At 42.5% G+C, this 288,358-nt stretch overlaps 1 protein-coding gene, 1 long non-coding RNA gene, 3 other non-coding genes and 2 pseudogenes across 15 annotated transcripts; 3 read left to right on the top strand and 4 right to left on the bottom strand.

Moving 5' to 3' along the window:
- Positions 1-45,688: 45,688 nt before the first annotated feature.
- TMPO (thymopoietin) lies at positions 45,689-81,606 on the bottom strand. 5 transcript variants are annotated; one of them, XM_065524690.2, is made up of 9 exons: positions 81,050-81,606; positions 69,005-69,131; positions 64,578-64,736; positions 58,530-58,627; positions 51,963-52,082; positions 51,769-51,864; positions 51,251-51,361; positions 49,903-49,991; positions 45,689-48,454 (listed from the first exon to the last, which is right to left on the bottom strand). In XM_065524690.2, exons 1-9 carry the CDS (start codon positions 81,326-81,328, stop codon positions 48,169-48,171), a joined length of 1,365 nt encoding a protein of 454 aa, XP_065380762.1. In that variant the 5' UTR covers positions 81,329-81,606; the 3' UTR covers positions 45,689-48,168. The 5 variants fall into 5 exon arrangements, with proteins under 5 accessions (XP_065380762.1, XP_065380764.1, XP_065380763.1 ...); XM_065524691.2 differs by lacking the exons at positions 51,769-51,864; positions 51,963-52,082 and having other exon boundaries at positions 47,700-48,454; XM_065524692.2 differs by lacking the exons at positions 51,251-51,361; positions 51,769-51,864; positions 51,963-52,082.
- Positions 81,607-88,539: 6,933 nt separating this feature from the next.
- TRNAW-CCA (transfer RNA tryptophan (anticodon CCA)) lies at positions 88,540-88,611 on the bottom strand. Its single transcript has one exon. It is a non-coding gene; the product is annotated as a tRNA-Trp (tRNA).
- A 404-nt stretch (positions 88,612-89,015) lies between these two features.
- LOC102124823 (uncharacterized) lies at positions 89,016-267,309 on the top strand. 7 transcript variants are annotated; one of them, XR_010579547.2, is made up of 5 exons: positions 89,016-89,103; positions 152,220-152,356; positions 154,795-154,895; positions 179,069-179,186; positions 233,933-234,523. It is a non-coding gene; the product is annotated as an uncharacterized lncRNA (long non-coding RNA). The 7 variants fall into 7 exon arrangements; XR_012420521.1 differs by lacking the exons at positions 89,016-89,103; positions 233,933-234,523 and adding exons at positions 103,318-103,443; positions 267,143-267,309; XR_012420522.1 differs by lacking the exon at positions 89,016-89,103 and adding an exon at positions 103,318-103,443.
- On the bottom strand, positions 89,283-89,354 carry TRNAD-GUC (transfer RNA aspartic acid (anticodon GUC)). The gene has a single exon. It is a non-coding gene; the product is annotated as a tRNA-Asp (tRNA).
- Positions 139,086-141,602, top strand: LOC107126489 (sodium/hydrogen exchanger 7-like; annotated as a pseudogene).
- LOC123567840 (U4 spliceosomal RNA) lies at positions 184,664-184,806 on the top strand. The gene has a single exon (XR_006690932.2). It is a non-coding gene; the product is annotated as a U4 spliceosomal RNA (small nuclear RNA).
- Positions 267,310-280,961: 13,652 nt separating the features above from the next.
- Positions 280,962-282,009, bottom strand: LOC102124442 (SIN3-HDAC complex-associated factor pseudogene; annotated as a pseudogene).
- Between the last annotated feature and the right edge of the window lie 6,349 nt (positions 282,010-288,358).

The raw sequence follows: 288,358 nt of genomic DNA, 5'->3' as shown, positions 1-288,358 counted from the left end.
ACATGCTTGTGGCCCAGAACGCAGAGAAGTTGATCTAGAAGATCCAGTGGTAACTGAAGGAGCTGCAGGCCCAACTCCTACGCCATGTAGCAGCTAGCGACCTTCAGAATGTAATGACTGTTGCTCCACTTTTGCCTTGCAAACTGCACAAATTTCTCTTATAGCTAACTCTAACCCAAAACTATGCAGGGAAAGGAATCTAAGAAATATGGTTCTAGCCTAGCTAAATTGACACAGTAAAAAAGCACCACCGGGCTTTGCAGACACCGCTGCCGCCAGGAGCCCTGTACTATCAGCCATGGTCAACCCCGCTGTGTTCTTTGACAGCGAGCCCTTGGACCACGTCTCCTTTGAGCTGTTTGCAGACAAGTTTCCAAAGACAGCAGGAAACTTTCATGCTATGCTTTGAGCAGTGGAGAGACAGGATTTGGCTATAAGGGTTCCTGCTTTCACAAAATTGTTCCAGGGTTTATGTGTCAGGGTGGTGACTATACACGCCATGATGGCACTGGTGGCAAGTCCATCTTTGGGGAGAAATTTGATGACAAGAACTTCATCCTGAAGCATACAGGTCCTGGCATGTTATGCATGGCAAATGCTAGACCCAACACAAACGGTTCCCAATTTTTTATCTGTACTGCCAAGACTGAGTGATTGGATGGTAAGCGTGTGGTCTTTGGCAAGGTGAAAGAAGGCATGAAGATTGTGGAGGCCATGGAGTCCTTTGGGTCCAGGATGGCAAGACCAGCAAGAAGATCACCATTGCTGACTGTGGACAACTCTAATAAGTTTGACTTGTGTTTTATCTTAAACCCCAGACCATTCCTTCTGTAGCTCAGAAGAGCACCACCCCCCGACCCCATTTGCCCGCAGTATCCTAGAATCTTTGTGCTCTCGCTGCAGTTCCCTTTGAGTTCTATGTTTTCCTTGTTCCCTTCCATACCTAGCTAGATTGCAGAGTTAAATTTATGATTATGAAATAAAAACTAAATAACAACAGCAACAAAAAAAGTACCAGAGTCTATCTGTTGTCAACACAGCATCAATGAACACCTCTTGTAATCATATTTAACTTCCAGATAAAAAACTAAAGAGCTAAATCAGGCTTCTACCTAACATGATGCAGCTGTCCCTTGGACAATTGTGAGCAAGCTAATTCTACCGAAAAGAGTATACAAAATCCTTTTATCCATCTGTGGGTGATGTTGTTGCAGCAGGTATGGACTAAAACAAGGGGCTTGGCCTCCTTAACATTCAAGAGGCTCTGGGCCTCTAACCTGACACAAGTGACACAAGTAGGGAAATTGCCTGAAGGACCATAACTCTTCACTGTGGAGATTCAAATCAGACCTCTGTTCACCGGATCAGGAGTCTTTTCACTTATACATAACTAACTTATTAGGCTGCTTATTTATTTTAGTTCTAAGGATACCACGATCCATTAGGCAATGCCAAAGATCTCTACAGATCAAACCATTCTGACTATTGCTTCTTTGTCCATTATAGTAACTATACCTGACTGGTCTTTGGTGAGAAAGATCACCCTCCGTCCCAGAATCTCATTGAATTTAGGGAGCCCCAGTTTGATGATAGCAGTTCCCATCATCATTCCTGGTTTACAGTGAATGGCTACCACATAGAATGCTGGGGCTTTTCTTACAAATGTATTTCTCATGCCCTTGATAAGGGATTGTCCTCTGGACTCTTAAGATAACTAGGAGGTGGATGAGCATATCTTAAAATAATAAATCTATTCTAGCATTGTAATCGCTCTAAGCTTTTGGACACTATTAATAAAAACAATTATTCTGACACTTGTTAAAGACAGTTGGCAGATTTTATTCAGGACTATTACGATAGATATAGGAACAGCTGCAATAGGGTTTTGCAGTAGGCGAGAGAGATTGGGCTCCACTCCAAATGCAACAAAAATAAGCAGGAATTTATCGTCAAGGAGCAGGATGCAGGGAGAGTGCCGATGTATAGAAAATTAATAAAAGGGGCCCAGCGTGGTGGCTCACCCCTGTAATCCCAGCATTTTGGGAGGCCGAGGCAGACGGATCACAAAGTCAAGAGATTGAGACCATCCTGGCTAACACGGTGAAACCCCATCTCTTCTAAAAATACAAAAAATGAGCCAGGCCAGGTGACACGCACTTGTAATCCCAGCTGAGGCAGGAGAATCGCTTGAACCCAGGAGGTGGAATTTGCAGTGAGCTGAGATTGCTCCACTGCACTCTCGCCTGGGCAACAGAGCAAGACTCTGTCTCAAAAAAAAAAAAACGAAATTACTAAAAGGGTAGGATAATTTGTGCTAAAGAAATCTAGTAAGATTCTTGCTGAAAGCAAGCCAGAGTGATCAGATAGCACCTGGGGGAAAGTGGAAGATGAAGAATTTGATCAAATATGGAGGGTGATCAGATATCAAGGGTGGGAGAGTCTTGCTATGACTGGGCTTTTAGACATTCCCCAAGATGGGGCCTAGTCAAAAAAAGTTTCAGAGAAGCCTGACTAAAGTTAGATCAAGGACAGTCTTTGTCAATACCTTCCTATTTGATATACCAAGAAAGTCTGGCTTTTTAATTTCATTTAGTAGATGCCATCATTGACTTAAATTTTAGCCAGACCATTAGAGTCACTCCCAGCCATTTGAACTAAAACAATGAATTGAGACACTCTGTGTACTGTACCCAAATTAATAAATTTGGCTTGATCTACTATTATATTCCTTCTATTTTAGTTATCCCTGCCTATCAAATTGATACCCCAAAATGATATGAGGGCGATCTGGCTGTGACGTCTGTCACCCCATCAATGGCGAGGGTTGATTCGGCTGATGTGGCTGCCTAAGCTTATGTCCCCTTCTTCCCTCGCTGCTCCATGTGCATCCCTCCCAAAGCTGTGGCTGGGTCGAAGAAGACGACCTTCCCCGACAGAGAAGGACCATTCTTCAGTCAAGGGTATATGAGTAGCTGTGATCCCCGGGTAGAACCTCCAAACAAGCTTTAAATTATCCCAAAACTAATAGGCATACAGCAACAAACACTTATCAGCTCACATTTTCTGAGGGTCAAGAAAGTGAGTGTGGCTTCGTTGAGTGGTCCTGGCTCAGGATCACTCATCAGCTGGGACTGGGGTCTTTAAAGAATTGACTGGGGCTGGAGGATCTGCTTCCAAGCTTTTAAGACTTGACTATTGGCAGAAAACTTCAGTTCCTAGACAAGTGGTCCTCACCGTAGATCTGCTCATGACATTGCTTCCTCAGATTGGGTAAATCATGAAAGAAGGAGAGCAACCAAGGCAGAAGCTGCAGCATCCTTTATAACCAAATCTCAGAAATGACACACCATCACTTCTGCTGTATTCTATTGGTCACAGAAACCAATCCAGATACAGTGTGTGAGAAGAGGTGGGGATCTGTGGGGCCATCCTAGAGGCTGACTACCACACAACACACCCAACATTCTTAGTCTCCATCCCCACACATGTTGCCCAGGTTTCTATCAGTAGAAATCTTGCACACTTTGTTTTTGTTTTTATTTTTTTGAGACAGAGTCGCACTCTGTTGCCCAGGCTGGAGTACAGTGACGCGATCTTGGCTCACTGCAACCTCCGCCTCCCAGGTTCAAGTGATTCTTCTGCCTTAGCCTCCCTAGTAGCTGGGATTACAGGTGCATGCCACCATGCCTGGCTAATTATTGTATTTTTAGTAGAGACAGGGTTTTGCCATGTTGGCCAGGCTAGTATCAAACTCCTGATCTCAGGGGATCAGCCTCCTTCGACCTCCCTAAGTGCTGGGATTATAGGTGTGACCCACCATGCCCGGCCCACACTTTTTATCTTACCCTCTAGGGTCTTCTTCTGTAATGGAGTCGAGAAGTAATAAGAGGTGATGACAGTAGGTTTTGTTTGTTTGTTTGTTTATTTTGAGATAGAGTTTCTCTCTTGTTGCCCAGGCTGGAGTACAATGGCACGATCTCAGCTCACCACAATCTCTGCCTCCTGGGTTCAAGCAATTATCCTGCCTCAGCCTCCCGAGTAGTTGGGATTACAGGCATGCGCTACCATGCCCAGCTAATTTTGCATTTTCAGTAGACACAGGATTTCTCCATATTGGTCAGGCTGGTCTCGAACTCCCAACCTCAGGTGATCCACCTGCCTCGGCCTCCCAAAATGGACAGTAGGTTTTAAAAAGAATTAGCAGATCCCGCCAGGCAACCACCTCAGGTGAGGCCATTACAGATTTCACGTGGACGGGAACAAACTGGAGCCCACAAAGAGAATCTGGATCCCATGGGGATAAACTAGACTGAGCATCTGTCTCTTACCACCTACATCTCAATGAGGCAGGTGCCTGCAGGAGCCTGGTGCAGGTGCTTATAGGAGCCATGCACTGCACCTGCATCTCACCCAGACTTGCAGAAACTGAAGAAGATCAAGTAGGAGTTGCAAGAACTCTAGACTCAGCTGCTGTCCCCAACCAGGGTGAGCCAGCAGATAAGCAACAACGTACGTCAGATGTGCCTAGTGTCCTAGACTGACCTTCAGACTGCAGTGGCTGCTGCTTCACTTCTGCCTTCCCTGTCTTCACAGATTTCCCTTGTGGCCAGTCCTAACCCAGAACCATATTTGAGAGGTAAAATCAAGGTTGTTAGAATTTGAGATGGAACTTTGCCAACAGACATGTATAAACTTAGAACTAGAGGTCAAGGATGTGCTTGTAGATTTTTTTTTTTTTTTTTTTTTTTCAGATGGAGTTCCCACTCTTGTTTCCCAGGCTGGAGTGCAATGGTGTAATCTCAGCTCACTGCAACCTCTGCCTCCCGGGTTCAAGCGATTCTCCTGTGTCAGCCTCCCGAGTAGCTGGGATTACAGGCATGCACCACCACGCTTGGCTAATTTTTGTATTTTTAGTAGAGACGGGGTTTCGCCATTTTGGCCAGGTGGGTCTTGAACTCCTGACGTCAAGTGATCCACCCGCCTCCACCTCCCAAAGTGCTGGGATTACAAGCGTGAGCCACTGTGCCCGGCCACACTTGTAGATTTAAGGATCATTTCTAACATGGAGAATAACAAGAAAATCCTTAAATACTTCCTAGTATAGCTCTAGTAAATTATGCAAGGTAGACCAAAGCCCCTCATGATAACCCTTTGCATATCTACCCTGAGGGAAAAAAAGAGAAATATCCACTAACACCTTGGTTATTGTCTTTTTTGATTATGAATCTTGTTTGTTTTGTTTTGTTTTGTTTTTTTAGACCAACTCTCACTCTGTCACCCAGGCTGGAATGCAATGGGGTGATCTCAGCTCACTGCAACCTCTGCCTCTTAGGTTCAAGGGATTCTCCTGCCTCAGCCTCCCAAATAACTGGGATTACAAGTGTGGGCTACCACACTCAGCTAATTTTTTGTATTTCTAGTAGAGATGGGGTTTCCCCATGTTTGCCAGGCTGGTCTCAAACTCCTGAGCTCAAGTGATCCACTCACCTCGGCCTTCAAAAGTGCTGGGATTACAGTCATGAGCGACCATATTCAGCCTGTTTGTTTGTCTGTTTGTTTTTGAGATGGAATTTTGCTCTTTCGCCGAGGCTGCAGTGACATGGCACGATCTTGGCTCACTGCAACCTCTGCCCCTGGGTTCAAGTGATTCTCCTGCCTCAGCCTCCCGAGTAGCTGGGATTATAGGCACGCGCCACCATGCCTGGCTAATTATTGTATTTTTAGTAGAGACAGGGTTTCACCATGTTGGCCAGGCTGGTCTTGAACTCCTGACTTCAGGTGATCCGACTGCCTTGGCCTCCCAAAATGCCGGGATTATAGGCGTAAGCCACTGAACCCAGCCTTTTTTTTTTTTTTTTAATGGGGCCATAATTTCCATTTTAGACAATGTTAGAAAGACAAAATGCTCCTATCCTTTTTCTGAAGGGCATCCTAAGTTCAGTCTTGAGAGCAGATCCAGCTCTGGGGCTGAGGTTTAGACTCTTGAATTCATCCACGTTTGTGCAAGGGGTTGAAAGCAATGAAGTTATTCTTGCATATTCAGGGACATTGTATTTTTTATTTATTTTATTTTTTGTTTTGTTTTGTTTTGAGACGGAGTTTCGCTCCTTTTGCCCAGAATGGAGTGCAATGGTATGATCTCGGCTCACTGCAACCTCCGCCTCCCAGGTTCAAGCGATTTTCCTGCCTCAGCCTCCTGAGTAGCTGGGATTACAGGCACCCACCGCCACACTGGGCTAATTTTTTGTATTTTTAGTAGAGACAGGGTTTCACCTTGTTGGCCAAATTGGTCTTGAACACCTGACCTCAGGTGATCCACCCGCCTCGGCTTCCCAAAGTGCTGGATTATAGGAATGAGCCACAGCACCCAGCGGACATTGTATTTTATAGGAAATAATAGTCATGTGAATTCTTTTGCCCAGTTTCTTCCTTCTTAATATCTTGAAATCTTCTTTCTGCCATCGCAATCATAAAATAGTGTTTGTCCACTAGTGGGGAAGCATATCTAGATATGACAGACCCTAAAATAGTCCCTACAGAAGGTAGATGCATATGTGGCAACTTTAGTCACTCAGTGATTATAATCCATAAGCTTAAGAGAGCTTTTGAGTGAGGCCTGGCCATCACAAGTAAAGGTTCCCAAATCTGATTTCCCATTAAAGCGCCTGCCAAGACACAGATGGTTTTAGTCTTCAAAAGATTCTATTTTACTAAGGTTGATGAAGTGTCCTGGAATCTCCCATTTTTAAAAGATCCCCAGGCAAAGCTGGACGTGGTGGCTTACGCCTGTAATCCCAGCTCTTTGGGAGGCTGAGGCAGGTGGATCATCTGAGGTCAGGAGTTCGAGACCAGCCTGGGCAACATGGTGAAACCCTGTCTTTACTAAAAATACAAAAATTAGCCAGGCACGGTGGTGCACGCATGTAATCCCAGCTACTTGGGAGGCTGAGGCAGAAAAATCACTTGAACCTGGGAGGCGGAGGTTGAGGTGAGCCGAGATCACATCATTGCACTCCAGCCTTCGCGACAAGAGCAAGACTCCATACTCCATCTCAGGAAGAAAAAAAAAAAAAGAATCTCCAGGCAAAAGATCCCAGATCTGATAATCAACCATGTTTTGAAACCAATGATCCAAGGAATTCCAAGATCGGCATGAGTGACATAGCATGTGGAATGAGCTTGAGAGGGGTGTCTCTCCTGTAAAACGAGATAGCAGTTTAAATTACCCAGTTTGCCATAAATATAAAAGGTGCTCAGTTAAAAAAAAAAAAAGAAAAAAGAAATTGACCGGGTGCAGTGGCTCACGCCTATAATCCCAGCACTTTGTAAGCCCTTGAGGTCAGGAGCTTGAGACCAGCCTGGCCAACATGGTGAAACCCCATCTCCACCACAAAAATACAAAAAAAAAAAAAATTAGCCAGGCGTGGTGATACATGTTTGTGGTCCCAGCCACTTGGGTGGCTGAGGAAGGAGAATTACTTGAGCCTGGGAGGTGGAGGTTGCAGTGAGCCAAGATCTTACTACTGTACTCCTGCCTGGGCAACAGTGAGATTCCATCTCAAAAAAAAAAAAAAAAAGAAAAGAAATATCTGGCCCGGCACAGTGGCTCATGCCTGTAATCCCAGCACTTTGGGAGGCCGAGGTGGGTGGATCACCTGAAGTCAGGAGTTTGAGACCAGCCTGGCCAACATGGTGAAATGCTGTCTCTACTGAAAATACAAAAATTAGCCCGGTGTGGTGGCAGGTGCCTGTAATCCAAGCAACTCACAAGGCTGAGGCAGGAGAATCCCTTGAGCCTGGGAAGCAGAAGTTGCAGTGAGCCAAGACCATGCCACTGCACTCCAGCCTGGACAACAAGAATGAAACTCAATCTAACAAATAAAAAGAAAAGAAAAGAAATATCATTGAAAAAAGTAAATCAGAAACGAGGCAAGGTAATGCCACATATCTTGAAAAATTTGATGAGGGCCAGGCGCGGTGACTCACACCTGTAATCCTGGCACGTTAGGAGGCTGAGGCGGGCAGATCATGAGGTCAGGAGATCGAGACCATCCTGGCTAACACGGTGAAACCCCATCTCTACTAAAAACACAAAAGATTAGCCAGGCGTGGTGGCACGCGCCTATAGTCCCAGCTACTCGGGAGGCTGAGGCAGGAGAATTGCTTGAACTCAGGAGGCAGAGGTTGCCGTGAGCCAAGATAGTACCACTGCACTGCAGCCTGGGCGACAGAGCGAGACTCTGTCTCAAATGGAGTCTCGCTCTGTCGCCCAGGCTGGAGTGCAGTGGCCGGATCTCAGCTCACTGCAAGCTCCGCCTCCAGGATTACGCCATTCTTCTGCCTCAGCCTCCCGAGTAGCTAGGACTACAGGCGCCCGCCACCTCGCCCGGCTAGTTTTTTGTATTTTTTAGTAGAGACCGGGTTTCACCGTGTTCGCCAGGATGGTCTCGATCTCCTGACCTCGTGATCCGCCCGTCTCGGCCTCCCAAAGTGCTGGGATTACAGGCTTGAGCCACCGCGCCCGGCCAAAAAAAAATTTTTTTTGATGGAAGATTTGGGAGTTTGCTTTATGACAGTGGTTCCAGGGTAATTGGAAAAGAAGTTAGAGACATGTTTTGATTGTTAAGATATTTATTGTTACATGATTATTAAAATATGTAAATATGTCTAGGAAAAATAGAAGCAAGCCAGTCTTTAGATTTCAATAATTAAAAACCCAATGTATTAGCCAGGTTAACCTGGGCTATCTATTTAAAATTACTTAATATTTACTGAACATCTAGTTGATAGTACTGTGAATATTTTCAAAGTTCTCTTTGACTTCTCTTTTTTCATGTTGTCTTCCCAGTAATCTCCTTTACTCCCATAGGATCAGCTTTCATCCTTAATGGGAAAATTCTCAATCTTTTATTTTTTATATTTTTGGATTTCATTTATTTATGTTTTTATTTTTATTTTTTTGACGCGGAGTCTCACTCTGTCATCCAGGCTGGAGTAAAGTGGCGTGATCTTGGCTCACGACAACCTCCGCCTCCTGGGTTCAAACCTCAGCCTCCTGATGGCTAGGATTACAGGCATCCACCACCACACCTGGCTAGAAGTAATTTCAGTGCTACAGAAAAGATGCAGGAATAGTACAAAGGATTTCTGTAACCCTTCACCCAGGTTTCCTGATGTTAACATTTTACTATATTTGCTTTACCATTCTCTGTCTCTGTGTCTTTCCCTCTCTCTCTTCTTTCTATTTTCCATTTATAGACATATTTATAATATATACACATATACACATAGACACATATATATACCCATATATAGATATACAGATTGTACACATATAAAAACTGTATACCTACACACACACACATACATATTTTTCCTGAACCATTTGAGAGTTAAGTTAAATACATGATGCAGCTTAACCCTTAAATACTTTCCTAAAGGACCAAGCACAGCCATCAACATCAAGATTAACATGGATATAACGCTACTAAATCCTCCACATTTCCCAATAATGTCCTTTATAGCAAAATAAAACAAAACAAATCAGAACAAGACAAAATTACTTATTTTAGTCTACTATCCAGTCCAGGAACACACGTAGTGTTGATTTTCATGTCCCTTTACCCTTCTTCAGTCTGAAGCAGTTCTTCTAATCTTTCTTTGCCACTCGCGACCTTGGCATTTTTGAAGAGCACGGGACATTTATTTGGGAGAATGTTACTCAATTTGGGTTTCTCTGATGTTTTCCCATGATCAGATTTAGGTTATGCATTAGGCAAGAATATCATAGAAGGGATGCTTTGTTCTTGGCATATCACGTCAGGAAGTACATGATACTGATTTGTTCTATTACTGGTGAGATGAACATTGATCATTTGATCAAGGGGTTGGCAGCCAGGTTCCTTCAATGTAAAGTTACTATTTGTCTGTGTTGTTTATAATTTATGGGGAGATACTGTGAGACCATGTAAGTGTTCTGTTCAGCAAATTTTCACCCACTAATTTTTACATCCATCAATGATTCTTACCTGAATCAACTAGTACTGTGATGATTGCCAGGTGGTAATTTTTTTACTCCATCAGTCCTTCTACATTTAGAAGTTGGTATTCCACTGTAAGGAAGTGCCTTTCTTTCTCCACATTTATTTAGTTCATTTTTCATTTATTTTTATCAGTATTGATTGATGAATCTCAATTTAATTCAATTGTTATTAGCTAACACTAATATTATTTATTTTGATGCTCATATTGTTCCATATTTGGCCAGTGGATACCCCTTTAATCTGATCCTTTCTTTTCTTTTTTTTTTTTTTGAGGCGGAGTCTCGCTCTGTCGCCCAGGCTGGAGTGAGTGGCGCGATCTCAGCTCACTGCAAGCTCCGCCTCCCGGGTTCCCGCCATTCTCCTGCCTCAGCCTCCTGAGTAGCTGAGACTACAGGCGCCGCCACCACGTCCGGCTAATTTTTGTATTTTTTAGTAGAGACGGGGTTTCACCGGGTTAGCCAGGATGGTCTCGATCTCCTGACCTCATGATCCGCCCGTCTTGGCCTCCCAAAGTGCTGGGATTACAGGCTTGAGCCACCGCGCCCGGCCCTGATCCTTTCTTTTTTTGACAAATCTTTCTTTTCTTTTCTTTTTTTTTTTCTTCTTCTTTTTTTTTTTTTAGGAGACAGAATCTTGCTCTGTTGCCCAGGCTGAGTGTGATCATAACTCACTACAGAAGCCTTGAACTCCTGGGCTCAAGCTATCCTCCTGCCTTGGCCTCCCAAAGCACTGGGATTACTGAGGTGAGCTGTTGCATCTGGCCCTCATCACTTTTTAGCTACTTCCTCACTTCCTAGCACAGCAAGAGGTTCCTAGCTAAGCTTATACTTTTTTCTACTCCCCTCAGCCTTGGAATCAGCCATTTCTCCAAAGTGCTCTTGTCTCTTTTAGAGAATAGCATCTATAAACCAAGATCTGGGACCAAAGTATGCTCATTGCTTTTGCAAAGCTGTTGCCTCTAGGCTCTTTCAGGGGAGATATATATGTACACACACACACATATACATAATGCACTACAGTTGTCCCCCGTATCAGTGGGGAATTGGTTCCACGACTGTCCCCCACCACCCTCCTGCCCCACAGATACCAAAATTTGCATATGTTCAAGAAGAGCCTTACATAAAATGGTATAGCATTTGCATATAACCTACACACATCCTCTGGTATATTTTAATCATCTCCAGATCGCTTATAATATGCACTACAATGTAAATGCTATGTAAATAGTTGTTATACTGTATTTTTGTGTTTTCTTTATTGTTGTATTGTTATTTTTTATTCCTAATATGTTTGATCCGTGGCTGGCTGAACCCATGGATGCAGAACCCATGGATGTGGAGGGCCAACTGTCTAATGTGCATATCTACTTCTACATCTACCTATCTATCTATCCTATCTTTCTATCCTATCTATCTATCTATCTATCTACTTATCTATCTCTGTCTATTGCCATCTATTTCTCTATCGTCTCTGTCTATCTATCATCCATCTCTCTATATCTATCATCAATCTCTGTCATCCATTTTTTTTTTTTTTTGAGACAAAGTTTTGCTCTTGTTCCCCAGACTGGAGTGCAATGGCACAATCTCTGCTCACCGCAACCTCTGCCTCCTGGGTCCAAGCGATTCTCCTGCCTCAGCCTCCAGAGTAGCTATGATTATAGGCATGTGCCAATATGCCGGGCTAATTTTGTATTTTTAGTAAAGGTGGGGTTTCTCCATGTTGGTCAGTCTGGTCTCAAACTCCTGACCTCAGGTGATCTGCCTGCCTTGGCCTCCCAAAGTGCTGAGATTAGAGGCGTGAGCCACTGTGCCTGGCCTATTTCTTTTCTTTTTTTCTTTTCTTTTCTTTTTTTTTTTTTTTTTGGTGGGGGGAGACGGAGTCTTGCTCTTGTCGCCCAGGTTGGAGTGCAATGGCACAATCTCGGCTCACTGCAACCTCCACCTTCTGGGTTCAAGCAATTCTCTTGCCCCAGCCTCCCAAGTAGCTGGGATTACAGGCACCTGCCTCTACACCTGGCTAATTTTTGTATTTTTGGTAGAGACGAAGTTTCACCATGTTGGCCAGGCTGGTCTCTAACTCCTGACCTCAGGTGATCTGCCCACCTCGGCCTCTCAAAGTGCTGGGATTACAGGCATGAGCCACTACGCCCAGCCTCATCCATTTACTTCTGTCTATGCATCTCTATCATGCATCTTTATCTATCTATCTACCTACCTACCTACCTATCTATCTATCTGTCTGTCTGTCTATCTATCATCTATTTCTGTCATCCATTGATCTATATCTCTGTCATCCACTTATCTCTATCCATCTCTATCATTCATCTCTATCTGTCTATCTGATCTATCTCTATCATCCATCAATCTGTATCTCTTTATCTGTCATCCATTTATCTCTATCCATCTCTATCATATCATCTATCTATCTATCTATCTATCTATCTATCTATCTATCTATCTATCTCTGTCTATCATCTAACTTTTCTTTTAAAAACCATGAGTTCTGAACGGGCACAGTGGCTCACGCCTGTAATCCCAGCACTCTGGGAACCCGAGGCAGGGGGATCACTTGAGGTCAGGAGCTCGAGACCAGCCTGGCCAACATGGTGAAACCCTGACTCTACCAAGAATACAAAAATTAGCTGGGTGTGGTGGTAAGCGCCTGTAATGCCAGCTTCTTGGGAGGCTGAGGCAGCAGAATCGCTTGAACCCTGGAGGCAGAGGTTGCAGCAAGCAGAGATCATGCCACTGCACTCCAGGCTGAGCGACAGAGTGAGACTCTGTCTAAGAAAAAAACGAAACAACAACAACAAAAAAGATGAGTTCACACTGATATCTCCAATTTCAAATCTTTGAATCACAACACCACAGGGTTTATTCCAGTCTATTTTTCTTTCCACATTTGTAACCCCCTTCTCTGACAGAGATAATAAACCTGGCTTTCATTATCTTCAATACGTTTACTTACTTGCTTATTACCCCCGTATGTAACCAACTTCCTAACCCTGCTGGGTGCCTCCTTGGCACCAACCTTATAGGTCTCACTGGCCCTGCCCTGCATGAAGAGAAGAAAATTGTAATAAAATAATAATAATGATAGTAATAATAATATTTTTTAAAGACTAGAAAAAGGAACAAGAGGGAAGAGAAAGAAGAATAGTAAGTCCGGCCGGGCGCGGTGGCTCAAGCCTGTAATCCCAGCACTTTGGGAGGCCGAGGCGGGTGGATCACGAGGTCAGGAGATCGAGACTATCCTGGCTAACACGGTGAAACCCCGTCTCTACTAAAAATACAAAAAACTAGCCGGGCGTGGTGGCGGGGGCCTGTAGTCTCAGCTACTTGGGAGGCTGAGGCGGGAGAATGGCGTGAACCCGGGAGGCGGAGCTTGCAGTGAGCCGAGATCACGCCACTGCACTCCAGCCTGGGAGACACAGCGAGACTCCGTCTCAAAAAAAAAAAAAAAAAAAAAAAAAAAAAAAAAGAATAGTAAGTCGATATGGCTATCTTGAATGAACAAATTAACCAAAAATCTTTTTTTTTTTTTTTTTTTTTTTTTTTTTTTGAGACGGAGTCTCGCTCTGTAGCCCAGGCTGGAGTGCAGTGGCCGGATCTCAGCTCACTGCAAGCTCCGCCTCCCGGGTTCACGCCATTCTCCGGCCTCAGCCTCCCGAGTAGCTGGGACTACAGGCGCCCGCCACCTCGCCCGGCTAGTTTTTTGTATTTCTTAGTAGAGACGGGGTTTCACCGTGTTAGCCAGGATGGTCTCGATCTCCTGACCTCGTGATCCACCCGTCTCGGCCTCCCAAAGTGCTGGGATTACAGGCTTGAGCCACCGCGCCCGGCCTAACGTAAAATCTTAACAATATAACCCAATAAATAATGCAATAACAGTTCTTGCTCCTGTAAGGTTTGGTGCTGATCAGGTGGTTTTCCAGAGAACTATCCTGGAAGTGGTGATTCAGGGATTCAAGCTGCTTTCATTTTATGGTTCTGCCACCTCATCCCATGACCTCCACAGGTTCAGCTAAAGGGGAAGAGGTGGAACAAGAAGGCACATCTGCCCTCAACTGCCTCAGAGTAAAAGTGACACATCACTTAGGTTTATATTCTTTTGGCAAGAATTAATTCCATGACACCACCCAGCTGCACAGGACTGAGAAAATAGGGAAGAGCACATGGATTTTCAGACAGCACTAACAGTCTCCTCCACACCCAGTAGATACATTGGAATGGATTTTGTATCTAGATAACATAAGCTATGTGTAGCTTCCTGGTGGACATTCTTAAAAGGTAACAATGGGGTTGACCAGGAAAAAATGAGCAAAACTATTTTATCCAACTTTGAGTTATAAGGTGGTGAAATGCAACAGTCATCCATAAAATAGGATTTTGGTTTTGGATTAGTTGAGTTAAAGCCGTTTCTTCTAGAAGTAGTTAGCAGGATCATGCCTATCACAGCCACACCTAGTCCAAAGGCTAGCATGTTTTTTCCTGGTGGCCCTAGTAAGTATCTGGATGTAATCATTCAGAGTTCATTCAGAAACTACAGTATAAAGTACAGCCTCGTGCTTCCTCCTCTAATTATAATTGTTTTTAAATTTTTAAATAATTTCAAACTTACAGAAAAGATGTAAGAATAGTACAAATAACTCATATATACTTCATCCAGATTTACCAGTTTTTAATATTTTGTCACAACTGCTTTAATAGTTTTTTTTCCCATCTATCTCTATGTCTGGCTATTTATTTATCTATCTATCTACTTACCTATTATCCCTCCACCCATTCATCTATCCATATAATTTGCACCATTTGAGAGTAAACTGCAGAGTATACTGTTTAGCCCCTAAATACTTCAGGTGCGGCCGGGCGCGGTGGCTCAAGCCTGTAATCCCAGCACTTTGGGAGGCCGAGGCGGGTGGATCATGAGGTCAGGAGATCGAGACCATCCTGGCTAACAGGGTGAAACCCCGTCTCTACTAAAAATACAAAAAACTAGCCGGGCGTGGTGGCGGGCGCCTGTAGTCCCAGCTACTCGGAGGCTGAGGCAGGAGAATGGCGTGAACCTGGGAGGCGGAGCTTGCGGAGCTTGCAGTGAGCCGAGATCGCGCCACTGCACTCCAGCCTGGGTGACACAGCGGGAGACTCCGTCTCAAAAAAAAAAAAAAAAAAAAACTTCAGGTGCATTTTTTTTTGTGGGGGGGCGGTGGGAGGAGAGTCTTGCTCTGACACCCAGGCTGGAGTGCAGCAGCACGATCCCAGCTCCCTGCAACCTCCACCTCCGAGGTTCAAGTGATTCTCGTGCCTCAGCCTCCTGAGTAGCTGGGACTATAGGCGTGTGCCGCCACACCTGGCTAGTTTTTGTATTTTTAGTAGAGATGGGGTTTTGCCATGTTGGTCAGGCTGGTCTCAAACTCCTGACCTCAAGTGATCTGTCCACCTCAGCCTCCCAAAGTGCTGGAATTACAGGTGTGAGCCACCACGCCCGGCCTCAGAGTGCATTTCTTAAGAACAAGGATATTCTCTTACATAAGCACAGTATAATTATCAAAATCAGGAAATTTAACACTAATAATCTAACCTATAATCTACATTCGAAATTTGCTAATTGTCCCAACAATGTCCTTTATTTATAACAATGCTTTTTTTTCTGGTCCGTATGCAATCCTGGATGACATATTGCATTTAGTACACATACCTCTTTAGCTCCCTTTGCTAAAACTGGACTGTGGTGGCAGTGCCACCTCAGCTCACTGCAACCTCTGTTTCCCTGGCTCAAGCAATCCTACAATCTCAGCCTCCCAAGTAGCTGGGGTTACAGGTGTGAGCCACCATGCCTGGCTAATTTTTCTATTTTTAGTGGAGATGAAGTTTCACCATGTTGGCCAGGCTGGTCTCAAACTCCTAAGCTCAAAGTGATCCGCCAGCATGGGCCTCCCAAAGTGCTAGGATTACAGGCATGAGCCACGGCACCTGGCCTGACTTTTTTTTTTGCCCACTGCCACCCCCAGCTAATTTTTCTTTTTAAATACTTTAAGTTCTGGCATACATGTGCAGAATATGCAGGTTTGTTACATAGGTATACACGTGCCATGGTGGTTTGCTGCACCCATCATCCTGTCATCTACATTAGGTATTTCTCCTAATGCTATCCCTCCTCCCCTATCCCCCCATTCCCTAACAGACTCCAGTGTGTGATGTTCCCCTCCCTGTGTCCATGTGTTCTCATATTCAACTCCCCCTTATGAGTGAGAACATGTGGCTTTTGGTTTTCTGTTCCTGTGTTAGTTTGCTGAGAATAAGGGTTTCCAGCTTCATCCATGTCCCTGCAAAGGACATGAACTCATCCTTTTTTATGACTGTATAGTATTCCATGGTGCATATGTGCCACATTTTCTTTATCCAGTCTATCACTAATGGGCGTTTGGGTTGGTTCCAAGTCATTGCTATTGTGAATAGTGCTGCAATAAACATATGTGTGCATGTGTCTTTATAATAGAATGATTTAGAATCTTTTGGGTATATGTCCAGTAATGGGATTGCTGGGTCAAATGGTATTTCTGGTTCTAGATCCTTGAGGAATCGCCACACTGTCTTCTACAATGGTTGAACTAATTTACACTCCCACCAACAGTATAAAAGTGTTCCTATTTCTCCACATCCTCTCCAGCATCTGTTGTTTCCTAACTTTTTAATGATCGCCAGAATCTACAAGGAACTTAGACAAATTTACAAGAAAAAAACCCCATCAAAAAGTGGGTGAAGGATATGAACAGACACTTCTCAAAAGAAGACATTTGTGCAACCAACAAACATATGAAAAAAAGCTCATCATCACTGGTCATTAGAGAAATGTAAATCAAAACCACAATGAGATACCATATCATGCCAGTTAGAATGGCCTGATATTTTTTAGGAGTATAGGCCAGCGATTTGTGTAAAATTTTCCTTAACTGAGAGTTGTCTGAAGTTTTCTTTTGATTCCATTCAGGTTGTGCATTTAGAGAAGGGATAGTGCATGAGTGATGTATTCTGCTCAGTGCACCCCTCAGGAAACACTTGGTGATTTATTCCATTCCTAGGGTGAGATTAACTTTGATCACTTGGTTTAAGGTGGTGTCTATCAAATTTCTTCACTCTAAAGTATTATTTTTCCCTTTGTAATTAATCAGTAATTTACAAAGAGATACTTTTGAGACTATGTAAATATGCTGTTTTTCAAAAATCACGTACCCACTAATTTTCACATCTATTGATTATTCTTGCCTGAATCAACAATTACCATGATGCTTATAAAATAATGATTTTCTAAATCCTTGTTTCAGGCCAAGTGCAGTGGCTCATACCTGTAATCCCAGCACTTTGGGAGACTGAAATGGATCACCTGAGGTCTGGAGTTTGAGATCAGCCTGGTCAACACGGTGAAACCCCATCTCTATTAAATATACAAAAATTAGCCTCGTACCACACCGTGGTGGCGGGCACCTGTAATCCCAGTTACCTAGGAGGCTGAGGCAGGAGAATCACTTGAACTCAGGAGGCAGAGGTTGCAGTGAGCCGAGATCACGCCACTGCATTCCAGCCTGGGCAACAGAGTGAGACTTTGTCTCAAAAACAAAAACAACAACAACAAAAAATAAATCTTTGTTTCTTCTACATTTTTTTTTTAGCTGACCATTCTACTATAAGAATGAGCTTTCGGCCGGGCGCGGTGGCTCAAGCCTGTAATCCCAGCACTTTGGGAGGCCGAGACGGGCGGATCACGAGGTCAGGAGATCGAGACCATCCTGGCTAACACAGTGAAACCCCGTCTCTACTAAAAAATACAAAAAAATAGCCGGGCGAGGTGGCGGGCGCCTGTAGTCCCAGCTACTCGGGAGGCTGAGGCAGGAGAATGGCGTGAACCCGGGAGGCGGAGCTTGCAGTGAGCTGAGATCCGGCCACTGCACTCCAGCCTGGGTGACAGCGTGAGACTCCGTCTCAAAAAAAAAAAAAAAAGAATGAGCTTTCACTGGGCACAGTAGCTCATGCCTATAATCCCAGCACTTTGGGAGGCCAAGGCAGGCAGATCACTTAAGACCAGGAGTTCGAGACCAGCCTGGCCAACATGGCAAAACCCCATCTCTACTAAATATACAAAAATTATCCAGGCATGGTGGCACGCACCTGTAGTCCCAGGTACTCAGGAGGCTGAGGTGGGGAGGATCACTTGAACTTGGGAGGCAGAGGTTGCAGCGAGCCAAGATCACACCAGTGCATTCCAGCCTGGGTGACAGAGCAAGACTCTGTCTCAAAACAAAACAAAAAGAATGAGCTTTCCTTTTTATTCATTCATTCATTTGTTATCAGTATAGATATGGACTCTGGAATCTAGATTATAACACATTACTAGTTAGGTGTTTTGTTGGCTTTTTTTTTTTTTTTTTTTTTTTTTGGACAGAGGGTGTTACCTGGGCTGGAGTGCAGTGCTGCAGATTGGTGGAATCATAGCTCACTGCAGCCTCAAACTCCTGGGCTCAAGTGAACCTCTCATCACAGCCTCCCAAATAGCTGGGACTACAGGCGCATGGCACAACACCTAGTTTATTTTTGTATTTTTTGTAGAGATGGGGTTTCATCATGTTGCCCAGGCTAGTCTTGAACTTCTGGGTTCAAGTGATCTGCCCTCCTCAGTCTTCCAAAGTGTTTGGACTACAGGTGTGAACCAGTGCACCCAGCCTACTTTTGTTTTGATGTTCAAATTTTTTTTTTTTTTTTTTTTTGAGGCGGAGTCTCGCTCTGTCGCCCAGGCTGGAGTGCAGTGGCGCCATCTCGGCTCACTGCAAGCTCCGCCTCCCGGGTTCCCGCCATTCTCCTGCCTCAGCCTCCCGCGTAGCTGGGACTACAGGAGCCGCCACCATGCCCGGCTAATTTTTTGTATTTTTAGTAGAGACGGGGTTTCACTGTGTTAGCCAGGATGGTCTCGATCTCCTGACCTCGTGATCCGCCCGTCTCGGCCTCCCAAAGTGCTGGGATTACAGGCTTGAGCCACCGCGCCCGGCCTGATGTTCAAATTATCCCATTTGGGAGCCCCTGCCAGCTGGCTCCTGTGTACTTTTAACATGTCCCATCACTTTTTGAGCAGATCTTTATTTTAAAAAATATTTATATATTTATTTTTAATTTTAATTTTTAAAATTGTTTATAGAGACAAGAGTCTCACTATGTTGCCCAGGCTGGTCTCAAACTCCTGGGCTCAAGGGATCCTCCTGCCTCAGCCTCCCAAAGTGCTGGGATTACAGGTGTGAGCCATGGCTCCCGGCCTTCCTTACTTTCTGATGCAACATATTTCTGGCTCATCTGTGCTTTTCATGTTCTAACCCTGGCATGTCATTTCTCCAAGAAGCCCTGGTACCTTTTATAGGGTGATGGTATTTAGGAACCTGGGCACTAGGTTCCTAATTTAGGAATCCTTTCTTCAGGAATAACTCACCTTATTGAATCTATTCATTTCAGGCATTCTGAACTGCAGGGTTGAATTGGCCCCATTTACTCAGGCTGAGAAAGCATTTAGTTCCTTTACATTAGTCATAAGATCCTAAGTTCTACAAGAGTCTGGTTTGCTCATTAGTGGACTCTTTACCCCTACGGTGCCAGCCATGTATATCCAAAGTGTTCTATAAATATTTTCTGAATGATTTAATGCTGCCAAGCCTACCTTAGAGAAATCTACTTGAGATATGGTTCCAATTCGAAGTTCAAGGGTCACTACAGAGCAGTTACATTCTTTGCACTCACCATGTTACAGAGTCATAGCCTAAAATAGACTTATCTGTCCTACAGTTTCCCTTAGTATTTATATTGCATTCGAAACCTGTAGAAGCCAACAGCTTAGTCTACAAAAATTGTTTTTTAGGGGCCCTTTTCCAAAATGCCTTGTTTTCAAGATTTTCTAAAAGGTTAAGAAGCAATTACAGGCCAGGTGCGATGGCTCATGCCTGTAACCCCAGCACTTTGGGAGGTCAGAAGTTTGAGACCAGCCTGGCCAACATGGTGAAACCCGTCTCTAGTAAAAATACAAAAATTAGCTGGGCATGGTGGCATGCACGCCTGTAATCCCAGCTGCTCAGGAGGCTGAGGCAGGCAGATTGCTTGAACCCTGGAGGCGGAGGTTGCAGTGAGCTGAGATCATGCCATTGTACTCCAGCCTGGGCAACAAGAGCGAAATTCCGTTTCAAAAACAAAACAAAAATTAGCTAGATGTGGTGGCGCATGCCTGTAATCCCAGCTACTCGGGAGGCTGAGGCAGGAGAATAGCTTGAACCCAGGAGGTGGAGGCTGCAGTGAGCCGAGATCAGGGCACTGCACTCCAGCCTGAGCGACACAGTGAGACTTTGTCTCAAAAAAAAAAAAAAAAAAAAAAAAAAAGAAGTGGCCAGGCGCAGTGGCTCACGCCTGTAATCCTAGCACTTTGGAAGGCCGAGGCGGGCGGATCACGAGGTCAGGAAATCAAGACCATCCTGGCTAACATGATGAAACCCCGTCTCTACTAAAAATCCAAAAATTACCCGGGCGTGGTGGCGGGTGCCTGTAGGACCAGCTACTCGGGAGGCTGAGGCAGGATAATGGCGTGAACCCCGGAGGCGGAGGTTTCAGTGAGCGGAGATCATGCCACTGCACTCCAGCCTGGGCGACAGAGTGAGACTCCGGAAAAAAAAAAAAAAAAAGGCAATTTTAGCAAATGTGGTTACTTTTACTAAAACTGTGACAGAACTAACCTATAAAATCTGAGACATGCGACATATATATAGGTTTTCATCTATGGTTCCTGGCTCATCACTCCCATAGCCCCTGTTACAATAAAGAGAATCTCTCTGATCTCCTGCCCTCCCTTTGCCTGCCCATGGCGGGACTCTAATCTCATCACTCCAGAGAGGATCTTGTCCCCTAATCTGGAGGAAGGAATGTTGCACAGAGTGACAGAGTGACCAAGAAGAATCTTGCTGGACCAACACTTTGGGAGGCCGAGGTGCATGGATCACTTGAGCTCTGGAGTTCCAGATCAGCCTGGTCAACATGGTAAAACGCTGTCTCTACAAAAAATACAAAAATTAGCCGAGTATAGTGGTGTGCACCTGTAATCCCAGTTACTTGGCAAGCTGTAGCAGGAGAATTGCTTGAACCTGGGAGGGAGAGGTTGCAGTGAGCCAAGATGGCGACACTGCACTCCAGCCTAGGCAATGGGAGTAACACCTTGTCTCAAAAAATAATATTAATAATCTTCTGGGTTTAGAGCATACCCCTTTTGTCCAATCACATGGTTGTGCATGCTTCAATCACATCTATCCAATGAAGTCTCCATAACAAGTCCCAAGAGGGCAGGGTGTGAGAGCTTTTGGACAGGTGAATATGTGGTTTCCTGGAGAGCGGTGTGCTTGGGGAGAGCATGGAAGCACTATGCCCCATCCCCCATAACTTGCCCTATGCAGCTCTTCATCTATATTATCTGTAATATCCTTTATAATAAACCAGTAAATGTAAATAAATGTTTCCTTGAGTTCTGTGAATCACACATGCAAATTAATTGAACCCAAAGAGGGAATTCTGGGAACCCCAACTTAAAGCCAGTTGGTCAGAAGTCCCAGAGACCCAGACTTGCTACGGTGTCTGAAATGGGGGCAGGTTGGGAGACTGAACCCTCAACCTACGGGACCTGGCACTATCTCCAGGTCAATGACGTTGGAATTGAATTAGAGGATATTCGGCTGGTGTCTGCTGCAGAATTGATTGCTCGTTTCTTGGTGGGGAGAAATCCTCCACATTTGGTCACAAAAGTCTGCTGTGTTGATTGTTGTGTTGTTGAGCGAGACAATGGGAAAAACACAATTATAATTTTTCTGAACAAGGTATTAACTCAAAATACACTGTATATAGTTAAGTAGAGTATTTTATGCTATTTTCCTTGATAAAACTGTGACTATAATCCTTCTATCAGGAAAAAAATAAACCACATCATTATTTTAACAGAGTGTTGCCTATGGGAATAGGTTAAACGGGCATTGGAGAAGCTTAAAGGCACCGAGAGAAGACTGAGTCTGCACACATAATAACTGCAGAAAGAGCTACCACCCCTAGTGGTGGAGGATAATAACTGCAGAAAGAGCTACCACCCCTAGTGGTGGAGGCACAAAGCTTGGAGTTATTAGAATTTAGCAGCGTAGTTGCCTATGGAACTAGGACCCAAACCTCTGAGAAGGCACTGCCTGGCTGGAGCTTGTCTCCAAAGGAACTCAATGAGGCTGATTCTGGAAATGCTAGAAAAAGCTGGGTATGGCCGGGCGCGGTGGCTCAAGCCTGTAATCCCAGCACTTTGGGAGGCCGAGGCGGGCGGATCACAAGGTCAGGAGATCGAGACCACGGTGAAACCCCGTCTCTACTAAAAATACAAAAAATTAGCCGGGCGCGGTGGCGGGCGCCTGTAGTCCCAGCTACTCGGGAGGCTGAGGCAGGAGAATGGCGGGAACCCGGGAGGCGGAGCTTGCAGTGAGCTGAGATCCGGCCACTGCACTCCAGCCTGGGCGACAGAGCAAGACTCCGTCTCAAAAAAAAAAAAAAAAAAAAAAAAAAAAAGCTGGGTATGCTAGCCAAAATGTCCTTTTATCATTTTTGCTCATATCAAAGTACCCTTCCAGGTTATCTAGTATAAAAATAACCCATACATACTGGCTGTATCACAGAACTCTTCTAGTCGTTTAGCAGCTGGGCTATTTCAAGACACCACAATTTCAACCTTCTCCCTTCTATTGAGATCTAATGGCATAGGCCGGGTGCAGTGGCTCACGCCTGCAATCCCAGCACTTTGGGAGGCCGAGGTGGGTGGATAACCTGAGGCCACGAGTTTGAGATCAGCCTGGGGAACATGACCCCGTCTCTATTAAAAATACAAAATTAGCTAGGTATGGTGGCACATGCCTGTAATCCCAACTACTTGGGAGGTTGAGGCAGGAGAATTGCTTCAACCCGGGAGATGGAGGTTGCAGTGAGCCGAGGTCATGCCATTGCACTCTAGCCTGGGCAAGAAGAGTGAAACTCTCCATCTCAAAAAAAAAAAAAAAGTTATTCAGTCATGGTGGCATGTGCCTGTAATTCCAGCTACTCTGGTGGCTGAGGCAGGAGAATCCCTTGAACCCAGGAGGCAGAGGCTATGGTGAGCTGAGATTGCGCCACGGCACTCCAACCTGGGTGACAGAGTGAGACCCTGTCTCAAAAAAAAAAAAAAAAAAAAAAGCCAGGCGTAGTGACTCACGCTTTTAATCGCAGCCCTTTAGGAGACTGAGGTGGGCAGATCATGAGGTCAGAAGTTCGAGACCAGCCTGGCCAACACAGTGAAACCCCATCTCTACTAAAAATACAAAAACTAGCTGTGCATGGTGGTGGGCACCTGTACTCACAGCTACTTGGGAGGCTGAGGCAAGAGAATCGCTTGAACCCGGGAGGCAGAGGTTGCAGTGAGCCGAGATCGTACCACTGCACTCCAGCCTGGATGACAGAGCTAGACTCCATCTAAAAAAAAAAAGCACAAACCAACTGTTGCTGCCAGAGTGAAGGGAGGAAGATGTAAAGGGTTGGGACAGGAGCAGCAGCCAAGTCCCATCTTCCTGCTGTCCAATCTCCTTTAGTACCCCCTGTTGGTGAACCTATAATAGTCTTTGGCATTGTCTCAGCCCAACTGTCAGAAACTACAGAGGAGTGGGTTTGGAGCTGAGAAACAATAGCTTAACCAGCACAGCAATATAGGAGTTCTAACTGAAAGCAATATGTTATAGCAACACATTTAGACCCTGAAATAACATACTATAGAGAGAATATTTGAATGCTCACTTGATGGATTTAATGCATACATAAACTCAATTCTTCATGTTCAGCTTTGTTAAAGTCCTCTTACATCACGATTTATATGGTTAATTAACAAAACAACATTAAAGCCTCACTGGGAAGAAAACACATACAAAGACTGTGAATAGGCCAGGCACAGTGGCTCATGCCTGTAATCCCAGCACTTTGGGAGGCTGAGGTAGGCGGATCATGAAGTCAGGAGGTTGAGACCAGCCTGACCAACATGGTGAAACCCTGTCTCTACTAAAATATAAAAATTAGTCAGATGTTGTGGTGGACACCTGTAATCCCAGCTACTCAGGAAGCTGAGGCAGGAGAATCACTTGAACCTGGGAGGGGGAGGTTGCAGCCAGCTGAGATCATGCCACTGCACTCCAGCTGGGGGGACAGAGGGAGACTCCCTCTCAAAAAAAAAAAAAAAAAGACTGAATAACTCAGATTACAAATTTGAAACAAAAGTAGAATTCTGATCTCTAGTTTTGAGAAACAAATCATAATGTTAGTGAGTATAGTTTGATCTTTTCTTTTCTTTTTTTTTTTTTTTGTGAGACGAAGTCTCGCTCTGTCTGTCGCCCAGGCTGGAGTGCAGTAGTGCCATCTCGGCTCACTGCAAGCTCCGCCTCCCGGGTTTACGCCATTCTCCTGCCTCAGCCTCCCGAGTAGCTGGGACTGCAGGCACCCACCACCTCACCTGGCTAGTTTTTTTTTTTCGTATTTTTAGTAGAGACAGGATTTCACCTTGTTAGCCAGGATGATCTCGATCTCCTGACCTTGTGATCCGCCCGTCTCGGCCTCCCAAAGTGCTGGGATTACAGGCTTGAGCCACCGCGCCCGGCCACCTGACTAATTTTTAAATATTTTGTCGGCCAGGCACAATGGCTTACGCCTGTAATCACAGTTACTCTGGAGGGTGAAGCAGGAGGATCGCTTGAACCTGGGTGGCAGAGGTTGCAGAGAGCCCAGATCGCACCACTGCAGTCCAGCCTGGGCGACAGAGCGAGATTCTGTCTCCAAATTTAAAAAAATAATAATAAAATAATAATAAAAGAAGACCAAAACTAACAGCAATTCACATTTTCTTTTCTTTTCTTTCTTTTTTTTTTTTTTTTTGAGATGGTGTTTCACTGCTGTTGCCCAGGCTGGAGTGCAATGGTGCAATCTCAGCTCACTGCAACCTCTGCCTCCTGGGTGCAAGCGATCTCCTGCTTCAGCCTCCGAAGTAGCTGAGATTACAGGCGCCCGCCACCACGCCCAGCTAATTTTTGTACTTTTGGTAGAGATGAGGAGTCACCATGTTGGCCAGGCTAGTCTTGAACTCCTGACCTCAGGCAATCCCACCCGCCTCAGCCTCCCAAAGTGCTGGGATAACAGGTGTGAGCCACTGCACCCGGCCCACTTTTTTTTTTTTTTTTTTTTTGAGACATGGTTTCACTCTGTTGCCCAGGCTGATCTCAAACTCCCGAGCTCAAGCGATCCGCCCACTTCAGCCTCCTAGGAAGTGCTGGGATTACAGGAGCGAGTCACCTCGCACAGCCAGCAACTCACATTTTAATGACAAATGACAGACTACTTGACAGAGCTCTTCTATAGTAGAAATATTACAAACTACAGTGAGTTTCACAGCGACATCTAGTGTGCCCTTTTTGTAAAATCGTTTAAACTCAATGACTGGAATACCAGTTTGAGGCTATATGACTAGGCATTATTATTATTATTATTATTATTATTATTATTTTGAGACGGAGTTTCGCTCTGTCGCCCAGGCTGGAGTCCAGTGGCGCGACCCCGGCTCACTGCAAGCTCTGCCTCCCGGGTTCACGCCATTCTCCTGCCTCAGCCTCCCCAGTAGCTGGGACTACAGGTGCCCGCCACCACACCTAGATAATTTTTTGTGTGTGTGTTTTTAGTAGAGACGGGGTTTCACCGTGTTAGCCAGGATGTTCTCAATCTCCTGACCTCGTGATCCACCCGCCTCGGCCTCCCAAAGTGCTGGGATTACAGGCGTGAGCCACCGCGCCCTGTCGTCTAGGCATTATTTTTAAAATCCTGATGTAAATGGCCTAACCAAAACCTGCTTATTAATTCTTATTGTGCAAAATGTTTGGGGTTCTCACTGTCCATGTTTTAGCTGGATTAGAATTTACTACAGCACTTGACTTTGCAGTCTAAAAATAGTTACTTTTGGTTGCTTTAAAATTTTACCGTAAAATTCACAGTTTGTAATGAGAAAAAGATCAGGAATGTTATGAATTCATCTGCAATTCTTTCTTCGATTCAAAGCTGCCTAATACAGGGTAGTATAGTATGAAAATAGTATAGAAGGATCTCTGTACACAAAACTAAAATTCTATTTGTAGAATATTGGGAAGTTAGAAATTACCCAAGTAAAAATATTAGCGACATTCTTGACTAACAAAAGAGTACCAGACAATAATAAGCAAATACCTTGGAACTGCTATCAGACATTCTCTTTGGTATGGTTAAAAATGTACAATAGCCCCAAAGTGACTTATTTATAAAAACAAAACAATCTATATGTAAACATTTATTGATAATAACATATAATGTTTTTCTGTTATATCTACTTTATTTAAAATAATTGTTGTGACTTTTTTTGAGACAGGGTTTCACTATATTGCCCAGGCTGGAGTGCAGTAGAGCTAGTCACAGGTGTGATCATAGCACACAGGAGCTTCAAACTCCTGGACTCAAGGGATCCTTTGGCCTCAGCCCGCTGAGTAGCTGGGGCTACAGATACACACCACTGAACCCAGTTCTATTACATCTACTTTATTTTTATTTATTTATTTAGAGATGGAATCGTGCTCTGTTGCCCAGGCTGGAGTGCAGTTGTGCAATCTCGGCTCACTGCAACCTCCGCCTCCTAGGTTCAAGCGATTCTCCTGCCTCGGCCTTCAGAGTAGCTGGGACTACAGGCACGCACTACCACGCCCTGCTAATTTTTGCATTTTTAATAGAGATGGGGTTTCACCATGTTGGCCAGGCTGGTCTGGAACTCCTGATCTCAGGTGATCCGCCCACCTCAGCCTCCAAAGTGCTGGGATTACAGGCGTGAGCCACGGTGCCTGGCTATTATGTCTACTTTAAATAGCCTTAAGGAACTGATTGTGGTGACTCATGCCAGTAATCCCAGATACTTGGAGGGCTGAGGCAGGAGGATCACTTGAGGCCAGGAGCTTGAGATACAGCTTAGGCAACATAACAACAGACCATTTCCAAAAAACAAAACAAAACAAAAAAACTGTCACTGTTATGATACCTGAAAACATACCTGAATAAACCTCACTTGATTGAATCTCTTCTGGTCCTTTAATCAAAGAAAAACTTCCACATGTTCTGTTATCTGATGGTGGCAGCCTTCATTCCATTAATCAAAGATATCCAGAGCCTAGTGTGATGGCTCATGCCTGTAATTCCAGCACTTTGGGAGGCCAAGACCAGCAGATCACCTGAGGTCAGGAGTTCTAGACCAGCCTGGGCAACATCGTGAGACCCTGCCTCTAAAAAAAAAAAAGAGCTACCCACCAAATGCATACTTAACTAAAGAGTAGAGTCTGAATGTTTGGAGTTGTTTATCTTCATTAGTTTGCCTGGTTGGATATTTCTTTGCTGTTGTCACAAGAAAGAATGTAAACCTGGGAGGCAGAGGTTGCACTGAGCTGAGATCACGCCACTGCCTTCCAGCGTGGGCAACAGAGCCAGACTCTCTCTCAAAAAAAAAAAAAAAAAAAAAAAAAGAATGTAAACCCTTGGGGCAAATCTGGATTCAAAACTTTAGTCTCTGTCAACTAGATGTGTAGCCTCATGAAAATCACTTAACTCTGGTTGGGCGCAGTGGCTCACGCTATAATCACAGGACTTTGGGAGGCTGAGGCAGGCGGATCACTTGAGGTCAGTTCAAGACCAGCCTGGTCAACATGGTGAAACCGAGTCTCTACTGAAAATACAAAAATTAGCTGGGTGTGGTGGTGCACGCTTGTAATCCCAGCTACTCAGGAGGCTGGGGCAGGAGAATCGCTTGAACACAGGAGGCAGAGGTTGCAGTGAGCCAAGATTGCGCCGCTGCACTCCAGGCTGGGCGACAGAGCGAGACTCCGTCAGAAAGAAGAGAAGGAAGGAAGGAAGGGAGGGAGGGAGGGAGGAAGGGAGGGCAGCGGCGTGATCTCGGCTCACTGCTCTGCCTCTAGGTTCATGCCATTCTCCTGGCTCAGCCTCCCGAGTAGCTTGGACTGCAGGCGCCCGCCATCAAGCCAGGCTAATTTTTTTTGTATTTTTAGTAGAGACTGGGTTTCACCGTGTTAGTCAGGATGGTCTCGATCGCCTGACCTCGTGATCTGCCCGCCTTGGCTTCCCAAAATGCTGGGATTACAGGCGTGAGCCATCGCGCCCAACCTGATTTAAATTCTTTTGGATATACACCCAAAAGTGTTTTTGCTGTATCATATGGCAGTACTATTTTTAATTTTTTAAGGAACCTCCATACTGTTTTCCATAATGGCTATTCCATTTTACATTCCCACCGGCAGTGCATAAGAGTTCTAATTTCTGGCCGGGCGCGGTGGCTCAAGCCTGTAATCCCAGCACTTTGGGAGGCCGAGACGGGCGGATCACGAGGTCAGGAGATCGAGACCATCCTGGCTAACACGATGAAACCCCGTCTCTACTAAAAAATACAAAAAACTAACCGGGCGCGGTGGCGGGTGCCTGTAGTCCCAGCTACTCGGGAGGCTGAGGCAGGAGAATGGCGTAAACCCGGGAGGCGGAGCTTGCAGTGAGCTGAGATCCGGCCACTGCACTCCAGCCTGGGCGACAGAGCGAGACTCCGTCTCAAAAAAAAAAAAAAAAAAAAAAAAAAAAAAAAAAAAAAAAAAAAAAAGAGTTCTAATTTCTCACACACTTGCCAATACTGGTTATTTTCTGTTTTTTCAATAGTTCTAATAGGTATGAGGTGATACCTCATTGTATTTTGATTTGCATTTCTCTAATCATTTCTCCAATGATTAATGATGATTTTCATACGCTTATTGGCCCTTTGCCTATTTTCTGTTTTCTTTTTTTTTTTTTTCTAGATGGTGTTTTGCTCTCGTTGCCCAGGCTGGAGTGCAACAGCATGCTCTCAGCTCACTGCAACCTCCACCTGCGATTCTCCTGACTCAGCCTCCTGAGTAGCCGGGATTACAGGCATTGACCACCATGCCTGGCTAATTTTGTACTTTTAGTAGAGACGGGGTTTCTCCATATTAGTCAGGCTGGTCTTGAACTCCCAACCTCAGGTGATCCGCCCGCCTTGACCTCCCAAAGCGCTGGGATTACAGGCGTGAGCCACCATGCCTGGCCTCTTTGTCTATTTTCTTCAGAGAAATGTTTATTCATGTCTTTGGCCTATTTCTAAATTAGATTATTTGGGTTTTTTGTTGTTGAATTGCAGGAATTCTTTATATATTCTGGATATGTATCTCCCATTCCATAGGTTGTCTTTTGATGCACTGATGTTCTTAAGTTTCATGTAGCTCCATTTGCATATTTTAGCTTTTGTTGCCTATGCTTTTGGTGCCATACAAAAAAAAAAAATCATTGCCAAACTCAATGTCATGATGCTTTCCCCTTATGTTTTCTTCTAAGAGTTTTATTGTTTTAGGTGTTATGTTTAGGTCCTTAATCTTTTGGGTTTTTGTTTGTTTGTTTGTTTTTGTTTGTTTGTTTTGAGGGAGGGTCTTGCTCTGTTATGGAGGCTGGAGTGCAGCCTTGACCTCCTGGATGTGATCACTTGATCCTCCTACTTCAACATCCCAAGTAGCTGTGACTACAGACACGTGTCACCAGGCCTGGCTAATTTTCTTTATTTTTTGTAGAGATGGGGTTTCACTATGTTGCCCAAGCTGGTCTTGAACTCCTGGGCTCAAGAGATCCTTCTGCCTTGGCCTCCCAAAGCACTGGGATTACAGGCATGAGTCACTTTGCCTGGCCTCCTTAATCTATTTTGAATTAAATTTTGTACATGGTGCAAGAAAAGGGTCTACCTTCATTCTTTTACAGATGGATATTCAGTTTCCCAACACTATTAGTTGAAGAGACTGTTCTTTCCCCATGAGCAGTCTTGGTGCACTTAATGAAAATTACTTGACCATATATGCTAGGGTTTATTTCTGGGTTCTCTATTCTATTCCATTGGTCTATATGTCTGTCTTTATGCCAGTACCACACTGCTTTGATTACTATAGCTTTGTGATATGTTTGAAAATCAGAAAGTGTGTCCAGGCATGGTGGCTCATGCCTGTAATCCCAACACTTCAGGAGGCCGAGGTGGGCTGATCACTTGAGTCCAGGAATTTGAGACTAGTATGGCCAACATGGCAAAACCCTGTCTCTACTAAAAATACAACAAATTAGCCAGGTGTGGTGGTGGTGTGCCTGTAGTCTCAGCTATTTGAGAGGCTGAGGCAGGAGAATCGCTTAAACCTGGGAGGTGGAGGTTGCAATGAGCTGAAATGGCACCACTGCACTCCAGTCTGGGCAAAAGAGCAAGACTGTTTAAAAAAAAGAAAAAAAAGTTTACATAGGGTGTGTGCCTAATCGTGGTATTACTCAATTGTTGGATACACTATACTCAATATATATGTCAAACCACTTTTCAGAGTTGTTCCAATGTATAATTCCACCAGTGCACCTGGGTATGCCCCCAGGATCACTTGAGCCCAGAAGTTTGAGACCAGCCTGGGCAACATACTGAGACCCCATCAGTATTTAAAAAAAAAAAAAAAATTCCAACAAATAAATGAAGAGACAATCTTTTGCCAAAAATGGGCAAAAGTCTTTAACAAGCAGTTCACACATAGCTAATAAACATTCAAAAGTGCATGGCATGACTGGTAAATAAACCACAGAGAGATATCATTACACACCCATCAGCCTGCTAAAAATTAAACCATGCAATAGCAAAAGAGTATGTGGGGCCAGGAATGGTGGTTCACGCCTGTAATCGCTTATTATTTTTGTTCCATCATTCCACATGCTCTTTTGGTTTTGTTTGTTTGCTTATTGGTTTTTGAGATGGAATCTCACTCTGTGGCCCAGGCTGGAGTGCAGTGGCGTGATCTCAGTTCACTGAAATCTCCGCCTCCCAGGTTCAAGTGATTCTCCTGCCTCAGTAGCTGGGATTACAGGTGCGTGCCACCACATCCAGCTAATTTCTATTTTTTTTATTTTTTTATTTTTATTTTTTTTTTTTGAGACGGAGTCTTGCTCTGTCGCCTAGGCTGGAGTGCAGTGGCGCGATCTCAGCTCACTGAAATCTCCGCCTCCCAGGTTCAAGTGATTCTCCTGTTGCGGCCTCCAGAGTAGCTGGGACTACAGGCACCCGCCACAGCGTCCGGCTGATTTTTGGGGTGTTTTTGGTAGAGGCGGGGTTTCGACATGTTGGCTAGGCTGATCTCAAACTCCTAACCTCGAATGATCCATCCGCCTCAGCCGCCCAAAGTACTGGGATTACAGGGGTGAGCCAACGTTCCTGGCCCCACATACTCTTTTGCTATTGTATGATTTAATTTTTAGCAGGCTGATGGGTGTGTAACGATATCTCTCTGTGGTTTATTTACCAGTCATGCCATGCACTTTTGAATGTTTATTAGCTATGTGTGAACTGCTTGTTAAAGACTTTTGCCCATTTTTGGCAAAAGATTGTCTCTTCATTTATTTGTTGGAATTTTTTTTTTTTTTTTTTTAAATACTGATGGGGTCTCAGTATGTTGCCCAGGCTGGTCTCAAATTTTTGGGCTCAAGTGATACTCCTGCCTCTGCCTTCTCAAAGTACTGGGATTACAGGCAGAAGCCATTATGCCCAGCCTATTGGTAGAAGTTCTTTATATGTTTTGAATATTTATCAAACATTTAGGCATCCAGTTTTGTGAAATCCCTCGGTTTTGGATGACTTTTATATTACTTTTTTTTTTTTTTTTTTAGATCAGTTTGTAGAAGTTCTTCATGTATTTCCGATATGACTGCTTTATCAGACCCATGTATAGCAAATATTTTCTTCCACTCTTTGGTTTGCTTTTCCACTCTTTCAGTGATGTCTTTTGGTGAACAGAAGTTTTTTAATTTTACTATAGTCCCATGTATGAATTATTTTAATTATGATTACTGCTTTTCAAAAACATTTAAGCAAGTTTTACCTACTCAAAATTTATGAAAATATTCTCCTATGCTCTCTTCTAAAATATTTATTGCTTTACCTTTCCAATTTTAAGGATAATACTTCTGAAACTAACTTTTTTTTAAAAGTAATTTTTAGGCCAGGCATGGTGGCTCACGCCTGTAATCCCAGTACTTCAGGAGACCGAGGTTGGGGATCACTTGAGGAGGTCAGGAGTTTAAGACCAGCCTGACCAACATGGTGAAATCCTGTATCTACTAAAAACATAAAACTTAGCTGGGCGTGGTGGCAGGCGCCTGTACTCGCAGCTACTCGGGAGGCTAAGGCAGGAGAATCACTTGAACCCAGGAGGCGGATGTTGCAGTGAGCCGAGATTATGCTATTGCACTCCAGCTTGGTTGACAGAGCGAGAGTCCATCTCAACAATAAATAAATAAATAAATAAATAAATAAATAAATAAATAAATAATAAAAGTAACTTTTAAATGATTGTGAGGTAGGGATCAAGTTTAATGTTTTTCCACAGGGATAGTCAATTGACCCATCCCAAAAAAGACCAGCCTTTCTCCACTGCTGTGTAGTGTTGACTTTGTCATCTGTCAGGTGACCCTTCAGCCTGTCTGTGGATTCTTTGTTGTGTTCCACTGGCCCCTTTGTCTATTGTTGGAACAAAACCACAGTGTCTAAATTGCCACAGCTTTATAATAGGGCATGCTATCAAGCAGTCAGTGCCATTTTACAGGTTTGTTCTTTAGGTTTGCCTTAGTTATTCTTTGGTCTTTGCATTGCCATCTAAATTTTAGAATCAACTAAGTCAAAATGTTGTGTTAATTTCCACACCAAAAATCTGCTGGAATTTTAACTGGGATTACATTGGATTTGTAGATCAATTTGGGAAGAAATAAGATCTTTACAACATTAACTCTTCCAATCTATAAATGTGGTATTTATTTTATTTTTTTCTCAATGGTTTGTAGTTTCTAGTGCAAAGGTCTTTGACATCGTTAGATTTAATGTTTTTTGATATATTTTGGTGTTATTATAAGTGATACTTTTCAAAATTTCATTTTCTATTTGTTTCTTGTTGACACAGCAACACAACTGGTTTTAGTGTAATAATCTTATATTTAGAGACCTTTCTAATTAAATCTATTAATTAGAATAGTTCTTCTACAGATTCTTTCAGCTTTTTTGCATTACGATCATGTCATCTGTGAGTAATGACATGAACCCAGGAGGCGTTCTTTCCAGGCTTTCTTTTTATAGTTATATACTGCTTAACGATGTTTTGGTCAATGATGAACCGCATACACAACAGCGGTCCCATAAGATTATAAAGAGGCTGAAAAATTCTTATTGCCTAGCAATACTGTAGCCATCATAATGTTGTAGCACAATTCAGTACTCACATATTTCTGGCAATGCTGGTGTAAACAAACTTACTGGCCGGGCGCGGTGGCTCAAGCCTGTAATCCCAGCACTTTGGGAGGCCGAGGCGGGCGGATCACGAGGTCAGGAGATCGAGACCATCCTGGCTAACACGGTGAAACCCCGTCTCTACTAAAAATACAAAAAACTAGCCGGGCGCGGTGGCGGGCGCCTGTAGTCCCAGCTACTCGGGAGGCTGAGGCAGGAGAATGGCGTAAACCCGGGAGGCGGAGCTTGCAGTGAGCTGAGATCCGGCCACTGCACTCCAGCCTGGGTGACAGAGCAAGACTCCGTCTCAAAAACAAACAAACAAACAAAAAAAAAAACAAAAAACAAACTTACTGTGTGGTCAGTCATATAAGAGTATAGCAAAATCATGTACAGTACTTAATATTTGATAATAATAAATGACTGTTACTGGTTTATGTGTTTACTGTAATTTTTATCATTAGAGTATATTCCTTCTACTTATTAAAAGAAAATTAAGACCAGGTGCAGTGGCTCACGCCTGTAATCCCAGCACTTTGGGAGGCAGAGGCGGGCGGATCACGAGGTCAAGAGATCGAGACCATCCTGGCCAACATGGCGAAATTTCGTCTCTGCTAAAAATACAAAAATTAGCTGGGCATGGTGGTGCGTGCCTGTAGTCCCACTATTCGGGAGGCTGAGGCAGGAGAACTGCTTGAACCCGGGAAGCAGAGGTTGCAGTGAGCCGAGATCGCACCACTGCACTAGCCTGGCGACAGAGCGAGACTCCGTCTCAAAAAAAAAAAAAAAAAAAAAAAAAAAAGATAATTGTAAAACATTCTCAGACAGGTCCTTCAAGAAGTATCTAGAAGAAGGCATTGTTATCACGGGAAATGACAGCTCCATGTGTGTTATGACTCCTGAAGACCTTCCAGTGGGACAAGATGTGCAGGTGAAAGACAGTGATATTGATGTTGACCTTGTGTAGGCCTAGGATAATGTATGTGTTCATGTATTCATTTTCAACAAAGAAGTTTAAAAAGTGAAAAAAGCTTATAACAGGAAAAGCAAACCCATACCATGATTTTAAAAAGAAAAGGAAATAAAGCTTATAGGATAAAGATACAAAGAAAGAAAATATTTCTGTACAGTTGTACAATGTATTTGTGTATTGTTATTGCAAAAAAGTAAAAATGTTTAAAAAAATAAACATTTATGAAGTAGAACAGTTTTGGTAAGTTGGCTGGGGGCAGTGGCTCACACCTGTAATCCCAGTACTTTGGGAGGCTGGGGCAGGCGGATCACCTGAAGTCAGGAGTTCAAGACCAGCCTGGCCAAAATGGTGAAATCCCATCTCTACGAAAAATACAAAAATTAGCTGGGTGTGGTGGCGCATGCCTGTAGTCCCAGCTACTCAGGAGGCTTTGAGGTAGAAGAATCACTTGAACCCAAGAGGTGGAGGTTGCAGTGAGCCAAGATTATGAGTCTCAAAAAAAAAAAGTTTTGGTAAGCTGTTAATTTACTATTGAAGAAAGAAAATTTTAAAAATTTAAAAATTTAAAAATAAATTGAATGTGGCCTAAGTGCACAGTGTTTATAAAGTCTACAGTAGCATACAGAACTGCCCTAGGCCTTCACATCCACTCACCATTGACTCACTGACTCACCCAGACCAACTTCCAGTCCTGCAAGCTCCATTCACGGTAACTGCCCTACACAGGTGTACCTTTTTTTTTTTTTTTTTTTAAATCTTTCATACAGTATTTTTACTATGCTTTTTCTGTTTAAATATGATACACATATACTTACCACTATGTTACATTTGCTTATAGTATTCAGTACCATAACATGCTGTACAAGTTTGCAGCCTCGGAGCAATAGGCTATATATCAGCTAGGTGTGTAGTAGGCTATACCATCTAAGTTTGTGTAATATACTCTACAGTGTTTGGACAATGATTCATTTCTCAGAATCCCCATTGTTAAGCGACTCAGGACTATTTTTTTTTTTTTGCCTCATTGTTATTTTATCAATTCCAATACAATCTTGAATAAAACTGGTGATGGTGGACATCCTTGTCTTATCCTTGATCTCAAATGGAAAGCTTTCCAAATTTTACCACACAATGTTCACTCTAATCACTGATTACACCCCGTGTATCTTTATTATCATTCAGATCAAAATATTTTCTAGTTTCTTTTGCGATTGTTTATTTGAATCATGAGTTATTTGAAAGTGCAGTGCTTAATTTCCAAGCAGTTGGGGATTTTATCAATATCGTTCTTTATTGATTTCCAGTTCAGTTCCACTGTACTGAGAGAACATATTATGAATTACTGCACTCTTTTGAAACTTTGGGATCTTGCTTTATGGCTCAGCATATGGTCAATTCTGATTAATGTTTCCAGGAACATGTGCAGTAGGCAGAATTTTTACTCCCATGACCTTCAGCCGCTGGTGTTAATCCTGTGAATGCTTTACATTATATGACAAAAGGACTTTATATCATAGATGTGATTGTTAAAATCAGGAAATTATTCTGAGTTACCCAGATAGGCCTAGTATAATCACATGAACCCTGAAAAGCAGAAGAAGGAGACAGAAGGGAAAGTCAGAGAGATTCAAAAAAGCATGAAGACTCAATCCTCCTTTGCTAGCTTGGAGACAGAGGGGACCAGGTGGAAACCCCAAGGAGGAATTGAATTCTGCCAACATCCAGAATGAGTTTGTATGGGAATTCTTCCCCAGAGTCGCTAGTAAACAATGCAGCTCTGCTGGATCATTGATTTTGGTCCTACCAGGCCCTAAGCAAGGAACCTAGAGGGGCCACACAGAGCCAGAACTTCTGAGATATTAAGTAGGCATTGTTTCAAGCTGCTAGACTTTCAATGGTAGCAATAGAAAACTAAAACAACATGCATCCTCTCTTTGTTATGTGTTCTGTATATATGTTATCGATTGCTATACAATAACCAAATACCCCCATGCAAAATTACTTCCTACAACATTGGGGAGGTGTCACTGTCTAGTGAACTAATGGACGTCTCCTCTCCTTTTATACTAAAAAAAAAAAAATATATATATATATATATATATATACACACACATACACACGCACGCACGTTTCCACTTCTCTTGATTCTCTCTCTCTCTCTATATATACACATATACATATACACACAGACACACACACACATAGGAGGGCGGATCACCTGAGATCAGGAGTTCAAGACCAGCCTGGCCAACATGGCAAAACCCCATCTCTCCTAAAAAATACAAAAATTAGCTGGGCGTGGTGGCATGCGCCTGTAATCCCAGCTACTCGGGAGGCTGAGGTAAGAGAATCACTTGAACCTGGAAAGCAGAGGTTGCAGTGAGCCGAGATCCGGTCACTGCACTCAAGCCTGGGCAACAGAGTGAGACTCTGTCTCAAAAGAAAAAATTACATATATATGTATGTATGTATAACTTCATATATTTTAAAAGTATATATATTTTAAATGGAAATGAGGTTTCACTATGTTGACCAGGCTGGTCTTGAACTCCTGGATTCAGGCAATCCTCCTGCCTCAGCCTTCTAAAGTTCTGGGGTTACAGGCGTGAACCACTGTGCCCAGCCCCTTTTTATTCTTTTTTTCTGAGACAGGAGTCTCGCTCTGTCACCCAGGCTGGAGTGCAGTAGTGTGATCTTGGCTCACTGCAATCTCAGCCTCAAGAGTTCAAGCGATTCTCCTGCCTCAGTCCCCCAAGTAGATGGAATTAGAGGCACACACCACCATGCCCAGCTAATTTTTGTATTTTTAGTAGAGACGGGGTTTCACCATGTTGGCCAGGCTGGTCTCAAACCCCTGACCTCAGGTGATTGGCCCGCCTCGGACTCCCAAAGTGTTGGGATTACAGGCGTGAGCCACTGTGCCCGGCAACACCTTGCTTCTTTTTCTCAGCATTTTTGAGATTCACATATGTTGTTGTGTGTATCAATACTTCTTTTTTAAATCTGGCTGAATGCATATACTAGAATTTAACCATTTTGCTTCGTTAGATATTTGGATTGTTTCTAGTTCTTTTGCTATTACGAATAAAAGATCTGTAGACGTTTCCACTTCTCTTCAGAAAATGCTTAGGAGTGGAATTATTGCATCTTACGGTAAGTGTATGCTTAACAATATACAAAAATTGCCAAACTGTTTTTCAAAGGTTTTACACTCCCACCAGCAACGTATGAGTTCCAGCTTCTCCACATCCTCATCAATATTTTGTTGTCAAGCTTTTTAATTTCAGCCATTCCAATGGGTACGTAATTCACTGTAATTTTAATTTGCATTCCTCTGAATACTAATAATGTTGCACCAGTAGTTATTAGCCATTCCTATATTTTGTTAAATATCTGCTGAAACTTGCAATTCTTTTGACTTTCTTTTTTTTTTTTTTGAGATGGAGTCTTGCTCTGTCACCCAGGCTGGAGTGCAGTGGTGCAATCTCGGCCCACTACAACCTCTGCCTCCCGGGTTCAAGTGATTCTTCTGCCTCAGCCTCCCAAGTAGCTGGGACTATAGGCGCGCGCCACCATGCTCGGCTAACTTTTGTATTTTTAGTAGAGATTGTTTCATCATATTGGCCAGGCTGGTCTGAAACTCCTGACCTCGTGATCCACTCGCCTCGGCCTCCCAAAGTGGTAGGATTACAGGCGTGAGCCACCATGCCTGGCCAATTCTTTAGGTTTTCTTTATATATTCTGAATACAAGTTGTCAGATTTATATAATGCAAATATTTTCTGTGTATGCAGATACATGTAATTATATTAAATTTGATTATTTGCATTATCATTTGGTTCAAAATACTTTCCCTTGTGATTTCTTTGGCCCATGGATTTAATTATGGTATTTAACTTCCAAATATTTGAGGATTTTCCAGGTATCTTTTTGTTGACTTTTAATTCTATCCTGATGAGAAAGTATAGTTTGTTTCAATTTTTTGAGACTTCATTGAGAGGTATTACCCAACAAAAATTGTATCTTTATGAATGCTCCATGTGCCTTTGAGAAGAATGTGTATTCTGCTGTCATTGGATGTAGCATTCTATAAATGTCAATTACGTCAAATTAGTTGAAGGTATTTTTTGTTTGTTTGTTTGTTTTTTTTTTTTTTTGAGACGGAGTCTCGCTGTGTCGCCCAGGCTGGAGTGCAGTGGCGCGATCTCAGCTCACTGCAAGCTCCACCTCCCGGGTTCACGCCATTCTCCCGCCTCAGCCTCCGAGTAGCTGGGACTACAGGCACCCGCCACCTCGCCTGGCTAGTTTTTTGTATTTTTAGTAGAGACGGGGTTTCACCATGTTAGCCAGGATGGTCTCGATCTCCTGACCTCGTGATCCACCCGCCTCGGCCTCCCAAAGTGCTGGGATTACAGGCTTGAGCCACCGCGCCCGGCCTAGTTGAAGGTATTGTTAATGTCTTTTATAAACTTGCTGAATTTTTGTTATAAAAGTTACTGAAAGAAGAATGTCAAAATCTCCAATTAGACTTGGTATTTGTCTATTTCTCCTTTTGATTCTGTCACGTTTTGCTTCATGTATTTGGAAGTTTTGTTACTGGGTGCGTACACATTTAGGATTTTGTCTTTTTAATAAACTGACCCTTTATGAATGTCTTTTCATTTTTAATTTTTGAGACAGAATCTCGCTCTGTCATCCAGGCTGGAGGGCAGTGGCGCGATCTCAGCTCACTGCAAGCTCCACCTCCCGGGTTCACGCTATTCTCCTGCCTCAGCCTCCCAAGTAGCTGGGACTGCAGGCGCCCACGACCACATCCAGCTAATTTTTTTGTATTTTTAGTAGAGACGGGGTTTCACCATGTTAGTCAGGATGGTCTCCATCTCCCGACCTCGTAATCTGCCCACCTCGGCCTCCCAAAGTGCTGGGATTACATGCATGAGCCACCATGCCTGGCCCGAGTGTCTTTTTAAAAATCTACAGTAATAATCCTTTTCTTAAAGTCTACTTTGGTATTAATGTAACCATTCTGGATTTATTATAGTTTTTTTCATGGTGTACTCTTTCATTCATTTTAAACCTGTAACTCTATATTTTAAATGTTTCTTGTAGACAGCATATAGTTGGATCTTACTTTAAAAAATCCAATCTGACAATCTCCACCTTTTAATTTAGACCAAAGTTGTCCAACCCGCAGCCCACGGCTTCATGTGGCCCAACACAAATCCATAAACTTTCCTAAATCACTTCTAATACAATGATATACAGACAGTCCCTAATTTAAGATAGTTCGAGGCAGGGTGCGGTGGCTGTAATCCCACCTCTTTGGGAGTCTGAGGCGGATGGATCACGAGGTCAGGAGATCGAGACCATCCTGGCCAACATGGTGAAACCCCCTCTACTAAAATACAAAAAATTAGCTGCGCGTAGTGGCGCATGCCTGTAGTCCCAGCTACTCGGGAGGCTGAGGCAGAATCGCTTGAACCCGGGACAGGGAGGTTGCAGTGAGCCAAGATTGTGCCACTGCACTCTAGCCTGGCAACAGAGCAAGATTCCTCCTCAAAAAAAAAAAAAAAGAAAAGAAAAAGATAGTTCGATTTACCATTTTTCGATTTTATGATGCTGCTAAAGCAACACAAGTTGAGTATACCCCTTGACTTATGATGGTGTAACATCTGGATAAACCCAATGTAAATCAAGGAGCATCTATTGTTGGATTTAAGACTACCATCTTATTACTTGTCTTCTACTTTTCCCATCCCTCCAGTGTTTTTTCCTCTTTTCCCATTTTATTTTGGATTGAGTCTTTTTCTTAGTATTACATTTTATGTACTCCATTGGTTTACTAGCTTTACCTGTTTTGTTATTAATGGCTACCTTAGGGTTTACAATATGCATCTTTAACCTACTACAGTCTATCTTCAAATAATATTAATCTACATACAAGAACTTGATAACAATATTCATTGTCTTTATTGACATGTATTTTACATTTCATATCCCACAATACAAGATTACAATTTTGTATTGAACAGTAAACTACCTTTTAAAGAAATAAAAACAATTAAGTCTTTAGCCATGAATTTACCATTTCTGGCACTCTTCATTCCTTTGTGTAATTCCAGTTTTAAATCTAGTATTCTTTTCCATTTGTAGTTTTACCTGAAGATACCTTTATTTTGAAGGATATTTTTGCTGGGTATCTACAGTGGTATTTCTTTCATCACTTTAAAGATGTTTCATTACTCTCTGACTCGCACTATTACTAATTAGTAGTAACTAATTGTTGTTTACCCATGTCATTTATATAGTTTTCTCCAGTTGCTAAGTTGTCTTTCATTGTTTGAAAAGCTTCACTAAAATTGCCTTGTTTGACTTTGTTTTGGGGTCACCTGAACGTCCTATACTTGGGCTTATATCGTTTCTACGAAGTTAGGAAATTTTCAGACATTTCTTTTTTTTTTTTTTTTTTTTTTTTTTGAGACGGAGTCTCGCTCTGTCGCCCAGGCTGGAGTGCAGTGGCCGGATCTCAGCTCACTGCAAGCTCCGCCTCCCGGGTTTACGCCATTCTCCCGCCTCAGCCTCCGAGTAGCTGGGACTACAGGCGCCTGCCACCTTGCCCAGCTAGTTTTTTGTATTTTTAGTAGAGACGGGGTTTCACCGTGTTAGCCACGATGGTCTCGATCTCCTGACCTCGTGATCCGCCCATCTCGGCCTCCCAAAGTGCTGGGATTACAGGCTTGAGCCACCGCACCCGGCCAATTTTCAGCCATTTCTTAAGAAACTTTTTCCCCCTGCACTCTCTCTCCTCCCCTGGTATTACCATTACATCTATGAAAGACTGCTAGATATTGGCCGGGCGCAGTGGCTCACGCATGTAATCCTAGCACTTTGGGAGGCCAAGGTGGGCAGATCACCTGGGATCAGGAGTTCGAGACTAGCCTGACCAACATGGACAAACCCCGTCTCTACTAAAAATACAAAATTAGCCGGGAGTGGAGGCGCATGCCTGCAGTCCCAGTTACTAGGGAGGCTGCGGCAGGAGAATCGCTTGAACCTGGGAGGCGGAAGTTGACGTGAGCCGAGATCACACCCAGCCTGGGCGACAAGAGTGAAAACTTCATCTCAAAAAAAAAAAAAAAAAAAAAAAAAAGACTGCTAGATACTCTCTCACACACAGGTTACTGAGGCTTTGTTGAGGTTCCTTTTAGCCTTTTCCTCTCTGCTTCAGTTTGGATATATATATATATATATATTTAAGATAGGGTCGTTTCCCCAGTAGCTGGGACTACAGACATGCGCCACCACACCTGTATTTTTCCTACAAAAAAAAAAAAGGAAAAGAAATAGGGTCTCATTATGTTGCCCAGCCTGGTTTTGTATTCCTGGGCTTATGTGATCCTCCTGCCTTGGCCTCCCAGGAGCTGGGAATACAGGCAAAAGCCACCACGCCTGGCCAAGACACGAAACATTTCTATCACCTTGCAAGAATCTCTCATACTCCTCCCTAAAGGTAAGTAGTATTCTGACTTCTATTGCCATGGACTATTTTTGCTTTTCTACATAAAGAATTTTGAATGGAGGCCGGGTGCGGTGGCTCAAGCCTGTAATCCCAGCACTTTGGGAGGCCGAGACGGGCGGATCACGAGGTCAGGAGATCGAGACCATCCCAACATGGGCTAACATGGTGAAACCCCGTCTCCACTAAAAAATACAAAAAAAACTAGCCGGGCGAGGTGGCGGGCGCCTGTAGTCCCAGCTACTCGGGAGGCTGAGGCAGGAGAATGGCGTGAACCCGGGAGGCGGAGCTTGCAGTGAGCTGAGATCCGGCCACTGCACTCTAGCCTGGGCGACAGAGCGAGACTCCGTCTCAAAAAAAAAAAAAAAGAATTTTGAATGGAATAATGCCCTACTTTTTCCCGGCTAGCTCCATTCAACATTGTCTGTTGGGTCCATCATGATGTGACATGTACAGATGTTCCTCAACTTATGATGGGGTATATGTCCCAATAAACTCACCATAAACATAAGTTGGAAATGCATTTATAGCTGCTAAAGGCTTACATCCCCTTCCTCCAAAAGGAAGGAAAATGTATTCACTGTCACAAGACCAATGTGTTAATTTCTGGACAATAAAGTCATTAGTGGTCTATTGTCAGGACTGAATTTTCATACTCAGCTTTGATTTATTCCAAATAAGCAAATTTTTAGTTCTTTGACTATAAGGTGATTATTAGTTTCTCAATATAATGAACAATAGCAATATTTAAATAAGTTATTAGTTAATAGACAATATGCTTCAATTTTATTATGTTTATTATTTTTTGAGATGGAGTTTTGCCCTTTCTGCCCAGGCTGGAGTGCAATGGCAAGATTTCGGCTCACTAAAACCTCTGCCTCCTGGGTTCAAGCAATTCTCCTGTCTCAGCCTCCTGGGTAGCTGGGATCACAGGCACATGCCACCACGCCCGACTAATTACCAGGCCCGGCTAATTTTTGTATTTTTAGTAGAGATGGGGTTTCATCATATTGGTCAGGCTGGTCTCGAACTGACCTCAGGTTATCCGCCAGTCTCGGCCTCCCCAAGTGCCGGGATTACAGGTATGAGCCAACACGCCCAGCCTATTATTATTTTTGAGATGGAGTTTTGCTCGTCACCCAGACTAGAGTGCAATGGCACGATCTTGGCTCACTGCAACCTTTGCCTCCTAGGTTCAAGCGATTCTCCTGCCTCAGTCTTCTGAGTAGCTGGGGCTGCAGGGATGTGCCACCATGCCCAGCTAATTTTGTATTTTTAGTAGGTTTCACCATGGTCAGGCTGGTCTTGAAACTCCTGACCTCAGGTGACCCGCCCACCTCTGCCTCCCACCTCCCAAAGTGCTGGGATTACACGCATGCGCTACCACACCAAGCATCAAATGCTTTTAAAATAAACAACTTCCCCAAAGAATGCCTCAACATAAGTTCAAAGAAAATTCTAAAACTGCACCCATGCACCATCAACTACACATTGTATTTACCACAGAGGAAGCATCAAATGGCTGTTGCATTAAGTGTCAAAATTTGGTAACCAATAACTTTTTTTTTTTTTTTTGAGACGGAGTCTCGCTCTGTCACCCAGGCTGGAGTGCAGTGGCCGGATCTCAGCTCACTGCAAGCTCCACCTCCCGGGTTCACTCCATTCTCCTGCCTCAGCCTCCCGAGTAGCTGGGACTACAGGCGCCCGCCACCTCGCCCGGCTAGTTTTTTGTAGTTTTAGTAGAGATGGGGTTTCACTGTGTTCACCAGGATGGTCTCGATCTCCTGACCTCGTGATCCACCCGTCTCGGCCTCCCAAAGTGCTGGGATTACAGGCTTGAGCCACCGCGCCCGGCCAATAAATTTCAATCCATTTAAAAACACTGTAAATATAGTATAAATGTTGTCAGTTCAACTAATGATTCCATAATCAGGAGAACTTAACAGAACACATGGAGTCCCCTTGCACTCAAACCCTATGTCTGTTCCTCTACTTTCTCCACAAATCGTTGGTGGAAAGGATGATACGTGAATTCTGAAAAGCTCTCAGTGACCATCAATTCAAGGTGACAGGCTTACAGCCTCTTTCTACTGAGACTTGAATACTGGCAAGGGAATAAAAAAGTGTTTAACACAATGACAAAAAGGTAGAGTGAGATAGCAAAAGATACTTCAAAAAGCTGCTTGGAAGATTAAAAAAAAAAAAAAATTGTCAGGTGTGGTGGCCCACGCCTGTAATCCCAGCACTTTAGATCACCTGAGGTCAGGCATTCAAGACCAGCCTGGCCAACATGGCGAAACCCCGTCTCTACTAAAAATACAAAAATTAACTGGGCATGTTGGCGCACTTGTAGTCCCAGCTACTCGGGAGGCAGAGACAGGAGAGTCACCTGAACCCAGGAGGCAGAGGGAGCAGGGAGCCAAGATGGTGCCACCGCACTCCAGCCTGGGCAACAGAGCTAGACTCCGTCAAAAAAGAGATTAAGAAACAGAAAAAGAATTAACAAAATTAAAGGCTTAAATTTATTATTAATTATTATTATTTTTTTGAGATGGAGTCTCACTCTGTCACCCAGGCTGGAGTGCTACCTCCGTCTCCCAGGTTCAGGTGATTTTTCTGCCTCAGCCTACCGAATAGCTGGGATTGCAGGCACCCACCACCAACCCTGCTAATTTTTGTATTTTTAGTAGAGATTAAAAATTGTCTTGCCATCTTGGCCAGGCTGGTCTCCAACTCCTGACCTCAGCTGATCTGCCTGCCTCAGCCTCCCAAAGTGCTAGGATTGCAGGCGTGAGCCACCGCACTCGGCCAGGTTTAAATTTAAATAGCCACAGAGAAAGATTAAGTGAGACCTTGTCTCAAAGAAAACAAAAACAAAAAAACCTAGGGGTGAGCTACTTTACCCAAAAGAACGCTTCAGAAGTTTGAAACTTAAAAGGCACCACCAAAGTTGTGAAAGGAGCAGGGCTGAACACAGAAGAACTGGTTTAAAGCATGTAAACAGAATTGTTTGGTCTTTTAGGTTCCCCCCTGCCATATCACATGCAACCAGATCCATCACTTCTCAGCTGTATGCAAACATGACGAAGTTTCTTAACACCTCTAACCATCAATTTCCTCATTTGTAATGAGATTACGAAAATGCCTACTCCATATGATTATTGTGAGGATTGAGGGAATACATATTAAGCACACAGAAAAGTACCCAGGCACATGGTAAGCATGAATAAAACTTGTTGTTTTAAGTCTTTGATGTGATTTGCTTTCTTATTAATTATGGTGTCTATACTACCTTGAGAAACACCTCTGGGACACATGAATGACGAAGACATAATGGCACTTTCATCTTGTGAGCACAGCTCCATGACATATCACAGTGACACTGGCTTAGTCTCAAAGCAAGACTAACAATCCTAAGGGTCATAGGTAAATACTAAAGGTGGTAAAATTGGTGGGGAAAAGGAACCAAGTGTGGGAGAGGTGCCTTGGAGCACTTCTTAATGTCATTCTGTGAGTACAATTGTGACACATTGCTTACCTTTGAATAAATGAGAACCTGATTATAATGATAAGAAGTAAGACATATGAACAGACTGAAATAAAACACAATAATCCATAATACCACATAAGAAATGTTATCCAGAAATCACAGTTTATGCTATCTGAAAACCATTTATTGCAACGACAAAACTAGAGGTTAATTACTTTTTATTATTGAATTATATTGTAAAGTCTACATCTACAATTGAATCAGGAAGAAATGCTTTGCATTTACATCAAGGACACATTTATTCTAATGGAATAAAACAGACACACACAAAAGACCAAGTACATGTTTTTAAAAAATGACTACATGTTTCACCTGGTCCTATTTTTGCTATTTGGACCATACTTTTAAGTGAATTGATCTTACATACATGTTAAGTCTGATTTACCTTCCCACATTTTTAAACACTAAATGAAGCTTCTCACAATTTCTAATTATAAACAAAAGGCTGAAAACAGTATGGGAAACAAAGTTTAAAAACAAAGAAAAGTTGGGTAAAAGGTGCCCCTTCTATGGCTCATCTCAAAGAAACACTTTTACTCAGACAGGCAAACATTTCTGATCTAGGAGTAAGTTTCCCACTCACTTTGCGGAAGGACCCACTCATTCTGCAGAAAGACCTGCAAGTCTTTCTGGTCTCAACTGCAAAGTACATGAAAATGTGTATGAAAGATCTAAAAGCTAAATATCAGAATAAGGCTAATTGAAATCAAAATTGTGTGCTGGTCTAAATATACATCTTCAGCTTCTTCCTTTTTATTAAGTATTTTTATTTCAGATGTATTTAAAAATAACTTACATTTTTAGTGTGCTTTATGGCCAATGACTGTAAAGTTGAAACTCAAGTCAGTTTAAAATTTTTGTCTTATTTGATTCTATTGAAATTTTAATCACCTACCTACTACTTTACGTAACCAAGTTATTCATGAGGTAAGTTTCAGCAAAAAAAAAAAAAAACAAAAAACCACAAAGATAACCATTTCAAGAGTACACAAAATCATAATGCCGGTCGGGTGCAGTGGCTCACACCTGTAATCCCAGCACTTTGGGAAGCTGAGGCAGGCAGATCACTTGAGGCCAGGAGTTCGAGACCAGCCTGGCCAACATTGTGAAACCCCGACTCTGCCGAGGCAGGAAACTTGCTTGAACCTGGGAGGCAGAGGTTGCACTGAGTCCAGATCGTGCCACTGCACTACAGCCTGGGTGACAAGAGCAAGACTCCATCTCAAAAAAAAAAAAAACAAAAAACAAAAAAACAAACAAACATAATGCCCATCTCTTATTCAGAGTATACAACTTTATTAACTACTGCTTATGATATAATATAAAAGCAAGTCCTTTTTGTACTTTCTTTTTTTTTGAGATGGAGTCTCGCTCTGTCGCCAGGCTGGAACGCAGTGATGTAATCTTGGCTCACTGCAACCTCCGTCTCCTGGGTTCACATGATTCTCCTGCCTCAGTCTCCCTAGTAGATGGGACTACAGGCGTGCACCACCACACCCAACTATTTTTTTTGTATTTTTAGTAGAGACGGGGTTTCACCATGTTGGCCAGGATGGTCTTGATCTCTTGACCTCGTGATCCACCCGCCTTGGCCTCCCAAAGTGCTGGGATTACAGGCGTGAGCCACCGCGCCCAGCCCATTTTATACTTTCTAATCAAATTATGCTGGGAAATATAAGGCAAAAAAAGCCTGGCAAAATTTGTTTCTGGTAACAAGACAATGCAATAATGAATCCAAATGAAACATAAGACCAGTGTTTACAATTTCTAACTTCTAAACAAACATACACATACTTATCTAAAAGGTATTTTGGTAGCAAACTGGATGACTGAATAAATGTTTTGCTGTAAATAAAAAATACAAATTTCCAATTATAGCCTTATAGCTAGCCAAACAGCTTTTCAAAACATGTATAGCCAGCTAACAATTCTCTAAAATATGTATGTTACACTAAAGGATCTCTGCTAAAAATCTACTGTATGTAAATGGGTCTCACTGAAGTAGGACTTTCATGATACTGTGTCTTAAAAAGTGAGTATGACAGGGCTACAAGAATATTACTATTAATAAAGGTTACAGAAGAGATTATTGCTGTACTTTTCCTCATAAACACCATCAAACTTTGTTGCAGTTACAAAAAGTACAACCGAGTTACTTTTCCTCTTACTGAATTTCATTATGTTTCACATATTTGTAGTTTTTATTCAGCAGAGAATAATTCTTAAAATCTTTTCTGTAAGAATTCTAAGTATTAAATGTGTAGCTTCACATTACACTACCATGTTTCGCCCTTCTTGTTTCCCAAATACACAAAAAACATATACATTTTTTCAAAAATGAAATAAGATGCTCACATTAAAAAAATAAAGCCTACAAAAAGTTCCAGAGCTAAAAAAGATTATTCATATGGCACAAAGTGATCTCCTACTAGTCCAAAGTTCAAAAACATTTTAATGAAGTCCATTCCTATATATTTTGTTTGCTTTTCAATGAAATACTACATTTATTGAGGCAAAATCACATTATTTTTAGTTCTTGGAGTCAACAAGTGTACACAAATGTTTTTCAACACAGTTATTAAAAATAGGAGACCAAGTTGAATGTGCCAAAGAGATACCATTCAGTTGGATTTTCTAGGGTCAACATGAAGAAAATTAGAGAAGGGATTTACTTGGTTGGTTTCCATAGCTTGATAGACCAAAAACAAAAAAACTGCCACAATAACAAACAGCAAAATTTTTATCCATACGGGAATGGAGCGTCCCTTTTTTGTCTTTTCTGACTTGACATCTGCCAAGGGAACATACTTAGGAACATATTTAGATGAAAAAGACTCCTCCATCCTGAAATCACTGAGTTCTAATGGCCGGCCTGCAGCCCCTTTGATTGGTCTGCGGCAACTAGCACTGTTGGGAGTGAAAGGAGGAAGAGAAAAATAATTTTAGATAAAGGCATGATTTAGAGAAATAACATAAAATGTCATTGCCACTCCTAATTCCAAGCACATTCCCTGAGATAACAGTAGAGAAAATTGATACATACAAAGCAGTGAGGTCAGTCAGCCTATTTAAAACTTCTACACATTTTCTATTGTAAAAGATGGGCCAGGTGTGGTGGCTCACGCCTGTTAATCCCAGCACTTTGGGAGGCTGAGGTGGGCGGATCACCTGAAGTCAGGAGTTCAAGACCAGCCTGGCCAACATGGTGAAACCCTGTCTCTACAAAAATACAAAAATTGGCCGGGCGCGGTGGCTCAAGCCTGTAATCCCAGCACTTTGGGAGGCCGAGACGGGCGGATCACTAGGTCAGGAGATCGAGACCATCCTGGCTAACACGGTGAAACCCCGTCTCTACTAAAAAAATACAAAAAACTAGCCGGGCGAGGTGGCGGGCGCCTGTAGTCCCAGCTACTCAGGAGGCTGAGACAGGAGAATGGCCCGAACCCGGGAGGCGGAGCTTGCAGTGAGCTGAGATCCGGCCACTGCACTCCAGCCTGGGCGACAGAGCGAGACTCCGTCTCAAAAAAAAAAAAAAAAAAAAAAAAAAAAAAAAATACAAAAATTAGCCAGGCATGATGGTGGGTGCAATTCCAGCTACTCGGGAGGCTGAGCGGGGAGGACTGCTTGAACCTGGGAGGTGGAGGTTATAGTGAGCTGAGATAGTGTCACTGCACTCCAGCCTGGGCAACAAGAGTGAGACAATGTCTCAAAAAAAAAAAAAAAAAAGTTAGATGCATCCTTTATTAGAAAAGAATATTCAGAACACTGATAAATAGTCACTAAACTGCCTTCTGAAAGGCTCTTCAAAGCTAATGTTTAGGAGTAAAGAGGAAAAACAAAACATAGTTTTGGTTGTGTTTCTTTCAGTTAAAAATTAAGATATATATACACAGTCTTTTCAATTATTAAAGAGAAATTCAGGGGGAAAAAGTATTTCTCACTAGATTTCCATTTAGATTTTAACATATAAATTAAGTAGTAAGTAAATGATTTATTTAAAATCCTCCATTTACCAACTGCAATTTTGAAACTCATTCAACTTCCAAGAATATTTACTGGTGGGCTTAGGGGAATTAAACTGCTCCCAAAAGAACAGTTCATTCTCTTATTTATTTAAGAGTCAGGGAGTAGACAGAATCTCATTATGTTGCCCAGACCGGTCTTGAACTCTGGGCTCAAGCGATCCACCTGCCTTAGTCTCTTGAGTAGCTGGGACTATAGGCATGTACCACTGCACCTGGCTCCAAAAGAACAGCTTAATTCTGAGCAGAGGTACAGTAACTTTGCGATGAATAATTAAAAATAAAGATTCCCTACTAGAATACGCTAGTACTTGTTTCAATGTATCTGAATACCTAATTCCTGTTGGTGTAGATGCTTCATAGGGGAACATTTCCTTAAGAATATCCCTTTCTACTCTTCTTTCCTCTGTTTTTTCTCCCACCTAATAAGAAACAAACAAACAACCACAAGTTAAAATTTAGTGTAAACGTGCAATAATTAAAACATAAATAGTAAGTTTTAGAGAACAAAATGCCCTTACATCTATCACAGATTTTACAACTGCCATTTCTAAATTAATACCTAGGTATCCACATGCTTCCAAGGCTCTTGGAATTTCAAATTTCAAATTTGAAAAACTTCAAATTTCTTGAAGATACCTTATATATGTGGTTATTGGAGTGGAAAAACTGCTACACATTCAAATAACTGGGGGGAAAAAATTCAGTAATCTAACATGGCAATGCTAATTCCCTCACTGTAATCCCAGTACTTTCGGAGGCTGAGGCGGGTGGACCTGAGGTCAGGAGTTTGAGACCAGCCTGACCAACATGGTGAAACCCTGTCTCTACTAAAAATACAAAAATTAGCTGGGCGTGGTGGCGGGCACCTGTAATCCCAGCTACTCAGGAAGCTGAGGCAGGAGAATCGCTTGAACCCAGGAGGCAGAGGTTGCAGTGAGCTGAGATCACGCCACTGCACTCCAGCCTGGGTAACGGAGCAAGACTCTGTTTCCAATAATAACAAAAAGTATATTGTTTCTTCATTTATTAAGAATTCTGTAGTAAAAGATAAAATACAGAAGATACTCAATTAACATGAACCTTTAGCAAATTTTATGTTTTAAAATTATAGTCAATGAAATATGCCCAAATTAAAAAAATATAAAATAATGTTTAGCTTGTTTTGCTGTTTACCTTTATGTCCAGAACAAAATAATGTTTCAGCTCCTTTTGTAAAGATTCATTCAAATTAAAATGCATCATGCAGTTAGTACTTTCAAGCTTACACAAGAGTTAACCCATTCCAGCACCATATAAAGTTATCTTAAAGTATCTTATTTGACCCGTCAACAAAATAAAGTGTAGCCTCCCTCACAGCCCAGCAGCACTTTCAAACTTGCATCCACGACAAACAGAACATATTATAAGCAGAACACAAATGACCACTCCCTTGAAAACTGGAACTTAAGAGGGATACAGTGGCAAGAGGATAGTATTAGCATGTCATACTATATTAGTTAATTTGTTTTCACTAATAAAAGTGTCCTTAAAATAATTTATGCATATTTACACACTCCACCCAACAAAGAAAGCTCTGCTCCCTCCCACTCCAAAAAAAAAAAAACAAAAAAAAAACAAATAGAAATATTTCCTCTTTGAAAGATCAATGATAGCATCGATCTAAATTGTATTCATTTACTTCAGCTCTTGTCAATGGTTTCTTTGGTGCTCTTCTGGGTATGTCTGAGAATTCAGTGATTGGCAGAATAGGAGATGCATGCTTGAAATTTCCAGTCACCCTATTGACAACCTGCCAAGATTCAAATTATTCAGACTCAGAATTATCCAAACATAACACAGACACTTAAAAAGAAAAGAAAGATATTTTATCTCTGTAATATTAGAAATTTTCCCTTAGTAAAGATTTAAGCAACAGAGCCTACAAACACAACTTAGTGCCTCACATGTGAAGCCTCATTCTTCAAATATTTTAACAAAAAATATCCTTATACTTTCTTGTACAATGAATTAGATTTCTTTACATAAATTGGATATTATAGGAAAATCCTAAAATTCAGAACTACATGGGGAAAATCCGTTTAAAATTGTTAAAAAAAATGTAAATTTGAGATTTGCGAAAATTCACCACCTCCCCATTTCCAATTAAAGGGTAATTTACAAAGAATACCACTTGTATAGTTTATGAAACATATTTACTAAGGATTCGTTGCTTGAAGCCATTATAGTTTCAGCTATGGGAGTACTCTCTGAAATTACTGGACCATCTATACGAAAATGTTCTGAAGTTTCCACCTGTTAGTTTGAAAACAAAACAAAAACAATAAATATAAAATAATACTAAAACCCTACCAATCTGAAAACCCAATTCTAAGGAATAAGCCTTGCATCACCCTTTTCCTTGGAGTTCTTCTTGACCCTCTTGTAGATTCCCTAGTTAATGCCTGCAGAGGTCCGCCTTTTGAAGATCCACTTGTCCATTCAGTTTCAGTTACTCCAGCTTGAGAATAGCTCTATTCAAGCATCAACACATTAAAAAGTCATATTCTAACACCAAATACTTTTATAACGGCCATACTGGCACACTGAGAAGCCAGGAAATAAGTCTCCAAATGCCAGCATTTACAAACGATGCTATGCCCTCAAAATATTCCTAAACGTATTAATTGAACTGATATTTAGGCATCAGAAAACACTTAAAAAGTGGTAAAATACACTAAAGAATCCACCTATAGTAGCTCACAAATTATAAAAATGATGGGAAAAAAAAAGCACATCAACTATCACCAGTTCCCTTTTTGACTCTCTGCTATTTGGTTCTAGTATTGGAGATACATCTCTGACTAAACAAAAAGCAGACTGATCATGATTTACAAGAAAGTCATCTATTATAAGTCAGTTTCCTTTTAGAACAAAAATACAAACTTTTGTAATTGTTAGCATAGACTAAACATTATTTTCATATGGTTAGAATCATTTTTGTAGACTCAGTTTAAATTATAATCCCACACATAGCTTACTTGAACTAAAAAATTCTCAAGTGTCAAACTTTTCTTGGAAACAGATACAAAATTAGGTAGCCACAAAAACCCTGTGGTCACTCTTTAATGAACATGTAAGCCTAATGTCACTTTCAAATCTCAACGCTATCCATGTCACTACAGAAAGATAGAAAAGAGCTGTCTCAGATTCTCAGTCTCGGATTAATTTCTACGTTTCACTGATCATTCCTCATTTTTAAAAATCCAGCATTTCTTACATACTAGTTTAAAACCCATTAGATCAGTTCTTCTTAAATTGTAATGTGCCTATCAATCACTTGAAGCTTTTGTTAAATGCAGATTGATTCTGTAGCTCTTGGGTAGGGCCCGAAATTCCACATTCAAGTAGCAAGGTTTTCAGTTTTGAAGCCGCTATTACCAGATGATTCTTTTAAATTCTTTTAACTAGAGAACATTGGTCAATGATCAGTATTATAGTAGAGTGTGCTTCTGTTGTCACTTCTGCTTTCACGCTAATATTTAACCTAGATTACTGATGGTTTTATGTCCAAGTCAGTGTCTGTTAAATTTAAAGACAGATTTTTTTTTCAAACTTTAATCCTGTGACAGGAGTGGTCATCCAATAAATACGCCTAAATGGCTAGAAGTAATACTTCCAAAACCCCAAAAGTTACAGACATAGTCTCATAAATCATTGTTTTGTATTTATCTATATTTAGAATTGACATTATAAGAGTTTTAAGTTACAATCTGAATCTCTGGGTTCCTTATCCTATCAACTAGGAAATATTTGCTGAATGCAAAATTATTGTCAAAAGAGAAATCTGTAAACAAATTACAGACATACACAGAGTAACTGCTTTCTTATTTTTATTTTTTGAGACAGAATCTCGCTCTGTTGCCCAGGCCAGAGTACAGTGGCGCAATCTCGGCTCACGGCAACCTCCACCTGCGAGGTTCAAGCGATTCTCCTGCCTCACCCTCCTGAGTAGCTGGGATTACAGGCACGCACCAGCATGCTTAGCTGAATTTTTCGTATTTTTAGTAGAGACGGGGTTTCGCCATGTTGGCCAGGCTGGTCTCCTGACCTCAGGTGATCCACCCACCTGGGCCTCCCGAAGTGCTGGGATTATAGGCGTGAGCCACTGTGCCTGACCAGAGTATGTGCTTTTTAATAGTCAAATTCCCTACTATTTGAATAGAAGGAAAGGTAGTATTATAATCTGAGATTCTCAATCCTTGTGGCACAGTACCATCAAGGAGAGAAAAAAAAAAAAAAGCAAATGCCCCCAACTACCATAACCAATTAGATTGAATATCATCAGGGTCTGGGAATATATAATTTCTAAAGCTCCTGAGATAAGTAAAAGCCATCTTAAAGGCCTCACTATCAATTTAAGTAAAACATGACCAATATGGTTACTCATACTAACTTTATTAAAAAACAACAACAACAACAAAAAACACCAGCCTCATATTCCTCCATTTGAGAACAGTACTTTCAAACATTGCGGGTGGGAATGCAAAATGCTTCAACTCATATGCAGAGAAATGTAATGGTGAAATTACCTAGCAATTTCACTTGTAGGCTTCCCCAAGATAAACTGGCAAAAAATATGCAATGACACATGCAAAATGTTGCTCTATGGTTCATCCTCGCATTATTCATAATAACATACAGCTGAAAACAACTCAAATATTCACCAAATGGAGAGTGGTTAAATAAATTACAGTACATCCATAAAATGCAACACATAAAATGCAGTTGTACAAAGCAATGAGGAAAATGGCTACATTCTTATATGGAGTGATCTCAAGGATACGTGTTTAGGTTAAAAATGGAAATGTACAAAGCAGGCTGCATTTTATGTAAAAGGGGAGCATATAAAAATCTATATATTTACTTGTATTTTCAAAAAGAAACAAAATATAATCAAAACTTAATAAAAATGGTTATCTATAGATGGAAGGGAAAAGGACAGAAGCCAGAATTCCAACTCTACCTTATTTTGTCTATATAAAACTATATTATACTCTCAACACAATTAAAAAATAATAAAAAAAAAATCCTAGTATTAGAGAACAAAAAAAATCTATTAAGTTGGTGGCTGCATGACACAAAGACAAAAATTACTTCAAGTGACTTTAAGTACAGTATTTTGACTTTACATTCTAGTGGGATATGTCCTAAAGACAAGAAAAACAAAATCCCAAATTGCATTTAACAGCCTTATTGTTACTAGTAATACCGTATTATTTAGAAACACATACATGTGATACTTACGTAAGTAATAATATCATTTGAAGAACCAAGATATTCAGCATAAGATAAAAAAGATACAAGTATAATGCCCAAAATTAGCCTGTATTTAAAAATTTGAAATTTCACCATTTATTCATGATTTACATTAATTCATGATTTACCTAGCACTACCTACTGAAAAGACCCAGAAACAATGACAGCCACTAGGAATGAACATGTCAGCATCCAAATTGTTGCTTCCAAATAGTATTTTCTATTAAAAGGATCAGGGTTCCTTGGAAACATGGCTGATTCCAGGTATGACGCAGGAAGCATACACGAGCCTGGGATGTCTTACTGTTCCAGAAAACAAGGAACTATCAAATATCAAAGATAAATGGGGGAAGAAATTAAAAAATACAGGAACCAACTTAGTAATTCCTAATGGCTAGAGATGGCGCAATGTGAACATCAAAAAAGAATGATGACTGTAACTGATCATAAATCCAATACATAAAAAACCTCAAAATAATAGACCTAGGCAATCATCATCAATGACTGTTAGAAACATTAAATGAAAGGGCAATGTGGAACTTTGTAACAGATGGATTAAGCTTTCAACACCTAAATCAATTACTAATTTTAGCATCGTCAGAAAGACATTCTATACCTCCTGAAACGATGTAACAGGAAGGCCACAATATCATTTATTAAGTATTCTTGTGAAAGAAACTGAATGTGGATCTGACCAACCCCCTGGATCTGTGCCGTCCAATATGGTAGGCCACTAGCCACATGAGGCCATTTAAATTTAATTAAAATTAAAACATCGTTTCAGTCGGGCACAGTGGCTCACGCCTGTAATCCTAGCACTTTGGGAGGCTGAGGCGGATGGATCACCTGAGGTCGGGAGTTTGAGACCAGCCTGACCAACATGGAGAAACCCCGTCTCTACTAAAAACACAAAATTAGCCGGGTGTGGTGGCACATGCCTGTAATCCCAGCTACTCAGGAGGCTGAGGCAGGAGAATCGCTTGAACCTGGGAGGCAGAGGTTGTGGTGAGCTGAGATCATACCAGCCTGGGCAAAAGAGTGAAACTCCATCTCAAAACAACAAAAACAACAACAAAGAAAAACTGAGAGTTTCTCAGCCCCACCAGTCACCATTCAAGTATTCAATAGCTAGTGGCTACTGTAATGGATAGCACAGATATAAAAAATTTCTATCACAGAAAGGTTTACTACATACCCTCACTACAGATCTAACCCACTCTACAGGAAATGCAGCGAATACAGAAGCTAATTAAATGACATAAAGAAGCAACCTAACAAATCCAGAATGTTGGGAAATTCTGTAATGACCTAGTTTCTTCACCAAATAAATGGAGGGAAGAGAAACAGTTACAGTGGTAATAGCTACAGACTTGAGAGAGAAAAACAACCAAAAATCAAACCAGATATGTGGATCCTGTTTGGATCCTGATTTGAACAACATAATCATAAATGAAACATTACTGAAACTAGAGGAATTTAAACATGAATTAGACACGAATAAATTATTAATCTTATCACGTGTGATATTGGCATTGTCACTGGAACGGCACTTATCTTTCAGAGATATATGCTACAATGCTGACTTTTTAATGTGTGAAACATGTCAAAGATTGCTTTAATATACTCCAGGACAAAGCAAAACAAAAAAAATCAAAAGCAATTTAAGGCCGGGCGCAGTGGCTCATGCTTGTAATCCCAGCAATCTGGGAGGCCAAGGCAGGTGGCTCACTTGAGGTCAGGAGTTCGAGACCAGCTTGGCCAACATGGTGAAAACCTGTTCTCTACTAAAAATACAAAAACTAGCCAGGCATGGTGGCGGGAGCCTGTAATCCCAGCTACTCAGGAGGCTGAACCAGGAAAACTGCTTGAACCCAGGAGGCGGAGGTTGCAAGTAAGCCGAGATTGTGCCATTGCACTCCAGCCTGGGCGATACAGTGAGACTCCGTCTCAAAAAAAAAGTAATTTAAAAAGCTGGAGAGTGTGGGGTGATGAAACCAGACTGGTAAAACCCTGACAACTGCGGCACATCTATGACTGGAGGGTCATTAAACTCTTCCTCCACTCTTCTACATGTTTTAAATTTTCTGCAATAAAGCCACTCTCTAACTCTGCCTGTCATCTAAACTTACACTCCTTTGACTATTCTGCCCCTCAGTTTAGATTCGTCAACTCAATTATCCCTTAGACCATCTTTAATACTATGTCTCCTCCCCTTCTTTTAACCTAGTATCTGATCAGTCACATGCTCTTGCTGGCACCACATCATCTTCACTTCAAACTCTGGACCAAAATTCTCCATGCTTGTCGGTTTCAGCGTGCTTCACCAAATTTTCCTAAGTTCTCTTGTTATTTCCTTATTCTTCAGCATGCTCCTGAAGCTATTTGTTAGGACTACTACATAAAAGGGCAATAAAATATGTATTCCAGTATTTGGTTCTATGTTAACAAAATCTTCATTTATTCAATGCTCTGTACGTTTTTGTAACAAAGCTCATTTCTAACAAACGGTTCTGAAATTCAACTTATCAACTACATCAAATGAAGAGAGAGACTTGGCTTAAGGAATCAAGAATAACTCCTCTAAGGATTTAATTTTAAAACAACAAACAGGCTGGGAGCAGTGGCTCACGCCTGTAATCCCAGCACTTTGGGAGGCTGATGCAGGTGGCTCACCTGAGGTCAGGAGTTCGAGGCCAGCCTGGCCAACACAGTGAAACCCCGCCTCTACTAAAAATACAAAAATTAGCTGGGCGTGGTGGCACGTGCCTGTAATCTCAGCTACTTGGGAGGCTGTGGCAGGAGAATCACTTGAGCCCGGCAGGGTTGGAGGTTGCAGTGAGCTGGGATCACGCCACTGCACTCCAGCCTGGATAACAAGAACAAAACTTCATCACAAACAAACAAAAAAAGTGACAAACAGGAGATGGAAAAGATAACCAACTAGACAAATCTTCCAGCTAGACATAGTAAGGGTAAGGAAAATGACTCTAGGAATAGCTGTCTTATAAAGCATCAGCCAAATCAATGCTACGTTAGTCAATAATTTGTTCTCTGTAAACAATACTAGGTTAGTCAATAATTTGTTCTCTGTTCATTTACACCTATACTTATTTTCTCCTTAGTTTCCTACATTTCCCTTTTGAAAAACTGAAATGCCTCTCCCACAATAGAAAAGGTAAATTTTCATCTGACATAAGGAAAGAAAACTGTAGTCTTAGGACCAGACTAGCATCTGAGTTTAGGGAAGAATCACAGAAGACAAGACAGGCAAACACAAAATCAAAGTCAAAAATCTAGAGACAAAGACACAAATATAAAACCCTTCTATTGCTTTTTAAAGAAATTGTATCAAAAGTGTCTAGATATTTCCAACTTTTAAAATATTTCTTTCAAAATGCTGTATAACTGGTTTTGAACTACGTTTAGCACAGACTCAAACACAAATGAGACATTTATTTAAAAGTTGCTTTTGCCGTAATTGCAGGCTACACTACTGACAAAACCCATAAAGTTTAGATTTTTAGTATCATTTAACAACAGAATTAAATTTATTGAACGTGCTGGAATCTGGGTGTCAACAATTAAAGACTAAAACACGGATTAGTGTTGTCAGGGAGGTTATTTATACCTGTACACGGTGATTAAAATAAAACTAAAGATACCTGGTTGTGCTCAACTCTTCTTTGCTTGAGTGTTACCGGAGTCTTTGCTCTGCCCTTTAGTGGTTCTCTCTTCTCAAGCTTGAGCTCTATTTTAGAGTCTGGAAATAACATTAGAGAAACCGTTACTCTCTGAAACACCCAATAAATGACGATGTTATCCTAATATTAATCAGGAACCCTGGTTTTAGGCACATTAAAAGGTAAAAAACGAGTCTACTGGTAATACCTCACTAGTCCAAAATTGTTTAACTGCAATTTGTCTTGAAAACTGTTTCATTATTTATCCCATTTTTGCTTATCTCCCTTACCCTTTCATCTGACAACCACTTCCTCCTATTCTCCTTTCCTTTATCTGGGACTAATAGCTTTGAACATGAAGTGAATTCAAAATGCTCCCACGAAAGCTTTTCACTAAGAACAATTTAGATGTGGAAAAAGGCCACTTAAAATACATAGTTGTTACCATTGTTTTGTCCATACAGTATACTACTACTGTACAGCAAAGGTTGGCTTACTAAATTAAAATTTGGAACACAGAAGGGAAATTTTAAAAATGAAAAAACCCATATAGTATACCAAGCTTCTATAACAATAAATGATAACTGCCATAACATTAGTAAGTACAGTATAAAAGTTTTTTTGATGTAGTTACAAAAAACCTAGGTACAACTCAGGTAATGAATCTTGTTCACAGAATACGACCAATCACAGGTCTCGTCCCATTTCTTCAAATAAAAATAACATTTCTTTGAAGAGAAGCCAATATTTATATATTACTTGACTTGTCACCATGATAGTTATTATTAACCTAACAATGCAAGGATATGTATTTTTTAATAGGCTTCAATATTCCAGTCTCCTAGTCTTAAATTCATTATCATTTGAAAATCTAGGTTTTGAAAAGACTGATTTTAGTTAACATCCCTGGCCCGGCGTGGTGGCTCACGCCTGTAATCCCAGCACTTTGGAAGGCTGAGGCCGGCGGATCACCTGAGGTCAGGAGCTCAAGACCATCCTGGCCAACATGGTGAAACCCCGTTTCTACTAAAAATATAAACATCAGCCAGGCGTGGTGGCAGGCACCTGTAATCCCAGTTACTCGGGAGGCTGAGGCAGGAGAATCGCTTGAACCCGGGAGGTGGAGGTTGCAGTGAGCCGAGATCACGCCATTGCACTCCAGCTTTGCGGACAAGAGCGAGACTTCCTCTTAAAAAAAAATTTCCTCCTTTTTGTAGACATTTATCATGGTATAGCAAAATTAGTAAGTCAAGTCAGTGATTACTTCTAAAACTTCTACTACCAAAAATTTAAGGCTGGGCGCGGTGGCTCAGGCCTGTAATCCCAGCACTTTGGGAGGCCGAGACAGGCGGATCACGAGGTCAGGAGATTGAGACCATCCTGGCGAACACGGTGAAACCCCTTCTCTACTAAAAAATACAAAAAAACTAGCGAGGTGGCGGGCGCCTGTAGTCCCAGCTACTCGAGAGGCTGAGGCAGGAGAATGGCGTAAATCTGGGAGGTGGAGCTTGCAGTGAGCTGAGATCCAGTCACTGCACTCCAGCCTAGGCGACAGAGCGAGACTCTGTCTCAAAAAAAAAAAAAAAAAAAAAAAAAAATTAGATTACTTTATCAAAGAGACAGAAAGGAAGACAATTCTAAAGTTTTACATGAACTCCATGATGAACCTGTGCAAAAAAGTGTTAGACATCTATATGTGTCTTGCTAACTTTCCATTGTTAATATTAGTTAGTCCAGAATCTATTTAATAGTTGCAGGTTTCCAAAAAAAAAAAAACCAGTGATTTTTATCATGTTAGTTTAAACAGTTCAATATTTAGGACTAAGATTTCAAGTCTATCTCCCAACACTTCTATCAATGGCCCTATCAATATATCTACGTTTGATACAACCCCCAGCAATATAAAATTTACTTTAGGCTTTGTTAACTCAGATTTTAAGAACTAGAAAGCACAAAGTAAAAAAAAACCATCAGTAGTGGAGTAGAAATCAATTAAACAAATAAAGTATCTGGTTACAGATCAATTCCTCTTATAAATTTAAATTCCAACAGTCAATAAAAACATGGTCCTCAAACAGAAGAAAAACCATACAATAATCAGAGTATTTTCAATCATACCGCTGAAATGTCAGAGTGAGTTTCAATGATGAAATGGAAAAAGGGTGTTCATATACAAATGTTTAACTTGTTGCAACTCCAAGAATAAAGCACACATAACAACATGTTTCTGGAGACCACACAACACTGTTCAAATTTAACAACTTTTATTGAATTTGCAGAAGCATTCTACAGTAATACATTTTTAAAAATCACACAGCACTCAATAGGTACATGTATACATGTACATTTCAGAAGACAACAAATAAAATTACTCTCAGAAAGTTGCAAAGAGGGACATGTATAATCTAAGAATGTGGTAATGGCCAGAGGGAGTACCCAAGAGACCATATTTTATTATGCTTAAGGCTACTATTTTCCACAATACCTCTGCAGTTAGATTCTTATCTTACAATCATAGAAATTAAAAGATGATAATACAATGCTTTATACAGACACACAGATACTGGGATATAGTATATTTCTTATGGCTTTAAACAAATTAAATTTGCTTTTAGAGTCTATATTGTTAAACTTAACTTTCCACAAAATACAATATATCATGAAAGCAAAGTAGTATTTTTTAAAAAGCCCCATTATCTGATAAAATAGATGGTGAACATGCACTATCCCAGGATATCTATTATTATCCAAAGAAGTGTTTCTCAAAGTGTGGTCCATGGTACTGGTCCATGAATTGGTTGCTACCAGTCAATGAAGAGATACATTACTTGCATCAGAGTGTAAATCAATACATTGCTTTAGCTATTAATACAATTTTGCTAAAAAATAAATCCTGTCATTGACTTAAAAAGTATCTCTAGATTTAAATTATTGTGCATGCTTATCTTGCCTGTGGATAAGTAACAGTTCGTAGACTGGTAGTTTGAGTTGCACTGATCTAGACTACTATGATTGCTGTTGCAGACATGAGTAAAAAAACAAAAGCAACAAAGTATGAGCAAAAATATGGACAAGTTATGGAATGTGAAAAGATACTGAGATAAAAATATCAAAAAGAACAAAATCACTGTTCTGAATGTGTAACAAACGTTTAAACCTGTCCTAGGTATAAAGGAGGATGCATATTACTCTATTAAACAGTAAAGACTCCTTATATCCTAATTAGAATTTTCTTAGTTTTGGAGAATTGTAAAAGCATACGTAAAGCAGGAAATAGAAAACAATTTGGAGACTAATATGTGATCTAGAAAGCTTTAAATTGTTTGTACCAGGTTTCCTACCTATGCAAATCTTTAAAAAAGAAAAGCAGTTCTACACAGGCAATTACTTTTATACTATAATTTGATGGGTAGAAGCTTAACATTTTGTAATTAGCCCTATCTGGAAACTAAAACAACCTTAACAGAAAAGAAAATGTTGGCATAAAAGTTTGAAATATAAGATAGGTGTCTTTTTGTTCTTAATGTTACTAGTGTTTATTTCCACGCTTTTTAATTACTTTGCATACTTCTCCTCCAAATAATGTTCCACCTTTAAAGGGAGTGGAAGCCAGCTTACTCTTAGAAGCTAAATTAATTTTGCAATCTTTCAGCCAGAGGTATCGACGACCTACAGTGGAATTTCCCATGGTATGGGCAGCCATCTTCACTTCATCAAATGCAGCTTCACAAATATATGAGGCTGCATCATATGTTTTGCTCAGAATCCCAAGTGCTTGATGGGTACGACTAGGATCTGAGCTAAGAATCTGTGCAGCTTGACTAATGTCTGCCTGCATAGCCTTAGCAACAAAGGCAGTGTGGGTTGCAATCTGCAATGCTGATGCTGCGGCTTCATATGCTCTACAGAGTGCTAAGTCCAACTGTTTATCGCAAGACTCAGTGGAGGTTGCTTGAATACCTGCTGGTGGAGTGGCTTCAGAAATAAACCCTAGGATTTCCTCATCTACTTTTGGAACTGATAATAACCGTGTTGCCTCCTTGGAAGAAACTGGATATCTGCATGCCAGTGAAGGCAGCTGCCTGTCAACTTGCTGCCATTCTTCTTCAATTACTTTTAAAATAGATTCATGGAAGGGAAAAGATAGTTCTGAGGCATCTATTTTATCATGCTGTGACTGCTTAGACACTTCTAGACCTAAGGTAGTGAGTGAATGAGAGACAACAGTTTTGGCAAAAGAAGACGGCAAAAGTTCGGATCCAGGTATGTTCTGAAATGCCACAACGGAACCTGAATCCCTTTCCTCCACTGACTTCTCACTCAGTCTAGGGACTTTTCGTGGAGGAGACAGGAATTCAGTTTCTTGAAACTTAGATTGATCAATTCTCTTCTGTATGTTTTCTACATCCAGTGGGGGTGTAGAGTTAGAAGTTCCAGGCAAACTACCTGTCCCACCCTGGACCAACAGAGAATTGACATAATCTCTGATTGCCTGGGCAAGTGGCGGAGAAATTAGTTTTGAGTTCTCAGACTCTTCTAGTGCTTTCCTTTTACTGGAGAGAGGCGACTGATCTGAAATATGGGACCTCTCAGGACATAACGGTTGAATTCCACTTTTTTCTCTACCGCAAATATTTTCTACTATGTCTTTATAGCAAGCAGTGGTGGTTTCTTTAATCAGTGAAGGAGAAGCTGCAGCAGAGACCAACATGGCACTGTGTTCAGGCTGAGAAGATGACGAAGAACTTTTCTCTAAGCACCTATTATGGCTAGACTTGCATGAAATAAACAAATTCCTTTCAGAGGCTAACTTCTGCAATTGTCCCCTGCCAGGCAAGTTTGTGGCAACAAGAGGCTCCCTAGGTAGGTCTCCCTTAGAAGTATGTACTTTCTTAGCTGCCTGTAGTTCAGTACTGCCCAAAGGAGGACGGGTGGAGATTTCAGGAAAAGAAATACCCTGAAAAAATCCACCACCAGAGGCAGTAGTTCCAAGTTCAGAAAAAGGAACAAAATCCCTAGTGGACTTCACTTTCTTGTGTTCTTTCTTCTTTCCTGTAGAGGCAAAAGAGGCAGGAAGTTTAAGCATTACCTGTGTTTGAGCTGATTTTATTCTTTGCCTCTTTGCTAAAAATAGTGCTGTCAAAGGAAAAGACTCTATAATTTAATATTCTGAACTAATCTGCCAGATTTGCCCTGGTAGACACAGCTTATTGAGATATAAACAATCTGGATCAAAATAAATAACCACAAGTCATATGAATTAAAAGTTTACAAAAATCAAGTTGTACTTACAATTTTTAAAGGACATTTATTTCACGTCCTATCCTCAAATAATATTTCAACATCATAATCAAATTTTAAGATACTATCTAGTCTACTAAAAATGTAGTCAAAATATTTGCTTTAAAGTTGCCTTCAGGTCAGATCAACAAAAACTGTAAACAATTTAAATGCCTATCAATAGAGAATAGAGAAAATATGCCATATTTAAATGCTACTATGTATTATGTGGAATAAACAGATATGTAACTAATCGGATTATATTTCAAAAATAAAGGAGTAAGAAAAAGCAAGTGATAAGATTTAGCATATTGTTTATATACATTTTGTATTCTTAAAGTATAAAATAATACCATGTATTAGACAGATGTGTATGTGAAATATAAAAACAAACTTGAAAGATGGGCATTGAATTAGTAGTTACTTCTGTGGAGGTGACAGGTACAGATAAGTACAAGGAACTTTGCCTTTACTTGTAATACTTTATTCTCTCAGAAAAATGGGTTTGAAGCAAAAAAGACAAAGTTAACTTGCAATTTCAGGTGACAGAAAATTATAAATTTGTACTATGTTGTTTCTTATAATTTTCAATAAAAAGTATTTAAATCAAATTACAGAATTACTCTAATGACATGAATAAAATTTGTAATTCTTGTCAATATTGTTTTAAATTTTACTTTCTTCATGGTCACTGTATTTTGAGTGTGAAAAAAATTAAGTACATTTGATTAACATCATTTAAAATTTTACCTTCTTCATTGTCACTATATCTGTCAGAATCATTACTTCCATTCTGCCTTGTATTTTCTGCTGAAGAAGAAATTGTTGGCAGAGGAGTAGAAGATCTTGATTCTGTTCCTTGTTCCCTCAGTTTCAAAAGCTTTTTCTCATACAGCTTCCTGGTTGTTCCTGGATTAAGGCAGAATTTGCTTTAGTACTTGTATTGCTTCATTTAGGGTGCAGCTCAGACACTATATTCAGCAACATTTTAAGCTATTTTCACTCTTTCTTTTTTTAAACTCAAGTTCTTTTTTTTTTTTTGAGACGGAGTCTTGCTCTGTCACCCAGGCTGGAGTGCAGTGGCCGGATCTCAGCTCACTGCAAGCTCCACCTCCCGGGTTCACGCCATTCTCCTGCCTCAGCCTCCCAAGTAGCTGGGACTACTGACGCCCGCCACCTCGCCCGGCTAGTTTTTTTGTATTTTTAGTAGAGACGGGGTTTCACCGTGTTAGCCAGGATGGTCTCGATCTCCTGACCTCGTAATCCGCCCGTCTCGGCCTCCCAAAGTGTTGGGATTACAGGCTTGAGCCACCGCGCCCGGCTAAACTCAAGTTCTTAAAAATACTATATAATGCGGCCGGACATAGTGGCTCACGACTGTAAACCCACCACTTTGGGAGGCCGAGGCGGGTGCATCACTTGAGGTCAGGAGTTCGAGACCAGCCTGGCCAACACAGTGAAACTGCATCTCCACTAAAAATGCAAAAATTAGCCGGGAGTGGTGGCACATGCCTGTGATCCCAGCTATTTGGGAGGCTGAGACAGGAGAATCACTTGAAATTGGGAGGCAGAGGTTGCAGTGAGCCAAGATCACACCACTGTCCAGCGACGAAGTGAGACACCATCTCAAACAAACAAACAAACAAACAAAAGGACAGACGTGGTGGCTGATGCCTGTAATCCCAGCACTTTCAGAGGCCAAGGTGGGTGGATCACCTGAGGTCAGCAGTTCAAGACAAGACAGCCTAACATGGTGAAACCCCATCTCCACCAAAAATACAAAAAATTAGCTGGGCCTGGTGGTGGGCGCCTGTAATCTCAGCCACTCAGGAGGCTGAGGCAGGAGAATTGCTTGAACCCAGGAGGTAGAGGCTGCAGTGAGCTGGTATCGCACCACCGCATTCCACAGAACTATATAATGCACTGTTTTTATAATAGGTGGTTTTTTTGGGAAACGACATTTCTTTTAATAGCATGAAATACATAGTAAATTAATATAGGCCTTACTGTAGACCATCTACTGAAAAGCCATGTATGACTATTTTTGACTGAAGTCTTGCACTTGTGTATTTTCTCTACTACCACATAATAGTACTTGCCAACATAGAAAAATCACATATAAGCGGATTGTACCTCTATGAAAAATAACTATGATTAAACTTCCACAACTCTAAGTAATGCATTAATATGCCTGTATTCAGTTATGGGGAAAAGAAAAGTTCTTTTTTTTTTTTTTTGAGACAGAGTCTCGCTCTGTCGCCCAGGCTGGAGTGCAGTGGCGCGATCTCGGCTCACTGCAAGCTCCGCCTCCCGGGTTCACGCCATTCTCCTGCCTCAGCCTCCTGAGTAGCTGGGACTACAGGCGCCCACAACCGCGCCCGGCTAATTTTTTGTATTTTTAGTAGAGACGGGGTTTCACCGTGGTCTCGATCTCCTGACCTTGTGATCCGCCCGCCTCGGCCTCCCAAAGTGCTGGGATTACAGGCGTGAGCCACCGTGCCCGGCGGAAAAGAAAAGTTCTATAAATCAGATTTAAATATAACAACTTTGCAGTTAAAATGACCTTTTATGGAAAACACATATCACAAAGCAAAACTGATTACAAATTCTTAACACATTGGAACATCAGTGGCAGTTTAAAACCAAAATAGATTTTGTCTTACGCTAACTGTATATCTTTCCTTAACTTCTGTAAGATGAGCAAAATGACAATGGATATTTTTTAGAAGCAACATGTGTCCAGAAGTGTTATAGAAATAGCTTTAAGATGAACAGGTCATATATCAACATATCATTTAATGTAGGCTGACATTATAACACACATTTTTCAGTGTCTCCCTTTTGGAATTTCTTTTTTTTTTTTCGAGACAAGGTCTTGCTCTGTTGCCCAGGCTGCAGTGCAGTGGTGTGATCGTAGTTCACTGCAACCTTCAACTTGTAGGCTCAAGCAATCCTCCCACCTTTGCCTCCTGAGTAGCTGGGACTACAAATGTGCACCACCATGCCTGGCTAATTTTTTTAAAAAATAGAGACAAGGTTTACTATGTTGCCCTGGCTGCTCTTCAACTCCTGAGCTCAAGCAATTCCACCACCTTGGCCTCCCAAAATGTTGGGATTATTTATAGGCATGAACTACCATGCCCAGGCCTTTTAGAACTTTAAACAAAAAATTTTTTAAAAGTGTTATATATCTGTTGGTAATTGTATATGAATAAGCTTATGATTATTTGGAAGCAGCTTATACATTAAAACAAAATATTCCAAATCCTTATTTGCAACTATACCTACAGCAAAACCTACCAAATCTCTAGTGTCCACAATTTTATGTAACTTAGAAGATCAAGACCAGATGCTATGGCTCATGCCTGTAATCCTAGGACTTAGGGAGGCCTAGGTGGCAGGACTGCTTGAGCCCAGGAGTTCAAGACTAGCCTAGGCAATATAGTGTGACCCCATCCCTACAAAAAATACAAAATTTAGCCAGGAATGGTGGCACATGCCTGTGTTCCCAGCTACTTGAGAGGCTGAGGTGGGACTGCTTGAGCCCAGGAGGTTGAGGCTGCAGTAAGCCACGACTGCGTCACTACACTCTAGTGTGGGGAACAGAGCAAGACCTTTTCTCAAAAAAAAAAAAAAACCATCAAAATGGAATTTTCTCATCCTGCGGTTATTGCTAAGACACTCCAAAACTAAGGCATAATCAACACTGCAAAATCTTCATCACCTAAAAGTAATCCAACAATGGAAATCCAGTGTATTTAGTTCTAGGTTTTTGTTTTTTAAGGGTATAATTATTCAATTCCAATCAAGACAGGATTTTCAAAAGGGTACTTTTAATGATACATGAAAAAGGGGCTGGGCGCAGTGGCTCACGCCTGTAATCCCAACACTTTGGGAGCCTGAGGTGGGCGGATCACCTGAGGTCAGGTGTTTGAGACCAGCCTGGCCAACACGGCGAAACCCCATCTCTACTAAAAATATAAAAATTAGCCAGGCGTGGTGGCGGGTACCTGTAATCACAGCTATTCGGGAAGCTGAGGCTAGAGAACTGCTTGAACCTGGGAGGCAGAGGTTGCAGAGAGCCAAGATCATGCCATTGCACTCTAGCCTGGGCGACAAGAGCGAAACCCTGTCTCAAAAAAAAAAAAAAAAAAGGTACTATGCTAGGAATTTAATAACCTCATTAAGAAGTCTGTCACTAACTCACTTTTTCTTTTTTCCTTTATTTATTTATTTTTTTGAGACAGGGTCTTCCTCCACTGCCTCTGGCCAAAGTACAGTAGCCATCATGGCTCATTGCAACCTTGAACCCCCTACCACCTCAAGCAATCCTCCTGCCTCAGCCTCCTAAGTCGCTGGGACAACAGACTTGTGACACCACACCGTGCTAATTTTAAAATTTTCTGCAGAGATGGGATCTCCCTACGATGCTCATGCTGGTCTTAAACGCCTGGGCACAAGCAATCCTCCCATCTTGGCCTCCCAAAGTATTGGGATTACAGGAGTGAGCTACTGTACCCGGCCACTAACTCATTTATTTGGGCAATTCTGCCCAGCTATGTTACCTCAGATTTTCCTCAATTGTCATATAAGACCCATGTCTCAGCAGAAGTACGATGTAAGTGGCCGGGCACGGTAGCTCATGCCTGTAATCCCAGCACTTTGGGAGGCCGAGGCGGGCAGATCACGAGGTCAGGAGATGGAGACCGTCCTAGCTAACACAGTGAAACCCTGTCTCTACTGAAAAATACAAAAAATTAGCCAGGCGTGGCAGTGGGCGCCTGTAGTCCCAGCTCCTCGGCAGGCTGAGGCAGGAGAATGGCGTGAACCCAGGAGGCAGAGCTTACAGGGAGCCGAGATCGCGCCACTGAACTCCACAGCCTGGGTGACAGAGCAAGACTACGTCTCAAAAAACCAAAAAACAAAACAAAAAGAAGAACGATATAAGCACTGTATAAAACAATCTCAACAATAGAGGTAATTTTGGAGATTATCTAATTCAATCCTCTCATTTTATTTCACTCATTTGGAGTCAAAGAAACATAGGTTTTGCTGATACAAATGATTAATGACAAACCAGTCCTTAGAACCTAAACTAACTGCTAAGCAAAAGGAGAAAATAATTTGGGGTCCTGCTTCAGAGAAAAGATACTGTATTTGAAATTTTATCAACTTACCTACAATAGGACCAGGATTCACTCCATATTTCACAAGCTGATCCAAAAGATCTTCATTAGTGAGCTCTGTTACATCTAGATCATCTTTATCATCTTGTCTGGGTTTATCAGTTTTTTTGGTGGCTTTCTGTAAACAAAGTCCAGTAATCATTTCTATATGAATTAAAGTGTTCACTTACTAGATAATAATCTGAATAAAATAAACATGCAAACACCACCAAGTTGGTTTATAGTACTATTAGGCCTTAGCAATTTGATTAAATTAAGAGCAACTCATTATTGGAGAACATTTCCTAAGTTGAACTGTAATCATACAAACCGCATAGCCAAGCAAGTAACTTAAATTTTAAAGATACTGTTGTTAAAATAGCCCATTTTGGACTATCTAAAAGAGGTAGTAATAGCATCAAAAATGCAAAAGAACAAATAAAAGTAAAACTGACTTTGGCTAACACTTTCTTTTAAATAACCTTTTTTTTTTTTTTTTTAAAATGATCAGGGTCTAGCTCTGTTACCCGGGCTAGAGTACAGTGGCACTATCTCCGCTCACTGCAACTCCCACCTCCCAGGCTGAAGTGATCCTCCCACCTCAGTCTCCCAAATAGCTGGGATTACAGGTGCGCACCACCACCCCTGGCTTTTTGCATGTTTTTTTTTTTTTTTTTTTTTTTGTAGAGATGGGGCTTTTGCCATGTTGCCCAGGCTGGTCTCAAACTCCTGGACTCAAGTGATCAGTCCACCTTAGCCTCCTACAAGTGTTAGGATTATAGGTGTAAGCCACTGCACATAGCCTAAATAACCACAAATTATATTTCATTTCTTAAAGCATATACTCCAATGGCAATGGAAACAGATCAGCATGAAACTTGCAAAGTAAAGCCAGGCTGGGCTTAAAAATTTTCATCTAAATGATCATGAACGCTACTTACTAACTTTTTGATTATCCTTCAAAGTTTAAATTAATCCAGGAAAGTTTAAGACTTTACCATACAGGCTTACACTTGGATATATATACAGAAATGATTTTCTTTAAACAGCATATGAGAACTTAAGAAGGCCAAATGAATACAGCTGGCTCTCCATTCTCCCAAATGAATACAGTTGGGTTCTACATTTGTGAATTCAACCAACCACAGACCAAAAATACTTGGGGGAAAAAAATGACAATACAGCAATAAAAATACAAATAAAAATACAGTATAACAATTATTTACATAGCACTTACATTGTATTAGGCGTTATAAGTAACCTAGAGATGATCTGAAGTATAAGGGAGGATGTATGTAGCTTACTACACCACTTTATATTAAGGGACATACTAAAGCATCCCGAGTTTGATATCCATGGCTGGGTCCCGGAACCAATTTCCACCCCAAGGATAGGAGACAGGACTGTAAACTCCTTGTAACATAGTTATTTTAGTAGCTAGTTTATGACTTAGGAAGGAAATCTGACAGACTTCATGGTTACATTATCACCTTTGACACAGTTTAGTCACCAGATTAACTTCTGTACCACCAGTTTACTAAAAATAGTCAAAATAACTTGAAACAAACTTTGAGGGAAAATTTAAAAGTTTTAAAATTAATTTATACAAAGGCAATATTTACTGGAAAAACTATAAATTTCCAAGGTTGAACAAATAAAAAGGAAGCAAAAGAATGGATACCTTTCAAGGCTGTGGCAAACAGCCTGACAAATGCCTCAGTGATCACAGAAAAAACATCAGAGTGCCAAACAAAAAAAATGGCTAAACAATGGCAACATCAAAGTAAATTTTACGAAAAAGGCTAAAATTATCAAGTTGTATGGAATGTTCACTTTCCAAACATATTAGGGGGAAAAAAATCAGGCATTATTTGGCTATGTACTGGAATTCCTGTTTTTAAAAATAAAAATGGGCCAGGTGTGGTGGCTCAAGCCTGTAATCCCAGCACTTTGGGAGGCCAAGACGTCAGGAGATCGAGGCCATCCTGGCTAACACGGTGAAACCCCGTCTCTACTAAAAAATACAAAAACCTAGCCGGGCGAGGTGGTGGGCGTCTGTAGTCCCAGCTACTCGGGAGGCTGAGGCAGGAGAATGGCGTGAACCCGGGAGGCGGAGCTTGCAGTGAGCTGAGATCCGGCCACTGCACTCCAGTCTGGGCGACAAAGCGAGACTCTGTCTCAACAACAACAACAACAACAACAACAACAAAATAAATAAATAAATAAAAATGTTCTGACCTAGAATTGTCAGGCTCAATTTTTTTTTTTTTTTTTTTTTTGAGACCGTGTCTTACTCTTATCCAAGCTGGAGTGCAGTGGCGCAATCTTGGCTCACCACAACCTCTGCATCCCAGGTCCAAGTGCCTCAGCCTCCTGAGTAGCTGGGATTACAGGTGTACCCACCATGCCTGGCTAACTTTTGTATTTTGAGTAGGGATGGGGTTTCAGCATGTTGGCCAGGCTGGTCTTTAACTCCTGACCTCAAATGTTATGCCCCCCTGAGCCTCCCAAAGTGTTAGGATTACAGGTGTGAACCATGGAGCCTGGCCTGAAATACTTCAAATAAAGCAAGATACAAGAAATTCTTCTTAAAGCTGCTAATCGCTAATCATTCTATAATCAGAAGCCAAAAACCCTCACCAAAAAGATAGCTGCTCATAAGAACAATTATGTCAACTTTCACATATACTGCACTGACCTAGACCTGTCAGGCTCAAATCTGGAAGCAACCCACACCCGTAATATCCAAATAGTTGCCTAGAGTCTAAGAGTTCTAAGACTTATTTCTTTCAAGAAAAGATTTAATCAAACTTAATCCTATGTTATTGACTTACTCAAATTTTCCAAAAAGTGCAGTCAGGTAGTAGAGAAAAACTAAAATAATGCTTAAAATAAAAATAAAATATGGAAAAACAATCAATCAGGTTCAAATTATTTGTACACAATCCCCGCTACCATGAGAATGTTCAATACTATCAATAAAACATCCAGGAAATTCCAACTTTTCAAACCTGCCCGAGAGGTTTTCAAGAAATCTCTCTGGGCCAGGTGCAGTGGCTCATGCCTGTAATCCCAGCACTTTGGGGGACCAAGGCAGGTGGATCACTTGAGGTCAGGAGTTCGAGATCAGCCTGGCCAACATGGCAAAATTCTGTCTCTATTAAAAATACAAAAATTAGCTGGGTATGGTGGCACACGCCTGTAATCCCAGCTACTTGGGAAGCTGAGGCAGGAGAATTGCTTGAACCTGGGAGGCGGAGGTTGCAGTGAGTTGATATTGTGCCACTGCACTCCAGCGTAGGTGATAGAGCAAGACTGTCTCAAAAAAAATCTTAACTCGTTTTTTTTTTTTCCAAAGTGGAGTCTGTTGCTCAGGCTGGAGTGCAGTAGCACCATCTCGCCTCGCTGCAACCTTCCACCTCCCAGGTTCAAGCAACTCTCCTGCCTCAGCCTCCTGAGTACCTGGGACTACAGGTGCATGCCACCACGCCCAGCTAATTTTTGTACTTTTAGCAGAGACAGGGTTTCATCATTTTGGCCAGGCTGGTTTCAAACTCCTGAGCTCGTGATTTGCCCACCTCAGCCTTCCAAAGTGCTGGGATTACATGCCTGAGCCACAGCACCCAGCCCAAAATCTTAACTCTTATTAACCACTATTTTGGAAAGGTCTTACCCATTTCTGATTCTTTACCTCGGGCCAGAGAATCTGTTTGTAATGTGTAGCCCAGGTGATCTGGATGCAGCATTGAGGCAAGCAACAGAAAGCAGGAGCACTATCATCCTTACATTTTATTCCAAGCATCTAAAAATTTCTAAGAAGATTGATACAGGAATAGTCCCCAATAAATGTTTTGTCAAATCCGGGGAAGGAAAAAGTAATTTATTTTTGAAAATCCATTTCTTATTAGAAATAGCAGGCCTATCAAATCTAAGTAGAAAACCAATTCTCCGTTGGGTGCAGCAGCTCACGTCTGCAATTCCAGCACTTTGGGAGGCCGACGAATGAGGATCATTTGAGGTCAGGAGTTTGAAACCAGCCTGGCCAACATGGTGAAACCCCATCTCTAATAAAAATAGAAAAATTAGTCAGGTGTGACGGCACACGCCTATAGTCCTAGCTACTTGGGAGGCTGAGGCTGGAGAATCACTTGAACTGGGGAAGCAGAGAGTGCAGTGAGCCAAGATTGCATCACTGCACTCCAGCCTGGGTGATAAGGCCAGACTTTGCAGAGAAAGAAAGAGAAAGAAAGCAAAGCAAGAAAAGCAAGCAAGCAAGAACGAACGAACGAACGAAAAAGAGAAAGAAAATCAATTATCTTATTATTTCCTTCAAACACAATGAAAAACTTTAACGGAACAAACATATCTTAAATAAGCGACCAACAAACCTACACAAGGTAAGTCAGACAGATGAAAACCAAAAATGTGATTTTTTTTTTCTGAGATGTAGTCTCACTCTGTTGCCCAGGCTAGACTGCAGTGGCATGGCCTCCATGGCCTCCCAGGTTCAAGCGATTCTCCTGCCTCAGCCTCCCAAGCAGCTGGAATTACAAGCGCACACCACGCCCAGCTAATTTTTGTATTTTTAGAAGAGACAGGGTTTCACTACGTTGGCCAGGCTGGTCTCAAACTCCTGACCTCAGGTGATCCACCTGCCTCGGCCTCCCAAAGTCCTGGGATTACAGGTGTGAGCCACCACGCACGGCCAAACATGTGATTTTTAATCTGTCAGGAAAAAAGTTCCAGAAAAGTGATGTCATTTTATAAATCCCAGATTTAATAAGGATAAAAAATTAGGAGGCAGTGTGCTATACATGATTAGTAGTTTCAGTCAGGAAAAAGAAAGCATTAGTTGCATTAAATTCTGCCTCCAGAAAACTTTGTTCCTTTAAGTAGATCACTTAAGAGTTTCACTCAAAAATAGTGAGTACCTACTATGCCACCCGATGATCTCTAATGTATTTTTCAACTTTAAAACCCAACAGTTCTATGATATCACCTATGAGCTACTGTAATACCTTTAATCTCTACTTCTAGTATAAAGATGCTGAACCATAACATTATAACAGATTATATCGGGCACTTATTATATATCATGTACTGAGTTGTGTTCCAAATGTCTTTGCATTAACTTACCAAATCCAAAAAATTTATGGAATAAGATACTAATATCTCCATCTGACAACTCAGAAAACTGAGGTTCAAGTATGCACTTCACTAATTCAGGAAATCTGCATGCTATGATATACACGTCACTTTCACGTATCTACCTTGTTTCCTGAAATTATATTTTAGTAACTTTGCATTGTATTGCCCTAACATTAAAGACAAAAATTCAGAAATCATTTCTTGTAATAGGTATTAATTACTAAGCACTAGACACTTCACATATGCAACGGCATGTACTCCTCAATCTGATTAAGTAGCTATTAGATTATTCCTCTATTTCAGGTGAAAAGAGAGGATCTTAGATTAAGACACTGTTCAGTGTCATGAATAAGGGGCAGACCCGGAATTTGAATCTATAACTCTATGAGTCACAAGTCTGTAAACTTAACACCTTATTATACACTGGTGGTCAATTTGAGATATAATTAACATTTCCTATTGGTAGCATACTTTTCCCATATTGTTCTTTCCCAAGTCTTCAAATATTTCCTATTGATAATTCGTAATTTGGCCAGGAGCAGTAGCTCACACCTACAATCCCAACACTTTGGGAGGCCTAAGCGGGAGGATCACTTGAGGCCAGGAGTTCAAGATCGGGCTGGTCAACATAGTGAGACTATCTCTATAAAAATTTTAAAAATTAGTTAGGCATGGTGGCACACACCTGTAGTCCCAGCTATTCCGGAGGCTTGAGCCCAGGAGTTCGAGGCTGCAGTGAGCTACGATCACACCACACAGATGGGCGCGGTGTCTTACGCCTGTAATCCCAGCACTTCAGGAGGCTCAGGAAGGCAGATCACAAAGTCAGAAAGGAGTTTGAGACCAGCCTGACCAACGTGGTGAAACAGTCTCTACCAAAAACACAAAAATTAGCTAGGCGTGGTGGTGCACGCCTATAATCCCAGCTACTCAGGAGGCTGAGGCAGGAGAATCACTTGAACGCGGGAGGCAGAGGTTGCAGTGAGCCGAGATCACGCCACTGCACTCCAGCCTGGATGACAGAGCAAGACTCCTTCTCGAACAAATACACACTCATAATTCACCAGACCAGATCATTCAAGAATATTATGCTCCACTAGATCCAAATAGCTACACCTTCATGTTCTGCCTCTTAGAACAAAAAGGCAGACGGCCAACTCTGTACATGTTTATTTTTGTGTACACAATCTAGATAACTTCAACACATAAAAATATTGGTAGCAAGACACATAAAAAGCTTAGAAATAAGAAAACAAAATCAAAACAAAACTTTTAACATGTAAAGTTCTGTCACATTACACCAAGTGAATCCAAGAGACTATGGTAGAGGCTGAAATGAAACAACTTCTTTTTTAATTAAAACTATTCCCCATAGGCTAGGCACAGTGGCTCACATCTGTAATCCCAGCACTTTGGGAGGCTGAGGCAGGAGGATCACAAGGTCAGGAGATCGAGACCATCCTGGCTAACATGGTGAAACCCCGTCTCTACTAAAAACACAAAAAATTAGCTGGGCGTGGTGGCAGGTACCTGTAGTCCCAGCTACTCAGGAGGCTGAGGCAGGAGAATGCCATAAACCCAGGAGGCGGAGCTTGCAGTGAGTGGAGATCACGCCACTGCAGTCCAGCCTGGGCGACAGAGCGAGACTCCGACTCAAAAAAAAAAAAAAAACAAAAAAAACAACAACAAATCCTTATAAACTCATGATTAAATAGAAGGTATATGCATGCAAATAGTTCATCTTGGCCAAATGCACATTAACACTTGATTTGTCTTAAAATGTTAAAAATCTCCCTTATCTGCAACTCTCAAACATAATTTGGCTTTCTCCTATATTCTAAATAAATAAATATTCTTTTTTTTTTTTTTTTTTTGAGACGGAGTCTGGCTCTGTCACCCAGGCTGGAGTGCTGTGGCCGGATCTCAGCTCACTGCAAGCTCCACCTCCCGGGTTCACGCCATTCTCCTGCCTCAGCCTCCCGAGTAGCTGGGACTACAGGCGCCCACCACCTCGCCCGGCTAATTTTTTGTATTTTTTAGTAGAGACGGGGTTTCACCGTGTTAGCCAGGATGGTCTCGATCTCCTGACCTCGTGATCCGCCCGTCTCGGCCTCCCAAAGTGCTGGGATTACAGGCTTGAGCCACCGCGCCCGGCCAATAAATATTCTTTTATTCCTTTTTTACCACCCCATTATGTAGAAGATTGTAAATATTCTTTAAGAAATATGACCTGAGGCTGGGTGCGGTGGCTTATGCCTGTAATCCCAGCACTCTGGGAGGACAAGGTGGGCAGATCACGAGGTCAGGAGATCAACACCATCCTGGCTAACACTGTGAAACCCCATCTCTACTAAAAATACATAAAATTAGCCAGGTGTGGTGGCGGGCACCTGTAGTCCCAGCTACTCAGGAGGCTGAGGCAGGAGAATGGCGTGAACCCGGGAGGCGGAGCTTGCAGGTGGATCACGAGGTCAGGAGTTCCAGACCAGCCTGACCAACATGGTGAAACCCTGTCTCTACTAAAAATAAAAAAATTAAGCCAGGTGTAGTGGTGTGTGCCTGTAAGTAATCCCAGCTACTCAGGAGGCTGAGGCAGGAGAATTGCTTGAACATGAGAGGCGGAGGTTGCAGACAGCCAAGATCATGCCACTGCACTCCAGCCTGGGTGACAGACTGAGACTCCATCTCACAAAAAAAAAAAGAAAGAAAGAAAGAAAAAGGCCCGGCGCGGTGGCTCAAGCCTGTAATCCCAGCACTTTGGGAGGCTGAGGCGGGTGGATCACGAGGTCAGAAGATCGAGACCATCCTGGCTAACATGGTGAAACCCCGTCTCTACTAAAAAAAATACAAAAAACTAGCCGGGCGAGGTGGCGGGCGCCTGTAGTCCCAGCTACTTGGAGGCTGAGGCGGGAGAATGGCGTAAACCCGGGAGGTGGAGCTTGCAGTGAACAGAGATCGCGCCACTGCACTCCAGCGTGGGCGACAGAGCGAGACTCCGTCTCAAAAAAAAAAAAAAAGAAAGAAAAAGAAAAGAAATATGACCTAGTATTATTTTTATATGGGGCTAAAAATGACCAAAACATAAAATATAGTACATATAAAAGGAATCTGACATGAATAACTTTATACATCAATTATTATAAATGTCCTAAGACTCTTTTCCTGTAAATTCAAAATTATTTTTTCCTATGGCTGATAAAAACATTGACCAGACTCCTAACTCACTTGTACTTAACGTACTTTAAAACAGAAAATGATGCTACTGACTATCGATATTTTTCTTCAAGTTGTTGGCACGGCTATTAAGACCAGTCAAGGGTAAACACCTCTTGAGTTTTAAATACTCCAGGTAGAAGATATTTAAACCTGTAATTATGAATTAAGTTTTCTTTGTATGGATGAAATAAATGAAATATAAAAAGCTTAATTACCATGCCAATAGACCTACTAAGTACTCTAAAAAACATTACTTCTAGGCTGGGTGCCGTGGCTCATCCCTGCACTCCCAGCACTTTGGGAAGTCCAGGGGGACATATTACCTGAGGTCAGGAGTTCCAGACCAGCCTGGCCAACATGGCAATAATACCCCGTCTCTATTAAAAATACAAAAGTTAGCCGGGTGTGGTAGTGCACACCTGTAATTCCAGCTACTCGGGAGGCAATACCCCGTCTCTATTAAAAATACAAAAGTTAGCCGGGTGTGGTAGCGCACACCTGTAATTCCAGCTACTTGGGAGGCCGCGGCAGGAGAATCATTTGAACCCAGGAGGCGGAGGTTGCAGTGAGCTGAAATCAGGCCATTGTACTCCAACCTAGGCGATGGAGACTCCATCTCAGAACAAACAAACAAAACAACAACAACAAAAATTACTTCATTTTGTCTGGGCGTGGTAGCTCATGCCTGTAATCCCAGCACTTCGGGAAGCCGAGGCGGGCAGATCACGAGGTCAGGAGATCGAGACCATCTTGGCTAACAGTGAAAACCCATCTCTATTAAAAATACAAAAAACTTAGCTGGGCATGGTGGCGGGCGCCTGTAGTCCCAGCTACTCAGGAGGCTGAGGCAGGAGAATGGTGTGAGCTTGCAGTCAGCCGAGATCATGCCACTGCACTCCAGCCTGGGCGACAGAGCGAGACTCCGTCTCAAAAAAAAAAAAAAAAATTATTTCATTTTACTCAACATTTACATGATGCTGACCAACTTCAATTAGCACATGAGTTGCACATACGAGTAAATAAACACAATTCATTTTTAAATCCCGAAAGTTTTAAACCCAGTAGTTAAAAACACTTGGTAGGAACTCAAAATTGCTGGATAATCTTAATCAAAAAATTTTTACATTTAGGTCTTCTTACCCCCAAAGAACACAAGGTAGATTGGGACATAAACTCTCTTTTACCAAGTGACTGATAGGAAACATTAAAACTGAGACGGTTGTTTCTGTGTAAAAGAAATCATCCTCAAAACAAATAGGAACCAAGGCTGAGGCAGGATTGCTCGAGGCCAAGAGTTCTAGACCAGCCTGGACAACACAGAAAGCCTGTGTAAAAACAAACAAAACAAAACAAAAACAAAGAAAAAAAGATAAAAAAAACTAGCCGGGCATAGTGGCGTATGCCCCATTGCCCTTGCTACTCAGGGAAGCTGAGGCAGGAGGCTCTCATGAGCCAAGGAGCTTGAGGCTGCAGTAAGCTATGATCACACTCCTGCACTCTGGTGTGGGTGACAGAGCGAGATCCTGCCTAAAAATAATAACCAGTAATTATATTATAAACATACAACCAAAAACTTCACGGTTTAATACATTTGCACAGAGGACCGATAAAGGGTTCTATAGAACAACTAGGTTTTTTAATAAAGTGTGCGGATTTGAATATTTCATTTTCAAACAACTGGTTTTTTTTGTTTGTTTTTTTTTTTTTTGAGACGGAGTCTCGCTCTGTCCCCCAGGCTGGACTGCGATGGCGTGATCTCGGTTCACTGCAACCTCCGCCTCCCGGGTTCAAGCGATTCTCCTGCCTCGGCCCCTGCCACCAGGCCCGGCTAATTTTTGTATTTTTTTTCTTTAGTAGTTTCACCATGTGGGCCAGACTGGTCTAGAACTCCTGACCTCGGGTGATCCACCCGCCTGGGCCTCCCAAAGTGCTGGGATTACAGGAGTGAGCCTCCGCGCCCGGCCTCAACCAACGTCTACTGAAAGAGTTTAAATACTACCTTCTTTTTCAGAACAGGGGAACATAATGGGTAAAAGGGCACACTTTACTTCAAAAGTAAATTTGTTTATTAATAAATTAAAGTAGCTTTCCACAAAACAAGACGTTGAAACAATAAGGTGTGATAGGTCTTTTATTTATTGTACAAATATTTTGCACTACTATGTGTCACACACCGGACTTAAGACGTTTGTTAAGACGTTCAACTTCTCTAAAACTTAGGATAAGATTTTCAATTAAATTTACATGTGTCTATTACATTTGTCTTTCATTTTTGCCTGAGTAGCTGTGAAAACACATTAGACAGGTTCCTTAAAAACTAAAGTAAACTTTGAAGGAAGGAGTAATTTCGGTTTACACTAGTGATAACTCGCAACAACCCCAAACACCACATTCACTGTCTCTTACAAGGCATTTTATGTTACACCAATTACTAGTTTTAGCTTCATCCTACTACGACTTGAAGCCTGGTAACTCGGCAGGCATAAGCAAACACACAAAAAGCATATTAAAATCCACAGGAAAAAAAGCAAACTATTCTCAAACAAAACATGCTTTGCTGGAGCCGATTTGAGATTTAACCAGGATCAGACATTCCAAATTGCAATACTGTTGCACCAGAATGTCATGCAATAAATTTTTCCTGAATCCTAAGTCTTTCCTTTCCTCAAGCAAAATTTACCAGTAAGGGAGAAAAACGCAATCCAAACTGTGAGTAATTTTCAAATATTTGTTTATAGGGCCGGGTCCGGTGGCTCACGCCTGTTATCCCAGAACTTGGGAGGCCGAGGTGAGTGGACCACCTGAGGTCAGGAGTTCGAGACCGGCCTAACCAACATGGAGAAACCCGGTTTCTAGTAAAATACAAAAATTACCCGGGCGTGGCGACGCATGCCGGTAATCCTAGCTACTCCGGAGGCCGAGGCAGGAGAATCGCTTGAACCCGGGAGGCGGAAGTGGCAGTGAGCCGACATCACGCCATTGCACGCCAGCCTGGGCAACAGGAGCGAAACTCCATCTCAAAAATAAATAAGTAAATATTTAAAAATTATAATAGGCGCTTTAAAATGTAGTTTAAACTGTTCCTTTCAATTCTGCGTGTAGCCGTCCCGCCAAAAGATGTCCTGTTGGTGGGAAAAATTAAACTAGAAAACATAAACGGTTCAAAAAGCCCTCCATACGCAAAAGTATAAAAAGGCGGGAATTTCCTTAATTCAAATTTTGGTTAGAAATTAGTGTGTCATCAGTTGCCCTCCAGGGAGCGCTGTGAGACTCTGCTGCGAGTCATTTCAGTTAATAAAGCGGGAAAACGCTCGAACTTAACCTATAGCATTTTGGGGCCACCCCTCCAGAGCTTTCGAAAGGCCACGGAAGTCCCCGTCTAAACGCCCGCTGCCGGCAGCTGGTGGTCCAGGGAAGCCGCGTCGCCCGCGTGCAAAACAACCGCCACCAACGCAACTCCACACCTCCCAGACACACACGTCAAAGAACGCGAATCCCGGTGCCCCAACTTCTGGCCTCTCCGCTCCAGCGCCTGCAGCCCCGCGGGGAAGGGGCAACGCGAGGGGGCGCAGGGACAGCCCCGCACCTGGGAGGCCCAAGGGGGCGCCCGGGAGGGAGGGGCTGCAAACGGCGGCGAGCGCGCGCGGCAACCGCCAAACGCCCGCCTTTGTGGCCCCGGCCCCGCGTCCTTACCCTGCCGACGGCTGCTCGGCTCCGGCCCGCGGCGGCGGCCACAGAGCCGAGAATCGGCGTGGGCTCGCGTTCCTCGTCACTGGAGAAGTCCGGGGGCCCCTTGCTGTTGGCGCCGGCGGCGAGCGGCGGCCGGTTGCGCGCCGTGAGGTGCTGCAGGTAGAGCTGGACGTACACGTCTTTGCGCTGCTCCCCAGCCGGCAGCGTCACATTGTTGGCGACCAACTCACTCTTCAACTTGTCCTTCGTCAGGACCGAGGGGTCTTCCAGGAACTCCGGCATCTCGGGGATCTGCGAAGCCCCCTCCCCGCAGCCTTCGCTGCCGCCGCTCACGCCGGCGCGCTCGCTCCTGGCCGGGGGCCGCGCTGCCGCCTCCGAGCCTCACGGCTCCTGCCCAGTAGGAGCGCTGCGGAGCGGAGCAAAAACTCACGGACACAAAGCCAAGCCAGACCCGGACACAAAAGACCCCAGAGCCGAACTACGGACGAAGTGCAGCCAAGCTGGAAGCCCGCACCAACCCCAGCCTACACACTACAGGCAGGAGGCGAGCAGCTTGCTTCGCCCACGCCCCAAGAACGCGCGGCGCCATTGGCGGGCGACGGGAGGAAGCGCGGCGGTGATTGGCGGGACGGCCCGCGCGGGTTCCATTAGCCGCCGCGCTGAGCGAGAGGAGGTAGAAACGCAGTTTAAAAGGCGCTGGGGCGGGAGCCGAGGCGACCGGCCTGCTTCTGTTTTCATTTTCTCCACCCTTCCCCTTAGACGCCGATAAGGGACAGGTCGTACTGCTTTTGTGCGCCGTTTCCTCTCCCTCCCCCAGCTTCAGAAGCAGCTTTCGTCTCTGGGGTCGATCGCCTACGAACCGGCCGAATTCCACGCCGGCTGTGAGGACCCTTGTCTGGGCCTTTCTTTCTCCCGGGACACTGAAGCACCGAAGAGTAGCCGCAGCCTTGCCTTCCCCAAACGCTAGCCATGAAGGGGAAGAAAAGAAGCGAGACTTGTCTGCAGGCACTCATATTCCTTGATTTGATTTACTTTGGGAGGGGGAGGGCAGGGAGTTACCCCTCTGTCTACTCGCGAACGCTTCTTTTGTTCCAGAAACCCGGGAGAAGCCAGACCTCTACCATCGGGCACTTTACCCTTGAATTTGTGACAAAAGTGTACTATACCGTTCACTTCTTAGTCTCGTAGTTGGGGCATGTCTAAATTGTTTAATTTGAACAGTGCGTTGAGACTCAAGACAAATTCGCGCTTGCATTTTTGTTGAAACCGATCCTGGCTTTGGATCCCACTAACGTTTGATAACAAAACGAAGCCGAACCCTTGGGAACCCCCTCAATGGTCAATTTAAAATAGCAGATGTTGCATAATCCTAAAGGAAGCCTAGTGACCTATAATTAGGCCTAGAACCCTAATCAAACCCGTATTACTAATCCAAATTAAAACCTGGTAGTGACTGCAATTAAAATGTTTGCCTGAAAATTAGTATCACTGATGACAAATATTTGTATTTCTGATGAATATGTATGATTAAAGATTCTAGAAAAGAAAGGAGACCTTGGATCAAGAATGTGTTAATAATTTCCCCAGAATCTGAGCTCCAAACTATATTTTAGAAACTGATTACATTTTTTTTGGTTTGCCTGCTTTCTACACTGTTAGGTTAGAATATATTTAAAACAAACGCTTTCACTAAAAATGTTTCCTATGATTTAAGCGACTTACTTTTGTTCAAATTGAGGAGATATTTCTTTTAGTGATATTTTCCTAGAGGTAACTAGTTTATAAAAATCTCAGTATCCATATATAAGCAATGGTATTAAGCTCAATAATGCAAATTAAAAATCAGGTTTTAATTAGCAAGTTGTTAGGTAGATTTTTATGATCCCTTGTAAAAGTTGCTTGGTTTTTTGCCCCTACGGCTTCCCTGGACACATAGGCAAATGTTTTTATCTTCAGAAGGGGAACTGAGCTGAGAGGCAAAGGACCATGATTTTGCAATGACTGGTAACCCAGTACGTATAATGCAAGAACTGCATTCTAGATGCCTGCAATTAATGTTTCCTGGGCAAAAACATTTTCATTATCTTTTTCTTATCCCTGGACATTAGCTACAGGTGGTTATACTTGCGGATTTACTGCTGTAGAGCTCCAAAATTGAGATTACACTTAACAGATTCAGCATACCCTAACACAAAGAGGTTAGGCTATTGAGATTGGGTGGTCTCTTTGGTCCTGATTGCTACTTCCAAACTATTTCTGCTCTTTTCTCCTTCAAAAATACTTGAAGTTCATATCTTCTGGCCAAATCACCTTCTACTCTCCTTACTGCCATCATCCATGAGCCTCCTGGCCACTTCCCAGAAATTATAGAGCTGCTTGTCGTAGGTTTTCCTCACCATCCCTCTTGTCTACATTCTATCTGAATTCAACATCCTTGTAGGTGACCCATGCAACACCAACACTTGGCCTCTTAGACCTCTGACCTCTTCATCTCCAAGAATTTGTTCCTCTGTTGCGTCTTAACCACTTAGGTGTCACTCAGATTCTGAACCTTGTCATCAGTTGAAATCTCAGTTTCAAGCTTCCCAATTTGTCAATCACTAGCCCTTTTTTCCCAGCTAATTTATTGTACTCTCAATTACCTAATTAAGACCTCCACTCTATTAACCCCAACACTTAAAAAAACTCAACTCTTCTGCTTCTGCGATCATATAATCATTTTGCAAGTCACCTGACTTAAATTCCCTGATCAGTCCTTTTCATCCTCTTTTACAAACATTTTCAACTCTGATCTCAATGTCTCCTTTTTTGCTTGAAAGAATCTCAGCCTTGCTTGGACTAAACCATGCTCCAGCTGAACTTTCTCATTTCTTGAATCCAAACAGCAAAAGCTGCTGGAGAAAAGTCAGTCAGTCATATAACAAGCTAACTGGTTTTAATTCATGACCTCAGTCCTCTCAGGAGCACTCAACACTGGCTGGCAATGCTATTCCAGTCTCTGGATTAACCATTCATGTGTTCACATCTCCTCAAATTTCACATCCTTTTTCCCCACCTCTCATTTTTAGCTGGTGACCTTTCCTCAACTTCAGAAAATAAAAACCACCTGTGGGGAATGCTTCAACGTCAGACTTTCCAATCTGCATTCATTTTCTCTTGCATTTTTTTTTTCAGTGAAAGATGTGTCCTGTCAGAAGCAAATTCTACCACTTGTACTCTGGCTCTTGCCCTCCTCAAGGAATTGACTCTTTCCATCACCTCCTTAATACTTGTTTCAACATAAAAGATAATTTTTAAAGTGTTTGATCAATGTAACACACAAAACACAAAGGCTAAGCATGGTGGCTCACGCCTGTAATCCCAGCACTTTGGGAAGCTGAGGCAGGCAGATCCCTTGAGCCTAGGAGTTTAAGACCAGCCTAGGCAACACAGTAAAACCCCATCTCTACAAAAGAAATACAAAATTTAGCCAGCATGGTGCCCACCTGTAGTTCTAGCTACTAGGGAGGCTGAGGCTGCAGTGAGCCATAATCCCATCACTGCACTCCAGCCTGGGCAACAGAGTGAGACCCTGTCTCTGAATAAATAAAATACCAAGTCGTTTTAATTCAGAAAATTTCACAGGGAAATGAGAGTTTTGAGAAATCTTAATATTCTGACTGGTCAGAATGTCCAACAGAGACTAGGCTGGAGTACAGTGGCATAGTCTTGGATCACTGCAACCTCTGCCTCCTGGGTTCAAGCATTTCTCCCTGCCCCAGCCTCCTGAGTAGCTGGAATTACAGAAGCCTACTAACCCCCCAGCTAATTTTTTTGTATTTTAGAGGCTGGGTTTCGCCATGTTGACCAGGCTGGTCTCGAACTCCTGACCTCAGGTGATACACCTGCCTCAGCCTCCCAAAGTTCTGGGATTACAGGCGTGAGCCACTGTGCACGGAGGATGCAATTTTTAGGGAGAGGGGGAGACAGAGTGCAGTGGCACAATCTCAGCTCACTGTAACCTCTGCCTCCCAATTCAAGCAATTCTTCTGCTTTAGCCTCCTGAGTAGCTGGGATTACAGGCGCCTGCTGCCATGCCCAGCTAATTTTTTTGTAATTTAGTAGAGACAGAGTTTCACTATGTTGACCAGGTTGGTCTCGAACTCCTGACCTCAGGCAATCCGCCTGCCTCGGCCTCCCAAATTGCTGGGATTACAGGCATAAGCCACTGCGTCTGGCCTGATGCAATTTTTTTTTTTTTTTTTTTTGTAATCAGAAATCTTTCCTATGACTTTAAAAAAAAAAAAAAAATCATCTGGAGCTGGGCCCAGTGGCTCACGCCTGTAATCCCAACACTTTGGGAGGCTGAGACGGGCGGATCACCTGAGGTCGGGAGTTTGAGACCAGCCTGACCAACATGGGGAAACTCTGTCTCTACTAAAAATACAAAATTAGCCGGGCGTGGTGGTGCATGCCTATATATCCCAGCTACACAGGAGGCTGAGGCAGGAGAATCACTTGAACCTGGGAGGCGGAGGTTGCAGTGAGCCAAGATTGTGCCATTGCACTCCAGCCAGGGCAACAAGAGCAAAACTCCATCTCAAAAAAAAAGGGGTGGGTAAAATGAGGCTGAGACCTACTGGGCTGCATTCCCAGACAGTTAAGGCATCCTAAGCCACAAGATGAGATAGGAGGTCAGCACAAGATACAGGTCATAGGCTGGGCGCAGTGGCTTACGCCTGTAATCCCAGCACTTTGGGGGGGCCGAGGCAGGCAGATCATGAGTTCAGGAGTTCGAGACCAGCCTGACCAACATGATGAACCCGTCTCTACCAAAAATACAAAAATTAGCCGGGCATGGTGGCACGTTCCTGTAGTCCCAGCTACTTGGGAGGCTGAGGCAGGAGAATTGCTTGAACGCGGGAGGTGGAGGTTGCAGTGAGCCGAGATTGCACCACTGCACTCCAGCCTGGGCGAGAGTGAGACTGTCTCAAAAAAAAAAAAAAAAAAGACACAGATCATAAAGACCTTGCTGGTAAAACAGGTTGCAGTAGCCTGCCAAAACCCACCAAAACCAAGATGGCAATGAGAGTGACCTCTGGTTGTCCTCACTGCTACACTCCCACCAGCACCATGACAGTTTACAAATGCCATGGCAATGTTAGGAGGTTACACTATATGGTCTAAAAAGGGGAGGCATGAATAATCCACCCCTTTTTTAGCATATAATAAAGAAATAACCACAAAAATGGGCAATCAGCAGCCCTCTGGGCTGCTCTGCCTATGGAGTAGCCATTCTTTATTCCTTTACGTAATAAACTTGCTTTCATTTTATGGACTCGCCTTGAATTCTTTCTTGTGTGAGGTTCAAGAACCCTCTCTTATGGTCTGGATCGGGACCCTGGTAATACCGAGATTTATTTTTCTTTCACAGGACTTAAGTAACTAAAATAATCTCAGGAAAAAAAAAAAGCTAGGCTATTAAACAGGTGAAATAAATGAGCAGAGCATTCTGTAGTAGTGGATAAGTCCTCTTGGAAGAATAAAGAAGTCCTCTTGGAAGAAGAATAAATAAATAAGAATAAATAGACATTTCTTAGTGAAATAGAACAAATCCACAAAGCTGTCTTTTCTAGACAGGTCCATGTTTCAGTTTAAATCCTGACACTTCATAGCTCTTGATAGCTCTTTGTTTCTACCTTTACTATAAAACTCTTTCCGTATATCATCCCTATATCATGAGTGTAGAAAATTAAGTTAAAAAGTGTTGGATTTGCAGTCTTTTCAAAGTTATAGAAAGTCATCAGATGGAGCATTCTAAAAAACTACAGATGCCCAGCCTTGGGAAAGACTCTGGGACCTGGGAAGTGACAGTTTAGAGCCATAACAGTATTAATAATGACATGTATAACAGCTTCGAAAACATTTTGATGTATTTTATCTTATTTGATCCTTTTAACCTGTGGGGTAAGTAGGACCTGTAGTCTTGCCTTGCTTTATAGGCCAGAGGTCTTCAAACTTTGGCTTGCATCAAAATGGCCTGGAAGGTTTGTTGCTGTGCCCCACACCCAATTTTCTGAGTCTGTAGGTCTGAGGTAAGGCCTGAAAATTTGCATTTCTAACTTATTCCCAGAATGCTGGTCCAGGAACAGTTCTTGGCCATTTTTTAGTCTTTGTGAAGCTGGTTGGATTGTCTCAGTCATGAATTATAGTTCTGCATTGCCCTCGGAATAAAATCTAAATTAGTTGGAATGGCACACTGGTCCTGTATGCTGATTCCTATTTACCTCTCCAGTCATTCTGCAGAACTAGTAGTTCTTGACGGAAGCTGTCAAGGGCTACCATAATAAAAGTAAACAGATACTTATTTTCTTAGAGATCTTGAGGCCAGCAGTCTAAGATCAAGAGGCCAGCAGGGTTGGCTTCTTCCTAGACCTTGGCTTGTAGATGGCTTCTCTCTTGCTGTGTCCTCACATGGCCTTTCCCCTGTGTGCACACATCCTTGGTGTCTGTGTGTCCAAATTTCCTCTCATAAGTATGACACCAGTCAGACTGGATTAGGACCCACCCTAATGGCTTCATTTTTACTTAATCATGTCTTTTTTTTTTAGATGGAGTCTCACTGTGTTACCCAAGCCAGAGTGCAGTGGCGCCATCTTGGCTCACTGCAACCTCTGCCTCCTGGGTTCAAGCAATTCTCCTGCTTCAGCCTCCTGAGTAGTTGGGATTACAGGCACCTGCCAGCATGCCTGGCTAATTTTTGTATTTTCAGTAGAAATGGGGTTTCACCATGTTGGCCAGGCTGGTCTTGAACTCCAGACCTCGTGATCCACCCACTTCGGCCTTCCAAAGTGCTGGTATCACAGGCGTGAGCCACCAAGCCCAGCCGTCACACATTCTTTCAACTGCTTGTTTCTACCTTTATTATAAAGTATTTATAAAGAGGGATCCAGAGTTGTTCACCTGGTTCAGAATCTTGGGTGACCCTTAGCAGGTCACTAACCCTGTGAGCCACAGCCACATTTGTAAAAGTGGGATAATAGTCACACATTGTGAGGTTGTTCACAGTGTTGGCACACGGTAAGGGCTAAGACATTTGATTAGTATAACATTCAAAATTAGAAATTGTACACTATTGTACTCTCGAAAGGCAAACAGCCTAAAACTTTGGAAAAAACAGCTTGTACAGTATATTGTACACTTCCTGTGATAGACTAGTGGACTGATAACACCCACTAATGCACAGCAGTAATAGTCCACCTCTTTACACATTATGCATGTTAAGTGACAAAAAAAACCCTCACTTTAAAAGGCCAAATGATAAAAACATCAGCCTTGAGGCTCTTCGATATAGAGTAAATCGTATCTTCCTGCAAACCAAGGATTAGTACCATAACACCTGAAAGAGGACAAAATTCTAACATTCAAGAAAACTGGCGGCGGGAATACACCTCAGCTTCTAGGAGTCGGTAGTTTAAAATAACGTAAGAGAAATGGGAAACAAAAAGACCACTTGACCCCGACGTGATTCGAACACGCAGCCTTCTGATCTGGAGTCAGACGCGCTACCGTTGCGCCACGAGGTCCTGCTGGGCTGTGGCTCACGCAGTTTCTTAGGACACCGATAAATGGCTTTCCTTCCAAGAGTACCCGTCTTTCTCTTCCATTTACTCTCTGCCCCTCCACCCAGTATCTGTGGAACCAGGAGCCCGATTCCTTCAGCGTCCAAACTTTCCTGACTGCTAGTCCTCTAACCAAGGCTGGGACGTAACCAGCGGAGGCGGGAGAACCGGGCTTCCCGTTTAGTCGCGTCTCCAGGATCAAAGGAAATTGGCCCTTCCTCTTCTTTACCAAATGATTTCCGTTCTTACCCGCCCCGCCCCCGCCCCGTTAGGCGCGAGACTCCTCCCTCTCTCCCCTCCCCCAACAGGTTCCTCGCGCTGAGTTCGCGACCTCGAGTTGTAATCTGGAGAGGCGCCAGTACGCCGGCGCAGGTCTTCGCAAGATGGCGGCTGGAGGCAAGGGCGGAGGCTTTCAGAGCGTTTTCTTTTTCCCTTTCCTCTCTTCCTGCAAACAATGTAAGGCATTTTCTCTCAGGGGAGGCTTTCATTTCATGGTGGGCATTAAGCTTAAAAGTCACCATTTTGAAAAGACATGGTCGTGCACTTAAGGGAACTAGTTTAGCACATTATCTTTAACAGGAGCGTTCTGTCATTGAACGATACAGAAAATAATAACGGTCGACAAAAAGTCATATCTCCCCGTCGGGGAATTGAACCCCGGTCTCCCGCGTGACAGGCGGGGATACTAACCACTATACTAACGAGGAGTGGTTGTGCGAAGGTTTTTTCGGACATATCTTCAAGGAGCGGTAAGACCCTTCTAGCGCTCCGTCACCTGTCGCCTGCCCCCGGAAAGTAGGAAGGTCTGGTCTCTTGGAGCCGTTGCTAGGCTTATTGTCCTCCCAGGGCGCCTTGTACTCTTGATGTTGGTGGGAATAAAAGGTTTGGAATATGTGAAGCAAACGCGCTTGCCATGTTAGTGCTGGAGAAGTGTATGAAAATGGTTTTTCCCAGGCTCTTGACGCTTTCTAAGTGATTTAGGTTGCTGGCCTGAGGTTTTTTGTTTTTTGTTTTTGTTTTTTTTAAATTGACCAGTGGTATGTGACTTGTGGCAGAGCCTTCCCCTTACAAATTTATACTTTCACTCTGAAGTTCAAGTTCAAGGATAGCATATGGCTGCCAGATGTCTGGAACACTTAGGGTCACCGCGGTCTCCTGTCTCTTCAAACAACAATTCGTAAGCCTTTTTTTTTTTTTTTTTTTTTTTTTTTTTTTAAGAGGGAGTCTTGCTCTGTCGACTAGGCTGGAGTGCAGTGGTGCGATCTCGCCTTACTACAACCCGCACCTCCAAGGCTCAAGTCATTCTCCCGCCTCAACCTCTCAAGTAGTTGGGATTACAGGCACGCAACATCATGCCTGGCTAATTTTTGTATTTTACTAGAGACGGGGTTTCACCGTGTTGGCCAGGCTGGTCTCGAACTCCTGACCTCTAGTGATCCACCCGCCTCGGCCTCCTAAAGTGCTGGGATTTACAGGCGTGAATCACCACGCCCGGCCAATTCACACACTTTTGTAATACAAAAGCGCTCAATGAAATGACCAGCTGCGGTCAAATGAAATTTTATCAAAATGTTATCAGCCGACTTCTGTTTCGGTCTCTGTAGGCGGCTACAGTTTACCTGGAAGTGACCAACATAAGTATGTAAATGGCTAAGTAATAATACGTTTAAATAATTCAAAACCAGGATGTGCCACTGATTAAACACGGTTAGGAAAGTGCACTAATCTAAACCCATTCATAGACAGGATCCACCCTCTTCGCAGGGATACTGGGAGAGCCTTATATGTAAACTTTTTTTTGAGACAAAGTTTCACTCTTGTTGCCCAGGCTGGAGTGCAGTGGCACGATCTTGGCTCACTGCAACCTCCGCCCCCTGGGTTCAAGGGATTCTCCTGTCTCAGCCTCCCGAGTAGCTGGGATTACAGGCGCCCGCCAACACGCCAGGCCAATTTGTATATCTAGTAGAGATGGGAATTCACCATGTTGGTCAAGCTGGTCTCGAACTCCAGACCTCTGGTGATCCACGCACCTCGGCCTCCCAAAGTGCTGGGATTACGGGCGTGAGGCACCACGCCCGGCCGTAAACTTGACTATTCTCTAAAGGAGTGTGTTTATAGGCACAGATAAACTGACATGATTGAAATCGTTTCATTATAGAACTTAAACTTATGTGTCTTGTCTCCAACCCAACCGATCAGTACTCACTGACCCCTACCCAACAAATTAACCTTAAAGATAATAAAATAAAAATAACAACAACAACAACAAACTTACATATGTGTTTTAAGGAATCCCTTGTTTCTAGTATGCTATGAATTAATGTATTATCATTAATAAATTATAAGGTATTTTTCATCTGATGGAAGGGATACGTTTTTAATGCAGATATTAAACAAATGGCAGTTTCTGAGGCATGTTTTGGCTTTCTTTTTTGCCGTTATTATTATTATTATTATTATTATTATTATTATCGTTTGAGACAGAGTCTTGCTCTGTCGCCCAGGCAGGAGTGCAGTGGCACGATCTCGGCTCACTGCAACCTCCACCTTCTGGGTTCCAGTGATTCTCCTGCCTCAGTCTCCCGAGTAGGTGGAACTACAGGCGCACGCCACCACTTCCTTTTGTATTTTCAGTAGAGACGGGGGTTTCACCATGTTGGTCAGGCTGGTCTCAAACTCCTGACCTCAAGTGATCCACCCGCCTCGGCCTCGAGCGGCCGCGCTCAACCCTTTTTCACTCTCTCTCTCTCTCTCTTTTTTTTTTTTGAGACACAGTTTCGCTCTCTTGCCCAGGTTGGAGTGCAATGGCACAATCTTGGCTCACTGCAACTTCCGCCTCCTGGGTTCAAGCGATTCTCCTACCTCAGTCTCCCAAGTAGCTGGATTACAGGCATGCGCCACCACACCTAGCTAATTTTGTATTTCTGGCAGAGATGGGGTTTCACCATGTTGGTCAGGCTGGTCTAGAACTCCTGACCTCAGGTGATTCACCCGCGTTGGCCTCCCAAAGTGCTAGGATTACAGGCGTGAGCCACTGGGCCTGGCCCCTGTTTCACTGTTAACTACACCAAAAGCCTCAAAACAAACTCTCAGTGTGCCGGGGCCTCCTTCCACTTTGACCCTCCAAAAACTTTTGCCAGGGCCAAAGGGCACTGTGATAGCGATGATGATGTCCTTTTCCTGGTAAAATCGAAGGGACTTCCCCAAGTCTCTCGGTGGGTAGAGCTATGGGGCAGTGAACCCAGTTCTCCTGAATCAACTGTTTGCCCTGTGTTCTGCATTCTTGGGAGAAGCAGCTTCATCTCCTCCTTTAGAAGAGACATCCTGTCCACTGAAGCTGTCCTAAAGCTCTGCTAGTGCTCACACACGTGTTGTTAGTGCTCCTTTTTCATCCCTGGTGAAAGTAAGAGGCAGCCTGAGTCAGCGAGATCAGGGAGCAGGGAACACAGCACGTGCTGTCCATCTTCCGAAAATGGAAAGGAAAAGAGAGGGCAATTAACCTGAACAGGGTGAGGGAGCTCAGAGATTCCTCCCTGTCAGCACTGGGCAAAAATAAAGGTTAAAATCTGACTGGCAGTACAGAGGGCATGGAACTCTCTTTGGGAATAAATGGCATGAAGGCAATGAGTGTTACTGAAAGTTTCATATCCTGCTCTTCCTAAAGAACTATGCTGTGTATCTCCCCTTGCTAAATGATTCACATTCATTTTATTTTCTCAACAGCCTGTTAGGTCAATGGGACAAGTGTTTTTATTCCTATTTGGGAATCTTCTGCAAGATCACACGGATAGGAGGTGGTGAAAGGCCAGGAATCACCCAAGCTCTGACTGCAAAATCTGCAATTTTCACCCTGCTGCACAGTTCCATATACATGTATTTTAACAAATAAGTACATGCTATGGAGAGAAAAACTTTATAACTAGTATCAACATATGTGTCACTCTTGTTCCTATATTAATATTTGCTAACCTTTTTTTTTTTTTTTGAGACGGAGTCTCGCTGTGTTGCCCAGGCTGGAGTGCAGTGGCCAGATCTCAGCTCACTGCAAGCTCCGCCTCCCGGATTTACGCCATTCTCCTGCCTCAGCCTCCCGAGTAGCTGGGACTACAGGCGCCCACCCCCTCGCCTGGCTAGTTTTTTTGTATTTTTTAGTAGAGACAGGGTTTCACCGTGTTAGCCAGGATGGTCTCGATCTCCTGACCTCGTGATCCGCCCGTCTCGGCCTCCCAAAGTGCTGGGATTACAGGCTTGAGCCACCGCGCCCGGCCCCTGCTGATCTTTAATTAGTTGGCAGACACTGTAGTTATTCACTAACTTATTGAACCTGCAATGTGCCAGACATTGTTTTAGATGCATGGGGAGGTTTTCATAAATACATCTTGTTCTTCTAGATCTTTTATCCTACAGAAGATATACAGATAATAAACAATTAATACAATAAATGGATACATACATCATACATAGGTATGTTAGACAGTTATAAGAGCAGAAATAAAAATAGCAGAGTAAGGGGGGTTGGAGAGTAGCCAGTTAAATAGGTCAAGGTAAGCCTCATGAGAGGGAGTTTCGCTCTGTCACCCAGGCTGGAGTGCAGTGGTGAGAACTTGGCTCACGGCAACCTTGGCCTCCCGGGTTCAAGTGATCTTGTGCCACAGCCTCCTGAGTAGCTGTGCCACCACACCCGGCTAATTTCTGGTAGAGATGGGGTTTCACCATGTTGGCCAGGCTAGTATCAAACTCCTGGCCTCAGGTAATCTACCCGCCTTGGCCTCTCAAAAGTGCTGGGATTACAGGCATGAGCCACCGCGCCTGGCCAAAGGTATAATTTGAACATAGTTGAAGGAAGTAAGATATGTAGTCATGCAGCTGTCTGGGAGGCCTGAGGGCCTTAGAGGTCATTGGAAAGACTTTGGCTTTTATTATTACGGAAATGGGGACTCACTTCAGGGTTGTTGGATTTTTTTAACATTAAAAAAAATTGATACATAATAATTATACATATTTATGAAGTGCATGTGATATTTCACTACATGCATATAATGTGTAATGATTAAATCAGGATATTCAGCATACCCATCACCTCCAACATTTATTATTTCTTTGTGCTGGGAGTATTTCAAATCCCGTCTTGTAGCTATTTTGAAATATACAATAAATTATTGTTAACTGTAGTCACCCTACTGTGCTATTCAACATTATAACTTATTCTTTCTTTTTTTTTTTTTTTTTGAGACGGAGTCTTGCTCTGTTGCCCAGGCTGCAGTGCAGTGGCTTGATCTTGGCTCACTGCAACCTCCGCCTCCCGGATTCAAGCAATTTTTCTGCCTCAGCCCCCTTGAGTACCTGGGATTATAGGCATGTACCACCACGCTTGGCTAATTTTTGTATTTTTAGTAGAGATGGGGTTTCACCATGTTGGCCAGACTGGTCTCAAACACCTGACCTCAGGTGATCCACTCGCCTCCACCTTCTGAAGTACTGAGATTGTAGGCATGAGCCACCGTGCCTGGCCTAGAATATATTCTTTCTTTTTTTTTTTTTTTTTTTTTTGAGACTGAGTCTGGCTCTGTCGCCCAGGCTGGAGTGCAGTGGCCGGATCTCAGCTCACTGCAAGCTCTGCCTCCCGGGTTTACGCCATTCTCCTGCCTCAGCCTCCCGAGTAGCTGGGACTACAGGCGCCCACCACCTCGCCCGGCTAGTTTTTTGTATTTTTTAGTAGAGACGGGGTTTCACCATGTTCACCAGGATGGTCTCGATCTCCTGACCTCGTGATCCACCCGTCTCGGCCTCCCAAAGTGCTGGGATTACAGGCTTGAGCCACCGCGCCCGGCTATATTCTTTCTATCTGATTGTATGTTTATACCCATTGACTCATCTGTCTTCATCTCCCTCACCTTGCCCTTTCCCAGCCTCTGGTAAGTGTCATTCCACCCTAACTTCGTGAGAACTGCAAGGTTATTTTTGTTGTTGTTGTTTGTTTATTTTTTTTTTTGAGACGGAGTCTCGCTCTGTCGCCCAGGCTGGAGTGCAGTGGCCGGATCTCAGCTCACTGCAAGCTCCACCTCCTGGGTTTACGCCATTCTCCTGCCTCGGCCTCCCGAGTAGCTGGGACTACAGGCGCCCGCCACCTCGCCCAGCTAGTTTTTTGTATTTTTTGGTAGAGACGGGGTTTCACCGTGTTAGCCAGGATGGTCTCGATCTCCTGACCTCGTGATCCACCCGTCTCGGCCTCCCAAAGTGCTGGGATTACAGGCTTGAGCCACCGCACCCGGCCGAACTGCAGGATTTTGAACAGAGTAGTGATATGGTCTGATTTATGTTTTAAAGGGTCTTTGGCTGGGCAACATAGCAAGACCCTGTCTCTGTTAAAAATAAAAAAAAATAACTGGGTGATGTGACTCACACTTGTAGTCACAGCTACTTGGGGAGCTGAGATGGGAGGATCACTTGAGCCCAGGAGTTCGAGGCTGCAGTGAGCTATGATCCACTGCACTTAAGCCTGGGCAACAGAGTGAGACTCTGTCTCAAGAAAAAAAAGGATCTTTGGCTACTGGGTTGAGAGTAGATTGTAGGAGGGCAAGAGCAGAAGCAAGAAATATGAAGTATATTGCAATAATACATATAGGAGATATTGGTGGGTGGTTCAGGCTTCAGTGAAAGTAATGGAGAAGGGGAGAGGTGCCAATGTATTTTGTTTATTTTTTTGAGACAGGATCTCACTCTGTCACCCAAGCTGGAGTGTAGTGGCATAATCAGGGCTCACTGCAGCCTCAACCTTCTGGGCTCAAGAGATCCTCCCACCTCAGCTTCCTGAGTACCTGAGACCACAGGCACATGCCACCACGCCCGACTAATTTTTGTATTTTTTTTTTTTTTTTTTTTTTTTTTTGAGACGGAGTCTCGCTGTGTCGCCCAGGCTGGAGTGCAGTGGCCGGATCTCAGCTCACTGCAAGCTCTGCCTCCCGGGTTTTTACGCCATTCTCCTGCCTCAGCCTCCCGAGTAGCCGGGACTACAGGCGCCCGCCACCTCGCCCGGCTAGTTTTTTGTATTTTTTAGTAGAGACGGGGTTTCATTGTGTTAGCCAGGATGGTCTCGATCTCCTGACCTCGTGATCCGCCCATCTCGGCCTCCCAAAGTGCTGGGATTACAGGCTTGAGCCACCGCGCCCGGCCTAATTTTTGTATTTTTTGTAGAGACTGTTTCATAATGTTGCCCAGGGTGGTCTCGAACTTCTGGGCTCAAAGGGTCCCCCTACCTTGGCCTCCCAAAGTGCTAGGATTACAGGCCTGGGCCACTGTGCCTGGCCCCAAGTGCTATGTATTTTGAACGTTGAGTCAATAGAATTTATTGGTAGAGTAAATGTGAGATATGAGTTAAAAAGAGGAGTCAAGGATGCCTCCAAAATTTTTGGCCTGAGCAACTGGAAGGATGGAGTTGCCATCACTGAGGTTGAGAAGAGTAATTCACAACTCCAGAGGGCACCATTCGTACCGGCAGTCATGTGAAGGGCATAACTGGGAAGAAGTTGTTAAAAGAAAAACTTCAGCTGAATCCAATGTAAAGGAGTTTGGCCAGGTGCAGTGGCTCATGCCTGTAATTCCAGCACTTCGGGAGGCCGAAGTGGGAGGATCACTTGAGGTCAGGAGTTTGAGACCAGCCTGGCCAACATGGTGAAACCCTGTCTCTACTAAAAAGGCAAAAATGAGCTGGGCATGGTGCCATGTGCTGGTAATCCCAGCTACTTGGGAGGCTGAGGTGGGAGAATCACTTGAACCCGGGAGGTGGAGGTTGCAGTCAACCAAGATCAAGCCACTGCACTCCAGCCTGGGCGACAGAGCAAGACTCCATCTTAATAAATAAATAAAAATAAATAACTAAATATAAAGTAGTTTATCTGAGCAATAAACTATTCACGAATCGGGCAGCTCCCAGAATCACAGCAGATTCAGAGAGACTCCAGGGATGCCTGGTAGTCAGAACAAATTTACAGGCAAAAAAAGGGAAGTGAGGTACAGAAATCGGAAGTGAAGTACAGAAACAGTTGGATTGGTTTCAGGTTGTCGTTTGCCTTATTTGAACACAGTTTGAACACTCAGCAGTGTATGAGTGGTTGAAGTATGGCTGCTGTGATTGGCCAAGACTCAGCTATTGTTAGAGTTGCATACTCTTAAATTAGGTTTTCAATCTTGTCTACCCATTAAGTTAGGTTACAGTTGTCCACAAGGACTCAAATATATAAGTACGGAGTCCTTCTCTGGCTATATTTAGTTCGCTTTACAGAGGCAAGGTGCCATCCATAGACTGCGTTGTGGATGGCACTCCTTGGACTTGTGCACTATGGCAGCCCTGCATGTGGAGTAATGACCCTGGTGGGAGCAGGTGGATGGTCAACATTTCAGTTTTGGATGTGTTAAGGTTGAGACATAAAGTAGTCACAGTTGAATATAATGGTTAAGCACTCATTGGGTAGGTAAAACACAGTAGTAGGTTCTGGAGATACAGTGATGAACAAAGACCCTAGTCTCAAGGAGCTTTCATTTTAGTGGAGGAGATGCATATCACTAGTAAAAGAATAACAAAAACAAAAAAAGTAGAATTACAGGCCGGGTGCAGTGGCTTACGCCTGTAATCCTTGCACTTTGGGAGGCCGAGGCGGGCAGATTGCCTGCGCTCAGGAGTTTGAGACCAGCCTGGGCAACACGGTGAAACCCCGTCTCTACTAAAATACAAAAAATTAGCTGGGCATGGAGGCAGGCCCCTGTACTCCCAGCTACTCAGGAGGCTGAGGCAGGAGAATTGCTTGAACCTGGAATGGGGAGGTTGCAGCGAGCGCAGATCATGTCACTGCATTCCAGCTTGGGTGACAGAGCAAGACTATGTATCCAAAACACACAAACAAACCAAAAAAAGTAAAATTACAACTGTGACAGTCACTAAGATGATGGGGAAGAGCAAAAGAAAGAGCTTCTTTGGTAGATGGAACTGGATGTGCTAAGGTTGTAGGAACAGAGGAAATGTGGTGGGTAGAGGGTGTGAAAGAAGGCAGAAGTGACTAGAGAGGAGCAGAGAGGGTGGGCAGGATCATGGGGAGATGAGGCTGAAAAGGCTGATGGGAGTAGGACAATGCAGAGTCTTCCAGGCTGTGTTGAGAACTTTTGGGGGGCCTCTTATTTCTATCTATCTATGTGTCTATCTATCTTATCTATCTATCATCTATCTACTATGTATGTATGTATGTATGTATATATGTATCTCCACTTACCTATTTACTATTTTTAGGGTTTATTGAGGTATAATTTATAATTTATTAGGGTAAAATTTACTCTTTTTAAGGGTACTAGTCTATTAATTTTGATCATAATTAAGATGTAGGCTGGGCAAAGTGACTCGAACCTGCAATCTCAGCACTTTGGGAAGCTGAGGTGGGAGGATCACTTGAGTCCAGGAGTTTGAGACCAGCCTGGGCAACATGGTAAGACCCCTTCATCTTTACAAAAATACAAAAATTATCCAGTTGTGGTGGCGTGTGCCTGTGGTCTGAGCTACTCAAGAGGCTGAGGTAGGAGAACTAGAGCCCGAGAGGTGGACATTGCAGTGAGCTGAGATCGAGCCATTACGCTCTAGCCTAGGTGACAGAGCCAGACACTGTCTCCAAACAAACAAACATACATACATTTATCCTAAGACCCAGCAACACCACTCGTGGATATTGACCCAAGAGAAATGAAGACCTCTGTCCACAAAGAAACCTGCACAGTTATGTTTATAATGGCTATATTTATAATAATCAAAAACCGGAAACTACCCAAATTTTGGAAATTTGGGTTTAATACATCATGGGAAATTACGAGAACTTGCTGTCCATAAACGTTCAAATTGAAAGGCGGATGTTTATGACTTTTGGGCCTGGAGGGCAACTTAGATGGATACATGTTTAGATTATTAAAGTGAGGGGTGGGGGAGATATTGAAGATGCTCATATGTCACTATTCCCTAGCCTTATTTATTTATTTATTTATTTACTTATTATTTTTTGAGACGGAGTCTCACTCTGTTGCCCTGCCTGGAGTGCAGTGGCGCCATATCGGCTCTGCATCCTCCACCTCCAGGGTTCAAGTGATTCTTCTGCTTCAGTCTCCTGAGTAGTTGGGATTACAGGTGTGCACCACCACGAGCAGCTAAGTTGTTTGTATTTTTATTAGAGACAGGGTTTCACCATGTTGGTCAGCTGGTCTCAAACTCTTGACGTCAAATAATCTGCCTGCCTTGGCCTCCCAAAGTGCTGGGATTACAGGCATGAGACACCGGGCCCAGCCTCTAATTTATTTAAACAATAACTTAAAGTTAAAACCAAGAGGAGGCGGGCAGATCTCGAGGTCAGGAGTTCAAGACCAGCTTGGCCAACATGGTGAAACCTGTTTCTACTAAAAATACAAAAGTTATCTGGGCCTGGTAGCACATGCCTGTAATCCCAGCTACTGGAGAATTGCTTGAACTGGGACCTGGGAGGCGGAGGTTGTAGTGAGCCGAGATCACGCCACTGCACTCCAGCCTGGGCGACAGAGCGAGACTCTGTCTCAAAAAAAACAAAAAACGAAAAACTGAGAGGCAAAAGTCTGTCTCCCTTCAGCTCGACCAACACTTAGTCTTTCCTTTCCCTCCCTATTTTAAAAAAATAAATCTTTATTGATTTATCCTTTGTGCCAAGCATGGAGATAGGCATTGGGCACAAAAAATTAGTAAGACTCACTTCTTGCCCTCAAGGAACTCAAATTTCTTGAGGGAGGTGGACTTTTAACTGATAGTTACAACAATACAATTTGGTAAGTGCTGTGGTGGAGGCATAGCTCATGCTGATGGAGAGCCTGCTATGCCTTAGGCTTCAAGTGCCTTATATAATATTAACCATTGTCCAAAGACAAAGTTATAACAGATTTAAAGATCTTAATTGGCTTCCATTTGTGATTCTAAAATCAGGCAACATCTCATTCCATAAAATAGAATGAGTATTTCAGTGAGTTGAACAGAAGAGGTTGGCTTTTTTTTTTTTTGAGACAGAGTTCTGTCTGCTCTTGTCGCCCAGGCTCGAGTGCAATGGCACAACCTCAGCCCACTGCAACTTCTACCTCCTGGGTTCAAGGGATTCTCCTGCCTGAGCCTCTCGAGTAGCTGGGATTACAGGTGCCTGCCATCACGCTCAACTAATTTTTTGTACTTTTAGTAGAGACAGGGTTTCACCATGTTGGCCAGGCTGGTCTCAAACTCCTAACCTCAGGTGATCCACCTGCCTTGGCCTCCCAAAATGCAGAGATTACAGGCATAAGCCACTTTGACCGGCCAAGGTTGGCTTTATAGACAAAAAAGGGTTGAGCAAGCAGAAATGGAAAACATAAAGTGGATTGGTGTTTAAAGTTATTTTCTGTTTAAAGGTTAAAGCAGAGGGAACTTCTTATTCCAGTGAAAACTGACCTACTTGGGGATTTGACTATTATATCTCTCTCCTGATTTCTTTCTCTCTTTTTTTTTTCTCTCCTTTTTTAGATACAGGGTCTTGCTCTGTCACCCAGGCTGGGATGATCATAGCTCACTGCAATCCCTGCCTGAACCAATATTCCCACCTCAGCCTCTGGAGTAGCTGGGACCACAGGCATGTGCCGTTGTGCCACTAAGATTTTGTATTTTTTGTAGAGGGATGGTGGTGGTGTTGGGGGGCGGGGGCTCGCCATGTTGCCCAGGTTGGTCTTGAACTCCTGAGCTCAAGCTCAACACCTGCCTTGGCATCCCAAAGTGCTGGGATTACAGGTGTGAGCCACCATGCTCCGCCTCCTCCTGATTTCTTGGAAGGTCAGATAAGCAACTTATTTTCAGCTTGGTTGTGTGGAACTCCAGCATGAGTGACTATTTTGGTTTGTCTGTTGGGCAAGTGTAGGAACTCAATTCAAACCAATGATTTACTATATATTTTATTTAATACCATTTAATCCTTATTTAAATCCTATGAGTTTGCTATAATAATTTTCTCCTTTTTACAGTGAGGAAACTGAGGCACTGGAAGATGAAGGCTACAGAGGTAGAAAGTGATGAAAGTATGTGCAGAATACTACTGATTACAGAGAGGGAAGGGCTGGAGTAGTCAAAGAAAAGACCTATTTTTAGCTGGGCCTCCAAAGAATGATGATGAACTTAGAAAAAGAATGGGGGAAATGTTTTCCAGCACTTAGTGATCAGAGAAACATTCATACAAAGGCTCAGAGCCTGTGGCAATGTGGGAAATGTGGCAATGTGGTAGAGTGTATGGTGGAGGGGCTGCTGCTTAGGGAACTGGCGTGGCATGGGGCAGGAACCTTTCATTTGTAATGCACGATTGGGGAGAATTAAACATCACAGTCTTTGAGGAACTGACAGGAACCTTACCGATCTTCTTGATTCTGTTGTTATACAGATAAGGAAACTGAGGCCAGACAGCTCCAGTGATTTAACTAAGTTCTTGTGGCCAAGAGCATCACGTTTATCTGTTGCTGTAAATTAAGGAATCTGTGGGCTTATTGATTAGGTGTCCCTCAGAGGTTTCCAGGGCCTCATATCTTGCCATCACTTTCCTTAGGGTTATCTGTTCCTGGGCTGGCCTAAGCTTCCTGTCCTTTGAGGAACCTGCCTGCCATCATTGGCCCCAACCCAACAGGAGATCAGTGACCTCCCTGTTCCTGACTTTTTTCCTGACCTACTGACCACCTGCTGACCTATCCGTGTTAATAGCTTTACTGATCTGTCTAGCCTTAAGGCAAGCACTAGCCCCAGTGTGAGGAACAAAGGGGCCTGGTGACCCACACCCCCTGGCCCTTTGGCATTCAGTCCTCAGGCTACCCGGAAGGACACATTATTCAGCCTATTTGGGGTGGGGTGAAACAGTTTCTACTTCTTGTCTTTGGGTTTTTTTTTTTTTTTGAGACCCATTTTGCTCTGTTGCCCTGGCTGGAGTGCAGTGGTGTGACCTCGGCTCACTGCAACCTGTGTCTCCCAAGTTCAAGCAATTCTCGTGCCTCAGCCTCCTGATTAGCCGGGACTACAGGTGCGGCCCACCACGCCTGGCTAATTTTGTATTTTTAATAGAGACAGGGTTTCACCATGTTGATCAGGCTGGTCTCAAATTCCTGACCTTGTGATCCGCCCTAGACTTCCAAAGTGCTGGGATTACAGGTGTAAACCACTGCGCCAGGCCTTTTCTTTAGTCTTTCCCTGCTTTCTAAACACAAAGCAACAGAAAAACTCCTGCTTCAAATGCATGACTCAGGTCTGGCATTCAAGTTGCTGCTATTTTGGAAAAAAGCTGCCTGTAGTGCTTTTGAAATTTCTTATTCTCCTACCTGTGATTAACTCATGTGATTAGCAAAGTTTTATTATCAGAATTTATCAATAAAATGAAGTTAGTGATCTAGTAAATAAGAAGAGAACCTGCACAAAATAGCACGCAGAACCCCATTTTTTTTTTCTATGCATTTGTAAGTATTGGAAACATCTGGTGGCCGGGCGCGGTGGCTCATGCCTGTAATCCCAGCACTTTGGGAGGCCGAGGCGGGAGGACCACTTGAGGTCAGGGGTTCGAGACCAGCCTGGCCAACATAGTGAAACCCCGTCTCTACTAAAAATACAAAAATTAGCTGGGTGTGGTGGCTATAATCCTAGCTACTCGGGAGGCTGAGGCAGGAGAATCATTTGAACCCGGGAGGTGGAGGTTGTAGTGAGCCTAGATCGCGCCATTATACTCCAGCCTGGGGACAGAGTGATACCCCGTCTCAAAGAAAAAAATAATAAAAATAAAAAAATAGGCCGGGCGCGGTGGCTCAAGCCTGTAATCCCAGCACTTTGGGAGGCCGAGACGGGCGGATCAGGAGGTCAGGAGATCGAGACCATCCTGGCTAACACGGTGAAACCCCGTCTCTACTAAAAAATACAAAAAACTAGCCGGGCGAGGTGGTGGGCGCCTGTAGTCCCAGCTACTCGGGAGGCTGAGGCAGGAGAATGGCGGGAACCCGGGAGGCAGAGCTTGCAGTGAGCTGAGATCCGGCCACAGCACTCCAGCCTGGGCGACAGAGCGAGACTCTGTCTCAAAAAAAAAAAAAAAAAAAAAAGAAAACATCTGGAAAGAAGTAGCTGAAAATATTAGAAGTAGTTATATCTGGGTAACAGTGTGTTGATCTCTGTTCTTTTTGCTTTTCACCTTTTCTGAATTTTCTACTATGTGCATATATTGAACTCAGAAAAGCAAACAATAAAATTTTCTTTAAAGTTACTAATATTAGGCAAAGCAAATAGCTCAAATGTACATTTGTGATAGTCCTCTTAGCCTATTACATGTTGAGTAATGTATTCTAGTTTGATTTTCCTTGTTAGCCAAAGATTTCATTATTTTGCAGCTTAAGTTGTTTATTTCTAGTTCCTTAAGGTGGTGAGGAGGTGAGGAGAGTGAAGAAGCAAATTCCATTTCAGTAAAACAGGGCGTGCAGCCTTTTGCCCTGCGTCCCTTTGTCTCAAGGCCCCTGTGTTCCGGGTCTTTTGTTGTTCTCTGCACCGACTTTGATTCGAGATTTAAAGAAAAACAAGTGCTGGCCCTCCTTGCGCCCTCTGGTGTCCCAATGAGGTATAACCGGACAAACCCCACAAAGATCACAGCCATTTTCACACAGCGCTCCCCCGACACAGTGATGCCTGGGGACGGGAATGTCGGGAATCTTAGAGGAAGGAATCACACACCGACAAGCACGGCAGGCTTAATCTTTGAAACTTAATCAAAGTCTGTAAGTATGGTTACTGGTTTTTAAAAAATTAAAAGCAGTATCTGGGCTGCAAGTATTTAAAAAACCTAATAGGAAATGTCAATTCTCAAAGCATTTGGCACAGCTTTCTGGGTTCTAAAACTAAGAAAATCGTACTACATATGTTGTTTTATAAATACAGCATAAACCAGTACTTTAGAGACAGAGTCTTGTCCTGTCACCCAGGCAGGAGAGCAGTGGTGCAACCATAGCCCACTGCAGCCTTGAATTCCTGACCTCAGGTGATCCTCCACACTTCCCAAAGGGCTGGGTTTACAGGTATGAGCCAATGTGCCTGGCCTAGTACTTTGGATTAAGTGCAAATAAATTAGGTGAAAGAGAGGTCTGGATACCTAGACTTTAGCTTGACTGAGGATAATGATTTCTGCAACTTTAAGCTTTACCATGTTGACCAAAAATAAAATTCTAAGTTCTCCAATCAGTTGAATGGATGCCTCTTTGTCCAAGGGCATTCCAAAGTTACCTGAAATATTAGTTCATGTCATGATGGGAACAGTGGTCAGACAAGCCTCATTATACTCTCCTCCCTTTAGGAGAGAGTCCCTTTGGGATTCAGGCACATCTGACCAGCATTAACATTAAACCTGAAGTCTGACAAAGCAGGCTTTTTGCAGCAATAAGATACGAACATGACAGACAGCAGGCCCTTAAGTAAATTGAAGTAGTTTACGCCCCCCCCCCAAAAAAATATGTATATATTTTTGACACATTTTGAAATGGCCCTGCAAAGGTGTCTCTTGTGGGGAAAATCTACTTTCAGTAGAGAATCCCCTTCCCTTTCCAGATATTTTTCCTTAACCAGGAGAGAATTAACTAAGAGTCTTGCACCTTAAAAAGGTAAAAAATAAAATTTTTGGCTGGGCATGGTGGCTCACACCTGTAATCCCAGCACTTTGGGAGGCCAAAGTGGGTGGACCACCTGAAGGTCAGGAGTTTGAGACCAGCCTGGCCAACATGGTGAAACCCCATCTCTACTAAAAATACAAAATGTAGCCAGGTGTGGGGGCGGGCACCTGTAATCCCAGCTACTTGGGAGGCAGATGCAGGAGAATCGCTTGAACCTGGGAGGTGGAGGTTGCAGTGAGCCGAGATCACACCATTGCCCTCCAGCCTGGGCAACAAGAGCGAAACTTCGTCTCAAAAATAAATAAAAATAATAAAATAAATAAATAAAAATAAAAAATAGAAGTTTTACAATCTGACCTGGTGCAGTGGCCCACCCCTTTTATCCCAGCACTTCAGGAGGCCGAGGCAGGTGGCTTGCTTGAGCCCAGGAGTTCGAGATAAGCCTGGGCAACATGGTGAAACCCTGTCTCTACTAAAAATACAAAAATTACCAGGACGTAGTGGTGCGCACCTGTAATCCCAGCTACTCCAGAGGCTGAGAGGTGGGATGATGGCTTGAACCTGGGAGGTTGAGGCTGCAGTGAGCTGAGATTGCACCACTGCACTCCAGCCTGGGTGGTGGAGGGAGACTGAGAAATATTTACAATCTGTTCTCTCTGAAGCCTGCTACCTGGAAGCTGTATCTGCATAACAAGAACTTTGATTTTCGCAACCCCTTATCTTAACTCAGGCACTCCCTTCTGTAGATTTCAGGTCTTTAGACAAACTCTTTCAACTAACTCCCAATCAGAAAATCTTTGAATCCACCCATGACCTGGAAGTGCCCCATGCACCCTCACTCAACGTGGACTTGTCCCGCCTTCCTGCAGGGAACTGATGTACATCTTAGATGTATTATGTTTCTCTAAAATGTGTAATAAAAAGCTGTAGCCCGACCACTTCGAGCACATGTTCTCAGGATCTCCTGGGGCTGTGTCACTGGCCATGGTCACTCATGTTTGACTCAGAATAAGTCTCTTCAAATATTTTACAGAGTTTGACTCTTTTCTTCATCGACAATCAATATGTGAGAGTTGATACTGAAGGCCCCTTTTGTCTGTAATATACTTCATTCTATCACATTTTTCACCAAGGTGTTTTGTTTGGTTTTTATAGAGATGAGATCTCACTTTGTTGCCCAGCCTGGTCTCTTGGGCTTAAGAGATCCTCCCTCCTCAGCCTTCTAAAGTGCTGAGATTACATGTGCGAGCCCCGGTCTTAAACTGTGCTTTTTTTTTTTTTTGAGCCCGAGTCTTCCTCTGTCACCCAGGCTGGAGTATAGTGCCACGATCTCGGCTCACTGCAACCTCCACCTCCCGGGTTCAAGCATTTCTCCCTACCTCAGCCTCCCGAGTAGCTGGGATTACAGGTGTCTGCCACCACGCTTGGCTAATTTTTTTTGTTTGTTTTGTATTTTTAGTAGAGACAGCTTTTCGCCATGTTGTCCAGACTGGTCTCCAACTCCTGACCTCAGGTGATCTGCCTGCCTCAGCCTCCCAAAGTGCTGGGATTACAAGTGTGAGCCACTGCCCCTGGCTAAACTGTGCTTTTTAAAATTATATTTCCACTAAAAAATGTAGATGTAAAATATTTTTAGTTTAAATATTTGATTGATAAGATCTCAGGCATTAGGCTGGGCGCGGTGGCTCATGCCTGCAATCCCAGCACTTTGGGAGGCTGAGGTGGGTGGATCACCTGAGGTCAGGAGTTCAAGACCAGCCTGACCAACATGGTGAAACACCGTCTCTACTAAAAATACAAAATTAGCCGGGCATAGTGGCATGCGCCTGTAATCCCAGCTTGAGAGGCTGAGGCAAGAGAATTGCTTGAACCTGGAAGGTGGAGGTTGTGGTAAGCCAAGATCGTGCCATTGTACTCTAGCCTGGGCAACAAGAGTGAAACTCCATCTCAAAAAAGAAACAACAGCAGCAAACCTCAGGCATTACAATTTTATTTGAATAGGAAATTCATGCACACAGAACAAAGTTCAAAAAGTACCAGATACCAGAAGGTATAAGGTATACAGACGAAAGTCTCCCATTTTTTCTTTTCTTTCTTTCTTTTTTTTTTTTTTTTGAGACAAGCTTCTTTCTGTCGCCCACGCTGGAGTGCAATGGCGTGATCCCAGCTTGTTGCAATCTCTGCCTCTTGGGTTCAAGCGATTCTTCTGCCTCAGCCTCCAGAGTAGCTGGGATTATAGGCACGCCACCATGCCCGGGCAAGTTTTGTATTTTTTAGTAGAGACGGGGTTTCACCAGGTTGGCCAGGCTGGTGTCGAACTCCTGGCCTCTAGTGATCTGCCTGCCTTGGCCTCCCAAAGTGCTGGGATTATAGGCATGAGCCATCAGGCCCAGCTTCTCTCCCATTTCTAACTCACAGCAATTCTCTTGAGTGATGTTGGGGTTGGCCTGGCAGCTCAACAAGGCCATCATAGGCTTTGAGTATTCTCTTCTTGTTCTGGGTCTTTCTTCTCTGCTACCTTTAGCAAAAGGACATTTCTTTTTCATGATTGTCACTTCATGTCTGCAAAGTAGCTGCTGCAGCCATCATGGCCAGTTTCAAGGCTGGAACATGAGGGAAGAGGCAACTCCAGCACCCTTTCCTTTTGAATGTCCCTTTTAACTGGGAGAAACCTTTCCAGGGAAACCCTGACAGTTGTTTTCCTGTTTCATTAACCACTATTGGGCCACACAGAGGCTGGGAAAGTGACTGTCAGGCAAAAGGGTATGAATAGTGATTCTAATATTGGTTTTTTATTTTTGTATTCTAGTTTTCTGTGCTGGGTGTAAGAACTGAAATCTATTAGTATAACACCATTTTTCCTCAATTCAGCAATAATGTTTTCATCATTTCTATTTCAGGAGATACATCCAGAAAACTGCATTACAATTTCAAATCAAAGCTGTACAAGTTTTTTTTTTTTTTTTTTTTTTACACAGACATCACCATGTTAGAAAAGTTGGATAAGTTTTGAAACCATTCTGAACCTATCATTCCTGTCTTTCAAATCCTTCCAAGGCATCTTATTATTGATTTGTTTCTATATTTTCCTCATTATTAAAGAGGTTGAGTATCTTTTCTCTAGAGCTAGTTTGGGTTTTGATTTTCTTCACTTTCCTGATGGAGTCATTTTAGAATTGAAGGGCATCATAGCAACTGAGGCAGTGTTGACATCATCAATATTTTAGGATGACAGGTAACCATATTTCCCAGTTTGCTTGGGACAAGGCCTGTTTGTACCTCTTGCCCTAGCATTTTTTTTTTTTTTTTTTGAGACAGAGTCTCACTCTGTCACCCAGGCTGGAGTGCAGTGGCGTGATCTCAGCTCACTGCAACCCCCACCTCTTGGGTTCAAGTGATTCTCCTGCCTCAGCCTCCTGAGTAGCTGGTATTACAGGCATGCACCACCACTCCTGGCAAATTTTTGTATTTTTAGTAGAGACAGACTTTTGCCATGTTGGCCAGTCTGGTATCAAACTCCTGACCTCAAGTGATCCCCCGGCTTGGCCTCCCACAGTAATGGGATTACAGGCGTGAGTCACCATGCCTGGCCCTAGTATATGCATTGTGTTCAATCTCAAAAGTGTGTGAGTTTTGTTGAAAAATTATATGGTGGTCATTTATTATCTGAAATACACATCAAAATACCACTATTGCCATTTTGCTCTGGTATCTTCATCAGTGGGTTCAGGATTGTTATGAAGGGTGAGGTTTGTTCTGCTTCCTTCTCTGTTGTATCTCCAGAGCTCAGAACAGTGCCCAGCACCTAGTAAGTGCTTAATGAATATGAATGCATCTGCACATAAATTCATTTCTTGGGGCTTGGCACATTGCCACTTGAACAAATGGATTCTATTAACAAGGAGTATAGAGCTATGATTTTGGGGTATACAACTCATGGTGCCTGCCAAAACATGCGTTTTAGATTTTGATAGATATCGTCAAGTTGTTCTCCACAGGGGTTGAGCCAGTTTACACTCCCACCAGCAATATGTGAGAGCATCTGTTTCTCTAACCTTCACCCACATGGTGTTATCAAAATTTTTATCTGTGCCAATCTGGTAGTTTAAATTTACATTTTCCTTATTATGGAAAGATAGAGCATACTTTCATATGTTTAAAAGCCATTTGAAATTTCTAAGAACTGTCTGTTCATATCCTCTGCCCATTTTTTTTTTTTTTTCAGTGAATTACTGGTCTTTTTCTTATCAATCTATAGGAATACAAATAGTTGTTCCAAGGTTTTCATGCCTTTTGAGTTTGTTTCTGGTGTTGTTACTAAGCAGAATTTAAAACGTATTTATATTTAGCTTCTTTCCTTTTATTGCATCTATATTTTGCATCATGCTTAGAAAGGCTTTCCCAGATTGTAAAATAAATCTCCCATATTTTCTTGTCTTACTTCCAAGTTTTCATTTTTTTCACATATAAGTCTTGATCTATCTGAAATTTATTTTGGTGATATGATTTGAGATATGAATAAAATCTAATATTGTTATTGAATAGCTCATCTTTTCCCCACTGGTGGAAACTCTAAAGGGTTCGTGATATACAGAGACTATTTCCTATGAAACTTTTAACACTCTAGTAAATTCTAGGGAAAGAAACTCAAGGACAAATCAGTCAGGATGGAATTTTATTTTATTATTATTTTTTGTTATTTTGTTTTATTGTTATTTTGTTGTTGTTGAGACAGAGTTTTGCTCTTTTTGCCCAGGCTGGAGTGCAATGGCATGATCTTGGCTCACTGCAACCTCCGCCTCCCGGGTTCAAGCAATTCTCCTGCTTCAGCCTCCCAAGTAGCTGGAATTACAGGCGCCTGCCACCACCCCTGGCTAATTTTATTTTATTTTATTTTTTTTTGTATTTTTAGTAGAGACGGGGTTTCACCATGTTGGCCAGGATGGTCTCCATCTCTTGACTTCGTGATCCACCTGCCTTGGCCCCCCAAAGTGCTGGGATTACAGGTGTGAGCCACTGCGCCCGGCCGGATGGAATTTTAATTTGTAGTTTCATGTCTTCCATTTCCTCAAATTATAATAATGCTATCTTTTATTAAGTATTTATGTGTTAAGTATAATACTACAAAAGACTGTATAAAAATACAGAGAGTTTATGGAATAATGGTAAAACGAACACCTGTGTACCTGTTATCCAGATGAACATGTAAAACTTTGCCAGTGACTTGAAAATCCTGTTTGCTCTACTTTAATCATCTTCTTCCTCCTCAGGAGGTAACCACTATCCTGATTTTTTGATAATTATTTCTTGCTTTGCTTTATAGTTTTACCACCTATGTGGCTATTCTTAAATATTATTTATTTTTTGTATTTGATGAGAACAAAAAATATCTTTGTTGTTATTTTGAGACAGGGTCTTGATCTGTTGCTCAGGCTGGAGTGTAGTGGCACAGTCACATCTCACTGCAGCCTTGACCCCTCCCAGGCTTCAACAATCCTCCCACCTCAGCCCCCCAGTTAGCTGGCACTACAGGCATGCACCATCATGCCTGGCTAATTTTTGTAGTTTCTTTTTTTTGTAGAGACAGGGTTTCACCATGTTGTCCAGGCTAGTCTTGAACTCCTGGACTCAAGTGATCTGCCTGCCTCAGCCTCCCAAAGTGCTAGGATTACAGGCGTGAGCCATGGCTCCTGGCCTTATATTGCTTATTTTTGACAACTGAGTGGCAAGCCCAACCATTGCGGCAGGCTCTCAAAAGATAAGCTCTGGGTGAAGTTCAGTGGTAGCGTTCCTGAGAGAATGCAAGAGCTCCTTTTGGGAAGTCTGTGGTCAGGGTCAAGAGTGAGTTCTGGGAAACACAGGATATATCACAGCTGGGACATCTGGCAGGGCTGCAGTTGGGGTCAGGTAATGGATATCTGCAGAAACATAGTCAAGAAGTGGGAGCTCTGTCTGCAACTCCCAAGCTCTCCATGGTTTCTTACCTACTTTCAAGAAGAAATCAAAGAAAACCCATTCTATGGGGTAAGGTGAATTTCCTCAGTTTTGGAAGACAGCTGGTCATGGTGGGTGTGTTAGTATTCTATTGCCACATAACAAATTATCACCAATGCAGCAGCTTAAAACAACACACATTTATTGTCTCATAGTTTCTACAGCTGAGGAGCCTGGCATATTTTAGCTGGTTCCTCTCCTCAGGGTCTCATTAGGCTGAAATCAAGACATTGGTTGGCTGCCTCCTCCTCTGGAGGCTCCACTAGGGAAATATTTCTTTCCAAGATAGCTCAGGTTGTTAGCAGAGTTCATTTCCTTGCAGGTGTAGCACCGGAGGCTAGGCTAGGCTAGGCTTGGCTTGGCTTGGCTTGGCTTGGCTTGTCTTGTCTTGTCTTGTCTTGTCTTGTCTTGTCTTGTCTTGTCTTGTCTGCCTGCCTTCCTTCCTTCCTTCCTCTCTCTGTCCCTCTTTTTCTCTTTCTTTCTTTCTTTTTTGACAGAGTCTCTCTCTGTTGCCCAGGCTAGAATGCAATGGCACAGTCTGGGCTCATGGCAACCTCCACCTCCTGGGTTCAAGCGATTCTCCTGCCTCAGCCTCCCAAGTAGCTGGGATTACAGGCATCTGCCAGTATGCCTGGATAATGTTTGTATTTTTAATAGAGACGGGGTTTCACCATGTTGGCCAGGCTGGTCTTGAACTCCTGACTTCAAGGGATCTGCCTGCTTGGCCTCCCAAAGTGTTGGGATTACAGGCGTGAGCCACTGCGCCTGGCCTTCACTTTCTTTCTGGCTGTCAGTGGGGACTGCTGCCAGCTCCTAGAGGCTGCTCTCAGGTGGCCTTCTCCACTCAGCAATGGAGACTCTCCCTTATGATGAGTCTCCCTTATGTTAAGTCTCCCTTGTGCTTAGAATCTCTCTGGCTTTCTCTTCTGCTACCAGCCAGAGAAAATGCTCTTAAAATGCCTTTAAAGGGCTCACATGATTAAGTCAGGTTTACCAGGATAATCCTCTGTCTTAAAGTCAACTGATTAGTCACCTTAATTACATCTGCAAAACTTTGTGTCATGCAAGGTGACATAACCCTACTCATAACTAGGGGGTGGAGATTATAGAGGCCATTTTAGAATTCTGCTTGTCACAGTGAGGAGAGCAGAAACTCCACTGGTACATAGTCAAGATGTGCCAAGCACAGACAAAATCTAGGTCAGACTCACCAGGCCTCAAAAAGAGGTCCAATGGCAAAGGGTATCTTCGAGATGGCTCTTGTGATGTCTGCATCTTGTGTCACATTGCTCCAATCTGGATTGACTGTCCTCTGCATCTGACACATAGCTGTCATTCAAGGACCTCTTTTTATCATCCTCCTGAGGATCCTTTTTATTTCTCTCATGTTGGATTGCTTCTTTCTTGCAGCAATTTCTTCCTTTTCACTCTTAATTCACACTCTCTCTTGCTTTCCTCTTATTCTGGTGGAGTCAACCTTCTTGAAATTTCTTGATAATGGGTACACAGAAGTTAAATTTTTTCAGACCTTTTATGTCTAAAAAACTCTTTTTTTTTTTTTTTTTTTTTTTTGAGCTGGAGTCTCACTCTGCCACCTGGTTGGAGTGCAGTGGTGTGATCTTGGCTCACAGCAACCTCCACCTCCTGAGTTCAAGTGATTCTCCTGCCTCAGCCTCCCGAGTAGTTGGAATTACAGTCGCCCACCACCATGCCTGGCTAATTTTTTTGTATTTTTAGTAGAGATGGGGTTTTGCCATGTTGACCAGGCTGGTTTTGAACTCCTGACCTCAGGCAATCTGCCTACCTTGGCCTCCCAAAGTGCTGGGGTTACAGGTGTGGGCCACTGTGCCTGGCCAAAAAAACCTTTATATTTTTATTTTTAGATATAGGATCTTGCTCTGTCACCCAGGATGGGATGCAGTGACGTGATCATAGTTCATGGTAACCTTGAGCTCCTAGGCTCAAGGGATCCTCCTGCCTTAGCCTCCCAAGCAGCTAGGATGACAGGTGTGAGCCACCATGACTGGATTCAATTTTATGTTTATACTTGATTGATAGCTTAGCTGAGAATACAATTCTAGTTGGAAGTTATTGGCCCTCAAAATTTTGAAGGCATCATTTCACTTTCATTGTGCTAGATTGTCTGTTGTCCAGCTATATATCTCCATTATTCCTTCTAGAGTTCACTCTGCATTAAAGAGAAACCTGTAGTTACATGTGCCAGAATCCCCTCCTTCATTTGATTCCAAGTTGGAGTTTGCCAGTGAGATGCACTTGCGTGAGAAGCAAAGCAGAAAAGAAAAACCATTGTTCAACAGAGGCAGTTGAAGGCAGACACGTGGACTGAAGGCAAGATCTTGAGAGTTTCCTGTTTGGGTGCTATAAGCAGCTGGGATTGAAGGCAGTGGCTTGCCTTAGATTGTTGAGATTTTTCCATGGCTTGCAGGTGAAGTTCTGTGAATCACTTACTTCTACTGGCTGCTCTGCTGACCTTCACATCCTCAACACTTAGCTCTTTTTTTTTTTTTTTTTTTTTGAGATGGAGTCTCACTCTGTTGCCCAGGCTGGAGTGCAGTGGTGCGATCTCGGCTTACTGCAACCTCTGTCTCCCAGGTTCAAGTGATTCTCCCGCCTCAGCCCCCTCAGTAGCTGGGATTATAGGCACATGCCACCATGCCTACCTAATTTTTATATTTTTTGTAGAGACGCGGTTTCAACATGTTGGCCAGGCTGGTCTCGAACTTCTGACCTGGTGATCCGCCCGCCTCAGCCTCCCAAAGTGCTGGGATTACAGGTGTGAGCCTTGTGTCCAGCCATTATTTTTTTATTTTTTTATTTTTTTAAATTCTTCATGGTTACAAAATGCCTGCTGCAACTGCAAACATCACATCCGTGCATGACGTCTAAAATAGGAAAAAGAGAGTACAGATGCTCTTCTTCATGCATTCGTCTTATTTTATCAGGAGCATAAATTGTTTCAAAGTTAGACCGGAGTGATTGGGCAAATTTGTATACCTACCTCATGCCTACCCCTAAATCACAGCAAAAGGAAAGGGAAACCATCAGGATTAATTAGCTGGGGCTGGGGGGAGAGCATATTTCTGCCTATGCCTGCACAAATTGAAGCTCTTCGAGCAAGAAATAAGGGGAAATGGCTGTTAAGAAGGCAACCAACTCTGTCTGCCATGTTCCTCATGTAAGGATACTGCATGTAATATTGCAGACTGTTGATCAGTGGACAACCAGTAGGAAAAACCAGATTTTAAAAAGTGTTCTAAATTCCTCACAATTATGTAATGTCATTTAATCCATCAGTAGGAGAGACGATGAAGGTAACATTTTATAAGAATGAAATATCTGACAGGAATTAGCAAAAGTTTCAGAGTTGGCCTTAGGAATAAAGTGAAGACAAAAGAATAAGAATTTGATTAAATTCACAGTTAGAACCAGATATATTACATTAATGTTAATAGCAAAAGAAGCAAAGAAAGAAGATATATCCAAAGCGTAAAAAGTATATTTGAAGTGTTTTGGGATTTCTACTCATGAAAGAAATGCTTCTCAGTTAGGGGAAAAGTCAGCAGACTTCTCTATGTAGCTGACGAGGTTAGCTAGTCCTGCTACTTTTGATGAATTATTAGAAGACTCACCCACTTAGAAAAAGCTGTGTGCATTTAAAACAAATCATTAATAATGAAATTGATAGTAACTTGTGAAAAACAGAACAAACAGATATCTGTACTTCTGCTTGAAATATTAGTTCTTGAGTTTTGAAGAGATTATGCTAGTCAGGTTATTAGTCCCATGTAACAAAACTTTGGCTAGTTAAAGCAGAAATAGGCCAGGTGCAGTGACTCACGCCTATAATCCCAGCACTTCGAGAGGTTGAGGTGAGTGGATCACGAGGTCAGGAGATCAAGGCCGTCCTGGCTAACACGGTGCAATCCCATCTCTACTAAAAATACAAAAAGTTAGCCAGGCATGGTGGCGCGTGCCTATAGTCCCAGCTACTCGGGACGCTGAGGCAGGAGAATCACTTGAACCTGGGAGGTGGAGCTTGCAGTGAGTCGAGATCGCGCCACTGGACTCCAGCCTGGGTGACCGAGTGAGACTCCATGTCAAAAAAAAAAAAAAAAAAAAAAAAAGAGAAATTATTGAGGTCTAACTTAGAGCTCACAGAAACTCTGGGAGGGCCAGAGTTGGACTTGGCAGCTTGACAGTCAGAAACAAATGACTTGGTGGATACAGCAAAGATTTCATGACAGTGTCTGTCACTGAAGACCCTGTTAGAGCACCCTCCCTTCCACTGCTGTCTGTTGTGAAGACCTTCATGGGAATGGCACCTCCACTGGAGCCCTCCCTGGAAGCATGGGTTCTGTGCACCGCCTGTTTTCTTGTACTGTTCTGCAAATTGAATCTTCATATGGGTGTATCTGGCTAGTAAGGCCTGTGCCACAAGTCAGCATGCCGGCTGCAAGAAGGGCTGAGAAGTCCAGTTTCTGATTTCCACCTTTGAAGGTGAGACTTATAATGTGGAGAATTCTCCAGACATAGGAATTCTGAGCAAAAGATGCTGATATGATTTGGCTGTATGTCCTCACCCAAATCTCATGTTGAATTGTAATTCCCAGTGTTGGGGGAGGGACCTGTTGGGAGGTGATTGGATCATGGAGGCAGTTTCCCCCCTTGCTGTTCTCATCATAGTGGGTGAGTTCTCACAAGATTTGATGATTTAACAGTGTGTAACACTTCCCCCTTCTCTCTCTCTCCTTCTCTGCCATAGTAAGATGTGCTTGCTTCCCCTTTCCCTTCTGCCATGATTGTAAGTTTCCTGAGGCCTAGTCATGCTTCCATACAGTCTGTGGAACTGTGAGTCAATTAAACCTCTTTTCTTCATAAATTACCCAGTCTCAGTTCTTTTTTTTTTTTTGAGATAGGGTCTCACTCTGTCACCCAGGCTGGAATGCAGTGATGAGATCTTGGCACACTGCGGCCTCTACCTCCAGGACTCACGCAGTCCTCTTGTCTCAGCCTCCTGAGTAATTGGGACTACAGGCATGCACCACTATGCCCTGCTAATTTTTGTATTTTTTGTAGAGATGGGGTTGTGCTGTGTTGCCCAGGCTGGTCTTGAACTCCTGGGCTCAAGCAGTCTCTCACCTTGGTCTCCCAAAGTGTGTGTGGGTAGTGGGATCAGGTAGTTCTTTATAGCAATGTGAGAATGGAACAGACTAATACAGCATCTGTGAATAGAACACATGTCAAATTGAGTAACAGGCTTAAGAGCATGGAGTCAGGTATACCTTAGTTCAAGTCCAGCCCCACAGCTTCCCGCCTGAGTCATTCTGGGTAACTTCTTTACCTTTGTAAGCTTGTTTCATCGTTTGTAAAATATGTATGATAATAGTGGCTACATCACAGAGGTGCTATTAAAATTAAATGAGAAAGGATGGGCACGGTGGCTCACGTCTATAATCTCAGCACTTTGGGAGACCAAGGCAGGTGGATCCCTTGAGTCCAGGAGTTTAAGACCAGTCTGAGCAACATGGTGTGACCCTGTATCTACAAAAAATAAAAAAATTGGCTCATGCCTGTAATCCCAGCACCTTGGGAGGCGTAGGTGGGAGGATCACGAGGTCAGGAGATCAAGACCATCCCGGCTAACATGGTGAAACCCTGTCTCTACTAAAAATACAAAAAATTAGCCAGGCGTGGTGGCAGGTGCCTGTGGTCCCAGCTAATTGGGAGGCTGAGGCAGGAGAATGGCATGAACCTGGGAGGGGGAGCTTGCAGTGAGCAGAGATTGCGCCACTGCACTCCAGTCTGGGCAACAGAGAAGACTCCGTCTCAAAAAAAAAATAAATAAATAAATAAAATAAAAAAATTAGCTGGGTGTGGTGGCATGCACCTGTAGTCCCAGCTACTTGGGAGGCTGAGGCAGGAGGATCACTTAAGGCCATGAGTTTGAAGCTTCAGTGAGGAATGGTTGTGCCACCACACTCCAATCTGGGTGATAGAGACCCTGTGTTAAAAAAAAAAAAAAAAAAAAAAAAGTTTAAATGAGATAAAGCATAAAGCACTTAACCTAGTACCTAGTGCATGGTGAATAAGTCACTGATTACAAGCTTATATTACTATTATTATTGATCTTCTTGTTGGTATTGTTACTGGTGTTTATGTAGGACAATCAAAGCTGATGATATAAAATTTAACCATTATAGCACATTAGGTAGTTTCTGTCCCAGGAATTACAGTTTGGGAATTAAATTCAGAGTTCCCTTTTCTGGTTTAAAAAAGCCAAGAAGGATTAGTACTAATATTCTGATAATTTATAAATGCCTCTCTCAACTCACCATCTTCCTACATCTTCCTCCTGCTTTATCTGTTTTCGATTACAATCACAGAATGCCACTTTTAGGTCAACATATGTTCTTGGCTGCATGCAGTGTCTCATGCTGGTAATCCTCACAAAGGGATGCCATAACAGGAGGATCTCTCGAGCTCAGGAGTTCGAGTCTGCAGTGAGCTATGATTGCACCATTGCACTCCAGCCATGGCAACAGAATGAGACCCTGTCTCTAAGAAAAAAAGAAAAAGAAATCACAATGTAGTCACTTCTATCACCATCTATTGGTATAAGGGAGTCACTAAAACCAAACCAAATTTGAGGGAAGGTGAATTAGACTACACTTCTTGAGAGGAGAGTGACAAAGTCACATTGCTGAAGAACATATGGGAAAAAAGATATTGTTGAGGCTTCTTTGGAAAATGCAATCTCCCATAACCTGATAGGGTGAGGGTGATTGAGCCTATTTCAGCCTGGCATTGAAAGCTTGGTATGTTATTACATGAGAAAGGCAGGTTATAGAACAACACGTATGGTATGACTCCATTTTTGCTTACAAATATGCAAAGTCATATGTGTATGTGTGTGCGTGTGTGTGTGTGTGTGTGCATGTGGGTAGTGGGTATGATGTATCAAGGACAAAAAATGGGTGTGTTAGTCCAGTTTCACACTGTTATAAAGAACTGAGACTGGGTAATTTATAAAGGAAAGAGGTTTAGTTGACTCACCATTCTGCATGGCTAGGAGGCCTCAGGAAACTTACATTCATGGTGGAAGGCAAAGGGGAAGTAAGGCACGTCTTACATGGCAGTAGGAGAGAGAGAGCAAGTGGGGAACTGTTAAACACTTTTAAAACCATCAGATCTTGTGAGAACTCACTCACTATCATGAGAACAGCATGGGGGAAATCAACCCCATGATCCGATCACCTCCCACCAGGTCCCTCCCCTGACATGTGGGGATTACAGTTCCACATGAGATTTGGGTGGGAACACAGAGCCAAACCATATCAGTGTGCTAGAAATGTAACTTAATTATTTTCTAAAACTCAATTTGTGATTTCTTTTCTTTTCTTTTTTTTTCCGATATGAAGTGTCACTCTGTCACCCAGGCTGGAGTGCAGGAGTGCAGTGGCATGATCTCGGCTCACTGCAACCTCTGCCTCCTGGTTCAAGCAGTTCTCCTGCATCAGCCTCCTGAGTAGCTGGGATTACAGGCATGCACCACCACGCTTGGCTAATTTTTGTATTTTTAGTAGAGACGGGGTTTCACCATGTTGGTCAGGCTGGTGTCGAACTCTGGACTTCAAGTGATCCACCCGCCTCAGCCTCCCAAAGTGCTGGGATTACAGGTGTGAGCCACTGCATCTGGCCTCAGTTTGTGATTTCCTTCCCTGTATTTCTACCTCCAGAGTCCATCTCCTGCCCATTCATTCTGATACAGAAAATGACACTTAGTTGCTTCCAGATAATCACAATTGACTTAAGTGGTTTCTTAGTCACTTAAAGCCCTAACACTTTAGAATAGCTTCTTTTCGGGGGTGGGGAAGTGGGGAGAGCTGGTGAGGGGTAAGGCAACACACAGTCTTAGAAACCAAAGCAGTTAATTTTTTTTTTTTTTTTTTTTGAGATGGAGTTTCGCTCTTGTCACCCAGGCTGGAGTGCAATGGTGTAATCTTGGCTCACTGCAACCTCTGCCTCCCAGGTTCAAGCGACTCTCCTGCCTCAGCCTCCCATGTAGCTGTAATTACAGGCACAAACCACCATGCCAGGCTAATTTTTGTATTTTTAGTAGATACGAGGTTTTGCCATGTTGGTCAGGCTGGTCTCAAACTCCTGACCTCAGGTGATCTGCCTGCCTTGGCCTCCCAAGGTGCTGGGATTACAGGCGTAAGTCACTGTACCTGGCCTAGTTAACATTTTATATATCAGCTTGCAGCATGTGCATAGGAATGCTACAAATGTACATTCTGGATTATAAGAAAATATGGGACTTTCCCCCATTTCTTTTTATCTGTATTTCTAACTTTTATACTATAAGGACATATATTATTTATGTATATATATACACACTATGTTATACACTATTTATATGCTGTTTACTTATAGGATTAATTTTTCAATCCACATAATCAAGATCGATCAATATTTTTTAATATCAAATAATCCCAGGATATGAATCTAATTACTATAATACAATAGTATTCAATTAATCATTAGTGTATTATTGCCAATGGGAAATTTAAGAAGTATGTTTAAAAGAGTAGAGTTATAACCCAGTTGAACCTCTTTGATTAGTTTTTTTTTTTTTTTTTTTTTTTTTTTTTGAGACGGAGTCTCGCTCTGTCGCCCAGGCTGGAGTGCAGTGGCCAGATCTCAGCTCACTGCAAGCTCCGCCTCCCAGGTTCACGCCATTCTCCTGCCTCAGCCTCCGGAGTAGCTGGGACTACAGGCGCCCGCGACCTCGCCCGGCTAGTTTTTTGTATTTTTTAGTAGAGCCGGGGTTTCACCGTGTTAGCCAGGATGGTCTCGATCTCCTGACCTCGTGATCCACCCGTCTCGGCCTCCCAAAGTGCTGGGATTACAGGCTTGAGCCACCGCGCCCGGCCTTCTTTGATTAGTTTTATCAGAAGAGGATGAAGTCAATCGAGGAAGAGTAAATGCTGATATAGTTTAGGGGCAGCTCCTAGTTTAGGTTAGCTTAGATTGGTAGGTTTTAACTCACCTAGTGGGTCATTCCCAGGACAGAAGAATCCTAGGCTCTTGGCCTGGAGCTGTTGGTTTGCTCTAGGGTAAAAATTTGGATCCTAGTCAGATTACAAATTTGGGTAAGGCTCATATAGTCCCTGAGGGAGGGGATATGGGGGTGCTGTTTTTCTTGGCAGTCTCTGCAGTTGCTTCAGCCTGGAGTGCGCTGTTGCTGCCAGGAAGACACGCCTGTCTATGAGAGAGAATGCTTGGCATTCCTGGACAATGAAGCACGGAGAGAAAATGAAGATTCCCTGAGAGGTGCCAATCTCCTTGAAAATAAATCAGATTTCAACCTGGGCAACATGGTTAAACCCCGTCTCTACAAAAACTACAAAAGTTAGCTGGATGTGGTGGCATGCGCCTGGAGTCCCAGCTACTTGGGAGACTGACGTGTAAGGATCACTTGAGCCTGGGAGGCAGAGGCTGCAGTCAGCCAAGATTGTGCCACTGCACACATCAGCCTGGGTGACAGCCAGACTCTGGCTCAAAAACAAAAAACAAAACAAAAAGAAAGAAAGAACAAGAAAAATACGATTATTAGGAGAGCCCTGGGAGAGGAGGATGTGCAATTTGTGTGTGTGTGGTTTTGATTTTGTGTTTTAAAACAAATTGAAAAACTTGATGGGAAATCAGAGGAAAACTTATATCAAGGGAGGATCAGAGGAAGCTTCCAAGCTGCTGAAATCTGTATAATATCATGATTTAAGCCACGGAGATAATCTAGGAATGAACTTTTTAGATAGAAAAAGAGGTGATGTGTTTTTCTTGAATAGACCTGTTGATTTATTGATTCTGATTTTTTTTGTTTGTTTTTTGTTTTCTGTTTTTTTTTTTTTCTAGGAACTCAAGACCTGCTTGTGTAAACAAAACCTTAATAGCATTTTGATTTCTAAAGGTTTATGTTCATTGTTTCTAAAGTTTTAATAATGAGGAAAGTGAAAAAAATTTATTATTATAAATATCAATTGCAAGAAATCATATTAAAACAATGTCCTTAAAGTTTAAGATTTTTCCCACTTTAAATTCCTGGAAATATAAAAACACAATCTTTCAGTTTTTCTTGTTGAAATAATAAAGTGTTCTGAATAAATCTACTGATTTTATATAGAGTTCTATGGCTTTGATACTATAAAATGAAATGGTTTGAGATGGAAATAATTCAATTATTTTAAATATTCCTGCAATTCTTAAGTGTGTAGCCTTATTGGGAACCTAAAGTTGAATAAGACAATTGTCTAGTGTCTGTATTTACAGTGTAGGTCCCTGCTGGAAAATTTCATTGAGGTTTCTTTTTCTTTCCTTCCTTCTTTTTTTTTTTTTTTTTTTGAGACAGGGTCTCAATCTGTTGCCCAGGCTGGAGTGCAGTGGCTTGATCATAGCTCACTGAAGCCTCCACCTCCCTGACCCAAGCCATTCTCCCACCTCAGCCTCTTGGGTAGCTGGGATTATAGGCACTTACCACCACGCCTGGCTAATTTTTTAATTATTCTGTGTTTCACCATGTTGCTCAGGCTGGTCTTGAACTCCTGGCTCAAGAAATCCACCTGCCTTGGCCTCCCAAAATGTTGGGGTTACAGGTGTGAGCCACCGTGCCTAGCCCCAACTCATAGTTTTTAATTGCTGTGAATGCTCCATGGTGTGCATCATTAGGAGGAGAGCTTTTTAAGAAGGCAAGAGAATTTGACAAATGTGGCAGAGATGGTCAATAAGAAGGGTTGCACATTGGAAGATTTAGTAGTGTGGAGGTCAGTGGCAATGTTTGGTGGAGCAGGTTCTTGGGGTCGTGGGGGTAGAAGCCAGACTGCACCAAGCAGGGGCCTGTTTGGGAGGAGAGCAAGTTAGACATTGAATGCATTCAGCCTGTGAGGGAAGCTGGACCACGCAGGGAAGGAGCAAGAGGATGCAGAATCAAGGAAGAACTTGGAATTTTTAAGCTTTTGTTTTCTGAATAATCCATGTTCAATGTAGAAAAATTAGGAAATTCAGATGAGCAGAAAGAAAATAACAAAATGGAAAGTGTATTCACTTCTTAGGGCTACCGTAACAAATTACCACAAACTGGGTACCTTGAAAACAACACAAATGTTGTTTTTGTTTCTGTTCACATCATTCTGGAGGCTAGAAGTCTGAAATAAGAGTGTCAATATGGCTGTGCTCCCTCTGAAGGCCCTACGGGAGTACCCTCCCTTGCCTCTTCCTAGTTTCTGGTGGTTGCTGGCAATTGTTGATGTTCCTTGGCTTGTAGCCACGTCCCTCCAATCTCTGCCTCCATCATCACAGGGTGTTCTTCCTGTGTGTCTCCTCTGGGTCTGTTTTCTCTTATAAGGACACCAATCATTAGATGAGGACTCATCCTAATCTAAAAGGATATCATCTTTTTTTTTTTTTTTTTTTTGAGACGGAGTCTCACTCCGTCGCCCAGGCTGCAGTGCAGTGGCGTGATCTTGGCTCACTGCAACCTCCGCCTCCTGGGTTCAAGTGATTCTCCTGCCTCAGCCTCCCAAGTAGCTGGGATTACAGGCATGTGCCACCACACCTGGCTAATTTTTGTATTTTTAGTAGAGATGGGGTTTCACCATGTTGGCCAGACTGGTCTCAAACTCCTGACCTCCGGTGATCCTCCCACCCTGGCATCCCAAAGTGCTGGGATTACAGGTGTGAGCCACTGCACCCTACCAAGACCTCATCTTAATTTAACTAATTATATCAGCAAAGACCCTCTTTCCAAATGTGGTCACATTCTGAGGTTCCAGGTAGACATGAATTATTGGGGAACACTATTTGACCTAGTATTTCTTTTTCCTTTCTTTCCTTTTTCTTTCCTTTGTTTCTTTTCATTTTTCTTTTCTTTTCTTTTCTTTTCTTTTCTTTTCTTTTCTTTTCTTTTCTTTTCTTTTCTTTCTTGACACAGGTCTCACTCTGTCACCCAGGCTGAGGAGTGCAGTGGTGCCATCTTGGCTCACTCTAATCTCACCTTTGAGGCTTAAGCTATCTTCTCACCTCAGTCTCCTGAGTAGCTGGGACCACTAGTATGTTTTACCATGCCAGGCTAATGCTTTTTTATATATATCTTTTTGGTAGAGACAGAGTTTTGGCAAGTTGCCCAGGCTGGTCTCAAACTCGTGGGCTTAAGCAATCTGCCCACCTTGGCCTCCCAAAGTGCTGGGATTATAGGCATGAGCCACTGCGCCTAGCTAGTATATTATTTTCCCCTCTCCCCTCCTCCCTTTTTCTCTCTCTCCCTCTCTGTCTCTCAAAGGATGAGGGGAAGCATGAGCATGTTTATAGATGAAGTGAAAGAGTTAGAAGAAAAGAAGAGGTTGGAGATAAATCTTAGATACTTGATAGATCAGAGTCTCAGCAGAGAATGGAGAGATGGGTTGGAGAGCACTGGGGAAGGGGATGGACCTGGGGCCTGCCTGGGTCACACAGCCTTGCCTGGTCTCTGACTCCCAGCCTGATGCAGAATCACTCTCCTCAAGAGCATCCTCCCTAGGTACAGCCTTTCATGGGTCAGGCTTAGCAAAGGGTGTGATGGGAGGGAAGTGGAACATGCCCCAAATGGGATCAAATGCAGGGCTCTGGGAGAGAGCCAACTGGAAGGATGCTTGCATCCTACCCTCTACCTCCTCTCTGGGATTTCAGGAAAACATAATGATCATAATGATATTTTTATGTTTTCCTGTGATGCTGGTCATCTTCCTCCCCGCTTCAAGTTTTGCCTGTATCTTATAAACTGGAAAAACCCAAGAAATTCCTATATTCTGTGTAGTTCAATAGTAGGTAGTAGCCTCTGTCAGTTCCCAACAAACGTGGAAGCAAATGTAGCTAGTATGTTTTTATTTGCTTGTGAATAAGCTACATGTTTAATCAAGTACATCAGATATGGAATTTTATTTTATTATATTTTCAATTTTTATTTATTTATCTTTTTGAGACAAAGTCTCCCTTTGTTGCCCAGGCTGGAGTGCAGTGGTGTGATCTCGGCTCACTGCAACCTCCACCTCTCAGATTCATGTGATTCTCCTGCTTCAACCTCCTGAGTAGCTGGCGTGCTCCACCGTGCCTAGCTAATTTTGTATTTTTAGTAGAGACGGTGTTTCATCATGTTGGCCAGGCTGGTCTCGAACTCCTGACCTCAGGTGATCTGTCTACCTTGACCTCCCAAAGTGCTGTGATTACAGTCATAAGCCACTGCGCCCGGCCAGATATGGCAATTTTAAATGCAGCCCAAATTATAAGATATTTTATGCTGTTAACCTTTGGAATTATTACATATATCTCAACAATTCTACAAATTTCTGTTAACTTTGTGGTTCTAAGTCCACACTTTTAAAACCAATAGGTGTATGTTCACTGAGGGGGCAGATCTGAAAGACTGTGGAAAAGTCCTTTCTATTTTTTATTATATTTTATTTTTATTTTTTGAGACAGGATCTCACTCTGTTGCCCAGGATGGAGTACAGTGGCACAATCTTGGCTCACTGCAACCTCCACTTCTGGGCTCAAGTGATCCTCCTGTCTCAGCCTCCCTACAGGTGTGCGCCACCATGCCAGGCTAATTTTTGTATTTTTTTGTAGAGATGGAGTTTCACCGTGTTGCCCAGGCTTGTCTCAAGCTCCTAGGCTCAAGTCATCTGCCTGCCTCGGACTCCCAAAGTGCTGGAATTATAGATGTGAGCCTCTGTGCCCTGCCAAAAAGTCCTTTCTAGAGTAGAAAATCATCCCTATTACAATTCTGTGTAGACTCTAGCATGTGGTGCTTCCTAGTTAGCCTTTGTGTATTGGTTCATCCTTTAGACATTAAGTACCAGAAAACTGAACTCAAGCTTATATATATGCTTTTGAACTCAAACTTATGTAATTTATTAGAGAGTTTGTTGGCGTATGCCACTGCAGTCTAGGAGTTCGATCTAGGAGCTCAGTGATGTCATCCAGAGCTTAGTTTATATTTTCAATTCTGTCTTCGATGGTACCAGCTTTATCCAAAGGCTACCTACCCTCATGGGGGCAAGATGGCTGTCAACAGCTCTTGGGTCTACATACTTCTCCATGTAAGAGAAAATTATACTTTCTTCTCCAACTATCAAAGGAAATGCTGGGCTTCACTCTGATTATATGAGTTTAGGTGATGTGCTCAGCAATTGCTAGGATCTGTGAGATGCCACATAATTGGCTCAGGTCATTAAGGGCCTGGAACAGCTAAAATGGTATAAATTCCACCCATGGCTAAGCACAAAGAGGCGTTTTCTTCAAGGAAACTCTGGAATACTTTTAGAAGCGGGAGAAAATGGGGAATGAATTTTGCATGGTCAAGCCTACAATTGTCCACTATACTTGCTTCTTTATCCTCTGCTAATCATGATTTCTTAGCTTCTCCTGCAATTGGAACCTCTTGAACTTGATTTATAATCCCCATGCCCTGTCCCATTCCCTACTAACTCTTCTCATTCTATTCACATAAGAGGTCTGTTCTTATTTATTTATTTTTTTTAGTTAGAGACGGAGTCTCGCTCTGTCGCCCAGGCTGGAGTTAAGTGGTGCGGCTCAATGCAAGCTCCGCCTCCCGGCTTCACGCCATTCTCCTGCCTCAGCCTCCCGAGTAGCTGGGACTACAGGCACCCGCCACCATGCCCGGCTAATTTTTTTGTATTTTTAGTAGAGACTGGGTTTCACTGTGTTAGCCAGGATGGTCTCTATCTCCTGACCTCATGATCCGCCCGCCTCGGCCTTGCAAAGTGCTGGGATTATAGGCATGAGCCACCGCGCCCGGCTCTTCTTACTAAATAGAAGTATCGTTCTGTAGAAAGGTGGAAATTTCCCTGGAACCCATTCTTCCCTGCCCAAAGCAGTAAGCCCGGGACAAAAAGCCCCTCCTAGAATGCTGACAGCAAGGACCAGAGGAACAATACGATCTGAGGGTCAGAGCATCCCAGAAACATGGCCAGTTTTTTTTTTTTTTTTTTTTTTTTTGAGACAGAGTCTTGCTCTGTCGCCCAGGCTGGGGTGCAGTGGCCGGATCTCAGCTCACTGCAAGCTCCGCCTCCCGGGTTTAGACCATTCTCCTGCCTCAGCCTCCCGAGTAGCTGGGACTACAGGCGCCCGCCACCTCGCCCGGCTAGTTTTTTGTATTTTTTAGTAGAGACGGGGTTTCACCGTGTTAGCCAGGATGGTCTCGATCTCCTGACCTCGTGATCCGCCCGTCTCGGCCTCCCAAAGTGCTGGGATTACAGGCTTGAGCCACCGCGCCCGGCCAACATGGCCAGTTTAAAACCAACACTTGGCCGGCGCGGTGGCTCACACCTGTAATCCCAGCACTTTGGGAGACCGAGGCGGGCGGATCACGAGGTCAAGAGATAGAGACCATCCTGGCCAACAGGGTGAAACCCCGTCTCTACTAAAAATACAAAAATTAGCTGGGTGTGGTGGCGCATGCCTGTAGTTCCATCTACCCAGGAGGCTGAGGCAGGAGAATCGCTAGAACCTGGGAGGTGAAGGTTGCAGTGAGCCAAGATCACGCCACTGCACTGCAGCCTGGGCGACAGAGTGAGACTCCGTCTCAAAAACAAAAAGCAAACAAACAAAAAACCCAACACTGGCCATGGAAATGGACTTATCATTACGACTCTAGTTCAGCACACACAAGGTGTATAGGAAAACCAGTAGGATAGGCCTGATGACCTTGGGCAGGTAGTCAAGGGTTAAGTTTCTTAGATGATGAGAGGCCTGGTACTTCTAGTCTCTAACATGCATTCTTGAGTAGGGGTGTGATGTACCCTACAGAGGACATACTGGCCCCTGTAGCTTGACAACACAGGGAGACCAGGACCAGGCAGATGTGTGCAGGACCTTGAAGGCAAGAGAGTTAAAAAAAAAAATCTAAGTGGGAAGAGCATCTCCCACTCAGTGCAGTGAGCTTCAGGCATTCATCAGATGTTCAGTGAGTTCTGATTAGGGACTGTGCTGGCCTTGGAGCTATAATGAGTAACACTTTGTTCCTGCTCACATAGAAACTACAATAGGTGGGGGTGTGTATTACTTCAGTTTCTTTTGGCTTTAGGAAGCAGAAATGACCTTGCAGGCTTGTTGGAAGAATATTAGAGGTTCTTAGAGAATTTGCAGAAGACAGCTTGGGGCCCCTTACTAGCCAGAGGTTAATAACATCCTCTGAAGAGTGATATTATTTGTGTGAAGGAGTTTCAGTGTCCAGTCTTTGTATGACCAGTCCCAAATTGCTACGGGGAGACTGTGACCCAGCTGGAGTAAATCATCTGTGGTTCGGGGTTAAGGTTGCACTTGGTTGTTGCAATCCTACCTGTGTGTATTGAGTGTATCCCCACTTCCTTCCCTCTAAGTTGAGTGCCCCAGAGATGGGCAGAATGCATGAACCTGAAAGCCACTGTCCTCTGGACAGAGAGGTAGACAGGTAGACAAGCACCCAGCAATTACAGCTCAGTCATCAGTGCTGTGCTAGGGGAAGCATAGAGTTGTGTGAGAATACATCAGTCAAGACCCATTTGGAGGCAAGGTTTAGAAACCCAACTTATGTTTTAGGGGTTGTTGCAAGTTTTCTTTTCTTCCAACTTTTATTTAAGTTCAGGGGTACATGTGCAGGATGTGCACGCTTGTTACATAGGTAAACATCTGCCATGGCAGTTTGCTGCACAGATCATCACATCACCTAGGTACTAAGCCCCAGCATCCATTAGCTATTCTTCCTGATGCTCTCCTTCCTCCCACCCCCGACCCTCTAGAAGCCCCACTTAAACCAACTTAGGCAAAAAAAGGAGACTTATTAGAAGGCTCACACTGAGAAGGATGAGTGGCAGGTGGTATCAAGGTCATTGGAACAGGCGATTTGAGTGCTGCTAGGTCTTCTTTTCTCAGTCTCTGAATTCTGCTTCTCTCTCTGTGTTGTTAACTTCTTTCTCTTAGAAAAACTTTCTTTACATAGCAAGAAATGTGGTCACTGGCAATTCCTGAGTCTCACCATCTCCTGGCCTCACCAACAGAGAATAAATAAATCTTTGTTCAGCTTCAGTTACAAAAATCCTAGGGAATGACAAAGATTGATTGGCTTTACATATGAGTCCATCCGGCCAGGCGCAGTGGCTCATGCCTGTAATCCCAGCACTTTGGGAGGCTGAGGTGGGTGGATCACCTGAGGTCAGGAGTTCTAGACCAGCCTGGCCAACATGGTAAAACCCTTTCTCTACAAAAAAAACAAAAATTAGCTGGGTGTGGTGGCAGGCGCCTGTAATCCCAGCTACTCGGGGTGCTGAGGCAGGAGAATTGTTTGAACCCGGGAGGCAGAGGTTGCAGTGAGCTGAGATCACGCCATTGCACTTTAGCCTAGGGGACAAGAGTAAGACTTTGTCTCAAAAAATAAAAAATAAAAAAGAGATATGAGTCCATCCCTGCATCAATGGAGTGTTCCTGGAGAAGTAGAATAATGTAAAACCATATGCCACACTAAAGCTGTATGATGATTTAATGACAAACCAAAATGATTAACATCAAGTACTTTAGGTTAATAGTCCTGTACTAGTTATCTATTGCTGCGTAATTAATTACCCCAAACTTTGTGGCTTAAAACAACAATAAATATTTATGATTTCACATAGTCTCTGTGGTTTGAAATTTAGGACTGACTTAGCTGGGTGGGTCTGCCTCAGGGTCTTTCATGATATTGCAGTCAAGGTGTTGGCTGGGGCTACAGTCATCTGAAGGCTTGACCGGGGCTGGTGGATCCAGTTCTAAGATGGCACACAAGAGTGAGCTCACTCAGTTCCTCCCTATGTGGGTTTCTCCACAGGCAGCTTGAGTGTTCTCATGACATGGTGGCTGCCTTCTCTCAGGGTGAACAAGCCAAGAGAGTGCAAGGTGAAAGCCACAACATCTTTTTTTTTTTTTTTTTTTTTTTTTGAGAAGGAGTCTTGCTCTGTCACCCAGGCTGGAGTGCAATGGCATGATTTCAGCTCACTGCAACCTCCTCCTCCCGGGTTCAGGGGATCCTTCTGCCTCAGCCACCCGAGTAGCTGGAATTACAGGTGCATGCTGCCACGCCTGGCTAATTTTTGTATTTAGTAGAGATGGGATTTCATGGGGTTTCACCATGTTGGCCAGGCTGGTCTCGAACTCCTGACCTCAAGTGACCTCAAGTGAGGCCTGCCTCAGCCTCCCAAAGTGCTGGGATTACAGGTGTGAGCCACTGCACCTGGCCTCACTTTGAATTTCTGAAAGAGGGATAGAATAAATAACCATAGCACAGCTTCCTTCTTTTTTTCTTTTTTCTTTTTAGAGGTAGAGTCTCTGTCATCCAGCTGGAGTGCAGTGGCATGATCTCGGCTCACTGCAAGCTCTGCCTCCCGGGTTCAAACAATTCTCATGCCTCAGCCTTCCAAGTAGCTGGGGCTACAGGTGTGCACCACCACGTCTTGCTAATTTTTGTATTTTTGGTAGAGACGGGGTTTCACCATTTTGGCCAGGTTAGTCTTAAACTCCTGGTCTCAAGCAATCCACCTGCCTCGGCCTTCCAGAGTGCTGGGATTACAAGTGTGAGCCACTGCGCCCAGCCAGCATAGCTTCTTTCTCATTCTCCAGCTTTTCCTCTAGTGGGCCTTTCTCCCCTCTGCCATCTCTCTTTCCTTCCCTCTAGAAGCATATCAGACTGCTGCCTGTCTCCTGTTAAAAATACAAGCTTCTGGCCAGGTGTGTTGTCTCACACCTATAAGGCCAGCACTTTAGAAGGCTGAGGTGGGAGGATTACTTGAGTTGAGGAATTTTAGACCAGCCTGGGCCACATAGTGAGACCCCTGTCTCTACAAACAAAATAAAAAAATTAGCTGGGCATGGTGGTGGATATTCATAGTCCCAGCTTCTCAGGAGACTGAGATGGGAGGATCACTTGCACCCAGAAGGTTGAGGCTGCAGTGAGTCATGATCATGCCACCTCTCTCCAGCCTGAGTGACAGAATGAGACCCCGTTTAAAAAAAAAAAAAAAAAAAAAGGCTGGGTGCGGTGGCTCACACCTGTAATCCCAGCACTTTGGGAGGCCAAGGTGGGTGGATCACCTAAGGCCGGGAATTCTTGACCAGCCTGACCAACATGGAGAAATCCCGTCTCTACTAAAAACACAAAATTAGCCAGGCGTGGTGGTGCATGCCTGTAATCCCAGCTACATGGAAGGCTGAGTCAGGAGAATCGCTTGAACCCGGGAAGCGGAGGTTGCAGTGAGCCAACATTGCACCATTGCACTCCAGTCTGGGCAACAAGAGTGAAACTCTATCTCAACAAAACAAAACAAAACAAAGAAAAAGAAAAATAAGCTTCTGGTAAAGCAATACAGTTTCATCTGGAGTTGGTCATTCTTGACCCTCCAAAGCCTTCTTGTCCATTTGTTCAGTACACATCATGAAAACCTAGGAGTGATTAAAAAGGAAAGGAACACATTGTCTCATGAAGGTGGGTAGTCATTCTGAGGAAGTTCTGCAAGAGAAATTTTACAAAGCTGTCTATATTGGCCATGGTGCTGGATGATACTGAGTCATGAATATTATTTGCAGGCCAATAATCATTCACACGTGAGAGTTTGGGCTGCTTCTTTAAGATATGTTTGTGTGGGGGAAACAAGGTACAGGTTAGTAACATCTTATACTTTCGGTTTTTGCCAACAAATACGAGACCTTCCAGTTTTAGGACTTACCCCATCTCCTCTCATCAGTGTGACTTTGTTGTTATTTCTTTTGTGTAGGTTATTTGTCATGGCAGCAACTCAGTTTATTTAAAGTGTTTTATCATATTTCTGTGAGCTGGTTATACCATCTTGAATTATTTAACTCAGAGTAAACACTGAGGTGGTGTGTATGTGAAAGAGTCTACACCATATGTGTTTATGGAAATGTGCTTATTGAGATGTCGTTTCCAAGCACAGCATCTGCTCTTGTGCATCTTTTATATTATTTTGCATGGAGCCTATACAATAATTGATCTCCACCATCTGATAGTTTTCTTTTTCAGACAGTTTCCCTTCTTATGTTCTTGATAAATGATAATGTTTAATATTTGGGAAGAAAAAAGCATCTGAATTAAAAATAAGAATGATCAATAAAATGTCTTCTGAGTTATTTAATTTCCATTATGCAGTGCATGCTGTTTAGAAAGAGCTGAAGTCTGTGCATTTAGAAGAATAAGATTTTCTGAATATTATCTCAAATGGAAAAGCCCAAGTTTACTCAACCTGTGATTCACACAGAGGTCTAGGTCTCATAGAGACTGCTGAAAATAAAATCCTCCTCTTCATCCTTTTTCTATGGACTGAACATTCGGGCTTTGGGTTCCTATAAATGTACTCTGAGTTCCTGTTTACAGTGTTCCTAGGCATCCTGCCTTGCTGCACAAGATGGAGTTTTACAATGTCCGGTGTTACCTAATGGCTTCTTTAAATTGCAAATTCACCTTACCATCCTTGGTTGTCTCTGTGGAGAGAAAACTTAGTAAATCCCCAAATACAACCCCACAGAGACCTATACATGCACATGTGCTGAATTCGGAAAACAATGAGTCATGCAATCAACTAGTGTTCATCTATCTTCTTAAAATAGCACTTGAAGTAATTTATTATTAATAACATTTCCTGCTGGGCACAGTGGCTCACACCTATAATCCCAACACTTTGGGAGGCTGAGGTAGGAGAATTGCTTGAACCTGGGAGGTAGTGGTTGCAGTGAGTTAAGACTGTGCCACTTTAATAATAAATAAATTAAAAAAAAAAAAAAAAAAAGACTGTGCCACTGCACTCCAGCCTGGGTGACAGAGTGAAACTCCATCTCAAAAAACAAAACAAAACAAAACAAAACAACATGTCCTGAGTTTTCAAAACTAGAGAATTGAGCCTATCTAGGGGATCAGCTTCTTGATTTATCAAAAATATATTGGTTCAAATGCAGTAAAGGAACTGCAACCATCTTAACTGTAAAACTGGAGAGGGACTCAAGCACCTTGAAATGTCATGTTCACTGACATCTCTCTAGTGTGGTTTGCAAACCGCTGGCAAGATGCAAGATGATTTTAGGTGGTGCATGGATACGCTTTCAAATGATTTAATCATCGTTTACTTATCCTGGACTGAATAATCTCCCTTTCAGAATTTATGTCTAACCAGAACCTCAGAACATGACCTCATTTGGAAACAGGGCCTTTGCAGATGTAATTAAACAAGGATCTGGATCTCTGGTATCTTTATAAAAGAAAGAAGAGGGATATTTGGACACAAAGACACACAGGGAGAAAAAGGTCATGTGACTATGGAGATAGAGATTGGAATGATGTCTGCTAGCCGAGAACACCAAGAAGCCAGGAAAAAGGCATCAGACAATTTTTCCCTGAGAACCTCCAGAAAATCAACACCTTGATTTTGGACTTCTGGCCCCCTGAACTGTGAGAGAATACATTTCTGTTGTTTTAAGCCACTTAGGTTTGTAATGATTTGTTATGGTAGCCCTAGGAATCTAATGCATTTATTCATTCATTCATTCATTCATTTATTTTTGAGACATGGTCTCACTCTGTCGCCCAGGCTGGAGTGCAGTGGCAAGATCATGGCTCACTGTAGCTTCAACCTTCCAGGCTCAAGAAATCCTCCCACCTCAGTCTCCCAAGTAACTGGGACTATGGACGTGAACCACCATGCCCAGATAATTTAAACAATATACATATATATATATTTTTTTGTAGAGACAGGGGTCTCTCTATGTTGCCCAAGCTGGTCTTGAACTCCTGGGCTCAAGTGATCCTCCTGCCTCGGTATCCCAGATTGCTGGGATTACAGGCGTGAGATATTGTGCCTGGCCATTTAAAAATATATTACACAAAATAAACATGATGGTATTATAAAACTTGTGATTTCTCAGCTGTTAATGTTTAGACTAATAGTCCCTAAATTTATTTAGGCAGCAAAAAGTGCATTGATTAAAAAACTTAATTTCATAGGAGGTAGGGAGATATTGCAAAAATGCTGTGAGTGGTTCATGGATGGATAAGCAGTTTGGGAAAACACTGCTGTTTGCAGCCTGTGGCTCCTTCAACCTGTAGTGGCATGGTGGGAGATCTAGGTCAACATTTATCTGCATTCCTAATAACTCTGTGACTTTGGGTAAAATACGAATAATGGCCTTGAGAAGCCCCATCTTTCTCAGCAGTAAAAATGGGAACAGTAATAAATATCTCACAGGACTTATGTGGGGATTGAGTTATTTTCCTTCAGCCTTGAAATATCAAAAGCTTAGTTATCTGAACCAACTCTGCTGAGTGTGGGGGTGGGGGTGGGCTCCTGGCAGCTGAGTTGATGTACAAAAGAACATTTTGTAATCATTGGCCTCAAATGTGGGTTGCCAGTGATAAATATATAGGGCTGAGCAATATGGGAAGTGAATTGTGGTAAAGTGGTAGGAACTGATGCAAAGAACCTCTGATGAATCACAGCTGAAGTCAACTTTCTATTATTTCTGAGTCTTATCATGCATTTAATGAGTTACAATGTCCTTCATTTCTCTTTTCAATATGATCATGTCACAGTTCATAAAAGTGAGGGAAAGAACTCTAGATGCAATCTGACTTCTATCTTAGATGTAGGAAAACCTTTGTGAATTCAATGTTAATTTCTAGGAATGCTCTAGGATGGTTTACTAAGCAGATGATATGTGAGCACTTAAAGGAGAATATTTTGATAATCAGGAGTTGCATGGATTTTCTGGGATTCAGAATTACTTTGACCACTCAAAGTACTTGTCTGAAACCAGCAATATAAAATGGAGAGGGAATAATAGAGGTAAAATCTATTGTTCGCTAGCAAATGGGTGGGCACTGTGTTAAATGTTATCTCATTTAATCAGTGCTGAAACTCCTGAGTGTAGATATTGCTATTAAAATGCTTTTTTTTTTTTGAGATGAAGTCTGACTCTGTCGCCCAGGCTAGAGGGCAGTGGCATAATCTTGGCTCACTGCAACCTCCACCTCCTGGGTTCCAGCAATTCTCCTGTCTCAGCCTCCTGAGTAGCTGGGATTACAGGCACTTGCCACCACGCCCGGCTAATTTTTGTATTTTTAGTAGAGATGGGGTTTCACCATGTTGGCCAGGCTGGTCTTGAACTCCTGACTTCAGGTGATCCACCCACCTCGGCTTCCCAAAGTGCTGGAATTACAGGCGTGAGCCACTGCACCCGGCTGATATTACTATTAAAATTCTTATTTTACAGATGGGGAAACTGACTTGATGAAGTTAAGTGACTTGTCCCAGATTTTGTAAATAGAGATTAAATAATTCATTCAAGATCATTGAACAAGGCAGTCTATCCCTAGAGCGGGCACACTTTTCTCTTTTTTTTTTTGGACAAGGTCTCACTCTGTCACCCAGACTGGAGTGCAGTGGCATGATCATGGCTCACTATAGCCTTGACTTCTCAGGCTCAAGCAGATCCTCCCACCTCAGCCTCCCAAGTAACTGGGAGCTGGGACTACAGGTGCAGGCCACAACACCTGGCAAATATTTAAATTTTTTGTAGACATAGAGTCTCCCTATGCTGCCCGGGCTGCCCTCGAACCCCTGGGCTCAAGTGGTGCTCCTGTCTCGGCCTCCCAAAGTTCTGGGATTACAGGTGTGAGCCACTGCACCCAGTCTGGAATTTTTGTTCTTTTTTTTTTTTTTTTTTTTGAGATGGAGTCTTGCTCTGTCCCCCAGACTGGAGTGCAGTGGTGCAATCTTAGCTCACTAAAACCTCCGCCTCCTAGGTTCAAGCAATTCTTCCGGCCTCGGCCTCCCTAGTAGCTGGGATTACAGGTGTGTACACCACGCCTGGCTAATTTTTGTATTTTTTAGTAGAGAAGGGGTTTTGCCATGTTGGTCAGGCCAATCTTGAACTCTTGACTTCAGGTAATCAACCGGCCTCGGCCTCCCAAAGTGCTGGGATTACAGGCGTGAGCCAGGCGTGAGCCACCAAGCCCAGCTGAGCTTTTGTTCTTAACCTCTGTATTGTGCTATGTGAAAGCTTAAAAAATGTATAGACCAGGAGAAGTGGCTCCTGCCTTTAATCCCAGCACTTGGGGAGGCCAAGGCAGGTGGATTGCTTGAGTTCAGGAGTTTGAGACTGGCCTGGGCAACATGACAAAACCCTATCTCTACCAAAAAAACTCCCCAAACCAGAAAACAAAACAAAAATTAGCTAAGTATGGTGGCATGCTCCTGTGGTCCTAGCTACTCAGAGGCTGTGGTGGGAGGATCGCTTGAGTCTAGGAGGTCGAAAGACTGTCAAAAAAAAAAAAAAAAAAAAAAAGTAGAAACACAGGAAGGGGAAGAAGGTTACCAAATGGTACAAGAAAAAGAACTTGGTCTTTTGTGTCAGGCAGGTCTTATTACAACTTTGGCTGGCTCTGCCATTTAGCAGTTAGTTGACCTAAGGCAAAGTACTTAAACTCTACAAATCTCAGATTTCTCATCTGTAAAGTGAATGCAGTAGTATGTACCCCATAGAATTCCTGGGAGGATTAAGTATGATGAAATATATCCATACAATGAGGGTTCATGGGATATGGCCAGCATTGTACCAAGTATTTTACTTGTTTTATTTTATTTTTGAGACAGGGTCTTGCTCTGTCACCCAGGCTGGAGTGCAGTGACCTGAACATCGGTGACTGCAGCCTCGACCTCTTGAACTCAAGCAATCCTCCCACCTCAGCCTCCCAAGTAGCTGAGACTACAGGCATGTGCCACCATGCCCAGCTAATTTTTTTGATTTTTTTGTAAAGATGGGGTCTTGCTATATTGCCCAAGCTGTTCTCGAACTCCTGGGCTCAAGTGATCCTCCCACCTCGGCCTCACAAAGTGCTGGGATTACAGGTATGAGCCACCACACTCAGCCCTGTACAGAGTATTTTAATTGAGGCAATTTACTTAATCTTTACAACAACGCTTTGAGGCAGGTATGCTCATCATTCCTATTTTACAGATGAGAAAACTAAGATTTAGAGGATTAAGTGACTTGTCCATGGTTACACAGTCAGCACATGGCAGAGCAGGAATTCAAACTCAGGAAGTATGAATCCAGAGTATAAGCTCTCATCTACTTTTACTGTGTTACCTTCCTGTGTGAAAAAGACTTGGAAGTTGGAGTTATATACAAGCTTGATAGGATTCTACAAGTATAGCAGCTTGCAAAAAGCCCTCAATTCAGATTTAGGGTACATTTATACAAAAATGGCATCCAGTGCATACATTCTGTGCTGTTTTGGTTGCATCTGCAGTATTGTGTTCAAATTTGTATGATACCTTTTATTTTTTACATTTTTCTGAGATGGAGTTTCACTCTTGTTGACCAGGCTGGAGTGCAATGGCACAATTTTGGCTCACTGCAACCTCTGCATCCTGGGTTCAAGCGATTCTACTGCCTCAGCCTCCCTAGTAGTGGGATTACAGGCGCCCACCACCACGCCTGGCTAATTTTTTGTATTTTTAGCAGAGACGAGGTTTCACTATGTTGGCCAGGCTGATCTCAAACTCCTGACCTCAGGTAATCCACCTGCCTTGGCCTCCCAAAGTACTGGGATTACAGGTGTGAGCCACCGTGCCCAGCCCGGATGATACCTTTTTCTTTTTTTTTTTTTTTGAGACGGAGTCTTGCTCTGTCACCCAGGCTGGAGTGCAGTGGCCCGATCTCAGCTCACTGCAAGCTCCGCCTCCCAGGTTCATGCCATTCTCTTGCCTCAGCCTCCTGTGTAGCTGGGACTACAGGCGCCTGCCACCTTGCCCGGCTAGTTTTTTGTATTTTTTAGTAGAGATGGGGTCTTGCCATGTTAGCCAGGATGGTCTGGATTTCCTGACCTCGTGATCTGCCTGTCTTGGCCTCCCAAAGTACTGGGATTACCGGTGTGAGCCACTGCGCCCGGCCTCGGATGATACCTTTCAACAGAGATACTGACAAAATGGAAATAACTATGATGATGAGAGAAATAATCTCAAGAGAGAAACAGCTGAAAATGTTTTGGTTTCATGAAGGCATGCAAGGGGTCAGAGAGGTAGATGTCTTTGGGAAAGGCTGTCCAGATAGGTTGACAGTACCTTGAGTCCTCGCTGTTTTCAGTCTTGCAGGTGCAAGGATTTCACTTTATCAGTTAATTAATATTCAGAGTTGATCATACTATACTCTTGGCAACTGACTCACTCTAACCAAACTTATAAGAGACCGTTGCATATACCAGAATGCCAATTAATTAACTTAAAATTAGGAACATAAGCACCAAACAGATTTTATACATGTATTTGCTGATCAGAGCATCTTGTTTTTCTAGGAGTTTTATCTTCTATCAGCAAATAGATATAAAAACTGTGGGCCGGGCACAGTGGCTCACGCCTGTAATCCCAGTACTTTGGGAGGCCGAGGCGGGTGGATCACCAGAGGTCAGGAGTTCAAGACCAGCCTGGCCAACATGGTGAAACCCCGTCTCTACTAAAAATACAAAACTTAGCTGGGTATGGCGGCAGATGCCTATAATCCTAGTCGGGAGGTGGGCAAAGGTTGCAGTGAGCCGAGATCACACCACTGTGCTCCTTGCTGGGCAACAGAGTGAGACTCCATCTCAAAAAAGAAAAAAACAAAACAAAACCCAAAAACTGTGGTAGGCTAAAAGTTGTTAGCTTGCAGGTAGGGTAAAACTGCAGACTCGTCTCAATTTCTGATTTAAAGTCATGATCAAAAATTGATATCTCATATTTCATTCACTGATTTTATTAACTTGATTTATTTCTCATTATTTTATTAATTTGTTTTATTCATATGAACATTTTATATGTGGTTTTGAACATTTGTATCTTGTCAAATCTGCAGTATAAACAAATATAAACAAATCTGCAAATTGTTTATATTCTTTACCCATTTTTTAACTGGGTTATTTTATGTTTTTTATTTATTTTATTTTATTTTATTTTTGAGACAGAGTCTCGCTTTGTCACCCAGGCTGGAGTGCAGTGGCGTGATCTCGGCTCACTGCGAATTCCGCCTCCCGGGTTCACACCATTCTCCTGCCTCAGCCTCCCCAGTAGCTGGGACTACAGGTGCTCACCACCACGCCCAGCTAATTTTTTGTATTTTTAGTAGAGACAGGGTTTCACCGTGTTAGCCAGGATGGTCTTGATCTCCTGACCTCGTGATCCTCCGGTCTTGGCCTCCCAAAGTGCTGGGATTACTGTGCCTGGCCGGGTTATTTTTAATTGAATAGTAGATTTCTACTTGGTTGTTTTTTATTGATCAGTATGTTCTTTTTTTTTCTTTGAGACAGAGTCCCGCTCTGTTGCCCAGGCTGGAGTGCAGTGGAGCAATTTTAGCTCACTGCAGCCTCTGCTTCCTGGATTCAAGCAATTCTCCTGCCTCAGCCTTCCGAGTAGCTGGGACTACAGGTGTGCACCACTACACCCAGCTAATTTTTCTGTATTAGTAGAGACAGGGTTTCGCCATGTTGGCCAGGTGGTCTCGAACTCCTGACGTCAGGTGATCTGCCTGCCTCAACTTCCCAAAGTGCTGGGATTACAGGTATGAGCCATGTGCCTGGCCTGATCAATAGGTTCTTTATATAAACATATATCTAAAATATTTAGCTAAATTTAGATAATTCAGATAAAATGTTAAATATATGTATAAACAATAAAATAGGCCGGGTGTGGTGGCTCACGCCTGTAATCCCAGCACTTTGGGAGGCCAAGGCAGGTGGATCACCTGAAGGCAGGAGTTCAAGACCAGCCTGGCCAACATGGTGAAACCCCATCTCTACTAAAAATACAAAAATTAGCTGGGCGTGGTGGCGCGTGCCTGTAATCACAGCTACTTGGGAGGCTGAAGCGGGAGAATTACTTGAACCTAGGAGGCAGAGGTTGCAGTGAACCAAGATCGCGCCATTGCACTCCAGCCTGGGCAACAAGAGCGAAACTCTATCTCCATAACTAAAATAAAAAAATAAAAAATAAAGTGAGGTATACATTTTTGTTATACCAGTTGCAAATATTTTATGTAATAATTCAGATACTTCTCGACTTTATGTACCTTCTGTCATCCGTGAATGAATTTGGCTCTCTGTTTTGTAAAGATAGCTTTCTCCCTCCAAGGTTTTAAATAAATTTTGCCATTTTTTCTGTTATTCTTTTTTTTATTTTTTCGAGACAGAGTTTCGCTCTTTCTGCCCAGGCTGCAGTGCAATGGCGCCATCTCGGCTCACCGCAACCTTTGCTTCCTGGGTTCAAGCGATTCTCCTGCTTCAGCCTCCCAAGTAGCTAGGATTACAGGCGCCTGTCACCACGCCCGGCTAATTTGTGTGTGTGTGTGTGTGTGTGTGTGTGTGTGTGTGTGTGTGTGTGTGTATTTTTAGTGGAGACGGGAGTTTCTTCATGTTGGCCAGGCTGGTCTTGATCTCCTGACCTCAAGTGATCCACCCGCCTCACCCTCCCAAAGTGTTAGGATTACAGGCGTAAGCCACTGCGCCCGGCCTTGGTTATTCTTCTAAAAACTACATTTTAAATACGAATGGAGGCGCTGCTCTGGGCCCAGCTCCGACTCGGCGCGAGTAGGAGGAGCTGTGGTGGTGCTGCCGGTCCCCGGGCAGAGGAGGCGCGGGCGGCTCCGGGACCATGGAGCCCGGTGACGCGGCGCGCCCAGGCCCGGGTCGGGTTGCCTAGGCGCTGCCGCGGCGGCAGATGCTGCTGCAGCTGCTGCTGGGTCGGGGACTTCGAGTCATGGCCTCGGCCTCGGCCTCCTCCTCTGGGAAGGAGGCGGAGGAGAGCCACCTCCGCCTGATTCCACCTCCGCCTGATTCTACAGGCGTTGTAGCTGCCCTTTTCTGTGGAATCACACAAGCTCATTACACCTACAACAATCTGTCCGTGGAATCAAGAAGTGTGAGCCTGCTCACCTTCGTCCTGCTGCTCACGCTCACCATCCTCACCATATGGCTCTTCAAGCACTGCCGGGTGCACTTACTGCATGAGACCGGGCTGGCCATGATATGTGGGCTTATCGTTGGGGTGATCCTGAGGTATGGTACCCCTTCCACCAGTGGCCGCAAATCATTGAACTGCACTCGGGAAGATCGGGCCTTCAGCACTTTAGTAGTCAATGTCAGAGGTAAGTTCTTCCAATACACTCTGAAAGGAGAGATCAGCCCTGGCAAGATCAACAGCGTAGAGCAGAATGACACGCTATGGAAGGTAACATTCAACCCAGAGGTATTTTTCAACATTCTTCTGCCTCCAGTTATTTTCCATGTTGGATACAGCTTAAAGAGACACTTTTTTGGAAATCTCGGGTCACACCTTCTTGGGGACTGTTGTTTCATGCTTCCTTATTGGAAATCTCATGTATGGTATGGTGAAGCTCATGAAGATTATGGGACAGCTCTCAGATAAATTTTACTACGCACATTGTCTCTTTTTAGGAGCAATCATCTCTGCCACTGACCCAGTGACTGTGCTGGCGATATTTAATGAATTGCATGCAGACATGGATCTTTATGTACTTCTGTTTGGAGAGAGCATCCTAAATGACGTTGTTGCCCTTGTACTTTCCTCATCTATTGTTGCCTGCCAGTCAGCAGGACTGAACTTCAACTCACGCCTTTGATGCTGCTGTCTTTTTAAAGTCAGTTGGCATTTTTCTAGGCATATTTAGTGGCTGTTTTACCATGGGAGCTGTGACTGGTGACCAAGTTTACCAAACTGGACTGCTTCCCCCTGCTGGAGAGGGCGCTCTTCTTCCTCGTGTCCTGGAGCACGTTTCTCTTGGCAGAAGCCTACGAATTTACAGGCGTTGTAGCTGTCCTTTTCTGTGGAATCACACAAGCTCATTACACCTACAACAATCTGTCCGTGGAATCAAGAAGTCAAACCAAGCAGCTCTTTGAGGTGTTACATTTCCTGGCAGAAAACTTCATCTTCTTCTGCATGGTCCTGGTGCTATTTACCTTCCAGAAGCGTGTTTTCAGCCCCATTTTCATCATTGGAGGTTTCGTTGCCGTTTTCCTGGGTAGAGCTGCCCATATCGACCTGCTCTCCCTCTTCCTCAACTTGGGCAGAAGGCATAAGATTGGCTGGAATTTCCAACACATGATGATGTTTTCAGGCCTCAGGAGCAATGGCGTTTGCGTTGGCCATCCGTGACACGGCATCCTATGCTCGCCACATGATGTTCACCACCATGCCTTTCATCGTGTTCTTCACCATCTGGATCATTGGAGGAGGCACAACACCCATGTTGTCATGGCTTAATATCAGAGTTGGCCTCGAGGAGCCCTCCAAAGAGGACCACAATGAACACCACTGGCAGTACTTCAGAGTTGGTGTTGACCCCGGTCAAGATCCACCAGCCAACAACCACAGCTTTCAAGTCTTACAAGGGGACAGCCCAGATTCTGCCAGAGGAAACCGGACAAAACAGGAGAGTACGTGGATATTCAGGCTGTGGTACAGCTTTGATCGTAATTACCTGAAGCCCATCCTCACACACAGCGGCTCTCTGCTAACCGCCACTCTCCCGCCTGGTGTAGACACAGCGGCTCCCCGCTAACCGCCACTCTCCCGCCTGGTGTAGACACAGCGGCTCTCCTAACCGCCACTCTTCCGCCTGGTGTAGACACAGTGGCTCTCCTAACCGCCACTCTCCCGCCTGGTGTAGACACAGTGGCTCTCCTAACCGCCACTCTCCCGCCTGGTGTAGCTTGCTAGCTCGATGTCTGACCAGTCATGGAGGTGTACGATAACCAAAAGCCACTGAGAGAGGGAAACTCTGATTTTATTCTGACTGAAGGCGACCTCACATTGACCTACGGGGACAGCACAGTGACTGCAAATGGCTCCTCAGGTTCCCATACTGCCTCCACGGGTCTGGAGGGCAGCTGGAGAATGAAGAGCAGCTCAGAGGAAGTGCTGGAGCGGGACCTGGGAATGGGAAACCAGAAGGTTTCGAGCCGGGGTGCCCACCTAGTGTTTCCTCTGGAAGATAATGTTTGACTTTCCCTCCAAACCCTGGCACGATGGAGGAGGCTTCCAAAGGGGTGAGGATAGCTTCAAACCCTAGTGTTGCTTGAGGTGGGGCAGTGACTAGATTGAACTAACTTTTCTATTTTGTTGGGGTCTGAAGCTATTGTTAACACTTAAAATTTAACTCACGATGCAGATGGTGAGGCAAAAGTGTCTCTAAATTCAGACAAACGTAGACCTATTTCTACTTTTTTTTTTTTCAGATAGTAGTGCACTGTTTCAGTTAAGCAAACAAAAAAATAGCATACTTTAATGGTCAGTATCTGAACAAGGCAGGGCAGGTGCTGTGTGGAGGGCTTCCTCTTTCGAGAGGCTGCATGTCAGTACACAGTGGTGCAAGTCAAGCTGACCACAGAAATATCAAGTTAGGGGAGAACAGGCTGAAAGAAAGATCGAGAAGGAAGGCAATTGAGATTGGACCTCCAGAGATTATGGGAAACTGTTGTTAAATGGAACAGAAAACATGAAAAAATAATATGAGTGGAGGCTCTGGCAATGAAGGCTGTGTGACTGCAACCTCATATCAGGATTCCTGACTTTTATGCTACCTGTGTTTCTTCTAGACTGAAGATTTGAAGATACATCCACAAACATTTCAACATGTAAAAAAGAATTATAGTTCCTTCTCTGGAGATGTCCATAAAGAAGTAGTTATAATATGTTTAAAACCAGACCAGGCGCGGTGGCTCACACCTGTAATCCCAACACTTTGGGAGGTCGAGGCAGGCGGATCATCTGAGGTCAGGAGTTCGAGACCAGCTGGCCAACATGGTGAAACCGAATCTCTACTAAAAAATACAAAAATTAGCCGGGCATCGTGGCAGGTGCCTTAATCCCAGCTACTTGGGAGGCAGAGGCAGGAGAATCATTTGAACCCGGGAGGCTGAGGTTGCAGTGAGCCTAGATAAAGCCATTGCACTCAAACCTGGGGGACAAGAGTGAGACTTCTCTTAAATAAATAAATAAATAAAATAAATAAAATTAAATAACCAAAGGCAAATAGCGTTACACTGTTATTTTTTAGTTAATCTGAAGAAAGGAGGTATTTAGAAACTGATGATGGTATCACTGCAAAAAGCATTAAACTTTGAGGGCTACCATATGAGCTGACAGCCTAGGAAATAGTAAGACTGAGGTATCTACAGTGGATTTAGAAATAGCACCAAACTTTGTAGGATGCTATTATCTGGGGAAGGGAAGGCAGCAAGAAACCTGCAAGGCAACAGGCTAGAATTCAGAGGGAAATAAATCTCTATGCAAAAATTAACTGCAAAGAAATACAAGATAGTAGTCTCAAAACTGGGTAGAATTCCGAACTTTGAGCTGACAAATGCATGAGATTTCAGTGGCCGCATGAGGAATCAGAGGCGAGTCAATGGAACGTTAAGTATTTTCAACCCACTAGAAGGTCCTGTCTTCTGTAAGTTTAAGAATCCGAGTATCTTTATGCCATTGAGTGCTGTGCAGAGAAGGGTCATTTTCCCTTTATCTGGGGAGGCTGCTGCACCAGCTTAACATGTGGGTGTGATTTGAAAGTTAGGTTTTCAGTTTGGGTTCTTCCTGTATGAGCTATTCTGTCCACCCACACCTGTAGTGCTGAAATACTGAAAGACCTTTTGGGAAAAGTTTGAGTTTCTCCCCATGTTTCTGTGCTTCAGCAGTAGCATTTTTTTTTTTAGCAACCCAGTTTCTAAAAAATGCTTTCAATAACGTGGGCATTTTCTTATTATGGCAGAAAAAATAGTGTCCCAGTCTAGTCCACCCATAATGAAATCAGCCATTTAATCTTCTCAATTAGCATGTTTAATGGTTAATTTTTAAATAAGACATTGCTTCACAACGTTTTCATTTTTTATTTTTATTTTTTTGAGATGGAGTCTTGCTCTGTCACCCAGGCTGGAGTGTAGTGGTGTGACCTTGGCTCGCTGCAATCTCTGCACGCCCGGGTTCACGTGATTCTCCTGCCTCAGCCTCCCTAGTAGCTGGGATTGCAGGCACCTGCCACCACGCCTGGCTAATTTTGTATTTTCAGTAGAGATGGGGTTTTGCCATGTTGGCCAGGCTGGTCTTGAACTCCTGCCTTCAGGTGATCCACCTGCCTTGGCCTCCCAAAGTGCTAGGATTACAGGCATGAGCCACCACACCCGGCCTGCTTCACAACTTTGTGTTCGAATTGATGATGTGTGCAAATCAGGAAACTATTTAATTAATTCGAGCCATATGAATTTGCTGATATTCAACCATTTTGTAAAAACAGGAGTGGCAATTTCATATGGTTCAATAAAATAAAATTGAGGCCGGGCACAGTGGCTTACACCCATAATCCTAACACTTCGGGAGGCTGAAGCAGGATGATCACTTGAGCTCAGGAGTTTGAGACCAGACTGGGCAACATGGCAAAACCCTGTCTCTACAAAAACACAAAGATGAGACAGGCATGGTAGCACATACCTTTAGTTCAGTTCTAGGTACTTGGGAGGCTGAGGTGGGAGGATCGCTTGAGCCCAAGAGGCAAAGGTTGCAGTGAGCCAAGATCATGCCACTGGTAACCAGTCTGGGCAACAGAGTGAGAACCTGTCTCAAAAAACAAACAAACAAACAAACAGACAAATTTATTTTTATGTATGGTATGAGAAAGGGATTTGTTTTGTTTTGTTTTTGAAATGGAGTCTTGCTCTGTTGCCCAGGCTGGAGTTCAGTGGCACCATCTTGGCTCACTGCAACCTCTGCTTCCTTTGTTCAAGCGATTCTCTTGTCTCAGCCTCCTGAGTAGCTGGAATTACAGGCACCGGCCACCACACCCAGCTATTTTTTGTATTTTTAGTAGAGACAGGGTTTCACCATGTTGGCCAGGCTGGTCTCAAACTCCTGACCTCAGGCGTTCTGCCCCACTTGGCCTCCCAAAGTGCTGGGATCACAGGCATGAGCCACTGTGCCCAGTCTTAGAAAGGGATTTAATTTGTTTTTTTTCTTCCAAATGGATAGCTCCTTGTCCCAACACTATCTATTAGTCTGTCATTTCCCAAGTAATTTAAATGTCTCCTTTAACATATACTAAGATTACACACACACACACAAATGGACACACACACATATATATATGTGTGTGTGTATATATATATATATATATTTTCTGTACTTTTTATTCTATTCATATTGATCTATTGGTCTATTTTTTCCCAGTGCTATTTCAATTATTGTGACTTTACAACATAGTTGACATCTGGTAAAGTTCTTTTTCTAATGAACCTTAACTTTTTTGGCACAACTCATAGATGAACTTTAAAATTAACTTGCTACTTCTATAAAGTATCCTGTTGTAATTTTGATAAAAGTTATGTTACATTTGTTATTTAATTTGGGGGTATAATATCTGCATACTATTGAGTCTTTTCATTTAGAAATATCTTTTATGGCCTTCATTAAAATTATATGGTTATCCTCAACAATATTCTTTTCTTTTTTTTTGAGACAGGGTCTCACTCTGTCATCCAGGCTGGAGTGGAGTGGCACAATTTCTGCTCACTCAACTGCCCAGGCCCAGGTGATCCTTGCACTTCAGCCTCCGAAGTAGCTGGGACTACAGGCATGTGCCACCACACCTGGCTGATTTTTTGTAGAGACTGGGTTTCGCTACGTTGCCCAGGCTGTTCTTGAACTCCTGTACTCAGGTTATCCACCCATGTCAGCCTCCCAAAGTGATAGGGTTACAGGCATAAGCTACCATGCCTGGCAACAGCTTTCATATTTTTAAGTTTTTTTCCTAAATAACCCAAGGTCTATTGAAATTGAATATAGCTTTCTTTTCTATTACATATTTAAATAGATATTTTCTGATTTTAGAAAAGCTGTAGATTTTTATATGTTAATCTTGTTTCCTTTCTGAAAGTTTTAATTAGTCCATATAGATTACCTGTGATTCATTGGATTTTCTAGGTATAAATCTACCTTGCCAATATTCATACTTATTTCTTTTTTTTTCTGGTATTTTTGCATTGCTTGGTAACTCTAGGACAATGTCTACTATCGATGATAAAAGTAGGCATCATTATGTGTTGTTTCTGAGTTCTGTGGAGATGTGGTCTAATGTTTTGTTCTTTAGAATGATGTTTGGAGATTGGCAAAATGTTGATTATTGTTGAAGATAATGACAGGTCCATAGCAACCATTAATCTATTTTCTCTATGCTTGTGTATGTTTGAAAATTTCCATAATAAAAGAGTTAAATTCTACAAAGAGTCAAATTAAAAAAAAGAACAAGACTTATTTTAGGTTTTTGTTAGAAACCCCTTTTCAGGCCGGGTGTGGTGGCTCACACCTGTAAACCCAGTACTTTGGGAGGGGGAGGCGGGCAGATCACCTGAAGTCAGTAGTTCGAGACCAGCCTGGCCAACATGGTGATACCTTGTCTCTACTGAAAATACAAAAGTTAACTGGGTGTGGTGGTGGGCATCTGTAATCCCAGCTACTTGGGAGGCTAAGGCAGGAGAATTGCTTGCACCCGGAAGGTGGAAGTTACAGTGAGCTGAGATCGCACCATTGCACTCCAGCCTGGGTGACAGAGGTGAGACTCTATCTGAAAAAAAAAAAGAAAAGAAAAAGAAAATATCTTTTCCTAGTTTATTGTAAATTATTTTATTAGAAATGGATGGAGAATTAATTGTATCATCAGAAAAATATCTTTTAAAAGAAAAGGTATCACAGGAGCCATCCATCTCAGAAAACCAAGGAAAATAAATGAGACTTTCAATATTAAAAATGACCAAATATTTAGATTTGCTTCTCTCTCTTTCTTTTCATTAACTGACAGTTTACAATTAGAGGAGAGGTGACTCTAGGGCCTAGCATATTGCTGAAAACACAGAAGGGAATAAATAAATTATGTATCGTCGGAGGTTTTAATTGGGGAGAGAGCTGTAGGTAACTGTTACACCACACAGATCCTCCCTCCAGGACTGAAGGACTTACCCCTCCAGCTGCTGGGATTATAGTTGGCTGACACTCTCCAGCAGCTGGCACTTTCCAGGAACTGTCTGTGGCCGACGAGAACCACCTTACTCAAAGTTCTGCCCTCCTCCTAGGGGCAGCTGCATCCAATGACTGGTCTATGTGGAGGTATAAATCCACCTTGCCAATATTCATACTTATTTACATAATTTACTATATTCATACTTAAAGATTCTGTGCCCTTACCCAACTCAGGATAGGCTAAAAGAACTAGCCCAGCTTGGCTGGGTGCGATGGCTCACACCTGTAATCCCAGCACTTTGGGAGGCCGAGGCGGGTGGATCATGAGGTCAGGAGATCGAGACCATCCTGGCTAACACAGTGAAAACCCGTCTCTACTAAAAAATACAAAAAAGTTAGCCGGGCATGGTGGCGGGCGCCTGTAGTCCCAGCTACTTGGGGGACTGAGGCAGGAGAATGACATGAACCCAGGAGGCGGAGCTTGCAGTGAGCCGAGATCACACCACTGTACTCCAGCCTGGGCGACAGAGCAAGACTCCATCTCAAAAAAAAAACAAAAAAAAGAACTAGCCCAGCTTCAGAGTGCCCTGTGGGGTGGCTGAAGCCTTAGGGTTTCCAGATAAAATAAATACAGGATGCTCAGTTACATTTGAATTTCAGGTAAACTACAAATAATTGTTTTGGTATTTATAGATTCTAAATATTGCATGGGACATTATTATTTTTGCTGTTTATCTAACATTCTTTTTTTTTTTTTAGACAGAGTCTCACTTTGTCTCCAGGTTGGAGTGCAGTGGCACTATTTCAGCTCACTGCAACCTCTGCCCCTGGGTTCAAGCGATTCTCATGCATCAGCCTCTTGAGTTGCTGGGATTACAGGCATGTGCCACCACACCCAGCTAATTTTTGTATTTTTAGTAGAGACGAGGTTTCACCATGTTGGCCAGGATGGTCTCGATCTCCTGACCTCGTGATCTGCCAACCTCGGCCTCCCAAAGTGCTGGGATTACAGGCATGAGCCACTGCGCCCGGTCTTTTTTTTTTTTTTTTTTTGAGACAAGGTCTCACCCTGTCACTCAGGCTGGAGTACAGTGGCACAATCACAGCTCACTGCAGCCTTGACCTCCCAGGGCTCAAGTGATCCTCCCACCTCAGCCTCCTGTGAAGCTGGGACAACAGGTGCACGCCACCATGCGTGGCTAATTTTTTGTAGAGATGGAGTTTTATCATGTTGCCCAGGCTGGTCTCAAACTCCTGGGCTCAAGTTATCTGCTCACCTCCGCCTCCCAAAGTGCTGGGATTATAGGCATGAACTACTTTGCCCCACCTTACAGATTTAAGTGAGCATCCTGTATATTTATTTGCTAAATCTGGCAGTCCTGTGAAGCTTTGCTGTGTTTGCATTGCAGCCTCCCCTCTTCCTCTGTGCTATGGGTTGAATTGTGTCCTCCCAAATTTCACTGATGGAAGTCCTAACCCCTAATGTGATGGTATTGGGAAGTGGGGGTCTTTGAGGAGGTAATTAGGTTTAGATGGGGTTGTGAGGGTGGGCCCCTAATGATGGGAATAGTGTCTTTATAAAAAGAGAAGGAGAGAGTAATATTCTTTTCTTTCTTTTTTTTGTTTTTGAGATGGAGTCTCACTCTGTTGCCCAGGCTGGAGTGCAATGGTGCCATCTCAGCTCACTGCAACCTCTGCCTCCTGGATCCAAGTGATTTTCCCACCTCAGCCTCCTGAGTAGCTGGGATTACAGGCATGTGCCACCATGCCTGTTTTCTTTTTGTATTTTAGGTAGAGACAGTGTTTTACTGTGTTGGCCAGGCTGGTCTCAAACTCCTGATCTCAGGTGATCTGTCCTCTCTGGCGTCCCAAAGTACTGGGATCACAGGCATGAGCCACCGTGCCTGGCCTGAGAGCGATATTCTTTCTCTGCCATGTGAGGATCTAGTGAGAAGCTGGCCTCTGCAATCCAGGAAGGGGACCCTCATCAGGAACTGACTTGGTTATGGACTTCCTAGTCTCTAGAACTGTGAGAAATAAATGTTTGCTGTTTAAGCCACTACGGTTCTTTGTTATGACAACTTGAGTGAGCAGACTAAGACACTGTAATCCTGCTTCCTTCCATTATCCCACAGGTGTTGATTCTGAGAGCAATTCCCAACCAACTTCCTTTATGTGAAAATATGAAACCAGGGAAAGCGGGTCTCCCAGTAACCACTGAGTCGTATAGGATAAAAGCAGCTCTGTTCATATAATCAATGCAAATCATCATGGATAAACCTGGTGCAAAAATAGACTGAGGCCTTCACAAAGATGGATTCTGTCTCTTTTGCCTCCTTTCTCTTCCCACCCTCTAAGTGAAGAGTTTCTTCAGGATTTATGCTTGTCTTTCTTCTTGTTGCGATATATGTGATCTGCTTTGTCATTATCTGGCCCTTACTTAATGCTTTGTGGACATGACCTTCAAATCAACATTTTGCCTTGACTCTCTCCTGAGCTCCAGTTCTGTTTCCAGCAGTCTTTTCTTCTATACCTTGATTTTCTGAAAGTTCCCTACATACCGTATGTCCTTGCCTTACACACTTGCTTGACTATGACCAAATTTTCATTCAAGTTGCCAAGCAATGAGGCGGTATGTTGTGAAATGAATGTGCCTGGGAACCTGGTGAAAGTGGACATCAAGCATTTAAGAAGAGCAGGAACTGGGGAATGGAGCAGGACTCAAATGGCCTCTATTTTAAATTCTAAAAGTACCTGCTTCTTGAGTGCTTACTATGTGCCAGGTAAGGAGGGAATCCCAAAACACCCAGTTATGGGACCTCAGTTCTACTCTAGTGCTGTTGGTGAGACTCACTTTCTGCACGTCTGCTTCCTCATGTCTTAGCTGCTAGCTTAGGTCTTCCCTTTCTCTCACAGTTTCTGCATCTTCATTTTACTTATGCTTATGGTTCTTAAGTTCATGACCCTTTTTTTTTTTTTTTTTTTGGAGATGGAGTTTCAATCTGTCACCCAGGCTGGAGTGCAGTGGTAGGATCTTGGCTCACTCCAACCTCCACCTCCTAAGTTCAAGTGATTCTCTTGCCTCAGACTCCAGAGTTCTGAGTAGCTGGGACTACAGTCATGCACTGCTACGCCTGGCTAATTTTTTTTTTTTTTTTTTTTTTGTAGTAGACAGGGTTTTACCATGTTGACTAGGCTGGTCTTGAACTCCTGATTTCAAGTATCCTCCCACCTTAGCCTCCCAAAGTGCTGGGAATACAGACGTGAGCCACTGCACTCAGCCCATGATCCTCAATATCTTTTCAGGGTTATCTACACTTGACAGCTTCATTTCCTTGCTTTTATTCCCCTCAAGTTCCTGAGACAGGTAATCTGATTGGCTGTGCTATGTTTTTGAACTAGGGAAATGCTGAGGTTTCTGGTCAGTCTATAGGTTGGTTGCCTTTAGGTCAGGGGTCCACACTTGCTTGACCAGTTGTGGTTGGAGGGATTATGTGGCTCCTGAGAACTGCCCTTACTACTTCAGCAGGGCCAGCGGCTGAGCAGCACAATGGCTGGCATGCCCAATACAGTCCCAAAGTCCAATCTCTTTCCTTCCCATTTCTGTTAAAGGAACAACCATCTCGCCTTCTGTTTGGATAAGAAACCCTGGCCTCATATTTGAATCTATCTTTCCTCTTAATATTCAGTTCCAACCTCTGCCAAATCATATTGATTCTTTGCAGACTATCTTAGTAAGCTCAGGCTGCTATAAGAAAATACCATAGGTTGGGTGGCTTCAACAACAGAAATTTATTTCTTACAGTTCCATAGAAGAAAGACTATAACCTATTCTCTTCTTTTGATTTTCACCTTCACTGTCCAAATCTGGAAACTCCTCATTTCTTTCTCAGACCCACACGACAGCCTCTTACCTTATTTTTCCTTCTCCTATTATTTTCACATCCTACTTTCAGATTGACTTTCTTTTTTCTTTTCTTTCTTTTTTTTGGGGGTGGAGGTGGGGATGGAATCTCCCTCTGTCACCCAGGCTGGAGTGCAGTGGGGCGATCTCGGCTCCCTGCAACCTCCACCTCCCGGGCTCAAGTGATTCTCCTGCCTTAGCCTCCCGAGTAGCTGGGATTACAGGTGCCCGCCACCACACCAGGCTAATTTTAAAATTTCTAGTAGAGAGGGATTTCACCATGTTGGCTAGGATGATGTCAAACTCCTGACCTCAAGTGATCCACCCTCCTTGGCCTCCCAAAGTTCTGGGATTACAGGTGTAAGCCACCGTGCGGGGCCCAGGTTGACTTTCTTGAAGTTCACCTTTGCTGATACTACCCTATTGCTCAAATAACTTCAGTAGCTTTCTGCTGTTCATGGAATAAAGTCTGAATGTCTTTGCTTGGCATTCAAGTCTCTTCATAATCCAGGCCCACTGGATACTTTCAATATATTCTCCATTAGTTTTCTTTTTGACTCTTGTATTTCTCAAAGTGTAGTCCTCAGGATGACAAACCTAGATTTACCTGAGTGCTTTTGAAAGTGCAGGTTCCTCCTGAACCTGCAGAACCCCCAGCTACTTCGGAGGCTGAGGCAGGAGAATCACTTCATCCCAGGTGGCGGAGGTTTCAGTGAGCCAAGATTGCGCCACTGCCCTCCAGCCTGGGCGACAGAGGGAGGTACCATCTCAAAAAAAGAAAAAACAGAAGAAGAAAATCATCCCTAGAAACAGTGACTATTACCTCTGCAGGTGGGGCCTAGGAATCTATATGGCAAACAGGAATGCCAGGTGATTCTTCTGCATATTGAACTTAAAGAGTGCGCAATATTGACCGCGAGGAAATGGAGAGTCCTCATTCTTGTAATGCTCTGAAAGGAGAAGTTGGGAGTATTTTTTTCTGGGATAATGAAGGAGTTAGGCTCTTCTGACTGCCTCTTTGTCATGGAAAGTGGCCAGTGGTTCTGATTCCTTAAGGCAGTGATTTTCAAGCTGTGCTCAGAGGAGCACTCAAGAGACCCCAAAGGAGGCAAGGGGGATGCTGAGTGGATGGATTCCACAACTCGCGGTTCTCCTCTTTCACTAAAAGAACTCCACTTTGATCTGTTTTATAGTTTGAGTTTCTAAGATTATATTTGAAATAAGCGGCCGGGCGCGGTGGCTCAAGCCTGTAATCCCAGCACTTTGGGAGGCCGAGACGGGCGGATCACGAGGTCAGGAGATCGAGACCATCCTGGCGAACACCGTGAAACCCCGTCTCTACTAAAAAATACAAAAAACTAGCCGGGCGAGGTGGCGGGCGCCTGTAGTCCCAGCTACTCGGGAGGCTGAGGCAGGAGAATGGCGTAAACCTGGGAGGCGGAGCTTGCAGTGAGCTGAGATCCGGCCACTGCACTCCAGCCCGGGCTACAGAGCAAGACTCCGTCTCAAAAAAAAAAAAAAAAAAAAAAAAAAAAAAAAAAAAAAAAAAAAGAAATAAGTATCCTGCTTTAAGTTTTCCTAAAGGTCTCTGTTGTGGTTTAAATTACAGCTTTTCTCTGACTTCCAACTTTCAAATCATTTGAGAAGCAAATGCAGCGTTTATTCCATGCAGATGGAGATTGTAAATTAGCTTTATTAATGATAAACCCCCACTAGGGATTATAGCCTGGACCTATGGCAGCCATTGGGCTTCTCAGTAACATCCCTCCAAGCCTAGACCATGGTACAACTCACCCAAGGGAGTAAGTAGTGCCTTTCCTTGCTATTCCCCAACTTTTTGTTCCTTTATTCATCCTTAGGGTTTTCCATGTCCAGTGTGGCGACTTCCCTCGGTGGAGGAGACCATCAGTTTCTCCAGATGTTCCCGTTTCTGCCTTCCTAAGAACACATTCCTAATATAACCATGGCTCCTCTGAGTGTTCTCCTGTGACCACAGGTAGGAGGTTTATCTTCTGCTAATGGAAGGATCTGAAATGGGATGGAAAAGGAACATGAATTAAATTACCAACAAGGCTGTTCTGCACTCTTGGCTGAAAGTAAATCGCTATGCTGTTTTACATTTCAATTTATGCCTAGCTGTGGTAGCTGATGTAGAATATCAGAGCCCAGATGATGACATAAAAACACCTTAAGTAATATAACATCAGCAAAATAAAATCATCCCACTTTAAAACAATAAACATTTGAAGCTTTCCCATTACTAAATTCCCAGGAAGAAATCAACGTCCAAGAATTAAAATTTCTTTTATCAATTAAAGTGCAAAAAAATTACAGCTCTTACCAGTTTGTCATTCTGCTTAATCTCAGGGGGTCTCATTCAGACCCAGGGTAGAGTCAAGTTCTTTAGCATTGTCAGCTTTGGCTGTCTTCCACTGGAATGAATGTCGTTTTCTGTGAGAATTATCAGCTCTGTGCAAACTAAGTATTTCCTGCTTTGCTCTTTCATGGCACATGGAAAGATCTCACTTCATTCCTACTTTGCTATATGACTCTAGCGGCCAATGAAATTGTACTTGCATTTTTATTTGCAGCACTGTTCACAATAACAAAGATATGAAATTAACTTAAGTGTCTGTCTACAGATGAATACATTAAAAAATGTAGTATGGGCCAGGTGTGGTGGCTCATGCCTATAATCCCAGCACTTTGGGAGGCTGAGGCGGGTACATCACTTGAGGTCAGGAGTTGGAGACCAGCCTGGCCAACATGGTGAAATCCCATCTCTACTAAAAAGAAAAAATTAGCTGAGTGTGGTGGCGGGTGCCTGTAGTCCCAGCCACTAGGAGGCTGAGACAGGAGAATCACTTGAGCCCAGGAGGCGGAGGTTGCAGTGAGCTGAGATCGTGCCACTGCACTCCAGCTTGGGCGACAGAGCGAGACTCTGTTTCTAAATAAATAAAATAAAAATAAAAATGTACTATGTATACAAAATGAAATACTATTCTACCATAAAAAAGAAATAATTAAATTATTTGAGGCACCATGGATGGAAATGGAGGACCTTATCTTAAGTGAAATAAGCCAGGCACAAGAAGACAAATATTGCACATTCTCACTACATGTAGGAGCTAAAACATTTGAACACATGGAGGTAGAAAGTAGAAAAACAGATAACAGAGACTGGGAAGGGAGAGTGGGGAGGAGGGGAGAGGATGAAGACAAGTGAGTTCAAGGGTGCAAATATACAGAAAGATAAAGGAAGTAAGTTTAATGTTTGCTAGCAGAGCGGGATGACTGTATATTTTTTTTCTTTTTTTTTTTTTTTGAGATGGAGTCTGGCTCTGTCACCCAGGCTGGAGTGCAGTGGCCCGATCTCGGCTCACTGCAAGCTCCGCCTCCTGGGTTCACGCCATTCTCCTGCCTCAGCCTCCCGAGTAGCTGGGACTACAGGCGCCCGCTGCCACGCCCGGCTAATTTTTTGTATTTTTAGTAGAGATGGGGTTTCACCATGTTAGCCAGGATGGTCTTGATCTTCTGACCTCGTGATCCACCCTCCTCAGCCTCCCAAAGTGCTGGGATTACAGGCGTGAGCCACCGCGCCCGGCCTCATGTGGCTATGTCTTTAAAAAGATGATAAAGCCAGGTGTGGTGGCTCACAGCTATAATCCCAGCACTTTGGGAGGCTGAGGCCGGCAGATCACTTGAGGTCAGAAATTGGAAACCAGCCTGGCCGACATGGTGAAACCCCATTTCTACTAAAACTACAAAAATTAGTTGGGGACGGTAATGCACGCCTGTAATCCCAGCTACTAGGGAAGCTGATAGGAGAATCACTTGAACCCGGAAGGCAGAGGCTGCAGTGAGCCTGCCACTGCACTTCAGCCTGGGAGACAGAGTAAGGCTCTTTCTACCAAAAAAAAAAAAAAAAGAAAGATGATAAAATGTTGCCAGGCATGGTGGCTCACGCCTATCATCCCAGCACTTTGGGAAGCCGAGGTGGGTGGATCACTTGAGCTCAGGAGTTTGAGACCAGCTTAGGCAACATGGCGAAACCCTGTCTCTATTAAAATAAACAAAAAACAAAAAACAAAAATTAGCTGGGTGTGGTGGTGGGCGCCTGTAGTCCCAGTTACTCAGGAGGCTGTAGTGGAAGGATCGCTTGAGCCTGGGAGGCAATGAGCTGATACTGCGCCACTGCACTCCAGCCTGGGTGACAGAGGGAGACCCTGTCTCAAACAAACAAACAAAACGATAACATGTGGATGTGCATTTGCATAACAATGAACTTTCCATTAAAAAGAAATCCTCAAGAATTGTTTCACTGTTCATTGTGTTCTGTCAGTTATTGTTTCCCATATTTGAAATTCTTTGCACAGTCACTTTCCTTAGCATCCTTGTCTTGTTTCTTCTTTGTCCCTGTGTGTATTTTTAAAGCTTTCTCTTCACAATGGCAAAGACAGCAGCTGGCTCCAACTCCTGTTTAGATACCCGTTGGAGGCCTTCGTTGAATGAAAGAAGAAGATCCATTAAAAGAGGTAATTATGCATCTTGTTTATTTTGTAACAGGCAATTACCTTAAGTCTCACGGTCTCAGAATGTCTTATTGATCAGCATTCTCTGATTTTAAAAGGTTTGTGTTTTTGAAGTTTACAACTCAGCTATTTGAATTTGAAATACATTTTCTTGTAGAAACTGCTATAAAATGGTGTTTAAGACTCCTAGACCAGCCCACTGAAGCCCATAATATAGCAGAAATGTTTTACTGTCATTAGAAATAATTAGAAACATTTCCAATGATAGTTTTACAAAAGGAATACATGTAAAGAACAGAAACATAAACTGAGAAAAGGGTGTAAAAATAGATGAATGTTGATGCTTGAGGAAAAGTAAGCACTTAGACAATGAGGAGGGAGATGGCCACATTTACTGTTTGCTGAGCATATTGGTCGGGATTAAGGTCTTTTAATTGGAGGTAGTGAGTTTGGTCTCAGTTCAAAAATGGCATGAGGGGCCGGGCACGGTGGTTCACGCCTGTAATCCCAGCACTTTGGGAGGCCAAGGCAGGCAGATCACTTGCTGTCAGGAGTTTGAGACAAGCCTGGCCAACGTGGTAAAACCCCACGTCTACTAAAAATATAAAAATTAGCTGAGTGTGGTGGCACATACTTGTAGTCCCAGCTACTCCGGAGGCTGAGGCGGGGAATCGCTTGAACCTTAGAGGCGGAGGTTGCAGTGAGCTGAGATCACACCACTGCACTTTGGCCTGGGCAACTGAGCGAGACTCTGTCTAAAAAAAAAAAAAAGGCATGAAGAGAATGATTGAGCAAAAAGGATTTTCTGGAGTGAGACGGCCACCCAGAGGCTGGGAGAGGATGGGAAGGGAGAAGAGGCAACACAGATAGGCAGGTCCTTGCAAAGAAGAGCTTCTGGGAGGTGAAATTAGCTGAGTGAAAAGTGAGGAAAGGTTGGAGCCAGGGGAGAGGGGAGGGTCCCTAGATGCAGGATGTGCTGAGCCAGGATGTGACTGGTGAGTGAGGAAACGTGGTGTCTGTGGGACAGGAGCCCCCATGGGCTGCTCACTTTCTGTGCCTTCAACCACGTGGGGGTTTTCTCTCAGTCATTCTCCTGTATCCCCAAGTCCCCGAGGGCACTTCAGATTTTCTCAGGTGAGGAGTTGGGGATTGATGGGAGACAAGAGCTTGGAATATTTCTTTGAGAAAATTAGGAGAAATATTGTATTGCCACATACAATAGTTGTATTGTTAAGTGTGTGTGTGTGTGTGTGTGTGTGTGTGTGTGTGTGTGTGAAAGAGAGAAATATCTTCCCACAGAGGAACTATACTGCCCTTCCTGGGAGGTACTAATACCTTCAGTGTGACTGGTACCAGGAGACCCGACTGTGCAGTAAGAATGAAGTAGGGAGCCTGGTGCATTGTAGGAAATTAAGCCAACTAGTTTATTCCTGTTCAAAATGTTATTTTTTGTTTTTGTTTTGCTTGAAATAAATTAGTTTTAAATAGAAGTCTAAATAAAACACAACTCCAGGAAAGAATGAAATCTCACAATGGTGCAACCATTGCTTAGTAATTTCCTGCTTGTCCCCAAATGGACCAATTGCAGAAGGATTGGGAGAGATTTCATCTTACAACATGTTATGACAGAGAAGGAAGGGTTAAGAAATCATTCCACCTCATTGCCACATGTCTGGTGTACTTACAATAACTAGAGATTTTCTGGGATGTCCTCAATTCAAATATTCTGTTATGTTGACTCATGTACATTCCTACTTGTCAGATTGCAGCTCCCAAGTTCTGTTCAGAAGGTAGAGTCGGCATAGGAATTCAGTAGCAGATTCCTAGCTGGTGTTCTCAACCTTACTCCTCTCTTCTATTAGAAGATGTTATCTATTAGATATTATCATTTATTTTTGTTTAAACAAAACAAAATGCTTATATGTGCCAATGCTTACAGAAACTCTGTAAGTTATAGAAACTTTGATGGTTCTCTATTATACATTGCAACAAGCCCAGAGTTTTTTTTTCTAGCATTAGAGAGTTCGTCTTACTTAGGTAACTTTCTTTCTCTTGCTTCCTGGACACCCACCTTTTGTGTCAATCAAGTAGCTCTGTTCTCTTTTCCCTGCAACTGCCTTATTCATTCCTATCTGCTATGCCTTTGCTTCTTTCTATGTCTAAGCTTCTCTCCTGGGATGCTTTCCTCCTTTCTTTACTAATTAGAACTAAACTCACTTGTAAAATTTTAGCTTGAGTCTGACATCAAGCAAAACAAAGCACAGTGTAGAGCTCATAGAGAATAGAATATCTTTGTTCTTAAAGGGTCCTAGATGAGCCACTGCGAATGTGATCAGTATATTGAATGTACTGGCCTTGGATGCTGTGTTAGTCTGCATTCTCCAGAGAAACAGACCAAAAGGAGTTCTATAAAGAGACTTACTATAAAGAATTAGCTCACATGATTATGGAGGCAGAGAAGTCCCAGGATCTGCCGTCAGCAAGCTGGAGACCCAGAAGAGATGGTAATGTATTTCCAGTCCAAGTGCGAAGACCTGAGTACCAGGAGCACTGATAGTGTAAGTTCTAGTTTGAGTCCAAGTCCAAAGGCAGGAGAAGACTGACTTTGCAGCTTGAAGACAGGCAGAGAACTAATTATTATTTTTTTCTTGACTTTTTATTCTATCTTAAGGTCTTCAACAGATTGGATGAGGCCCAACCAAAGCAATCTGCTCTTCTACCCTACTACCCTACTAATTTAAATATTTTTTTTTTTTGTTTTTTTGAGATGGAGTATTGCTCTGTCACCCAGGCTGGAGTGCAGTGGCACAATCTCTCTCTGCTCACTACAACTTCCTCCTCCCGGGTTCAATTGATTCTCCTGCCTCAGCCTCCCGAGTAGCTGAGATTACAGGTGTGCACCACCACACCAGGCTAATTTTTGTAATTTTAGTAGAGACAAGGTTTCACCATGTTGGCCAGGCTGATATCAAATTCCTGACATCAGGTGATCCACCTGCTTCGGCCTCCCAAAGTTCTGGGATTATAGGCATGAGCCACTGCACCCAGCCTAATTCAAATGTTAATTTCACCTCAAAACACTCTCACAGACACACCAAAAATAATGTTTAATCTGGGCAATCCATGGCCCAGTCGTGTTGACACAAAATTAACCATCACATTGGCTGAGTGTGGTGACTCACGCCTGTAATCCCAGTACTTTGTGAGGACGAGGTGGGTGGAACACCTGAGGTCAGGAGTTTGAGACCAGCCTGGCCAACATGATAAAACCCCATTTCTCCTAAAAATACAAAATTAGCCGGGTATGGTGGTGCATGCCTGTAATCCCAGCTACTCAGGAGGCTGAGGCAGGAGAATCACTTGAATCTGAGAGGCAGAGGTTGCAGTGAGCTGAGATTGCGCAATTGCATTCAAGCCTGGGCAACAAGAGCAAAACTCCGTCTCAAAAAACAAACAAACAAAAAACAAAATTAACCATCACAGGTACTATTCCAGCAGGAAACCATTGTATTCTTTGTCACCATTGCCTTCAAATAAAATCCTCAAATAAACTTCATTCCAGCATCTTGGATGGTGTCTCAGGCAGAGCCGTTTGTTTTTCTGGACATTAGGGATCAGAATAGTTTCAGCTATTATAAATTTCAGACTGATCTGAATAAAAACTTTAATCACATCTTGAATTAAAAGCCTGTCCTTCCTTATTCTCCCAGAAGCTTGAAGTAGGAAAGGAGGAGGTAAGATCTGCCTTTTTCTTCCACTCTCTACCTCTTGTCTCACTTGCTAGATGCTCTGGGGTTAGCCAGGTAGGAAGGGCTAGAAGTTGAGAGCTATATATAGGTATATTTTTTAACCTAGCCAGTCCTAGTCTGCAAAAACCTCCTGTGTAGCAAACATCTAAATACTGATAATTTTTCAATAAGGGGCTTTTGTGGGTTCTTTGGAGACTCTCCATTGGAGACCTCTGATAGTGCAAAATTTCCTGATATGGTGCCCTCTTATGACATGCCCTCGTCCCTACTTCAGCAATTTACAGCACGTCACGTCTTTCTGGCTGGACGCTGGTCAGCAGCCTTCTTGGGTGGAGTCTCTGCAGCATCTGCTCTGCATTTTGCCTCACTAAGCTCTGAAAGTGTGATGCTCTCTCTTCTTCATTACAGACAGCGCCAGCCAGCCTCTCCCGCTTGGACTTTTCTAGGGGAGAATCAGGCACCCGTCTCTGTACTTCCCAAACTCCAGGGAACACAGGTCAGTCCTCTGTGGTAGGCAGAATAAGAGTGTCTCACGGATGTCCACACCCTAATCTCTGGAACCTGTGAATATGTTACCTTACCTGGCAAAACGAGCTTTGCAGATGTGATTGAGGTTATGGACCTTGAGTAGGAGAGATTATCCTGGGTTATCCATGTGGGCCCAGTCTAATTAATTCACCACAGGAATCCTTAAAAGTGGAGAACCTTTTTAGGTGGCTATAGTCAGGGAGAGAGATGTGACTACAGAAAAAGGGCAGAGACATATGACATGAGAAAAATGTTGCTTGCCATTGCTGACTTGAAGATGGAGGAAACAGCCACAGGCCAAGTCAGTGAATAACCTCCAGGAGCTGATAATGGCCCTCAGCTACAGCCAACAAGAAAGCATGTGTCTCGGCTGGGCATGGTGGCTCATGCCTGTAATCCCAGCACTTTGAGAGGCCTAGGCGGGTGGATCCCTTGAGGTCAGGAGTTCGAGACCAGCTGACCAACATGGTGAAACTCTGTCTCAACTAAAAATACAAAAATTAGCCGGGCGAGGTGGCGGGCGCCTGTAATCTCAGCTACTTGGGAGACTGAGGCAGGAAAATCGCTTGAACCTGGGAGGTGAAGTTTGCAATGAGCCAAGATTGCGCCACTGCACTCCAGCCTGGGCAACAGAGTGAGACTCCGTCTTAAAAAAAAAAAAAAAAAGAGAAAACGTGTATCTCAATCCCACAACTGCAAGTAATTGAATTTTGCCAACAACCTAACTGATCAGGAGACAGATTATTCCATAGAGCTTCTAGAAGTCTGCTCAGTTTGCTGACACCTTGATTTTAGCCTGAGATTCCTACTAGATTTCTGTTTTACAGACTATAAGATGATACATTTGTGTTGTTTTAAGCCACTAAATTTGTGGCAATTTTTTTAATGGCAGCAATAGAAAACTAATGTACTCGCAGATTTTCTCGCTGGGTCTACCACTTCTGCCTTTTAGTAAGCAGGCAGGTAAGAAAATGGTGAGATGGTGTTCTTTTTTTTGGCAGGGACTGTCTGCTTCCATTCTCTACCATTGCTTCTCTTGTGACTCCTCCTGCATGGTTTGGGAAGGCAACAGAATGTTTTTCTTTTTCTTTTCTTTTTTTTTGAGATGGAGTCTCACTCTTGTCGCCCAGGCTGGAGTGCAGTGGCGCGACTTCGGCTCACTGCAACCTCCGCCTCCTGGGTTCAAGTGATTCTCCTGCCTCAGCCTCCTGAGTAGCTGGGATTACAGTCATGCGCCACCACGCCAACTAATTTTTGTATTTTTAGTAGAGATGGGGTTTCACCATATTGGCTAGGCTAGTTTCAAACTCTTGACCTGAGGTGAGCCACCTGCCTGCCTTCCAAAGTGCTGGGATTGTAATCATGCCTATAGGTGTGAGCCACTGCCCCTGGCCAACAGCACGTTTCTCTATACCATGGATTGACAACTTTGTTGTCCTCACTCTTATATATAGGCTGTAGGCTGGAGGTGGATTTCTTGATGTGTCCAGATCTTACTGTCTTATTCACAATGTAGAGGCAGGAAAAGTCTCATATAGCATTGTTGGACACATTTCACAAATCTTTGTCCCTTGTTATATGTTTCAGTGCAAGCACATGTAGACCATTTTTAAGCATTTCTATTCCTCACCAGCTACCTGAATTCCCTCTGCCTGCATGAGGTCTACTTCATGGAAATACTGTTACTGATTGTCCTCTGCATTTTAATGAACATACCTCTGATGTTGGACTATGCACTGTTGGTTCTATTGCCTGTCTGAAATTAATTTTATTTAATCAAAATAAAATCTTTAATCATATCTCTAATTAAAAACCTCTCCTCCCATGTTCTCCCACAGGCTTGAAGTAGGAAAGGAGTAGGTAAGATCTGCTTTTACTTTCACTCTCCATCTTTGTTTGTTTGTTTGTTTTTGAGACTGAGTTTTGCTCTTATTGCCCAGGCTGGAGTGCAATGGTGCGATCTTGGCTCACTGCAACATCTGCCTCCTGGGTTCAAGTGATTCTCCTGCCTCGTCTCCCTAGTAGCTGGGATTACAGGCGCCTGCCACCACGCCTGGCTAATTTTTTGTATTTTTAGTAGAGACAGGGTTTCATGATGTTGGCCAGGCTAGTTGTGAACTCCTGACCTCAGGTGATCCACCTGCCTCAGCCTCCTAAAGTGCTGGGATACAGGCATGAGCCATCATGCCCAGCCCCACTCTCTACCTCTTGTCTCACTTGCTAGATGCTCTGGGATTAGACAGGTGGGAGGAGCTAGAAGTTGAGAGCTATTTTTTTGTTTTTGACCTAGCCAGTCCTACTCTGCAAAAACCTCCTGTGTAGCAAATGTCCAGCTGACCAAGTCAGCTCTTTCAGCACATAGCCAGCAGGACATCATGGCTCATGCCTGAGCCTTCCAGAGCACAAACAGAGCCTCAGGTTTGCAAGGATAGAAGGCACCCTAAAGATCAGCTGTTTCACTGCTTCTCTTCTCCCACTCTTTGGGCTTGAATCCTCCCTCTTCATTGGTCTTCCAGGATACATATATGGCATATATCCGTAGGGGATCTCAGTACTTATTTTTTAAAAACATATATAAATTAATTTTTTTTTAATGATTAAAAATTTTTTTTCTTTTTCTTTTTTAATTTTCAAAAATTTTCCATTTATTGGAATACAGGTGGTATTTGCTTACATGAATAAATTCTCTTTTTAAATATTTTTTGAGATGGAATTTCATTCTTATTGCCCAGGACAGAATGTAATGATGCGGTCTCACCTCACTGCAATCTCTGCCTCCCGGGTTCAAGTGATTCTCCTGCCTTGGCCTCCTGAGTAGCTGGGATTACAGACACCCACCACCACACCTGGCTAATTTTTGTATTTTTAGTAGAGACAGGGTTTTACCATGTTGGCCAGGCTGGTCTCCAACTCTTGACCTCAGGTGATCTGCCCACCTTGGCCTCCCAAAGTGCTGGGATTACAGGTGTGAACCACTGCACCCAGCCATGAGTAAGTTCTTTAGTGGTGATTTGTGTGATTTTGGTGCACCCATCACCCAAGCAGTATACACTGCACCATACTGGTAGTCTTTTATCCTTCACCCCTCTCTCAGTCTTTCAACAAGTCATCAAAGTCCACTGTATCATTCTTATGCCTCTGCGTCCTCATAGCTTAGCTCCCACATATCGGTGAGAACATATGATGCTTGCTTTTCCATTCCCAAGTTACTTTACTTAGAGTAATAGTCTCCAGTCTCATCCAGGTCACTGCAAATGCTGTTAACTCATTCCTTTTTATGGCTGCATAGTATTCCATCATATGTATATACCACAGTTTCTTTATACACTCATTGATTGATGGGCATTTGGGGTGGTTCCACGATTTTGCAATTGTAAATTGTGCTGCTATAAACATGCATGTGCAAGTATCTTTTTCAAATAATGATTTATTCTCTGGTGGCACCTTATTCTGTTATGGAGATTTTCTCTGAGTTCTTTTGAGGGCAGGGAACAAATCTTAACCATTGCGTCAACATCAACGCCAGCTCAGAGCCTGAAGCCTCACAGGAACTCAGTGAATGAATGAGTGAATGAATGAATGCATATTTTTGAGTCCCAAACTGGCTTCCCTGTAGTTTCCATAAGGTAGTCCTTGGGTAATTCAGAATGATTTAAATCCCCTCTCTACAGCATGACCTTTAACTGTAAGAAGCTATCCTGTCCTAATTAAGTGTTTCATTCTCATTTGATATATTTTCAAACCCTTAAATGATATTCCCACACATCAGTTACAACCTTTTCTGTTTTAGTTATATAATCACCTCCTAAAGAATGTTCAGCTTTCTGGAAGGCATTCAGCTTGAGGGTGGGGTGGAAGTGATTGTGTAACTATTGCAAAAGCCTGTGGTTTGAATCTTTCCAAAAGTCTTATCTCAGCAGCTCAGACGCAGTACTCTGCCAATAGTCACAGCTTCTCTGTTTCCCATTGTGTCATCTGCAGACAGCCCTGACGAGGGCTGAGAGCTCATATGGAAAGTGTCATGGTGTGTTTTAAGTGTAACAGAATATCCAATGGGACTTTTCATGGTGTCTTGAAATTTTATCTGAATCCCCAACGTTGAAAGCAAAAGGTGATAATTATCCCCAGATTTCTGAATAGGATATTAGCACAGACATATCCATGTAGAAATTATGAAACGGCAGCAAAACTAGTATGGTGATTATCAACCTCAGTCATATCCTCCAGCTGAAAAGGAGGAAGGGGATTAGAAAGTGGCTTTGGGATAGGGATAGTGTCATGGCATTTCCTGTTCTCTTCCTCTGGGGAAACTCTTGAGAGAGTTCAGGGCTCCTGTGGTGTCCTGGGATTCGAGTGGAGGAGGAGAGATTATGGAGTGGGTATGTGTCTTCCGGCAGTTAGGGACATAAATGAATGGAAACTAGGGTTTGCTTCCTGCCTGGTGAGTTGGGGATTTGTGGGGGATTTGTGGGGGATTCAGGGAATCCTGAACAGGTTGTAGTGGAACCTGTTTACACTGCCAGAATTTGTAATGGTGAGGGCATGCGTTTCTGAGGAGCTACAATGGAAAACAGCTGGCTTTGAATCAGAAGTGTTGCCTATGGGGTGAAGAGACCCCAGCAATGAGCTGTTACATGCTGTACCTCTGAGCAGGAGCTGAGAAATTTGCAAGAAACTTCTGGGAGAAGGCAGGGCATGGTGACTCATGCCTGTAATCTAGCACTTTGGGAGGCCAAGATGGGTGGATCACTTGAGGTCAGGAGTTTGAGACCAGCCTGGCCAACATGATGAAACCCCATCTCTACTAAAACTACAAAAGTTAGCTGGGTGTGATGGTGCATGTCTGTAATCCCAGCTACTCGGGAGGCTGAGGCAGGAGAACCTCTTGAACCTGGGAGGAGGAGGTTGCAGTGAGCTGAGATGCACCACTGCACTCCAGCCTGGTCAACAAAAAGAGACTCTGTCTCGAAAAGAAAAAAAAAAAAAGAAATTTCTGGGAGAAGTGGGAGAGTGTACTGGCTTTGAAGGGAGTTTTTCAGCCAGGTGGTCCCCACAGAGAGCCTTCAAAAGTCCCACAAATTCTTCCCACTGGAGAGAGCCAGCATGTGGGCTCCTCCTACCCCAAGGCCATGGCATACTGTATTACAAGAGCATCTGCCACAAAGATATATTTGCCCTTCTTCCCTTAATCCCCCTGCTCCCTGACTGGACCCTGGAGAGCCCAGACACAGCAGAGTGAGAGGGAGGCATGTGAAGGAGATGGAAGAAGAGCAGATAGTTCCTCCTTCCCATGCTGTAGGTCACCACACCAGGCTGAGACTGTACTGAGTACACGATTGAAGTATTTTTTTTTCTTTCTTTTTATTTTTTTCAGGGGCAGGGTCTCATTCAATTGCCCAGGCTGGAGTGCAGTGATCTGATCATAGCTCACTGTAACCTCAAACTCCTAGGCTCAAGAGATCCTTCTGCCTCTGCCTGCTTAGTGGCTAGGACTACAAGAATGTACCACCATACCTAGCTAATTTTAAATTTTTTGTAGTGATGGGGTCTTGCTATGTTGCCCAGGCTGGTGTTGGACTCCTGGCCTTAAGCAATCCCCCTACCTTGGCCTCCCAAAGCCCTGGGAATACACACATGAGCCATGGTGCCTGGTCTGAAGTTTTTAATAGAAATGTTTAATGAGTTTTCATTTTTGAAAGTAATTTCAAAATCTATGAGAGAAGCCTGAGATATTTCCCAGAGGTGGGGAAGGATGCTGTGATGGATCATATTCTGAAGGGGCTATCAGAGAAACATGAAACTGTTTTCTGTTTGTACACTAATGAGCTTAGCTCATCTGATAAACTTAATAAGTGAACAATAATTTTAGGTGCATTCTAGAGAGGCTAGTCCCAAGGAATAGCTGGGCAACACACTATTCTCTAGAACTTTGGTATTATAGACTTGTTTTAAAGTTTTTGATATTGTTATTTAATTTCTTAAGGTAATAATAACCTTTGTTGACCAGTTACTATGTGCAGGCACTCTGACAAAATGCATTGCAATGTTCTTTCATTTAATTTCACCAATTCTGCAATATAGGAATTTTATCTTTATTCTACAAAAATAAGGAAATTGTATGTCAGAGAAGTTAACCAACTTGTACAATACAATGATGCTAATGAATAGCAGAGATAGGGTTTAAAAAGTTCTTATTTTGAAATAATTTTACAATTACAGAAAAGTTGCAAAAATAGTACAGTGAATCCCATATATTCTTCCTTTAGCTACTCCTAGTGTTAACTTCTTACATAACCATATTATAACTATTAAAACTAGGAAAGTGACATTGATACATTTTTTATTTTTTTTTTCTGAGACAGAGTCTTGCTCTGTTACCCAGGTTGGAGTATAGTAGCGCGATCTTAGCTCACTGTAACCTCCGCCTCCCAAGTTCAAGCAGTTCTCCTGCCTCAGCCTCCCTATTAGCCGGGATTACATGCTCTCACCATCATGCCAGGCTAATTTTTGTAGTCTTAGTAGAGACAGGGTTTCACTGTGTTGGCCTGGGCTGGTCTCGAACTCCTGACCTCATGTGATCCACCCTCCTCAGCCTCCCAAAGTGCTAGGATTACAGGCGTGAGCCACTGTGCCTGGCAATATAATATTATTAACCAATAAGGTCTATAGACCTTATTCAAATGTTGAGGTTCCTCAATTTTCCTAATGAACATTCTTTTTGTGGTCACAATCCAACCCTTGGTCCCACATTACATTTAGTTGTCATGTTTTCATAGTTTCTTTCTAAATCTTTCTTTGCATCATTAATTTTAAGATTGGGAAGGACATTAAAGGTCTTCTACATGAATCATCCTGTGGATTCTCAAAATCCCTGCTGTTCATTATTTGCACGAAGACACTGCCAGTGGTGGTCTGTCCTAAATGGGGCCACCTCTATTAGAAGGTCCACATTTGCTTTCTTAAAGCTCCCACCTGTTAGTTCTGGTTTTTACCTTATACTTGCCATTTAGAACAAGGCCAATTTCCCTTCTATATGATAGCTTTCAAATATATGAAGACCATTATATTTCTACTACCACTGGAACCCCACCCTCCAGTCCTGCCACCAAATCCTTTCTTTTTTACAATGGGCATCTTTAATTCCATCAGCTGTTCCCCATATGTCATGGGTTTAAGTCTTTCTGCTTAAAACTATGGACTTTGCCCTAAAATAGCTTCAAACTAGTTTGGGCCATTGTACCCTGAACTAGCTCCAGTTCGTATACATAGATGTAGATGTTGGTCTGTCTACAGCTGACCCTTGAACAATGTGGGAGTTAGGGTTGCTGACCCTGGAGAGTTGAAAATTTTTAAATTACTTTTGCCTTCTCCAAAACTTAACTACGAATAGCCCACTGTTTACCAGAAGCCTTACTGATGACATAAACAGTTGATTCACACATATTTTGTGTGATATATCTATATTACATACTGAATTCTTAAAATAAAGTAAGATAGAGAAAAGAAAATGTTATTAAGCAACTTGTAAGGGCTGAGTGTGATGGCTCATGCCTGTATCCCAGCACTTTGGGAGGCCGAGGCGGGCAGATCACTTGAGGTCAGGAGTTCAAGACCAGCCTGGCCAACATAGTGAAATCCTGTCTCTAGTAAAAATACAAAAATTAGCTGGGCATAGTGGTGCATGCCTGTAATCCCAGCTGCTTGGGAGGCTGAGGCAGGAGAATTGCTTGAATCTGGGAGGTGGAGGTGGCAGTGAGCCAAGATCACATCATTGCACTCCAGCCTGGGCAATAGAGTGAGACTCCATCTCAAAAAACAAACAAACAAACAAAAAAAAAACAAAGAAAACTCATAAGGAAGAGAAAATATATTTACTATTCATCAAGTGGAAGTGGATCATCATAAAAGTCTTTATTCTTGTCATCTTCACATTGAGTAGGCTGAGGAGGAGGAGAAGAGAGATTGGTCTTGCTGTTTCAGGGATGACAGAGGCAGAAAAAATCTCTAGCCTTGATCTAGCCTGCCCTCCTATAAATAGGACTTAATGAGATACACAATTATAGAATTGCCCCTGCTTTTTGACACTGCCAAATCCAGAGAGAATCCAAAAATCCATATCCTATAGCAAGTCCTTTCTGTCACTTTCATGCTGACATTCCCCATGGTTCCCAACAGCCTGCATTCTCTCCCACTGCAACTGGTAATACATCCAACTTGTTCAATGTGCTACAGGTTGTGTGGAGTGTAGAAGGATTCCTTTTCTCTCTCTTCTCACCGAGACTTGTTATCTTTCAGTTTTTTGTTAATAGCCACTCTAAAAGGTGCTGTCTCATTGAAGTTTTAATTTGCATTTTCCTAATGATAATGATGTTGAGCAATGTTTCATGAACCTGTTAGCTGTTTTTAAGTTTTCTTTTGAGAAATGTCTGTTCAGGTCTTTTGCCCATTTTTAAATTGGGTTATTGGTTTTTTTTTTGCTATTGAGGTATTTGAGTTCTTTCTATATTTTGGATATTAACCCCTTATCAGATGTATAATTTGCAAATATTTTCTCCCACTCTGTGGGTTGTCTCTTCACTTTGTTAGTTGTGTCCTTTGCTGTGCAGAAGCTTTTTAATTTTGTGCAACCTCATTTGTCTATTTTTGCTTTTGTTACCTGTGCTTTTGGCATCATATCTAAAAAGTCATTGCCCAGACTGATACCACGGAGATTTCCCCCTGGGTTTTCTTCCAGTAGTTTTACAGTTTCAGGTCTTATATATAAGCCTTTATTTCATTTAGAGTTGATTTTTGTATTTAGTGTGAGATAAGATTCCAATTTTATTCTTCTGTATGCGGATATCCAGTTTTTCCAACACCATTTCTTGAAGAGACTGTCCTTTTCCCATTGTGTGCTCTTGACAACTTTGTCAAAGATCAATTGGCTATCAAGTGTGGGATTTATTTCTGGGCTTTCTATTCTGTTCCATTGTTTGATGTATCTTTTTTTTTTTATATCAGTACCATGTTGTTTTAATTAGAATCACTTTATAATATATTTTAAAATCGGGGAGTGGGATGCCTCTAGATTTGTTCTTTTTGTTCCAGATTGTTTTGGCTGTTCAGTTTTTTGTGATTCCATATGGATTTAAAGGATTGCTTTTTTCTATTTCTGTGAAAATGTAATGGAATTTTGATAAGGATTGCACTGAATCTGTAGAATGCTTTGGGCAGTAGAGACATTTTAATGTTGATTCTTCCAATCTGTGAACATGGATTATCTTTCAATTTATTCGTGTTTTCTTCACTTTTTTTTTTCATCAGTGTGTTTTAGTTTTCAGCACATAGGTCTTTCAAAACTCCTTGGTTAAATTTATACCCAAGTATTTTATTTTTCTGTTGCTATTGTAAATGGGAATGTTTTCTTAATTTAATTTTTGGGTAGTTAGTTATTAGTGTATAGAAACACTACTGAATTTTGTGTGTTGAGTTTGTATCTTACAACTTTATTAAATTTATTTATCAGTTCTAACAGCTTTTTTAATGGCATCTTTAGGATTTTCTATATATACTATTATATCACCAGCAAACAAATACAATTTCACTTCTTCCTTTCCTATTAGGATGCCTTTTATTTCTTTTTCTTGCCTAATTGTGCTGGTTAGGACTTCCACCGTTGAAAAGAAGTGGTGGAAATGAGCATTCTTTTCTTGTCCCTGATCTTGGAGGAAAAAGCTTTCAATTTTTCACTGTTTTCAAATTAAATTTAATTTTATTATTATTTTTTATTTTTTAAAAAGAAGTTTCCTAACAACTAAATGTGATGTTAGCTATAGGTTCTCCCATATGGCCTTTATAGAGTTGAGGTATATTTTCTCTATACCTAATTTGCTGAGAGTTTTTATCATAAAAGAGTTTTGAAATTTGCCAAATGCCTTTTTTCCACATCTATTAAAATGATCATATGTTATATATCCTTTATTTTGTTAATATAGAATATCATTTTTATTAATTTGCATATGTTTAATTATCCTAGGGATAAATCCCATTTGTCATGGTGAATGATTCTTGTAATGTGTTGTTGAATTTGGTTTGCTAATATTTTGTTGAAAATTTTTGCAACTATGTTCATCAGGAATATTGGCCTGTAATTTTCTTTTTTTGTAGTGCCCTTGTTTGACTTTAATTTCAATAATATATTTTATTTAATCTATTATATCTAAAATATTATCATTTCCAAATGTAGTCAATATTAAAGTATTATTGAGATATATCACCTTCTTTTTTGTTTTATACTAAACCATATCTCATTTGAGACTAGAGACATTTCAAGTTGACCCTTGAACAATATGGGGCCAGGGGTGCTGACCTCTCACATAGTTGAATATTCATGTATAACTTTTGACTGTCCCAAACCTAACTACTAATTGCCTGCTGTTGACCAGAAGCCTTACTGCTAACATACTGTTGATTCACACATATTTTGTATGTTATATGTATTATATACCGTAATTCTTACAATAGGAAAAGCTAGGGAAAAAAGAAAAGAAAATGTTATTAAAAATTATAAGGAAGATAAATTATATGTATTCTTCATAAGTGGAAGTACATCATCATAAAGGTCTTCATCCTCATCCTCTTCATGTTGAGGAGGCTGAGGAGGAGGAGAAAGAGGAGAGGTTGGTCTTGCTGTCTCAGAGGTGGCAGAGGTGGAAAAAAATCCATGTATAGATGGACCTGCACAGTTTAAACCTGTGTTGTTCAAGGGTAAGCGGTATTCAGTAATTACATTTGGCTCCTGTATTGAACAGCACAGATCTGGATTCTATTGCTTTAGTTCTCCTGCTGATTTAGCAAATAATAGGTCGGGCACGGTGGCTCATGCCTGTAATCCCAGCACTTTGGAAGGCTGAGGTGGGCGAATAACTTGAGGTCAGGAGTTTGAGACCAGGTTGGCCAACATGGTGAAACCCTGTCTCTACTAAAAATACAAAAAATTAGCTGAACATGGTGGCACGTGCCTGTAATCCCCCCCGACTTGGGAGGCTGAGGCAGGAGAATCACTTGAACCTGGGAGGTGGAGGTTGCAGTGAGCTGAGATCGTGCCACTGCACTCTAGCCTGGGCGATGAGCAAGACTCCATCTCAATAAATAAGTAAATAAATAAAATAATTTTTGGCTGGGTGTGATGGCTCACTTCTGTAATCCTAGCACTTTGGGAAGCTGAGGCAGGAGGATCGCTTAAGGCCACAAGTTTGAGACCAGCCTGGGCAACATAATAAGACCCCATCTTTAGAAAAAAAATTAAGAAATTAGCTGGGCATGGTGGCATGTATCTACAGTCCCGGCTACTCAGGGGGCTGAAGTGGGAGGATATTTTGAGCCCAGGAGGTTGAGGCTACTGTGAGCTGCAATCACATCACTGCATCCCAGCCTGGGTGACAGAGTAAAAACCTGTTTCAAAAATATATATTTTTATAATAATGTGGCATTATTATATGTGATATAATAATAAATGCTAGGACATGGGAGTGGGAAAAGGGAAATAAATACTACAAAATTAACATAAACATTTAAAAAACTTACATGCACTTAGAAATAAGAAAAAAGGAAAGAGAAGCAACAATTTAAATAATTTATAGTTTAAAGTAGAAATTAAAAACCACAATTATAGAGTATTTGAAAAACATGGAAGATGAGAACATCATAAGGGATGAGGCTGAAGGTGTGTTCAGAAGCAAATTGATTATTATTATATTTATTTTTTTCTGACATGAAGTCTCGCTCTGTCACCCAGGCTGGAGTGCAGTGGCACATTCTTGGCTTACTGCAGCCTCCATGTCCTGGGTTCAAGCGATTCTCCTGCCTCAGTGTCCTTAGTAGCTGGGATTACAAGTGTGTGCCACCATGCCCAGATAATTTATAAATTTTTAGTAGACACAGGGTTTCACCATGTTGGCCAGGCTGGTCTCGAACTCCTGACCTCAAGTGATCCACCCAGCTTGGCCTCCCAAAGTGCTGGGATTACAGGCCTGAGCTACTGTGCCCAACTGGAATTCATTATTTAACAAGCAAGCATTCAACCTGAGAAAAACAAACTGAACCAACTCAAAGAGAGCAGTAGTAAGAATGAAGTATTAAATAAACTTAACAGAAATCACTGAAAACAGAAGCACTGCAGAGTTGATATTAATGCAAGAGATGACTCTGAGAAACCAATGTCTTTAAGAAAATCTTGGGAAAAATAGAAGAGAAAAAACAAAAAATTAAAAATGAGGTAAAATTTTAGACAAAGAAAAGGTTAAACTTTTATATAAAAAAGTTCTTTTCTGTGAGAATTATTGAAACGTATATGGGTAAGTAATAGGAAGTCTGGGATTTGTTTTAAATCACAGTGCTCCACTTGAAAAAGTAATAGGGAAATAGGCAAAGGAGTATTGGCAAAAATGATTACTCTTGAAGCTGGTAATGGGTGCTTGGGTGTTCATTATACTATTCTAACCACTTATATGTATGCTTAAGCATTTCTGCTATGGTTTGAATATGGTCTGTTTGTCGTCACCAAAACTCATGTTGAAATTTGGTCACTTGGGTGGCAATGTTTGGAGGTGGGCCTATTGGAAAGTGATTCATGGAGTGGCTCCCTCAGGAATGGCTTGGTTTCCTTTTCAAGGTAGTGAGTGAGTTCTCACACTGGTGAGACTGATTAGCTTTTAGTTCCCACTGGAATGGATTAGTTCCTGAGAGAGTGGGTTGTTATAAAGCTGGGATGTCCCTCAGGTTTGTGTCTTCACACGTTTGCTTCCCCTTTGACCTTCTTCATCATGTTGTGATGCAGCACTGAAAGCCTTACCAGAAGCTATGCCCTTGAACTTTCCAGCCTGCAGAACCATGAGCAAAATAAAGCTCTTTTCAAGTTACCCACTCTCAAGTATTTCATTATAGCAACACAAACAGATTAAGACAATTTCCATAATTAAACAATTTAGAAGAGAATGTTATGCTTGACTTAATGCTAATACATTTGAAAATCTCCCTAATGAAGTAGATGGTTTTCTGAGAACACATATTAATAAAATTGACTCAAGAAGTGACAATCTGAATGGAAAAACAACCCGGAAAGAAATTATAAAATAATTACCCCACAGAGAGATTCTCAGATCTGATTATTTTATTTGTTTCTTCAAGAAACATATAAATCTTATGCTCTGTTAATTACATAGAAATAAATGATACCAACAAATTCATTCTATACAGTTTGCACAGCCTCACCATTTGGACCTGATATATAAACAACAAAAATATCAAACTATAGAATAATTTTATGGGCAAATACATATGAGAAATTTGTAATAAAAAAATAGGAAAATTAAACTCAATTATATTCATTTGATCAGTCTCTACTTAACTGATTCACCAGATTAAGAAAAGTTCATCATTTTGTCTATGAAACATTGACTTCTGTCCACAGAAGGATGAATCCTTATGGCTAATTTGCCCTCATGTTCCCTGGCAGTTCAGTTCCTGTAATAACAGGTTTCCAAACAAGTTTGTGTCAATTGTACTTGTTAATATATTTATGGAATCTAATTAAATATTTCTGTAAACTGATGAAATATGAGCATGGAAAAAGAATTTTTCCTATGAAAACTAAATTGAATGTTTCAGATGAACTCAATACAAGTGATCCATTAAAAATTAAATTAGGTGAGAATGAGACAACTGTAAAATTTGGGAACAAGTCACAAAACTCTGGAATCTTGTACTTTTTTTTTTTTTTTTTTTTTGAGACGGAGTCTCGCTCTGTCACCCAGGCTGGAGTGCAGTGGCGCAATCTTGGCTCACTGCAACCTCCGCCTCCCGGGTTCAAATGATTCTTCTGCCTCAGCCTCCTGAGTAACTGAGACTACAGGTGCCCACCACCACACATGACTAATTTTTTGTATTTTTAGTAGAGACGGGGTTTCACAATGTTAGCCAGGATGGTCTCGATCTCTTGACCTTGTGATCTGCCCACCTCTGTCTCCCAAAGAGCTGCGATTACAGGCATGAGCCACCGCGCCTGGAGAATCCTGTATTTATTTTAAGAGCAATTTGAAATGATTTTCTTTGAAGAAGCTAAATCAGAAATAACAATGCATTAGGGGTTTGATTTAGGTAAGAAAGATGATATAGAATTCTAATTAGGAAACTGATACTTAAAGAAAAGTTATTAGTTAGTTAGTTTCAAAACTAGTTAGGGCAATGCTAGTTTTGGTTATACTAGACAAACCCCTAAATCTCAATGGCTTAATACAATTAGCACTTTTGTTAGTTACGTCAAGTCTAAAATGGGTTCCTGGTGGATAGGCATCAGGCTACTTCTACCTTTTGGCTCTGACATTTTCAACATATTGGCTTCCAAGGTGGCCATGCTCTAATGCATTAAGCCACAGGAGGAAAGAAAGCATGAAGGCTACCATGTAGAAGTTCTCATGGGTGGGTGAAGCCTGGGAAGTGATCACATCACTTGGGTTCATATTTCAAGGGCTATAACTCAGGCACATGGTTATATTAACTGCAGGCAAGATGAGAAATGTGATTTCGCCATGTGCCCAGGAAGAAGTGGAAACAAAGAAGAATACAGGTTGAGCATTCCTTTATTATTATTAATTTTTTTTGAGACAGAATTTTACTCGTGTTGCCCAAGCTGTAGTGCAATGGTGCAGTCTTGGCTCACTGCAACCTCTGCCTCTGAGGTTCAAGCAATTCTCCTGCCTCAGTCTCCCAAGTAGCTGGGATTACAGGCGCCTGCCACCATGTCTGGCTAATTTTTGTATTTTTAGTAGAGACAGGGTTTCACCATGTTGGCCAGGCTGGACTCGAACTCCTGACCTCAGGTAATCTGCCCACCTTGGCCTCCCAAAGTGCTGGGATTAGAGGCATAGCCACCGTGCTCAGTCAGGTTGAGCATTTCTAGTCTGAAAATTTGAAATTTGAAATGCTCCAAAATTTGAAATTTTTGCCTGTCAACATGATGATACAAATGGAAAACTCCATGCATAAGTACTTAACATAAACTTTGTTTCATGCACAAAATTATTAAAAATATTGTATAAAATTACCTTCAGGTTATGGGTGTAAAGTATACGTATAGATTAAAAGAAGGAGGTCATGTGCTTCAATATTTTCATTTAGCAAGAAATAAGGATTGTCTTTGTGTCAGTACTTATGCAAGAAATATAAATTAAGCTTGTGTTTAGACTTGGGTCCCATCACCAAAGTATGCCATTATGTGTTTGCAGATATTCCAATATCCAAAAAGTTCCAAAATCCAAAATTTTGGAATTTTGGTCCCAAGCATTTTGGGTAAGAGATACTCAGTCTGCAGTAATCCTTCCCCCAAATTGGCAAATTAATGTTGTCTTACATGTTTTAAGTTAGAACAGAATTTTTAAAGTATGTGTATTTTTAATGATTCCTCACTTTGTCAAGCGTCTTTCAGAGCAGAGTGTTATAGTATAGTGAATAAAAGCATGGCTTCTGGAGCCAGAATTCTTGAGTTCAAATCCCATGTCTTCTAGATGTTAAGCTTTGAACAAATTATTTAACCTTTCTGTGCTTTAATTTTCTTATCTCTAAAATGGGGATGGTAATAGTTTTAGGGGTGTTAACATCTATAAAACTTAGAATAGTGTCTAGACACATGGTAATTACCCAGTAAAAATGTTAGCTATTGTTATTATTACTATTCTTTTTTTGAGATGGAGTCTCACTCGGTCACCCAGGCTGGAGTGCAGTGGCATGATCTCGGCTCACTGCAGCCTCCACCTCCCGGGTTCAAGCGATTCTTCTGCCTCAGCCTCCTGGGTAGCTGGGATTACAGGCATGCGCCACCTCGCCCAGCTAGTTTTTGTATTTTTAGTAGAGATGGGGTTTCACCATATTGGCCAGGCTGTTCTTGAACTCCTGACCTCGTGATCCGCCCACCTCGGCCTCCCAAAGTGCTAGGATTACAGGTGTGAGCCACCGCGCCCGGCCGCTATTGTTACTATTTTTATTTTTTGAGGCAAGGTCTCACTCTGTTGCCCAGGCTGTAGTGCAGTGGCACAATCATAGCCCTCTGTAACCTACAACTCTTGGGTTCAAGTGATTCTCCTCCTTCAGCCTCTGAAGTAGCTAGGACTACAGGTGCACACTACCACGCCTGGATAATTTTAAAATTTTTTTGTAGAGATGGGGTCTTATTATGTTGCCCAGGTTTGTCTTGAATTCCTGGCTTCAAGCAATTCTCTCACTTCAGCCTCCCAAAGTGCTGGGATTACAAGTGTGAGCCACCAGCCCCAGCCTAATGAAAGCTTCTATTAGACTTTGAAAAAATCGGTGTCTTAGAGGTATTGCTGAATATGCTGTAGATGAAAAAGAAAAAACACAACAAAAACTAAAAGCCAAACCTTACTCAAACTAACTTAATAATAAAGATAATTCCTGGCACATATAAGGATGATATTAAAAATATTTAACAACCACTACAGCATAGGTATTAACCAATTAGAGTAGGCATCTGAGTAATAAGAATGATGTGAATATAAATCATTCTGTTATAAAGATACATGCACATGTATGTTCATTGCAGCACTATTCACAATAGCAAAGACATGGAATCAGCCCAAATGCCCATCAATAATAGACTGGATAAAGAAAATGTGGTACATGTACACCATGGAATACTATGCAACCATAAAAAGGAACGAGATTATGTCCTTTGCAGGGACATGGGTGAAGCTGGAAGCCATTATCCTCAGAAACTAATGCAGGAATAGAAAACCAAATACTGCATGTTCTCACTTATAAGTGGGAGCTGAACAATGAGAATACATGGACACTGGGGCCTGTGGGGGGCGGGTGAGGGGTGAGAGGAGGGCATCAGGAAAAATAGCTAATGCATGCCGGGATTAATACCTAGGGGATGGGTTGATAGGTGCAGCAAACCACCATGGCAGACGTTTACCTGTGTATCTAACCTGCACATCCTGCACATGTATCCCAGAACTTAAAATAAAAAAAGAATGATGTCACCCATGTCCAACCAGGATGGCTATTCCAGTGTGTCCTGCTCAGTATATCTTCTTGGGTTTATGGAACTAAAATATCCAGAAGTAGGGGCTCCTCAGGTGAGCCCCTGGTAGATCAATAATATTATGCCAAAAACTATTTATTCTCTGCTCTGTTTTCCTTCCTATGATTTTCATCCTAAACTGAGTCCCCAGGTTGGCTGCCGGTGGCTTCTGAGGTTGTGTGCATCAATTTTTTATTTAGCAAGAAGTAGGGATTGTCTCTTTGTGTCAGCGTTTATAGCAAGAATTTTGAGATTTCCCCTGATTAGAATGATTTGGGTCACATGCCTAGCCTTGTACCAACCATGTTGGTGAGGGCCATGACTTGGTTGGTCAAGGTTTATGCCCCACCTGGAGTTGGGGGTCTAGTCAGCTTTTCTGGTACCACTTGGATCCCCAAACAAGCGTTAGGATACTACAGAGAAGGGGCGAGTGTGGATACTGAGGAAATAATCCACAATATCCTCTATATTAATGCAAAACATGTTATCAATTGATCTAATAAGAAAAACTACATGATGATCTTATTGGATTAAAAGGCTTACTATATATTAATTATTTTACAAATTAAAGAGTAAAATATGAATATCCCCAAAGAAAAGTGGGCAAAGTGCATAAATCGATCACTGAAAGAATACAACTGGCCGATAAAAATGTAAAAAAGCACATATAAGTTAGTAATCAAAGAAATGCAAGTAAAAATGATTATTTGTGCTTTTTGCTTAATCAAATGGCTACATTTTATGCAGGGAGTATAATTGTCCCACATAACCCAGTGAGCTTATCTGGGTGGCCTGGCCAAAGGGTAATTAAGACTCAGGGTCTTGCCCTTCTTTCGGTTGGAGGGGCAGTGCCCAAGCTCGGCTTCTCATGTAACTGGTGCTTTCATTCCCTGCTGACGGTGTGTTGGCAATGGGCTGAAACATCCTACAGGCTCCAGAGTCCCTAGGTGCCGAGTGTCTGACATTCTAAATAACTCTTGTAAATAGCAGGCAACCCTAAACCACACCTCTTGGTCTACTGATAAGGCCGTCCTTGCATGCTTATAGAAGAAGGAAGAGCCAGCCAACATCCTTGATATGCCTCTATAGGTTACAGGACCCGCTGCGGGGGGCTTTTGTCGAGCTGAACCTGGCCTTGAAAATTTCTTCTTTTTCCAATTAAGCTGATTCCCTAGCTCATAGCACGTGATATGAGATTTCACCCAAACCCTAGGGAATATTGTACACAAAAGAAATATTTAAAAAATGATATGCTGGGCCAGGCGCGGTGGCTCACGCTTGTAATCCCAGCATTTTGGGAGGCCGAGGCGGGAAGATCACCTGAGGTCAGGAGGTCGAGACCAGCCTGGTCAACATGGTGAAACTCTGTCTCTACTGAAAATAGAAAACTTAGCTGGGTGTGTTGGCAGGTGCCTGTAATCTCAGCTACTTGGGAGGCTGAGGCAGGAGAATCGCTTGAACCCAGGAGGCAGAGGTTGCAGTGAGTTGGGATCGTGCCACTGCCCTCCAGCCTCGGCGACACAGTGAGACTCCATCTCAAAAAAAAAATGATACACTGAATGATGATGAAGTACAGGTGATGGATATTCTCATTTTGTCTGTTAGTCTAAAACTAATTGCAACCTTTTGCAGAAGCAATTTATAATATGTTTAAAGGGCCTTCAGCATATCACTTTTTAAAAATATATACTCATTAAATAGTAGATTTATCATTATGGTCAATAATGTCATCAAGATTCCAGGGAAACTCAACAAAAGTACATAACGTTGTACAGAAAATATTTTGACTTTAAGATTACAGTAAAAAATGTCTAATATTCTATTTATTTCCCCTGGAGAGTCTAGATATTAGACACCGGCATTGTTATTGGTAAACTAGGTTAAAAATCTAGTGAATAATGAAAAAATCTGTCACTTGATGATTATGATTTTCGTGGCAACCTTTAAAACCTCTGGGCCTATCATCTGGCTTCAAGGACTAAAACTGTAACTTAAACATGCAGTATAATGTGGTTCTGAACAGTGAGGCCATCTGGTGGCCATCTGGAAAGTTTCTGACTCCCAGTGTCTGCATTCCTGACACTAAACCCCGTCTGGCCTTGAAAGTGAAGCTGCTGCATGGCGGTGAGAACCTGTGGTATTTCCTGAACTAAATCTTCTGGAATGAGTCCAAGATTTAACTGCAAAATCCAAATTCCATATATGTGAGGTGGTTAGTGTTGCAGAAGGGTTTCATACTATATGGCTAGTCCATGTCCAGCCCATCACCTGTTGACAGACAGGCTTGTCTATAAATTCCCTTGTTGCAGTGGAAGGTCTTAAAACAATTCTGCTGGAAGCGTATAACATGGAGCTATATGAACCGAAGCAGGGCCATATTGGAAGGGCAATATTCAGAAAGATATTTCTGAACCTTCCTTGTCTCAGTCTTTTGTGGATTACTTGTAAAGAATATGGTCAGTTTCCAGAACACATATTAAGCCCTATGTGGGTAAAATAATGTTAAGATGTGGTGAAGCAGAGGTGAGTCCTGTTTTCTAAGAATCTCTTTTTCCCTGGACCCAAGCCCTAGAGATGATAATGTACTTGAGTTGTGTAATTATGACTTGAGTAGTGATAAGTAAATGTATCTTTGCTTAACAAAGATACATAAGTACTTGGACTATTGCCTTAACAATTTTATCTCTTCGTGCTGCAAATTCACAACTCCTACTTGACTCTGTCAATTAACTTTATAAATGTAACCTCTTTTCAATCGTTCCTAAATGTGAGATGTAATTTTCCTTTTTAATTCTCAATTTGTCTGTTTCTTTTTGAGACAGGGTCTCACTCTGTTGCCCAGGCTGCAGTGCAATGGCACGACCATGGCTCACTGCAGCCTTGGCCTCCTGGACTCAAGCAATTCTTCTACCTCAGCCTCTTGAATAGCTGGGACCACAGGTATGTGCCACCATGCCTGGCTAATTTTTTTTATTATTTGCAAAGGCGGGGTCTCACTATGTTGCACAGGCTGGTCTCCATCTCCTTGGTTAAAGTAATCCTGCCTTAGCCTCTCTGTCATGCTCAGGGCCAGGTTCCAACCCCAGCTGAGGGCTGAGGGGTGCGGGTGGATGTGGGGCAGGGAAGTGGAACAACACTCGAGAGATAGCAGGTAGATGAGACATGGCTTTATTCAGCAGCACCTCACAGGGTCACTGTTACATTTATACCTACACAGATAATAGTGGCCAAGAGCCAGGTGGGGAGCTTCTCTATGTTGTGTCTACATGGCTATGACTGTATGAGACATGGGAGTGTGCGCGTGTACCCTAACCCCTCTGAGTCATTTAGGTTATTTACCTTGGCCTATGCTGGCTGCCCTATGCCTGCTTGGCTGCAGCACAGCCATGTTCCTTACACTCCATCCCCTAGGCCGAGGGGATCCTCTTGGTGGAGACGTGTGCACATACGGCAGCATCCTGGACCCATAGGCCACAGCAACCATACAGAGAGCAACAACCTACCAGGAATATCCTGCTGTGCTACTTATGATTATGAGAGCCCAATGTAGGCCAGAGCCCAAAAGACGCCCACCATCTCTGCAGGGGGTCGTCAGTAAAGTGCTCAATTGCCTTAATCTCCTATGACACCCCTTGCAAAGCTGCCATTACATTCGGGTGGTTTTCAGGGATAAATGTACAACATTGTGTCCCTACAAGGCACAGGGGCCACCTATGTCCTTGCATGTCTAAGGCTATGTCTAAGGCCATCCTGTTTTGCAGCACCACCTTCCTGACCTTGTCAACTTCATTAGTTAACAAAGGAGAGAACTTGGGTGTAATTCAGGGCCCCAGCTGTGTGCTCTGCAAAGGCTGTAATCTGCTTTATCACGGTAATGACACCTGCTCCAGGGATAGGGATTGCTAAGGGATAAAACCACCAGGGGGCGCCCCGCACTCAGAAAAAGCGGAAATGCAGTGCCTCCAAATTATGTGGGTGACTAGGCAATGTGGGAAGCACAATGGCAGGCACATAAGGCCACCCCCAGGTACAATGTCCAGTCCAATTGGCTGGTAGATATGGCCATCCTGTGTCCCCACAGACCCATAAACTCCCAGGGCGCATGAAGTCTATGGGGGCCCAGCCTTGGTAAGATTGCTTGCTCCTCCACACCCTTGGTGTGGTGACACATGTTATATTTGCACAAACCTCAGCAGACAACCATCCTACAGTGACTTTACCTTGGTGCTGGCTAATGGCCACCTGTGTTCTCCCATTAGCCAGCCCGATCCATCATGGACACTGCGAGTCAGCCAGGGGGAAGGCTCACCATGAGGTTTGCGATGCCCCCATCCAAAGCCCACTGTGTTTCATCCCATACATTTCTGTGGGACCCAAGTCTCTAGCTATGTCCAATTCTTCACAGAAGCTGGATGCAGCACTGGATGGGAGTTTATGGGTCTGTGGAGGAGGTCATCCTAGATGTGTATCTGTAGCTGGATGGGGGTAGCGGTCCAGTATAACAGTGCCTCCACCAGGGCTGGGCCACCTTTCCATGGCCACTCATTCAAAATTTGAAGCACCAGGTCCAACCTGGAACTCCAGCCCCGCAAAGATGGGGGAGTAACATGCAACCGTAACCCGTTCTTCAAGAGTCCACTATATTGCTCAATCATGCCAGCAGCTTGTGGGTTATAAGGAATATGAAACCCCTATCGTATGTCTATCTGTAGTGCCCACTGTTTTACCTGCTGTCCAGTGAAATGTGTTCCCCTATCACTTTCAATGGCCAGGGGATGGCCTTATAGAGCACGTAAATGTTGCAGGGTTTGAATGGTATGTTGCTGGTCGGCCATCTTGCAAGAGTAGGCGAACAACAAGCCAGAGGCTGTGTCTACAGCTGTCAGTGCATATGTGTAGCCCTGTGATTTTGGCAGTGGCCCAGTGTAATCTATTTGCCATCTGCTAAAGGGCATCCGTCCTACCATCACTTGCTGTGTTACACTGGGAAGCTGTCTCCGTCTGGGGTATGCCTGGGCACACACCGGGCACTTCTGTCAGGCCTCCAAAATGTCCTGCAAAGGCAAAGACAGGCTCCAGTGCCTACTGACCTGTTGCATCAGTTCACTCCCTGCTTGTCCCAGTTTCCTGTGTAGCCACAAAGCTACATCTTGTGTAGGTGCCGACTCTAACCATCGGACCTTGGCTAAGGCATCTGCCTCATCATTACAGGGGGTGGCCAAAGGCACATGACCTGACACATGATAGTTAAATCTTTCTGATGACGTATTTCCCAGAGGTCTTGCCACATCGCTTGGCACCAAATGGGCCGATGGCCTACAAGCCAATTCAGCAGCCCCTCACAGGGTCAGTGTTACATTTATATCCTACACAAACAATAGTAGCTGAGAGCCAGGTGGGGAGCTCCGCTGTGTTGTGTCTACTACCTCAGTCAGTAGTCACTTCATGTATGCGGCGCCCCATATGTGGGGGTGCTAAAAGCACTCTAGCCAAAAGCACTCTAGCCAAAAGCACTCGGGGGTACTGAGCCCAGCACAAGATCCCTCGTGTGGGAGGTAAAACATTCATCATCTGGCCCCTGGATATTCAGATCAAACATAGCCTGCCACCTGCCCATCTCCCAGAGTACCTGCATCAAATCAGATGATTGCCATTTACTCACAATTTTTGGTATCTCTCTGGCATCATTCCAAACAGTCCGTATGGCTGCCATCAGCCACTCTATTAATGTCCACACCTTGCCTGTGTGCCAACCGTTGGCACAGTTGCAGCCACTGATGAAGGGAAGAGTGAGTTGCAATAGAGGCCGGCTTCTCCTTCCTGGAGGCAGAGCAAGAAATGCTGTCAGACCCTCATCCCAAAGACGGAGTAGCCAGGCTGGCAGGGGCTCCCCTGGGCACCTCCGACACTGTTTACCCAACTCCTGCAACTCAGTGGGGGTATAAGCACTATAAGAGGTGTGTTTCACCACTGTTGGGGAGGAGGGAGCCCTGGGCTCTCCCCTGGGGTCCCATCGGCTCCTCATGTTCTACCTTCTGACGGATCACAGGGCGAGCCCGCAGCGGAATAGCCCCCTCCTCCTTAGCATCAGACCCAACGGAAGTGTCTGACTGGGAGGACTGGCTGAAGATCGCACTAACAGCCATTGCTAACTCCTGTTCCAGGCTGTTATCTGGGCCTCCAAGCACCCTGCTTATGCCTGCAGGTCCCCCACCCCCAGGTCCTGCTCCAAGCTGTGCACTTGGGCCCCCAGGCACGTGGCTTGCGCCAGGAGGTCCCTCACCTGTGGGACTGAGCATGTACTCTGCCTAGTGCAGTCAGAAACACCCATCCGACTCTGCCAGCGAAGGTGCATTCCTTCACGGTGTTGTGAGTTTCCAACTGCTTCAGTGCCTTCTCCACACTCGCGGGAGACCCGTCCACTGCCTCCCACATTTCCACTAGGGCCCATGCAAGCAGCACCTCTGCCACCGGACATCACAGCCCACGCTGTGGCCACATAGCCAAGCCGGGAGCCCCAAGAGCTGAAGATCCTCTCACCTCATCCTGCCGACTTTGCCAATTTTCATGCTCAGGGTCAGGTTCCAGCCGCAGCTGAGGGCTGAAGGGAGTGAGTGGACGTGGGGCAGGGAGCTGGAAGAACACTGGAGAGACAGCAGGTAGAGGAGACATGGTTTTACTCAGCAGCCCCTCACAGGGTCAGTGTTACATTTATGCCTACACAGACAATAGGGGCTGAGAGCCAGGCGGGGAGCTTCTCTATGTTGTATCTACATGGGTATGATTATACGAGACACGGGAGCGTGTGCGTGCGCCCCAATCCCGCTGAGTCTTCTAGGCTGTTTTCCTCGGTCTATACCTGCTGCCATATGCCTGCTTGGCTGCAGCACAGCCGTGTTCCTTACACCTCCAAAGTGCTGAGATTGCATGCATCAGCCACCATGCCTGGCCTCAATTTCTCTTACTTTTCTGTTTTTTCTCCTCCAAATCAAAATCTAAAATTTCTCTCTAGACTAGAGAAACAAAAACCAAAAATCATATTTTGAGCCACGTGTTTTTCTTCTCCTTTCGATCACTTAAGCTTCCTCAGACTATCTTTTTGGGTTGGAATATTTCTTGAATAAGTGTGTGAAATATGAAACAAATGCAGACCTATTCTTCGGCAACTTTGAGCTTGTGCAGGAAGACAGATTAAGGGAACTGGAAGAAAAACAAAGACCAAAGAGAATTGGAATGCATAGTGAATCTGCCTGAAAAATGTATTACAGACTTTAGACGTTGCACTGTAATATTAACAGCCTACGCTTGTCTGGCGATTTCCAGGTTCTAAAGGGCTTTTATGTCCATTACCTTGAGACCACCCTAAAGAGAAGGGTGGGACAGGCGTTGCTGGAGAGCTTAGGAGAGACTGAACGCTTAGCATGTGGCGACTTACCCTGTCAACACAGGAACTGTTATTTAAACCTGGCTCTGCTGGCCCCAAGTCCTAGCCTTTTTCTGCCTTACCACAAACTCCACCTGCTTGGGTTACCCTGGAAAGGTGCCCTGTGTCCACACCCCTCTTCTAGTAGGACTCAAGGCTGTTGACTTGCATTCCTGGGCCGCCTGCAGGCCCACGCCCCCACCATCTGGATACTATAAATGCTTTCTTCATGGATGAACTCCAGACACGGAAATATTTTGGTACTGGTCTGAATTAAATACCAAAGCCTTATTTGTAATTCTGCTTAGGCTATGACACGTAAAGGATTCCAAAGGGCGACAAGTGTGAGTCCATTTGTCATTCCTTCTTGGGGCAGTGGGGAAGGAGATGGCAAGTCAAGGGAAGTTAGGGTTATTCAGCCCCGACTAACTCCAGCTGCCAGGGCTTAAGCTGAATCGACAGTCAGAGGAAGAACTAGCAGAGAGCTCTGAATCAGATTTCAGTGGTTCCACCTCAAATGGGAGTTTCTCATTGGTCTGGCAAGAGCCATGGCTGGATTTAAGTGAAATTGAGCCATGAACCCTGGGGGACAGCGCAGGATATTACAAATGACAGCTGCTTGTCTCAATAGCAACATCTGGTCAAGAGTCCTGATCCATGGCCCTTGGTATGTGAAGCATGGGGATGCATTGACATCCAGGTTGGAGTATCTGAGGAAAGTTGTTTTAGAGCACAGCAGAGACTCAGAGCATTGGTTCTCATTCATTACTAGTCTTGTGATTTTGAATCAGGCACATGGCTTCTCTAAGCCTCAGTTTGCTAATCTGTAAACAGGAGAGTAATAGTACTTGCCTCTCAGTTTTTTTTTCCTTTGGTCAAAAGCATTTTATAAGCTGCAAAGGGGTCTAGAAATGTAGTTTATTACAATTATTGTTACTTACAGGTCTGAATTTCCTGCAGGAAAAGGGGATAGAGAAGTATAAGAAATAATGGTAGCTTTGCACAGTGGCAGTATGGTAGCCCATGAGGTTTATCCGAGGCCTGATTATGGCTAGTTGAAAACGTTTCCCAATACCCTGCCATGATGATTTAAAATATAGTCAGCATGGGCAATTTTTGCAGTCTGTATTGAAACTGAACTGAAAAAAAAAAAAAAAAGAAGGAAATAAGGGGAGGAACTGAAGAACAGAAAAAGGAGCAGAAATAACATCGTTTAAATTAAATTTTTAAGTGTTTTTAGGCACCTGGAGCCATGCTAAGAACTATAAAAATAAGGTTCAGAGATACCACTGTAGATTCTAGGCCTTTGCACGAAATGGTGTAAAGCTGATATGGAATAGGGTAGAGATGGGAGTTGGGGAGGACAGGAGTAACATTAATGGAGCATCTACGATGTCCAAGGCATTGCTGAAGATGCCATTATCTTGAGTAAGCCTTTGCATAGAGTACGCACCAGCCTCATTTTAGGGAGGAGGAAACCAAGACTCAGAGACATGGAGCAACTTGCTCAAGGTCACATGGCCAGTAAGTGATAGAGATGGGACTTGTCTGCCTCCAAAGCACATCCTCATATGCAGACAAATGAGTCAATAAAGAAAAATATAAATTGGGTAATTCATAGGACGTGTTATTAAAAAGGTGAAGGCTGAGAGAGAAGAAGAAAGCCCTGGCAGCTTGGGGACTGACTTCAGTCTTGTTTGCCTGGGACTTTCCCCATTTTAGAGTGAAAAGTCCTGTATCCTGGGAAGCCTCTCAGTCCTCGGCAGTCTGGGATGGTTGGTCACCCTACAGCTAATAGCTAATTGCCGGCTTATTTGCTGCCAGTTGGGTCATGCTGTTGCCTTGGTGAACACAGGCAGAATATTGATATCAGATGAGGACTTTCAAGGATGTGATGGAACAAGACAAAAACAAGACAACTCTGTAATTACGCCTGAACAGAGATAAAAACACACTGTACAGCTGCAAAAATGACTAAACACCCCCCTCTTCTGGCTAACGGGAGTGACTACTGCTTCTTCTTCGATCACAACTCTAGCCCTACTTCTTTTCTTTTCTTTTGAGACGGAGTCTTGCTCTGTTACCCAGGCTGGAGTGCAGTGGCGCGATCTCGGCTCACTGCAACTTCTGCCTCCCGGGTTCAAGTGATTCTCCTGCCTCAGCCTCCTGAGTAGCTAGGAATACAGGCGCATGCCCCCATGCCTGGCTAATTTTTGTATTTTTCTTTTTTAGTAGAGACAGGGTTTCATCATGTTGGCCAGGCTGGTCTCGAACTCCTGACTTTGTGATCGCCTGCCTCAGCCTCCCACAGTGCTGGGATTACATGAGATTACCGGCATGAACCACCTCGCCTGGCCAGCTCTAGCCCTACTTCTCTCCTACCCACTAAATCAAAATGAAGATAATCATTAAATTTCCCTACGTTGTATCTGACAGCTTCCATCCCGCACAGATCCCCCACTTCCTTGAGTGCTCCCTGAAATCAGCTAACACACTGATTCAGCTGAAATCTGAAACACTCTCATAACAAGCCCTTTCTAACACCCTCTTTCTGAGACGCTTCATGGATCCTCATGGTGTGAGCTGATGTCACCATCAAGAGCAAACCCAATTCTGTTTGACATCAGATGCGTTCTTGGAGGGTCTTTGACTTGAGGGCATTGATGGGTCTTACATAAAGGTAGTGTGTGTGAAGAGGGGCCACCCCTAGCTTGTGGTATTATAATTTTCTGTTTCTAGGCTAATCTCGTACTAAAAATAACTAGCATTTTTTGAGGCTTCTTACTTGCCAGGCACTGCACTAGGCTGTCTCTGTGGATTGACCCATTTAATGCTCATCTGCACTTTGCAAAGTAGGTGCAATTATTCTTCTCATATCTGGATGCAGAAGAGGCATTTGTATAAAACTACAGAAATTGCTCAGAGTTATTAAGTGGCAGAGCCAGGATGACTCTAGAGCCCTGCTGGCACCCACCAAACATTCAGTGTTTGGGGGATAAATCAATGGCCAACTTGTCTTCAGATGAGTCACAGAAGGTCCTGGACTAATAATAAGACTAAGTCCTCCTACTCTGGTTCAGGCATAGTTTTGAACACTTGACATGTATTCACTCACTTGACCCTCACAACAACCCCATGTATTATTATTACTCCCAATTTACATATAAGAAAAACTAAGGCCCAAAGGGGTATATAAAACATTTATTTAGCACTTAAAATGAATAAAATGCTTTCGTATTTTCTTTTTCTTTCTTCACAACAGCCCTATGAAGTATTGTATTTGATATAATCTGAGATGCCATCAGTTATAAGAAACACCATTGTGATTTTATGTGCCATCAAGAAAAAAACCCACTAATTACATTTATAAGAAGTCCTTGAATTGTATCCAGTTTTCAGAGACACTAAAACGAGAGGAAGAAAGCATTTTAGAATTGATGAAATGGAATAGGTATTATTTATCCCCATTGTACAGATGCAGAACCTGAGCCTCTGAAATAAGTGCATTTCTCAAAGTCTCAAAATTGGCAAAAAAGGGACTTGGATCTAGGTCCACAAAATATGCTTTTTCTTTAGAGTTATTCCAAATGTTATGGGTATGTTTGATCTCTGAATTTGAAGGAGGGCTTACTGAGTGTGTCTGGCTCATTGGCACTCCTGAGGCAGAACACTTTTTGGGCAAGGGAGTACTACCTGTGCTGTTCAAATTACATCTTGTGGGTGGTCAACTACCTCATCTGAATGCAGGTGAGTTTTTCTTCTTTGTTGGCCCCTACCAGCTTGTGGGAACCCTCACCCTGGCCCCAGTCCCTACATGACACATAACCTAGCCAGTCCCTTTGCTTGTGTTTTCAAGCCATTTGGGACCTGTTTGCAAGGCCTGCCATATTCTCCCCAGAAAAGCCTCAATTATGTAGATGATAAACCTTTTCATGTTCTGTTGGTATATGTATGGCTTTATCAGTCTTGACGTCCAGACCAAATTTCGAGTGGGGGTCCTTCCTGCTTCTGCAGAGTGGTTACAACTGGTCCCTAAAAGTCATTTAAAATTCTTTAAACAGAGAAAATATTAACCATGTCTTCCTTCCTAGCTATTTTTAAAATGAAGAGAGGTCGTGCTGTCAGTTTCCATGTTTAATTGAAAGTCTGTGGACACCTCTCAGTGGTACTTCACTGTGCTTTCCTCAAAAGATCCAAAGGAGAGCTGGTGGGAAGGACGGCAGAGAGTGACTTGGTCATCCTGCACGGGCCAGCACATGTGAGGATAAAGGCCAGAAAGGAAAAGACCTTCCATATAGTCCGTCAGAAGAGGCAAGGCTAAGAGAATCTGCATGGCTTTAAAAGGTCCTTCTTGAGTGAACGAGAGATGGGATATATAAAATCAGACAGAAAAAGGAAAAAATACAAAAAAGATAAATTAGAGGGGGAGAGATTTTGAAATTGGAGGGAAAATAGGGAAATTAGAAAGAAAAAGAAGAGGCCAGGCACAGTGGCTCACGCCTGTGCTCCCAGCACTTTGGGAGGCCGAGGCGGGCGGATCATGAGGTCAGGAGATTGAGACCATCCTGGCTAACACGGTGAAACCCTGTCTCTACTAAAAATACGAAAAATTAGCCGGGTGTGGTGGCGGCGCCTGTAATCCCAGCTACTCGGGAGGCAGAGGCAGGAGAATTGCTTGAATGCAGGAGGCGGAGGCTGCAGTGAGCTGAGATGGCGCCGCTGCACTCCAGCCTGGGTGACAGAGCCAGGCTCCATCTCAGAAAAAAAAAAAAAAAAAAGAAAAGAGAGAAAAAAGAAAAAGGAGAATTAAAAACTATAATGAATTGGCAGAGAAACATGGCACATTGAGAAATGGAAAGAAAAAACGGAGTAATGGACAAGGAGAAGATGGTAACCATGGTAAACAATAATGTGAGGAAATAATACTCCCATTTAGTAGAGGCTTTTAATCGAGAACCATGAAGTTTTACCACATGAAGGTTAAAATACCCCCACTTCTAGGGGGTGGTATAAATAGGGTAAGCTAGTTGCTGCTTGGACATGATTCACACAGTAATTACAAGGTCTAACAATGCTGTTCCCAAGACTGAATCATTAATCACCATTTCCGATGATGTTGAAAACCGTAATGAGAAAACCCATACCAACGCTTTCTAGGTCAATTTCAAGCTCTGTTATAAGAAGTATGGAGAGAAGTCGATGGCATATTATTTTCCTGATTCTGAGTCGACATTTCAAACAGGATAGTGTGAAAATATAAAGACAGTGCCCTTTTAAAGGTCAATAGTGATTTCCATTACAATCCCTGATTTATCATTCAGCCCAGAAGATTTATTCTAGGCTAGGATGTAACCTAAGAGTTTGCTCTACACAAGGGAAAAGCAAAGTAGAAAAAAACCCCAAAACTCCATGGTAGTTTTAAGGGCCTTTCTCCCCCTTTACTCTTTCCCCTTCGAGTTCAAAGGGAAGGCACCTGAAAAGACCAAGTCTTCACACATTTACATATGGGTTTTTCTGTCTGTTTTATCCAAGTGATAAAATTCTTTTTAACCCCTCCATAGAAGTTCTGCCTGCTGGTAGGCTGGGAGATCTGGGGAAAATGCCTCTCCTCATGGCATCTTGAAGAAGTATTTTTGAAGAATGTTAAGGGTCTCTTGCTTGCTCTTCTCCTAAATGCTGTCAGAGAATTCCTCAGGATCTTTGGCCATCCAGGAAAAGAACAACTTCAAGACAGAGGATCTTGAGTATTTAAGAAAGGGCTATTCTGTGTGGCCTCTGCTGACCAAGGCAAGGTTCCTACTACCTTCAGCAGGAGCTCAGTGGCTTGGGAGTGATTTGGGCCAAATCAGGGAGCAAGCTGGCTGGGAAGCTGTAGAGCAAGCCATGCAACCAAAGATGCATCAATGGAAGTGATAGAAAGTATATTTCAGAGGGCTTTTTTTTTTTTATAGTTATATTACTGGCCAATAGTATTGTGCATTCCAATACTGATGAAAAAAGGCTAAATCATTTAGGTTGCCTGAACCTCTGTTTATTTTGTTGACATGAGAATGATGCTTTCTCCTGTAATCATTAACATTGGCCTGATGGGCTTAATGCACACAGCCAAATTCAGGCTCTCTACAGACAGCATCTGAAAATAGGTGTATCTGAAGTCAAGGCAAGGTGGGAGTAGGAGAGGGGAAACTCCAGTCTTGATGTTTTATTTCATTGGAGAGACTGGGAGCCCCATTAGTTTACTGGTCTTTTGATTTCTTCCCTCCCTCTGCCTGTGGAAGGTGAAGTGCTGCCTTTGATCAGCGAGCGTGGACTCACAAACTGTGCATTTAGGACCCACACTTTGCTGCCCTTGTTCTTGGGATGAGCTGTCCAGGAAACCTGCATTCTCCTCTGCTCTCCTACACCATAATTTTTAAGGAAAAAATTAGCTCCTCCAACCTCAAACAGAGACTGCTGAGATTTGAGGTCGAGTTTATACGATTGTGAGATTGATGGGGTCACTTACCAAGTTTTTTTATTTCAGCTTGATTGTTAATAAAGGTAAAAATTTGATCCTCTAACTACAGCTCCTTTGCTTCAGTACTCAACTGGTTCAGAAAAGAGAAGAGAGTGTTATTTATTGTGTCTCTTTAGACTCCCCCAAAAGGCTGAAATTCTGACTTCCCTTAATCATCTTGGGAATTTAATACAAGTAGTTGATGGCATGGAGAGATTTGATAAGACACTTTGTTCCATACTTGGTGGCTTCACTCATTTCCTGAATATTTTTTTTTTTTAAATATAGGGTCGGGTTCTATCACCCAGGCTGGAGTGCAGTTGTGTGATCTCGGCTCACTGCAACCTACACCTCCTGGGCTCAAGCAATCCTCCCACCTCAGCCTCCTGACTAGCTGGGACTGCAGGCACACACCACCACACCCAGCTAATTTTTGCGTTTTTTGTAGAGATGTAGTTTCACTGTGATGCCTAGGCTGCTCTTGAACTCCTGAGCTCAAGCAATTCACCCACCTCTGCCTCCCAAAATACTGGGATTACAGGTGTGAGCCACTGTGCCCGGCCCTGAACAAATATTTTCTGGACACTTACAGTGTATTGGGACTATGCCTCAGCCATGATCAAGACAGACAAAATCAAGAACTTCTAGAGGAGAAAGATAGCAACAATAAGAAGAAATTGTTATAAATTGTGATTATTCCTGTGATGGAAATAAGAGAAGTGAAGAATAAGAGACAGAGGGTGACTTTACATAGAATGAATCTGGTTAAAAGAAGTTCTCATCTTTGCACATTCTACCATTAATTAAAATTGCTCATGATATTTGAATAGATACAAAACCAATAGTTAATACATATAGTGATTCCTTGATATATACTATTAGAATTTTTAGTCTCCCCATAATTGGCATGTTTCTACTAGACATTTGACGCACTGTCATACATTCATTTATTCAGTCAATGCATATTTTATGTCAGAAAATTTGCTAGGGACTAAGGATATAGGGATGAATAAGACCTTCTTGCCACCCCAAGGAACAAACTATCTATTTAGGAGGACCAGTGACATAAATAAATAACTATAATATGATGAGATAAGCTGATAAGCTGTCATGAAACAGAGTAAGGAGTGATCAACTTGAGATAGAGAAGTTGGGGATTTTCAGGCAGAGGGGAATAAGCATCAAAAAACAATAAAAAGCATGACGACTTGTTTTAAAACAAGTGGAGCAGAAGTGGGGTATGCTAAGGAGAGAGTACGGCCAAGGTATCAAGGTTCTGGAAAACTAGAGCAGTTTCAGCATTACTCAGAAACATAGGCCCAATTCACCTTTTGCTTTGAACTTGTCCTTAAATGGAAGCTTAATAATTATTTTCATTTTAAAGGCAAACAAACCAAATCTCAAATGGGTGAAGTGCCTCGTCCAGGTCACATGGTTGATAAGCAGAACAGCCAGGTTAGAATGACCATGAATGTAAAATGATCTTACTGGTATTGCTATTAGAGTATATAGAAAGTCAGGGGTTAGATAGGTTTTAAAAAATGTATCCCACAAAGTACACATTCTTGTTTTGTGCAAAATTTCTGCAGAATCTTCAGAAAAGTACACAAAATCCCATGAAACTTTGATGGTGGCTGTGGATTTAACTGCACTTTCTAATAAAATTTTAATTTTGAGGAGGATCAATTCTCAGCTAAAACATGGCCGACAAAACTTAATAGTGAAAAGGAGTGAGATTGAAAAACAAGGAAAAAAGTTAGTGTCTTGGTCCATTTTCTGTTGCTATGACAGAATGCCACAGACTAGGTAATTTTAAAGAAAATTTATTTAGTTCACAGTTCTGGAGGCTGGGAAGTCCAAAAGCGTGGTGCTGGCATCAGGAAGCCTTCTTGCTGTGTCATAACATGGCAGAGGACATCACATGGTGAAGGGCAAGAGTGTGCCAGCTCAGGTCTCTTTTCCTCTTTTTATAAAGCCAGCAGTCCCATCACAGGGGTCCTACCCTCATGAGCATGTCTAATCCTAATTACTTCTGAGAGATCCCTCCTCCAAATTCCATCAACATATGAATTTGAGGATTAAGTTTCCAGCAAATGAAATTTGGGAGACACATGTAAACCATAGCAGTCAGTTTAATTATTATTTATTTCACTTATCCTGAGCGAAAATAACTTCTTGCTTAAACTTTTGTTGGGTAGAGTAAAAAGACGTTTTCTAAAATATCCAGGGCAGTCTTTGGTGACTAGGTCTTGGTATGTATTTAGAAGGATAATTAAAGAAAGGGAGGGGTTTAAAAGTGACTTATGCACTATCTCTAATAATTATTTTTAATAAGGAGGGATTCATGAGGCAGAGTACTATTTTTTTCTCCCTTTGCATGTCCAAAGCAGAAGCAGTGTGTGCTGAGGCATATCAAAGCCTGGCTGAACCTTCCTTAGCAGGTCTGGTAGTTTGATGTTAGTTCAAAGGAAACCTCCAGTCTCAAAGACTTTTAAATTTCTTTCTGCAAAATAAATTAAATGCTAAAAAGCCAAAAGCCAGTATAAACCTCCCTGTGCCTCTGTATGTGAATGACATAAGCAAGTTGTTTCTCTCCAGAGTATTCTTTGGAAATGCATGTTTTTCTTGTGCATAGCATACATTTACATGATGTTCAACATATGATGCAATCTTGGAAAGACGGACCAAGAAGAGGGGGCTTCTGCTGCAGATGGCTTAGCTCACAGTTTTGTGCTTGGCTCAAAGTGGGGCACTGTGGGAGGCTGAATGATTGTATGCTATGCCATACTTTATTCTTCACATTGAAGTCTTCTTATTTTTTAAATTACTTTTTAATTTTTTTTCTTTTAGTTAGAGATGAGGTCTACCTATGTTTCCCAGGCTGGTCTCGAATTCCTGGGCTCAAGCGATCCTCCTGTGTCAGCCTCCCGAAGTGCTGGGATTATAGGCATGAGCCATTGCGCCCAGCCACACTGAAATTTTCTTTTCTTTTCTTGATAGAGTCTTGCTTTATCACCCAGGCTGGAGCACAGTACACTACAACTTCCACCTCCTGAGCTCAAGCACCCTCCTGAGTAACTGGCATTACAGGTGCATGCCACCACACCTGGCTAATTTTTGTATTACTGGTAGAGACGGGGTTTCACCATGTTGTTCAGGCTGGTTTCGAACTCTTGACCTCAAGTGATCCACCCGCCTCAGCCTCCCAAAGTGCTGGGATTACAAGCGTGAGTCACCACGCCTGGCCACACATTGAAGTTTTCTAAGGCACACCTATAAGCATGTCATCCCCTTCCCCAGGTGAATAAAGAAAAAGATCCTACATTTGACCTATAGGTTCTGCAGGGTCTGACCCTTTCCTCACTTTCCAGCCCTACCTAATACCATCCTCATTCTTCTGTTTCTTCACCTTCCTCCTACCACAGGGCCTCTGCATGACCATTTCCTTTCTCATGGAATTGACTTTCTGACCTCTTTGCGTTGTATAGCTCTTATTATCATTTAGATCTCAGCTATCATCACTTTATACAAACCTTTTCTGATGTCCCTGTACAGTTCAAACCTATTACATACTCCCAGACCACAATGCACCTCCTTTTATGGTGTCATCACCATTGCTGTAGTTACACATTTATTTGTGTGATCAGCTAATTCATATCCATCTCCCCCACTAGACTGTAGTCTTTATGGGCCATGAGACTGTCTCTTTTTCACTCACTATTACATCTCCTGTGTCAAACACAGATTCATTACGGGTGCTTAATAGATATTTCTTGCGTGAATGAGCAAATGAATAACAAAGCCAGTAGATTTCAGAAAACGTTGGGCAGAAGCAGTGTGGCATGGTGGAAAGAGCACTGGCCTAATGTCAAGAGCCCAGAGCACTACACTTACTAAGTCAATAAACCAAGTATTAATTTGACCTCTTATGAGCTACACACAGTGGATACCCAGGTTGGTGAGAAGACTAAGATGCCATCTTTGCCCTTGAGGTCTTAATTGTCTGCTTAGGGAAACAGAAACACAAATTGGTCCTTAAAATACATTGTGGTAGGTACCATGATGAACATATCCATGTCATGATGTGTGTGTGTGTGTAGGTGTGTATGCATAAACAGTAGCATTTACTTTAGCTTGGGTAGTTAGGTCAGGCATCATAGAGGAGACCCCTTTCACTTGGGTCTTTAAGGACAATAGGAGTTTGCTTTTTGGCTCTGGGAAAATAATTCATCCTCACTCATTCCACAAATAATTTTGAGAACCAATTAATAGGGATTATCATTTAATTTTTTGAAGACTCAGGTTTTTCATCTGGAAAGTGGCAATGATGCAATATTTTTTGAGACAGCGTCTCCCTCTGTTCACACTAGAGTGCAGTGGCGTGATCATGGCTCATTGCAGCCTTGACTTCCCAGGCTCAAGCAGATCCTCCTTCCTCAGTCTCCTGAGTCACTGGGACTACAGGAATGAGCTACCATGCCCAGCAAATTTTTATTTTTTTTGTAGAGATAAGGTATCTGTATGTTACCCAGGCTGGTCTTGAACTCCTGGACTCAAGCAATCCTCCCATCTTGGCCTCCCAAAGTGCTTGGATTGCAGGTATGAGCCACCACACCACCAGGCAATGATGGAGTTTTCCCTGCCTGCCTCACAGTGCTTGTGGTGGTTTGGTATCGGAACTCATCATCATCCTTTCCAACCTCCATAGGGCACCTTCCAGAACCACAGAAACTGGAAAGGTAGGCACTACATTTCCAAGGCTCTCTTGCAGCTAGGGTTACAACCATGGTTTAGGTTTCTCCTAGTTCCAATAACTCATCATGTGAAAGATGGACGTTAGGTGGAAGCCATCTTCTTGTTGCTTTGCTGCTTTGACTGTTTGGGCTGGTGAGCCTGGTCACAGAGGCATTTTCCCCCTGCAGTAATGTTCCAGTGCTTACTACCTAGTTCTGAGGGTGCTGAGAGGTATTTGCAGCACCAATGACTTCCCTGTCCTTGTTTTGCAAGCTCCGTGGTATGTCCTTGAACTCAATAGTTCCAGGAGTGGCCTCTCCACTGCCCCTTGTAACTGATTCTGGCAAAGTGGGTACCAGTTCAACAGTGTTGTTTAGGTGGTCATTCCTGGAGGTCCAGTTTAGAACCCATTCTTCTAGCCCTCCAATAATTTTGTAAGAGATGAATTTTTTGGGCCAGGTGCGGTGGCTTACGCCTGTAATCCCAGCACTTTGGGAGGCCGAGAGGGGTGGATCACGAGGTCAGGAGATCGAGACCATCCTGGCAAACATGGTGAAACCCTGTCTCTACTAAAAATACAAAAAATTAGCCAGACATGGTGGCAGGCGCCTGTGGTCCCAGCTGCTCAGGAGGCTGAGGCAGGAGAATGGCGTGAACCCGGGAGGTGGAGCTTGCAGTGAGCCGAGATCATGCCACTGCATTCCAGCCTGGATGACAGAGCGAGACTCCGTCTCAAAAAAAAAAAAAAGATGAATTTTTTGGATTAAAATTTTTCTGATTAAAATAACTGGAGTGCTATCTTCAGTCTCCTTTTACTGAAGTCTAACTCATAAAAGCCTATTGTGCTGTACCAGTGAGGCGATAAGTGTAAAAGCACTGTTCATTCATATTTATTCAATAGATACTTTTTGAGTATCTACTATGACCAGATACCAAGCTCAGCGCTTGGAGATACAACAGTTAATAAAAGAATACAGTCCTTGAATCATGGAGCTTATGCCCTAGGGGAGGAAGCAAACGGGAAATAAGTGAAAAACACTTAAGATAATTACAGATGGTGACAAATATTATGAAGAACATATGAAAGGGGTTGAGCTAGAGGATACAAGGCAGTGGGAGGAGGAGAACTTAGAACAATTGGAAAACATGTCTCTGAAGAGGTGACAACTAAAGAAGCAGTTCTGTGAATGTATGTGTCTGTGTGTGCGTGCACATGTGCGCAAATTCATGTGTACAGTCAGGGTAGCAAGAATACTCCAAGCAGAGGGAACAGCGTACGCAAAGGTTCAAGGTTATTGTATAAACAGCGATATTGCTGACTTGAAGGTGAAAACTTCCTAAACTGGGTGGGTAGGCTTAAGGCGACATTGTAAAGCCTGTGGTTTATTGTTGGTATTTCCTGTTGGCCCTTTCAGCTCATTCTCTTACCCAAACAGCTCCTTCCCCAACACTTCTGGAAACTTCTGCCGCTCATTCAATAAACTCATTCACTCGACACATATTTATGGAGTACTTGCCATGTCTCAGAGTGGTGTCGTGCACTGAGAATAGATATGTACATAACTAAGACATGGTCTCTGACCTTGAAGAGCTTACAGGCTCCATCTGGGTCTGCCAATCTCCAGGTTTTAGACAGTTTACTTCCTTTCTGTCCTTATTAAAATGACTAATCCTGTGTCCCCACCTTCAGAACTCAACTGACCTGCTAGCCACGTTTCTAAAAATACACTAGCGATTTAATTCCACTCCATAGTCCTCTTAGCATATGGTGATTGTCAAATGAACATGGCATGCAGAAGGGAATGCAATTACAAGCCCAGGAAAAGACTTGGTAGGGGGACCTTATGTTGGTGAATTTACCAGAGTCCAAGATTTAGTCCTTAGCCTTGTGGTCACAGAGACCTGATTGACCAAGGGTACCTGAGAGCAGATTCATCTTTCTGGGATGGGCACACATGAACCAAGTCCACAGAGAGTCATCAATGAAACCAGAAAGACTCTTCATAACCTCCATCAAGAACTATTAATTTCAAGCGAACTGGCCACTGGACTCTAGGTGTGTCCTGACCCAGAACATTCTTTCCCTAAAGGCATGCTACAGGGGAAGGCACAGAAGACATTGCTTGGTAAACTTGGAATCAGTATCAGGGTGTAAGTACTGTGCTTAATGACATAGTTTCTGCTTTGGGCTCTTCCTAGCTGGAAAAATACTTGCTCTAGGGCTCCTTGGGCAGTGCCCCCATCTGCCTCAGTGGCTCCCCTTTTCCATACTCCTGGGGTCAGTCAATCTCACTTCTGAGTCACAGTTTTCTGGATGTGTCAACAAAGGGATGCATTTATATGCTATCCTTGCCATAATTCCCCCTCTTGTGTGCATGGCAGACATTACTAATCAATTGTAGCTCGCTTTCCTGCTAGACTCAGAAGAAGTCGCAAAAATCCTTCTCTATGCAGCACTCCAGGGAACCAGTCATTTGACTGGAATTGGCATGTTGAATGTAAAAGACTTCTCTCCCTGGGTCACAAGTTTGGTTAAAGTCTATCCTTGCTTACGATGACTTACATACTGATGTTCGGTTTTATTCCCAGAGGGCAAGTCCAAATTCTTGGTGGGGAGCATGACTGCCTTTCATGTACCACTTCCATGAGATAATTACCATTTTACTAGGACCGTCAATGTCTTCATTTATTCATTCCGTGAATATCTATGGGGAGCTATTCAGTGCCAGGTGCTGGGTCTTACTGATGAACACTGCCTTCCTGAGGCTTAGGGTTGAGAGGCCAGAACCTAGGAATGGTTCTTAAAATAGGAACTTGAAGCAGATCCACTGCAGAGTCCATACTGGACTCCAGTGCTCCCCCAGAGGCAGGCACCTGTTTTCCTCAAGGTATGGCTTGTCCTTTGAAACTCTGGCATTCAAACCCATTACAGATGAGTTCCTTTCAGATTATAAATTTTATATTCTCCTTTGAGTTGTGTCCCCAGGGGGCCCATTCTTATTTACAAAACTATGCAATGGTGCCTGAACTTGGTACCTGAACTTGGTTCCTGGAACACAAGGCTTTTAACGAAGTGACAATCACATGTCCCCTTGCCTTCCAAAGAAAACCACAGAAGCAAAGGTGTTTACATATTCTCCCAATATCCCAATAAATGTCTGTTATAATGTATTATAATAAGGAGAGGAAGCGATGAGTCCATTCCACAAGTCAAAAAGTAGTAGGACAATAAACAAACAAACAAACAAACAAACAAAATCCCTTAGGAGGAAGTGAATAACCTAGAAGGAACAGAGCCTGTTGGAAGGGGAGGACCAACTGAGTGGGTTAAAAATAGCAAGAAAGTGGCGCGGTGGCTCATGCCTGTAATCCCAGCACTTTGGGAGGCCGAGGTGGACAGATCACGAGGTCAGGAGATTGAGACCATCTTGGCTAACACAGTGAAACCCCATCTTTACTAAAAGTACAAAAAAATTAGCCGGGCGTGCTGGCGGGCGCCTGTAGTCCCAGCTACTTGGGAGACTGAGAAAGGAGAATGACGTGAACCCGGGAGGCGGAGCTTGCGGTGAGCCGAGATTGCGCCACTGCACTCCAGCCTTGGCCAGAGAGCAAGACTCCGTCTCAAAAAAAAAAAAAAAAAAGCAGGAAAGCAAGCACTGCTGCTGAGCCTCCTTTGCCTGCCTCCTCCCTGCAGATGAGACAATATGCTAAGGCTAATGAGTTAGGGAAAGTTACTACACAGGCAACTCTGTCTGCTATCTGCTCTGAGTTCCCACTGTGTAGCTCCTGCTTCCTATGCCGGCAAGAGGCCAGCACTTCTCCTGTGTCCTGTGGTGGTCTTCTGTTGACAGGTCACGTGGGGCTCAGATACTTGCAGCTGAGGGCCTCTCTACCAGTTTGTTCCTTTCACTTCCTTCCAGAAAAGTTTGTCCTTGGAAATGATGGGTATTTAGAAGTGGCCTACTTTCATGTCAAGGAAGAAAGTAAGAGAGAGGGAGAGAGAGGAGAATGGTGGTAAAGGAAAAGCAGAAAGAGGCATTATAACAGAACGTTAAGGGCTTGGGTCAAGGGGTCCGACCTGGGTTCAAATTCTGACTTTGTCATTTACCAGCTTTGAGTTGCTGGACCCGCTATTTAACCTCCCCAAGCTTCAGTTTCTTCCTCTATCAAGTGGAGATCATTATTGGTCACAAAGAGTTGTAAATGAGATGAGAGCAAAAAGCCTGGGAGGCAGCAAGGACTCAAAAATGGTGTCTATCACAATCATGATGTCATGCTGGTGCTGTTGCTGTTGATAATGGTGATGCTGGCAACCACCTCTTGGGGCTTTGGTTTTGTTATTTATGAGCGACTTGGACCAGGCAGTCCATGAAATCCCTTCTGAGAGTCCACACTTTCATGTTAAAGAGGAACAAGACATGGTAGGTTTAAAATAAAAGACAAGCATGATTGACATTTGAATAGTACATCAGGCTTGCAAGTCACTTTTATATATATTTTCATTAGAACCTCATAGCAATTCAGTGACTAGTGGTAATGACTCTAATTTACAGACAAGGAAACTGAGGGTCAGAAAAGTCAAGTGATCGACTTGAATTGATTGACTCAAGGTCATGAGGTTACAAAATGGCGGAATCAAGACCCATCTGTCCAACACAATACTAGAGTGCATTTAAGGTTCCCTGAACTGGCATTCATGTCTGTACCACTGTGGTTCTGGTCATCCTCTTTCCTCTGCCTAGAATATTCTCCCCATCAAAATGTACCTTGCCAGATTCTATCAGTGCCTCTTCCAGGCTTTGAGAGCATGTACTGTGCACATGCTGCTATCACTGCGTTTCATCCCCTATGGCTGTCCCCTTCACTGCACGGGGCAACCCTGTAAGACAGAACCCAGTTTTTATTTATCTTTCCATTCCTAGTTCCTGTCACATCATCTGACATGCAGTAGGTTCTCCATAAATTTTCAACCAGTGAAATGTGTATAAATGATGCACATTGCCCATCAACCTGGCTGGGCAAAGAGATATATTTGATGTGGTATAAAAATATTGGGAAATCAATCCATTTTGAGATGGCCTACATGAATCATCATTAAAAAAAATAAGACCTTGGTCTTTGAAACTTGTATAACATTTTTTTTTTGAAACCCATTAAAAATGACAATCCTTCTTCTTGGGAATTTTGGTTGGTCACTGTTTTCAAGGTGGCGTTCAGAACCAGAATTACATCTGAAGGGCTAAATTAGATGAATATCATTTAATTCCAGGTAGAGCACAAACAGAGACCAACACAAAATGATGTGTTGTGAGTGATGCGTTTGATGGAGACCTTACTTCTTTAAGGTCTGTTTTTATTTCATTCTCATCCTGGGCTTATGGATCATTTATTTTATCCCCCGAAGGTTCAATCTGATGGTTGTTTTAGAGTACTCTGATAAGATGTTAAATGTCACAGCTCTGTGGAGGAGGAGACGATTCAAGGTTAATGAGAACCCAGACCACATTGAGTATAAATCCAGTCTTTGGATTGACAGCCATGGGTGACAGAGACTGGAGATGCCTGTGCACAAATAATGGATACAGTTTGACCTTTACCTGTTGAAGCAAATGAGCTGACTCATTCTGAGCTAGATAGAACTCTGCTGGGATTAAAGTTTCAGGAAGATCAGCTAGTGATTAAGTTGTGATGGTCAGAGCCAAAGAATCCAAGAGCCAGAAGGGACCTTGAGAGATCTCTTGTGTGTGTATATATATGTGTGTGTGCGTGTGTGCGTGGTGTATTATATGTACATATACATACGTATATTGTGTGTGTATATATATATGTGTGTATGTGTATGTGTTTGTGTGTGTATTGCCATCTCATCCCCTCTATGCTTAAGGCATTTAAGCATAGAAGGATTTGCAGAGATATACTCAAGGGATTTGTGAAACCCATGAAATTGTGTGCAAAATGAAGTGTGCGTATGTACAATTTTCACCATCTTCTCACAATAGGTCCCTGTATGGTGGATCGTTTCTTCCCCATTCTTTATTTTTTTCTTTTCTGTTTTCTTTTTTTCTTCCCCATTGTTTATTTACTGTTGAGGAGAGGAATTTTTATTTTACTCCCCAGAAGCATAAAGCATGGGAACATTCCCTCCTTCATTCCCTCGGCCACCTGGCTCACTCCTCCTGGAGGGCCATTTCTCTGGTTAGGGAAGGAACTGAGAGTGCGTTTCTAAGTGCCTGCTTGGCTCCTCTCCAGCTGCATGGGTGTGTGATCTGTGTGGCTGCACAGGGCACTCTGTTCAGAAGGGCCTCATGCTTGGTTTAATGCCCTGCTGTTGCCCTTTTGAAATTATTAACAACATGTGAACAAGGGGCCCCATGTTTTCATTTGGCACTGATCCTTGAAAATTGTGCAGCCAGTCCTGCCTGAGAGGGCACGTTGTCATCTGCTCTCCAATAAGGGGAAGGCTCTGCCCTTGCAAGGGGAGGCCTGAAGTTTTGGAGGAGTAAATTTCAATTTACAAGGGATGTTTTAGGAAGCCCCTTTGACTATAGAACCAAGGTTTGCTCTCCCCCTAGCTCCATTGGCATGGCCGGTGTTTGAGAGGCAGCGTTGCATGGTGGTTGTAAGTGTGGGCCACTGCTGGGTACAAATTCCAGTTCTGCCACCTACTAGGTGTACGACCTTGGGCAAATGATTCAACTTCATGTGCCTCAGTTTCCTATCCTGTAAAGCTTGGGTAACACTGTTAAATGACTTAACATATCTAAGTACTCATGGTTCCTAGAACACAATGTTATTAATGATAGCTATTATAATTTTATCACCAGGACTCCTGTACCTTACTCCTTACTTGATTTAGAATTCAGAAGGGAAGACAGGGAGTCACTTATGGGGCTCTCTAAAACCTCAGCAGACCCTGTGTCTTGAAAAAGATTAAGAACTGCAGTTGGTTTTTGTTTGTTTGTTTGTTTGATTCGAGACAGGTTCTCACTCTGTTGCCCAGGCTGGAGTGCAGTGGCATGATCTTGGCTCATTGCAGCCTCCGCCTCCTGGGTTCAAGCGATTCTCCTGCCTCAGCCTCCTAAGTAGCTGGGACTACAGGCGTGAGTCACCACGCCCAGCTACACTGTTAGGTTTTTAAAGAACAGTCTGTCCCTGCCCTCAAGGAGCTTGTAAATTCATAACCTAAAAACTGACACTCTGGGGTAACGGGGGATAAGAACTTTATAAGAGTTAAAAACTAAATCCTTTAGGCTCAGCCAGTAACAGATGAACCCCTCTCATTAAAAGAAGACTCTTTTATCCTGTCTTTGTAACATCCTCCAAGGGCACATGGATGGGTATTCTCCTTCCCTAGACAATTGCTGCAAGCTTGTGTCTGAGAGGATGATGTATTTGTAAGAGATTTGATTTTCAGCCCAATAAATCAGGCCCAGTGCAGTGTTCAGGCAGAGGTGTGAGCGTGTGACTGGATTAGTAATTGTCTAGAATCATTTTGATTGTTCTCTGAACTCCGAAGGGGGATGATTTATTCTGTCACGGCATGTTTGACCTCAGGAAGCTTATAGGCTAGTGAGGCGCCCAAAATATAGGCAAGGATTAAGCAGGGTGTGCAAGGGGTAGGGATGTGGGCAGGAGAGGGGGTACTTTAGCCAACAGGGAGAACTTCACAGAGGAGTTAAACTACCTAAAGTAAGAGGAGAGTTTCCATGGCAGACGTGTAGGTGCAGTGTGTGTGTATGTGTGTGTGTGTGCATGCAATGTGTGTGTATGTATGTGTGTGTGTAATGACTCTTTTAAGAAAAGAGGAATTAAAAAATATTAATATGCAGCTATAGCTTCTTCTCATGGTGGTGATTGCTTTCATTTCGGACTCATCGGCGCTGTAAATGAAAATCTTAATTTAAATACTCTTCCCAACAAAGACTCCCCTGCCCTTCTTTTCTCCCTAGAATGCCTTTATTTCCTTTAAAACCATCCTTCCTTGTGATTCATGTCTGATTTAACAAAATTTCTCCGTGGGAGTTTATCTCTGGTAAATAGTTTTCTAGAGGACCATGAAGGCATAAAGATCTGAGAAGCCCCAGATGACTTTGAAGTTCTCTGAGTGTAGATGCCATGGGGGGAAGTGGGAAGGAAAGAAGGATGACTCAGCAGAGAGAGAGGCCCGGTGTGAGCAGCTGAGCCCTCAACAGGAGGTCAATCACAGCTTCGAAGGCAAGCCTTTGGCTTCTGTGGTGTAGATTTTTTGAAAAGACAAAGAAGAAATGCCTCAAAAATAGGTCCCAGATTAGGACTTAGAATAACATCTCTGCTGAAACCCTGTGTCTATGAGTAAAACTAGTGAGAGGGCCCTACTGCACTGAACCTGCAGGAAGTTTGCTAGGTATGAAGGTGGCCTCAGCTAGTGAGGAGACCTCAGTTTTGTCCCTGTGCTGCTGCGGACTTTGCCTGTGACTTAGGGCAAGCCCTCTAATTTCTCGGGTCTCCGTCTCCACATCTGTGAAACGGTGTCCCTGTCTCGCTGCAGTCCCAAATGAGATGTTTGTAAATTGTCAAGAACTTTGGGTGTTATTTTTCCACCTCATTATAGATTTACTCCACACCATGCAGCATGTTCGGAAGCTACCTGAAAACAGGAAGAAACTAGGCCAAATTAAACAAAAAGCAAAAGAAAAACTAGGGGATCTTTTTGAAGCCAAATAAGAACTTGGAGAGCTTGTAATTGTGATCACCCCTACAGCCAGAAAGCCTCAGGAAAATGGCAGAAGTTCTGTTTAGGGAATCACAGGCCTGTGTCAAAACAGACAGAAGAAATGATTTCTGTTGAAATTATATATCAGTGCTACAGTAAGCATGCCTGCCTCCCATCCTCCCATCCTCCCTTCCTCCCTTCCTCCCTCCCATTTCTTGTCTGTTATATTATCGGCATGGTGCTAAGAAAATGTGGGAGTTCACAACCCAAGTAGGGAGAGGTCTTTAAACCCGCCACCATAACACAAAGCAGAAATAGCTGGAATGGGAGTCAAGGGTTCTAGGTGCAGCTGGACACCAAGGAAGGGGCTCGCAAGACTGATGGTGGCAGCTGATTTTATTTTAGCCTATTTATTAAGGTTTGAGTTTGTATTTTGTTTGCACGTGTTTATTTCTGTATTTCTGTATTTATTTATTTATTTTTTGAGACGGAGTCTTGCTCTGTCACCCAGGCTGGAGTGCAGTGGCCGGATCTCAGCTCACTGCAAGCTCCGCCTCCCGGGTTTACGCCATTCTCCTGCCTCAGCCTCCCGAGTAGCTGGGACTACAGGCGCCCGCCACCTCGCCCGGCTATTTTTTTGTATTTTTTAGTAGAGACGGGGTTTCACCGTGTTAGCCGGGATCGTCTCTCGATCTCCTGACCTCGTGATCCGCCCATCTCGGCCTCCCAAAGTGCTGGGATTATAGGCTTGAGCCACCGCGCCCGGCCTCTGTATTTATTTTTTTTGAGACGGAGTCTCACTGTGTTGTTCAGGCTGGAGTGCACAGTGGGGTGATCTCCGCTTACTGCAACCTTGGCCTCCCGGGTTCAAGGGATTCTCCTGCCTCAGCCTCTTGAGCAGCTGGGATTACAGGCATGCACCACCATATCCAGCTAATTTTTGTATTTTTATTAGAGATGGGGTTTCACCATGTTGGCCAGGCTGGTCTCAAACTTCTGTCGTCAGGTGATCTGCCCGCCTCGGCTTCCCAAAGTGCTGGCATTATAGGTACGAGCCACCGCTCTTGGCCTGTATTTGTTTATTCAGTATTTATTTGTAAAGTGTTAGAAACTGGCTTTATACTGTAGACCTGGTGGACCCCATCTGACCATCATTTTGCCAGAACATACACCGACACCTGACTTTTTGAGATATTTTCTGACGAAACCCTCTCCTTGGTGCAAGATGCAGGGAGGATGCTTCCGTTTGCCCTAAAGTATACAGTGCTTGCATCGGTTTAGGAATAGCTCACCAAAGCCTGGTCTTTGTCCCAAAATACCCCTGTTCATTTTATGCTAATTCAATTCACTTCACTTTACTGCAACTCAATTACATTTTTTTTTTTTGCGATGGAGTCAACCTCCGCCTCCCAGGTTTAAGAGATTCTCCCGCCTCAGCCTCCCGAGTAGCTGGGACTACAGGCGTGTGCCATCACACCCGGCTAATTTTTTATATTTTTAGTAGAGACAGGGTTTCACCATGTTGCTAGCCTGGTCTTGAACTCCTGACCTCACATAATCCGCCCGCCTCGCCCTCCCGAAGTGTTGGTATTACAAGCGTGAGCCACCACGCCTGGCCCAATTACATTTAATTCAACTCAATTTAGTTCAGAATATTTCTGAGCATTTGCAAGGCGCTTCAGGTCCAAGGACAACCAAAGCGCGGATCAGTTTCCTGGTTCTGACAGTCTCCATTGTGGCCACTGGGTGGCAGTGTGTCACACGGAATGTTCATTCCGTGGGGCTGCCGAGTGGCTCCTCCCCCAGGCCTAAGGCTCAGAGATTGTTGCCTCTTACTTGGATTTGTTTAATGTACACTTTCAAATTGAACCGACAGCTGGTATTATAGCCGTGCGTGTGCAGTATATGTGCTTAATTATACTGTGGAATTAAATTCAAAAGGGTGAGAATGTGGTTACATGTGTATGTTTCCAAAGCCAGTTCGCGTTCGCAGCTTCTGCCTGGGGCTCAGTCAGGAATGAGTGGAGAGGAAGCCGAGGGAAGCCTCAGACCCAGCGGCAGGTGGCATCAAAAGGAAACTCTGCAAATTTGGCTTCCCGGGCCACTGACAGCCACAGCCCCGAGGTTCCCTTCCCTGCCTACCTGCTGCCTGAGGGTTTTTCTGGAACGATCAGATTTTTATTATTCGTTTTTTTCCAGTATCATGGGCATAAAATGGTATCTAAATGTGATTTCAATTTTGTGTTTCCATTTTACCTGTGAGGCTGAACATCTTTCCACAAGTTCATTGGCCATTCCTTGTGGAGTAAATGATGGGCTCATTTTTATCTGCTCAGATTTCAGTGTACCCATTGTTAGTTTTTATTTTTTTTTTAAATAAGTGTTCTCACATAACAAAGCCTGCCCATGATATTTTTAATACCAGCTAAGATGCTTTTGGCCTCAAGTTACAGAACACCCAACTAACAATAGCTTAAATAACAAAGATGGCCAGGCTCAGTAGCTCATGCCTGTAATCCCAGAACTTTGGGAGACCAAGGCGGGTGGATCACCTGAGGTCAGGAGTTTGAGACCAGCCTGGCCAACATGGTGAAACCCTGTTTCTACTAAGAATACAAAAAATTAGCCAGATGTGGTGGTGCGCACCTGTAATCCCAGCTACTCGGGAGGCTGAGGTGGGAGAATCACTTGAACCTGGGAGGCGGGGGTTGCAGTGAGCCGATATTGCACCACTGCACTCCAGGCTGGGCCATAGAGCAGAGCAAGACTCCGTCTCAAAACCAAAAACAGAAACAAAACAAATAAACCCCCCAAACCCCCAAACAACCACCACCACCAAAAACAAAGACATAGAATCATCACATAAAATAAGAATCATGGCTGTAGGTGGTTCTGGGATAGGTAAAGACCTGGCTGTCCCTGTCTTTTTTTTTTCCTCCATCCTCAGTATGTTGGCAAGATCTCTTCTGGTGGTCCCAAGACCCCTGCTGCACTTCCAAGGAGCGTGTTCTTATTCTACATAAGCAGGAAGCAGGAAGGAGGATGGCAGGAGCCAAAACGGAGCTTTTGCCTTCTGTTGTTCTTTGACTAGGGATCACATTCTTTCTTAGAATCCTCTTGAAGTCTTGCCCTCATAAGCCAGAATTGGTCACATGCCTTTATTAGATGAATTGTTGGCAACCACAACAATCTACCTCATGGGGCTGTATTGCACACCTAAGCTGGATGTTGCTGACGGAATGAGGCATGATAGATCCAGAGAGAAGGAAGACGTATTAGATTTTAATTTATAATAACCCATCCAAGACCCAGGGTCTTAGACTGACAGATCCCAATACAAAGGTCAACATCTTGGAGGATTTCTAAAATTAGATTCTTGTTTACTCCTAAAATGAAGCTGTGTTCTTCCCTCTAGGGCTACATGAGGTTAAGGGGCTCTCAAAAGGTGGTAGAAAAAACATTACTTGGAGATTTCACATTTCTGCATAGGAATTTACTAGGCTCTGATGTGTGTGTTTTCAAATTAAAACTAAGTCTTAGTGTAAGGTTTAGGCCAGTCTCAGTTCATCCATGGGAGCTGGGCAGATTGCTGCCCAGACAAAATCCAGTGGCATGGACAAAGGTGGGAAATGGCTGTGGGTAGGCAGTCAACTGTGCCTCCCTCTCCCGAAATCAAAAATAATATGATAATGAGTCCTCTGTCCTGCTGTTTCCTCCATGGCCTGCTTCACAGCTCTCTCCCTTGGACTTCCCTCCACCACCCTTCTTTGGTGGGTCACTTTTCTGAAAGCCCTGTCTTCCTCTTTTTGCTTTCTCTCTCTCCTTTTGCAAAAGCCTAATCCTTCAGTAACTTCCTAAGAGATAATGCGTAGGAGATACAAGCTGAACCTTCCTTGTGTGAGAATGTCAATATTCCATCCTCACATTAGACTCATCATTTGGTTGGAATAGAATGCTAGGCTTCAAATAATTTTTTTTTTTTTTTGAGACCGAGTCTCATTCTGCTGCCCAGGCTAGAGTGCAGTGGTGCGATCTCGGCTTTCTGCAACCTCTGCCTCCCGGGTTCAAGCAATTCTCCTGCCTCAGCCTCCTAAGTAGCTGGTACTACAGACATGTGCCACCACACCTGGCCAAATTTTGTATTTTTGTATTTTTTTTTTTTTTTTTTGAGATGGAGTCTCGCTCTGTCCCCCATGCTGGAGTGCAGTGGCGCGATCTTGGCTCACTGCAACCTCCACAGCCCCACTCAAGCCATTCTCCTGGCTCAGCTTCCCAAGTAGCCGGGATTACAGGCACACACCACCGCACCCAGCCTAAGTTTTGTATTTTTAGTAGAGACAGGGTTTTGCCATATTTGCCAGACTGGTCTCAAACTCCTGGCCTCATGTGATCCACCTGCCTTGGCCTCCCAAAGTGCTGGGATTACAGATGTGAGCCACTTCGCCCAGCCCAGGTAATCTTCTCTCTCAATTTTGGAGGCATTGCTCCATTATTTTCTTATTTCCAAAGTCTAGAAGTCCACAGTCATCTAGATTCCAGATCCTTTGTTGAACACCCCTACTTCTATTCTCAAAAGCTCTCCAATTCTCTTTATCTCTGGCCTTCCGGAATCCACAGGGCTGTACTGTGGTGTTGAGCCCACATGGAGCTCTCTCAGCAGAGCCTTCTACCTACAGTCCTGGGTAATGTGCTTGTTTTATGCCTAGAGTAATTCCCTTCCCTCCATTTTTCTTTGTGTCAAATTCCTGGAACTCCTGTTGGTTGCATGGTAGACTTCCTGGATTAACCCCCTAGCACTCATCATTTTTTGGCCAAGTTTTCCTCTCTTTATCTCTTTGTTTTACTATTTGTGAGATTTTTGGCTTGATTGTCCAAACTCCAGTTGTTTATTTGCTTTCATGGTCTTCCTAAGAGCTCATTTTTGTTCTTTAATAGATTCCCTTTTGCAGCATCATATTTTATGTATGAAATATTGCCTTGAGGATTTATGTTTTTTGAGATTTTCTTCAGTTTCTTGAATTTTCTGTTGTCTCTAGGTTCCTTTTGTTTTGCTTTGTTTTCAGTATGTTTTCCTGTCCTAAGAGAAAGAAAAGCATACTAAAAACAAGCAAAACAAAAGAAGCCTGAAGACATTGGTCTGTCCACATTCATGAAGCAGGCACCAAATGTCAGTTGGAGGCTCTGAGTGTGTGGATTGGGTTTGTTGACAGGAGGGCCTTATGTAGGATGATTGGGCATAGGCTAACCTTCGGATGAAATAGTCCAAAATGTCGAAGTATGTAGGCCTTTACTCTAGACCATTTCCAACTTGGTCTTGGTACTACCCAACAGTGGATCTCTGTAGCATAGTTTCTGCCTTGGTGATTTACTCATATTCTTTAAGATACCAGACTTCCTTAGGCCTCAGTTTCCTTGTCTGTAATCAGATGGAATTGGGCTAGGTGACCTCAAATGACTCTTTCTACTCTACGGTTTTATCATATGATTCAAGACAGAGATTAGTTAAGAGATGGAAGCATATTAGAGGGAATCAACTACGCTAAAATATAAAAATCCTTTGAAGCTGTCAGGAGATAGGCTTCTAGAATCTAATAAAAATTTTGACTCATCGGAGACCCGACTCAATGGGAGATAATTAGAAATAAACTTGGGAGGGAGGATTCAAGGAGGGCTAATATTTGTGGCAGCGCCTTAATTAATTTTGTCTATGCCCTTGGGATGCTGAAGTCACCAGGTTTTGCAATCTACCTCATGGGGCTGTATTGCACACCTAAGCTGGACGTTGCTGATGGAATGAGGCATTATAGATCCAGAGAGAAGGAAGGCATATTAGATTTTAATTTATAATAACCCATCCAAGACCCAGGGTCTTAGACTGACAGATCCCAATACAAAGGTCAACATCTTGGAGGATTTCTAAAATTAGATTCTTATTTACTTCTAAAATGAAGCTGTGTTCTTCCCTCTGGGGCTACATGAGGTTAAGGGGCTCTCAAAAGGTGGTAGAAAAAACATTACTTGGAGATTTCACATTTCTGCATAGGAATTTACTAGGCTCTGATGTGTGTGTTTTCAAATTAAAACTAAGTCTTAGTTTCAACTCTATTTGCTTACTTAGACTGTCAGTTCCTGCAAAATTGATGCTTGCATCCCTCCTTTTAATGTATCACTCACACAGTGTGTGTAGTTTGTGTTTATTACATATTCCAGTAAATGCATATATTGAGATCCAAACATGCCCTAGAAAACCGCTTCCTTTTTATCCACCTCTAACTCACGATGAAAATCTATAGGTCACTCTTCAAGTACAGCGTGTTCTAAGCAGGCTGAGGATCAGAACTGGGGCTAGTTTAAAAGATGAACGTACATTCAGCTCCATTTGACGGAATTCCAATGTCACAAAATTCCTTGAGGAATAACATCTTGGCCAATGCTCCTCACTTCGGCAGCATGACTTGTCTTGCAGTCACCTCAATATCATATTGCCTGAGTAGAAATATAGCTAACCTGTCATAATGATATTTACACAGAGCGCAGGAGAGAGTGATGATGGGGGAGACATTTAGGGGAGATTTCCTGGATTTATGATATTGATTTTTGTTCTTTGTATGTGGAAGAAATTAACATCCTTCCTCCTGGAAATATGTTCTCTGTAATGAGCCTGGTTAACTTCATGAAATACAACTTACCAAGTTAGTGTTTGCCAAGGAGGAGGACTGTGTTGAATTCAGAGAGGGACTGGTCTCAATTCAGGAAGGAGCTGTATTAAATTGCAGTCGAGGGAGGGGAAAGCTTAGGCTGCCTTTGGTCCTGGCAACATTGATAAAAGACAAGTCTTCGTTGGGGAAAGTTGTTTAAGAAATCATTAGGGAGGGCCGGGCGTGGTGGCTCATACCTATAATTGCAGCACTTTGGGAGGCTGAGGCAGGTGGATCATCTGAGGTCAGGAGTTCGAGACTATCCTGGCCAACATGGTGAAACCCCATCTCTACTAAAAATACAAAAATTAGCTGGGCGTGGTGACACATGCCTGTAATCCCAGCTACTTGGGAGGCTGAGGCAGGAGAATTGCTTGAACCCGGGAGGCGGAGGTTGCAGTGAGCTGAGATTATACCATTGCACTCTAGCCCTCTAGCCTTGGGGACAGAGTGAGACTTTGTCTCAAAAAAAAAAAAAAAAAAAAAAAGAAAAAAAGAAAAAAGAAAGAAAAGAAAAGAAAAAAAAGGAAATAATTGGAGAGGAGGGAGGATTTGCATTACAGCACAGAGTTACGGGCTGCTGTTTATGTTTGTGTTTTAATAGAACAATTCACTCATTCATCTATCCAACAGACATTTACTAAGGGCTAGACACTGTCTTCATCATTCAGGGTGTGGGGAGTTGCTTTTAGGGAGCTTACAAACCAGAAGAGGAAACCAACGAAACCACCTTCTTAGCAGCTGAGCGTGGAGACTTGAACTCGGGAAATTCAGAATCTCCCAGAAACTTTGTTAAATGGGAAACTTAGTTCTGGAAAAGCCTAAATCTGTGTATCACCTTTTGTTCTCTGGTGCCCAGCATATTACCTGGCTTGCACTTTGAAATCAGTCCTTCTAAAAATACGCCTTTCTTCATTTTCCCGTTTCTTAGGGATCTACAGTGACTTCCTATGTTGCCTGTTGCACTCGAGCTCAAAAGCCTATGCCTGAGTTTTAAGTCTGCTCATAATTTAGCTTATCTTCCTTTCTGGCCACATGGGTATAGCCCCCTGGGGTGCAGATTTTGTCTCAAGATTGCTCTCATCCGCTGGTACCCTCTCATAGTCTTCAGATTGCTAAACCACTGGTAGATAGCTGCTGTCCCAGAAGCACTGTCACCCCCACAAACCAAGGTGTACTTTTGCCTGGGACTCATCCATCTGTCCACAACCTAGCAACTAAACAAGGGTTAACAGCTGGCAACCAGGAAGCACCAGCCTTATCACTGTCTGCTCTGCTCAATCTGAGCCCCAGCCAGACAGCTAGTGAAACACTTTGTGTACACTGTGCACAGACCCAGGGAACACACTCTGTCTGCACTCTTTCCACCTTCCCTGCTTGCTCCTCTTCTTCTGTGCTTGTTTAGGTGCTTTCCGTTTTTCAAGATCGAATGCAGCAAATGTTATCTATGCAGTTAATGATGATTTATTGAAGGCCTACCAAACGGGCCCAGTGGTACAAAACAGACATCGCCAGACTTTCATGGAGCCTAGAGTTCAGATCGAGGAAAGAAGTTACATCAAACAATCATGTAAATCAGCATAAATTGTGTGGTGTGGGCCATGCAGGCAGTACCCTGGGGGAGTGGTAGCAGGGTGTTAGGGTGGTGGGGTCTGTGGGAACTCTCACCTCAGTGTCTGGCTGGGACTTTGCACCTGGGCCCTGGACCTGCTCTGCGGATGGGGACGGGGAGGTCAGAGAAGCTTTCCCTGCAGTCCTGGCCTTTGGGCTGAGGTCTGAGTAGATGTTAACTAGGCCTATAGGAGGAGAGGGAGTGTCATGCAGCAGGAGTGCCATGAATAAAGTCCCTTGGGTAAGAGAAGTATTGTGCATTTCAGGAATTGACAGTAGCCAGTGTGGTGGCCTAGAAGTCCCATTTTTCCCATGGACTCTTCTAGAACTTGGAATTATATCCTTATAGCCTTTTTTATTTTTTTTGAGACTGAGTCTCGCCCTGTCGCCCAGGCTGGAGTGCAATGGTGTGATCTCGATTCACTACAACCTCCGCCTCCCGGGTTCAAGTGATTCTCCTGCCTCAGCCTCCCAAGTAGTGGGATTACAGGAGCATGCCACAACACCCGGCTAATTTTTTGTATCTTTAATAGAGATGGGGTTTCACCATGTTGGCCAGGCTGGTCTTGAACTCCTGACCTCATGATCTGCCCGCCTGGGCCTCCCAAAGTTCTGGGATTACAGACGTGAGCCACTGTGCCTGGCGCCTTATAGCCTCTTATTGATTCATTCGTAAAGAGATTGATGGCTTCAACAAGCAATAGTTTGGGACCTATTGTGAACTGTGCGAGGCACAGAGAATACAAAGCCTGCTACAAGTGCCCACAGTACTTCTTCCTTTCCCTTTATGCTCAGGCCACTTTTATTTTATTATTTTTTTTATTTTTTTAGAAATGTGATGTTGCTCTGTCACTCAGGCTGGAGTGCAGTGGTGCAGTTACAGCTCATTGCAGCCTCAACCTCCCGGGCTCAAGTGATCATCCCACCTCAGCTTCCTGAATAGCTGGAATTACAGGTGCATACTCCCATGTCCAGCTAATTTTTATATTTTTTGTAGACAGGGGGTTTCACCATGTTGCCCAGGCTGGTCTCAACCCTTGGGCTCAAATGATCCTCCTACCTTGGCCTCCCAAGTGCTGAGATTGCAGGTGTGAGCCACTGCACCTGGCCTCAGCTCACTTTTAAATATTGTCTATTGCTTATTACCCCTTCCATGAACCCCATCAGAGGCTATAAGTTACATTCTGAAGGGACTGTGTTCTAGAGTATCCTAGATACTGGGGGACATAGCCTGGCACATAGAAGGTGTTTGACATATGTTTATTGAATGAATACGTGTGTTGAATTAAAGCCTGATGAGACATGCTTGTGACCTTAAGGATCTTACATCTGGAAACGGCTTAGCATACTACTCTGCATTATTCTTTAATTGCTTCATGTGCAATTCCTGTCCTACCAGACTGTAAGCTCTCAGAGGGCAGGACTAGTCAGTTAGGAATTGGCTGTGAAGCATTAGTCTAAGACTTTATAAGGAGAGGATATGATTTGAGTTAGAATTTAGCTGATGGACAGAAGTTTGCAAAATAGAATCCATCATGATAAAATGAAGTCTTTTGAAACTTCTAGGAAAAATCATTTTGAGAGTTAATAGTAATAATAATAATTATAATAAAGTTTAACTTAATTCTCTCAGCACTATGGTGCTGCTCCTATGAATTCTTGGCTTTACAATACAGGGTTCCGTATTTATTGGGATTGAGGAAGGTATGTAGCCTGCCAGGTAAGCATCATCTGTATTTTATTTTTTGACATTTGAGAAGCACTGCAGATAGACCCAATCTCCGTCCACTTCCCATCTCAGTTTCCTGGGTCACTGCCTGAACTCTCACATAGAAAGGTGACACGAAAAGTCGGTGGGGTTATTATTACCTCTATCCCATGGCTTATTGCCTCCATTAAAGAAAAATGGGTCTGAGATGGGATCCTTTGGTCAGGGATCTGAAGAGGCTAGCCTCAGGCCCAGGGGAGGGGCAGGGGTCATTCTTTACCACAGTGAGCCTGATGCAGGGAGTTCTTAGAGGGAAAACTCGTTAGCCACCGAATGAAATTCTATCTGGGGCTTTGCAGCTCTGTAATAACCCCTCCAGTGACCTCACCCGGGTGCATAAGTCTGCTGATGCAAGCTGGCCAGTTTGGCCTTCTCTTCTGTGTTGTAGGCAATGGCTTCGGGGAAGAGAAGAGGGCGAGGTGCACAGGAAGAAATGAGCCCAAAGGAGATAGTGCCAATTACTGCACCTGTCAGTGTTCAACAACAGATAAAATTAATTCGGAAACCCAAACAGTCTGCAGAAAACCGAACACAATTATCTAAGAAATTAAGTTATACCGTTGCCATGACCTTTAATCAATCATCCAACCGTTAATGTTAATTTTGTGATCTAAAAATCATAGTTCTATTTGCATTTTAATGGCTGCTAAATGAGTGTCATCAGGAAGAAATAATGGCAGGGTGGCCTTTTGCTACAAATTCTTCCTTCCTAATGGTGATGCACAAAGCGAGGAAACGGGTGTTTGGAAAAGGTTTTGTTTCACCTCCCAGCAGATGTATGGAGCTGCCCTTCTCAAATGAAAAAACAAGCAATTCCCCACAAATACCACCACCTGTTGTTATAAATAAATCCAAGCTGTAAAATGGAACGAAAGCTTAATGGCAAAATCATTATGCGCCTCCCACCCCCTCCTGTCAATCCTTCATAATAGCCTCTTAACAACTTGTTCCTCAGTTGTGTACCTTTTTAAGCTTTCGACCAGCCATCAGGTCCCAGCCCTAACCAAGAGAAATGGCCTGTGGATTTGTGACTAAAAATAAAAAGTTACCAACCTCGGGGAGAATGATCACATGTCCATTTGCACGGTTTAAGTGGCTAGAAACTGGCTATGTGCCACTCTACATTTAGGGTTCCCTTTAATTCTTAATCCAGACATCCAGTGGCTTATTTTACAGCTAATGAACCTAACCTTCAGGTGGGAACATAAAATCCTAATTAAATCAGGGCATCATGAGGTTATTGGCAGGCTGTCTATAATTCAGCAGAATCTTGCTTCTGTGAGTAGAGATAGGAAAATTATAAAACATTTGAATTGGAAGGTTGTATCCTTTAATTATCCTCTTACCCATCTCCAAACTCTAGTTCCCGATGGACTTTATCACTCCATCTATAAATATTGATTGTTTAGCAGGTCTGGGATATTATACCTATTAAAAATATTGCATTCCTCACCTGAAACTCGGCTTCTTTCCTTAAATCTCCCGGGAGAAGACTTATATGAATTATTTCTTCTGATGAAAGAGGTCTTAACATTATAAATTGGGGGAGAAAAAAGCTTTAAAATTAAAGAGCTTCAGAGATTTTTTCTGAGTACAGGACACTCAAATAAGGAAGGGAGGGTAAAATATTAGAGATGGACGCTAACTTATTTTTTTCCTGCAAAGGAAAAGTGTGTGTGTGGGGGTGGGTAATGTTCCTGCAAAGATTGCAAAACTCCATTTCATAAAAGATTTATTAGCAATGACAGAGGGAGATTGCTGAGTGGGACCCTGATAAATGCCTCGGCTTTTTTTCCCTGCTTTAAAATTATGGGTTCTGTCTATAAAGTACTGATTAATTCATATTCACTCAATGACATACCCTTTTTTTTTTTCCTCCCCCAAGCAAAGATTGTAAGCATTTTACTTCAACAAATACAGTACTCTGGGTGGGATGCATACTAATTCATTTAGCACTGGAACTCGCACCACAATTTATGCAGCTAATCACAGCAAAGCAGGAAAGAATCTTTTCTTTTACTGTGACAAGACCTGCCTACCTTTCAGCATTTTTTCCCCCTAAGGTATTATTAATCTTGAAACTTTACAAAATTGAAGACTTATCTAAGACCCTTCAAAACAGAGCAGCGTCATATGTAGCAACTCCCCAAGAGAGAAATTTCTTTGCTTTTATAAAAGACTGCAGCAATTGGGAGTCCTTTCTTGTTTAAAAAAATCCAGATAAGTAACTGGTATGTGTTCTAAATTTTCAGATTTAAAAATACAGTATTTATTTTGGAATACTGGAAGGTTCCAGAAGAGAGAAAATGGCAAAGGACCTCGAGGGAGGAGAGTAGATGTTGGGCCACAGATCAGGAGCCAGTGGTGGCCATTTGCTCAGGTTTACTTGGGAGAAACATGAGGGTAGTAAAACGAGATGGCCAGACCTCCCTGCTTCCAAAGGTTACCTTCATGCAGACAGTCAGCAAGCATTTTTCCTTTTTTTTTTTTCTTGAGGTGGAGTCTCGGTCTGTCTCCCAGGCTGGAGTGCAGTGGCATGATCTCGGCTCACTGCAATCTGCGCCTCCCAGGTTCAAGCGATTCTCCTGCCTCAGCCTCCTGAGTAGCTGGGATTACAGGCACCTGCCACCGTGCCCGGCTAATTTTTGTATTTTTAGTAGAGATGGGGTTTCACCATGTTGGCCAGGCTGGTCTTGAACTCCTGACCTCAGGTGATCCGCCCACCTGGGCCTCCCAAAGTGCTGGTATTACAGGCAGGAGTCACAGAGCCTGGCCACATTTTTCAATTTTAATAAAGTTTTAAAATGAGAACAAAAATACATTTAAAATATTGGAAAACAGGGAATTACTAGCAAATGAATGACTTTACCAGCTAGCACTCTGCTAGACACAAATCTGGATTAGTAAAAAATTTTCCACAAAAAAGGATCTCTTTAATTCTGATTTGGGAAACAGGGACTGTAACCTCCATGAGGGCAGGTACCATGTCTGTCTGATACTCACATGGCCCAATGCTTGGCATAGGGTAGGTGCTCATTATATGTTTGTTGAAGGAATGAAGTTCTAAATAAATATTAAACAACCGTGTATGTCCAAATTTGATTTTGGATAACTTTGGTTTGAAGGACCTAGAAGTATTGAAGCAGCGTCGTTCGTCTGGGGTAATACCCGAGGCTTGTTGTTCTATGCCAAGGAAATCAAAGACACGGACACACATGGAATGAGGTTAAGAGCGGAGGTTTAATAGACCAAAGAAAGAGAAAAGAGAATAGCTCTCTGCAGAGAGAGAGGGGTGCCTGAGTGGGTCTTCTGGTTTCATGGTGAAGTTGTGTCCAGGGGAAGAATATGTAGGATTCCTGAACCTTTTAACCAGGGTCTACTAGGGATCCAAGATCTGAAAACTGTTGGGATGAGACTCCCACAGCTTTGAAGAGGCTGAGTTCCAGTCAAACACAGGGTTTTACAGACGAGCTTGACAAGGCGGTGTCTGATTAACATAGGGCCCAAAGATGGTTGGACCAGGTGTGCCATTTACATAGCCTGTGAAGAAGCTGGCCACCCCACCCTAGTCTTTTATTATGCAGATGCGTTCTCTAGCTGGCGGCTCCAAGTTTTCTGTTCCTTACTGAACCTGGTTGACAAAGAAAAGGGACGAGGGAGCCGCCATGTTGAACATGCCTGGCCCACAGGTAGCCTTTTTCTATTGGCATAGCTGCAGGTTATTTACCCATGCAAGCTTTTAGCTTGCTTATCTATGCTTGCAGCTTGATTTTTCAGGCTGCTTTTTGTTAGGAAAGAAATGATTTTGGGGCTGCTTTTTTTTTTTAAAGGATACCTTACCGAGGAACTATCTTACCCTCCCTATTTGCCTAAATAATTTCTTTTTAGCTCCTGTATCAGTATTGTCATGATCTAGGCTTTTCAGTAATTTCTAAGTAGTTTCGTTAAGGGTCTAGTTTAAATAGGTGAAAAATGGCTAGACATCAAGTTGCAGTGGAGGGGGGATATGCTACAGAGGAAGATCCCTTCCATCAAGAATAACACTGACTTATTGAAAGCTTCTCTGTGACAACTACGGAACTAAATCTAATTTACCTCTTTCAGTCTTTACAACAACTCTGAGAGGTATGAGTTTTTATCGCTATTTTATAGTTTGGCTCAGAAAGCATCATAAGTGATTGATCAAGATCATACAGCTAGTAGGTGGCAGACCTGGGACTCAAATGCTCCTTGTATGACTGCAGCCTTTGGGTTCATAAATGCCATGCTTTACTGTCTGGAGGCTAGGTCAGTCAAAGATGGGAGCCAAATGTAGTACATCCAGGGTTAGCACGTAGGGATGTGAGTTTTGAAGATCCCTCTCAAGGAGTTTTGTCCAGGAAAGAATCTGTAGGATTCCTGAACCTTTTAACCAGGGTCTACTAGGGATGCAAGATCTGAAAATTGTTGAGATGAGACTACCACAGCTTTGAAGAGGCTGAGTTCAAATCAAACTGGCACTAGCATTGGCAAAGCCCGGAAAAAGTAGTCAGGGAGCTGGTGATAGGTGTTGAGAGACAGGAAAGGTAGCCACAGTGGCTGGGGCATAGAACTCTGCTTTCAGGGACTGGGAAGGTTGAGGCTTTACAGTGGAAAAACTAAACATGTAAGCCATGGGGCTCAGCCCCTGGTGGAAACAGAATTAATCAAGATGGACTCCATAAGTCTCTCTGTTGACAGGTCAACCTATTTGTCTTAACTGGGGACAAATTTAGTACGAGGGCCTGGAATTGAACCTAAAGGGAATCATGTTGACTCAGTTACCAGGTTTGGAAGGTATGATTCAGTGAGGGGTAGCCTATCTCATGTTTGTCTGACCTGAGGAAATAGTCACATTAAGTACAGGAGAATCATGTTCATTTTTGCTAAAGTTAATTGAAATATTGCCTATTTTAATCTTTCTCCTTTAATAGTAACAATAGCTTATGTTTATTGTGCATCTAATATGGGTTGGCAGCAGTGCATGACACTTTGCTTGCATCTCATTTAATCCTTGCAACAATTCAGGGTGATAGGCAATGTTATCATCTCCATGTTATAAATAAGTGAAATGAAGGCTTGGAAGGGTTAAGTCATTTGTGTAAGGTCACGAATCTAAGAAGTGTGGAGGTCCTGAGTTAATTTTTGTGTAAAGTGTAAGGAAGGGGTGAGTATAGCAGAAAGTCTCTGGGGCCAGCATCTCCTCTCTTGAACTAGGTGTACATATTTTGTTTAAAAATAAAAAAATAAAAAAAATTTAATTGACAAATTGGATATATGTGTGATGTACAACATGATGTTTTGGCATATATATAAACACTGTGGAGTGGCTAAATCAAGCTAATTAGCTTATCTATTGTCTCATATGCTTAATTAAAAAAAATTATTTTGAGCTGGGTGCAGTGGCTCACGCCTGTAATCCCAGCACTTTGAGAGGCCAAGGAGAGCAGATCACAAGGTCAGGAGTTCGAGACCAGCCTGACCAACGTGGTGAAACCCCGTTTCTACTAAAAATACAAAAATGAGCCAGACCTGGTGGCATGTGCCTGTAATCCCAGCTACTCAGGAGGCTGAGGCAGGAGAATCACTTGAACCTGGGAGGCAGAGGTTGCAGTGAGGCGAGATCGTGCCACTGCACACCAACCTGGGCGACAGAGTGAACCCTGTCTCAAAAAAAATTTATTTTAAGTTCTGGGGTACATGTGCAAGATGTACAGGTTTGTTACCTAGGTACGCGTGTGCCATGGTGGTTTGCTGCACCTATCAACCCATCACTTAGGTATTAAGCCCAGCATGAATTAGTTATTTTTCCTGATCCCCTCCCTCTCCCCTCATCCCCCTACCCACAGGCCCCAGTGTGTGTTGTTCCCCTCCCTGTGTCCAGGTGTTTTCATTCTTCAGCTCCTGCTTATGTGTGAGAACATCTGGTGTTTGGTTTTCTATTCCTGTGTTAGTTTGCTGAGAATAATGGCTTCCAGCTCCATTCATGTCCCTTTAAAGGACATGATCTCATTTCTTCTTATGGCTGCATAGTATTCCATGGTGTATATGTACCACATTTTTTAAATGCAGTCTTTCACTGATGGGCATTTGGGTTGATTCCACGTCTTTACTGTTGTGAATAGTGCTGCAATGAACTTATGCATGCATGTATCTTTATGAAAGAATGATTTATATTCCCTTGTGTATATACCCAGTAATGGGATTGCTGGGTCAAATGGTATTTCTGATTTCAGGTCTTTGAGGAATTGCCACACTGTCTTCCACAATGGTTGAACTAATTTACATTCTCACCAACAGTGTAAAAGTGTTCCTATCTCCCTGCACCCTTGCCCAGCATCTGTTGTTTCTTGACTTTTTAATAATCACCATTCTGATTGGCGTGAGATGGTAAATTGTGGTTTTGATTTGCATTTCTCTATGATCAGTGACACTGAGCTTTTTCTCATATGTTTGTTGGTTGCATTTATGTCTTCTTTTGAGAAGTGTCTTAATGTTCTTTGTCCATTGTTAATGGGGTTGTTTTTTTTCTTGTACATTTGTTTAAGTTCCTTGTAGACTCTGGATATTAGACATTTGTCAGGTTAGGATAGATAAGATGGAAACTTTTTCTCCTGTTCTGTAGGTTGTCTGTTCACTCTGATGATAGTTTCTTTTGCCATGCAGAAGCTCTTTAGTTTAATTAGATCCTATTTGTCAATTTTTGCTTTTGTTGCAATTGCTTTTGATGGTTTCATCATGAAATGTTTGCCCATGCCTATGTCTTAAATGGTATTGCTTAGATTGTCGTCTAGGGTTGTTACAGTTTTGGGTTTTACATTTAAGTCTTTAATCCATCTTCAGTTAATTTTTGTATAAGGTGTAAGGAAGGGGTCCAGTTTCAGTTTTCTGCATATGGCTAACCAGTTCTCCCAGCACCATTTATTAAATAGGGACTCCTTTCCCCATTGCTTGTTTTTGTTGAGTTTGTTAAAGATTAGATGGCTATAGATGTGTTGTCTTATTTCTGAGTTCTCTATTTTGTTCCGTTGGTCTATGTGTCTGTTTTTGTACCAGTACCATGCTGTTTTGGTTACTGTAGCCTTCTAGTATAGTTTGAAGTCAGGTAGCATGATGCCTCCAGCTTTGTTCTTTTTGCTTAGAATTGTCTTGGGTATACAGGCTCTTTTTTGGTTCCATATGAATTTTAAAATAGTTTTTTCTAATTCTGTGAAGAATGTTAATGGTAGTTTGATGGGAATAGTATTGAATCTATAAATTACTTTGGGCAGTATGGCCATTTTCAGGATATTGATTCTTCCTATCCATGAGCATCTAATGTTTTTCCATTTGCTTGTGTCCTCTCTGATTTCCTTGAGCAGTGGTTTGTAGTTCTTCTTGAAGAGGTCCTTCACTTCCCTTGTTAGCTGCATTCCTGGGTATTTTATTCTTTTTGTAGCAATTGTGAATGGGAGTTCATTCATGATTTGGCTCTCTGCTTCTCTGTTGTTGCTATATAGGAATGCTTGTTATTTTTGCACATTGATTTTGTATCCTGAGACTTTGCTGAAGTTGCTTATCAGCTTAAGAAGCTTTTGGTTGAGACGATGGGGTTTTCTAGATATAGGATCATGTCATCTGCAAACAAAGACAATTTGACTTCCTCTTTTCCTATCTGAATACCCTTTATTTCTTTCTCTTGCCTGATTGCCTTGGCCAGAACTTCCAATACCATGTTGAATAAGAGTAGTGAGAGAGGGCATCCTTGTCTTCTGCTGGTTTTCAAGGGGAATGCTTCCAGCTTTTGCCCGTTCAATATGATGTTGGCTGTGGGTTTCACATACTTATTTTTTCATAGTGGGAACACTTAAAATCTCCTCTCTTAGCAATTTTCAATTATACAATATGTTGTTATTAACTATAGTTACCATGATGTACAGTAGATCTCCTGAATTTATTCTCCCTGAAATTTTGTATCAGTTATCTCCCCTGACACTCTGTGCACACTTTGAATCTCACTCTTAGGTGGAGGCAGCTTTCATCATGGTATGCATCCTACCTGGCAGGCTAAGGTTCAATAAGCTCAAACTTTCTTTTTTTTTTTTTTTTTTTGAGACAGAGTTTTGCACTTGTCGCCCAAGCTGGAGTGCAGTGGCTTGATCTCAGCTCAGCACAACCTCCACTTCCCGGGTTCAAGCAATTCTCCTGCCTCAGCCTCTGGAGTAGCTGGGGTTACAGGTGCCTGCTACCATGCCCAGCTAATTTTTGTATTTTTAGTAGAGACGGGGTTTCACCACATTGGCTAGGCTGATCTTGAACTCCTGACCTCAGGTGATCCACCAACCTTGGCTTCCCAAAGTGCTGGGATTACAGGCATAAGCCACCATGCCTGGCCAGTTCAAACTTTCTATAAGAGAAGATGTGAATCCTCCTGAGGGTTTAGATGAAGAAGCTCCTGCCTGGTGCTGGTTCACCAGTGGTAGCTTCAGGGAAGACCTGATTGTTTTTCAGTAGCAACAACATCAACCCAACATCTTTTTTTGGGCTTTGCCCTTTGTAAATGTGCCAATCCTCTTAAAAACTGCTTATATTTTCTGCCATTCCTTTCTCTAGGGCAGGTGGTGAAATAACGGGGCAGGTAAATGAACTACAAGAATGTTAAGGTATTTTAGCACCGTTTAATGAAAAGAGCTGGGATCTGAAGCTAGCTGACTTGAGTTCATCTCTTGGCTCCATCAATTATCTGTGTGACCTTGAACAGGCTATGAAACCTCTTTTAGTCTCTTCGTTTGCAAAATGGGGTAATTATATCCATCTTCCTAGATTTCTACCATTCATTCATTTATGTCTTTTCACCAGAGAAAGACCAAATTAATATCACAATAGATACAGTCTACCACACAATTCAGTTGTCTAGTCCTTGGGGGCAGAGGACTGAAAAATTGGCAGAACAGGTTATTAATAGTTTCCAAGATAGAATCCACATCAAATGCTCTACTATTCTCTGCTCCAAAAAGCAGATGTGGGTTTTCTGTCTTATTTGTTGTGATGGGTTTGTTTATTGGAGTTTTCCTTTTAGAACTGTCTAGAACTTTTCCAATTTAAGTGATTCTGAAATGACATTTCCAAAACTAACCTAAGACTTTTCTCTGCTGTCCCTAGCTTCACCTCACATCCCCATAAAAGCACACCCAGGCTTCATTACATTTACCAAGATAGACTCAAATAAATCCTACTGTAGATAAACAGCCCACAGAATTAACCATGGGTGAGCAGGCTGGCTTTAAATGTACTCTTTAAAGGGCATGCTCTTTAAGGGGAGAAACCAACCAGGGAATGGATTTGGAGATAATTTGTGTCTTGCAGGTGTGGCCAGATAAGGCACACAAAAGCTCAACTTTATGACTGTAGAAAGGCAATATGTCCATCGTCAGTGTAGCCTACGTAAGCAAAGTCATTTATCAGAGCAAGATAAAGTGTTCCAGTCATTTGTCAGGCGTGAAAACTAATAGGTATAATAATAATATAGTAAAATTTGTGAAGTGGTTGTTATATATATTATCTCTTGAGTCTTTAAAGCTACTGCATGTGATAGGTGTTACTGTTCCTATTTTACAAGTGAAGAAATTAACACTCATGAGGTTTACTGATTTATCTCAGTTTTCATAGCTAGGAGTTGGAGTAGTGGTTCTCAACCTGAAGGGACACTTGGGAATGTCTGAAGACAACTTTGGCTGCCACAGCTGGTGGTGGGGTAGGAGTGGGGAGGAGATACTAGTGGAATCTAGTGGGCAAAGGCCAGGAATGCTGCTGATATCTCCTATATCGAAGAATCATGTGGCTTCAGTAGTGCTGAGGTTAAGAAACCCTGAGTTGGGGAAGTGGCAGCAAACCAGGTTTTTTGATTCCTAGTTCAGTGCTTATTTCTCTACAAGTTTTACAAGATGATGGTGCAGTAGAACTGCTATTAGTAGTCTTAAGTTTCTCCAGGCTGCTGTTGCTCTGGCAGTATATGCTGGTTTCAGCTGAAATCATTTTGATGGGTTGTTGGGTCCACTCCCATGGTTTCCTTCAGAACAGGTTGCAGGCTATTCTGAATGTCACTTCTGGGTGTCTCATGACCAAAATTGGCAGTATGTGATCTTTAGGTAGTTAGATGAAGAATCTCCTTATGATGGAGCCAAGAGGATATCTTGCAGTGAAAAATGAACTGGAAATTAAGAAAAAATCTCATTTTGCCCACCCATGTAAATAATAATTATCCATATATATAGTGCTTTATTATTTTCAAAGCACGTTCATATTCCTTCAGCAAATATTTGTTGAGGAGAAAAAAAGTGCCAGGTTCTGTTCCAGTTCTGAGCATTCAGTAGTGATGGAGATAAAGCGCCTTACTTTTTGGAGTTTTTTTATGAGAGGCAGAAAATATAGACAATAAAACAACAAGTAAGTATCAAGATACCAGGGAAAGTAAGTGCTATAGAAAACAATAAGGCAGAAGAAGGAAACTAGGGAGTATGGTGTTGCCATTTCACATAGGTGGGCAGGAAACGTCTAACAGTATTTTTGCAGAGAAGTGAGAACAGGAGGTAGGGAATCATCTGGATATCAGGGGGAGGAGAGTTCTGGGAAGAAAGAATAGCAAAAGCTCTGGGATTGGTATGTGCTTGAGTGCCAGTTTAAGGAACAGCAAAGAGACTGTGGTTGAAGTGAAGTGGGCAAGGGGGCGAGTGGGAGGAGAGGGGCCACAGAGCTAGCAACAGATGGACCTCAAAGCCACTGGGGAAATTTGGGTTTAACTCTGATTGAAATGGGGAGCTATGGAAGAGTTGTGAGCAGCGGAATGACAATGATCAACCATAGTGCCTTGATTGCACATAGTAGATCAGTCTGGCTGCTGTGATGAGAACAAACTAGAGGAGCCTAGGTTTACAGTCAGGAAACCAGTTCCAAGGCTACTTTATCAATCCAAAGAAGAAACAATAGTGGTTGAAACCAGAGATGTAGCATTGGAAGTGGGTATATTTTGATGGTTGAGCCAACAGGATTTGCAGCATATTCGAAGTATGAGATAAAGAGAGGGGAAAGAGATGGCTCCCAGGATTTTGGCCTGAGCAATTTTCCCATTTGAGATGGTGAGTCTGTGGGAGAAGCAGATTTGATGTGCAGCATCAGGAATTCTGTTTAAATGCATTAGTGTAAGGTGCTTATTAGACATTGGTGGAGATGTTGAGTTCTATTGCATGGCGTATAGCATCTCCAACGTTATAGCATATCTCTCTTTGATCAAAAGCCAACATTTAATTAACATGACCATGATGGAACTGGGGTGAAATAATACTTTACGCGATTCCAACACCAATGTCCTTCTACTGATGGAGAATTCTAGATATCAGTCAGTATATGGAAAGAATACCATACCTTCAAATACCATCAGTTCCTAATAACTGTCTTTAAACCATGCTTCTCTGTGACCTTCCCTAAAAAGCAAGGGATGGTCACATTGGGACAGAGGCACAGGTCACATCCAAATAAGACAACTTCATTCCTAAAGACCGCAGTGTGCATATGATTAACCAAGTTCCATATTGAACCCTTTATGTTTTACACATGTGTGTCCCTTGGTTATCAGTGGCTCTCTTGCAAACAACATGCAGTTGAATTTTGAATTTAGATCTTATCTAAGAATGTATGTCTTTTAAAGAGAAGCATAGAATCCCATCACATTGATTGTGATTATGGAATGTCGTTCTTACTGCTATCCTACTTTATGTCTTTCTTTGTATATGCCTCCTTGACATTTCCCCCTTTTTCTTTTACAATCTTGAGTCACTTTTTCAAGTTTCTTTTGGTCTTTTCCCTCCAGTGAACATATTCTGCTTTTTCCAACTAGTAGCTACCTTTAACTTAAACAAATATTAAGTCTAAATTTCCTTATTCACATCAGGAATAAAACAGCATCTATTGCCTCTTCCCTTGAGAGATGAGATAATTTAACCTCCTTTACTTTCTTTGGCTGCTGAACCATTTCAAGGTTTTGGCTTAAGAAATCAGACTCAGAGCACGTGAGTCTCTCATTTTGCAAGAGGGGGAAACTGAGGCCCAGAGAGGTAAAAAGATTTGCTGCTTCTGAAAAGCCCCAGGTTCTGAAGAGAAGAATTGGAGAGCTAGACCCAGACAGAGGGCATCTAGTCTACCCTTCACTGTCAGCTTGGACAACGCTCAAACAGCCCTTAAAACTCCCAGACAGATGAGAAAATACTCTAGGTTTAGAGACTTAAAGAAAATGGATTTCTTAATTCATTGAATTTAGATCTCATCTAATTCTAATTCATTGTAGAAGTTTAAAAGCTTTTCAGGAAATTCTTCCATCTCTATAATAAAAATTTTTTTTAGCCTATGTTCTATTAATCTTTCTGTTCATGACGGAAAGCCTTTTGCTTAATAATATTCCCTCAAATATTTGAAGACTATTCTTAAGTCTCCCCAGAGACTCCTTTTCTCTAGAGTAAATAATCTAAATTCCTTTAAACTTTTCTCATAAATTCTTCTTCCCATTCTTTTATTAATCTTTATCACTTTCTATGAGCTTTCTTCAAATTTTCTATCTTGTGAAGCCAGGAGAACAAAGTACTATGATACTGATTATATAGTTCACACCAAACTGTGAGTTCTTTGAGGGTGGGGGCCACTTCCTATTCAACTTTGTATTCCTAGATCAGAGGTCGGCAAAAATTTTTTTTTTTTTTCTGAGGAGAGCTAGATAGTAAATATTTTAGGCTTTGTGGGCTGAGAGGCAATGTATTCTTTGAGCAACTGTTCTCTCCAAAAGGCTAATATTCTGTTTTATATTTTATATTAAAAATGTATGAATCATTCTTCGCTCGAGGGCCATGCAAAAATAGTATGACCGGTGGGCTGCTGTAGATTACTGAGCTTTGCCTTAGATTTTAGCACAATACCTGGAGCATAGAAGGCATTTGATAAAGTTTGCTGAATAAAAGAATGCATGCATCTATGAAGGTATTTCTATAGCTTGTCTTTTATATTCTTATTAACACTTCTATGATATTGCTGACTCAATGAACTTGTCCACTAAGATCTCCAGATCTTCTTTCATACATACATGCCCAGCACTTTTGTATGTTGTTTGTACCTGGGTAGTTTTATTGTTCTCCCCTTAACCTAAGCTGCGGTAGGGGCTCTCTATTAACCTGCATTTGCTGGTGGCTTTGGATCTCACCTTTAATTTAGTGAGGCTGTTTTGAACTTTTGTTTTTCCAGTGTGTTCAGCAGCTGTCCTAGTTAGAAGTCATCTGTGCACTTAACAAGTAAGCCCAGACAATTGATAAAACCAAAATGTTGGACCTTGTTTAACTCCTCAACTGGGGCTCCTAGGTCTCTTTTCATTCTTGTGGCTCCTACCTGCCTTGTAGGGATGGGGGAGCTCATTTCTACTTATTATTCTGGAATAGATTGGAAGGAATCAGACAGGCTCGCAGAGAAGGCTGGCACTAACGACAGAAGGAAAAAACCCTTCCCTTCTTTCTCCTTAGTCTTTGGGCCTGTAGAGAACACTTGTCACAGCCTGAGGGAGAGCTCTGTGTTAGAAGAATTTCCATTCTGAGTTGAATTTGGATGAAGCAGTTTTGAGCATCACACATCCATAGCATTGGGAAGATGGAGCTGCTTTACAGAATGCCTGGAGGCTGACCCCTGAGACTGAGCACACCCTCCTGCCACTCTTTCTGTCCCCACCCCAGTTTCAGTTGAATTAATTCTTAGGTGCGCAGAGGCCTTTCTGATGAAAGTCCCCTGTTTATCTGCAATGATCTTATGTTGGTACCTGTTATCTCTCTCCACTAGGGTCCAGTCTACAAGAAGCCGTGTCTCTTCATTCCTCTGCATCCTGCCTTGGTACACAAAGGGGTGATTAGAGTTAGCCAGATGTGATGTCAAGGCTGATGGGAAACAAGGCAGGGAACACTTCTTTTCCTCCAAGCTCCTGACTAGCTATTAGGTGGTTACAACTTTCAATCTGAGGGAACTGGGAAAAGGCTTACCCTGGCTCCCTAGAGGTGAAATATGTTACCTATAGCCCATTATATCCACTTTCGCTCCTCTCTGCTCCCCTCCCCTCTGTGTTGCTGAAATTGCCGTGATTGCTACCATTTAAAATGTCCTGGAAAGCTGCATTTATTTACAATGGCTTCCTTCTTAACCAGGTGGGAGAAGTTGCAAAATAGCTAACCCAGTGGTGGATCAATCTTTAGCATTTCTTTCAAATGTGGAAGGAAAGAAAATGATGACAATTTTAAGGCTCTATTAGGTGGAAGTGATCTACGAGGGATGGTGGACAGCTGAAGGTCACAAATCAGGCACTGCCTCTGGCTCAGTGATTCAGAAGAAGAGTGGAATGGGAAGTGTGTTCCTGAGTTTTATGAGAGTACAACTTTAGGAATTTATCAACGTGTGCCTGGGATTTGCTGTAATGAGCCTCTTCACTCCTCTCATAAAACAAACCAGTGTCTGATTAAAGCTGGCTGGCCTTCCTTGGATATAGAAATGAATTCATTTAGAATCTTGGGGAAAAACATCGTGTCTTTGTCTGGCTTAACTGAAAAATAGCCTCATTGGTATGTGGGGATCATGCTTATTCCCCACCTGGTTAAAAGATAAAGTCAATGCCATTGAATTTACATATTTTCTATCATTAATGTTTGGGGAATCTCTTTCAAGGTGTTTTCAATTCTATACTTTCTCTTTTTGTATTTTTATCAGAGATTTTTCTTTATCCCGTGTAGGGTCAGGATGGACTCGTCTATGCTGCAGTAGCAAAAATACTTTGAAATCTCACTATTCGAAGACAATAAAGGTTTATTTCATTCTTTTACATGTCCGTCACATTCCGCATGGCTACCCTCTATGTTGTTTGCTCTCCGGGACCCCACCACCAAGAGCAGGGGTTGGCAAACTTTTTCTGTAAAGGGTCAGACAGTACAATACACAGCTTTGCCGATCATGTGGTTTCTATTGCAGCTGTTTAACTGCCATTATAGCATGGAAACAGCTGCAATGTGTGACGAGATGGGCATGACTGTGTTCCAATAAAACTTTATTTATAAAAACTGACAGCGGACTGGATTTGGTCTGCAGGGAGTGTAGTTTGCCCACCTTGCGGTGGCGAGGGGAAGGAAATGTGGCGAATATTGCAGCACCTCTTTAAGGCTTAACTTCCACTCAGATTTCATTGGCCACAGCAAGCCATAGGGCCACACCTAACTTCCTGGAGGTACAGAAAGTGCAGTCCTCATTTGTGCCCAGAAAGAGAACCAGAAACATCGGTGGACAGCACCATTGATGACACACCCATTTCCTATTCTTTTTAGAAAAGTCTGGTATTTCTGGATCAGCACTTCTTCAAAAAGCATCCATTAACTGCAGTCCACATGTTTTGCAACTCAATTGCTGTGATCAGAACTAAACAAATGTAGGAGATGAACAGGATCAAATTTCCGGGAGTCATTCTAAATAGTGAGTATGTGACTTTTTTTGACAGAGTGTCACTCTGTCGCTCATGCTGGAGTGCAGTGGTGCGATCTTGGTTCACTGTAACCTCTGCCTCCTGGGTTCTAAGCAATTCTCCTGCCTCAGCCTCTGGAGTAGCTGGGATTACAGGCGCGTTCCACCACGGCCGGCTAATTTTTGTGTTTTTAGTAGAGACGGGGTTTCACCAAGTTGCTCAGACTGGTCTCAAACTCCTGACCTCAGGTGATCCACTCGCTTCAGCCTCCCAAAGTGCTGAGATTATAGGCGTAAGCCACCGCACCCAGCCATGACATTTCTTTTTTTCAGACCACCAAGGTTCTGTTTGGGTCCCTGAACTGATCTGGTGAGATTAGTTTCATCCATCCAACTCATTCTCAGGTGTGTAGATTTCTGGTTAGACTTCTGAATCCAGACAGTGACCATATCCTCTCATGCCTGTTTTTTTTTTTTTTTTTTCCTTTTAAGTCATAGATGTCTTGCACTCTCTCATCCTTCAATAGGATAGGACTGAGACTGGATCTTGCAGACCATCTTGGGGATGGGCAAATTCTTTCTGTATCCCCAGGGGAGATAGCAGTTCTCACCATGTGCCTCTGGAGCCTTCCCTTGTCTTTTCGCATCCATTTTGTTATCTCTAGGTTTGCATATTAGGTAAGGAGATTTCACTTCATCCAGGAGAGGGCACTATGCACCAAGTCTAGAATATTCAGTTCCTTCCAGTGGAGGCACAAATTATGGGATTAATGAAACCCATATTCAAACCCTGAAACTATAGCACCTCTCATAAAACACAAACCAAAATACCACATTAAGAATGTACTCTACAAAAAGAGGAAAACAATGCAATTTCTTAGCAACTTGTACATTTCAGAAGGTACAAACTGCTTTGTTAAATCAACCAAACATTTTTAGCGGATACTCCTCTTGTTTTCTTACAAACTCAGGCTCTTTGAACCAAAGCCTGCCCTACTGTTGGCTGCTTACACGATGTCCTTAGAACCTTGGGGGCCAAGGCTGCAGGTTTGGTCCTGTTAAAAACAGAATAATTTGCTTCTTTCAGACATCTTCTTCCGTTAGGGAGTGAATAATATGTCAGAGAAACTTCATACAAAATGCAGGTGGAAAATGAAATACAATAATTCCCTATGTGTTAAAATGGAAGATGCCAGTGTTTTATAATATGGAGAAAGTTTGACTGGGGAACTTAGTGATTATACACTTTTTGTCCCATTCTCTCAGTCCATTTGTACTTAAGCATCATCTCTCTGTGGTGTGTTCTTAACAGAACCATCCAGGCCACCCAAACAATTTTTTTTTTTTTTTTGGCTGCAACTTCCTACTTAGTTGTGAAGCTTTCTCCTTAAATCTTGACTATGACTATCACGTTACTGAGCCCTCCCTGCTTCAGTTTTCTTGTGTGTAAAACAGGCATAATCATAGTGCCTATCTCTGAGGCCCTCATGAGATTTTTATTTATTATTGTGCATTCTTTTGTTGTCTCTTCTCAAAAGTTTGCAGACTGTTTTAACCTCTCCTGTACTTTTTTTTTTTTTCCACAATGCTGCCTTGTAACTGTCTCTAGAGTAAATTTATTCTCAGGCAGATTAGTTATCAATCAAACATAAGATATTAAATATTTAAAGGCAACTCTCTGATGGTATCCTTCTCTTGGGGTGAGGTATATACAGACTTTTCCCAATTAGTCTTTTTATTATCACACAGAGCACTCAATATATGCTTCATGGCCTATGAAACCTCTCCAGTGGATTTTCCCTGAAATGCTATCCCTTGGAATTTTATCCCCTTTCTCCGGTAAAGTTCCTGGAGTAAGTCAGGTAAAAAAAGATAGTAGTAAGATTACATTAACAGCAGATGACATTAATTTGCTGCTTTCCATGTTCAGCCACTATGCTTAGGACTTTATGTATATTGTTTTATTTAATCCTCATCAAACTCTTATGCAGTATCTCAGTTTTACAGATGAGGAAACTGAGGGTGAAAGAAGTCTGGCACCTTGGCACAAATCACACAACTAGAAAGTGGCAGGTGAAGCTGGTCCTGCTCATGGTACATTGACTTCAGCCCTACACTAGATTTTCCTAAAATGTGTTTCCCTGGTGAGAAACTGAATATGCAAAAACAGAACTCTGTCCCACAATCTGCAGCAACCAGCCTTGGAAACTAATCTGTTATTTTTAGTAACTAGCCCAGGAAGTCAGCCTGCTATCTCTAAATCAACTTGCAGGAAGTCTAACCACTGTTTCTAGAAACTGGTCCAGGAAGCGAAACAATAACCCCTGTAACCATTGGCCCCAAACTGCCAAGCTTGATTAACAACTGACAGTATCTCTAATTTTTGTCCTTGTTTCCAGTATAGAAATAACCAGAGGAAGCCAAATATGTCCCAAACCCATCAGGTAGGAAGCTCCACTTGTAGTTAGCCTGTCTCCACCTTCCCCAGGCCAACAAGCCTCCAGTCAGGGCACACCTGAAACCTTCCCTTTTCTCCACGATGAAGCTTTCTCACTCCTCTGCCTTTGAGTCTTTGCCAAATGCAAGTGACAGTGGCTTGCTCCCTTGCTATATAACAAGCTCTGAATGAATAAGGAGTCTTTGCTTGTTCTTGTTTTGTTGGTTTTCATTTGTTGCCACATTGGTCACCATGTATTTTCTTTGGTCTATGCTGAATCTCTTTCATGTCCCACATCAATCTACTTACTATGCTGATTTATATGGTTTACATGTTGGAATAGTCATTTTTTTTTCTGTATTTGAGTTAACATTTCAACTGCAGAGAATTCTCAGTCTCTCTGTCTAAAATTGCTCATAGTACAAACTTAAATCACGATGACTTCATCAACTGATGAATTGTGTTTCTATAGCTTTAGCTACTTCTGTTCCAATTTGCTATTACAGCTGCCTATCCACTGCTACTCTCAAATGTCCACTTTGATTCAGTGTCTACTTTGGTCATTAGATAATGCCTTCACCTCTGCTGCTAGAGAGAGGATTTTTAGACATCTGACAGGCATTTTTAAGAAAGAAAGCAATTTCAGTCCTGAGCACAGCACATCTTCCCCACTGCTCAGAAGCCTTCTGTATTGTGGCTGCTTCCCTTATCACATGACTAAAGCCTGTCCCTACTATCCTGCCCCAGAAATTAAAAACAGTCCAGCTGCTGTTCAGTCTGGGGTTTTCATGTCCAACTAGTTCATGTGTCTTCAAATACCATGGGTTGAAAAATGAAGTTAGTATAATTCTGTGCAGGTTGCATCTCAGCTAGAAAGTGTGGATTCAGTCCTAAATAGTATGATTTGTCAGGGTAGTTGGTTTTCACTCTGGGTTATGCAAGAGCTGGTTGTATTTCATGGACACTTATTGTGTGTCAGGAATTGTATAAGGGAATAAGGAAACAAAGATGTATGAGACTCTGCTTCCTAGGTAGAGAGACAGGCCATACGCATAAAAGGCTATAACACAAGGTCTTCTACTCTGAATGTGACATTAGCTACTTCTCTTGTTAGTGCCAACAACTGGGTCTTATCCAGTACTAGCACTTGTTTCAGTGTAGTGCAGTGCAGTTGAAGGCACATTTCTATTTAACCCACTGAACTGTGATCCCTTGAGAACAGGGACTGACTCTTGTGTACCTGCTGTGTTGCCAACAATCTAACTGGTACCTAATTCATAGTAGGCAGGTTGACAGTATGAACTATTTGGTCAAAAAGAAGTTCAAGTCACAGCTCTTTTACATATTAATTATGAGAACTAGGGCAAGTTAGCTTTTCTAAGGTCCTGTGTTTTCATCTGTAAAATGGGGACAATAATAATTACTGCAACCCACTCTATCTCATAGATCATTTCCACATCATTGGCACATATTACACACTCAATATCTTCTGCTATAATTATGAATTCAATTACCTTGAAATTCCAGTGATACAGATGCCACATACTTAGAGTTGAGAGGAAGGAAGGACTGCTAAATCACATCCTGAAAATTGGGTGTTATTCTAGGGTGGAAGCCAAATGAACCCATTCCAATGTTATATGGCACGAGCACAAGCCTTAATGTTATGCAGTACTTCTGAATGTTCTGAATGGCACACGGTAAAATAAAAGCTCTTGCTAAATGATGGGGGCATGAAGAACATGAATTCGTCACTTAAAATAGGAATGGAAACATTTGGGCACCCCCATTCCACATCGAGAATACTGGCAATTCATCCATCCACAGATGCATGGCAGAATCCTGATTTATTTATTGGTGCTTCAGAAGAAAGGTCTTGGTTGTGGGGAGAGTTGAATAAAGAAGTTGATGGATTCTAAGGAAGAAAAGAACTTAGTTAAATACATGTTATAGGGAGAGAAAACTGGGAGGGGCTCTAAGCTTAAATGCTCCCATTTCACATATCAATGCTGTGAATCTCAGTTTCCCCAAATGAGGCTAAGGCTATGTGAGAATTGAATGGGTTAACAAATGTGAATGTACCAGTACAATGCCTAATATTTCTTGAATACTAGAAATAGTCTAATATTATTTTTCTTTTTCATTCTTTTGGTGATAGAAATAGTAACACTGGGAATTGTGCAGTATACTAGGGCATATATAAGATGGGAAATGAATGTATAAAAAAATCACTATTTTATTCGGAAAGAGTGTGGCTGAGTCTGCTAATTTTCCTCTAAAATCATTCTCCTCTTTTTTGTTGCAATAGAATCCTTCATTTTAGATGGGCCACGTCTGCTTGGAATAACAACTCCATTTCCCAGTCTTTTTTTTGAAGCTAGATGTAGCCATAGACAATGGGCTGTAAGAGGAAATAGTGTGTGCAACCCATCAGATGTTTCTTTGAAGAAAGATTGTGTACTCTCTTCCTCCCCTTTCCTTCTCTGCTGCCTGGAGTGTTGATGTGATGCCTGGTACTGCGTGGAGCAGTCATCTGGACCCCAAGGTGAAGGCCTTGTTTAAGGATGGAGGAGCCTGAGTTTCTGAGGACTGTGGAGCTGCCAGCACTGGACATCCAATGCTTATTGGAGGGAGAACATACACCTGTCTTTCCAAAGCCAAGTGGGCTTTAGTCACTTGCCACAAAACTTGATCGTAATCATTATTTCATCATGGATACAGTCATGGAAAGACATGGCTTTAAAAGGACTTCAACATTTTAAGACACAAATCAAGGCCCAAGAGGAATGTGGGTTCCTTACAATAACTTATTTTTAAAAATGCCATTCAATCAAAATAAGGGAGGAAAACAACCACTTCTATTCTATTGGGTTCCAATATGAAGGCTGGCCAAGTCAAAGCTTTTTTTTTTTTTTTTTTTTTTTTGAGACGGAGTCTCGCTCTGCCACCCAGGCTGGAGTGCAGTGGCCGGATCTCAGCTCACTGCAAGCTCCGCCTCCCGGGTTCACGCCATTCTCCTGCCTCAGCCTCCCAAGTAGCTGGGACTACAGGCGCCCGCCACCTCGCCCGGCTAGTTTTTTTTGTATTTTTTAGTAGAGACGGGGTTTCACCGTGTCAGCCAGGATGGTCTCGATCCCCCGACCTCGTGATCCGCCCGTCTCGGCCTCCCAAAGTGCTGGGATTACAGGCTTGAGCCACCGCGCCCGGCCAAGTCAAAGCTTTGATTTCACATAATTTACCTATGAAAGAGACATAGATAGTGCCAGCATGCACAGGTTTCTATATTCTAAACTTCGGCATCAATTTGGCCATTGCAGTCTGAAATTGCTGAGAATCATAAGAGGATGGTGAAATAATGGGACTTCTCTTTGGACTGGATTTTGGAATGCTGTGTGGTATTGCAAAAACCATACCTATGGATTTGATATTTGTACTAACACATTTTAAAAATCAGGACTGTACTCACAGCATAATCATATCACTGAGCATTTGCATCTTATTGCTGACAATTTAGTAATTTTTAATGATTTGATAACATTAAAAAGTAACTGGTCTAAAAACTATTTTTTTCCCTCAGTTTCTGAAATAATAACTTCACGTTTACCTGCTGTCCATGGTGCGGATGCTGCTGGCTCACCCTCTAGGGAAGGGGCCCAGCTTAATTGTAGTAATTAGATTTCACGAGGTATTAGTTAACCTGGAGGCTAAAGTCAGTTGGAATTATTTTGTTATGAGTCTTCCTTTCCTATGTATCTCTTGGTCTTCCATTAATAAGGAGACCCATTAGGAGTCATTCAAGCAACTGCTGGGGCTAGCCCTGCTTCCCACTGTCTCTGCAAAGGGTTCCCCAGTATTCCAGCTGGAAGGACTTTTGAATGGATTTCAACAGATATAGTAGGTACCACTCAACTTGCCCTTCAATTTAGCATTTTATATTTTAAAAGTGCACTTCAATGGCTTTATTTCTCTTGATTGTAGCCAATGAATAAATGCTTGTTAATTTTTCACCCAGGGCCAGGATTGGCTGAGAAGGGATGTTGAGGCAAAGTGGGCTTAGCTGTGGCCATATCTTAAGTATAATGTTGGTTCTAAGTATACGGTGAGTTTTTTGAACTCTGGAAAGTTAACTTGTCACAAATGCCACTTGCAGATCACTCCCAGTAAGGTACGTGGTTTGTAACAGCTTGACTAGTAAATGCTAGTGATTTAAAAAAAATGTTGACCAGGCGCGGTGGCTCATGCCTGTAATCCCAGTACTTTGGGAGGCCAAGGCGGGTGGATCACCTGAAGTCAGGTGTTTGAGACCAGCCTGACCAACATGGAGAAACTCCGTCTCTACTAAAAATACAAAAGTAGCCGGGTGTGGTGGCATGTGCCTATAATCCCAGCTACTTGGGAGGCTGAGGCAGGAGAATTGCTTGAACCTGGGAGGCAGAGGTTGCGGTGAGCCGAGATTGCACCATTGCACCATTGCACTCCAGCCTGAGCAACAAGAGCGAAACTCTGTCTCAAAAAAAAAAAAAAAAAAAAAAAAAAAAAAAAAAAAAATTAACTGAAGAGGATTAAATTAATCATACTTCTGAGTTAATGGTAAATTAACATCACTGTTGTGTGCACAGTTCCTTTTATTTGTCTGCTTATTCTTTTTTGTCCCGTCCACATTCCGTATGACCAGTCATCTAATGTTTTTAATATGCATTTTTTCCTTGTGTGGTGTTTGCAAAATATGAATGATAGTAAATACTTATATAGACCTTACTTTGTGCCAGGCTTTGTTCTAAGTCCTTTATATGTAATCTTTCATTTAATTATCCTAACAACCTTATGAATTACTTACCTTTATTATTCCCATTTAATTGATGAAGGAACTGAGGCATAGAAAGGTTAAGTAACTTGCCTAAGGTCACATAGCTACTAAGCAACGAAGTTGGAATTTGAACCTAGGCAACTGAGCCCTGAAGTCCATGCTCTTATGCTTTTTTTTTTTGAGATGGAGTTTCGCTCTTGTTGCCCAGGCTGGAGTACAATGGCACGATCTCGGCTCACTGCAACCTCCGCCTCCCAGGTTCAAGAGATTCTCCTGTCTCAGCCTCCCGAGTAGCTGGGATTACAGGCACATGCCACCATATTCAGCTAATTTTTGTATTTTTAGTAGAGATGGGATTTCATCATATTGGTCAGGCTGGTCTCAAACTCCTGACCTCAGGTGATCCACCCACCTCGACCTCCCAAAGTGCTGGGATTGCAGGTGTGAGCCACTGCGCCCGGCTGAAATCCATGCTCTTAATCAGCAACTACTGAAATGTATCCTGTTCTTTGTGTGTATGGATTTTTAACTTCTGTAAATGGTAGTGTATAAATAACATTGTCATAAATCTTGCTTTGTTTCTTACTTTTCCACTCGGCACTTTGCCTTTAAGAAGCATCCATGTCGCTGTGTCCACTTGTGATCCGTTCAGCTGATTGCTGTACCCCGGGGTGAACATCTATCACATTTTCCCTCTCCACTCTCCCGGGGATGATACTCCAATTTCCTGCCTCCACAAATAATGCTGCAATGAACATCCTCCCTCAGGACTTGTGGGAGAATCTCTTTGGGATCTAAACCATGGTTTTTCTTCATGAACTAAATGTGTGCCTTTTATGAAACAGGAGGCTGGTAAATGTAGAACAATTTTTTTTTAAAAAGTGACTTATGCCATAACAGTCATGTTTCAGGCACTGTTCCAGATGTTGGATCATCTCAAAGTGAAACAAAGATATTCATTTAAATGAAATCAGAATCCTGTTATTTATGAAATAATCACTTTGTTTATATTTATTTGTGCACTCATGTGCTAGTATTGGAAGGCTGACATGGCATAGCTAAGGCATACTTGCTCCCAGCATAGTAAGATGATAAGGGTTTGGATTTGGGGTAACATTGGTGCAGAGGTCAGATCTGTTGCTTGTACCTGTGTGAACAGGGTCAAGTTCCTTAAATGCTCCAAGGCTCAATTTTCTTATGTATAAAATGGGAATAATTGTTTATTGTGAAGATTCAATGAGATAGTGTATGTAGAGAGCCTAACACAGAGCCTGACATGAAATAAACTCTCACAGAGGTAGGATAATCCCTCTCCTTGGAAAGCTCCCAGAAGAGTGGAGGAGCTAGACGCAGATGCAGATATTCACAATGCAGTGTGTAAAGTGGTGGTGCAACATGGGCAAAGTGCATGGGAGCACAGGAGAAAGACAGTGAATATTACTAATTGCCATTGATTTCATGCCTACCTTGTTCTAGATACTGTCTATATATTATTTTATTTTTTCAGACTCTCTAAGGTGGATTCACTATTTCTATTTAACAGAACTAGAAACCAATGCTCAGTGACAACTTCCATTCGAAGTCACTTATCCAGTCATTGTGCAGAAAATTTGAATCCCTGTCTAGCTGATTGCAAAGTCTGTATTTGTTTCAATGACACCAAAAAGGAGCTGGCATTTGGTCTGGATCATGAAGAATGAGCAGGCATTTTTCAGGTAGACAGAATATGCAAACATTTTTCTTGGCACCTTGACTTTGGGGTCTTTCCAAAGAACTGGATTTTTAAATTTATTCATTATCGTCACACATGTTTACCCAGAACTTACTGCAGCTGGATAGTAGAAGTGCAAAGACTAAGAGATAAGGTCTCTGTCTTTCAGGGCTTTATAATGTCTTCAGAGAGATTGACTACATATACATACACCCCCCGTAATCAGATGGATAATGATACAAGGTTGCATAAGTTACATGCCAGGGAAATGCTACTGGTATCAAGTGAGTTCAGAGGAGAGAGAGATCACCGTGGGCTCAGTGGTCAGTGTGAGGACTGAGAAGTAGGTGGGACTGCAACTGGGCATTGAAATGGGGAGATCAGGTTGGGCACTTGGAGCAGGCACAGTAGTGTCATAGGAAATGTAAGGGTTACATTCAAAAGGGGAGCACATTACTATCAATTTATGGAAAGTCAGAGTTTACTCTTAAAATTCCTTGAAGTACACCACAAAGTATAAGCTCTCATATCAATTCTGTGATGTGCATGTGGCTTCTGTCTTCAAGTTCAGCACGGTCACTCTTCCCTGCAGAGTTAGTATAGATTGCTACTTCTTTGAACTACATTGCCCCTTCTAGCTTTCACATTTCTATAGTTGGTCTGTGTTTGGAATGGCATTGAACAAAAATAGCATTGCTTTAGTCACTGGAGTCAAATCAGCAGGGCAAGATATTTGTACTACCACATCCATGAGGCAACTCAAGGCTGGTGGAAGAGCAAGGAAGGTGGGCCTTCACCTCTGTGGACTGTACTTTGGCATCACTGAGTTCTCAGTTTGCTGAGGACGAGCCCAAGTGAGCTCGAGGCTGGAGGAGTGATCATGTCTACTACATTCAGATGCTTCTAGCTATGCTGATCTCAATGCATGTCAAATATTGAAGAGCGAGGATGAGGTGCTGGTGTTGAGTTAGAGGAGGAGAACAGTCAGCAGCAGAATGAAGATTATTCACAAGGCGACATCGTCTATGTTTGTCTCATGGGCCAAACAGTGGAATGGAGGAATGATTGGAGTGGTGGGAAGATTGCATAATGCTGAATTCTAATTGGTTTAACTTATTTAATATGTGACATTAGTGTAAAAGTAGAGAGATAGGAACTGACATGAGTATGTCTGGGTTTGTTGGGAGGAGAGGATTTGCAGAAAGATAGGTGCATTTGGAAGAGACCTGGTGGTGGAGAATTGTGATAAGTAGGATAGGATTTGGGGCTCAGTCTTCTAGGGTGACAGGTGTCTTTGCATATGCCTGACCAGGGGATTCTCCTTTAAAGAGAAAAGTTTTAGGGAGATTAAATATGACAATTATGTGTATGCTAGTTTGGAGGGGGGCTTAACACTAGATTCTGGGACCCCAGTTGGAGGTTGATATGATTTTAATATGCATCATCCCCAATGTTTGGAGGTGGAGCCTGGTAGGAGGTGATTGGATCATGGAGGCAGAGTCCTCGTGAATGGTTTAGCACCATCCCCTCAGTGCTCTTCTCGTGATAGTGAGTGAGTTCTCATGAGATCTGGTTGGTTCAAAGTGTGTGGTGCCTCTCCCCACCCTCTCTCTTCCTCCTGCTCTGGCCATGTAAATTACTGGCTCTTTCTTTACCTTCTGCTGTAATTGGAAGCTTCCTGAGGCCTCTCCCAAAGCACATGCTGCCATGCTTCCTCTACAGTCTGTGGAACTGTGAGCCAATTAAACTTCTGTTCTTATAAATTACACAGTCTCAGGTATTTCTTTTTAGCAATGTGACTAATACAGAGCTGGTGGCAAAAGTCTGTTGAGACGCAATAAAAGCCTGGAAATGATGATGAAAATGAAGGGGAATGAGCACAAAGAGAGGTGTTATGAAGAATTGGTGGGCTTCATGAGCCTGAAAGCCACTGGGAAAAATGATATCAACATCACACCAACTCTGATGGAAATGCAGACTCCCCTCTCTCTCTTTCCCTAGTCTATGTAATTGGCATCTTTTATCGAGGTTCAAGGGAATCATTAATATCCTACTTCTGATTCTCCTCTTAGTTAAAAATCAATTGAGGAAAAAAATGTAGAACTTAGATGAAGGCAAAATATTGGATTTTTTTGCTGCTAGCAGTGGACTGGAGGAGATAGCTTTGGACCATTGCCACACAGGGTTTCTATCCTTTTTTCTTAAGCTGAGGTGTTGGGACAACCCACCGTGGGGAGAGTCTGGGTCAGTGACTGCTCTGGCCAGCTGTGGTGTCCCCGATGGTGTGGACGGAGAGGCTACACATGAAGGAGACATGTGATGTAAGCCATCTGGGGAGTAAATGTGGGTTCCTCCCACTCATTCAAGCAGATGTCTGGATTCTCCACGTTTGGGAAGTAAGCAAGGGGCAGGAGGGGTCAGGAGTTTTACTCTATGAGAAGGACACAGTAACATGCAGAAGTACAAGAAGGAAACGAACTTAACTTTACATTGCTGGACATGATTAAAGGTGAGAATAGAATTGGAAATGAAATGTGTGGGCTCATTAAATAAATAACCCTGTGGGTTATTTAATGAACAGGTTTTGTTCCTTTGGAGGCAGAAGCTAAATTACTCACCAGCAATCCCGGGAGGAAACAGAGGATTGGTGACTGGTGTTGAAGAAGTGGCCTCATGAGGGTGTCTGGGTTAACCATGGGCAACTCCACCATGGGGACTCCACACCCTACACTCAGTCTTAGTTGGCCACAGCCTGGATGCTTCAGCCTGGTGAATTGAGAAAACAATATCTTTGGAGTCATAAAAAAAATCATTTTCTTTCTCTTTTGTTTTGTTTTTCCTGCCTTGATTCTTGAAGTAAGAATTTCCACCTTATGGAAGAATGGAAGACTTGGGAAGAAAGCCCCTGTCCTTTTTTCCTGTCCCTACCCTGGCTGGGAAGAAGGTCATGGGGTGTGGAGGTCAGCCCCTCTGGGTCTCTCTTTCCCAGCAACCTGTCCTCAGCACTTGTCCCCTTCTTACCTCCTTGTCTCTTAGACTCAGTAGGGCTACTCTGCTCTTTGGAGCTAGGGGAGGCCTGGCCTCCTGGTTGGCAAGTCGGTTCTGGTCATGGGTCAAGGCAAGTTCTCCAAGTCAGCCTTTTTGGAAACGTAACTGATCATTTCAGCTCCGTAGATCTGAGTCTATCTCCTCAATGGATTCAGAACCCGTAAGGGAAGAGGTGTGACTAATTAGCATTATCCCTTAAATTCTAACATTCTTGTTGAGGAGAAATCCTACTTTTGAGATTCTTTGGAATCTTCTTTTCTTCTTCTTGCCTTTCTTTTTCAAATACATTTACCAAATGGAATGACCACTGTGCATTTGGCACTTAGGTTAAGTGTTTTGTCTTTTCTCTTAAATAGCTATGATTGGCCCTAATGCAGTAGTATAGGCAGTGTCTAGCCACAGGCAGCTCACATGGACACATGTGCCACAGATATATAAGACACTTCTAGAACACACTTGAATTCCAGGGTCTGTGAATAACTCTGTAGATCATAGCAATATATGGTCATATGAGTGTGTGTTCATGCATACACACACCTACCACATGCACACACTACCACATGCATGCACACCTACCACACATACAAACCATGCACACCCCCACCACTTGCATGAACACACACCCTATATACTTATACACCACACACAGACAGCACACGACCACACACAAACACGTGCACACACTACCATATGCATGTACACCTACCAACCATACATGTATGTATGCATGCACACATACGAACCATGCATACCTCCCCACCACATGTGTGAACACACACCATATATACTCATACACCACATACAGACAACACACAGAAACACCACAGGCATACACTACCATATGCATGCACAGCTATCACACATACAAACCATGCACACCCCCACCACATGCACAAACACACACCATATATACTCATACACTACACACAGACACACACAAACACAGACACACACGCATCATACATGCACCACTACATCACACACTCCCCAACACAACTAGACACTATGCATACACACACAACACATAAACTACACACGTACAGACCATTTACACAAACTCTCCCTACTCCATCTTACACACATGTGCACATGCACATACCACAAGCATATGGGTGTAACCCCAGGGCCTCTGCAGAGAGCTGTGGAAAGCTCCAAGACACATTCTCTCTCCCACTCTTAATCTCTGTCTCCATCCCTCTCCTTTTCTCTCTTAGTCCTGGGGTGTATATATAAAAGACTATACAAAGCACACACACAGAAACAGCAAACCTCTGGACTCAAGGAAAAACAACTGCCAACAATCTGGGCAGCTAAGGCTTTGTGCGTAACACCCTACTCCTGAGGGCCCCCTCCCCTCCCACAGGAACACACACAAAAAAGCACCTGCCCCTAAGCCAGGCGTCTTTCTTTCCTTTTGCCTTTGATTAAGTCTCACAATAAATGGCACACCAAGGGGCGCGGCATTACAGTATCATTAAAGTGAATATTTCACAAGTGAGTGCTGCCTGAACGAGATGCTTCTGATGTTTTTATTTTCATCAAATCTTTGAGGCCAGCAGATGGAAAAAAATTATTGTGGCCAGAGCTTAAGGAGGTGGGCTTCACCAGAGAGGCAGGGTGGTCAGGCTACAGTGAGCCCTGACCCGGTTTCCTTAAGAAAAGGGTAAAGAGTCAAAGTGCTCGATGTGTAATCAATAAACAGGGCACATAGGATGAAACAGACACACACACACACACACACACACACACACACAAACACGCACAGAAGGATATTTCTACCTCAGTTCTTTTTAAAGTAACAAATGGTGGGAATACAGTTTGCTCTAAAGGAACCCTTTGAATGTGTATCATTTGGTGAATTTGGAGCTTTCCACACCCAAGTGCGTTTGCTAAAAATGGTCACTGCCCATAGATGAGACATCATACTCCTGTTAATGTCGTTAGCAAGCAGAACAGCAGTGCCTACAAAGCTCAGAGCAGAGAAATGATACCCGGGGGAACCACACAATGCCAAATAAATGTGAGGTGATTGACTATTTTCATCACTACCTCCGCAGCAGGGTGGGAGCCTGTTTGTAAGGGGCTGTCTTGTGCCTATGGGGAGGAGGACCATCAGACAATCCTGTTGCAGTTTCTATTGTCCTCAAAGACACATCTTCTCCAGGAACAAAGCTCTGGGTCACACCGTTTGTCCTGTAGAAACTCCTGATAAATTTTGCTTTTAAAAAAAGCCTCTTTTCTTTGATTAGCAGTAATAAAAGCTTTCCCTTCAAGATATATGCCCTTACACATTAAAAGCCTGAGATGAAAAATTCTTTGTCATTTGCAAAGAATAGTGTCTCTTTGTGACTTGTTATCTGTTGAACTGGATGTTATGAAGTCTGTCTGAGGGCTCTGATAGCAGCTAGAATATTCTGCCTCGTGTGGCAGACATGTTTGAAGGCATAATTATGGGGTGTGGGTTGGGGTGACCAGTACATTCTCCCAGCCAGACCAGATAGTCGATGGGTTTTGTGTATTCAGGAAACTTCCCCTTCTTTATCCTATTTGAATGGAAATGGGACTGACATCAGGCGATAAGCCGTTCCTGTAATGGATTCCAAAAACTTCTGTTCTTGTCATCTGGTCTGGATTTACAGACAACTCTCTTCTGTTGTTCAACTTTCTAAAGTAGAAATTATGGTTGGTTGTAGCCGTAAAAATGATGGCATAGCCTTAGACAGGGATCAGTCTCCAAATGCTTTGAAGTGAGTAAGGATGCCTTTCTGATTAGGATAAACTGCATCATACTGGAATTCTCAAAAAGCTTTTAAATTGTACTAAATGTTGTTTTAACAAACAAAAACTAAGTAGTTGAAAGAAAATGATCTTGATTCAAAAACTTACTTGATTTAAGAATTGTAATTCTGAGGGAGGAATTGAGGAGCTATTGTTTAATGGGGACAAAGTTTCAGTTTTGCAAGAAAAGAGTTCTGGAAATGGATGGTGGTGATGGTTGCACAACAAGAGGATGTCCTCAATGCTGCTGGGCTGCACGCTTAAAATGGTTAAGCTGGTAAATTTGATGTTATGGATATATCACCAAAATTGAAAAAATAAATAAAAAATGATAATTCCTACATAAGTACTGGCGATAGAATAAATGCAGTTTTGTGTGTGTACTGCATTCAAAATTTTGCCCTCTAAATGTCTGCTTCTTTTATCTTACAGGAACAGTTTGATTAGACTCTCTAAAACTGACTTATTAATGTTGCTGTGTGGATAAGGCACTGCATATAAGCTTGTGTGATTGCTAATATGATCTTTTGTTTTAACCTGATCTAAACTATGATGCTCTAACCAAATCTTTAGAGATTTAATTATGCAGGAAAATATTCTTAACCTCTCTCATTCTAAGCCAGCTTGTTTGCTACTCATTTATCTTTAAAAACAAAACCTTTGGCTTGTCTTATCTTTCTTTTGCTACTTTACTCAGTTCCAGTTATATGTCATGACACCCTCTTTCCTCATGAAACACGTTAGCCTACACTCTTTATGTATTGACTTTTTCAAAGATAACATCATTTTGTCAATTGAGAGGCCATTGGTGGTAGGGAAAGAACAATATGTGGGGAGCTGGGAAACCTGGATTTGGTCTGATCTTTTTCACTCGTTTATTTCTTGGAGTCTGAGCTTTCTCATCCATAAAATGAAGACAATAATTATTAGGTTGGTGCAAAAGTAATTGCTGTTTTGGCCATTACTTTCAATGGCAAAAACTGCCAACTACATTTGCACCAACCTAATACCTTACCTTTCTCTGTGTTCAGAAGTTCAAAAGAGAAAATAATGAGAGGTACTATTTATTGAGCACCTACTATGTGTTAAGCACTGTTCTAAGTAGTTTAGGGGTATCAATTAACTTAACCTTCCCAGTAACATGGTGGAGCTATTATTTCTATTTTACAGATGAGGAAACTGAAGCACAGAGAAGTATAGAAACTGACTAAGGTCACAGAGCTGGTCAGTGGTAGAGCTTGAATTTGAACTCAGGCAGTCTGATAGGTGAGGCTATTAGTCACAACATCACCCTGCTTCTGTACAGATGTGAAAATGCATGCAAACTACTTTAAAGCATTATGTAAAATGGAATGAGAAAAGAGTTGAATTTTCTAGATTTATTTCCATGGAAAATGTTACAAATGTTGGTTTTGTATCATTAGATAACCTCAGCAATACTCCTTTCCACTTAGAGGACGTAGTTTACCAAGGATGTGAACGATCTGGAACATCTCCTTCATAGCATTAAGCATTCTTGCTGTATTAATAATTATCTGTGTAATTATGTGTTTAGTATTTGTGCTTCTATACCGTATACTCCATGAGGACACGGACAATGGATAGCCTGTGAACCATGATCTTTCCAACAAGTAGCACAATGCCTAGCACATAATAAGTGTTTAGTAATAACGAGATCTAACATTTACAAAGAGCATATCACATTCCTGGCACCAAGTGCTTTACATCAACTCATTTAAAACTCACAACAACCTCATAAGGAGGGTTTCCATTTTACAGATGAAGAAACTGAGGCTCAGAGCACTTAAGTAAAATGTCTAAGGTCATGTGGTAGTAAACAGTGGAATCTGGATGAAACCCGACTATCGACTCCAGAGCCTTTATCCCATTTCAGTTTCTGATATGTGACAATAGTGGAAACCTGAATCCTTTCTAATGTGGACTTGGAGGCAGAAATGAAACACTGTTGTAACATACCTCACCACTGGCCCCCAAATGTGTGTTCTTGGCTTTCCAGGCAAGTGTTGAGTGTTGGACAATGGGGATGAAGAGACTGCAGGCTGGGAAGTTGGTTACCTTTCTTCTGATGTGGTGAAATATTTGTAAACCATTGCCTGCAACAACCGTGGAAGTGAGACCGTGGGTCTCCTGAGCCTGTACCTCTAGGGGAAGTGGTTGAAAAAGATCAGAACAATGATGTGTGTTGGCTGCTTCTTGACGTTTTTAGCACACTTCTATGAGAAGGAAATCTAGCTAGTTTGTAAGCAAAGATGAAAGGTGATTGAGCTGTGCTAAGGCAGGCTCTACTGCCTCTGTCCAAGGCATCTAGCCTAAACTGATGAGGATCTGATAATGTGGGGTCTTTTGGGACTAAAAAACCCAATTTCTTCTATGCTCCACCAAGCAGGAGGAAAGATGCCATCCCAGCTCTTCCTAGGAACCTCCATTTCTTTCACTGTTCTTGGACAATTGGTATGTGGAATGATCCAGATATATTAGTGCTGAGGGCTGGAAAATTATAATCATAAGTCCCAAGTGCCTGCTCCTGGCAGAAGTGCTGGACCTACTTTATCTCATTTATTCTTTCACAATGACCTCTGAAGTATTCTTTTAAAAATATTTATTTATTTAAATTTTTTAAATTGACAAATAATAACTATGTATTCATGGGGGTACACAGTGATGTTTTGATTCATATAATATATAATAATCAGATCAAGGTAATTAGCAGATCCATCATCTCAAACACTGATTCTTTCTTTGTTTCGGGGGCATTCAATATCCTCTAGCTACTTGAAACCGTATATTATTGCTAACTATAGTCATTGAGGTAAGTATTCTCACCCCTCCATGAGAGATGTTGAGGTAAGTCCAGAGGGGGTAAATAACCAGCCCTGAGTCATGCTATTCTAAATGGTGTAGCTGGGATTTGAACCCAGGTCCTACTGGTTCCCAAATCTGGGCTTCTCCTCCCATCCTGGAATTGAGTTGTCCCACCCACAGCGAGGCAGTGGTAAGGTGGAGACATGTTGCCATCAAAGCAGTGTCTTGGCGGCCCTGCCCGGAGAGGCCATCCCTGCTGGCACTCATTTTGTAAGGACTCTGAGGTGAGATACTGGTCTGTGTTGGAATATTGACGGCTGTCATTGCGGAAGCCCCTTGCTGCACCGAGAGCCGCGGAGGCACATGCATGTTGAGCTTCTTAGCAAGTGCCGAGCCCTCATGCTGAGCACAGCAAGACTCTGGAGCTGGGATTTGCCAGGAGGGCTAAAGAATATTTTATTTCCTCAGGAAAAAAATAATCATTTTTGTTGACACCCAGGAGAGAAACATTCCATTTTTATTCGTAATTAAGGCATTTATCTTCTATTTGGGTGACCGCGGTGGAAGAAAAATTAGATGGGAAGGGTGCTGGCCAGGTTGGGACAGGTGAAATGCAACAAAGGAAATCAGCCTATTTCCACACTGTCAGGTCATCGGCATCATCCCTGATCATCCTGGGGCAATCCACACCTGTCTGCAGCTAACATTTATTATTCTCTAGGCAACTATGTGTCAGGGTCTGTTCTAAGCAGGTCTGTTGGATTATCTCCTTCATCTTCACAACACCATGAAACTGTTGCTGTTGCTACCCATTTTGGAGACACAGAAGCTGAGACACAGAGGGTGTAAGTGACTTACTCAAAGCTGCACAGCTAGTAACTGGTGAAGTCAGAACATACCCCTGGGCAGTACTGCTCCAGGACTCAAACACTTAGCCATACCTTATGAACACTTTATGCTAGAACATACACCTAGGTGATACTGCCCCAGGACTTAAACTCTTAGCCATATGCCATAAGCTCTTTATGCAGTTCCTCATCGTGACAGAATTCCTTAGCTCTCAGTCATCACTTAGCAATCCTTGTGCATTTATTACTGTCAGATCTTTTGATGCAATATTCTATGTAACCTCATAACAATACTATTAGACAGTGTTATAACTTCCCATTTTGGAGATGAGCAAATTAAGGCCCAGAGAAGTTAAAGGCATTGTCGAAATACCAGAGCTCACATCTTTTGAACTTCCAGTCTGCTTTTAAAGCATAGCATCTGCCTCCGTTTTTTTCATGCATAGACCTGTGCCTGAAAAATATTTTGAGATATTGATAGTAACTGAAATAACACAACATTTTAAATATATGCATTGATTCATACAGAATCAAGAACTCCTAATTTTAGTTTGCTGAAGAAATTTGCTGCCTCAGAATATTTACATTTATGACTTTACTTCTCTAGAAACAATAAAATAACCTCTTTGTTTTTTATTTTATTTTTAGCTTATTTTGTAGGCTAGCAAGAATAACCTCTTGATGTAGGTAATTAACAGAACCATAAAACATTCACACAAATGGCATCCACAGAAACAAGGTAAAATGAAGAGCTGTCATTTGTGCCAACCCCATTTGAAAGTCATTTCCAAACATTAACCAAAGGGAGATAAGGGAGAGATGTGTAGCTGTTGGTTGCAGGATTATTTAGCTAACAGCGGTGTGCTTCCAAATTAAACCTTCCAGTTAGAAATGTTGAATGTGCATATCTGTGTGTGTGTGCTCACACATGTGTGTGCCTGAGTAAATCTCTGGCTATATGAGCAAGTTGCATTAGTTATCTGGAAGCAAGTTTCCAACTCTTTTAAAAGAAGGCAGCCTGTCCTCAGGCTATAAGAACATTACCCATCAGAGACTTCTGTGTTGTAAAGAATACTTACAGACCTTGGGCATTCGCCCAGTCTCTCTGGGTCTTAGTTTCTTAGGTTGTAGAATGGATGCCTGCAAACTTGTGATGGAGATATCCAAATAAACAGATAAAGGATGATAGTGTTATTTTAGTTGTATTCCCAGAACAATGACCAGAATGACTAAGACGAAACAGACAATACCAGTGTTGTTGAGGATGTGAAGTGAAGGTCTCTTAGTCTGTTTGTGGGACTATAACAAAGTATCAGAGACTGAATGGCTTACAGAAGTTTATTTCTCACTGTTCTGGAGGCTGGAAGTCCAACAGCAAGCTGCCAGCAGATTTGCTGTCTGGAGAGGTTTCCACTCCCTGGTTTGTATATGGCGGTCTTCTCACTATGTCCTCATGGAAAGGCTGAAGGGAGCTCCCTGGGGTCTTTTTTTTTTTTTTTTTTTTTTTTTTTTTAAATAAGGGCACTAATCCTATTTGGGAGGTGACCTAATCATCTCCAAAAGGCTCCATCTTCTGGTACCATCACATTGGGAATGAGGTTTCAACACGTGAATTTTGAGGGGATGAAAACATTGTCTATAGCAAAAGGAAACTCTGGTGTTTTTAAAAACAAAGATGTGAGGTGGGTTTCCTTTTGGTACAGACATTTTGAGAAGCTGTTTGGCATTGCCTACTAAAGCCAAATGAACACATACCTAATGACCTTATGACTTCCACTACCTGGCTCATACCAAAAGAAATGTGCATTTGTATCATCCAAAAGATATGCACAAGAACAGTCATAGTAGCACGTAGCCCCCAAAGGGAAACAAGACTAATATCCATCTACCACAGATTGAAAAATATAGCATGGTATATTCACATAATGAAATACTATATAACAATGAGGAAAAATGAGCTCCAACATCACAGATGAATCATAGAAAAATAATGTTGAGCTGAAGAAGCCAGGCATAAAAGAATATGAACTATTTGAGTGCATTCGTCGAAGGCTCAAGAATATGTAAAACTAAGCTCTGTGTTAGCAGTCAAGATAATTGTGACCATCAAAAAAGGCCAAGGAGAGCAGATCACCTGAGGTCAGGAGTTTGAGACCAGCCTGGTCAACATGGTGAAACCCCATCTCTACTAAAAATCCAAAAAATTAGCCCTGTGTGGTGGCGGGCCCCTGTAATCCCAGCTACTCAGGAGACTGAGGCAGGAGAATCGTTTGAGCCTGGGAGGTGGAGGTTGTGGTGAGCTGAGATTGCACCACTGCACTCCAGCCTGGGCAACAAGAGTGAAACTCTGTCTCAAAAACAAAAAACAAGAAACCCCCAAAAAACCTTGATACTAGGGGTGGGGATTTTTCCCCAGGAGTGAAATGAGGAGGCCTCTGGGATTCTGGGTAATGTTTGGTTTCTTGACCTAGGTGCTGGCTACATAGATGTGTTTATTGTGTGAGAATTCACTGAGATATACCCTTATGCTTTGCACCCAATTGTATGTATGGCATGCTTTAATATAGAAAGAAAAATAAGCATTCACAAAATAATATATGATTACCAAAGAGAAACTTTTAATTCAGAACTGAGAAACTGAGGAGGGCTTCCTGTAGGAGGTAGCTCTTCATCTTTATCCTTTACCTTCTCTATCCCTCACTTTTATCCTTTTACCTTTACCATACATCCTTTGTCCTTTACCACAACTACACTGGAATCTGTTTCAGTGTGAAATTATTTCCACTGAGCTGGCTTTCAATTTTTATTTTGTATGTGAGTATCACAGTTTTAAAACCAAAGATGTTAGGTAATGCCTGTACCTTCCTTAGCTGGTTTCATCTGTTTATTCATCATATGAACTTTAGAATTCCTCAAATTGGGTTTTTTTTGGTTTTGTTTTGTTTTTTGAGACTGAATTTCACTCTTGTTGCCCAGGCTGGAGTGCAGTGGTGCAATTTCAGCAAACTGCAACCTCCGCCTCCTGGGTTCAAGCGATTCTCCTGCCTCAGCCTATGAGTAGCTGTAATTACAGTTGCCCGCCATCACGCCTGGATAATTTTTTGTATTTTTAGTAGAGTCATGGTTTCATCACATTGACCAGGCTGGTCTCGAACTCCTGACCTCAGATGATCCACCCACCTCAGCCTCCCAAAGTGCTGGGATTACAGGCATGAGCCACCGTGCCCCGCCTCAAATTGGAATTTTGATTGAGAATTATGTAAAAAATAGAAATGAAACTAGGTAGGAAATGGATACTTTGACAATATTTAGTTTTATCAACCAGAAACAAAATGGGCATCCTTACTTCTCATGCCATTTAAATTGCATTCTCTCTTCTAAAGCAAGTTCTTGATAAATGCTATTTTATCCCTGGACCTATCTCAGACTGACCCATTGCCTCTCACCACTGTGAAGGCACAATACCATGGCAGAAAATAAATTAAAAGTTTTTTTGAGCACTGATATATTCAGGAGAAATGGAAAAAATCAAGACATGAGACGTCTGAAGTTGAGGAGAAAAATTTTCCTAGGGGAAAAATGGTTGGTCTAAGGAAAAGTCAGTCCCCAAGAGAACAATAGGGTTCACCATCTTTCTGCATATTTCCAGGGGAAATAGACAGGAGGGAGTTCAGAATGGGGGGAAAGTGACTTCCTTCTTGAGCCTGTATTATCTGCCTGCCTGCCTTTCTATCTTTAGATTTATTTAGTCATTTTTGCTCTAAGTTCTGAAGATGGGAAATGGTGCGGGAGGACTGAGCTCCAATATATTTCAGTCTCAATATGTGGTCATCAGGATGCTCCTCAAGGAACTTAATCCGTGAGATCAGACAGATTTTCAACAGGTAAATCTACTTTGAGGATCACATCAGAGGCACAAATGGATGCAGTGTAAGTAGGGGGCAGTGATTAATCAGTGCTCTTGTGTCTAGTGGCTAGTTCCAGTCTTAAAAATTATAATTCTTTCCTATGTGAGGAACACTGCACAATGGACAAAGTGATTCCTTAACTGTGATCTCATTTCATAGCCCTCTGCTCTCAACCCCCTAATTCATGGCCAACAACCCCGTGAAGCAGAGAGACAGTCAGGGCAGGGCTTATTGCATTATTCTGCCAACAGGGAAACAAACTCAGAGAGGCTGAACAACTCGTCCAGGTTCCGTGGGTAGTAAACAGCCCAGCAGGCACCAGAATCCAGATGTGTCTGAGTCAAAAGTCCCTGCCCTGTTTCTACATTGCATGGCATATCTGGGCAAATCTCTTAATTCAAGACTTCAGACAGTGTTCTGCTGTGGAGAACAGCATGACTTGAAAGTGATCATTCTTGTTTGTGTTAGTACCAAAGGCAGCATTAAAAACCATTTGATATATAGTCATTTTAGTTCAAAGTCTGAAATTAAAACTGTAAAGTAATTTCCTCTCCCAGTTTTAGGGGCAACTTCTTGCTGTGACTAATATTAGTGGGCTTTCAATATTATCACTGAAGTGGGGAGTCTTGCAAATCAAGTAGTGACTCATTGTAAATGCGCGAGAGACTAAATAATGCTGTGATGTGTCATAGTTGTCAGAGGGCTCAGGAAGTCTAGACTTTCAAAATGGGTTGTTTTCCCCATAGGCTGAGCTCATCTTCTCTGGGTGATATAGCTTGTGTCAGGTGCCAGGAAGTTTGGGCCCTGGGGAGGGAAAGCCACTGGCTTACTCTGTGTCACACTCTCTGTTACCTTATCCTCAAGAGCAGGGATCAGGTAGCTACAGCCCCCGTGCCAAATATGGCCCACCTTTTATGTTTATAAAGTTTTATTAGAACACGGCCACGCTCACTTATTTGCTGTTGTCTATGGCTGCTTCTCCCCACAATGGCCAAGTTGACAGTTGCTGCAAAGACTGTATGGCCGGCAAAGCTGAAAATATTGATTATCTGACCCTTTACAGCCCAAAATTGCCAACCACAGCTCAAGACTGGAAAACACAGCCACTAAAATGCCTGCTTTAAGAAAGGATAATATGTACATCAACTTTTGAGATAAATTGACTTGCAGCAAATGATCATAAAAGGGTGCAGCATAGAAGTTGTTAGGCAGATTAAAACCTTGGTACAGACTCGGGGGTTTTGATTTCTCCAGGTTTTTTTTTTTTTTTTTTTTCTTTTCTTTTCCTTGTGGGAGATTCTGTTCTTGGCAGGGCTCTCTCTAAGGATCTGTCTGGGCTTCAAGCTGCTCAATATGATTCCTCTCAATATGTTTGGGAACAATCTATCCTACACTCTGGAAAGGGTTATTAGTAGTTTACCTTAATTACCAGAGTCATCTGCCAAGAAAGAAAATGAATATTTGCTAGTTACAGCTTTTACGCATATGGAAATTTCCAGAGTCATTAAAATTGTCTCCCCTTCCTTTCTTACTTGGCTGAAGTGAGTGACAGAATGAGATTTGAATTTTGTAATTGATTTATAAAGCTGATCTCAGAATGAGACAAACACCCTTTCATATGGGAAGCTGGCCTCCAGAGGTGGACACCCCTGTCTAAAAGTGGCCATATGGGGTTCTTGAAGTAGGCAGCAACCATATCATGTTTATTTTTTCTGCTTTGTGGAAATGTGCTCATCATCCAAAAAGCCTCTGGCTGAATGTATCCAAACATTTAAGCAATGAAGAAAGAGCTGATAACTGAATACAAGAAAGCAAATAATGGTCTGAAGGCCCATACAGGCTGTTGGAATTTATATTTGAGCTCTGGCATGAATGCCCCCTCATCTAGGCAGGAGAATTATCTTCCTTTACTTGAAGGGCAATTTAGCTGTCAGCATTTCCTTCTCACACTTCACTGTCCCTTTTCTGTTTGACTTTTTAATTTCTTGCTATGAGTAAATCATAGTTCCTTTTTCATAATTCATCTTTGTAGGGTTTAACTGTTTAGCTTTGCTTATGTCTCATGGACACTTTGTGGCTTTGATTGCTGTTTTTCCCAAGCTCAAGGAAACCATTTAAGACAAACATGGAGACTCAAATGAGAAATCAGAAACACAGGCAATTTACCTCCCCCAACCCTGTCTTGCATAAACAGTTACAAAACACTTCACAAATCTGAGTCGTGGAAGAGGCAGCAGAAAAAAAGATGCAGTAAGGGAAATATATTTGAGATGCAAGTTCTGAATGACCAGAGCACAGTGTGATAAGCCCTGAACCCTATCTTCGAAAGCTATGTGGAAGGAAGAAACTTTTTTTTTTAAAAAGCAGAGCCCAAACCTATAGATAAATGATGCTGCTAAATGACCTGACAGCAGAAGTACTTTTTTTTTTTTTTTGAGACGGAGTCTCGCTCTGTCGCCCAGGCCGGAGTGCAGTGGCGCAATCTCGGCTCATTGCAAGCTCCGCCTCCCGGGTTCACGCGATTCTCCTGCCTCAGCCTCCCAAGTAGCTGGGACTACAGGCGCCCGCCACCACGCCCCGCTAATTTTTTTTGTATTTTTAGTGGAGATGGAGTTTCACCATATTAGCCAGGATGGTCTCAAATCTCTTGACCGCGTGATCCGCCTGCCTCGGCCTCCCAAAGTGCTGGGATTACAGGCATGAGCCACCGCGCCCGGCCAAGGAGAAGTACTTTTAAAAAGGAAAGCTTGAACCCAGTGTTCAAATACAGGAGGAAGAACTGTCACTCCATCGGCAGTTGGGGAATGAGTGAAGGGGCGGAGAAGCAGTCTGAGAACCAAATTTTGCAAACATTAGCAACTTATAAAACATCCACAGAGTGTGAGTGCATAGCAAATAAAAACAGAGAAGAGTGAATGACTGAACATCCTGTCTAGGTATGCAGGGGGAAAAAACATGTTTCCTTACACTTAGAGACTCAGGCAAAACGAGCCTGCAGGGGAATATCAAATAGGGCTTGAAGGAAATTTAGTAAAAAATATTTGGAATTTGTAGAGCCTCCTGAGTATACGGAGGCTTAGAAGAATGTCCTCTTCGGACCAGGCCTAATTTAGCATTGCCTGAAATAATCCTAGGCTCTGCCTTTGGTAAACCCCGTGGTGTGATGCGGGTCATCCACCCTCATCACTGCTCTGGGGAATAATTGTTTGGGTCTCAAGTGTCTGCCCCTACTGCTGCCCCTTGTTCTTTAATCTCTGTACTCCCTGTTCTTCCAGGACTGCACCTGGCATATATTTGATGGTTGACATGTGTGTTTTTAATGAATGAATGGCCGAATTCTTTAGTAGGAAATTACAGGCAGTAAGCACAGTGCTTAAGAGTACCAGACAGAGCTAGGTTCGAATTCTGGTTGTTACCACTTACAGATTCTGGTTGCTGAAGGTTGTGTAACCTTAGGCAAGTTAATTATGTTCCCTGGACCTTGGTTTTCCAATCTGTATAATGACACCAATCTCAGAGTGTTGTGAGGATTAAGTGGAAGAGTGTTTGTGGTATGCCTGATACAGTGTCTGGGGCATAAGTAGTATTCAATAAATGGTAGATATTGTTGGATAATAAGGCACTTTCACCTTCCAGAGTATTTGCAATTTAACAGAGTAACTTAAAGGAAAACGGACCTGCTGTTGGAGTTGAAGTTAGGGAGATAAGAGGACAGGGCAATGGGTTGAAAGAGAGTTGGATTGTGGAGCTCAAATAGGGTCAAGGCGAGCAGTTTGGGAACAAGTCTAAGAAGGGTTTGGAGACTTGCTATGTAGCATTGGATGGGTCTGAACTTGGAATAAGCTGTATAGAATCAAGGAGGATGACTCTAGCCTGGTCCTTTAAGCTAAGGAGGCCTTGGTTTTTTCACTTAAAAATGAAAGTGTTAGACTATTAGGTGGTCTCTAACATTTCATGGTTCTAGGGCAAACTGAAATTGAGATAGATTTTAAAGGGCATGTAAATAAATCCAGAAGATCAATGACAGGACTAGAGTTGGAGTTCTGAACAGTGCTATCGTGCTGGAGGCTAAGGGCATTTAATTCCTCATGCATTCTTCATGTAATTAACTTTAGTGTTTGAGGGAAGATGAAGAATGAGGGGAGAATATTTTTCTCTTAACTGACTTGCTGCTTTTGAAGACCCGTGTTACCATGAGATTGATGGGAAACGTATTGCCTCTGTCCTCATGGTGCTCAGGCTCAGAAATTCACTAGAATTCCATCTTGAGAAAGACAATGCTCCATGCTTTGTATACTATCACACACGGGAAGTAATATTATCATTAAAAAATTATCATGTTGAATTTTTGATGGTGCTCTGCTTGTTTGCAATTTTATTATTCATAGGTATTAGCTCTGTAATTACAAATCATGTTGTTAGGATTTTGGAGCAGATTCTGACATCAAATTTGGTTTGTCAATAGATGGGATGAGCATGTCAAGGAAATAGAGGATGATGACAATGGATAAAATCCCATTTGGTTTCTACAGCTAATAATCTTGTTCAGAGTACAAGATTATTTGAACACTGTAATACGATTTCCACATTAAAAGCACGTTCCAGTCCATTCAAAAATTAAGTAAACAGAGCAGAGGCATACAGTTCCACTAATCCACCAATGTCATACATCTAATGATTTTAGCAGCTCAGGGAAAACAGAGATTATTGTAAAACTTCACATCTGAATGTGTTATTGCCTCTAACAATGATTATTTGTCATTTATCTGACACTAAAGGTGTAAACTCCACATTACAGGAGTCAAAGGTTTTGCATAAAACAAAACAAAGCCTCTTTCTCCAAGGCTTACACTCTGAAAGTGTGCCAGGAACTTATGAGAATGTGTTAAAGAAATCAACGAGAGGTGTGGGACTAATATGCCTGGAGTTGGCCTTGGAAAGGACACATTTTTTATAAAGGAAAACCAGGAATATATATGTACAAACTATACAAACTTTTCTAAGATGAAGTATGTTTAAGAAAAATCTGGGATCTCCTTTGGCCATCAATCATTCATGGTACAAAATGGTCCCCTGCATCTATACGTTCCTGTATTTTTCCTTCCAGAGTTTAGAAAGCGATGGAAGAGTAATAGAAAGAACACATTTAAATCTCTGATTTATCTATGGAAGCATTAGACTTTCAAGCGTAACTCTTAGTAAGTTAGTGATAGTTTCCTGAAATCTTACTTTTAGCACTGGAGGTTTAAAAATACTGCTTATTTTATATGTAATAGAACTTGTTCAGAAGGTCAAACAGAAATGAAACTTGGTCAGGAAGAGTTCATGCTGTTTATATGATCTCTCCTCTAGGCACCAAAATTTTCAGTGCACTTGTAAATTGGATCTGACCAGTCTTAGCAACAGCAGTAGAAATGGCAGCCTTATTTATGGAATTCCTCTCTTATTTGGAGTATTCGAATTCTTTGAATTCTTCTTATTATATCTTCTTCTTATTTGAATTCTTTTAACATGGAATTCTAGAAGATCACGAGACCTCCATGTCACAGATATACCCATGTAACAAACCTGCACATGGACCCCCTGAATCAAAAATAAAAGTTGAAATTATAAAAAGTGAAATAAAAGATCATCAATGTTTATTTGAGAATGTCTCAAATAAAAGATGCTCAATGTTTATTTGAGCGTCTACGCCAAGGAAAGAATGGCATCGTTTACATAACATTAAGCTGCAAACAAATTATACTGATCAAAGCGTAGCACTAAAGCTAGTATTTCCTACCAATCTGCTAGACTAATATATTAATATAATATAATGTAGTATAATTAATCTACCTAAGGGAAACATCCTGGCCCTGCTTGGATCCTTTCCTTCTGTTGGCATCTTGGGTCTGTGTTTTCAGTTTTCAGGCCCCATGCTGGCCTGTGTTGCACATATCCAAGGCTGCTGTACCGTGTGCAGACTGGTCAGTCATCAGCCTATACATTTTTAATAATTATATTTAAAGCATGGGATCACGATCAGCTGTCTTTCTGTAACACTGTAGTCCTATTTTTATTAGTTACTGCATTAATTTATGTAGTGCTGGAACTTTAGATACAGGTAATTCAATTTCTGCAAATATGTCTGCCTTCTGTGGCTGTCTGAGGATGGGAGAAAATAACTTCCATGCTGAGACCTATCTCATACTGGCTTGTCTCTTGTGCTGAAGTCATTGGCTCTGTATGTCTTGATATCAAACATCCATAGGATACATATTTGCTTTATTTATTTTTTTCTTGAGACAGGGTGTCACTCTGTCGCCCAGGCTGGAGTGCGGTGGCAGATCTTGGCTCACTGCAACCTCCGCCTCCCAGGTTCAAATGATTCTCCTGCCTCAGACTCCCGAGTAGCTGGGATTACAGGCATCCACCACCATGCCCAACTAATTTTTGTATTTTTAGTAGAGACAGGGTTTCACCATGTTGGCCAGGCTGGCCTCGAACTCCTGACCTCAGGTGATCCGTCTGCCTCTACCTCCCAAAGTGTTGGGATTACAGGCATGAGCCACCGCAGCAGGGCTACGTGTGTTTTTGGATTGTTGCAGTAAAGCAGCGTGGTGACAAAAAGTCCATCAATCCTATATGTTACTCACTGCAATAGAACTTGTTTCTTCAGCTCCCTCCTCTTTACAGTGAGATGACTACCAATTCACAAGCTTTCATTTTTTCAAGTTCTATTTCAAATGAGATAATGAGGGTGAAAATATCTTGTTTACAACTTAGCATTTAGGCTGCACTGCCTATGGAGTAACTGTTCTTTTATTCCTTTACTTAATAAACTTGCTTTCACTTTACTCTATGGACTTGCCTCGAATTATTGCTTGTGCAAGATCTAAAATCCCTCTCTTGGGGTCTGGATCAGGACTCCTTTCCAGTAACATCTTTCTGGCAAACCGTGGAAAGGAGGACACCGAGGAGACCCCCGACCCAAAGGAAATAGACTGCAGCACTGATTGGCTGACTTTTGATATCACCTTTCGTTGGAACTCGGAGTTATTAATGGCCCTTGCCATACCAGCACTTTCTGACTGAGCTCTGCTCTACCCTGAATGCAAGAGACCTAATAGTTAGGCAGGCATATTGTCTCCCCTTATTCAGCCTGAAGAAGTTGCAGAAGATGGGTCTTGATCCCTCTAGAAGCGTTAGGATTAAGGATTCTCTTATAAAAGGGGGGGGGGGGGGAAATGTCAGAGGTGTTTAAACAAGAGCAACTCCATCTTGAACAGGGCTGGGTAAAATAAGGCTGAGACCTGCTCAGCTGAATTCTCAGCAAGTTAAAGCATTCTTAGTCATAGGATGAGATAGAAGGTCGGCACAAGACCTAAAGGCCTTGCTGATAAAACAGTTTGCAGAGGAACCAATAGGCTATACATAGATATATAGAAAGAGATTTACTATTGTTACAGCCTCACTAATGCACCACAATGTAGTAGTCTCATTGCCTGAAGTAGTATCTGGGTCCTTTGTCTCACAACCAAGGAAGTTAAAGAGCACAGACATCAAGGGTGAGGTTGTAGCGAAAGTTTAATAATTGAATGAAGAAGGCTCTTTGCTGCAGAGAGGGGACCCAGAAGACAGCCGCCGTTTTTACAGCTGAATGCAAAGCTTCTATAAGAAACCCATGAGGGCTGGGCATCTCGTTTGCATAAGGTGCACCTTTCTGGTAGCTTCACCCTGTCCTCCTAGTGTACATGCGGGCCCTTAGCTTGAGTTCTTCCCTATTGCTTCGTTTCCCTTACTGCACATGTGTCAGGGGATGAAATTTTCCATTGTGAGCATGTCTGGGCAAGTCACCTGTATAGCTTTTCTTTCTTTTTTCTTTTTTTTTTTTGAGACAGAGTCTCGCTCTGCCGCCCAGGCTGGAGTGCAGTGGCCAGATCTCAGCTCACTGCAAGCTCCTCCGCCTCCCGGGTTTACGCCGTTCTCCTACCTCAGCCTCCCGAGTGGCTGGGACTACAGGTGCCCGCCACCTCGCCCGGCTAGTTTTTGTATTTTTTTTTTTTAGTAGAGACGGGGTTTCACCGTGTTAGCCAGGATGGTCTCCATCTCCTGACCTCCTAATCCGCCCGCCTCGGCCTCCCAAAGTGCTGGGATTACAGGCTTGAGCCACCGCGCCCAGCCCTAGCCTTTCTTATCTGTGCAGCTGTGGCCATGTCTTCGGCATGCCCCTCTGTGCAAGTTCCCTTATCTGTGCCTTCAGGCTGTTCTTTGGTTTGAAAGGATTCAACCGAGGACCCGCCCTAACTGCCTGCCTGATGGGTTTTTTTCCTTTCTCCTCTCTCATTCTGAGGGATTGGCACATGAAGATATGGAGGCTGAGAAGTTCCACAGTCAGTTGTCTGCAACAGCAGGTGATATGGTTTTGCTGTGTCCCCACCCGAATCTTAACTTGAATTGTATCTCCCAGAATTCCCACAAGCTGTGGGAGGGACCCAGGGGGAGGTAATTGAATCATGGGAGCCGGTCTTTCCTGGGCTATTCTCTTGATCGTGAGTAAGTCTAACGAGATCTGATGGGTTTATTAGGGGTTTCCGTTTTTTGCTTCTTCCTCATTTTTCTCTTGCCGCTGCCATGTTAGAGGTGCCTTTCACCTCCTGTCATGATTCTGAGGCCTCCCCAGCCATGTGGAACTGTAAGTCCAATTAAACTTCTATTTCTTTCCAGTCTCGGGTATGTCTTTATCAGCAGCGTGAAAACAGACTAATACAGCAGTAAAGCCAGTGGTGGAGATCCAGCCCAAACCTGAAGGCCAGAGAGCCAGGGGAGCCAATGGCGACAATCTCCATCTGAGCTAGAAGGCCTAACAATAGGGAGTAGCAGTGTCTGAGGACAGGAGGAGATGGATGTCCCAGCTCAAGCGGAGGGTAAGTTCGCCTTTCCTCTGCTTTTTTGTTCTATCCAGGCCCTGAATGGATTGAATAATGCCCACCTGAATTAGTGAGGGAGACTTTCTTCACTCAGTTACTGATTCAAATGTTAATCTCTGCTGGGAACACTCACAGACACACCCAGAAATAATGTTTTACCAGCTGTCTGGGTATTTCTTAGCTCAATTAAGTTGATGCATAAAATTAGCCATCATAGCCGTCTATTATTAAACAAACAAACAAACAAAAAAAGGATTACACTGTGTACTTGTGGCCAAATTATAGGTTTTTGGAGGTCAATGCTTTTCTTCTGGCTTCCAGAAATGACATGTTTGGTTCTGCTTTTGGCTAGCGGCCTTGGAAACAAGATGGGATTGGCCGGGCGCGGTGGCTCAAGCCTGTAATCCCAGCACTTTGGGAGGCCGAGACGGGCGGATCACGAGGTCAGGAGATCGAGACCATCCTGGCTAACACGGTGAAACCCCGTCTCTACTAAAAAATACAAAAAACTAGCCGGGCGAGGTGGCGGGCGCCTGTAGTCCCAGCTACTCGGGAGGCTGAGGCAGGAGAATGGTCTAAACCCGGGAGGCGGAGCTTGCAGTGAGCTGAGATTTGGCCACTGCACCCCAGCCTGGGCGACAGAGCAAGACTCTGTCTCAAAAAAAAAAAAAAAAAAAAAAAAAGAAACAAGATGGGATAATGTCTGAACCCAATTATGTTGTTCAGACAAACAAGGTTAATCCTAAATTGTTAGAAGGGCTACTCAGGTGTCTCCATCCAAGATCTGGTTGCAAAGAAGGACTTAGATTAATCCCACAGACCACTCTGAGAATCATTTACATAGGGCAAGAATATTGAAAACCTCCTTTCACCTCTACTGGCTCTCAGGGAAAGGTTTCTGGTTCACTTTGAAATGTACATATTTAAACATTCCATCTCAGACTTGCAGTTGTGATGAACTGTGATCTCCCATCAGCTAGTCTTTTGAACTTGAAAGTATTGCCTACTTTTTTTTCTTCTTTTGCTTATTAGGCCCTTTTCATGGGTGAACTAATAATAAATAGAAATTAAATAGCAAGCAAACAACCAACCAAAGAGGGGGGAGATGAAGTAATAAAATGGTACCTGTTCAGTTATGGTAAGCGGATTATTATTAATCTAAAACATCACAAGCTCCTGATGGCAAGGCAAATTTTTGCGGCACTCTGTGTTTAATTCCTATTTAATGACAATTTTAAGAGAATTTGGCATGAAGACAAAGGCAGAGTTTGAAGTCCAACTATCATTGATTGAAGCTTCTGCAGCCACCTTAGCAAAAATGAAGATGCTGCGCAGACAGTTTTGCTTCAAAAGCACAATAGGTCTCAGTGTGGTGGCTCATGCCTGTAATTCCAGCACTTTGGGAGGCCAAGGTGGAGGGATCTCTTGAGCCCAGGAATTTGAGACCACCCCAGACAATATAACAAGAGCCCATTGTTTCAAAAAATTAAAAAACAAAGACAAAAAAAGGCATCATGGTTTAGACCTCACTCACGTTTATGTGAATAAATCCTATATGAATTTATACCTCTTGAATTCTGCACATATAATACCTGAGAGGTAGACTTTAGATTTGGTGTCTAAAATCAAAACAGAGGCTAGAACATGAAGAAAATATCCTGGCATTTATTTTTCAGGGATCTTGACACACAGGATTATGAGTAGACATGAAAATATCGACCCAGCTGTAGACAGCAACTGTCAGCAGCTGAGAAATAACCTGGCAGAAGAAGTTTCATCAGTGACTGGGGGGAGTGACACAGTCAAATTCTCTGTCCTGATTTTGGGATAATGAAAACTGATACGTGTACCTTCGGGTTCTCTAAAATATAAGTGGAAAATGAACATTTGCATCTTCCCCACCCACACCCCACTCCCAACTCCCCCAGTCCAATATGCATGTTCTTAGACTCCTGCAGCAAGGGAGCCCAGGACAGCATTTGAGAGCTGCTAGCCAACTGGTTAAGAGCAAGAATTCTGGATCAAAAGGATCTGACTGGGTTTAAATCCTGGCTCAACCATCTGTTAGCTCTGGCAAAGTTATTTAACCTTTTTTGGTACTTTATTTTCCTCATTTTAAAAATGGGCTTAAAAATCCCCCCCAAACTAGCTCATAGGGCTGTTGTCAGGGTTAAATGAGCCAAAATATAAAATAAAGTGCTTAGGATAGTGTGTGGCATACATTAGGTGCTACATAAATGTTAACATTGCTTGTATTGGGAGGCTGTGATCCAAGTTTTGTGCTAGAAAGCGCCACAGAGAAAAGGGACCAGCCCGGACACTTTTGGTTGCAATGAACAAAAACCCGACCAGATTTGCCTACACAGTAGAGGGAATGTATTAGCTCATGTATCTGAAAAGTGGGAGGGAGAGAGGGTTTGGGGTAAGACTTGATCCAGTGCATCATGAATAAATCAGGCTACTTTTGTTGCTGATATTTTCACTCTATCTTCCATACGTTGTGATGCCAGCTTCATCCCAAGGCTGGCTTCCCTCTGGATCCCAGGGTGTCTGTTAGTGGCCACCAGGATGCTATGCTTCCTCGTTCACATCTAGTGAGATATTATCTTTGTCTTAGCAGTTCTAGGAAAAATGCTGAGAATGCCAAAGATACATTGCAGTAGGGTAGAGAGATTGAATTCAACTCCGTTGAAAAAAAAGTGGGAGAATTTTTAAGCTAAGGGGCTCTGGGGAAGGAGAAAGGGAGGAAGAGAGGCTAGGAAGACAACAGTGCCTGTTACAGAAGATTTTTGTGTGTGACCTTTGGTAGCACTTGCTGAGGGTTTTGACTTAGTTCTGAGAGAGAAGGAAGGATCATGATAGTGATAACATAAGCAAATTCCTGAAAAATGTTTTCTGTTGTCCAAATCCACGAAGACCAAAGCTTTACTTCAGGTGAGTCTGCACATCTGCAGAGTAACTTACGGAGCAGGCTACCCTGCTGGGAAAATATCTGTTGACTTGCCTCCTTTCTTCTTGGAATGTTCTTTTAATATCGATTAAAAGACCACATAACAGAGGAAGGAAACTGGATGGAAAGATCTGGAAGTGAGGCTCTCAGCAAAGACCTTGGGAGAGATTTGAGAAACAGGATCATGAACAGTAAGAGACCCAGTTTGGAATCTCAGCCCCTTCATGTAGCAGCAGGATTCTGGATGAGTCACTAACTCACTCTGAGCCTCATTTCCTCATTTGTAAAGTGGGACTAGTAACTGTATCTCCTCAAAAGGATTGTTATAAACATTAAATGAGATATGTATGAATACTTGGTTGCACAGAAAAGATGCTTAAACGTCTTAACGATTGTTATTACTATTGTTGTTACTGTTATTCTACAGGCAGCAAATATAATAGAGGCCCTGAGATCTGAAAGGGGAAGAAGACATTCTAACCTTCCCAAGATGGTAAAACAGGATACAGTGAGCCTCGGGTTAGGACTCAGAGATTATTTAGAATTTCCATATTTTCCTCTACTGAATTAGAATTTGTTACATTGTATTTTATGAGACAAATCTCTTTCTTCCCCATATTCTGGGTTGAGTAATTCCACTTAAGTAGGAATTATTTAGGAATCTATACTATGAAAAAAATCATAGATTTGCACAGAGACTGAGTAATAAGGGTATTCCATGGAGCATTTTGTTTGAAGGGAATAAAAGAAAATTGGAAATTGCTTAAAAATCCAACAGTCCAGGATTGATGAAATCAGACCTTATTATAAAACATATCAGTCAGCATGCTTTTTGCTGCAAATAAGACAATCCTTCCTTCCTCCTTATCTCTTTAAATTAGGTTATTAGGTGATACAACATTTATTACCTAAACAAATACAGAGGTAGAACTGGCTCCGGATATGGAATTTCAAAGTATATCTCAGTTTCTTGGTGCTTCTTGCTTGGACCTTGATGTGTTGGCATTATCCTCAGTCTGGTAGCAAGATGGCTGCTGCATTTCTAGCATCCTGTCTAGACAAAACAACCTCCAGGGAGAAAGAGCCACGCCTCCTCCCTAGAAACTCCAACTGCTCCTTCCTCTCCTGTGAATAATACACGAAGTGAAAAAAAAGCAGATTATGAAACCACAGGGCAAATTTCCCCACTTTTTTTTTCCAAGAAATATTTGCCAATTTTGTTTGTTTTTGCCTCCGGATGAACTTCAGAATTAGCTTATCAATTTTTATAAAATATCTTATTAAGCGTCGATTGGGTTATTTGGGATTTATCAATTCATCTGGGGAGAAATGGACCTAACAGTTCTTCTAATTTAGAAAACAGCAAAGTGGTAGCATTGTTTATACCATTGGAAAATAGGAAAGAACTTCCCAGCAATAGGAAAATAGATGAATAAAACATAATATAGTCATACAACAGAATATCATACAGCAGTTAAAAAGAATGAGCTGGCAGCATAGGGTAGTGCTAAAAGGTATGATAACATTGATGTAAATGACACACAAAAAAAGAGCACACAGTACAATACTCTCTACTGTTCATAAGTACATGCATATGTATGCAAAAACTATAAAAAGGCATTGAAAAGATTCATCAAATTTATGATAATGGCTGCCTCTAGGGAGCATGGAAGAAGAATGAGGAAAAGGAGACATTAACTGTATCTACAGTGTTTAATTTCTTTCATTTTGAAAATATTTGAAACATGGTAGGCTCTGGGGGCAGAGAACTGGATGTTGGGGCAACAGCGGTGAAGGGGGAGAGTTTCACTCTAAATCCTTTCATACTTTTTATAATCCAAATCATGCGAATTGTCTCACTGACTCAACATAGATAAAACCATAAAAAGACTCTAAAATGCATAACAGTATGTTAACAATAATCTATTTTCACTGGTACTTTTATTCTCTATATATTTCATATTAAAAAATTATCTTTAGGCCGGGTGCAGTGGCTCATGCCTGTAATCCCAGCACTTTGGGAGGCCCAGGCAGGCAGATCACAAGGTCAAGAGATCAAGATCATCCTGGCCAACATGGTGAAAGCCGTTTTCTACTAAAAATACAAAAATTAGCCGGGCGTGGTACGAGCCTGTAGTCCCAGCTACTCAGGAGGCTGAGGCAGGAGAACCGCTTGAACCTGGGAGGTGGAGGCTGCAGTGAGCCGAGATTGCGCCAATGCACTCCTGCCTGGTGACAGAGTGAGAATCCGTTAAAAAAAATTATCTTTAAAGAAAGAAAAAAACTAGGTTTGGTGCAGTGGCTCTCACCTGTAATCCCAGCACTTCGGGAGGCCGAGGCAGATGGATCACTTGAGGTCAGGAGTTTGAGACCAGTTTGGCCAACATGGTGAATCCCCATCTCTATTAAAAATACAAAAATTAGCTGAGTGTGGTGGTGCATGACTGTAGTCCCAGCTACTTGGGAGCCTGAGGCAGGAGAATGGCTTGAACCAGGGAGGTGGAGGTTGCAGTGAGCCGAGATGTTGCCATTGCATTCCAGCCTGGGTGACAGAGCGAGACAAAACAAAACAAACAAACAACAACAACAACAACAAAAAAACTAGTAATGTGCACACTGTTAGTGATGTAGGTGGTATCATTGGTGGCAGCTGGAGGTAGCTGAAGAAGAGGTGGAGGTGTGCAGGGTTGGTGGAGGTTGTTAGTGCTACATCTCCAGTGTAATATATGCTTTTATTACTCTCTGTGTGAACTTTGCACATGAATGTCCCCCAATGTCAGATTCTGATAAGAGAAATCAAACAAATATAATTAAAGATAAACACATAAGTCAAATATGGTGGAGAGGAATGGAATGAGTTGCTCTTACCTATTTTCTTCATGCCAGCTCCTCCACAGGCTTGTCTACTAATGTCCCCCAGTCTAGACTTGTTTCCCAGTGTCCCCAATCCAGACTTTTGTGCAAGAGTTTTGGAACTTGAGAAGGACGGACAAGCCTCACAAGAATGCTTTGTACTCCACAGTGTTCCTTGAGTAGTGATGCTTTGTGCTCTGATCTCATGAGTTTCCTACCTTACACCATCAACATCTCATTTTTCCAAGACCACTTTCATACTGTATGATGGGATGGAAACCACATTTTTCTTTCACCTGCCCTTTGTTCTCTTAGCTTCCTACCCCTTCCTCTTCCAAGAGAGGCCCAGACACACTAAGGGGCTTCTCAGGAGAAAACAAGCCAGAAGCCTAGAAGAACATCAATTTCCCTGAGGTCAAGTGGCAGACGAGAGTGTCAACAGCTTGTTCCTAGAAACCTAGAAAGAAAGAGGCCATTGAGGCACCAGGCTGGTAGGGATGGGAGGTATAAATGAAAGAGAGACAAAGGGATCTTATGGGGAAGTAGAAAGAGGCAGTCTTGGGAGTTATAATGAGCTGCTGTGGATACTCTTTAGTATTTGAAAGAGACAAGAAAGAAGATTAAAAACTCCTGGGCTCTGCTTCTTTACACATGAGACTGCTCTGAAGCTGTAGTATAGGGACTTTATATGCATTATGATTATAATGGGCTGACTCTACAGGGCATGCAGTGGTCCTGAGGCTTTCTGTGGGGTTCATTTAATCACAAATGTAATTCCAGAGCTCTGGAACTTGGAGGACCCTTGTGTCAGGGTTTCAGCTGTACCTCTGTGTAGGTCCACCATGGGAGCCACTGCCTCCTCCTTCTGTCTTCCTTTCTTCAGGAGATGCCATTCCAAGAAAACCATGGAAGCAGAAAAGAGGAAGGCGGAAACAAAGATGAAGTAAGAAGCTATGTCCTCTGTGCATGGAGACAGCAGATCTATTAGTAGACAGGATGAAGAGAAAAGGTGGGAAGAAAAGCCACATGGCTGATGTGACAAGGAAGAAAGTGGGTCTCTCAGCTCTTCCCTTCTTGTTTTTCCCCTTTTCCCAGTGCCAAGAAATGTATTTTTGGGGGCTGCATTCTTCCCACCAAAATTTAGAAGGACGCTGTTGCCAGGTTTGAAGACCACTTGAAACAATAATTGTTGTTATTCTGCTATACTTACCAAGGATGACAAAACTATTTACATGCTGGGGATAGCATGCTAGAAAAATTGCTAAACAAATTGTATTTTTTCCTTCTATAAAATCAGAGTTGCAAAGAGCAATATATTAGGCATTTTCTTTGCCAAAGAACTTTAGCTACGATTTTCTCCTTTAAAATTCATATTAATGATCGTAGATACCAGGTTTCTAAGGGAAAGACTCTTTGCAACATCTTCTATATATACCCTAGGTGTTTCTGTATTGAATTTACTTAAGATTTAGACTCTACAGTTTGATCTCTATCATGTAAAAATATATAGCAAGAAGACTCCTGGGACAAACACTGAAATGTTTATTTTTAATTTTCTCTGGGCATTGACATTCTGGATGATTTTATTTTTTCATACTTCTTTCTATTTTCCATATATTTTACAATCTGTATTCATAGCTTCAAAAATAAAATAGTTGCTGTGAATAATCACTCTATGTAAGTATTTTATGTGACATATGATCGCAAGGATATAAAAAATGTATGAAGCAAAGAGACTGCAAGTAGAAAATACCAAAATATTAACAGTGATTCTTACTGAGTTAGAATTATTCTTTATTTTATAATTATTCTAAATGAACATGAACTACTTTTATAATAGGAAAAAAATATTTTAAGAAGGAATTTATTAAACTTGAACCAAAGAAATGCCAAAAGGGTCAAGCCACTTGGCATTTTCTCTCTCACAGTGGCATTCTAGAATTTTTTTTGAAAGGGCATGTTTTCCCCTGATATCAATCTCAGGAGGTTGAAGGACATACCCTAAACACCTCTAGCTTCCTTTAATAACTGATATGAATGTATTATCCTCCTATATTTAGAAATTCTCTTCAATCGCACTGTGATTCAACTCAAAGGCAAAAATGCACTTGTGCCTAACTTTTAATAAGTCTTATGGAACATGTAGCTGAATTAATGTCTAATTCCCTGTGCTGGGGAAATCCAGCAGGAATACTGGTCCTATGCATATACCCTGGGATAGAGCCAAAGGAGCTAGTCTTGACTGGACTGGGGAGGGGACAGTGTTCTCAGGGGTCTGGAGGCTGACCATGATTAGAGGAAGGGAAGAGTGAAACTGCAGATTGTATCTGAGAAGGGAACTGAGTTTAATATCTGAAAAGCAGTGTTAATGTCAGCTCCAAGGGAGAGGCAGAAATCAGGAAAGATGGAAGAAGGAAGAGATAAATTAGAATTTGGGGTGACAAAAAAATGCAGAAATGTAGTCAGGTAGACCTTGGCTGAAATTCCAGTTCGGCCACTTAGCTAGCTTGGGCAGGTCACTTAACCTCTTTGATCCTCTGTTTCTTCATCTTTGAAATAGGTGTGACCCAGATATCATCCGAGGTCATCTTCTTCTTTGACTTTAACTGAGACTGGCTTCTGGGTAAAGTCTGTGCTCTCTCCCAACAGTCAGGAGTAGGACCAATTGTGATTAACAGAGACTCAAAAATATTAGCTTGATAGAGAGTTTTATTCTCTCCCCCAGCAAAGTCTAGCGATGGGAGAAGAGAGGGGCAAGCATCAATGGCCAATGATATAATCAACCATACCTATGTAATGAAGCCTCCATAAAACTCAAAGGACAGGGTACAGGGAGCTTTCAGGTTGCTGAACACTTGGAGGCGTCTGGTGGGGGCTGTGTCCAGGGAGGCATGAAAGCTCCATGCCCCTTTCCTCGTACCTTTTCCTGTGCATCTCTTCCATCTGGCTCTTTATCTGTATCTATTGTAATATCCTTTATAATACATGGGTAAAACAAGTAAAGAGTTTCCCCGAGTTCTGTAATCCTCTCTAGCAAATTAATTGAACATGAGGAGGTGGATGTGGGAACCCAGGTTTATGGCTGGTCAGTCAGAAGCACAGGTCACAACCTGGGGCTTGCCATTGGCATCTGAAGTTGGGGGAAGTCTTGTGGGACTGTGACTTTAACCTGCAGAGTCTGATGCTATCCCCAGGTAGATAGTAGAAGAACTGAGTGAAGTTATAGGATACCCAGTTGGTGTCTGCTGGAGAATTGCTTGGTGTGTGGTAAACCCAACAGATGCCTGGTCACAGAAACCTTCTGATATGGTTTGGTTCTGTGTCCCCACCCAAATCTCATCTCTAATTGTAATCTCCATGTGTCGAGGGAGGGAGGTGATTGGGTCATGGGGCGGTTCCCCCATGCTGTTCTTGGGATAGTGAGTAAATTCTCACAAGTTCTCATAGTTTTAAAAGTGGAAGTTTTTTTTTTTTTTTCCTGCACTCTCACACTCCCTTCTGTCACCTTGTGAAGAAGGTGCCTGCTTCCCCTTTGCCTTCCTCCGTGATTGTGTTTCCTGAGGCGTCTTAGCCATCCATGCTTCCTGTCAAGCCTACAGAGCTGTGAGTCGATTAAACTTCTTTGCTTGTTAATTACCCAGTCTCAGGTAGTATTTTTCATAGCAGTGTGAGAACATACTAATACACCTTCTGTGCTGCATTGAGTGAGCACGTGAGAGAAGGAAAAACCAACCTCTTGCAGTGATAATTGGAGCAGTGGTCATTCTGCTGGCCTTTTCATCAGCTGACTGATTGTCCTGACTGTTTTCTGCTCCTTGGTCAACTTGGGAATTTATGGGCAGTAATTCAGAAAATAGAGTGGATGTCTTACACTGAGTCTTCCAATTTGACCAAAGCAGTACAAGTCTTTTGAATACTGTTTCAAGTAAAAGTTTTAGAAAGAGATATATAGATTTTCTTTTTCTAGTCCAAAGGAAGACCAGCCTATGCCAGGCTAAGAGTGCTTGAAGGATCTTGGTTGCCCAAAGCAGAAACACACAGAGCTGTCTGCTATCAGATCAATGCTAGCGAAGAGAAGAGTGTTTGTGCCCCACCAAGGGAATACGAACAAAAGAACTTCATTGGCTTTCTCCATCACCTGATTTGACATTGATTTCCAATTTTAAAAAAGGCGTCCAAAGTTAGTCCCTGTGGAGTCAAATATGACAATAGAACAGCTGCTACCTCAGCACAGATGGCAATTTTTTATAGAGGACTTATGAAGAAAGAAGGGGATCTTTTCTCTCTAAATAAAAGCTGCTCATTTAAGATCATTTCTCCTCAACAGCTTCTACTCTACTCAAGAAACTGCTAGCATCTCAATTGTTGAAAACTTTAGGTTAAAAGCAAATAAAATGAATACAAAAAGAAAGTAAACTTCCCTAGATGGTAAGACAGTTGTACCTTAACCAGATATCATAAACCTTTTTACTCTAAGAGAATAAAATGTCAAGTTCTGACCATGGTGCTGACTGACTCAGTGGCTTTGGGAAGTATTTTAGATTCTTTTAGCTGCAGTTTACTTTTCTGTAAAGTGAGAGAGGCAAGCTGCAGATGTTACTTAAGGTGGTTGGCTTCCTTTGTGGGAGAGCAGGTGCTCATCATAGACAAGGGGTTGGTCTTCTATTTTGTAAGTAGAGAAATGTTAGAAACACAAACAAACCAAAACAAATACATGTAGTAGCATGGTTTTGAAGGTAATCTTTAGAGTCAGACTGTTTGATGGGAATCCAGGCTCCACCACTAATTAGTTGTATGACCTTCAATCAGTTACATAAACCCTCTGTGCTTCCATTTCTACATGTATCATATGTATAAAAATAGTACCTACCTTATAGAGTTGTTACATAATGTATGCAAAATGGTTAACCCAAGGTTGGTTTATAATAGGTGCTTAAGGAATTTTTTTTGGAGGTGGAATCTTGCTATGTCACCCAGGCCTGATCTTGACTCACCACAACCTCCGCCTCCTGGCTTCAAGCAATTCTCTTTCCTCAGCCTCCCGAGTAGCTGGGATTACAGGCGTGTGCCACCACGCCTGGCTAATTTTTGTATTTTTAGTAGAGATGGGGTTTCACCATGTTAGCCAGGCTGGTCTCAAACTCCTGACCTTAGGCGATCCAACTGCCTCGACCTGCCAAAGTGCTGGGTTTGCTCATGCCTACTAAAAATACCTAAATTAGCCGAGTGCGGTGGTACATGCCTGTAATCCCAGCTACTGGAGAGGCTGAAGGAGGAGAATCGCTTGAACCCAGGAGGCGGAGGTTGCCATGAGCTGAGATCATGCCATTGCACTCCAGCCTGGGCAACAAGAGTGAAACTCTGTCTCAAAAAAAAAAAAAAAAAAAAAAGTGCTGGGATTACAGGCATGAGCCACTGCACCCAGCCGATGCTTAAGCAATGTCAATGCACATTCAACTGATTACCTGGCAGCTCCCTTCCTTTTTCTTAAAATCATGTTAATTTTGTTCATGTTTCCACCCCTCCTCCATGAAGCCCATGTGCCTCAAGAGAGGCTAATTGATCTGAGCTGTAAAGGAGGTCCTGATTATTCAAACCCAGTCCTTCTCAAACTGTTGTGTCATCAGAATAATCTGAAGGGATTGTTACACACACACACACACACACACACACACACACACACCTATTTTTTTTTTTTTTTCCTGGACCACTTCTCTAGTAGGTATAAGGTGAGGTTGAGAATGTTTTCCAGTAAATGCCCAGGTGATGTTGATGTTGCTGGTTTAGGAACCATGCAGAGAACCTCTGGTTTCATCCAGTCATGATGTCAGACCCTCTGCCTTGCCTGGTTGGTTTAGTAAGACAGCAGAAAAAGTTTACTAGGGGCTTCTAGAGAAGGAGCTTTTTATTGTTAAGAGAGAGATGAGTTTCAGGGCATGCTATTCTGAAAAATGGCACATGGCATTTCAGAAAACAACAGAAGCAGGAAGGTCTCTCTCTCTCACTTTCTTTCCACTTCCTCCCTGAAGCAGGCCATAAAACCTAGCTGACCTTCCTCTGAAAGTAGGTCAGAAAATCCTCGTTTCAGATAAAGGGCTTCTCTCCCTATACCCAAAACAAAATAAAGAAATGTCCTCCTCTCTGAAGACACAGAGACACCAAGAAGAATCTGAACAAATAGGTTTTGGTGAGTTACCCCGCTTTATTACCATTGTATCACACCCTTCTGTTTCCCAGTCATCCTTTTGCAGCCCAACTGCCCACAAAAATACAGTCTTCCCTGCTTCTATAGGTCTTCATTTCTGTAGGTGCCTGTGTAACCTAAAATTTATATTAAATAAATTTGTATGCTTTTCTCTTGTTAATCTTTTTTTTTTGTTGTTGTTATAGGGGCCTTTAAACTGCCTTTGCAAAATTATAACAATGAGGAATCTAACATAACTGACTCTACCTTGCTTCTAACCTCACAAGTTAACTGTCTTTGTTCATTCCTATATATAGGCTAACCTAACTATGGAAGAAATTTAGTTTATTGTTTAACTTTAGAGCAAGGATGATAATAGCCCTCGACAGAAAAAGAAGTCTTAAAGTGAGTGGGTGTTGTTTCCATGGTTGTTTTTCCTTTCTTTCTTTTTTTTTAAGTAAACATGTAGTATTGTTTTGTGTCTTTAAACATTTATGTAAATGGCAAACCTGTGTATACCGTACAGATTATCTTGTACTTTGTTTTTATCCATCGACATTTTCTCTCGTTTTAGTTTATTGTGGAGGGACTTCAAGATGGCTGAGTAGAGGCATCTCTTACTCGCCTCTTCTAAGAAGAACCAAAATAGTGAGCAGATAATCGCACTTCAAATAGATTATCTAAGAGAGAGCACTGGAATTCAACAGAGAAATGACAGGAAACACCTAAAGCAAGGAAGGAGAGGGAAGAGAGGAAGCCTGTTTGGCCAAGATCAGCTGGGAGCTGGGAGAGACTCCCCAGTGTGAGGACAAGGTAAATGAGAGATCCCTAGTGGTCCACATTCTCACCATGAACTCCTGCAATCCTACAACAGGAGAGCCTCTCAACCCCAGTGGCCTCAAGACTAACATAGGGGGCTCCCTGGGAACTGTGGGAAGGCACTGCTTTAGAGACGGAGCTCATCCTGGGTCTCACACATCCCTAAGCAGTGGTCTGACGGTGCCATGTTAAGAGCCCAGCCCCCACTGGACTGTGTTTTGCCTGGCAACCAGGATGAGGCAGCAATTTCGCACCCTCCCCCCAACACCTGCCCTGGCCCCATGCAGAGGGGCAGCTGTGCATTCTTACATGCCCCATGGGCAAATTCCACTGCCCACAGCTGCTGTGGCTGCGGACTGCAGGTGATCGAGGCACAGGGGGAAGTCCATGCTCCCTGGCTGCCTGCCTACGGCAGATTCCAGGGAAAGCAACCCATCCTCCCTAGTAGCAGGGCCTCTGCTGCCTCCACCAGAGCATTTTGCTGGCTACGGCTCACCCTACCTTTGCATACGACAGCCAGTGTCTATACGAACCAGTAGGGTGTCCAGCCTGGCTCCACCTTCTCCAGTACCGAGCACAGCGTCCAGAGGCCTGGGGATTGCCCAGCCATCTCCACCACCAGTGGCACCTGAGCACTCCTCCTGGGGTCTAAGTTTGGGCCCACTCAACCTACTGCTACCACCACAACTGCCACTGACCTGCAGGTGCCACATGTGGGTCTGGGGACTGGCCAGCCTGACCTGTCACAGCCACTGCCAACACCAGTGTGGACCACTTGCGTCCCAGAGGGATGTCCATTGCTGCTACTGCCATCACCCATACCACATCCACTGCCCAGGGCCTTGGGAACCTGCTCACATGCCTGGCCCACTGCTGCCATTCCTGGGAACAAGCCTCCCAGAGGCCCAAGAATCAGCCTACCTGGACCAGCTAACACCAGTATGTTTGATGCTCTAGGGCCCTAGGACAGGCATGCTCACCCACTGCTGCCACCGCTGGGGCCTGAAGACTGGCCTACCTGGTGTCCCAGACCCCAGCAAAACTTCTTCACAGTCTCCACTAGCAAACTGCATCCTGTTGTTGAGGAAATCACAGATACCACCAGTGCTGTTTATAGCCAAAGAAATCCTACAAAGACTAATCATCAGGGAAATGCAAATTAAAATCATAATGAGATATCATCATCTTACCCTAGTTAGAATGGCTATCATTAAACAGACAAAAAAAATACCCCTTAAATTGGCAAGGATGTGGAGAAAAGGGAACACTTATACACTGTTGGAAGGAATGTAAATTAGTACAACCACTGTAGAAAACAGTATGGAGGTTCCTCAAACAACTAAAAATAATCATCAGAGAAATGTAAATCAAAACCACAATGAGATACCGTCTCATACCAGTCAGAATAGCTATTATTAAAAAGTCAAAAAACAACAGATGCTGGTGAGGCTGTGGAGAAAAGGGAACACGTACACTCTTGGTGGGAATGTAAATTAGTTCAGCCCCTTAGAAAGCAGTTAGGAGATTTCTCAAAGAACTTAAAACAGAACTACTGTTTGACACTGCGTTCCCATTACTAGGTGTATATCTGGATTAGTTCGTTCTTACATTGCTATAAGGAAATACCTGAGATTGGGTAATTTATAAATAAAAGAGGTTTAATTGACTCACAGTTCCAATGACTGGGGAGGCCTCAGGAAACTTACAATCATGGCAGAAGGCACCTCTTCACAAGGCGGGAGGAGAGAGAATAAGTGCTGAGCAAAGAGGGAATCCCCTTATAAAACTGTCAGATCTTGTGAGAACTCACTATCACGAGAGCACTATGGGGGAAACCACCCCCATGATTTATTTATCTCCACCTGGTCCTGCCCTTGACATTTGGGGATTATTACAATTCAAGGTGAGATTTGGGTAGGGACACAGGGCCAAACCATATCAATAATGAAAAAAAAAAATTATACCAAGAAGACACATGCACTGCTATGTTCATTGTGCACTATTCACAATAGCAAAGACATGGAATTCACCTAGTTGCCCATCAATGGTGGATTGGGTAAAGAAAATGCGGTATACCTATACATACTACAGTACTACAAAGCCATAAAAAAGAAAAAATCATGCCCTTTACAGCAACATGGATTCATCTGGAGGCCATTATCCTAAGTGAAATAACACAGGAACAGAAAACCAAATACTGCATATTCTCACTTGCAAGTGGGAGCTAGATATTGGGTACTCAGGGACATAAAAATGGCAACAATAGAAACTGGGGACCACTAGAGGGACAAAGAGGAAGGGGGCAATGGTTGTAAAACTTACTATTGGGTACTATACTCATTACCTTGGTGACAGGATCATTTGTACCCAAGCCTCAGCATCATACAATATACCTAGGAAATAACCCTGTGCATGTATCCCTTCAATCTAAAGTAAAAATTAAAACCCTGGAAAAAGAACTACCATATGATCCCATCATCCAAATACTAGGTATTTATCATAAAAACAGAAAAAGAAATCAATATATTGAAGAGATATCTACACTGTTATGCTTATTGCAGCACTATTCACAATAGCCAAAATATGGAATCAACTTAATTGCCTACCAATGGATGAATGGATAAAGAAAATGTGGTATAAACACACAATAAAATATTATTCAGCCATGAAAAAGAATGGAATCCTGTCAACTGCAGCAACAAATGGATAGCTGGATGGAACTGGAGGCTGTTAGGTTAAGTGAAATAAACCAGGCAAGACAAATACCACATGTTCTCACTCATATGTGAGAGTTAAAAAAATTGATAACATGGAGGTATAGAGTGGAATAATAAATCCCAGAGACTGGGAAGGGTGTATGTGTGGGCGTTGAGGGAGGATGGAGAAAGGCTGGTTAATGGGTACAAAAATACAATTAGATAGAAGAAACACTTTCTAAAGTTTGATAGCAGAGTAGGGCCACTGTAGTCAACAACAATGTATTTTTCAAAATAGAAGAGTAAACCTGAAATGTACCCAACACACACAGAAAAGATACATACTAAATATCTTGACTTGACCATTACATATTCATGCATGTAACAAAATTTCTTATGTAACCCTAAATATGTACAAGTATAATGTATCAAAAAAAAAAAAAAAACCAAAAAAGATTTAGTTTATTGTAATAGCTTAAAGTGTTCCATTTTAGGAGCAGACCACATTTTTTTTTTATCCATCCTGATAAGCACATAGCCGCTCTAGGGTAGCTACCCAAAGGGGGAACTGCTCCACTGATAGTGGGATGCATCAGCTTAGCAGCTTACTAGGTAGAGCAGAATTGCTCCCCAAAGAGCTACAACAATTCGTCCTCCTACTAGGCACATGCGAATTTCCATTTCTCACATCCTTGCCAACAATTTGTATTAATAAACTTATTTTAAAAAGTTTTTGTGAAAGACATTGTGAAAAAATAGACCATACTTCCCCCACTAATTTTTAAGGCTTTTTTTTTGTTTTTGTCATAAATGAAGTTGCAATACGTAAACCCAAGTCTGTTTCCTGTCTGTCTATTCTGTTCCAGTTGTCACTGTGTCGCCTTGCTCTGTGGTATGACAATGAATCCTGACATCTTTGAGTGTAAGTTTTCCTACATTTTTCTTCTTCAGCATTGTCTTGGTTATTCTCTTTGCCCTTTCTTATTCTATAGGAATGTCAGCATCTGCTTGACCAAGTCTGTGAAAAACCCAGGAGGATTTGACTGCAATGCATTGACTTTATTGATTAATTTGAAGAGAATTGCCAACTTAAAAATATTGCTTCTTTCTTACTCATGAACATGGTGCATTTTTCCATTATTTTTCAGATTTTAAAAATTTACATCCTTCGATAAAATTTTATACTGTTTTCATAATATTAATATATCTCTTTTGCCAGTTATATTCCTATGTACCTTATATTTTTGTTGCTGCTGTGACTGATACAGTTTTAAAATTACATTTTCTAATTGGATGTTGCAGGTGTATAGAGATGTTATTGATTTTTGTATATGATTTTATATCCAATAAACTCTTACTGCTTTTAATAGTTTATATATTCTCATAGATTTTTCTACATGGACAATACTATTATCTCTGAATAATGACAGTTTTGATTCTTCATGTCCAATCTTTACATCTCTTTTTTCCTCCCTCTGGTCTTTGCTTTAGCTAAGACATCCAGGATAGTGCTGAATACAAGTGGCACTAATGGACATCCTTGTTCTTTAAAATGCAATGTTTTAAACATTTTACTATTTAGCATGATATTTGCCAAAGGTTTTTGGTAAATACCTTTATCAAGTCAGGAAAGTTCCCCTGAGTGCTGGTGTCTAAGAGTTTTTATAATAAGTGGATATTGAATTTTATCTATTCTCCTGCATTTTTGAGATTATCATATAGGCTTTTTTTTTCTTTTATCAATTAGGGTTGTGTATTACCTTTATTGATTTTCTAACATTAAATAATCTTTGCATTCCTGAGATAGGCCTTAGTCAGTCATGGGGTATCCATTTTTAAATGCCTCACTGCATTTATTTGCTAATAAATTATTTAAGTCTTTTACATCTATGTTTATGAGTGAACTTGGCCTGTAATTTTCTCTTTTTATATGATCCCTCTCCAGTTTTGGGCACTAAGTACATTAACTTTATATAATAAACCAAGGAGTTTTTCTTTTCTATATGCTTAGTAACAGTTTGAATAAGTTAGGAAACACTATTCCTTGAAGGTTTGAAATATACTTGAATAATCATTTCAGCCCTTATTTGGCCGTGAGGAAGAGCATAGATTGTTAATTAGTGGATTCAATTTTTTATATCAGCATGTCTATTCAGGTTTTTATATTTCTTGTGAGAAAATTTTGGTAATTAATTTTTAAAAAAATGTATGCCTGTCTGGGTTTCAAATTTATTGGCATCAAGTTGTTTATAGTATTCCTAAGATGTTTTAAATTTCTGATGTGTCTGTAATTATGTATCTTTTCTCATGTCTAATATGGATACTTTGTACCTTAGTTCTTTTTCTTATTCAATCTTACCAGAGGTTTAGCTTGTTTCTGGTCACTGCAAATATTCAGCGTTTTGCTCTGTTGATCCTCTTTTATTTATTTATTTCTGTTATTATATGATGAATTTCTACCCTTAAATGTCTTATTTCCTTTCTCCTACTCCTTCATTTGAGTTTACTGGTTTTTTCTATTTTTTTTTGAATCAGATGAAGTTCATTACTTTTTAAAAATTTTCTAAGACTAAATGCATTCAATATCCTCATGAAAGTTGTGATTGTAAGTATCCAATAATACAAAAAGTACAAAACAGACCTGTGGAGTTTGAATATATTAATAAAAAGTGCATGACTGCATGCGGTACATCCTACAGGTAAAGAGAGGTGGAAGGGGAAAAAGAAGACTGTGGTTGAGGGCTAGTGAAACATAAATAAATACAGAAGCAGAGATGATTCACACTAGAGGATATCCTACCACCGATACTACAGCCAAAATTACAAACAAATTTTTTCAGAATAACTCTGGAGGATAATAACGGCTGGACTCTTATAATTCACCTCAAAGACTGTGGGAGAGCCAACCCAAGTCATTGTGCGGTCTGTGCATACGGTGGCTTGTAGCATGTAGTTTTTTCTGAAAGGAGGAAATATAAAATGTGTTTAGATTAACTGTAAAACTACAGGGTGCCCATAAAAGGTGACTAACTCCTTATTGTTACACTATCCAATTTTAAAAATCCTGTTTAAAAAATAAGCACTGAGTTATGTTACTATAGGGCAGGCAAATGCTTCTTCCTCATTATGAAATCTGAACTGGTGATATGTTTTTTTTCTTGCAATAAGAGTACTTTGGTTTGGGTTCAAGTGAGAGGCTTTTAATGAGCATTTTAGAATTGAAGAGCCCTGAGTTCAGGATGTCTCAATGTTCAGAAAGCCTGACTAAAAGAAGCCAAACCAAAACCAACCCACTTGTCATTAATACCACCCCTCTTTTCTTCTAGTAAATTTTACTTTAAATATAGAGTGGGAAAAAACCCTAATAGGCTGAACCAAGTCAAACACCCACTCTTCACAGACAAAACCTTCACAAAAGTTAGCTGAAGTAATCCAGACCTAAAACTGACCTGTGCAGATTTTCAAGGAAGTCATCAGTTATGTAACACAAACAGAAGTCAATTATTTACACACTCAGCAATTCCTCTAAGAAATGTGCCCCAAGAAGCATTAGTTTTTGTTTTGTGCCATCCTGAAGACTACACATTTTAGTTTTGAGATAGTTTAACTTTTGTGTTTGTTTGTTTAATTGAGGCAGAGTCTCTCTCTGTCGCCCAGGCTAGAGTGCAGTGGTGCAGTCTTGGCTCACTGCAACCTCCCTCTCCCGGGTTCAAGCGATTCTCCTGCCTCAGCCTCCTGAGTAGCTGGGATTACAGGCATGCGCCACCATGCCCGCCTAATTTTTATATTTTTAGTAGAGACAGGTTTCACCATGGCCAGGCTGGCCTCAAACTACTGACCTCGAGTGATCCACCCACCTTGGCCTCCCAAAGTTTTGGGATTATGGGTGTGAGCCACCACACCTGGACTCCGATAGTTCAACTTTTTTTTTTTTTTTTTTTTTTTTTTTTTTTGAGACAGAGTCTTGCTCTGTCACCCAGGCTGGAGGCCCGATCTCGGCTCACTGCAAGCTCTGCCTCCCGGGTTCACGCCATTCTCCTGCCTCAGCCTCCCGAATAGCTGGGAATACAGGCACCCGCCTCTACACCCAGCTAATTTTTTGTATTTTTAGTAGATATGGGGTTTCACTGTGTTAGACAGGATGGTCTCGATCTCCTGACCTCTTGATCCACCCGCCTTGCCCTCCCAAAGTGCTGGGATTATAGGCGGGAGCCACCGCACCCGGCCGATAGTTCAACATTTTTAATAGAATGTGTTCTCTATTATGTGTTAATGCTTTGGTACTGTTCATATAGGGTCTTGGCTACCCTAAAGACTTGTTATTTCCCCAAGAGGAGCATTGATTCTGCTTTAGAAGTTTCATAAAAATTGAAATCTTTATCAAGTATTAATATCAAGAGAGGTGGCACAGGATGCAACATATACAGTCATCTTTCCTTTCTGTATATTTAGAAATTACTTTTTCCTTTAAGGTATTTGCAACAGAAAGCACAGTCTGTCCTGCTTAATAATCAGTAGTACAGGTTTCAATCGTTGGAACCTTGGCAAGACCTTAATATTTCAAAATTATTAACAACTACCTCTGGGGGCAAGTCCATGTTACTGAGTTATGACAAATTATTATCATGAGGGAAAACAAGTGTAGCCGGCTACCTTAAAAAATGCCCAACCACTGCTTCTCAATATAGAAGGACTAAAACCACATACCGTTTAGCATATGACAAATCCCATCTCTGTCCCCTGAAATTCCCCTAGTTTCATTCCTTAGAAGGGTATTTAAAAAAGACCTATAGCAGCATTTGGCTTTCTTGTGAAATATCCAGCATCTTAAATATTATTTACAATTCTTTTTTTGTGAAGCTGGAAACTGACTTCAGAATTTGTGAGACTGGTGGGAAAATAACCCATTCAAAACTATTCTAGAATTTCTTTTTTGGCAGAGTAGCAGGTATCCAAGTTAAAAATAGGAGGAACAGTTAGTTGTTTTGTGGTCTTTTCAAAGTTTAAATTGCTTTTTGTTCCCCGTTTCTACTCCTGAGTGAGGTGGGCAGAGATTCTGGCCCCTGCCCTTAGGATTTCTCGGTAGTTGCTTTCGTATTCCTGCGGCAAGGCTTGAACAGATGTGAGTTGATGAGGACTTCCCCAAAATGGCCTTTATAAACAGACCCACTACGTATCTTCTGTCTTTTTCAGTCCGTGAGATCTAAAAAGGAAAACACCTGGTGTTCTGGTAGAACCAGAAGCCATCTCCATAACTGAGCCATCGTCTGACTGGTTGCTGTTACAAGGAGGCACTTGAGGTGGTACTGTGAGCATCATCATTGTGATCTTTACCTTCCTTCTGCAGTTTATTGGTCTGGTTGCTTTTTATCCTCTTCCCAGATACAGTTTTCACTCTCTTTGGTTTCAATGTAGTCTTTAGACTGGGTCCAGCCCTGCATCTGCCACGTGAATCCAGGGTTTTTGGATCCTGCTGGCAACGTCTTCCATCTTTTCACAAACAGGACACAGGCATTGCAGATGTCTCATGCAGCCCCAGAGAGCTCTGGAAGTCCTTTCCATAGGGTTTACTGTCAGTGAAGCGAGAACTGGAGGACTTAACTCTGCAAACACAGCAGCCCTCTATACTTTGGTACATCTTTGGCTTGGGAAAAACCAAACATCTTTTCTTCTGGGCAGTAGTCTTCCAAATCTTCCAGAAGCATCCATTCCATACGAAACAACATGCCGGAGGTGCAGAGTGCACGCCAGGCCAGTCCCTTTCTAAGCCCTCCCTCTTCAACTGCCTTGTCTAGAAAGATTGGCCCATTACCTTTTGACCTTTCTTCTTATCTAATAAATGCATTTCAGGCTAAATTGCCCATAAGTGCTGACTGAGTTGCATCCATCAATTTAGATATGCAATATTTTTATTGTTATTCAAGTCTGAATATTGATAATTTCCTTTATGATTTTGTTGTGGTCCTATAAATTATTTACATGACATTGACATTAAAGATTTCTCTAAGATATATGGTTTTAAAGTCTATTTCTCTACTATTGGTTTCTAATTTTATAGTACTTTGATCACAAAATGTGGTCTGCTGCACAATGTTTTGAATTTGTTGAATCTTGCTTTGTGAGGAAGAGTCTCTAGTAAATTTATTCATGTGTCCTTGAAAATAAAATGCAATCTTTAATTTTTGGTGTAGAATATAAGTTGCAATCTGTTTGGTAAAGTTTATTAATTGTACTACTTAAGTGTCTATTTTCTTTCTGGCTTTTATTCAGTATTGTAAGATGTTAAAATCTTCCTTCCAGGATTATGGATATGTTCATTTCTCCTTGTGAGTCTTTGGTTTTACTTTATATATTTTAAGGCCATGTTATTAGAGACTGTTATAAGACTATTATATCTTTTTTTTCAAATTATTCATTTTATCATTACATCATGTTTTCTCCCTTAAATTTATTTTTGTCTGATTTAATATGACTGTTTTATTTATTTATTTATTTATTATACTTTAAGTTTTGGGGTATATGAGCACAAAGTGCAGATTTGACACACAGGTATACATGTGCCATGTTGATTTGCTGCACCCATCAACTTATCATTTACATTAGGTATTTCTCCTAATGCTATCCCTCCCCCAGCGCCCCACTCCCCAACAGGCCCTGATGCGTGATGTTCCCTGTCCAAGTGATCTCATTATTCAATTCCCACCTATGAGTGAGATCATGCAGTGTTTGGTTTTCTGTCCTTGTAATAGTTTGCTGAGAATGATGGTTTCCAGCTTCATCCATGTCCCTGCAAAGAACATGAATTCATCCTTTTTGATGGCTGCATAGTATTCCATTGTGTATATGTGCCACATTTTCTTAATTCATCTATCATTGATGGGCATTTGGGTTGGTTCCAAGTCTTTGCTGTTGTGAACAGTGCTGCAGTAAACATATGTGTGCATGTGTCTTTATAGTAGCATGATTTATAATCCTTTGGGTATATACCCAGTAATGGGATTGCTGGATCAAATGGTAATTCTAGTTCTAGATCCTTGAGGAATTGCCACACTGTCTTCCACAATGGTTGAACTAATTTACACTCCCACCAACAGCATAAAAGCATTCCTATTTCTCCACATCCCCTCCAGCATCTGTTGTTTCCTGACTTTTTAATGATTGCATTCTAACTGGGGTGAGATGGTATCTCATTGTGGTTTTGATTTGCATTTCTCTAATGACCAGTGATGATGAGCATTTTTTCATGTGTTTGTTGGCTGCATAGATGTCTTCTTTTGAGAAGTGTTTGTTCATATCCTTCACCCACTTTTTGATGGGGTTGTTTGTTTTTTCTTGTAAATTTGTTTGATTCTTAGTAAATTCTGGATTTTAGCCCTTTCTCAGTGAGTAGATTGCAAAAATTTTCTCCCATTCTGTAGGTTACCTGTTCACTCTGATGGTAGTTTCTTTTGCCATGCAGAAGCTCTTTAGTTTAATTAGATCCCATTTGTCTATTTTGGCTTTTGTTGCCATTGCTTTTGGTGTTTTAGTCATGAAGTCCTTGCCCATGCCTATGTCCTGAATGGTATTGCCTAGGTTTTCTTCTAGGATTTTTATGGTTTTAGGTCTAACACTTAAGTCTTTAATCCGTCTTGAATTAATTTTTGTATAAAGTGTAAGGAAGGGATCCAGTTTCAGCTTTCTACATATGGCTAGTCAGTTTTCTCAGCACCATTTATATTCCCCATTTCTTGTTTTTGTCAGATTTGTCAAAGATCAGATGGTTGTAGATGTGTGGTGTTATTTCTGAGGTCTCTGTTCTGTTCTATTCGTCTATCTCTCTGTTTTGGTACCAGTACCGTGCTGTTTTGGTTACTGTAGCCTTGTCGTATAGTTTGAAGTCAAGTAGCGTGATGCCTCCAGCTTTGTTCTTTTTGCTTAGGATTGTGTTGGCAATGCAGGCTCTTTTTTGGTTCCATATGAGCTTTAAAGTAGTTTTTTCCAATTCTGTGAAGAAAGTCATTGGTAGCTTGATGAGGATGACATTGAATCTATAAATTACCTTGGGCAGTATGGCCATTTTCACGATATTGATTCTTTCTATCCATGAGCATGGAATATTCTTCCATTTGTTTGTGTCCTCTTTTATTTCATTGAGCAGTGGTTTGTAGTTCTCCTTGAAGAGATCCTTCACATCTCTTGTTTGTTGGATTCCTAGGTATTTTATTCTCTTTATAGCAATTGTGAATGGGAGTTCACTCATGATTTGGCTCTCTGTTTGTCTGTTAATGGTGTATAGGAATGCTTGTGATTTTTGCACATTTATTTTGTATCCTGAGACTTTGCTGAAGTTGTTTATCAGCTTAAGGAGATTTTGGGCTGAGATGATGGAGTTTTCTAAATATACAATCATGTCATCTGCAAACAGGGACAATTTGACTTCCTCTTTTCCTAACTGAATACCCTTTATTTCTTTCTCTTGCCTGATTGCCCTGGCCAGAACTTCCAACACTACATTGACTAGGAGTGGTGAGAGAGGGAATCTCTGTCTTGTGCCAGTTTTCAAAGGGAATACTTCCACTTTTTGCCCATTCATTATGATATTGGCTGTGGGTTTGTCATAAATAGCTCTTATTATTTTGAGATACGTTCCATCAATACCTAGTTTATTGAGAGTTTTTAGCGTGAAGGGCTGTTGAAGTTTGTCGAAGGCCTTTTCTGCATCTATTGAGATAATCATGTGGTTTTGTCATTGATTCTGTTTATGTGATAGATTACATTTATTGATTTGCATATGTTGAAACATCCTTGCATCCCAGGGATGAAGCCAACTTATCGTGGTGGATAAGCATTTTGATGTGCTGCTGGATTCAGTTTGCCAGTATTTTATTGAGGATTTTAGCACTGATGTTCATCAGGGATATTGGTCTAAAATTCTCTTTTTTTGTTGTGTCTCTGCCAGGCTTTGGTATCAGGATGATGTGGGCCTCATAAAATGCATTAAGGAGGATTCCCCCTTTTCTATTTATTGGAACAGTTTCAGAAGGAATGGTACTAGCTCCTCTTTGTACCTCTGATAAGATTTGGCTGTGAATCCATCTGGTCCTGGACTTTCTTTGGTGCGTAGGCTATTAATTATTGCCTCAATTTCAGAGCCTGTTATTGGTCTATTCAGATTTAGTCCCAAGACTAAACCAGGAAGAAGTGGAGTCTCTGAACAGACCAATAACAGGCTCTGAAATTGAATCCTGTGTCCAGGAATTTATCCATTTTTTCTAGATTGTCTAGTTTATTTGCTTAGAGGTATTTATAGGATTCTCTGATGGTAGTTTGTATTTCTGTGGGATTGGTGGTGATATCCCCTTTATCATTTTTTATTGTGTCTATTTGATTCTTCTTTCTTTTCTTCTTTATTAGTTTTGCTAGTAGTCTATCAATTTTGTCGATCTTTTCAAAAAACCAGCTCCTAGATTCATTGATTTTTTTTGAAGGGTTTTTTGTGTCTCTATGTCTTTCAGTTCTGCTCTGATCTTAGTTATTTCTTGCCTTCTGCTAGCTTTTGAATTTGTTTGCTCTTGCTTCTCTAGTTCTTTTAATTGTGATGTTAGGGTGTCGATTTTAGATCTTTCCTGTTTTCTCTTGTGGGCATTTAGTGCTATAAATTTCCCTCCACACACTGCTTTAAATGTGTCCCAGAGATTCTGGTATGTTGTATGTTTGTTCTCATTGGTTTCAAAGAACATCTTTATTTCTGCCTTCATTTCATTATTTACCCAGTAGTCATTCAGGAGCAAGTTGTTCAGTTTCCAAGTAGTTGTGCAGTTTTGAATGAGTTTCTTAATCCTGAGTTCTAATTTGATTGCACTGTGGTCTGAGAGGAAGTTTGTTGTGATTCCTGTTCTTTTACTTTCGTTGAGAAGTGTTTTACTTCCAATTATGTGGTCAATTTTAGAATAAGTGCAATGTGGTGCTGAGAAGAATGTATATTCTGTTGATATAGGGTGGAGAGTTCTGTAGATGTCTATTAGGTCTGCTTGTTGCAGAGCTGAGTTCAAGTCCTGGATATCCTTGTTAACTTTCTGTCTCGTTGATATATCTAATATTGCCAGTGGGGTGTTAAAGTCTCCCATTATTATTGTGTGGGAGTCTAAGTCTCTTTGTAGGTCTCTAAGGACTTGCTTTATGAATCTGGGTGCTCCTGTATTGGGTGCATATATATTGAGGATAGTTAGCTCTTCTTCTTGCATTGATCCCTTTACCAGCATGTAATGGCCTTCTTTGTCTCTTTTGATCTTTATTGGTTTAAAGTTTGTTTTATCAGAGACTAGAATTGCAACCCCTGCTTTTTTTTTGCTTCCCATTTGCTTGGTAAATCTTCCTCCATCCCTTTATTTTGAGTCTATGTGCATGTTCGCATGTGAGATGGGTCTCCTGAATACAGCACACTGATGGGTCTTGACTCTTTATCCAATTTTCCAGTTTATGTCTTTTAATTGGGGCATTTAGTCCATTTACATTTAAGGTTAATATTGTTATGTGTGAATTTGATCCTGTGATTATGATGTTAGCTGGTTATTTTGCTCGTTAATGGATGCAGTTTCTTCATAGCATCGATGGTCTTTACAATTTTGCCTGTTTTTGCAGTGGCTGGTACCAGTTGTTTCTTTCCATGTTTAGTGCTTTCTTTGGGAGCTCTTGTAAGGCAGGCCTGGTGGTGACAAAATCTCTCAGCATTTGCTTGTCTGTAAAGGATTTTATTTCTTCTTCACTTATGAAGCTTAGTTTGGCTGGATATGAAATTCTGGGTTGAAAATTCTTCTCTTTAAGAATATTGAATATTGGCCCCCACTCTCTTCTGGCTTGTAGGGTTTCTGCTGAGAGATCTGCTGTTAGTCTGATGGGCTTCCCTTTGTGGGTAATTCGACCTTGCTCTCTGGCTGCACTTAACACTTTTTCCTTCATTTCAACCTTGGTGAATCTGACAATTGTGTGTCTTGGGGTTGCTCTTCTTGAGGAGTATCTTTGTGGTCTTCTCTGTATTTCCTGAATCTGAATGTTGGCCTGCCTTGCTGTGTTGGGGAAGCTCTCCTGGTTAATATCCTGAAGAGTGTTTTCCAACTTGGTTCCATTCTCCTCATCACTTTCAGGTACACCAGTCAAACATATATTTGGTCTTTTCACATAGTCCCATATTTCTTAGAGGCTTTGTTTGTTTCTTTTTACTCTTTTTTCTCTAACCTTGTTTTCTCACTTTATTTCATTAATTTGATCTTCAATCACTGATACCCTTTCTTCCACTTGATCGAATAGGCTATTGAAGCTTGTGCACGTGTCATGAAGTTCTTGTGGCGTGGTTTTCAGCTCCATCAGGTCATTTAAGGTCTTCTCTACACTGTTTATTCTAGTTAGCCATTTGTCTAATCTTTTTTCAAGGTTTTTAACTTCCTTGCGATGGGTTCGAACATCCTCCTTTAGCTTGGAGATGTTTGTTATTACCAACCTTCTGAAGGCTACTTCTGTCAACTCGTCAAAATCATTCCCTGTCCAGCTTTGTTCTGTTGCTGGTGAGGAGCTGCGATCCTTTGGAGGAGAAGAGGCGCTCAGATTTTTAGAATTTTCAGCTTTTCTGCTCTGGTTTCTCCACACTTTTGTGGTTTTATCTACCTTTGGTCTTTGATGTTGGTGACCTACAGATGGGATTTTGGTGTAGATGACCTTTTTGTTGATGTTGATGCTATTCCTTTCTGTTTGTTAGTTCTCCTTCTAACAGTCAGGTCCCTCAGCTGCAGGTCTGTTGGAGTTTGCTGGAGGTCCACTCCAGACCCTGTTTGCTTGGGTATCACCAGCGGAGGCTGCAGAACAACAAATGTCACAAAACAGCAAATATTGCTGCCTGATCCTTCCTCTGGAAGCTTTGTCCCAGAGGGGCAGCTGCCTATATGAGGTGTCTGTCGACCCCTACTGGGAGATGTCTCCCAGTTAGGCTACACGGGGGTCAGGGACCCACTTGAGGAGGCAGGCTGTCCGTTCTCAGAGCTCATACACTGTGCTGGGAGAACCACTGCTCTCTTCAGAGCTGTCAGACGGGGACGTTTAAGTCTGCAGAAGTTTTCTGCTGCCTTTGTTCAGCTATGCCCTGCCCACAGAGATGTAGTCTAGAGGCAGTAGGCCTTGTTGAGCTGTGGTGAGCTCCACCCAGTTTGAGCTTCCCGGCTGCTTTGTTTACCTACTCAAGCCTCAGCAATGGTGGACGCTCCTCCCCCAGCCAGGCTACGATCTTGCATTTCGATCTTGGACTGCTGTGCTAGCAGTAAGCAAGGCTCCACGGGTGTGGTAGCCACCCAGCCAGGCATGGGAGAGAATCATCTTGTCTGCTGGTTGCTAAGACCTTGGGAAAAGCACAGTATTTGGGTAGGAATGT

Source organism: Macaca fascicularis, chromosome 11 (genome assembly GCF_037993035.2).
Source record: "Macaca fascicularis isolate 582-1 chromosome 11, T2T-MFA8v1.1".
Classification (NCBI taxonomy): domain Eukaryota; kingdom Metazoa; phylum Chordata; class Mammalia; order Primates; family Cercopithecidae; genus Macaca; species Macaca fascicularis.
This window is presented reverse-complemented; position numbering and strand designations above follow the sequence as displayed.

Excerpts from the sequence above, each read along its gene's own strand:
- TMPO (XM_065524689.1), bottom strand. The coding sequence starts at position 81,328 with ATGCCGGAGTTCCTGGAAGACCCCTCGGTCCTGACGAAGGACAAGTTG. Across the intron at positions 64,737-69,004 it reads GAATCCTGGTCCTATTGTAG|GAACAACCAGGAAGCTGTAT; the intron begins GTAAGTTGATAA and ends GCCTTAATCCAG. Across the intron at positions 63,600-64,577 it reads ATATAGTGACAATGAAGAAG|GAAAGAAGAAAGAACACAAG; the intron begins GTAAAATTTTAA and ends TTGCCTCTACAG.